Source organism: Carettochelys insculpta, chromosome 8 (assembly GCF_033958435.1).
Source record: "Carettochelys insculpta isolate YL-2023 chromosome 8, ASM3395843v1, whole genome shotgun sequence".
Lineage (NCBI taxonomy): Eukaryota > Metazoa > Chordata > Testudines > Carettochelyidae > Carettochelys > Carettochelys insculpta.
The window spans coordinates 12,636,767-12,894,472 of NC_134144.1; the positions used below are offsets into that span (position 1 = coordinate 12,636,767).

Here is a 257,706-nt window from a genome sequence, read left to right on the forward strand (position 1 = left end):
CTAGTAAAGGACACAAAGCATCATCATAACTGACCCTTCCCATGACAAAAAAATAGTAATAGCCTCTCTCTGTTTTATCAGAGCTTAAAAAAATGCAGAGAACTGAACTTGAGTCATCACAAGCAAAGAACAGCACTGCTTCATCTGCTGCTTCCTCCTGGATCTCTCAGCATGCTCCCACTATAGTCATGGAGATCGGGAGAATAGTACAGTTTGACTAAATGAACAAATGAAATCTGTAAAAATGAACAAACAGGTGTGACTAGTTTCAACAAGGTCTTCCCAGCAGTCTCTCCAAAACAATGCCTGCACAACGCAGACTTATCACTCAGCTTCTTCAATATGTGCTGGTTGCTGTATTATAGAGGTTTGTGGTATTACTGTACTTGTTCCACGTGAGATCCGGTCTTGCTCAGTGTTTGCTGACAGGGAGGCCATAGAAATGGGCTGTAGCAAACTAGGCGCCATACCAGAAGAGACAGTCAGGCTATGAGTAGCGCCTTTGAGTGTAAGATCCTGTGTGGGAAGAAGGGGCTTGAGAATACTGACAAGGCAGAAAGCGGAGCCGCTTTTCGGAATGAAATTCACTTTGTTCTTATCAGGGCAGTAGAAGGCTGGAATTTCATGCAATGGCTTCGGCCTACAAATAAAACACAAAACAAAATGGTTTAAAGTCAATACACAAATATTATATTTCCTCTTTGGCAGAATGGGGCATCTATCTTTAAGAGGTGACCTGAACATGCTGTAAAAAACACACTCCAACATACTTAAAATCACGTGAAGCATGCCTAGACAGCAATAGAATGAGAGCATTCATCACGTATCTGACATTTGTGAGTTGGAGAAGAAATGAAGATCAAACACTCAAGTCCCACCTTGCACACCTATGGTTTCCAGCTTTACAAGATGCACCATGGACCAACTATGGAAGTCTGCTGTAGACTGCACCAGGCTTTTTAAGAGTGCTTATAGTATGAAAAGTAATTCTGTTCTAAAGACATTGCAGGTTTCCACAACTGTTGTTTCTCAGACTCCAAATCAACTCTGCCTCATTTAGAAATAGATTTCCTCCCACTCCCAACACTTCTAGGTACCAAACTGAAAAATCAAGCTGCATTCTGAGTTTTGCATCAGTGTTACTGCAGATTCTACCGAAGTCAGTTCAGTTCAACCCAGATGAGCTTCTGCAACCTCAGGGCTACATATTTGTAATGGAAAGTAGAATCTAGCCCCCCCAATAGTTAACAATCCTTGATGCTGTGGGAGCCAAAACTGCACATAGCCTCCTCAGGTTCTGCTGGAGTTAAGAGAGAGTCAAAATTTATATTTTTGACACTGAAGTTAGACAGGATTTTGACATACATGGAGAAGTGGTATGAGTAAGAACTGATTACATGGTCATTTTCCAGAGCAAAAACCACTTTTGGAACAAAAGTGTGTAATCTATACAAGGGACCATAGATACAACTGCAAAAAAGGAACTTTAAACGTGTACCCCAAAACATCTTTTTCTATAAACATACCCAGTTCCACTCCACCATTATCCATCCTACCTTTTTAAATCCTGATTCTCATCCTTGTTTCCTTTCTAAACTACTATACCTTTATTTCAATGTGGATGCAGAGAAGAGGAAAGGAAGTGATAAAATGAAAGCAGTAGCTGCATAACAGCATCACCTGCAGGCAGAAAACACTAAGTGCTGTAATTGTTGATGCTGCTTTTATCTGATGCCTCATCTGTCAACACTTCAGTTCACCAGCACTTGACTGGCCAAGTGTGTGGCATGGTTGTGGCAGAAGGAGAAAAGCAGCAACTAACAGACTACAAACTAAGGGATCTCTGTCAGAGGCGTTATGCCTCACGGGGAGCGATATAAGACTGTTGACAGAAGTGCTATGTTGTGTTCATCACATGCATGAGTGGGAGTGGATGTTCCTGAAGATGCATATGTTGTGTACCTTGCCCAACCATCTGGTAAAACAGACCTTGTGATCCACCTGCACCTGCAACACCGTGGAGAAGTAACCCTGGCGGTTTATGTACTGTTTGGCAAGTGGTCTGTCTATCACCTCACCAGTTATGGTGCCAAAATGGGGACGTGTGTTTTGTCTATCACCTCACCAGTTATGGATCCCATCGCAGCAAACCCATCCAATACCTACTGCAAATTTCCTAGCATCATTATTCTTCCTAGCAGAAGGGTATATGATTGCCCTGGCAACTGGGATGACAGCAGCTCCCACTGTATATCTACCCACTCCAAACTAATTCCACACTGAATTGTAGAAGTCTCTCCTGAAACCCCTCACCCTCACTCATGCATCTGATGAAGCTAGTCTTTGCCCACAAAAGCTTATGCTCCAAAATATCTGTTAGTCTAGAAGGTGCCACAGGACTTCTTGTTGTTTGTGGTAGAAGTCTAGTGCGGCAAGCTGCCACACTGCTATTGTCACTCACTCATGTACTGTCAGACTGGGCCCCATTCTGGTGTTTCTGCTTTTCAGGGCAGGGGACAGTGATTCACAAAGTTCAATGAAAGTGAGCTTATGCACACTCAAGTTTTGCAGTGACTGGTCATTGTCCCATACTGGCATAACTATGTAGTCCCACCAGTCTGTGCTTGTCTCACAGGATTAGCACTGGTGTTTCACAGCATCAGTGGGATCCACTGCTGCCAGCATATGCCAACTGATCTGCTCAATGAGCTCCTCTGTGACTCTGCTCGATGCCTTCTCACATTCTTCCTCTCCCTGATGGCTCCTGTCTACACACCGTAGAAATCGCTGCATCATGCATGAAATGTTCACAATGCTTACTACAGCAGTTTGCAGCTGAGCAGGGTTCATGCTTTCCATAGTCTGCTAATGCCCCAGTAAGGACAGGCATCTTCAACTTTGTAATTTTGGGAAATATTTATCAAATCTGACCTATTTTTGTAGTGCAGACATGGCCAATTACTACTACACAATTTTGCCTGTTATAAAGGTCTTAAGGCTCAAGAAAAAGGGTTTTTGACAAATGAATATTTGCATAAATGTATCTCCATAGATTATCCTATGCTACATTTTATTTAGCATCAGAAATAAAGTACATACACCAGTTTTTACAAACCCTCTAGTGCTACAAATAGATTTTTATACAAAGTTATTACGGCATAACATTTTCTGTTGGGAAGAATGATTGCTGGCATGGAGATTTTTTAAACATCTCTTTCTAAATTTTTCCAACTGTTTTATTTATTTCCCTAATTTTAAAACATTTGTAAATATAACACTTTCCAACCCAACTTCTCAAACTGAAGTCAACTTGTTTAACAAGTTGTCAAGAGTTCAAAAAAGTTACGTGAGGGGAAGGACGGATCCAAAAAAACTACTACTACTACTACTACTACTACTACTAATCATCATCATCATGATACTATTTCTCTCAGTACAAACATGCTCCACAATCAGTGTCTCATAATAATGAATTAATACCTCTAGTCTGCCCAGCCTAACTACTAATTCTTGTAAATTCTGGGTTTTCAATTTTTGTTTCTCAGTAGACTAAAAAGTAACATGTGCAAAGACAGACACAAGCTGAATAGGATTTTGTTCTGTGTTTATGTGGTGGTGGACATTGATCGAGCATGGCAAAGGTGTTAGTTAAGACATTTTCTAAATGACACACAATATACATGAAACGATAGAGGCACCATAGAAAGTAGTGGAGCGCACTAGATGGAAAAAAGAAAGACATTCAGTACACAGACAGCTTCTCTTAAACTTTTGCTACAGAGAAACTGTCATGGCTTCTGGGTGTAAGAGACCCTGACTGGTAATATTTGGAACAAATTTGTTCTCTGGATATAAAAGGAAAATGTGTCAAGTGTAAGCAGTGCAAGAAGTGATGCAGGGCCTAGTTGCAAGAATAAAACGTTATAGGGAAAACTTATTGAGAGAAAAAGATGTGGATGAAGAGATGGATCAACTGGTTACTAACAAATGAAGAATGATGCGTTACAAAGTGAAGCAAGATTCTCTCTATGCATTTTAGTACAAGTGTGATTTGCCAAGTGAATTCCCAAACTATTTGATACACTGGATGTTGCTAGGAAAAAAAAAAAAGTTAGCTTAGCTAATTCTTATGGCTTGTTTAATTAGTTACTTAGGTTTAGAATCTATCACTCAAGTACACAGTATAGAAAGCTGCAGTAAGAAAAATCTAGATTTGCCAGTTGCCACTGATTATCATTTTTTTTATTTTATATTACTGAATACATTCCCCTTATTTTGGAGCATCATGAGCACAGACCATAATGATAATACACAAAGTCTACTCCCTATTTTACTTCAGTATAACTCAGTTTTTCCAATAGAACCCCATTCTATACTTGTTTACTCAAAAATCAGAAGTGCCAATAAGTTCAATACAGCTTATTCCAAAATTAAATGCACTCTAAGCACAGTCAGTCTTAGCTTTTCTGGTAACTTGATTAAAATCAATAATTTTTTTTCTGACTTAAAATCAACTATTTAAATTGCCTTGATTTAAAGAAGAAAAAAAAAATCAATCTATTTCAAGTGGGGGCCGAGGGGCAGAGGGTGGTTCCAAGTGCAAAAAAGGCCATTACTATGATCGTATACTGCTACCTCATGTGTATGAGCAACAGACTTGTTTTCCACAATAAACTGTAGATCTCTTCATGGGTATACACTCTCTGCCTTCCCCATGTATGGCAAATGGGCCTCATATGCTTCCAGAACACTTTACAGATTCTAGGCTATGTCTACACTAGACTAAAAGTTGACTGCAGATAAGCAATTCTAGCTACGCTGGTTGCATAGCTAAAAAAATGGACATATCTGAGCTCAGTTAACTTAGAACATAAGAATGGCCATACTGGGTCAGACCAAAGGTCCATCCAGCCCAGCATCCCATCTGCCGACGGTGGCCAATGCCAGGTGCCCCAGAGAAGGAGAACAGAAGACAATCATCAAGTGATTTATCTCCTGCCATCCATCTCCTGCCCTTGTTATGAAGGCTAGGGCACCATACTTTATCCCTGGCTAATAGCCATTTATGGACCTAACCTGCAAAAATTTATCAAGCTCTTTTTTAAACCCTAATAGAGTCCTGGCCTTCACAGCCTCCTCAGGCAAGGAGTTCCACAGGTTGACTGTGCGCTGTGTGAAGAAAAATTTCCTTTTATTAGTTTTGAACCTACTACCCATCAATTTCATTTGGTGTCCCCTAGTTCTTGTATTATGGGAAAAGGTAAATAATTTTTCTATATTCACTTTCTCCACACCATTCATGATTTTATATACCTCTATCATATCGCCCCTCAATCGCCTCTTTTCCAGACTGAAAAGTCCCAGTCTTTCTAGCCTCTCCCCATACGGGACCCGTTCCAAGCCCCTAATCATCTTAGTCGCCCTTTTCTGAACCTTTTCTAATGCCAATATATCTTTTTTGAGGTGAGGAGACCACATCTGCACGCAGTACTCGAGATGTGGGCGTACCATAGTTTTATATAGGGGAAGTATGATATTTTTTGTCTTATTATCGATCCCTTTTTTAATAATTCCTAACATCCTATTTGCCTTACTAACTGCCGCTGCACACTGCGTGTATGTCTTCAGAGAACTATCCACTATAACTCCAAGATCCCTTTCCTGATCTGTCGTAGCTAAATTTGACCCCATCACGTAGTACGTGTAATTTGGGTTATTTTTTCCAACATGCATTACCTTACACTTACCCACATTAAATTTCATTTGCCATTTTGCTGCCCAATCACTCAGTTTGCTGAGATCTTTTTGTAGTTCTTCACAATCCCTTTTGCTTTTGACTGTCCTGAACAACTTGGTGTCATCTGCAAACTTTGCCACCTCACTGCTTACCTCATTTTCTAGATCATTGATGAACAAGTTGAACAGGATCGGTCCCAGGACTGACCCCTGGGGAACACCACTAGTTACCCTCCTCCATTGTGAAAATTTACCATTTATTCCCACCCTTTGTTTTCTGTCTTTTAACCAATTCCCGATCCATGAAAGGATCTTTCCTCCTATCCCATGACCACCTAATTTACATAAAAGCCTTTGGTGTGGGCCTGTTGTCGTCTATACAGGGGAAAGTCAATGGGAGAGGTTCTCTTGTCAACCTTCCTTACTCCTCACATCTCAGAAGAAGCACAAGGGTCAACTGCGACACCTGAGAGGCTGATTCACACATCTCTGTTAGACATGCGATATGAAACCCTGGAAGATTGACACTGATCAGGTTGATCTTCCAGGGTAGTGTAGATCTGCCTCTTATCATCACACTCTCGGTGCTAAAGCAGAATAAGCTTTAGAAAATGCAGGCTCCTACAGCTAAACAGTTACATTCGCTCTCCAACCCTGAGCCACAAGCATCTGTTCCTTTTTTCCCCACAACTTTTTTCCTCCTCTAAAGACTCTTTCAATGACCCTTTTCTCCAACAGATCAGACAGACTCTTTAGAGCTCAGCAGTGCTGTTTCTTGAGTCAGCCAGAAAGGCTGTCGAAAAACCTCAAGGGACTTTCCCAGGAACTAAACAGCCTTTGAAGCACCAGGCTATTTACCCAAGTACAAAGGAACACTGAGCTTCTAGTGCTAGTAGACTAGGCCACAAAAATAAGTCTCACTGACCCAGTATATAACAAGCAGCCCTGCAGCACATTTAAGACTAACAAATGTATTAAGTAATGAGTTCTCATGGGTAAGACCCACTTCTTCATTATATGCTTGTTATTTGTGAAGCTACAGACGAACACCACTGCACATCTGAGACCATGTCCCAATATACCTAATTTCAGTTTGGAAGCAGTGTGTCTGAAGGTATTACAAACAACATTCAGTATCTGTATCAAAGCACCTACATTACCTTTTCTCCCCCATTCATTCTAAACATATCCCTTTGATACCATTAGGAAATGGTTACTTATTATAGCTGTGGCTCTTAGAGATGGGATTAAGATACGTATTCCACATTGGCTCATTTGATTACCTCTGGTGGTATACCATCCTGACCAGAGGCCTTTCCTGCTGCAATGCTGTCGATGGCTGTCTTCAGTTCATCCACAGTCAGTTCTTGATCCAGTTCATCCATCACTGGTAGGAGCTCGACGGCATCGAGGGCTGCGTCAACCACAACATTCTCGCATGAGTACAGCTCGGAGTAATGCTCGACCCAGCGCTCCATCTGTTTGGCTTTGTCAGTGATGACTTCACCAGATTTGGATTTCAGAGGTGCCATCTTGTTCTGGGTGGGTCCTAATGCCTTCTTCATACCCTCGTACATTCCTCTGAGATTACCAAAGTCAGCACAGGTCTGGATGCTGCTGCATAACTGGAGCCAGTGGTTGTTGGCACAGCGCCTGGCTGTCTGCTGTACTGTTCTTCTGGCCCCTCTAAGTGCTTGCTGGGTACTCTGGCTCGGTGAGCATTTGTACTCCAGGAGTGCAGCACGCTTCTTTTCAATGACTGGAATCATCTCATCAGAGTTAGCTTCGAACCAGTCGTTCGTGTTTCTAGCTCTTCTTCCAAACACCGACAAGGCCGTGTTGTAAACTGTACCCCTCAGATGTTGCCATTTGGATGTCGCATCGACGCCCCCATGGCCGCTGCACAGATTTTCCTGGAGGGTGTCTCTGAACTTTTCAGCTTTCTCCGAGTTTGCCGTCTTTCTGGCGTCAATGCGGGGCCTTCCAGCAGGTTTACAGCGGTACAGCTTCTTGGGTCTCAGCTTGAGCTTGGAGCAAACTAGCGAGTGATCTGTATCGCAGTCAGCACTATGATAGCTGCGTGTCAGAAGGACGTTTTTGAGGTTGTTACACCTAGTGATGACCACATCTAGTTGATGCCAGTGCTTCGAGCGTGGGTGTCTGGAACCCCTGCATGAGCTGCTGTGCCTGTGCTGGAAAGAGGGTGAGGTTCCACAGGATATGCGTGATGCTAACATTGTAACGTTGTATAAGAACAAAGGAGACAGAAGCGACTGCAACAACTACCGTGGAATCTCCCTCCTGAGCGTCACTGGTAAACTGTTCGCTCGCGTCATCCTTGGCAGACTCCAGAAGATTGCTGAGAGGGTGTACCCCGAATTGCAGTGCGGATTCCATGCAGAGAGGTCTACTGTTGACATGGTCTTCTCTCTAAGGCAGCTGCAGGAGAAGTGCAGGGAGCAGAGAAAGCCACTCTACATAGCCTTCATCGACTTGACCAAGGCTTTTGACTTGGTCAGCAGGGATGGTCTGTTCAAACTGCTCCACAAGATAGGCTGTCCTCCATGGTTACTCAAGATGATCCAGTCGTTCCACGAAAACATGAGAGGAACCATCCAATATGACGGCGCATTATTGGATGCTTTCAGAATCAGGAGCGGCATCAAACAAGGATGCGTGCTTGCTCCGACATTGTTCGGGATCTTCTTTGCACTCCTCCTGAAGCATGCCTTTGGATCTTCAACAGAGGGCATCTTGCTGCACACAAGATCTGATGGGAAACTGTTTAACCTTGCAAGGCTGAGAGCTAAGACTAAGGTGCGAGAAGTCCCCATCAGAGACATGCTGTTCGCAGACGATGCTGCTGTAGTGTCTCACACAGAAGACCAGCTTCAAAAACTGCTGGATCGGTTCTCCAAAGCGTGCAAGGACTTTGGGCTTACCATCAGCCTAAAGAAGACAAATGTACTTGGTCAAGATGTTGCTGAATCCCCATCAATCAGCATTGACAACTATACATTAGAGGTTGTCCACGAGTTCATTTACCTCGGGTCCACCATCACTGACACCCTGTCGTTGGACACTGAGCTAAATAGGAGGATCGGAAAAGCGGCCACAACTCTGTCCAGACTCAGCAAGAGAGTGTGGAATAACAACAAGCTGTACACTCACACCAAAATGCAAGTCTACAGAGCCTGCATCCTCAGCACCCTCCTTTATGGCAGCGACACTTGGACCCTGTATGCCCGCCAGGAAAAGAGGCTGAACGTCTTCCACTTGCGCTGCCTCAGGCGCATCCTTGGAATATCATGGAAGGACAGAGTTACCAACACAGCCGTCCTCGAGCAAGCTGGAATCCCAACCATGCACACCCTCCTCAGGCAGCGTCGGCTCCGCTGGCTTGGCCATGTCCACAGGATGAACGATGGAAGGATTCCAAAAGACATCATGTATGGTGAGCTAGCCTCTGGCAAAAGACCCCCCGGACGCCCCCAGCTGCATTACAAAGATGTCTGCAAGAGAGACCTCAGAGAGGTAGACATCGAGCTGGACAACTGGGAAGAACTAGCAGACGACCGCGGCAGATGGAGGCAGGGGTTACACGAGGGCCTTCAGAAGGGCGAGCTGAAGATCAGACAGCTAGCAGAGGAGAAGCGAGCGCACAGAAAGCACAATAAGGACTTGCCAGACACCCACTACATCTGCAAGAGATGCAGCAAGGACTGTCACTCTCGTGTGGGTCTTTATAGTCACAATAGACGCTGTAAATGAAGTCTTATATTGAAACTTTAAAGGGCACGATCCATAGTCTGTGCAGACTGAAGAATGCCTACTACCACATTGGCTAAGGTGTAGTGGCTTTCACAAACACCTGAGAAATTCATCTAGCAATATTTGCAGACGATTGTTGCTCACACCTCATAGCCACAGCTCTCGCCACAACCCTTCTTCTGCTCCTTTGCACCAAAGACCCAGAAACAAGACTGCATGACAGAGGGCATATCACGAAATGCTACTGTGGGTCTTTGAGACGTAATCCAGATATGTAACCATTTCTCCTTTTTGAGCAGAAACAGACCTTTTCCCCCCCCACTTAGAAGACTGACAAGCTTTACCCTATCCCCCCGCCAAAAGGTGTGCCTCAATGTTTAGGTGTGCAACGACTGCACTATCAAATTTTGCATCCACCCTGGAAGGTGTAGATATGGTGTAGTGGTTCATGAACATACCTTTTGATGACCACAGATCAGCCCTGCAAATGTCCAATATGGAAATATCTCTGAAGAGTGCTACAGACATTGCTTCATAGAATGAGTTCATACCCTCTGAAGGGGCATAACCAAAGTTATTTCATGTATTGTTTTGAAGCAGAATATTTCAATTTGGAGATGGTCTGCAAAAAGACTTCTTGAGCCTTCATGCTGCATACGACACGAATGAACAAGGTGAAGCATGAAATGGTTTACGTCATGTCCAGATAAAAGACTAGGCATCACATACAGAATATATTGATACAGAAGGGTATAGCTTGCTCAGGAAGGACAGGCAGGGAAAAAAATGAAGGAGGTGGTGCCTTATATATTAAAAATGCATACACTGAGCTTGAGATTGAGATGGATATGGAAGACAGACTTGTTGAGAGTCTCTCGGTTAGGTTACAGGGGTAAAAACCTAGGGTGATGTCATGCTAGGGGTCCACTACAGACCACCTATCCAGGCAGAAGAGATGGACAAGGCTTTTATTAAACTAACAAAATCATCCTAAGCACAGGGCTTGGTGGTGATGGGGGAATTCAGCTACCCAGACATCTGTTGGGAAAACAACACAGCAGGGCATGTATTATCCAACAAGTTCCTGGAATGCATTGGAGACCATTTTCATTTCAGAAGGTTAAGAAAGCTACTGCGGGGGACGCTGGATTTCAGGATGATACACTTTCATACACTCAGAGGTCTAGTAGGTAAGGTCCCATGGGAAGCAGGACTGTAAGCAAAAACAGTTGAAGATAGTTGGCAGTTTTTCACAGGGACATTATTAAGGGCCCAAGAACAAACTATTCCACTGTGTAGGAAACATAGGAAGCAAGGTAAAAGACCATTTTGTCTTAACCAAGAGACCTTAAATGACCTAAAAATCAAAAAGGGATTGAATAAAAAGTGGAAACTAGGTCAAAGTGTACAAATGAATATATGCAAATGACCAACATGCAGGGGCAAAATTAGAAAGGTGAAAGTGCAAAAAGAACTGAATTAAGCTACAGACATAAGAGTAACAAGAAAACATTTTACAAATATATTAGACGCAAAAGGAAGACCAAGGACAGAGTAGGCCCACTGCTCAATGAAGCGGAACAAACAACAGAAAATGCGGAAATTGCAGAGGTGCTTCCCAAATTTTGTTTCAGTTTTCCTTAAGAAGGTTAGCATTAACTGAATGCCTACCATACTGAATGCTAGGGGAAATGGGGTAGATTTAGAAGTTAAAAAAGGAAATGAACCAACTGAAAATTACTTAGAGAAGTTAGATGTTTTCAAGTCACCAGGGCCTGATGAAATGCAACCTACAATATTCAAGGAGCTGACAGAGAGGTATTTGAACTATTAGATACTACCGCTGAAAAATCATGGAAATTGGGAGAGATTCCAGAAGACAGGAAAAGTGCAAATACAGTGCCCATCCACTTGAAAATTTAAAAACAACCCAAAAAACTACATACCAGTGAGCTTAGCGTCTGTGCCAGGAAAAATAATGGAGCAAACATACAAGAACAGAACCCTGAAACTCTCATGCAATCCTGGATATTTTGGCCTTCGGGAAACCAATTTTCTCATGTATGAGCAGAAGGGGCGAAGATGCTAAGGGCTTGAATATAGCTGCTAGGAACATCTTTAGATCTCAGAGGGGAACTGGTTCTCAAACTGGAGGATGTAGATGAAGCCGTTTTAAGAATCTTGTTACTATGGCACTGAGAAAATTAATCTTCCCTGAACAGGGGGATGGAATGGCTGTAACTGCTGCCAAACGCACTTTTAAAAAAAAAACTAAACACAAGCCCCAGTGCCTCAGGATGTAGAGGCACTCCAGGACGAAGAAGTAAATCGTTTTGTTCAGGAACAATGGTACTTCAAGGCACGTCCTCCTGTGGGTGCTTCACTCTACATTAGACAATTTTGTCCACAGAAGGAGCCTTCCGTCGACATAACTCAGGAAGTGTCTACACACTTAGAGCATTCTGTCAACAGAGTCTCAACAGAACTCTGCGTTTGCCTCAACTGTCTTATCTCTCAAAAATTTGAGGCATAACACTCTGTCAAGAGTTCTGTCAGCAGAGGTGTTGTGTAGACATGTCTGTCGACAGAGGGGCTTCCAGTTGCTGGCAGGCCTGTTTGCAGAGCTGTGATTCCACTTCCTGTTACCAGAGGGCAGCGCAGTCTGGGAGTTCTCTGTCAACAGAGCAAGTTAGCGTATAGCAGCAATCTGTCGATGGAGACTCTCTTAAGATCTCCCTGTCGATAGTCACTTCTGTCGAAATGCTTCTAGTGTAGCCATAGCCTAAGCTTCTGGCGAGTTCTTGCACTGGTGACTGGAGACTTCCACTAGCAGGGCTCCATGTTGCACATTCACAGTAGCTGTCTCATGGAGCTGTTGCCACCTGTTAACTGTGCACATGGTGCAGCTCCCTCCATTCCTCCTCTACCAGGGAATTGTGTAGGTGGATTCCAAAGCGGAGAGAATGGTGGGTAGTAGAGCACCCACTGGGACACGCACCTCAAAGAACGATTATTACTATACAAGGTGGGTAACTTCTTTGAGTGGTGTCCCTACAGGTGCTTCACCCTATAGGACTACAAAGCAGTGCCCTTGACGCACAATGACAGGTGACATACTGGAAAAAATGACAGCATTACCTCCTGTAAATGTAAACAAACTCGTCTGTCTTAGCAGCTGGCTGAACAAGGAGGAGGACTGAATTGGTTTGTTGGCTCTACAATTGTATACAGTTTTCATTTTTGAGTGCAGGTACTTAAACAAAACTCTACTTTTAAGAGTTGCTCTTTCACTGTGAAGAGATTTCTCCACAGTACTTGCATGAGATGACTTGAAATATATTACCTCTTTAGTTTAACTTTTGATTTAGCTGATGTTAACAGTGCCCAAGAGTGCTAGGTAAGAGTTTCTCACCAGTAGGCAGGCAAGGAGATCCCAATCCCAAAACCGCCAAAGGAGGCAGAGCTGAGACTGAAGGAGTAACTTACATCTTAATATCTGTAGAAGAGGACCTAAGCACAGTGGCTTGTTTTGTTCCAACAATGGGTACACTGGATGATTGGGCTTTAGGCACTGAGAAGCCATATGAATTTAGTGTCTCCATTGTCTCTCCCTTCTGAGGCAGGATGCAAAGCATAGCAAACCTCAGCCCAGATTACGGAACGGGTCTCCATCAGACACAAAAGGCACTGAATAGGATGATCGGGCTTTGACATACACAACTAGTACAGGTTGAACCTCAGGAACTTGACCAGTGCTGGACAAGAGAATTTGCCAAACCACGGGCTGTCAATAGTGTCTAGCAGCATTACCAACACTTCCACTGCTCACTGGGCTCTTAGAAGAGAGAGTTAGCTGTAAATTACAGCTAAATAAAAAGCACAGAACACTGAAAGCCAGGACCGGTGGCTGGAAACAAACTTTATGGGACCATGGGAAACTTGGCCCACACCCATAATAAGTGGTTGTCCGGCTAACTAAAATCATGCTAGATTATGCATGTTGCTAGACAAGAGAGTTCTGGATTAGAGAGGTTCAACCAAGACCTTAGAGAGCTAAGGGCCTTGAATAATCATTTATAAGAGTAGTCAATGCATGCAGGGTTATCCTTTACTATTTGACAATAACCTGCTGCAAAAGAGTGCCCAGACTAAGGGAGGATACAGCCTGAGGACATAAAGGCATGCTCCATCCTCAGCAAAGGAAGTGCAGTGGATGGGTGCTGGATGATCTCTCATGCACCACCCCCAAAGTACACAACTGTTCAAAGCAATTCCACAGTTTGATGCTAGGAGCACCATGTTGTTCAAATGGGACCACTAAGAGGCCCTGTAAAGGTAGTCATAGTATTAATAGTTAAGAAACTGCCTTAGTAGCAGTTTCTGTGCCAGATGCTAAGCTGAATTACCTGATGTCAGATCAGCCCGAGTGATCAGTTCATAACAAATATAAAAATTAAGAACTACTTACAAACTTTCCTCAAAGACTTTCACTTTCTCACAGCCCTCAGGAGGTTCACGCTTGAACATGTAGCTGTTGTTGGGTTTTGGTGAGGTAGCATATTTTGGCAGGGGAGAATAGTTTCCATTCTCTGTGGGGAAAAGCATATTAAGTTATTCAATTATACCTAGAGATATAAATCAACCCAGTTATTTTAAAAAGAAAGAAGACAAATCCAAACCTCATTTCATTACCAACATTACAAAGTTAAATAAGTTTTTCCATTCCCCTTGTTCTATGGAACATTTTTCTCCTCCAACCGTTGATGGACTCCTTAATATACAACAACACTCACCCTCCTCTCTCCCAGAACTCATTTATATTCTTTTGAAATCTGTGAATATGCTCCACAGCACCCCAATTTCACAATCCCACGTTGGAATCTTAATCACAACCTCTCCAGTCAAGATGACCAGAATGGTCTCATCTGAGATTTATCAGCAGTGCACCTTAAATCAGGACTGGTTACTGCTGAAATGTGTTAAAACTTTTTAATCATATATATATATATATATAAAGGGTTCCTTACCTGTGTAAATGTTCTTTCAGATGTGTTACTTCTGTACATTCCAATACGTATGCGCACATCCGTGCATACAGTCGTTGGAAGACTGTTCCCTAGCGTCAACCATTGGGTTGGCTATAGCGCTTGCCCTACACTGATGTCTCCCTGACGTCGCATATACACACCTGCCCACCTGCAACACACTCAGTTCCTTCTTGCCAGAAAGTCCAGTAGAAGGGACGCAGGAGAGTCCAGAATAAAGAGGAGCAACACATCTTGAAGAACACCACTTACAGAGGTGAGTCACCATTTTTTCTTCTTTGAGAGCTTGCTCCTGTACATTCCAATGTGCGACTTACCAGTAAGACAAGAGGGGGAGAAGTCAGACCTCATCTGGTCCCATCCTGCAACGCTACCCTGCTTAATGTGACCTCATCCCACGCCTGTTGAGTGATTGTAGTAGTAAACGTATGGACCAAGGACAAAGTTGCCGCTCTGCAGATATCCTGGACCAGGACCTGAGCCAAGTATGCCACCAAGTAGGCCTGAGCCTGGGTGGAGTGCAAGGCTGGAAACTTAGCCAAGTTATAGCACAGGTGGATACGAGAGGTAATCCATGAAAACAGCCTCTGCAACATGACTGAAAGTCCCCTTATCTGTTCTGCAACCACATCATCTGTGGAGATTGGCAGAAAGGCTTGGTACCCTTCAAGTAGGAAGTCAGGGCTTGCCTCAAATCCAGAGAATGTAGAGTCCACCTCCAATCAGTAGCATGAGGGTTTGTTTTGTTTTTTTTTTTGGGGGGGGGGGGGGGGCGCGGCGGCGCAGGGGAACACTAAGAAAAATGTCTTCATTGAACATGAAAAGCTGACGGTGCCTTAAGAAGTAAGGTGGGGTGTGTTCAGATCTGTACCCTGCCCTTATAGACTAGAGCAGCGGTCTGCAGCCTGCAGCCCCAAAACTGCATGTAGCTCTTTAAGGACTTCTTTGTGGCTCCTGATGCTATAACTGCAAATTTGCAGCAAAAAGAACCTCTCCTGACAATTTTCACTATTTCAGTGAATGTCTAAAAGCCAAACAATGAAGAGCTCTTATCTAAATAGCAAACAATAGGGAATCTCAAAACTTTGGATAACTCTGCCCTTAATATGTGCAATGTATTGTGGGTTATGTACATGCACTTTTCTTAAAATAGGGGTTGCAAAAAGGATGGTTTGATGTTATTTATAAAGGACTGTCTCATATTCACATGCATTGTGGCTCTTGAATTACTGAGTTTTTCATTGAATTTGGGGGGGGGGGGGGAGGGCTCTTCTTGCTCTTCTGGTTGCTGACCCCTGAAATAGAGCATATGGGGGTTCAGAGTTATGAGCTTGCAACTTCAACACACACCTGGCTGAGGTGATAGTGACCAGGAACATCATCAGCTTGTACAACAGGTAAGACAAGGGGCAGGTGGCCAACAGTTCAAACAGGGGAGCCATCAGGCTGTGAAATAACCAAATTTCAAATCCCAAGATGCAACAGGCGCCTGCATGTGAGGCTAAAGTTAGACACGAAAGACACTGAATCCAAGTGATGCCAAGCAGGGCAGAACCAGTCCTGACAGTGCCCAAGAACTGCGCTGCAAGGATCCTTTGCCACTCACTTGACTCACTGCCAAGGTACTGGCCATGCTGAAACCACAGTCACTGCCACCAGAGGGGGTGCAGGTACAGGGTGTACGCAGGCGGCACTATCAGCCCCACCAACAGCATCATGTGCACCTCTCCTGTCAGTGCAGATATTGATGCTGGAGTCGGTGCTGACATCAGCAGAGGTGAGCCAGAGGCCAACTGGTGTCCCAGCACGGGCCGGTGCAGTTCCAAAGCTACCACTGTCAGTTCAATAAGATTCTGCACTGCCTCAAATGTATCAGGCCTGGAGCTGAAACCTTCGTCCACCACCAGGGAACCCAGCGAGTCCAAGGATAATGGACTCAATGGCCCCACCGTGGGCACTGGAGTCAGTGGTGCTGGAGCCAAAACATAAGGTCGCGCTGGGGTCGGTGCCTCACTGGCCATCACCAGGGCCTTGCCAGAGGTCCAAAAGAGCAGATATCTCCTCCCAGTCCGCTTCTTCCTCCTCGATGCCAGAGGGTGTGAGTGGTGCCAAGAAGCAGATGTGCCATGCGCTGGAGAACAGTGTTAGTGCCTGCAACCTTCCTCATGATCCAGCACCATGACTGGCACATTGTGCACTGAGGTGTTCAAGGCCTTGTCCTGCGACTGTGGCTGGAGTACTTACTCCAGGAGAATGAGTTTAAACTCTGGTCCCTCTCCTTCTTAGTCCTAGTCTTAAACCCCTGGCCAACTGAACTCTCATCAGGCACATGGCTTTCTCTCAAGCACTTACGGAATGAAGGGTGGGTTGCCTCAAGGCAAATACATCCACACTTTGAGCAAGATTTGAAGCTCTGGGGCTGCTGCATTTCCCAAGAGCTCTAAACAAAAGCAGACGGGAATACCTGCCACTGCTAAACAAAATATAAAATAAATAAATAAAAATAACTAAAACTGCCAACTGGAGAACAACAAACTAATCTATACTACAAAAAGGTTGAACTACGGGAAAGAGCAGGTACTTGCAGAACGAGACCGAAGCTCCAACCACCAACAGACAGTCATGGCGGAAAGAAGAAACTGCGCAGGGTGCAGGTCGTCAGGGGTATATGTATCCAAGATCAGGGAGAAGTGCCACAGGGGATGCTACAGTTGACTCAAAGGTGCTGCTAGGGAAAATTTTTCTGATGATCATGAATGTGGTCAAGCCCGCACATACTAAAATGTACAGCAGCAAGTATTTGCTGAACTTTTAAGATCTTTTTCCTCATAACAAACAAAACAAATTCTAGACTGCCAACATACAGAACAAGTAGTGTAAAGCCAAACAAGATATCCATCCTTGTATAGGTCTGAAATAACAGATCTGTCTGATTTGGCCATCATATTTACTTACCGAGATACAAAACAGAGTCTGAGTGAAGGCTAAGCAGGAGCAAAACTTTAACTCTTATTAAACAGAAAATCCTCTTACTGTTACCAATTACAAGCATAGCAAATCATAGAACACTAGGACCGGAAGGGGCCTCGAGAGGCCATCGAGTCCAGTCCCCTGCCCTGACGGCAGGACCGACCACTATCTACACCATCCCTGATAGACATCTATCTAATCTGTTCTTAAATATCTCCAGCGAGGGAGATTCCACAACCTCCCTTGGCAACTTATTCCAGTACTTGACCACCCTGACAGTTAGGAACTTTTTCCTAATGTCCAACCTAAACTTCCCTTGCTGCAGCTTAAGTCCATTGCCTCTGGTTCTCTCCTCAGAGGCCAAGAAGGACAAGTTTTCTCCCTCCTCCTTATGACACCCTTTAAGATATCTGAAAACCACTATCATGTCCCCCCTCAATCTTCTTTTTTCCAAGCCAAACAAGCCCAATTCTTTCAGCCTCTCTTCATAAGTCATGTTCTCCAGACCTTTTATCATTCTAGTTGCTCTTCTCTGGACCTTCTCTAATTTCTCCACATTGTTCTTGAATTGGGGTGCCCAGAACTGGACACAATATTCCAGCTGAGGTCTAACCAGCGGAGAGTAGAGCGGTAGAATGATGTCTCGTGTCTTGTTCACAACACACCTGCTAATGCATCCCAGAATCACGTTTGCTTTTTTTGCAACAGCGTCACACTGTTGACTCATATTTAACTTGTGATCTACTCGAACCCCTAGGTCCCTTTCTGCTGTGCTCCTTCCTAGACAGTCTTTTCCCATTCTGTATGTGTGAAACAGATTATTCCTTCCTAAGTGAAGCACCTTACATTTATCTTTATTAAACTTCATCCTGTTTACTTCAGACCACTTCTCTAATTTATCTAGATCATTCTGAATTATGACCTTATCCTCCAAGGTAGTTGCAACCCCTCCCAGCTTGGTATCATCTGCAAACTTAATAAGCGTACTTTCTATGCCAATATCCAAATCAGTAATGAAGATATTGAACAGAACTGGTCCCAAAACAGACCCCTGCGGAACTCCACTTGTTATGCTTTTCCAGCTGGATTGAGCACCATTAACAACTACTCTCTGGGTGCGATTAGCCAGCCAGTTATGCACCCACCTTATTGCAGCGCGATTTAAGTTGGACTTGCCCAGTTTGTCGATAAGAATATTATGCGAGACAGTATCAAATGCTTTACTAAAGTCTAGGTATACCACATCCACTGCTTCTCCCTTATCTACGAGTCTCGTTATCGTGTCAAAAAATGCTATCAGGTTGGTTTGACATGATTTGTTTTTTACAAAATCATGCTGGCTGTTCCCTATCACTTTACTACCTTCCAAGTGTTTGCAGATGACTTCCTTAACTACCTGCTCCAATATCTTTCCTGGCACAGAAGTTAAGCTTACTGGCCTGTAATTTCCTGGGTTGTTCTTATTCCCCTTTTTGTAGATGGGCACTATATTTGCCCTCTTCCAGTCTTCTGGAATCTCTCCTGTCTCCCATGACTTTCCAAAAATGAGAGCTAACGGCTCAGCTACCTCTTCTATCAGCTCCTTGAGGATTCTAGGATGCATTTCATCAGGCCCTGGTGACTTGCAGACATCTAATTTTTCCAAATGGTTTTTAACTTGTTCTTTTTTTTTATTTCAAAAACTAACTCTACCCCTTTTCCACCAGCGTTCACTATGTCAGGCATTCCTTCAGATTTCTCTGTGAAGACCAAAACAAAGAAGTCATTAAGCATCTCTGCCATTTCCAAGTTCCCCATTACTGTTTCTCCCTCCTCACTGAGCAATGGCCCTACCCTGTCCTTGGTCTTCCTCTTGTTTCTAATATATTTGTAAAAGGCCTTCTTGTTACCCTTTATGCCTGTAGCTAGTTGGAGCTCATTTTGTGCCTTAGCCCTAATTTTACTCCTGCATTCCTGTGTTATTTGCCTGTGTTCATTCTTTGTAATTTGTCCCAGTTTCCATTTTTTATAGGATTCCTTTTTTAGTTTGAGATCATGCAGGATCTCCTTGTTAAGCCAAGGCGGTCTTTGCCCATATTCACTATCTTTCCTACATAGGGGAATAGCTTGTTTTTGGGCCCTTAATAATGTCTCTGAAAAACTGCCAACTCTCCTCAGTTGTTTTTCCCCTCAGTTTTTCCTCCCATGGGATCTTACCTACCAGCTCTCTGAGTTTACCAAAATCTGCCTTCCTGAAATCCATCATCTCTATTTTGCTATTTTCTCTCCTACCAGTCCTTAGAATTGTGAATTCTATGATTTCATGATCACTTTCATCCAAGCAGCCTCCCACCTTCAAATTCTCGACCAAGTCCTCCTTATTTGTCAAAATCAAATCCAGAACAGTTTCTCCCCTGGTGGCTTTTTCAACTTTTTGGAACAAAAAATTGTCTCCAATGCAGTCTAAGAACTTATTGGATAGTCTGTGCCCCACTGTATTAGTGTCCCAGCATATATCTGGATAGTGAAAGTCCCCCATCACCACCAAATCCTGGGCTCTGGATGATTTTGTTAGTTGCTTAAAAAAAGCATCATCCACCCCTTCCACCTGGTTAGGTGGCCTGTAGTAGACTCCTAACAGGACATCACCCTTGTTTTTTACCCCTCTTAAACTAACCCACAGACTCTCAACACGTCCATCTCCTATGTCCATCTCCACCTCAGTCCAAGTGTGTACATTCTTTATATATAAGGCAACACCTCCCCCCTTTTTTCCCTGTCTATCTTTCCTAACCAGGCTGTAGCCTTCAATACCAACATTCCAATCATGTGTATTATCCCACCAAGTTTCTGTGATGCCAATGATATCATAGTTGTATTTATTTATTAGCACTTCCAGTTCTTCCTGCTTATTACCCATACTTCTTGCATTGGTACATAGGCATCTCAGATATTGATTTGAACTTTTCCCCCAGTTTTTTCCTGGCCCTCTTTTTACTCTGACATTGTTGCCCATGCTCCCTCCTACTTCCAACCCATCTCCCAGGTTTCCATGTTCTCCACTTACCTGCAGGCTTTGCTCCCCTGTCCCCGGCAAACCTAGTTTAAAGCCCTCCTCACCAGGTTAGCAAGTCTGTGTCCGAATATAGTCTTTCCCCTCCTCAAAAGGTGAACGCCATCTCTGCCTAGCAGTCCTTCCTGAAATAGCATCCCGTGGTCGAAGAAACCGAAGCCTTCCTGGCGACACCATCCACGCAGCCAGGCATTCACCTCTAGGATGCACCTGTCTCTGCCCGGGCCCCTACCCACAACAGGAAGGATTGAAGAGAATACCACCTGCGCCCCAAACCCCTTCACCCGTGCCCCCAGAGCCCTGTAGTCACTCTTGACCTGCTCAGCATTACACCTCACAGTATCATTAGTGCCCACATGGATGAGAAGCATGGGATAGTGGTCTGAGGGTTGGACAATCCTCGACAATGCCTCTGTAACATCTCGGATACGGGCCCCAGGCAGGCAGCATACCTCCCGAGCCGAAACGTCAGGGCAACAGATGGGTGCCTCCGTCCCCCTCAAAAGAGAGTCTCCAACCACCACTACTCTGCGTTTCCTTCTTGCAGTGGTTGCAGGAGACTTCTCAGCCTCGGTGGTACGAGGCTTCTCCTCTTCTGTACTGGGCAACTCATCTCCTGTAGCAAGTACAGCATAACGGTTTTCCAGTACCACAGTGGGAGGGTTCTGTGCAGGGTTGGAACACTGCCTGCTGCCAGAAGTAACCAGCTGCCAGTGCCCACCCTGGTCTACCTCTTTCTCCACCAGTGGTTTATCAGCCTTCCTGTACACTGGGACAGTCACCTCAGCAGACTCCAGATGAATACTATCTAGGAACTGATCATGGATTCAGATACTCCTCAACCTGGACACCTCCTCCTGTAGCTCTCCCACCTGCTGCCTGAGAGATTCCACCAGCAGGCACCTATCACACTGAACAGTCCCCCCAGCCTAGATGTCTGTAACTGGAACTTGCAAGGCACAGTCCTTGCAAGGCCACACCAGGGTCTGGGTAGAGGCATCCATGGTAAGGCAGTCTGCCTGGCTACAGGCACAGGTGGAAGAGACAGCAGTAGTGGTGGCACAGGTGTTACGGGTCTTCCTGACCATCGTAGGCCTCCCTTCTGCCAAACTCCCTCTGTCAAACTCCCTCTTAAACTCCCCGTCAGCAGCTCCCCTGGTCGCTCCTGCCTCTGGCTTTTAAAGCCTGCTAGCCTCTCTCAGGCCCTCCCCCTATGAGTCACACAGGGGAAGGCTGCTCAAGGAAGCAAAAGGTCAGGCAGGCAGTCCCAACTGAAACTGAAACTCCCTCTACCTGGAATCAAAATGGCAGTTCAATTGCCAGCAGTTAAAGCACACGCTCGCTCACCCATAGATCAGCACACTCACGCGGTAGCTTCTTCAGCTAGGAAGCACAGAATGGTGAAGGGTGCATGTAAGAGGCTAGCACGTTTTTCTTCTATGAGGCATGCACTACTATCCAACGGGAGGTTTTAACACACAGAGTATTAAGTCATGTGTAATTCTCCAATTAAACATCACATGTTATATGGAAGGATATGAGAAAGTGCCTATTAATAGCATATACCCCCCTAAAATTTATTGTAAGGTACAACCAGAACAGAGCCAAAAAGTTACTTTGAAGCAAAAGAAAATCTAACATTCTGCCCAGTCACTGTACTCGTCTCCTAGTATACATCTCAGGGACGAACAGTAAGCAACCAAAATCCATCACAGGAATATAGGCGACTAGCTTCTATTAAAAAAAGGACTAACCAAATACTAAGAGCAAGTGCTGCACAGTGCAACTCTTTCTTAAATTGTGAGAGAAACATAAAAGTACATCCTATTTATGTAGTACCTTTATCTCTGGAGTCTACAAGAAGGTCGTCAGCAGAGCATGGGCTCTCCTCACTGCCCTCATTTGAGATGGTAAGAAAAGAGGTGGGGGACACAGACTGGGAACGGCTGCTGTTGTTACTACCTCTGTCTGCCCCACCAGGTGTTTGGGTATCCATGTTGCGAGTACTGCTACTGCGTTGTGCCAGAGGAGGAGGAGCACGGTGCCCATCAGGAATATCTTGTGGCTGTTTTTTTAAAAAAGAAAAATCACATATTCATTTGTGTGAGGCTGCCCATCTCCTCAAGAAAGGAATTTCTTTGCAGCTTTAGCAGTTTCTTATACCTGCGTCCACAACATAACAGAAGTCTATGCTGCAGAACATGAGTTATTGTACTAGACAGACTTCAACAGATTATAAAAGGTTAGACTTCAGGAGAGTAGGCAATTCCTTGAAGAACCAATACACTTAAAAGAAATCATGAGGACAGTGTTTTCCAAAAGGCAAACAAACAAACAGTCAGTGAAAGCTTAACTAGGCAATCACTGAAGATTAACAATTTAATATATAACATCCATGATTCTTCTTTGTGTGCGCGTGCGCGCATGTGTTAAATAGTTACTTTTGAAAGTCACTTGTTTCATAAAGGACAAACATGAATTCTGATGCAAAGAAGCAAGAATTCTGCTGACTGTTTTTTGAGGGTAGAGGATGAGACTAAAAGTTATAGAAACAACTAATCCAATTCTTACCAAAGTAAGTCTTTGAGAATTCTGCTGATTATTTATGGCATTATTTAAATTCCCTAAATATGAAGGGAACAGCAAAAAGATGCAAAGGATGTCATTTTCTCTTCCCGTGCTGGATAACAGTTAATCATTAGGAACTTTTTTTTTTTAATTTTACTTCAGTAGTAGACAACAATTTATCATGTACAAATTTATGTTACCAAGTTTGTACAGTAAGTCATCAATGCAACAAGAAAAATTCTCTAATGAAAGCTTCTTTTGAAAATAATTTGGGAGTGAGGGGGTCAAGCAGATACTTACAATGAGCTGTTCTTCCTTGCCTCCTGTCTCCTTAATTATTATCTCAATCTCCTGATTCAGACCTTCTATGCTGTTCCGGAAACGTGATCCTGACGATTTGGTTATGGGTATAACGGGAACAATTACAGTTTTTGAGATGGGAGCCTACAAAAATCCAAGGGAAGATGAGTGGAAGGAATATTGTAGATTTATTTTAAAAAACTTAAATTTACACAATTTTCTACTGAAAGCATTTTTAACAAACCAAAAGCACAAACTTTTAATCAATAGCTGCATTAAGGAGGAGACCTTTAGATGAAAACATATTCTGAGATGATTTTATAAGTTTACATGCAATAGAAGAAAAATACTAACTAGACAACTTCTGAACAGCCACCTGCACCGACGACTACCCGATTTGCCTCTAGCTCCCACACTGCTCTGCAACACAGGAAAGCTAACCTGAAAGGCTTGATATGTAGGAATAAAAGAAAAATCTTTTGCAGCAACAACACTCACTATATTCCATAATCAAGAAACTTTTCCACTTGGAGAAGTCAATTTTCCTCACAGAAGCCTTCACGCTCTCTATCTGGATTTCCTGGATTTGCGGGTGCTTAAACTTGGAAACAATGTTCTCGTAACAGTAGTTTAAAATATGATACAACTCACTTTCACTTCAAACTGCCTTTCACTTTCAGGTTGAACTTCTCTAACTCAGCACCCTTGCGACCCGATTGGTGCCAAATGAGAGAATTTGCCCAACCACAGGAGGTCAATATTGTCTAACTCTGGTAGCATTACCAACACTTCCACTGGTTACTGGGCTCTGAAAGGACATTTTCAGGAAAATTTCAGCTGAACAGCCACAGAACACTGAGAGCCCAGACTGGTGGCTAGAAACATACTTTATGAGACCACAGAAAACTCAGCCACACCCCCAATAACTTATCATCCAGCTAACTAAAATTATATCAGAGTACAGATTTTGCTGTCCAAGAGTGTGCTGGATTAGAGTAGTTCAACCTGTACTGTTATTTATAATCTTGCTAAAATTTTAAGCCACTTCCCCCCCCCCGACTCAAAGTAGCTCCAGAAGATTACTTTGAAATTATACTCACAGGCTGTACCTACAGGTGCCACTTCTTCCAGAAGCGGTATGGTAATGAGCCATTAGGAAGATGCTAATGAGGCGCAGATGTAAATTTCCCATGCCTCACTAGCATATAGGCACGTGGCTCAGAGTCCAGAAGAAGCTCTTCCAGACTCCAAAATACACATGCAGACTTGCAGCCCACAGAGATCTTCTGGAAGGAAACTCTCCTTCCAGAAGCCCCCCTTCCTCAAAATTTTGGGGCATCTGGGCAAAGGGGAGGGTGCTGGAGACTGGGACATAGAGCTCTAGCTCACAGTACTATGGGGCAATCTGCCTTGGAGCCAGTGCTATGTGCTTCATCAGCTGAAGAAGGTCCCTTGCTACCTTCAAAAGCATCCAGCGTCAAAGAGAGGTCCAGGTCCTCTTCTAGGACTTCCCATCCCATGGAGTTCAGCAACACCAACTCCCTGGCCATGAACTGTGGACTGGAGGTGACAGTGCCTTCCTGTCCTTCAGGTGCCCCACCAAAGGACGCAGCAACAGACAGTGACTGATGGCCTGCATGGCTCGAGATTGACACCTGGCCACCTTATGCAGCACCAGAGATCATCTTGCAGGCTGGGGAGCAGTGCTGTTGCTCTTTTCGGCCTTCTTTACGAGGTGCCCATGTATCCTGCACTAAAGCCCAGTGCACTTTGCACAGAGCCTGGAACACTGTGCACTGAAGATGGCGCTGAGCCTGGCACTGGGGGTCGAAGTGCTGATTCCACAAGGCGTTTCAAGCACTAATCTTGTTCTTTTTTCAGTTTGATGCTTCAAATTCCTGCAAGTACTGTACTTATCAGCTAAGTGTCCTTCCCTACAGCATATGAGACAAGCTGTATGCAGATCCCCTCTGGGCATACTCTTGTCACAAATGACACAGTTCTTGAACCCCCACTGAATTCCCAGGGATGGGGAGGAACTGGGCCAAAAAACACAAAAAAAATAAGAAAACGGTGTGTCTGTGTCTGCCAGGAGTGGAGTGCGGGGTTTGGAGGAGGGCAACACTCCTAACAACAACCAACTAACAACAAGAACTAACCATAAAGAAGGGGTAAGGGGGGAAAAATGCAAGTAGGGTTGTCTTGCAGAGTTAGAGAAAAGGTGCACCAAAGACTGCCAGTGACGGGAAGAAGGAACTGAGGGGGCAGAGGGCAGGCCGAGCGCAGCGAGGCACCACTCTAAAAGGGGCTCCACAGCCAGCTCAAGAGGCATGACTGGGGGAGAAATGCTCTGACAATCGTGCATGCACAACACTTGTTAGAAAGCACATGAGTTGTGTGGTGGTGGGGGAAATACTATTACTTTAAGTAATTGCTCAACAGGCAACCCACTGAACTCCCTGCCAGAGGATTTTGTAAAGACCAAGACTATAACAAAGTTCAAAAAAGAACCAGGTAGGCTCATGGAGGATTGGTATATTAATGGTTATTAGCCAGAACTGGCAGAGTTGGCATCCATAGCCTCTGTTTGCCAGAAGCTGAGATTGAGCAAAAAGGAATGGATCACTTCATTTCCTGTTCTCTTCATTCTCTCTGGGACATCTGGCATCGGCCACTTTCAGAAGACAGGATACTAGTAACAGTAAAGTAATTAAAGCGACTAAAGGCTAGCTCATGGGCTTTTACAGAAGCAGAACAGATAAAACAAGAATGCTCACAGATGGATGCTCAAATTAGTGCTGGGAAAATATGGAGAGACTGAGAACATAGGGTGAATGCACTAAACAGATCACCAAAAGCAGTAACCTGAACATGTTAGGTAATGACAAGCCCCTCTGAAAGTCAGGTTGTGTTGGTCTGGTTTCTCAATCTGCTGCTGTTTATCAGATTGACAGACAATGTTAGTAAGAAAATGTGAGAAGCTGCTAGATGCAGATGGCATAGCAATAAGGGCATCCTAAAAATACAACACACAGGAAATAGTAAACTAGTGGTATGATCAGCTGAGTAGACATGAGACGAAAACAATCATGACGACGGCTGAGGTCACGCAGGTCAGAAGACGTGCTACAAGGAAAAGGACATACAGATTAATGGAGTGAGACTAAATCAGATTGACCAGTTCAGGTACCTTGGCACTTGCATTATAAGAGACAATGAGCTTGAACATGAGATAAATTGCAGATTTGGGAGTGCTGGACAAGCACTGAATAAGACTGCACACCACTACACAGGACAAGTGTTTACCACTTAGACTAAAAGCCAAAATGTATGCTGCAATCGTGTGCAATGTTATACTGTGCAGACACCTAGGTGATACAGGAATGGTAGTTCAAAATTTTCCATGTGCTTGAGATGAGGCACCTCTGCACCGTAAGAAGAGTTACATAAGTAAACTTGAAAGTGAAAAAGTGTTAAGATGAAAGACAGAAGTCCATGACTTGGGAGATAAAATCCAGGAAGCGTGATTGTGCTGGTTTAGATAGAGAGAGAGAATGGAGGAAGTGGAGCTGAGAAGGATACCATGGAAAGAGAGGATGGTAGGAACAAGACCACAAAAAAAGATGAAGAAGCCATGGATGGATTGCATCAAAGAATCTGGGAAAGAGATGAAAGTTGGGGTCATCTCAGCCAGAGGCTTGAACAGGGACATGACACCAATTGATGGGATAATGGAAAGAAGATCTGGAGCACAGGGAAGGCACTTAACATGAGAGGTGGAAAGCTGATTTAAGCTTTAAGTATTTTCTTCTTTAAATAAGTAGTAAAGGTGAATAGAAGAAAACAACAAGAACAAATGTTTATTTGTTTCGTAGTAACTGCGGCTTTTTGAGAAGTCATGGTGAGTGTGGATTCTCCTGTAGGTCCATATGGCCCTGTAATAACACAAGCTTGTAATCTTTTCTAAGTCACAGTATCCATCAGGGCAATGCAAGCATTGTCCTCAGTCCCAAGTGAGAAACATAAGGGAAGACTAGCCTCTGCACACCCTCAGCTGCCATCTGAAACCTGTGTCAGCTGTGGACTCTGTCCCCACTTTTTAGACTGCATGTCAAGGATCTGCACTGACTATAATTTCTCAAAGCAGCACAGTTTCTCTAGGATTAATTTACTTTCTTTTCAAGTTGTTCCTGTGAATCCCATTTTAGGTGGCTGAGAGGCAATATTTCTCAGCACAGCAAGAACAAGGAATACCAGCCACATCAGTTGTATAGAGATTGGAGCCCACAAGCATACAGACTTGTTTAACAAGGACAAAGATGCGCATAAGATGCATGTGACAGCAGGCCTGCATCAACGATAAAGAGAATGCCTCCAGGAAATCAGGATATATTTGAGCTAAGCAGGAGGTACCAGTCAAATTACGCAAAGTAAAACAGGACTGGTGAAAATATAAAACAGTTGAACCTCAGGATTCAGCTGACAGACGTGATTTTAAAGCGTGCTATGATAGCCTGAAGGTAGTCTATCAGGCACACATTAGTGGCTCTAAACCAATGTGTTCTGCTGATGGCATCATCCTGATCGCAGATAGTGCTAAAATCCTTGACTGCTGGGTTGAAGATTTTCACCAAGTATTAAACCAGACCTCAACTTTTGACAGCAGCATTCTTGGAGACAGTACTGTAAACCTGGGCTTGCAGGTGCTGGACCTGGGTCTCTCAGTTATGCTAATGTGGCCATCCTGCACTACCCTGACTTTTCAACTCCAGTATGTAGCTTGACCTGCATGACATGACTTGGACCTGCTTCACAGCAGGACTTGGGCTCTGATCCTCCAACAGGTCCTAACTGCTCAGTCAGACTGATTTGTGAATGGACAGAAAGGGGGCTTGGACTCCAAGATGAGTAAGAATCCAGGAATAGTGTGAAGAGTGGACACATTTAAAGATTATGTACTGAAATATATCCTTAGAGTTGTATCTTATGTATCTTAGGTCAGAGTACTACTTCATAAATTAAAGGTGCCACTATTTTCTTCTATAACTATACATTCTGTTTCCTCCACCTCAACATTTGTGAACTGCTCAGAGATAAGGAATTGCACAGACTTTGGTTGTGCTGGTATACCCGTGGCACTCACTGTACTTCCCATTCTCCACCACTTCTGCATACATTCCTTCAAGATCTCTCGGTGCTTGGAAGAGATCTGCAGTTGGAGGAATAGTGGGCTCAAGCTCACTCAAGAAAGGACTAGGGTGGCGTTAATAGGAAAGGGGAAATACGTTGAAGAACTTGCCAATATGGTGATATGTGCAGCCACAAGGGCTTCAGACCACTGTTGATTAAGAGGATGTAAAAACTCCAAGGCTTATTGAAGTCCTTGCGGCACTGCACATAGGTTGTCTTCATAATGAGGATTACCTTGCACTTTTGCCTAGACAGGAGACTTGGTCTCTCTTCTTCAGTAAAGCTTCAATTATAGTGATTCACCATACATAAGAATGGCCATGCTAGGTCAGACCAAAGGTCCATCCAGCCCAGTAGCCTGTCTGCCAACAGTGGCAGATGCTCCAGGGGGTGGGGTGGGGGAGACACAACACCACAGAAGACAATAATCAAGCGATTTGTCATCCTGCCATCTATCTCCAGGAGAATCCATCAATAGAGATACTCTGTTCATTGACCAGAATTACCATAATGCTTCAGGAAATGGTTGGATGCTTGGTATGAGTTACCATTAGCTGTGTAATTCATCTTTGGCACCCTCCAAAGTTAAATCCAAAGCAAGGATCTCAAGTCTTACTCCGATATTCGAAATAGCCAGAAGACTTCTCTTGCCACCAACATGATATAAGTCTAGATCATGTACCTAAGCATACCAAAGTCTCTATAGTCATTTTAATGCTAGCCCTTGGTAGTTGCATAAAAACAAAAATAGATGTTTATCCGTTAAAATCCCTGAAAAATGAAGAGAAAAAAAGGAATTCCCTATTGGCTAGGAAAGGTACAGTAAATAAAAGTTCATTCTCTGCTGTGCACTCTTACCATGTTGCTACAGCAGCACTATTTAAAAGGACCCAGGTTGGGCTACAGCAATGGTGGTAGCAGCATCAGCCCCGGGCCACCTTAAGTCTACCAGACCCCAATACAATTGCTCCCTCTGTGCCCTCTCCCGCCCCCAGGCAAGCCTGATCTCATTCCACTTCTGGAATCTATCATCATCATCATCATCAATAACTGTGGGCTCAGCACCCATTTGTGTCTGATGCCTCTCTCACTATTTCCTTGCATCTTTCCCAGTCCAGTGCAGAGTAGCTTAGTTTCTGTAGACTAGCTCCATACCAATCTACTGTATCTACCCATTCTCTCTGGGGTCTGCTTCTTCTATTCGAACTGTCCATTATGACGAACATGAGGGTCTTGACTTCTCTCTTGTTGTTCGTTCTACAGATATGCTCAAATAGTTACAGCTTCTGTTGTATAACCTTCTGCAGTAGGTTCTCTTTCAGCTGTATCTTCTTGTATAAATTCCTCATTGGTGACATTCTGCATCCTATAACAACTCCTCTTGAACACTTATACCCGTCTCTTTGAATCCTTCATTATTACCCGTCTCACAATTGTACAACCTGCTGCTGAATACACACGTTTTTCAAGACACTCATCTTCGTTCCTAAGCTAATGGCTTTGCTTTTCCAGATCTTATCCATGGCCTTCAAACTCGCTCTGGCTTTCACTATTCTAGTCGCTATTTCCTTCTCACAATCTAGATCATACATCATGTTGCTCCCCAGATACGTGAACTTCTTTATGTTCTCTAGTTCAATCCAGCCTACACTGATCTTCCTTCCTACTTCCTTACCTCCAAATACTGCTACCTTCGTTTTATTGCTGTTCGTAATCAGTCTGTACTGCTTCCCTTCCTCATTTAACATGTACCATTCTCACCAGCTTCTCTTCATCCTCCCTGATGATAGCTATATCATCTGTGAACTTCATGCTGTTAATTTTCATCTCGTGCATCAATATCCCTTCTACCTCTTCCTTGATGAATGGATCCAGGACAGTAGTGCCCCATTTACAGTAGCAAGACTATGGATGTATGTCCACAGCACATTAAAATCAACAGGACTGAAAGCAATAAACAGATTTATTGGTTTCAGCAAAGGGGTTTATTTGCTGTCCACTAAACATCAGCAGGACTACTTCTGTATCATCTTCTGATCCAAAGCCTGAACAGTAAAGAACAATGAGGTAATCTAATTTGGAGGGCCTGATGTTTGCTTTCCCTACACCGCAGGAGAAAAAAGTCCTAATAGCTGTTGGAGAGATGCTGTTTGTGAAGGGGATCTTCCACCTGGATGAATGAATACGCATTTCTTTCTTTTCAGGCAAGGCGATAGTTGTACTAACCATACAAGACATTTTTTCCATCTGTTTTTCTTGTGCTTCTGATGGATTTGCCCTTTAAGCCTAACGATTGGTGTAGGGGAGAGGGAAGGAGAAAGCACAGTGCAATGAAAAGCAAAAAAAAAAAGCCTCCAGCCTCTACACATTAAGGGTTAAAACACACAAGCGTATTAGTTTTGAACAAGTTATTATGTTTAAAAAAAGAAAGACACCACTACACAAAATCTGAAGAAAGAACAAGAGCAGCAAAATTCCTCAAAAGAAGTACCAAGAGGCCTATCCTTCATGATTGGCATGACTGGTTCTGCTTCTGGTTCATTAGATTAGAAATGAAACTTTCTACTATAAACGATTAACATGGTGGAGAACTTTGTCATATTCACAATGCTAGCCACCAGATGGAACTGATTTGTAGAACCCTGTATACTACTGGTGGATAGCTACTTCATATCTGTGAACCACTTTCGTGAATATTTTCATACCCTCTACAGCTGTTTAAAAGAAGAAAAAAATATACTTTGTAAATACATTCCCATTATCTTTTCTTCACAGTTGTGTCTGGGGACTCACTATTCCTCCCTGAGTCACTCATAAGCAATCATCTTTCCACCAACAGATAACTTAATAGGACTCCTTTCAGAAAAAGTCAATTTTAACTCTTAATGGTTTTGTACCTACCCAATGTACAACTGGGCTCCATCCACCACACTCAGACCAGGATTGCCCAGTGCCCATCAACCAAGAAATTAAAATTTCACTCAAGACACTATTGGCTTACACAGCAAAGCTGGTTATACGTGGTTTCCTCTATGCAAACTCATGGACACATCATATGAAAGGTAATTTTGCAGAATTAGATTAAATGGATCCATATGGATTGACTTCTAATTGAGTGAGCTGAACTACATCATCAGCCTGCATCAGAGTCCTTCCAAAAGATGTTATAAATCAGGATGTCCTTCACCAACCTACCTTTAAAAGTATGTGAAATTTTAAAGAAAGAGAAAAAAAAATCACCTCCATACCCTACTTCAGCATGCTAAAGAAAATGACTTTCATTTCACAACACAAAAGGCTCTCTACTTTTCACAGATATACATCATTCTGTAGTAAACGAGTTTTTTTTTTTTTGTTTGTTTTTTTTTTAAATCACTACTTGGAACATGCAGGAATTGATATTATGTTTACTCCCACAATGCCGTGACAAATGGCATAGTCTTACCTGGCACTGATTAATGGCTGAATGGTTACCATGGAACGGAGACTGTCTTTCTTTATCCCGATGATGCCTGCTGCTGTGTTTACTTCTCTGCAACTGCTGACGCAATTTTGCAATCTGACAGAGGAAAGAATAAGTCTCAGATTTCCCTTCAAATATTCAACTACGGACATCAATTTTACTATACAGATTATCATAAAAAAGCTGCCATGTCACTAATTATGAAAATCTACTTAATATACTGTTAAGTCAGCTACCTTCATTTTTCTGTGAAGATCTGCATGTATGCCTAGTTCTCATATCCCAGCATGACAGCTCTGAAAATGATTCACCTGGAAACGAGTGAGATGTGCTGCCTCTATCTGTATTTCAGTAAGCGATTCAAACACACATCATATGCCTGGAGCCTACGAAAACACCACTTAGCAGTCTGCACATGCGCCGTGGGCTGCACCACGGTCATGCTCAAGGAAATAAATGATGCAGCAAGCTGTCTTCAGTTACAGGGACGTAACCTTGTTTTCTTCTTCTTCCAGCGGTAGTCCCTATTGTATTCCACTGAGGGAGATTACCAAGCAGTACCTGTATGGGAGGATGGTGTGGGGAGACCATGGGCTGGAAAAAGGATGCGTCGTTCAAACGTGGTTCAGAGCATGCGGATTCCATTGCAGAATCGTGCCCTAGAGCAGAGGTCACGGAAAAGGCGTGCACTCCACAAGGGCACAGTTCATGTTACTCCTGACACAATTCTGTACCACGGTGCACGTGCGGGATGCATGTCATTCCTCCCCACAACTGCCCCGCTGGGCCTGGAGGTTTTTTTGCTTCCCAATAGGAAAAATTACTGCTGATAGATAAGCTGCAAGCGCGGTCATAGGCCCCTTCCTTGCATTGCTGGTGTGAGGTAGAGGTGAAGACCACCTGACTTGTGACACTTATTCCTACACTAGCGTCAACAATTAGCCTAGACTGGGGTGGTGTTGGACGAATAAATTTCCTCTTCCCCTGTGCAGAGGAGTGATCAGGAATGGTTCAGAAACCTCCCCTGGTTGCAGGAAGCTCCACACCTTCCCCTCACTTCATGTCCCCATTGCTCCTCAGTCACAAACCAAGGCAGGGCATGGCAATATTGCATGGGTGGCTGCTTCACCATCTGTCCAACCCCTTTGCATCTGGCTTTTCCTATACCCAGACTCCCCCTGCTAAGCCTCATCCCTCTGGACCTCATACTCCTCCTAAGCCTTACCCCTTCTGCACCAGATCCCCACTGCCCACCAACCCCTATCCCTCCTCCCAGACCACACCCTTGTTGAGTGCCCACATTGAAGCTCACAGCTCAACAATCCTCCCTGCATTTGGACCCTGCCAATGAGGCCCCCCCGCACCCAGATGCCCCACTCTCTCCACTGAATCCCAGCCAGTGGCACCCAGACCCCTACTCCACCAAGCCTGGATTGGCTACGTATTGGCTCTGTAGCGTGCAACACTATTGGAGATGGCACAGCAAGTTGAGGGGCTATTGGCAACATGCCCTTCCTTGGAACAGTTAATCCTGCGAAGGCAGGTGGGCTGACTTATGCCTGCAACTCGATTTCTTCTCTCTCCTGGCAGATGGTGCCCGGACCAAAACGTGCTCACCCTGCCAGTCATTGGCACTGCAGGTAGGAATCTCGCCAGAGACTGTTCTCTCTTCAACTGTTCTTCAGGAGCAGATGTTTCCTCTTCTTCAGTTTTCTGGAGGAGAAGGTACTTGTTCTATCCAAGGAGGAAGAGATTCTCAAATCTCCCAATTGGGTTGTTCCTGAGATGGTTGGCGATGACACAAAACAATTCTTATGAAGAAATCTGAGAAGTCAGAGATCACAGTCTTTCTCACTCCAGATTTAAGACTGCTGCAATGAGAGCATTTCGGAGGAACGTGCTCCTCCCTTAAGCAGAAGATGGACTGTGACTGTCTGTCAGAGACACGCATTGCACTCTTACAAAAAGTGTATTTTTTTGAATCCAGGAGAGTTTCAGTCATGAAACAACAAAACAGAGGAAAATCTGCTGGGGAGGTATGGGTTTGGGTTCTCCCCCTCCCTTTTTTTTTTGGGAGTTTAACTGGTTAAAAATGGAAGCCTAGATTGACAGTGAACTAATTGAACTACTGAGGACCAAACTTAACAAATAACTTATTTTCTAGATGATTTTGTGATACTGCCATTGGAGCACCATCTGCAGTTGGAGATGGTTCTGAAGGACCGGAGGGCTTTGGTATGAGCAAGCACTAGCTGAAATCACCAATGGCACCACAAGATTGCTGCTACACATGCAAGTCCCAACTAGGCACTGCTGCAGAAAAATCTTCAATCCGAGTCACAAGGACTGACAACCGAAGTGGAACACCTCCAGGGACAACACTCAAAGCTGCAGCTCTGGTTTGGACCACGTGGCAGTGAGAAGTAACTGGAGACACTGATAGTTACCCCTTATCACCTTCAAGCCAGGCCATCACGAGGCACCAGAAAAATAACCCTCAGTGGAATACAATAATTGGATTACTACTCAAAGATGACTTAAGTTTGATGGGAATACTACCACCACAAGAATGTAAGAACTCCAAACCATTTGAATTGCTTTCTTAGCTAACAGACACTACCCTAATTTCTTGCTGCTTTCTCTACCCACTTCGTTAAGTATTGGTATCCTGCACTGTGCTCCTATTAGTTTAAAAAAAAACACAAAAACGTGCCTTGGCCATGCAAGAGATTAGACATTCTATATTTCTGTTTTCCCCCACCGTCAGTCTTTAAATGGCAAGACTAAACAAAAGTTTGCACTTTCTTCAAAGTAATAATATATGCAGGCAACAAGCCTGACACAGCTTTATTCCAAACAATAACTTTCTTGACCTCCTTGAGTTGGTCTGTGCTGCCCCAGGATGCTGAACGCTTGTGAGATCCTTTCTTCTTTTCTAAATATTCTTCAGCCCAGGCACTCTCTGTCTGTAACAATAAGATTAAATTAGCAGCTTACAAAGGGTATGCTTATTCTTGCCAAAAACAAAGGAAAAAATAAATTAGAGGCAAATAAGACAATAGGACAGCATGGTTTTCTGGATTCAGACACTTCTGGAAAGCATAAGTCACTGAAAGGGAGCCCTCCCGCCTGGGGAGGGACGCATGTGTAGAGCAATGCACAGTACTCCCACGGCTCTGAGTGTTTTACTGCTCAAAGAGCCATATGCAGCTCCAGCACACATACCCCCTGGTGCTCTGTATGGGAGCCGGAAGCATTGATGGTGGGGGGCACTCCAAAAATTCATTAAGTGCTCAAGTGCTGAACTCTTCTGACTTCAGTAGAGAAGGTGCAGAGTTTGGGATGAAGGTTGGGTGAACAAGGGAACTTGGGGTAGGGCACTGGGGTACAGGAGGAGGTGGGGAGACTCAGGGTAGGGCATTTGGGTGAAGGAAGGCAATGTGACCTCAGTGAGGCGTGTAGAAGGGGATGCAGAGTGTGTGGGTTGTGAGCTGGAGCAGGGGTTTGGGGTGCAGGAGAGAGAGCAGAGTCTGTGAGGGAGTATGGATGTAGTAGAAGAGTCTGACATGGGCAAAGGGTACACAGACTGGGAGGGAGTTGTGACCAGGGGCAGGGCAGGAAGGGGTGCAGAGGGCTTTGGTTTTGACCTGGGGCAGGAGTGAAGAAGGGGGACCAGGGGTTTGGATTACAAGCAGGGACATGGGTTGAGGTTGAGAGTGGTGTGGAAGTTGCAGGCTCTGGTCAGGAGGTGTCACCCTTGGCAGCTCCCAGGCAGCAGCTCAGCGGGACCGTCAGCTACGCTCCCTGCGTGACATCACTCTACACACCGCTCAAAGGAGCCAACTGCTGGGGCCAGCATGAGAGTCTAGGAGGAGAAGGACCTCCACCTGCTGCCTGAACCCTCAAGCGTGGCCCAGGCAGGTCCCATTGGCTGTTTTCCAGCCAAAGGGAGCTGCAAGGATTGTGCTGAAAGTGGGAGCAGCGCATGGGGAACCCCCTTACATCCCACAAAGGGCATGGGCCTCACAGACACACCCACTACTCCAGCAACCAACCAACTCTGAGCAGTGTTGGGCATGGTAGGAGGGAGCCTGTGAACAGTCCCACTGGCTGTAGGAAATTGGCAGCTTAGAGGATCATAGTGGGACAGAAGGGGCCTGCAGGCCATATTTTGCCTGCCTCTGACCTAAGCTGTAAGGATTTTAGAGGTCAAAACCAATACTCAGACTTCACTAGCGCTCTCTGTGATACTGCTTACATGTTCTGCTAAATGCAAGTAACCAATAAGGCCTCCAGCTTTTAGTAGTAATCAAGTATTATAGAGAGAAAGCAGAATGCATCTATTGCGTGTCTTGACAAACCACGCTGTGTAAAAGTATTGGTTTTGAAGATGTATTGAACCAAGTGCACTCACAAGAGAAACATGCAAGAAAGCCTCATGCTTACGGAAAGTATAACTGGCTAGATGAAATAAAAATATGCATGTGAACAATAAGAGTAGTTTTTCATATACTACACTAAAACAAAAACCCTACATCTCTGTTGCAAGGGATACATGAGCTGAATCCACTCCAACCATGAAAAAATACATTTTTTTTGTGTCAACACTGACACCTAAATACCAGTTCCTACTCAATTACAGCACCTCAAAATACATCATGCTGTGAAAATATAGCCACCACTGAACCCCCACCCACAACAGTGTAGGCACTCCACAAGTGTATTTTCAAAGGGCTGTTATCTAAAGAAGTTTTAAGGGACGTGAAGTTTGGCAACCACAAAAGATAAAATCATGAATGGTGTGGAGAAAGTGAATACAGAGAAGTTATTTACTTGTTCCCATAATATAAGAACTAGAGGACACCAAATGAAATTAATGGGTAGCAGGTTCAAAACTAATAAAAGAAAGTTTTTCTTCACATAGCGCACGGTCAACCTGTGGAACTCCTTACCAGAGGACGCTGTGAAGGCCAGGACTCTAACAGAGTAAAGAGCTCGATAAATATTTGGAGGTTGGGTCCATAGATGTCTATTAGCAAGGGGTAAGGTATGGTGCCTAGCCTTTCGTCGAAGGTGGGAGATGGATAGCAGGAGACAAATGGCTTGACCATTGTCTTCGGTTCACCTCCTCTGGGGCACCTGGCACTGGCTACTGTCGGCAGACAGGATACTGGGCTAGATGGACCTTTGGTCTGACCCAGTATGGCCGTTCTTATGTTCTTATAAAATAGTATGTAAGCTTAGTAATGTTCCAAGTTACTTTCCAGCCTTGATTGAGTAGCAAAAGAGGTGGAAGAAAGCATCATAGGATGATAATTTGATTTATTCTTCTACGATCGGATGAAAATAAGTTTTTACAAAAATTTTGCTGGTCACCATATGCATATTTTACATATTTTATCTTTTTTATACATATCTATATATAGAGAGAGAGATCAGAGGCTGCTGCTTTCCATTTTTGTTAAAGAACATACACAGAAATATGCCAAAAAGTTTAACAATTACAAGATTAAGCAGCTGCCTCTTTTAAATGTAAGGTTTTTTGTTTTTGTTTTTTTTTTTTAAATCATGTGTTCAGTGCAGAAGCTGACAGTCAGCTTTTACAGGCTGGGTTGAATTTGGCACAGTGCTGAAAGTGAGTAGCAAAAAACTGGATCAAATCCTTGCATTTTGTCATGCACATTTTAAAATGGTTTGCTGCACAAATCACTAGAAATCCTGAAGGAAAAGCCAGGCGGAAAGGGAGGGGAAATCTGTGTCATGCTCCAAATAATATACAAACTGGTTGGCTTCTCCCTTAGTAGATAAGCAGCAGTGATCATTCCCCGAGCAGTGAGGGATCTGATGCTCTCTACAGGGTTCCCTCAGGCACTTATTCCCACACAAGCAAGCATTCAAATATGGTGATTTTAAGTAATTTGCATGTCTGCTAAACCTGAACAGAATTTCACACAACAAAACCAAAGACATTCCTATAATCTGCAACATTTCTCCTTGTTGAAAATCAAGGGCCTGCTGCCAACAATAAGAGGAGTTAATGCTTCTCAAAAGGCCAAAAATAACAAAAAATACCCGAGGATGACAAGTGCTGGGCAACCCATATATAGGTATCACTTCCAACTACCTCTGTAATTAAGGGGTATACAAATAATATGCCATGTAATACAAATGTAACATTTTAATATTACCAATATTACTAGCATAGGTTTTACCAGTGTCATCCTCTATAATCTGCACGTAAAGTTTAAGCAAAAAAAAAAACCAAGTTTAGGTGCAGGAGGTACTAGTGACTTTCTGACTTCAAACAAGTGACCAAGGTAGATCTTGTCTCTTCTGCTCTTTACTTGAGGGAGAAGGATGAAAAGAATTTGGAATAAGTAGAAAATTCCGAAGAGGTGAGCTTGGAAGATAAATGTACACCAGAGGAAAAAATCTCTTATATACACTTCACAAAGCTGTCTTACCTGAGTGGATTTGTCCCTCATACAGGGAGCAGCCTGTCCATGATTATCACGAGGCCATTGTCCAGCAAGGTAGGGAGCTGCAAGTGTATCCAGTGAAGAAGTGCGGCGAATTAAACTGGAAGGGCTTGATGAAGGCGGTCGCGATTTGTCAACTAGATTTAAAAAAAAAAAAAGTAAACTTTGTGTCTCAAGGATAAGTAAAATTTAATAAAGCAAATTTTCAAATAGCCATACCAGAAATAAAACTATATATTCAGTACAGGGCACAGATGCAAACATAAAAATACCACAGGAGCCATGAGTAACTGCTTGGAAATGGTTATTTTAATTTTTCCCCTTCATTACATTGCTCATTAAATGTGTTTTCAAAAATTTCCCTGTAATAGCTCAGGGAGACATATTAGTGTTGTAGTTGACACTTTTTTAAAAAAAAAAAAAAAGTAAGGAGAGTAGGAGTTACCACTTCTGCTACTTCATATTTAGCCAAGATAACAGCTAATTAAAGTCAACACTAAAAAAATTTGCACATAGAACATACTTGGACCTTAACATTTAAATCTTGAAATTCTTCTCATTAGGAAAGGTAAGAGAAGTCCTCTTATAAGCACTGCTTATACTTAATATGGAATTTATCTTCTAAAAACATCGCATTGGAATAAGCTTGTGTATGAATAACAAATATAATAAAGTTAATATTATGTACTCAGAGTATATCTAGGAACAGGTTTGATGACAAAGAAAATGAGTGGTTTAATAGTGCTAGTTATACCTAAATTTATCTTAACATTTAAAGGGAAAAACTATCCTTATTTTGGAAATTCACAGCTGGCTGTTTCAGTTGCACAACTGAAATTTAAAAATTCTCATAGAACTATGCAGTCCTATATAATTTTTTCTTTTTGCATGTGTTCTTTATGTCCGACAGGTTAAACCTCTCTAGTCCACCACTCTCTCATCTAGAAAAATCCATAAACCAACATGATTTTAATAAACCAAATGACTGCTTAGCATGGGTGCAGCCAAGCTTCCAATGGTCCCATAAAGTTTGTTTACGGCCACCCGTCCTGACTCTCAGTGTTCTGTGCTGTTGTTCAGCTGTAATTCACTCCTAAATGTCTTCTAAGAGCCCAGCATGCAGTGGAAGTGTTGGTAATGCTGCCAGACAACACAGTAAACCCTTGATTTTACAGACTCCGATTTAGCAGACTTCGGGAACAAATGATGCCTGGCCCTGTTGTTCCCGAAGTCCACTGTGGAGTGTAAAAATCACCTCACCCTAGAAAAGTTAAGAGGCTCCCCCCACCAAGCGTGGCTGGAGGAGCAGCCACCACTGGAGCTGCCATGTGCTCCTCCCACCAGGAGTGAGGCACGTACACGGGCAGACTGGCACTGATGTACGTGCTTCACCCCTGCTGGGAGCGGTGCACCGCAGCTCCAGCGGTGGCTCTTCCTCCAGCTGCACGTGGCAGGGTCCAGCTGCGGAAGCTCTGGTGACTGGCAGGGGTTCTTTTGTTTTTATTTTTATTTTTATTTAGAGGTGAGGCAACTGGGGGAGCCTGGCAGGGGTGGAGGGTCAGTAAACCCCTCAGATTTAATGGACTTCTGGGAATAGAGGAAATCCCTGACCCCCATCAGTCCATTAAAATCAAAGGTTTACTGTATTGACTTTCTGTTGTCTGGCAAATTCTCTCATTTGGCATCGGTCAGGTCGTGAGGGTGCTGAACTAGAGAGGGTCAACCTATACCAAGAACCACCATCCCACCCTTTTTAATCCAGATCCTCCCCAAAATACACTTTTGTTTCCCACAAATTTTAATCCCTTTTAAACAAGCCATCTCCATCCCAATTTATGGGAAAAAAAGTTAACTTAGAGCCATTATCAGGTCTCTCAATGTGTTATATGATCTCCAGTTTTCAAAATATAGTCCAACTGCAAGAGAACAAGTTACATAAGAACAGCCACACTGCGTCAGACCAAAGGTCCATCCAGCCCAGCATCCTGTCTGCCGACAGTGGCCAGTGCCAGGTGCCCCAGAGGAGGTGAACCGAAGACAATGATCAAGCGATTTGTCTCCTGCCATCTGTCTCCAGCCTTTGACTTAAGGCTAGGGCACCATACTTTACCCCTGGCTAATAGCCATTTATGGACCTAACCTCCAAAAATTTATCAAGCTCTTTTTTAAACTCTGTTAGAGTCCTGGCCTTCACAGCCTTCTCTGGCAAGGAGTTCCACAGGCTGACTGTGCGCTGTGTGAAGAAAAATTTTCTTCTATTAGTTTTGAACCTACTACCCATTAATTTCATTTGGTGTCCTCTAGTTCTTATATCATGGGAACAAGTAAACAACTTTTCAATATTCAGTTTTCCAGTCTTCTGTATAGCTCTTCCCACGTAAACTGCAAGAGCAGAATCATAGAAATCTATGGCTGCAAGGTACCACAAGAGGTCATTTAATCCTATTCCTCCTAGTCCAGAGGGATTTAAATATACCTAGCCCACGCCTGACAGATATTTGTCTAATCAGTTCTTTAAAACTCCAGTGACACTGGTTCCACTACCTCATTATATAAACTGTCATGTTTTCAAGTGAATTCTTAGTGGAGAATTATACTTTTAAAATGTTCTGCTACTTCACACACACATGTATGTGTAGTATTAAATGCAAGATACTTGTGTGAAGGCAAAATTAATGTTACAAAAGTAAGCACTTAATTCTACAGAAATCAACAACTTTTGTTGTATATGTCAACTTGAACTCGGACACAAAATATATATTTAATTTTATCGTGTTAAATATTTAATAAATAAAAAAATACAGAAATTCTGTGGGTGACCAACACGGCCAGGTTAACATGGACCTTTCTGGACAATCTTTGGGACAACAGAATAGTTTCTTTTTATTCTTGTGAATTTAGCGTTTGACTTCCAAACATATATTTTCAGATGCTGTGAATTAGAAAAGTAGCATGGCAGATTTTTCCTACTTGGGGAAGAAATGTACTATGAATTAATTAAATAAAATAAATATATGGAGATATGCATCTCAGAGAACTGGAAGGGACCTCGAGAGGTCTTTGAGTCCAGTCCCCTCCCCTCTTGGCAGGACCAAGCACAAACCCTGACAGGGTTTTTTTGTTTTTGTTTTGTTTCCAAATCTATTTGCCTCAGACCACTAAATGGCCGCCTCAAGGATTGAACTGAGAACCCCGGGATTAGCAAACCAATGCTCAGATTACTGAGCTATTCCTCTTTTTTTTTTGTTTTGTTTTGTTTTGTTTGTTTGAATAAAACCTTTACTTCCAAATATAGTACCAGGCTTTTGATTCAAGTTAATGGTAGATTATAAAGACACACTGATTCACGACCTCTTGAGGATTACTAGCCAGTACTACAAATCCAGAAGTTTTTTCTTACTGCCATTGACTCTAATTTAAGGTTACCAACACCACTAGTGACAATCTCCACTCGATAAGGACAACAGAACTGTGTTTTCCAATAGGTACAAACTCAGAGGATTGCAACTTAAACCTGTACAGCAGCTCATCCCCCCTTTTTGTGTCTTGCACCCCTTTTTTGAGCAAGGGAAACCACTTAATACTCACCCAGAAGCACTTCATTGTTAACGTCCCCCTTAAATATCTGGATTGCACGTAATGCACATTTGAGGCATGGCCATGATATCTTTGGATAAGCTCTGAATACAAATATAGGTAAACTGGAGTCTCTCCAACAAGATGAAGGGTCTGTAACCTACTGAAATAATTTAGCACCTCCACAAGAAGCAAACAGAGCTGTAAAGGGACTCAGGGCTGTATACTTCATCTGAACCAAAGCTGTAATTGCTAACACTTCCACAGGCCCATTCATTCCTCCTCTACTATCCACTGATGTGGTAATTCACATGGATTTCTGGCTTGATGTCCCACACGAACATCAGCAGGTTATTCAGCACTTCCTCCCTGTTCTTCTGGAAGTTGCCCTGGATTGCACTCATCTTCATCTGGGTCTCCTTCTCAACTTCTGAGGAGCAGCTGCCATGAGATCCAAGAGCAGCTTCTTCCTTGGCTTTGAACTCCTTCTCCCTCTGTAGGCGGTACTCTTCCTAGGCTTCTTCTTTTGCCTGCTTCAGCCTCCAGTTCTTTCACTTGCGGGCCTTGGCCACCTTCTCAGCAATGCACTTCTCAGCCTGCAGCAGCAGCTGGATGCCCTGCGACTGGCTGGCCATGATGGGACCAGGCGTGAGCTCCCAAACAGATTATCAAATAAAAGCTTTCCAATACTAGAGAAAAAAATCCATACAATAAGTAGTTTTGGTATAGGACTGCAATCTGCTTGACTTCAGTAAACTGCTAGAAAACATTCTATACTATTTTGAAGGCAGCTCTTTATTTTGTTGAGTAAACAAGAAAATCTATATTTAAACTGTTTACAATCAGAAACCTCATGTCAGCTATGACATATGACATATTAAGGTTTTCAGTAGGAACACTGCATTTGGGAGGAGAGGGGGTACATGAGACATATTGTTACAATTGCTTTCATGAAAAATGTAGGAGTGTGTTTGCACTAAAAAAAGGCAGCTAAAAGTGTTCGAATTAGAAAATGAAAATGAAAACTAGCTTCATGTGGTTAGCCAGCTAATCATGGGCCTCAATCTCCAGACCCTCCAAACTTCACCAGAGCTTAATGCCATTCTATAAAGCCCAGAGATCTATCCTGTATGTGTCTCAAAAATAAATTTTAAAAACCAAAAACACACTTAAAAAAAAATAAATTCACTAATTACTACTATGCAACACTACAGTGCTCTTTTCTCTCTCTCTCTGCACTCCAACTCATCAACAAGCTCCTCTCCTATACCCTCCACCATCACCGTAGTTTTGCCTGTACTATAGAGAATTAGAATGTTAGCAACATGTGGTCAGACTAGCAGCCTTATCAGACTCCTCAAGGACACGCACAAAATCGCTGCCAACAGCACATGTGTATGGTAATCGCCTCGTAGAGAACCTGTGTCTAGCAAGCCCTAATCAGAGCAGAAGTCTTGATGGTGTAGGCATGCTTCCACATTTGTATCAGGTTGGACCAACAAAAACAAACATATAATTTAAATTGCTCGCATATTTGGTCCCAATACTATTTGATTACCATCTCAAACAGCATCTTCACTGCTGAGGGTGCCCATCTGAATCAACTGATGGAGCCCCATGCCACAGGGACCCCAGCAAAGCTGCACTGCTCAGGCTTCAGAGCTTTAGTTGCCGTCAGAGGGACACAGGGCCCCAAGCTTCAGCGCAGTACACTGGGGCTTCAGATTTCTGCCTTCGACTCCCAGAAGTCTAATGCTGGCTCTGCTTGGTGGACCCCTTGAAACCTGCTGCTCCTCTTATCCCCTCAGAGAGCCCCAGACCCCTGATTGAGAACCACTGGAATAGTGATTCTCCAAGAAAACCTGTAATTGTTCATTCAACATGGCTACTCAGTACTATCTGAGTGGTCAGTTACATTTTAGTACAAGGTAAAAAAAAAAAGCACAACCTATAATCAAAGAGGATGAGACCACATACATGCACATCTCTTTGTAAGAGGGGCTATACTCGCTCTTGAAGTGATATAAGAAACATTAGCCATTGCTCAGATAAAAATTTATCACATTTAAATCTAAATAAAGAATTTTTTTCAAACTTTGTTCCTCTTCAATAAAGGTCCTTTTTTTGCTGTAAAGAGGGGAAAGCCAAAGGGAGCTAACAATCAGCAGTGCAAGTTTGTCCAGTTACCTTACTCACAAAAGCAATGACTGCTTAAAAAGAACAGCATTAGGGACCACCAGATGCACCCTCCCCGGCCCCTCCCAAATCCCCTATAACAGGCTAAATGATAACCAAATAAACAACTCGTTTAAACCCAAACCTATTAGCTAATTTTAAAGATGTGTATCAGAAAAATATAATTGTGAATATTTCCCTAGACTTCCTATTCCCCCAAGTAGATTAACAAAATCTTCATAAATTGTTATTTAGATGGCATGAAATGTCTGACATACATTTTAATAATCACTCAGACACCCACTGCTCAGAACAGACACTATCACCACTAAATTATTAAATCCAACCTTAATACAAGTTTAGCATTTAACCCACCAGCTTGTTTCAAAATGAAAAATTTCCATTACAATCAACTATTCGAGATGTTCTCATTGTATTATTTTCCTCTACACTTCTTATGCTATATTACTTGCACCAAGTGTTCATCTGCTAGTTTCCCTTGATGTGACCTAGATAACAAAAGATCTGCTGCCCTCAAGACAACAATTACAACAGCTGTGCTGATGAAAAACAGAGCAGTTTCAACAAACAGAAAAGTCTTAAAAAATTAGGTCTGCTTTAATCAGCCTAATTGCCAACCTTCCCACCTCCCCCAACGATTTTCCAACAAAGCCTTCCCACAACTAGTTTACAGTTAAGAAAAAACAAAAACCAAGAGAGCACACAGGGTGTCATGTAGGTCTACAGAAAAATGTAAGTGCTCTACTTATACACACAGATTTTTTGAGGCAGGCAAGGAGTCTAGAATAACTAAATCAAAAGAACAAAGCTAGAGTAACCAACTACTTCAAATCTTTAAAATCATCTTGAAAGTGAAAGTAAAATCATCGTGAAAATGTTTATGAGTTCCATCACTTACAGACATCACTGCAAATGGAACTATTTCATGAATTCTTTCATAAGCGAATGAACAATGACTCCCCAAGGAGCCTAATTCAAGCTGTCTCTGACTGGGGGAGAGGAGAGAGAAAACAAGAGGGAAGGTTTCCTTCCTACACAGCAGGGATAGGGAACCTCTGCCTACGGGCCAGATCCAGCCCCACTGCATCATTTCATCCAGCCTGTGGCAGGTCGCCCCCCCGCTCAAAATAAATGCCCCCCTAGCCCCAACTGCTGGCGACTCACTAGAGCTGCAATACCCTGGAGCAGGAGGAGCCACTGCTCCTGCTGCCACGCACTTCTCCCACCGAGAGGCGTGGTACCGCGTGGAGCAGGTGGAGGCCACGCCACGTGTGTGAGGCTCTAAGGAGCTGCATTTCGCCACACAGCAGTGTCCACTTTTCTACATGTGGCAAACGACAAGCGTACTGGACAGTGCAGCTCTGTGTGCTACCACTTCGCCCAGTACCATTTCTGCAAATCCCACTGCCAGGTACCAGGGCAATGGGAAGCTACAGGGGTAGCTCCTGCAGGGGTGGCACCTGAAGGGGCAGGCAGGACAGCGTACCCCATATAGAGCTGCCTGACGGCACCCTCCATATAGGGGAAATACACACCAGATGCTTCTGGGAGCAGCGTGGAGCCAAGACAGGCTCCTGCCCTGCTGCACCACCAACTAAGAGCTGCCTAGGTGGAGCCCACACTTCAACCTCAAACTGTAGTTCAACTCTCTACCCCAGCCCTGAGCCCCCCCACCTGCACCCAAATTCCTGCCCCAAACCCAAATCCTTGAGCCTCTTCCCAAACTCCAGCCTCCTGTCCCATCCCCAGCTACAGCGTGCACCCCCTCTCACATTCCAACCCCCTTAACATTAGCCTGAAGCCCCCACCAGGATCCCAGACCCCTCATACACAATACCACCCCAGAGCCCACACTCCAAGACCTCAGCCCTCCTGAGGCTTAAACCCACTGCCCTGACCCCCCACCCCCCCAATCTCGAATCCCTCAGTTGTCATCAGCAAAGCTGTCCAAGCTCAGAGAAGAGGTGTGGTTAGCAGAGTGTTCTCCATTAAAACCCATGAACAGAGGAATGCACTTCCTAACATCACCCATCCCTACTTTCTTGGATCTGTAATAGCCCAAGTTTGTGTATAAAGCCCCGAACCTACCCACACAAGAGATCAAGTTTGCAGAAAGCACTGAGGAGCTTTCTTGAAACATGGAATAGTTTAACTACAGTAGAACCTCCGAAATACAAAAACACCAAAGATACAATCTGACCAGTCAACCTGAGACCTCATTTAGATGTGGAAGTACACAATCAGGGAGTAGCAGAGACAGGAAAAAAAAAAAAAAGACGCCCACTCCCGCCCCCGTCAATGCAAATAGAGAGCAGTACAGCATTAAATGTCACCCACAAAAAGAATTAAAAGGGAAGCAACATTTTTCTTCTGCACAGTAAAGTTTCAAAGCTGTATTAAATCAACATTCCAGTGTAAACTTCTAGAAGTACCCAAACATTTTGTTCAAAGTTACTAACAACCTCCATTCCTGAGATGTTTGTAACACAGATTCAATTCTATTTGAAGGGGAGGATTATTAAAAATTACTAATAAAGCATATGCGTTTTGACAAAAGAAAAAAATATATTGTTTCTGCCGTTAAAAATCCTCAGGAAAACTCAGACCACACAAGTTAAAAATCCTGATTTTAATAATCAAATTTCTCTCAGCAGTAATACATTCATTGCCTTTTACTTAGCATCCTGGCACCTTTCCTGATGCTCTTTTCTTTTATCTTCACCAGTAGTAATTAGTGATTTTCATTAATATTTTTAAGCAGGCTCAATTTCTCTTTCCACTCTAAACTGGTGATCTTTTTATTAAAAAAGACAATTTGGTCGTGCAGTTCAGTCAGAATTTGCAAGGGCAATATTCCTCTTCCATTAAGATGAAATTCAGCATATTTACTTTACACTAGTTTTTTTCCCCCACTCCCTTCACCCACCATCCAAAGTAAGAAGGTCCCCTAACCTAGGATGTCTACCAGCCAATGAATCACAAAGACAGGCACCACCTTTTCCAGCTTTTGACACAGCTGCAAGAACTGGAAACCAACTTTTAAAAGGCATATTTAAAATAGAAGTTTAACTGGTTCTTGGAATCGAAGCTACTTGCCTGTTATAGCAAAAAGTGGTATTGAAACTTTAGTTTCAGAATGTTAAGCTAAGATGCTTACTTCTTGAAACCTGTTAAAAAAAGATGCTAACTTTTTTTTTTTTGGTGTAAGTTTTCATATTTTATGTCTACGCAAGGCAGCGCACCTGCATTAGCAGTCTTTATGGTCATCCAGCAGGAGTCTCACATTGCTTTCCCCTTTATAAGCAGCTGTTCTGCTGTCTCTTCTGTGGTGGCTAATAATTCTGATTTGAGGCTGTCTTCATGGCAATCTCTTGACCACCTTCTGAGGGAGGAAGGCACGGTACAAGTCACAAGCCAGGCTTTCACTTTGCCTCTGGAGAGGCAGCCATATGGTAAGTAGTAAATCACAAGTAAATCGGGCAGTAAGCCAGGTAAAACCCTACCCCAAATCATACACATGAACTGCTTGCCTCAGGGCCTTGGCATGGAACCCAAAACTGGGAGGGTCCCAGTTCCCATTCCCCAAATCCCCAGACTTGAATCTCTCGGTACTAAAGATAGCTTCCCAGATGTGAACCACAAGGTGGTATTGCTGAACACTTCTCTGACCAGGAGGGAAAAATGATCACAACACACAAGAAAACACCAGCCCAAAAGACATGGGTTGCAACTGACAAGTTTGCATCTTGGTTTGGGAACCACATGAAGCATTAGTGGTGTGAACACACTGGAGCATGCAGTACGTTTCTTTCAGGTTGGTGGAACATACACACAAACACATCCCCAAACAAAGAGTTACTTCCAGGATTAACAAACTGAATCCTCAAGGTATCTTGCAAATAGAGCTTGAAGAAGCAGAACTAATCAAAGCTCTTAAAAATGCATGAGTGGGACACAAAGTTGGGTGCTGGAAAGGAAGAATGAAGAGAGACTTTTCTGAGTCAACTAGGCTGCTTAAATAACTCAAAGCTACAGTGATCAGTCTGCAGACACTTGGAAAAGCTGAGTGGTTTTAAAGAAGGAGTCCCTGTTTGGATAAATCCAAGTATGTAGATGAGGGGAAAAAAGTAGTAACATGCCCAGAATCAAGCACTCCCCTCAACCCCCAATACATTTATGGCAAAATGGTACTTTGACCTCAGTGACAGTTTTGAAGCCGGTGTCCCCGAATAGCACACTTTATCTCTCCCCATCTACTCCCAGCAGCCAAATCAGTTAAAAGGTACAATTTCAGGAGCACCAAATTAACAGGGAGAGATGAGTTACTAAAATAATAAATAGTCACAACTTGTTCCCAAATCATTAATTTGGCCCCAAATGAAAATACCACTTGGTTGCACTGTCAATGAGTGATTTTGCAACCGGGTCTGACTATACAACTGCAAGTGCTCAGAAATGCTATCCACAGGCGCCTTCTGCTGTTCCAGAAAAGAACACTTCTTCCTTCCTTTCCCCCCAATCCACAGCTGTCAAAGCAGAGAGGAATGGAAGATGAAGGGGGGAAAAAAACTGAACAGAAGGCACTAATAAGAGCTCTGAGAAGAACCTCTCTCTCTTCCAAAAAGCAGTCTACAGAAATCGCAAGAGTGGAAAAATCTACTTATTCTACTAAGTTTGTTCATTTTTATAAGACTTCTTTCACCTAAGTTTCAGTTGGCTGCTCTACTTTATCCATAGTTTATGAGCTGTCTACAACAGACATTGACTTGCCTGTTATTGTTTTCATAGTGCCTAGCACAACAAGAACACGTTCCTTTTTGGGGGTTCACAGATCATACTATAATACAAATTACTATATACCAAAGGGAGCTGGAGCTGGCAAACATCCAACAAAAGACTCTTGTCTCCACCAGAGAGCATGGTGAATAAAATGAACACATTAATCACTACATTGATGGAGCTGAATAAAGATATTTCTTGACCTAAGTGAAAGCAGCTGGGGAAAAAAAACCCTTGTGATTCACCCTTAAGACAACAAAATCTTTGTCACTGTGCTGGTACTTTGTTCATAATATTTAAGAGCACAAATTCTGGAGACAAGGTCTATTTAACTTTCATGTAAATAAACATGAGAATCAACAAATCAATCAGATATGGCAGTGGTTCTCACCCTTTTCATTAGTGCTGACCCCCAATCATCCTCCCTGAAGCCACTTCTAACCACTAGCTGAAAAAGGAAACCACAACATATTTTCAGACAGCAATAAACATTATTTCAAGATATTTAAAAATAACAACTGATTATAATTATGCAATTTATTTAAAACTTAATATTTTTTCCCTCACATGGAGACCCCAGGTTGGGAACTGCTGACATTGGCATATATATCACTAGAAGGAAACATAATTGGTTTTCAGGGGTTAGAAATTTATTTTAACCTAAGGCTGGTAAACAGAATGTAAAGACTAACATATTTTGGAGCGTAAGCTTTTGTGGGCAACAACCCGATTCATCAAATGCACAAGCCATCTATGAAGCAGGTATTTGCCCACAAAAGCTTATGCTTCAAAATATCTGTTAGTCTATAAGGTGCCACAGGACTTCTTGTTGTTCTCGAGGATACAGACTAACACAGCTACCTCTCTGATACTTGTTAGAATGTAAAAGGTTTTTCCAGAGAATGACGACAATACTTGGTCTTCAGTCAAACGGGAAAATAGGAAAAGCTTCTCAAAAAGGAGAATAAAGATTTATAGACCTCAACTTCTCAGTTTATAAGTCAGACCCCTAAAGGAAAACTAGACCAAGGTGGGCAAGATCTGGCCTGCCAAGCCATTTAACCCAGCCACTGACTGGGGTCAGGGGGCAGTTTTGCATGCATTCCTCACTCTTAGCAAAATCTCTCTGCTCCTATCAGCTAGAAACCAGCCAATGGGAGTCAAGAGATCTTGTTGGGTGGGGAGACAGTACAGCAGTTTCTCAGCTCCTACTACATGGAAACCAGCCAACAGAAGGTGAGAGATTTTCCTGGGGCGGAATAACACGCAAAGCCTCCTCCATGGTACAGAAAGACAGGTAGTTTGGAGCTAGTGGCAGGTGGAAAAGCCTGCCTTAGAGTGCTGGTGCTGAGAGCTGCTTAGGTGGCTTCTACACTCAGCCGGCTTCTACACTCAGCCCCTCCCATTGGAGATGCCATGGTAATGAGGCCATTTGAAGCAGGCTAATGAGGGGTGGCGTGCATATTCGCACCTCCTTAGCATGATGGTGGCTGCACAAATTTCAAAGTGCAGACTTTGAATTGCAGATTGACAGTGTAGATGGAGGCAGCTTTGAAGTAAGTGCCCCACTTTGACACTCCCTTACTCTGATCTAGTTTTGTGGGAGTAAGGGAATGTCAAAGTAGGGAGCTTATTTCAAAGCTGCCCCCATCCACGCTGTCAATCTGTAATTCGAAGTCTGTACTTCAAAATTTGCAGGGCTACCATTATGCTAATGAGTTGCTGAATATGCACATTACTGCCTCATGAGCCTGCCTCAAATTGCCTCATTACCATGCCCCCACCAATGGGAGGGGGTGGGTGTAGAAACAGCCTCTGTGTCTCCCTCCTACACCCTAACTCCAGGCCAGACCCTTCAGCCCCACTTTCATACCCATTCCCCAGGCTAGAGTCCCTTCCTGCACCCATACCCTCTCCTGGACCCTGTTCCAGGTCACAACCCCCTCCTTCATTCAAGACCCCTCTCAGACTCCACACCAACTCCTGCACCCCAGTCCATTACCCCAAGGCTCCCTTCTGCACCCATCCTCGGTCCCAGACCCCCCAACCCTCTATGGAAAAGTGCAGCCCTCGACCATCTACCAAAATCTTGGTGTGGACTGACATCAAAAATTATTGCCCGCTCCTGAACAAGACAAAGTTAGATGTCAAGCCTCCTCTAAGTCATAAATCAGTTCAAAATCCCTAAGCTAAAAACAAGACAGCTAGACATATTTCTAAGCATAAACCATCAGTCCTAATCAAGAATGCTGTAGGAAACTCCTTATCCATTCAAAATTTCTCTCCCACTCTTTGCTGGAAAGATCAGACCTTTTAGTAGAAAAATGCACAAAGGTTATGAAGCAACATCTAAATTTAGAAGAGGACATATCATTTTGGATAACCCCAGGGTCCATTTTAATCTCCAAAAAATGTGGTTACAATTGTAGGCACAATAATTTAAGCCATGGCTGTCCAACCTTTTGGCTTGCCTGGGCCGCATTGAGTGAAGAGGAATTGTCTTGGGCCACATATAAAATATAGTTAATGTATATAAATCACATAATAATGTTAAAAGTTTACAATCTTGTGGGGTTGCATTACTAGCTGTCCAGGGCCGCGAGTTGGACACGCCCGATTTAAGCCATCATTAACCACTTCTGAAAGCTGCAATTAACTACTGAACAGCAGGTTGTTTAAACATTACCGTGAATTAAGTTTGCAGGTCCTCAGCTCTAATTTTATTTGCAAAACCAGTTAACAATACTTCCAATTTTCCCCCTACACACAAGGGAGGGGTAAGGGGAAGGAGAAAGGAAAATGTCTAGTCGACCTATTGTAACTACTAATGATTTATAAAGCAATGGAACACAGTATAAATAGCAATAATCAAACAAAAACAAAAACAAGCTTGCTTTGTTTCATAATTCCAGGTCAATGCAAAAGCTGCTGTTTAAAATATTTAGATGCTTGTTACATGACTGGTGTGGTACAAAGTGTTTCCAAACCCAAACAGAAAACAGGTAGTTTCTTTATATGTTTAAGATAGTCACTCATTGCAAATATATATATACAAACCTAGGGTGTTAGTTTGTTTCCAGACAAACTAAACAATTAGCCATGTAGGCTAGTAAATTAGTAAAGTAGGCTTGCCAGTTTTCTAGACTAGGGAACTGAAGACTTTGCTCTTGTTCTAAAGTCCTAATAAAGGACCATACACTGCTTCTGAACCTGCTTCAGGTGGCAATACTGCATCTTTCCTTTAGCCAAATGAGACAAACATTGAGCAAAATGAGGCTCTCAGTCTGGGGAAGGTGAAAGAACTGAAAATTACAACTATTAAGACACAAATTCTATAGCATGAATCAGCACAGCCATGGGACAGTCACAACTTCTGTAGCCATAACTTTACTGTCTCACACTTCACAATCTTAGAGAGAAAAATAATTGAAAATACTCCTACAAATTTTTCAGGCAAGTTGGTTGCCCAAGACTGAAAGGCCTTACATTCAACTAAGCAACAGTTCTCAGCATTTAAAGGTAGTAACTTTTGAACACCGTATCTCTTCACTCTGAAGATACAGGCATCAATGGGCAGAATTTATTTGTGGGGTGGGAGGAAGTCAGAAAACCAGAAGAGAAAAAATGAGAACACACGAAGCCCTGATGTTTCGTTAGCACAGCCACAGCCTCAAGCACCTTTGCAATTGTGTACAGTTCATTCAAAACTGCATTTATGGCACCTATGTCTCCCATTATCTCCACATGCCAGGAGTTCAGTATGCCCCTTTATTCCCGCTTCTCCCATACCTGGCTCTCCCATTCTCTTCCCAATACCAGAAGCTCTGTATGCACTATCATCCCATTTCCATCTCCTATATGTCCTTGATGACAGGAGTTTTGTCCCCCTCCCACTACAGGGAACAGAGAAGCTGCACAGAGTCCCACATGGAGAAAAAAGAAGATGGGAGGGTGCCATACTATAGTTTCTGGGGTGAATACAAGGACGCAAGGAGTCCCTGGTGTGTACAATAAGCTCAGCCTACACAAATTATAAGTGTGAGGAACACTCCCACATACACAGTTTAAAGCAAAAAACACTATACACGCAAGCATCGAGTGTGGTTTTCAGCTACTACATATCTCTTAAGTTTTAGTCTCCTGCTAAACGTATTTTAGTTATCCACACAACTTTAATAGTAGCACATGTCAATTCCCAAAACGCTTTCCATCTTCATTATACTGAAAGCTTGTCATCACTCCTCTGCACACTCCTCATTCTGCAGGGCTGAAACTTACGGCAGTTAAAGAGACAGATATTTCACACACATTTAAAAAAATTTGAGTGCCCTAAAATTATAACTTAATTACCTCCTCCTGATCACAGATTCATAGACGGCACTAAAATGGAAACCAAGGCGTTCTCATTATTCCCTTTGTATGGTCCCAGTGCCGTCTCAATCTAGAAAACAGCTTGCAGCTATCACACAATGGAAGGAAACAGAGGCACATCAGAACCAACGAGTGCTGAGCCCATGGTGGTTGTTGATGATGGTCACTCACACACAGCTCTTGAGTCTGAACTGGAGCTAGTGGTCTACAGCAGCAGTTCAAAAGCCTTTTTTAAACCTGGGGATCTGTTAAATAGACAAAACTGCAGACCTTCAACCAGAGGTGATGGATGCAGCAGTCGGAGGCATACGGAATTGAGAGTCCCTGACTTCCAGATTTCTAAATTATTTTTGGCCCTGCTCCCTGGACATTAGCATCTCTCCTTGGCTGACTGCTGCCTGCTCAGGGAGTCACTATCTATGCAGCTACCCCTTCTAAGGTCCGGGGAGATCTCACTTCTGCAGTGGTGCTGCCACTGTGTCTGTGTCCCCTCAACCCAGAGAAACTGTGTGGCCCAATGACAGAGAGTCAGAGCACAGAGGGGGCAGGGCTCAAGCTCAGTCCTTGGTGGACCCCCTGAAACCTGTTTGGGGACCCTGGACCCCTTGCTGAGAGCCAGAGCTCTACAGGAGTGTTAAATATTTTACCTCATTTTACTCTTCCTCTATGTTTTTTGCTTTCTGGTCTGGAAATACTAAGAAGAGTATTAAAATATTGCACGATTGCCATTCTGTAACTGAAAAATGATAGAATTAGCAAGTGAAAAAGATTAATGGTACCATGAGCCATTCCCTCTACATAAACATTATGACAAGCCAGTAAGCGATGTTAAACTGGTCCTGAAAAGAAAGTCAGACAAGTCTGAGCACATCCCTAACCCTTCCTCACCCTCTCAAACTTTCTCTGCCCTCCAGAAACAGTTGTGCTGACATTGCACTTTATGGATGCAAATTGCTGTTTAAAAAGTTAACTGTGTCCCCCTCTACCAGCACAGCAAAAGTCACTTATTTCCAAATTACAGACAGATATTATTTTGTTCTGATTCTCGAGTGACTTGTTCAGATACTGAAGTCAGTGGAGGAACTCCCAGGCAGAGAACACAGTACCTCCTGACTGTCAAGCCCCTACAGTAAACTCTTTCATATCTGATAGCCCTGGGATCAGGAAGTTGCCAGATATTCTGGATAATAGAGAGGTATACCTACCAACACTAAAGAAAAACACAATCAGATATTAAGAAACAATCAAAAATGTATGCAGAGTACCTTACTTACAACCATAGTACTATAATACACTGTAAACTTACACTATATTTGTATTTACTTTCACTCTACTATACTTACGGAAAACATAACTAAAATTTAATTATGGTTAACATGCCAGTCATTCAAGAGTTCTGGATAACTGAATGCTGAATGTGAAAGGGTTTACTATATCAAACAATACCTTTCCTTGCAGCAAGTGATATTATAAGAAAATTATAACATTCTGTACGGCAAGGACATGTTTACAAGGCAATTTAAAAACACCTGTGGCTGGCCCATACCAGTTGATTCCCTGGAGGAGTCGCAGACTCAAGCCCAAAGAACTACACCATAATAAACACGTTGACTCAAGCCCTGCAACCCTGAGTTAGTTGGCCTGAGCCAGCTGCAGGTTTCTAATTGCAATGTAAACAGACCCCGACAGAAAAAAAAAAAAACTTTCCACTCTGGATGCAGTGCCGTTCAACACGCGGCCCAGCCACAGGAGGCCACGCACTGCCAGCATCCCCAGAGCCTGCCTTCGCCAGGCACCTTTGAGCCACCACGACCCACCTTTCCGCTGCCCCGTACCCAGCCAGCCCTATGCACCAGACAAAGCTGCCAGCCCACCGTTCCCCACCCCCGTGCCCATGCAGTGTCTCCCTGCCACCTCCGAGTCCCAGAGCAAGGGGCAAGCCCAGGTCCCCTCCCCCCACTCTCACCTTTACAGACGGGAGAGCTCGGGCTCTTCCTCTCGGGGGAGCTCCTGCCCTGCTCCGGGGAGCGCAGCCGCTGACGATGCCGGACCCTGCCACCCGCGACAGCGGCGCTACCCTCCGGCAGGGGCGGCACGGGGGAGGCGCAAGGCGAGAGGACGGCGCTTGGCGGGGGCGGAGGCGGCGGGGGCGGCAGCGGGTGAGCGCGCGGTGGGCTCCCACGCGTCCCCAGCCCGCCGGCGCGCGTGGGGCTGCCACGCGAGGAGGCCGAGGCGGCGGTGCCCGTGCCGCTGCCGCCCCCTCCCCCGGCCGTCTGCGTGGCCACCGCGGGGCTGGGGCGCGCGCCGGCGCCGCCGCTGGGGGGCGCCGCGCGCGTGGGGCTGGTGCTGCGCGAGGCGGGTGCCGCGCGAGAGAGACCCGCGCCGCCGCCGCCGCCGCTCCTCGTGGGGCTGCCATGTTGCTGCGGCTTGAGCTGGAAGGGCACCGTGGCCCGCATGGGCTGCAGGCGACTGCTCGCTCCCCCGCCGGCCGCGCCGGCCGCCCCCCCGCCCAAGGAGGTGGCTGGGGTGGGGGAGCCGTTGCGCCTCATGCGCTGGTGGGACATCGCGGGGCCAGCTCCAGGAAGCGGCGCTTCGGCGAAGACCGCGGGCACCGCCTCCGCCGGGGTGTGAACACCGCGCGCCCCCCGCCCCGCGCGCAAGGCCCCGCGCGCGGCCAGCAGCCGAGCCGCCTGCTCCGTGTGCCTCATCAACAATAGTGCCCCGGCCGCCCGCACCGCCCTCCGCCGCCTGCCATTGGACACGCCTCAGCCCCGCTCGCGCCGCTACGGCCGCCTGATTGGCCACGGGCTGCGGTCCCGAGCGGCCGGCGGCTGGCTCTGAAAGAGGTACTCGGCTCTGCGCGCATGCGCGTGTCCAGCCCCCGGTATCACCCCTTTCCTCGCAGTGCATCATGGGCCAGAGCGCTCCACGCTTTCACCGAGGCCGTTATCTCCTGGAGGGGGCTTGGCCTCCCCCTCCCAGGCCTGGTCTTCGAGTACCCACCCCCAGCTTTCCCCTTCCCCGCAGCCCTAGGCCAGCCCCAGCGCGGGGGAAGTGGGTCTTACCCACCACCAGTCCCCCCCTCATAAACACCTGTCTTAGTCTTTCCCGTGGTGGAGGACTGCTTGTTACTGGGGAAGCTACAGCCTGACAGCCCTCCACCTGTGCCACGAGGCAGTTGTCAAGGCCCCTTTCCCCCCGCACGTGGGAAGGGTGCTATGAACTACAGAAGTAGTAAGAGCGAGCCAGGGGAGCTTGAAATGGGTAATAGGGGTATTCACCCTACTCCATCAACTGCTCTTGGAGGTAGATCATTTTCCGTAAGTACGAGTTGTGCACCTTTTCTACAACTTGCCCAAGTTAAAAAAAAAACCAGTCTGAAATGAAGGTACTCAGCAGATGCTGAGTGAGTATTTCTGCTTGGAGCCTTCCCCAATCCATAAAGGGCTTGCCATCTGTGGTCTAAACATGGGAAATTAGGACACAACTCACAGGAGATATCCAAGAAGAGGAAAAGGTCTTTAAGAATGGAGCTGGCTTGATGATGTGTCTTTCTTTAGGTGGACTACCCAATTAGTTGTTAGCCCTGAATACAGCACACCAATACTGACAGCATCAATTTAGAGCCTCACTTTGGCTAGTTAGCATTACTGGCAATAACAGTCATCAGAGAGACCTGAAAGTGTTAATACTTTTTGCTCCCATTGCTGAAAAGTTGAAAGCTGGATTCCTATTCCATATTTCTGCAATAACACCTGTTAAAAACTGCTGCTTTGTGCTTCTGTTCAGGGACACAAGGAAAAGCCTCTCACTTTTAAACCCTGCTGAAACTGACAAAATGAAGTTCTCTTACCATCAGCACCAAAGCTGGCAATTTAGTCATCTTTTATTACTGAAAGAACTTTCCATATTTGAAACTCATTTCCATAGCAATTTCTCATTTGCAAGCCATTTCTGAATATTAGCATTGAGATTAACATTTACTTGAGACTAACTAAGTACATAAAATGTACCCCATAAATAATTAGTAAAACATTGTGACTGCTTAACCTTGCTCTATTTAACTAGTATATATTATTAGAGGACTATAGAAAAAATATTCCAAGAGAAACAAAATCCATATACATGTGTGCTAATTCCAAATATTTAGATAAAATGGCTGTGAGCATAAACTAAGGAAAAGCTTAAGACTAGAGTAATATAGGCAAAACTACTTCACACACTAAGGCCAGGTCTACACTAGACCTAAAAGTCTATTGTAGATACACAAATCCAGCTATGGCAATTCTGTAGTTGAAATCAACTAATCTACAGTCTACTTACTTGTCCATCCTCACTGAGAAACTCTGCTGTCCACCTCCCTTTCTCATGAGGCTGAGGAGTCCAGGGGTCAAGTGTCAACTCTTAATACTTCAATTTTATGCATCCCCACTAGACACACGAAATTGAACCCTGGAAGATTGACCCTGATCGGTTGCCACAAAAGTCAGGAAATACATTTTTCCTGAGTTCTATGTTTATCTTAAATACTGTTTTAGTAGCCTTGGGCAAATCAGAGTAAAAGTTGCAAACTTGAATGCCTGAAGTTGGGTATTTAAATCCACAGTTAGTTAAATGCAAACAACCTGATTTTCTGAAGACTCATCACACCCTCTGAACTGTAGGTGTTCAGTGCTTTTTTCCCCTTTGAAAAAAAAAAAAAAAAGTGATAGAACTCAAGCCCCAACAGCCAACTGCTTCCCCCACACAGGACCTGAGCTGCCCCACCATGCAGCTTAACTACCTCCACAGCAGGGCCCAAGCAACCTCTCCTGGCCACTGAAACTACCCCCCTCTCCCCCGGTGAGGCCCGAGCCACCCCTCCTCCCAGAGACTTAACCTCCCCTTGGCAGCCCTGGCCCCTGCTCTCAGGCTTCCCCCCCTCAATAGCCCAAGCCCCTCTACCTGCTCTAAATGAATGCCCTTCCCCTTCCCCAGAGACAGGCACCCCCAGCTCCCCTTCCAATTCTAAATCAATGCCCTCCCCCAGAAACAGGCTCCCCCAGCCTGCCTGTCTGAATACTCTCCCCATTCCCCACAGCCACATACCTCCACCCCTTCCCCTCCCCACAAGTGAGTAGCAGTGAGGTACTGACCTAGCGCTGCAGGGGCCGCTCCAACTAGAGGCATGCCAGGCTGCCAGAGCCCCCACAAGTGCTGCACAGAGCCTCCAGAATTGCTCTGGAACACTGGGTCTGCCTGGGTCACAGGTGCCAGGGCAGCAGGAGCCACATGGCTCCTGGGTGGAGCCACAGAAGCCATGCCACAACCAGAGGAGTCACACAGCTCCCAGCTGGAGCTGCGCATGCACAGAGTGGAGAGAGGGGCGTTCGCCATGTGCAGCTCTAATGAGCCACATTTCACTGCCCCCACACTGCCATGTTCACCACCACATGTGACGAACTGGGTGTGCAGCCCAGCTGCCTTCCAATATGGCAACAGCAACTGGAAAAGGTGCCGGAACAACTTTCCCTGGCATTCTGGCAGGAAAAAAAAGCCTTATTGTTCATCACTTCAAAAGTTAGGCCACTTTTACTGAGATAGCAAAATCTGGAATTAGGTACCTGAAAGTTGACAGTATTGATCTTAATTTCTCTACCCAGTTTTCCTAGTCTGTAAAATGGGGATATGATCACTCAATTTACAAGAATGAAGGGGGGGAAAAAATCTCACTTCTAGTACTTCACAGATAAGACTAAAATATTTTCAGTGTTAATTAAATGTTTTTTGTGCCAGGGATGCTTTGTTAGGACAAGGAGCTTTTAAGATGCTTTACAGGTTCAATCACCACCTCATCAAGTATCAACTGAATATAGTTTTTATACACATTAAAAGCCTTATTTTTGACCATACAGTACAGTAGGTATATTGAGTGTGTATATTTATGTATATGTAATCAGTAAGTTCCGTTATCCCCCTTCCAACAGGTTGAAGTTCAATACATGCTGACACCCTTTGGAGTCTTCAGTCCCCTCCCTGGAGCTGTGTAATCTCCTTTCTCAGAGCATTCAGCCACTTCACCTTCAGTTAGTAGAGCAGAAAGGGGCAGAGACTTGTGTCTGCCTACTACACTGGGTCCCAACCTAGGGATACTATAAAGAGTAACCAGCTACTGCATCCTTTAGATAACTTGTTGCTACTCCTGTTTTCTAGGCTACTCCCCCACAACCGCAGCAGTTCAGCTTTACAATTTACCTCAAGCCGATGGCTCTTTTGTAACCTAGCAGCCAAAAGGAAACACCTTCCTTGCTCCTCTGGCTTCAGACAGAAACTGATCTCCCTGGCTCCAACAGCTGCTTTTACATGAGCCTGCTGGCCTCTGATTGGCCGTTTCCCACTCAGTCTCTCTAAGCAGGTTGAAGGAGTCATGTCTTGTGCTCTTTTCCTGCGGTGGGGTAAAAGGAGGAGGGTGGAGCCACAGAAGCCCCACCAGGCCTGGAGGAGCCATGCAGGTTCCAGCTGGAGCCGTGCATGCACAGAGTGGGGAGAGAGGCGCTCCACATGTGCAGCTCTAATAAGCTACGTTTTGCCACCCCCCCACTACCCTGTTTGCCACCACCACATGTGATGAAGAGGGTGTGCAGCCCAGCCATCTTCTGATACGGCAGGTGCCAGAACACCATTCCATGGCGTTACAGCAGAAAAAAAGCCCTGGATATTCATCACTGCGTGTTCAAGCCTTTGGGTCTAGTAACCCTGTCTCACCTCTGTACCATTCTTCTCATCTTACCCTATGAAATTCTACTTATTCTTTGTCACTGCCAGTGTTATTCCCCACTCTTCTCCAACACAAGTACTTTTTCCTTTTTTCCAGAAATTTTTGTTTCATTTGGTAGCAAGTTGCTAAAACCTTTCAAACAAACAACACACTACAAGAACCAGAGAAAGCACACACGTATTCAGGACAATTGTACACAGGATCTCTTTTTACATCTGAAAGACTAGACAGTAACAGACACATTGATCAATGCTTACTTATAGAGTACATGACATGGAACAAGGCCACAATTCTATCTGTGCTTATGGATGGAAATTGCAGTAATTGTTACATAACTGTATTATAGAACTAGAGGTAATTATATTATAGACACACCCCAGTAAAAAAGTGGCATTGTTCCAAATAGTTGCTATGAAAACCAAAAACAAATTTTAACAACATTGTTCACCGATAGCTTTAGGTGCACTGTGCCCACTCAAAGTTCAGCATGTAAAGTCAAATATGTAGTCTTAAACAGCACATACTTCATGTATTCATTTGTCTTGGCTGAATTGAATGTGTTACAACATGACTTTACTCTTACAACCTGTGCAAGTGATATAAAACAACTAAGTCAGAGACCTCAAGCATTTGAGATGTTATACATCAGCAGAAAGGTTTTTCAAGGCTTTTAAAAATTAAAATCAAAGTTCCAAGCCATAAAGTGTAGAATCAGGATCCAAATTCTAACTTCTTGAATCTGGGTGTTGGATTCAGGTGCTGGGAGCAAAGCTGTTGTTGGCAGAATTCTACTAATCTTAATCTTAAATCCATTATTAAATGTCCAGGGAGGTTAACGTGTTCCACTATAGGTTTAGGTGTATTCCAATTCCTGATGTCAGATCCTTTGGTGCAGAGACTGTCCAGTTTGTCCAGAAGTCAGCAACCAACATAGCAGGAAGAGCCATATTTTCAATTTTGGTAAAAAAAAAAAATAAAAATCAATTAAAGAGCCACAATGCATGTGAATACAAGATGGTCCTTAATAAATATCAAACCATCTTCTTTGTAACCTCTATTTTAAGAGCAGCACACACACAATTATTTGTAATGTGATACGTTTACTACATGACATTCACACACACTTTTTACATATTGTTTCCTTACATTTTACATGTTTGCACCACCATCTTCCTGACTTTTATTCCCAAACTCACTTTAATTCTGCCAGTTTTACTTCATGTTTAATTTCAGTTTTCTTTCTTAAAATGCACATTGCCCTTCACAGCAGGAATGCCACAAGCTTCCTTTTCAAAATCAAGACTTTAATCAGCAACACAATCAAAAGACAGACACAGTATCATATCCCACAGTGCACTGCATATATTAAAGGAGGAAGTTAGCCAACATATCAAGATCACGTATCTTTTGCTATTTAAATAAGATTTGGGCTCATTTTTTGGCTTTTAGACATTCACCGTTTATCAAAAATAATCAGATGTGGGGTTTTTTTGTTTTTGTTTTTGTTTTTTTAAACTTTGCAACTATAGCACCGGGAGTCACAAAGAAGTCCTTAAAGAGCCAGATGTGGCTCCGGAGCTGCAGGTTGCAGACCCCTGGATTTATCCAATGTGCCAGCAATGCTCATCTGCCGTGTACATGATGGCATATCTCAGACTAGTGGATGTGCAGGTGTTTGAACCCCTGATGGCGTCACTGATGGGATTAGGTCCTGCGGTAGTGTCGCTAGTATAGATATGTGGATAAAGTTGGCAATGGGGCTTGTTGGAAGGATAGGTTCCTGGGTTAGTGTTTCTGTGTTATGGTTTGTGGCTACTGGTGTGCATTTTCTTGAGGTTGGGTGGCTGTCTGTAGGAGAGGACAGACTTGTTACCCAAGGCCTGTGAGAGTGAGAGATCATGTTCCAGTATAGGTTGTAGATGGTCAGCTGCACACTGGAGGGGTCTAACCTGAGGTTCTGTAGGTGATGCAGGGTGGTGATCTGTTGTTTTCCTTGTTGGGCCTGTCGTGTAGTACGTGACTTTTAGTTTCCTGTCTGGCTCTGTCCATCTGTTTGTCTTTTCTTCCCCAGGTAGGTAATTAAGCTTTATGAAGGCTTGATAAAGATCTTGTAGATTTCTGTCTGTGGCGGGATTGGAGCAGATATGCTTGTATCTTAGGGCTTGACTATATACAGTGGATCATGTGATGTGTCTTGGGTGGAAGCTGGAGGCACATAGATAAGAATAGTGATCAGTGGGTTTCAGGTATAGAGTGGTATTAATGTGACCTCCATTGATTTGTACTGTAGTGTCCAAGAAATGGATCTCTTGTGTGGAATGGTCCTGGCTGACATTGATGTGGGGTGGAAAGTGTTGAAATCCCTGTGGAACTCCTCAAATGTCTCCTCAGCAGGGGTCCATATGGTGACTGGATACCTCTCTGAGTATAGTTGATGACAGTTTATTGCCAGTAGATTTATTTCTCTCCTAATTTTAGCAGCAGAAACAATTCAGTTAAAAGAAAAATAAATGGCAAAATCTACTTATCAAGGCTCTTTATGAAGAGACCACTTACCTTTCAGTCTGCTTCACACATGCGGTGTGTTCATCCAGAGGTAGATATCACATGCAACTTCTCCCTTCCCATTTACCAGCAGAAGCTCCATAGACTTCATCCTGAGAGATAAATGACTTGTATGCTTCCTCAGCAACCTCCATCTCTGCCAGCCCCCAATATACATTCACTCCTATACAAAACCCAGCCACACCATTTGTACTCCCTCCGTAGGGCACTAAGTGTATGATAACACTAGCCGGTTTTGCCAACAAAAACTGGTGGAACGTTCACACAAAAAATGTGTTTTGTCAGTTTGTAGACAAAACTCAGCACTTTCACAAGCAGCATTCTGCCTCTCAGCCATAAGGCAAAACCCTGCTGTCAACAATCTGTCAACAAAAAAGCCGTGTGGATGCTCTGGGGGACATCCAGAAGAGTGGGCAGCCCTGTCTGCTGTCCTTCCAGGTGCTGGTTTTGTCAAACAAACAGATGGGCAGTCCGGCTGCTCTGGCGACAGAGTGAAGCGCTCTCCCAATTGGCTTTTGTGTGTGGCTGCACTCTGTCAACAGAGCTTTTGTTGGGAAATTTCTTGTGACAGTGACTTCTGTTGACAGAACGCTGTAATGTAACTATATGTGTGGCTTGCACATATACAATTGAAGGATGACGTGCCCTGTTGTAGCAATCGTCGCCAGGTATTTCCATCTGATGTAGATTCCCAGGATTTTGGATCGATGTTGAATTTTTTCCATGGTGTTTTTGCGTGCATCCTTGAATCTTAGCTTTGGTCTTCCTCTTGTTCTCAACCCACATGACAGTTCCCTGAAGAGGATTTCTTTGGGAAGACGTTCCTCGCCAATTCTTCTCACATGACCAAGCCATCGTAGTCTTCTGCAGTTGAGGATCACTCTGAAGCTATGTATGCCAGATCTTGACAGGACATTTGCATTTGAAACTTAATCTTGCCAGTTAATATCCATAATTCTGTAGAGGCAGCGAAGATGGTAGCTGTTCAGTTTTTTCTCATGGTTGGAGTAGGTGATCCATGTCTCAGAAGCATACAGAATACGCAATACACATCCCTGGTAGATTAGTATCTTTGTTTTCACTGTCAGCTTAGGATTGTTCCATTGAGGCCTCTGGCACCTCTGCTTTCCGATTGGTAAAGAGGACATTTAATGTCATAATGTAGGGCATAAAATACAAGGGAATTCCTAGAAAGCAGCACTGTCTAGGAATATCTGCCTAAGAAATATTTCTGAAAATACTCACCAGTGCATTCAAACATCTGATCATTGCTCGCTTGAAGGATCTTTAAGAGAGTTGGGGAGAATGCATTAGTGTGCAATACACCCAATGTTTTGCATACACTGAATTATAGTCTCTTAAGAATCTATGTTTTGTTACAATTTCAAAATAATCTCAGCTTCACCATTGCTATTTATTAGATGTTACTGTGGCCTTACTGTAACACTGACCTCCTTACACTGAGAGGTTTGCTGATCCTGCTCTGGATCAGATACAGTGTGATATTTACCCATCATGGGGCACTGGCGCTGAAGATAACTCTTTCTTTCACCTCAGCAGCCTTACTTTATAATGGGGTAGAAAGTTTATGTTGCCTTGTCACAGATCATTGGACTCTTTCTCTGCTCCAGCTAAACACCAAGGTGTTCTTTCAGCCTCAATTCTGGTAGCAGGATCGCTAACATTAAGCCTAGCACAGAGCATTATGCATTTGGGGTGGAGGGAGATGGGCTGGATGGGATTGCCTAGTTTCATGGATATTTTCATTCTTTCAGGCTTTAGTTTTGAGAACACTGCAAACAAAACCTGTGGTGTTCCAGACACCATTGCTCCAGACATTCTCTGAAGGGAGTCATACTCTAGAGCTCTGGACTCATGCAGCCTTGGAGTAATTCTCCACCAGCTTATGGTCGGAGCTTTAAGTACACGACCACAGGCTATTCCTTCTAAGGTGGGAGTGGAGATTCAAATTTATGCCCCGTATAGGTCAGGGTGAACTGGCTTCACGTGGCTGATTCCATTATAACGCTAATGGAGATGATTTCAGGAACCTAGAAAGCTCTGGTTTGACTGGGGCCAATATGGAGTGATGGGGTGTATCTCCCTGGTCAGGATTTGGACGCACTTGATCTTATTGTCCCTTCAATGCATAGATGTTGATGTTACCAGTATTAAAGCTGTTGTTTCCAAGTGTTCAATTTTTATATGAAGGAATCCACACCTGCCTCACAATATGTCTCAGCTTCCATTTCAAAGGCTTCAGTAACAGTCCTTTTTTGTTCAGTACTAAATACTTACCAGTCTCTCAAGCTTACTAACGGTCACAGATGCTGTGTCCTGTTCAGCTCCCACCGATGTCACAAAAGGTACTTGCACCCTTGTAGGATCAAGCACTAGGTCACCCTTTCCATGAAATGAGTGAGTGCATAGTCCCTTGATTTGTGTGTGCCAGCTCCCTGCACAAGCCCCATCTGGTTTGAAAACACAGTAAATACAGGCTAATGGCAGCTACTTGTACTACGTGCCTGCTCACAACCAACATATCTTGATATAAGTAAGAGAAGTAATAGGGACTAGAGGATAAGATTTCAGGTCAATATGGTCTAATACGTTGGTCTTGTTGAACCTGGTTCAACATATCTCATTATTGCCCTTGCAGGTATGGAAGAAAAAGGAATTCCAAATGGAGTACTTTCAGCTTGGGGAAAGAAGGGAAGGACAGGTACTTTCATCCTCCCTGGTAGAGCACTACTGCCCCAGGGACCAGTCCAGTTTATATAAAGAAAATTAAGTAGTTCAACAGAGCCAGAGTGAGTTTGGGTCTCAGCATCTGCCAGGGGGATAACTCAGTTTGATTTTGACATCCTGGGGATCATCCTTCCAAATTTCTCACTAGACATTTGGAACAACCAAACAATAGATAGAACATACCCCAGAAAATCCAGCTTAGGTCTTTGACATTGCCCTCAACCTCCACTGCCTACCTGTGGCATCAATGTGGAGATGTTCTGCACCTGTAAATGTAAGGCATGAATAAATAAATAAATGAGATCCTCTCTCTTAGGAGCATGCATGGACTCCTTCGCCATCAATCTCAGCACCTCATAGTCTTTAACATGTTTCTCTCTCAGTGGTGTTGTCTCCCATTTGCAAAATAAGGGACTTGAGGATAAGTGACTTGTCCAAGGTCACATGGGACATGGTACAACAAAGACTTGAGCCCAGATGTCAGAAGTCTTACATTAGTGCCCTAACCACTGGGACAGTCTTCCCTGCCACTAAAAACTTGAGTTGTATCTTGTATAGGATAAACTCCCAACTACATCCAATTTTGTTTTGATGGTAGAATTTGTAGCTAAGATTACATTCATGCACTCAGTCCAACTTCAGATGGGCCACATCCAACTGATGAATGATGAACACCCTATTATTCCTGGGTGATGGGAAAAGAGTCCAGTTTTAATCTGAAATCATATAAACCTGTTTTGTTCATTTTTGTTTGGTTAGTGCCGATACGTGCAACACTGCATGCTTCCTTTGGGTAGGATCAAGACCAAAACATCTCCAAAAATATCACATGCCTTAGCCAGTACAATTTGACCTACCTCCCCACCCACTGCAGTGGCCTTGGATCAGTTTAATCAGAGTTATGGGTACATTTAAAACTCACAGAAGTCCAAACTTTTCATCTTGAATATGATCTTTAATAAATGGAATAATGCACCATTTTACAGCAAGCCTTTTCTTTTAAACCTAAGAATAATCTTGTAAATGTTCTTATCTGATGTGTCTGTATCAATACAATCTCTTTATTTAGATTCATATGTAACAAAGCAGTTTCTTACAAGTATTCATAGAAGACTTTGTAGTGGCTTAATGATGTCAGCTTTCATAGTGGCATCCACAGATGATAAAAAAAGGAAAAGTAATTAGCTTTTAAATTTCATACTCTCACTGTTCCAAAACACACAACTTATACAGCATAGCGAGTAGTGGGCAGCTTATACAAAAGGAATATAACTGAAAGTAACTATTTATAAATTCATACATGATATTTTTATCCTTAACTTGAGCGAAGAAAACCCAACTATACCGGTTAGCAAAAATGTTCTGATGAGACTCCACAATTATTTTAGGCTTTTTCCTCTCTGGAAAAGCTCATTCAGAAATCAATGCTCTCTAGGTTATTGTTTGCCTTTATTTCATAAAGAAAACAAAAATTTCACATCTTCACACTTTAGCTTCTGCAAAACATCATACCGTACGATCAGTGCTTAACCACTGTTCTTGTACATTGGAGGAAAAATGTAAATCAACAACAATTATAAGTATGATTCCAGCATATATGAATGTGAATACAGCATATTCTCTGTTAGGGACAAGATCAGACAAGAAAAAATTCATACAAAAAATCTTTAAAAATATATTTCAATATTGTGAGAGAGAGAGAGAGAGTGATAAAAGCTACAGACCAGGAAAATCAAATTGACAAATGAAGTAATAATTTGGCCTTACCTACTTTTATGAAAACCTTAATGCTACTTAATTCCATTAACTATTTCCTTTCCTTTCAGGGTGAATGAGGCATGTGTGTAGTAGCCGAAGACATATTACAATTAGACTGTATCAAGTTCTGAACACAAAAGATTAAATCAAGCGCTTTGGAAAGAATTCTTGAAAATGATTACTCTGTCTGGAAAATGAGTAAGTGAATTGACTGTGAAAAGTTAACTTTAAGTCTTCTGGGCTGCTAAACTATAAAAAAGGAGCTAGTTTCTATCTTTAACAAAATGGCAAAGAGATGGAAAAGGCCACAACCTTTTGTGGTAAATTGCAGAACCACCAGTTAGCTAATCCTACAGCTCGGCCCCCTGATCCCCAATCCATGGATTAATTTACCCAAGAAACTGTAAGACATTTGAAGGCGCTTTTCCAAACCTATGCCAATTACTGAATTAGTCAAAACATGGACTATGCATTAACATTAATTAGAATGGCACTGTTACAATACTTATCTTCGGATAAATACAGGTCAGCAGTTCACTGGATTTTATTTTAGTTTGCAAATTAAACCACTTGAGCCACATAGCAAAATTATTTAGAACAGCATATGCAGTAAATAGTGTTTCTATATGAATACCTAGGCTGCGTCTACACTAACATGTTCTTACAAAAGAGAGTCTACAAAAGAAGAGGGCTCTTTTGAGAGGTCCTACAGGAGCGTCTACACACAAAAGATGTGCTTTCGAAAGTAAATGGAAAGAATGCAGTGCTCCTTTCGAAAGCGCTCTTCCACTCCTGTTTCAGGAAGAACAGCTTCTTTCAAAAGAAAACATGTTGACGCTCTGCAGAACCCTTCTTTTGAAAGAGCAGTTCTCGTGACACCTGATTTTTCGATCCCTGGCCCATTCTTTCAAAAGGGCGGGGCGCTGCGTGGACGCTGTCTATTAAAAAGAGAGCTCACTCTTTTGATCCGCTCTTTTTGTGTACATGCTCTCTTTCAAAAGAGGTTCTTTTGGAGGAGATCTTCCAGAAGGACTTCTTTTGAAAGATCTCTGTAGTGTAGATATAGCCCTAGATAATGGCTGTGATTACATCAGAGCCCAGAGCACTATAAAGGAACCTTAAAGGGCCTGTTTCTCATTAACTGTATCTAAAATTTCTAGACTTGAAACTTTGGACAACTTTTAAGACCAGAACTGAAGAATTCTTTATTAGATTTAGGGCCCTATGAAAAACTGGGTTGTTATTGGAACTGTACACATAATCTGACCTATAACATCACAAAGGTTTTGTAAAACAAAATGTCAGCTATCACCCTTTAAATATCATTATTTCAGACTTAATTTTATGGTTTGGATGTAATCTAACACCACCCTCTCTTCGCCCAACATCTTTTAATTATTCACAGGTTCAAATGCATTTCATATCAACTGCATTCCCCACTTTTTACTTTTCTTCAAAGTAAATCCGCACAGTCCAGACTATCTATGAACAGGTTTTATTCTGAATAACTTTGAAGTAGTTAGGCAGAATTGTATTAGTTTCATAATTGTAGTGCAGTTTCTACTTCAATAGGGAGAAGATTCAACTTAAAAATGACCTGTGAAAAACTACATATTTGATCAGTAACATACGTGCCTATTCAATACCTAATTCATAGTATTTAAAAATTAAATTAGTGTATAACTAGGACCACCACCACAGAAGAGAGAGTAGTGGTGGCGAGGGAGCCAGGGCAGTTGCTCCAGGGTCCAGCAATTTAAAAGGGCATGGGGATCCCAGCTGGTACCATAGAGCCTTTGACCCTTTAAAAATCACTGCTAAAGCCATGGGTGGCACAAGATGCGCCATACTGAAGAGCTGGCTGAGGGAGGCTAGCTCCCAGCCCCACTGCTTCCACCCGAGGCACCACCCCTTCTGGGGGTGTCAGATCCAAGCCCCCCACCCCCATCTTGCCCAGTGGCTCAGCAGTGTTTTCAGCAGCCCTGTATATCACACACATGCTTCTAAATACATACACAATATTTTAAATACAAAGATGTTTTATGGCTCCATTGCAATAGCAATAGCTTTTGCCGTAAGAAAGGGTTAAAAGTAGCGTGTACAAAATGTGATGAGCACTTGCGAAATACACACCTACCTAAATGATACACTGGGCATCTGAATGCAAATTCCACAATCTACATTTACAGAAAGAGCTGAATGACCCACAGCCCAGATTTCCTAGGCTAATGAAATGCCTACTTGTGGATGAATGTTTTATTAGATGGTTACAAATGAGTTTTGACATCTGGATAAGCACACAACTTAGAGGTTGACTCTGTTCTCTAGATTGGTTTAGTCTTGTTTTGTTCCTTTATCATTTTTTTCTCTGGCAGCAATAAGGAACTGTTATTTGGTGCACATATTAGGTGCCAGTTCTGGGGGTGCTCCAGGTATCTAGCACCCACAGGGGGGAAAACGTGGTGCACGGTACTCACCAGCCGCTCTGGTTCTGGGACTGGTTGCTATCCAGCAAGTGGCTGGCTGGAGGTGATAGGGGAAGGAAGGGCAAAAAGGAGGAAGTAGTGGCTGGGGCACCCTGTGGGGTAGGAGCAGAGAGGAGCAAGCAGTGGGTCTCTCAAGAGAGGAGGCAAAGCAACGGTGGGTGGAGAACCCAGTAGGAAAACCAAAAATGAGTGCATGTGTGCGTATATAAATGACATCACAATGTGACACGCTACACGCCTGTATTGACTTACCTGTACAAATTTTACTCACAACAAATGGTGGGTAACCCTGTTCAAGTTGCAACTTCTGTTTTTACAGGAGGCCCATGATTTATTAACTCTTTGTATATGTACCAAAGAAGGTGGAAAGTAAATTTCATTATATTATGAACAATGGAGCAAATCCTGAAATGTGCTAAGCACATGTAACTACCGATTTCATAGCTCAAACTTAGGATCTGGAAACTGAGAATAAATCTCTGATTCGAAAATTAAATAATGCAAAAGATAACCTGTAACAGTACATTGTTCTGGCAATAACATACACAGCGTATATACTATTTCCCAAAAGGCTGCGCTGTCTAGATAACGTTTAAGGAACAACATAGCTGTGATGTTTTCATTTTCTCATCATATTATAAAATGACTCTGACTATATTTCTTAGCAGGGTATTTTTTATTTCTCTCTCTCAAAAGTAGTCTAGGAATATCATTAGAACACATGGAGGGGGTCCAGCAAACATGATGGGCCTGAAAATATGCAGCATATATATTATGTACATCAGATGTATCTGCAGAGTAAGAATATTACTTATCAAATTTTGTTCTATAATCTCTTCCATACATATCTATGATCATGTCTTTTTTAAAATACAGTAAACTCTTTCATATCTGGCAGCCCTGGGACCTGGAGGCGACTGGATCTAAAAATATTATGGTTACTAGAGAGGGATCCCTTGCCACCAGTTCCGACATGGGGGATGCACTACAGCAGCAGTCCCTTCCCCAAAGCCCTCGGCAGCCCGGTCCCCAGAGCACCTGCACAGCCTGCTCCACACTCCCTGCTGGGGCTCAGCAGGTCAGGCTCAGCAGTCCCCAGCAGCTCAGGCCCTGTTTGTGCTGCTGTGCATGGGGGGTGGGGGGAGGGAACCTGACTACCTGTGCTCTGGCCACAAGTCCCGCTATGCTTCCGGTTGGTGCTCAGCAGCCCCCAGCCTTGGTTCTAGGATAGCTCCTGGTGGTAGTTATTTGAGAGTACTGGCTGATTGAATACTGGTTGAAGAGGAGCGCTCTCTCTGTGTGCGTGCGCGCGCACGCGAGAGAGATTTTTTCCTGTTGCATTCAAGCTGAACAAGCTTTTCTAAAGTACGTTGGTGAGTGGGAAAATGTTTACTTTCTAAACAACTCTGCGTCAAACATTTTTCAGGGTATTCCTAAAAATCTGTCAGCATCCCTCTCACTTATGTTTCTGCTCCAAGAAACTTTGGAAAAAAATAACTGTTAGACGTAAAACCAGGTAATTTTCTAGAGGTGAATAATTGGCAGAAGACTGTGAATTGAATTATGTTAACAAAACATAATACAGACACGATTTCTGTAATTTACAATGAAGTGTTCCTGGGTTTGGAAGATGATATAATCACTATGCATCCTGGTTCTCTTTAAATTAATGAGTTTTAGATCTGCAATTTATATAAACCTGGGAATACAACAGTGGGATTCTATTTTAACTATTTCGTTTGTGTGCGCACATGCATTTGTGAAGCACTATCTGGGACATTTCCCCTAAATTTGCTCATGATCTACTCATAAATCTCTACTTTGTTAAAAAGCAAACATTTTTTCACCCAATAGGTATGTCTACACATATGGCTAGCATTCCTATTTTCAATACTAACAGTCTAATACTGATAAACAACTTCCTAGGAGTAGGAAATGTATGAACAGACAACATATTTGCCTGGACAAGTCCTTTAGATTTGTTTGATTTTTCTAAAACCAATGAGATTTCTGAGTGGCCAATACATAGATAGGTCCCCTATGTTTGTTGTAACATTTTACTTGAATTCTATATTGGAAGTGAACATTTCCTATTAGAAAGGCGGGGGAAAGGGGGCGAAATACTCAGTGGTTAGAGCATTTGCCTTCGTAAACCCAGGATTCTGAGGTCAAGCCTTCAGGGGGCCTTTCAAGGGTGTGGGACAGATTAAATTTAAAAAACTCACTCAGGGATGGTGATAGGCCCTTCTGTGAGTGCAGGGGACTGGATGAGGTCCTTTCCAGTTCTATGAGATATGTATATAAATTATTCTACCATGGTTTATTTGGCATTGACGCAGTCCATTGCTATTTACATTATCAACACTTGTCCCACTTTGATGCATTTATCTTGTCTGTAATATGCGTTTAGAATAATGGTAATTTATCAACTTTTATCATTATCCACCAATATATTTAAGAACAAAGAAATAAACTGGGCTTTCCAAAACTGATTCACTGTATATAAGTTAACCACCACATTTGACTTCTACACTTCTCTCTCATGTATTTGACTCCCTAAGGTAGTTTTGTGAGCTACAATTCAATGTAATTTAATTACCAGGGTTGCAGGTTTTGGAAAAAATAAGATTCACCTACTGTGAGCCAAACAAGGGCTTTGATAATTATACATCAGAATTAAGCAATGCTTAGACTCACTTCATCTAACCACAAAACTCAAACATTTTATTATATAACTAACACTTGTTTGGGTTGATCTTTAGAAGCAATAAAGTTGTTCCTTTTGGGATTAAAATGTACATACTTCTCATATGTGACAAATGATATTTATCCATGATATATTATACCATGGATACTTTCTAACAAGTGTGACTTACCCCAAAGGCAACAGGAAAAATATGAGACAATTAAATACTCACTTTAAGGAAGCTCAGGAAAAAGTGCAGAATGCCAAAAAAAATTTCCATCTGGTGCAGTGATTTTATTAAACCCTTTGATTGCATCAAGCATAAAGTTTGAATTCTTACTAAGTATTGGCCTAAAATAGAGGCTAGAAGTTTGGTTAATTAGCCTTGTCAGAAAGCAGTAATATTCGGAGCAAATATTTTTCCTTTCCTTGCATATTTCAAGTGAGGCCATGTCAATATGTACAGTGGTGCAGCAGCACTGCTATACAGATACAGCTGCACCGCAGCAGTGTTGGGTGAAGATGCTCCACTCCAGCAGAAGAGAGTTCTCCCATTGGCATAAAAAACCCTCCTCTGCAAGTTGAAGAAAGTACATTGGCACTATAACCCCTCCCACTGATGTGCACACACGTGCTTATGTGGGTGTAACTTATGTCTCTCATGGGGGTGGAATTTTGCTGGCATAGGCAGTGGTAGACAGTGTTAGACAAGAGTAGGAGTGCATGGTACAGAGACTTCTTGGCAAAGGGCCCCTGTTCTCTGCAAACTTCCATTACCTCAGACCTGACAAACTCACTGCATGGAACACGTCTTGCAGGATATTTACCCAGAAAGAGTAACATGAAAGCTGTCTACAAAAAAGTTCATTACTTGTCTAGACTCAATTAGATGCATAAGAAATCATGTATTTATAGTGAAAGTATGTTTATGGACTTAGAGTAAGAATTAGTCAATGTGTTTCAATGATGACTCCTTCAAGCAAGATGGAGCTCTCATCCCTCCCCAGTCAGCTAAGGCAGTGTAAATTTCTGTTACACAACCAGGCCACACCCCAAACCTTGTAATGGAAAAACCACCAAAGACAACTACCAATGATGGAAACCCACTTGGAGGTGAGAAGGAATATTACAGCAAACAGGAGATTAACAGCTATGAATTAAGACAAAGAACAAAAGGCACTCAGGATCCTTTTACTGAGGAAGCCACATAAAGAGCAGGCAGTTTCATGGACTTTTAGATCCTAATGCTTGTGACACTAGCCAGCTCAATAGTTGACTGACCCCTGGCAGTGGGAAAAACCTATCTTATTATATAGGAAAGGTAATCATTGCTATGTGTAGACCCAGGTTTACATTGTTACTAGTTATTTCTATCACTTTCTCTCATTTCTACTTAAATCTTTATTCTTTCTTAAATAAACCTACTTTTATGTTAGTGTAAGTGCTCACAAGTGCTGCATGGTTTACAGGTAGTTTTATAGGTAAAACTGGTAAAATGGCTAGGTCTAGAATTTGAGTGTGGCTAGTGTTAGGGCCTAGATTGCAATGGGAAATAATTCCAGAGGACTCTGGGATTATGGTGCCTCATTACTGAACCTGCAGATTGCAGTTACAGATGGCATAGCTCAGAAAAGAATGCTCGAGTGGCAGAAAGGCTCATGGTGTCAGGGAACGGATACCCAGCTACCACCAAGAAAGACTCCCTCTCAGTGGAGGCAGGGGTGACTCATAGTCCTGGGTGCCCTGAAAACCGTCATGGAGTGTTCTCCAGATTTTGTTTAAACTAACACTCTGAAATAAAGGTTACACTTAAGGCAAAGCAAGAAGTCACTAGAAGAGATGTGAGCAATCTTCATGATGCACAAGATACAGTGATTGCTGCAAAAACAAAATACTGTACTCCAGAAAAGTATGTATAAATCCAAAGACGTGTGAAGAATGTCAAGTTAAGGTAAACTCCAAAAGAAACAAAAAAGCACAGGCAAAATTATGACCATAGTGCCAGTAATGCAGCTCAGCATGTAATGGAAGTAACTGAATAAGTGGCAAGTCTTCAATATTTAGTATTTCCAATTGCAGCAGATGGCGAGCAGGAAAACTAACTGAAAATGGAGAACGTGTTTTTGCAACATAAAGAAATTCAACTGTGTATTTATTCATTAGGTTAACAAAGCTGTGCCTACACAGGGGCCTTGAGCTGGGTGTAAGGACTGGGCAGTACTTAAAAGGCAAAAATGGGAAGCCAAATTCTGCCATGATTTACAGACCTGCAACTACATTGGGACAGAGTCCAAACTCAGTTACACCAGTATAACTGCGGAGTAACTCCTCTGAGGTCAATGAAACAGGCAACTCTGGATTTGTATCTGATAGCAAAATCTGGCCTATAGCATTTAAGAAGCATGATAAGATGCCACAGTGAGATAAGAATGCAAACAAGGAAGCTTGGGAAACAGATGTGGAAGGCCATATATTACACATGGCAGATAATCCTCAGAGGCTTAAGAAAAGTTAAAAAAAGTTATGGGAAAGATTGTACAAGAGTAATATCAAAGAAATGAATAGTCTTGAAAAGGCTAGAAAAATCAGATTCAGTCAGTTGAAAAAGGAAAGTTAGGCAGCAAATCTTAACTGACCACATCCTGCCATAGGGATCTAGAATTCTGACTGTATAATTTTTCCACATTTTTTTTTTTTTTTTTAAAAAAGGTACCAGGACATGAGCAGCTTTCAACTACAACTACAAAGTTTTGCTCATGAACACACCATGTTAGAGACTACAATTTCTTAGCTAATAACTTCTTATATTTATTTCAGCAGGGTAAATAATCACTCTTGAGCCCAAGGCCTTATGTGGGGCAAAAGCCAGTTATTACTTCTGCTTAAAAAGCAACAAGTACTATTAACCCTGGGAAGAAGCCCTGGTCACTTACCTCACAAGGGATTAATGGTTAGACACATGAAGTCAATATAGATAATACCACATATATTCTGGGTGTTTTCACTATAAAATTGAACTCTCTCTCTCGTGGCCATACATTTTAAACATGTATTTAAAATTCCGATAGCAGGATAAAGTTAAGAAATCTAGAAAAAAAAATCTAAGAAAACCAGTTTTCACTTAAGTCAGCAGCAGCCAATTAGGATAAACATACTTGCATATGTAATCTGATGGACATGGCTGCAGACAGGCCTGCCGACCAGGTGAGGGTGGCAAATGGGGCAACTGCCCCAGGACCTGGTGATTCTAAGGAGTTCAGGGGTCCTGGCTGCAGCCTCTGCTACTTTGACAACAGCTGAAGCCCCAGTTCCCCCACTCTGAATCACTGCCAGGAGGCCAGGCCGGACACACTGAGAGCTGGGGTGGGCGCTATTGCTGCTGTCAGGCAGTGCTGAGGGTTGGCTGCCCCCATGGCCCTTTGCCCCACACACATTTAGCCCTAGGTACCACAGTGACTGTCAGTCCCACTGGCTACAGACCTCAATATTTACCTCTACAGAAGTATTTAACAGACACTTAGCTGCTCATCACATGACTTTTTTGTACCAATCATAAGCCAGTTTTTTTTTTTAAACTCTTGTAAATACCAACCTACTTATTCTCAAGATCTTAGTAGGACAGTCTATTAGAATTTCTGATAAATAAACAATAATAGAGCAATCAGTAACAAAATGTTCATAAATACAAACAAATTGCAGCAAAAACCAAATGGCAGACTTACTTTGTTTCCTCACATTTTGTTCAACACTGTCTTGCTTAGAGCTTCCCCTTCCAGTGTCATATCTCCTGTGAAGGAAACTGGTTAAGATATGGAAGGTTGAAAAGAAAGGCAGCTGAAATCGTATTTTGTTTGTTCGTTTAAAAGTCCATTCAAGGTGGGGAAAATTCATGCATTTTCCTTTATAATCTTAGAGCTCAGTGATATATATATAGGCAGCTGCTTCAAGCTGGCTATGGTGTGCAAAGTTCACTGTCATGAATGACCGACTGCCAAATTGCCAGGAAAAAAATTAACAAATACTCACAGAGAGGGGGAGAATGTGTGGCAGTTTTATAAATACACTTTCCAATAAAGCGTACTGTGAACTATAGACTATTGCACATTTCAACATAACACAAGAAAAGTAGGGCGTTCAAAAGATAATACACTCCGTAACATAGAAACATACTAATTAATTTGTGCACAGAAATCAAAAACATGGATACAAGACACCACTGCAGTCAAACCTGTCTTATAGTCTGCTTTATGTTTTTAGTGACCTGTAGGAACTGGTCCAAACTGATTATCATCAATACATTTTTTTGCCTTTTTTTTTAAAAAAATATTTTGAGACCACATTTTTGATACACATATATATAATTCTGTGGTCAAAACCAGACAGACTTAACTTTAGCGTTACTAAATAAAAAGTGCAAAAACATTAAAAAAAATGAAACAAAATTAAAAAATATGGAAGCATAAGCTAAAAATTTCTGCATAGCTGAAATCTATTTAAAGCAAGTTCTTGGCAGGGGGTGCTGACAGGAGAAAGCAGTTTTTTAAAAATGTCTTCTGCACATGTGTTTCAAATAATGCAAAAATGTCATTTTGTCGGCTTTTAAAATATTTCACAGGCAGTTCACTCCTGCATCCTTAGACACCATTGTTGTGGCAGTACCTCCTTCTCCAAGGTAAACGGCAGTGTTGGATTTAGAGTGGATTGCCCTGTCACTGCCATTGTTATTGACCTCGCAGTCAAGTGATTCAGTGGAGATGACCCATGTTGAAGGGCGCCACCGCTTAAGTGAATATGGAGTTTTCACACGTTTCTTGATCTTTTCTCCTGAGCCTGGTTTGCTGTCCTGTGACGAGTCACCTACTGAAAATAAAAGTAGAAAATAAAATGTTAAAAGAGCATGACTGAGGAGTTCAGGGTGGTTACAAGAGCATGATTGAGGAGTTCAGGGTGGTTACATGTACGTGAAGGCTGAGAAAAACAAATCAATACCAGCAATAGCAGCGAGAGACAACTAGGATTCATGTACAGTGTGTGGCATGAAAACTGTTCTCTATTATCACTGTGCAAATCTGTAGTAACTCCAGTGGAGTCACTTTAGTTAGTTACTCTATGTATACACTTGTATAAGAGCGGAATCTAGCCCTCAGCACTTTCACTAACTTAACTTTTGCAACTTCTGTGCTTAGAATGGGACACACAGCATCACTGCAGTATTACAGGACAGTAAATGCTGAGTTTTTAAATGGTAAAATTACATCATTTACCTTTTAAATTCCATTGTATCTGCAAATAGGCTACTGAATATGTGATTATAGACGAAATCTAGTTTTTCATTTTGAGGACAAAATGTTCTATTCTCTGATTTTCCTGAACCAGGAACTGAGTCTTAGCACAGTGAATCCTCCTCTGACATAGCTGCTTGTCACCTTTTCTATGTTTAAATTTCATCAATTAAGATCTGACAGTAAAAAAACCTTCAAAGAGCAAGATTAACCCCCCACTACATCTTCTTTATTTAATCTGTAAAAGAAAGAGGAGAGAAAAGTACTGCAATAAAAAATAAAAGCCAAACCTAACTTAATTAATTGTACTAAAATAGAACAAATTGAAGCTAGAAAAATATGCCACCAGTGGATACTCAACTGCATTTCATGATTGCATTGTTGCTGATTTGCACAGTTCATTTCCAAAGCTGTTTAATATTGGTAACAAACTCATGTCTCCTCAGCTTCTCTGGGAAAGAATCCTCCTCCAAATAGCTTTGCCATTATATTATATTCAAAGTCTACCTAAGCACATTCAAAGGCTTCCAAACAGAGTTACCTTAGATCTTTCCACAGAGACAAGGTATTTTGGAAAGGTCTTTCAAGAAGAGAAAAGATAAAAACAGTCCTTTACAATAGTCCTTTGAAAGTGAACGAAACAGGCAATCACCAGAGGTTAAAACAGAGAAACTTAGCTATAACCCTGTGATTATTTTTGTCTTTCTGAGAAAAAAACAAAAAGCTCAAAAAGCTTAAGGCTTCTAGTGTCCTTTTCTGAAGCTTCTGAATCTGTTAAAATTGTTTATATCTAAGTATATATGCTATATTATATGACTATATACGATCACACAGAGTAGTTGAAACACTTATACTGGGATTCAGCAAAAACATCTGAGCTGAGTTTCCACTGGAGAGTTCTGTCAACAGAAGGGACCTTCGACAGAATCTCATCTGAAATCTGCCTTTTCCTATACAGTTATCCCTCAAAAATTTGAGGCATAACAATCTGTCGACAGAGGTGCCGTGTAGACACATCTGTTGATAGAGGGGCTTCCAGTTGCTGGACAGCCCTGTTTGCAGAGCTGGGATTCCAATTTCTGTTACCAGAGGGCAGTGCAGTCTGGCAGTTCTTTGTCGACAGAGCAAGTTAATGTATAGCAGCAATCTGTCGACAGATGCTCTGGTGAGTTTGCTCTGTCAACAGTGACTTCTGTCGATGGATGTGTCTAGTGTAGACATAGCCCTGGAGAAGACTAATTCTTCTGTCTAGTCCAAATCATCTAATGAGACAAATTGATCTTTCAGGTCTCAGACCTGGCATCTAATGCTAATCATATGCGAGAGCTGCAATAAAGGGTACCAAGAAATCAGCTCACAGGATTGAACTATTTTTAAGAAAAGAAACTTACATAATATAATTGTTATTTATCACAATAAAATCAGGTGTTCTTATTCTGAAAAAGCTAATAGCATAGTAAAAATCAGTCATTTAAAAATAATGGACTATGTAACTAGTCATGGCATTAGTTGAACACCCATGAAATACTGGACAATTCTGCATTCATAGTCTGCAAAACCTGAAGTGGAAACAACGCCTGGGCTGAAGAACTGCAGGCTACTCTGAAGGGATGGGGAGTAGGAAAGAAGCAGAATGACTGAAGGACAGTAGCTCTTTTTGGCTGTGTCTACACTACCTCCCTATGTCAAAGGGAGGATAAGTAGGATGTCGGAAGATTATTCGCCCCCCTGCAGCAACTCCAAAGTGGGAAACTTCACGGTGCTGGCTTGCGTGTAGCCACGGCTAACCTGCCGGTACTTCCAAGTCCCTTTACTCCTCAAAATTTTGAGGAGCAAAGGGATTTTGAAGTTGCCCAGGTACTTCAAAGTGTTAAACTTCGAAATGCTGTCTCACATGTAGCTGCAGCTAATCCACCGGCACTTTGAAGTTGAGGGGGGTGGGGGTGGGGCAGAATTAGCATAATGAAGTGCTGCGTATGCAGTGCAGCACTTCATTAATAATCTCCCAACACCCTACTTATCATCCTCCCTTCGAAGTAGGAGGTAGTGTAGACAAGCCCTTTGAGAGCCTTTGAGGCAGAGGGGCAAGAGGGAGAGCCATGCATGGGTATCTGCTCCAATATCCCGGAAAATGGTCCACAGATATCCGCAGCCACATTTGAATGCAAAGCAGATAGCTGATAATGCAGATCTCTATAACTATATTTTCAGGCCAGCAACCACAAAGTTAATTTAATGGAAGGAGTGAAATTATGCCAACAAATTAAATAAGAATGCAATTTGAGGGGACTGGCTAATTGGGTTGTCAAACAATATAGGTATTTTTATCCAGGCAAGCATGCTTAAGTTTCAGGTAAGAAAGTGGGAAATTTTTTGAGTCCTGCTAGCACTTACACTGCAAGCTACAGCTGTCCAAAGTATTTGTGGCCGACAGATCTAGTGAATTAGGCCTCTGTGCTCGTCTGGTCTGGGTCTGCCCAGGATTTGTGGTTATTCTCTGGGTGCTAAGTGAAGTAGTTTCTTGTGCTGGACATGGATTACTATTGTTGTTATTGGTGTTTGTTCGGCCACTATCAAGCGGTCGCTCTCTCCGGTCCACTAGACGATCCAGAACACCTTCATCTTGGCCAACTTGCTGCTCCCGTCTTAGTAAGGGTTCATGTTCATCAGGGCTTGAGTTAATATTCAGCCGACTGTCCTCTCCACTGAACTGGTTCTGCAGCATTTCTTGAGCCCTGTGAGCGACTGAACTGGTTGTCTGGGCAGATGGCACTGCACCATTGGCATACTGAGTTGTTACACCATGCGAGTTTATACTGTGGTTCCTCCCAGCCACTCCATTCATGGTAACTGTTACCACATGAGGTTCTGCAGCATTGATAGTGTTCATCTTGGCAACTCCAGTTTCCACTTGCTTCAAGTTTGATTTGTGCTTGCCACCAAATTTCAGTCGTGGCTCCTTTGTTGAATTTTTGGTGTTTAAAGGTAAACTAGTAGGCCTCTTCGGGAGGTTCTGCTGCTTGGGTAGAGGGTAGACCTGAGTAGGTGGGACATCTGGAATCAAACATGCTTGACCATTTGCAGCTTGTGTGTAGTCCTGCTGTCCTGTCACCTCTGCTGCAAGTTTTATCAATGGGTAAAGCAGGCTGGAGCTGGTGCTGCTCAATGGATCTGGTCCACTGAACTGTTTAAGGGAATGCTCCATCAGATTCTCATCGGAGCTCTCCTTTAGATTTTTGTCTACTTCTTTTGGATCCAGTTTGTTGGTTTCTAAGTCCTCCTCTGTTAGCTGTAGGCAAACAGGAGTTGGTCCAACAGGCTGCATGACATTTGTAGAATGTAAGTTTGTTTCATCTGAGTAAGGCATCTCAGATATTGTAGTCATGCCAGTGCTAGGAGTGAGGCCAGTTGTGTTGGTGGTAGTTGTGTTGGTGGACAAGCTGGTGACACTAGTCTCAGGGCTAGGGATGCGAGCCTGCGCTTGCTGTCGCTCATAGTTAATAGAGTTTCTGTTCTTCTCCCCTGAAGTCAGTGGCGTAGTAGATGCTGAATGCTCAGAAGAAATGTTCTTCACTATACTGTCAGTGTGGTGGATTGTGTCTTCAATGTAGGAGGAAGACGAGTAATCTGGATATGGCCTGATCTTTGGCACACGCCTATGATGTGACAGGTTGCTTTAAAAAAAAAGAAAAAAAGGAAGAAGTCTGGCATTAAGACTTAACATAAGCACACTGCCTCTTAACACTGAAGGTCTCTAGTTTTCCCTTCATGTATAATCCAAAGACCAACTACTTAAGGAGTTCTACTAGCCCATCCTAGCTTCCATGAAATTGTCCTAGTAGGTTTTATCATGGATAGTATTTATAACAAAGCCTCTTAACAGTTTTTTCAAGCCTTAAGTAAGCAATTCAGTCATCCCAGTGGATGATTGCCCAATTCACTGCTGAGGCTCCACTCTTAAGTGCAGTGAAGAGAGCTTACGGAGGTGTAGATGAAGAAATCCCTGCAGAGAGGATGGAGGAAATATCACAGAAATGCAAATTATGATAAAAATCCATTATTCTAACTTGTTTATTAATGACACTCTATTTTAAACACAAGTTTAACACAACATGTCATACTATACTGGATATCAAGAGGATCCCCAAAATGGATCTCCAGCATACACAAAGCATCAATATCAGCTCAGCTGACTCTCACTCTCTTGGGATAATTTATAGTTAAAAAAAAAAACCAAAACAAAACAGAAATATGTAATGTGTGTCTCTGTAAATCAGAATAAAGTCAATGCTGACCTTGTAGTTTAATTGAAAACTACAGGTCTGGCCCTCCGAATGATTTCCTGAACTCATGTCTTGCAGCTGGCAGTGAACGTGCAAAGCTTTTAGCAGAAACATTTTAAACAGAAATTTCATGGATCACTTAGCAAAGAGTTCTTGAAGACACTTCATAATTGCTTCTTTCTGAGCTAGCTATTTAAGTCAGTCAGAAAGTTTGATCTCTCTCAAAAATAGTAATTTACATCATACATATATTGAATTTGCGCATGTTTGAGGAATTTGGGGACCCATATAGGAAGTTAGTGAAAGGCCTTATACACACTAGCTCACGTGTTCATATGAATATGCCAGTTCCCAAGATTACTCATCTACTAACCACATTCTAACCTCACTCCCAAGATGACCTGTGTACGAATTATTCCACTTCCTACCGTTCATTCTGCACGGCAGTAGACATAGGGTTGACTGTTGGGCTGACTGATTTGTTCCTCTCCCAAATCATCATGAGTTCAGCCATCCTCTCCTCAGCACACTGGGCTGTCAGTCGAGCTTCAGCATCTTGGTCCCAGCAGTCTTCGATTGTCTCTTTCAGTGACCTCACAGCCTACAAGAGAAAATTTGTCAGTTTATTCCCTTTTCATGTTGTGCTTCTAATCTGTTTTCTTAAGATCTGGTAGTGATCAGAATAAAGCGAAATACTGACTTTAACCAGAAGAAATGGGTGTCTGTTTCAATGAGAGAATGAAAGTAAAAATGCACAAACCTGTTTATTTAAAGATAACTTACACAAAAGAGTAATAATTCATATGATGCTACAACCCTAATACACTTTATAATATATTACAGTAATACACATATGGTCCAGCATTCAAAAGTCAAGAAATGGAACCTGTGCAACCTCCATTCTGGTTCTGGTGCATATGTGTTATGATAGTCTAACTACTTGATAAAATACTTATTTTTCAAATAGGGCCCTGCCTCATTCAGTGTACAGAATAGGTAATACATCATCTTTAGCTGCATCATTCAATTGGTGGTCCCCTGCCTTATTTTGCTGGACACACAGTTCATACAAGATCACTTATTTCCTCAATCTATCTCATCACTGCAGGATCTGAATATCTCACAAACATTAATGAATTCCTCTTGACTGAGAGATAAGTGGTATTATCCCCATTTTGCAGATGGGGAACTGCAGACACACGCTTTCCTAAAGGCAATCCCATGACTCAGTGACAGAGGCACTTGATGCTCTGTGAACATTCTGCCATGAGCCACACACAGCAGTGAGGAGCATGTACAGTTACAATTATGAGTGCTCCACACTTCTACTTCCCCAGGTGTCTTAAGTGGGACACAGAGAAAACGAGAACATGGAACTACCCGATGGCACTCTGACTTAAGGCTTAAATTTTCAAAAGAGCCAATGACTTTAGGCTCTAGATCCCATTTTCAAAACCAATCTCAGTATTTCAGAGCCACTTCTGAAAATGGGACTTCTGTGTTTTTCAAAATTTTAATCTAAATTTAATGTTTAGTGTCATACAGGCAAGTTTAGGTCTGCATAACAATCACCTGCTTTAACCACAAGATTGTTTTATTCTCTTAGGCTACGTCTACATGGGCAGCCTCTGTCAACAAAACTAGGCTTTTGTTGACAAAACTCACCGAGTGTCTACGCGGTTAAAGCCCTCTGTCGAGTTAGTTGACAAAACTCAGCTGTTCAGTCAGCAGCATTATACCTCTCCCCGATCAGGAACAGAGCCTCTGTCGACAGTGTTTTGTTGACAGAGTGCCCATGTAGACACTTCTGTCACCAGAGAGGGCTTCTGCTTCTCTGGGCAGCCCTGTTTGCAGAGCGTCTAGTCAGCTGTTCCGTCGAGAGAGGGCAGGACAGTCCAGCTGCTCTGTCAACAGAGCAGGTTGCTCTTTCAAGCTGCTTTTATGCGTAGACGCAATTTGTCAACAGAGGTCCTGCCAAGGTTTCTCTGTCGACAGTGATGCCTGTCAACGGAGGCTGTCCATGTAGCCTTTCTATAATTTACTTCCTCAGCCATTACACGTTCCATGTTCCAACTCCTAGAGCAAACAAGGGATCTACAAACTTTCATTTACTACACAAGGCTGATTATTCCCCAAAGAGCCATTCATCCTTTGCACCGAGACAAGGTCCTATGATAAAAAATAGTATGTGATCATACACTTAGGTACTGCACCATATTTTAAGTTCAGCAAAATAATTTCGGCAAGTAGTAAATTTACCAAAAAGAAAAAAAAAAAGACACACTACATGCAACTGTAAATGTCACCCATCACTGGCAAGGTTTGAACCGTGGAACCCCAGCCTGTTATTCCCATAGGGTTTGGTGGCAAGGATGGACAAAACGCACATCCCCAGTTGTACAAGGAGTGGTCAAAAGAAACCCACCCCTCTCCTCCCACTCCTTACAGGAAGAGGAGAGAGTTCTTTCACAACTGCTGCCCGTAAAGTTGGGGGAATGGGCCAGTGGGAGCATGTCCTGGGTCTGGAGGAAGGGGGTGGGGACGGTGAAAATTACTAGAAAAAGCCTAGCCCAGCTCTCTTCCCCATCCCTGTGAGAGACGTTGTCTGTTCCTACCATTCCTGTATGTGGCCCAATCTTAGATCAGAATTCAGTTATTACTTTGGAATGTTGCCAAAATCTTGGTGACGATACAAGGAAAATGAGACCCCTATATATAGGAGTCACTCTTAGTTCACCCCATAATAACTCTAATAGTTCTAGATTTCAACTTAATTACCATTTAAATGCAAATTTGTAAAAGAAACACAACACAACTTAAGCATCACTAGGATAAATCTGCAGTGAAATAAACACACCCCAGGCTGGCCACATGTCAGCTGACTTGGTGTTGTGGGACTATTAAACTAGAGTGTAGACATTTGGGGTCAGCCTTGACATCCCAGAGCCTTGCCTTTTGCCTGGATTCAAACAACTATGCTGCAGTTTTATAATCTAATAGTCCAAGTTCCACAAACTTAAGTCAGCAGACATGGGCCAAGGGCAGATATTTTACTGCAGTGCAGATGCACCCAAACAGTCCAATCAACATTGTGAACTGGACTCGCTACCACTGTGCTAAACTTGATTCTTCTGCAGCTGCATTTAACAGCACTACAACAACAGTTCTGTAGTGACAACAACTGCAGCATGGCTTTCTTGAACAACATGGATGAAATCGTGAAACAGTTTATAGGTAGTTTCACTTTTTCAGAAATGTGACAGTCTCACAATAACATTACTGCTCTAGACTGTGCCCACATCTGAAATGGTTTAAGAAATATTTACACAAGAGAGCAGATATGGCCTTAGGTTCCCTATCACCTGTAGTGTGCAGACTGTTACACATTTACTACGTAAGAGTGACGGTTCAAGAAGACAATTTCAGCCATTGAAACAATACAACTAGAAAATCAGTTTTATTACAGGCTAATATTTAGTCCATTTATTATTTTCTTTTACTCACAATTTCTCTCTTTTTTAACTTTTTATGTGCTGTGAGATAAATATGCAAAATAAGCATACTCTGCATTTTCTAATTTACGTAACAGCCTAAAACATGACCCACAATTGAGAGAGATTATTTTGAGTCAATTACTAAATACTGAGTGGTCTGATATACATGGGCTTAGTGTAACAGAAACAAATTGTGGAATTTTTCTCATCTCCTAACCAGAAAATTTGTCTTTCTTGCATTTTTTGAGAATATAACATTTTCAAATAAATATTAAATTAATAAAAAGCACGATATTTCTAAAATTTGGAGATATTATCATGAGTGAAAGCTGCAGGCTCTCCAAATGCTGAAGAACATACATCTTGAGATAAGATGATATAATTTCAGAAAGTACTCAGTTTTACAATATTTAAGTTCCTGAGCTTCAATACCAAACACAATTATATTTTACTAGCTAAAATTCTGGGGCATTCTTAGTTTATAAAATTTCCAAATATGGAATATTTTGACATTTCTGCATTGTTCACACTCAGGAAATTTAGGCACTTATTAACATTGCTATTATTATATGCTAACTGTAATATGCTATTGCACTTAGCATACCTAAAATCCAGTGGTAATTATATTCCTTTTTTAAAATCCCTAATTTTAAACTGAAATCGTTTATAATAAATTAGGTCTTTTAAACTGAATTCTGTATTTTAAAAAATCCAGCCTGGAGCAGCTCTAGAACATTAGGTACTACGGTCGAGTAGGATAAAAATATAGTCAACATTTGGCTTTGAAAAGCAAGAATATGACTTAGCTGGCTCAAGCAAATGCTTCTTTTTAGCTTTCTAACTCACCAAGCTGTTCTCTTTCCAAGCTTCTGGGAATTTTGGTCGTTGCTTCTCCCTAGATACTAGGACTTGCATATCTTCAAAAGTAGGATGGTTTCCAACTTCAGTCTGGAATGCCATCTGGTATTCTGGCACAGACTCCCCTGTTGGTAAAGAAAAAACAAACACACACGTACACCATAAGGAAATCACAGCTGTAAAAAAAAAAAAAAAAAAAGAACCAAGGACTTTTACACAAGAGGAAGCAGCAGGGAGGATGCTCCCTATGAAGTTTTTTTTTTTTTTTTTCACTTTTCCCTTAAAATAGAAAATTTAAATTAACAAAAAGTGGTTGAGTTAAATATGGACAAATCACAGTTCACAGCTGCCTTGTGAGGCACTCAGACTTTTCCCAATTGATGGGTGCATTGGCAAACAGCAAGGGACCTGTGGAGGACAACAAAATTTGCACAAAGTCCAATGCATTGTATGTAATGTGGGAGGGCAGTCCAATAAGACTATAGGTCCCCCCAGATGCAATGTACAGAATTTTGGCCACACATGGAATACTACATGCTAGCATCTGCTAACTCCCGAGGCTGCACCTCACTAATAAATACAATGGTGACGATGGGCTGCATTCCAATGGGTTGCCCTTGTCTGCCTATTTTCCCTACCACTATATTACAGGCATTGAGTGGGTTTTTCAGGGATGCTGGCATCAAGAAGTTTAGCATGAAATGCTAAAGATGTAGCTGTGAAAATCCACATTGAATTATGGCAACAACTTTCCCATGTACACATCCACTAGAAAGGGCTGTTAGAGAGAAACATGGGATGCTACAATCAATCCAAAGGGCTGAATGTACTGATTACAGAGTCCTCCTAACTCAAATCACCCCACAACTCAGGGCAGTGTTAGGATCCATCCAAACTGCACTATATCCAGGTGTGAGAGATGGTTACAGGGCAAATGAACTATACCAAGGACATGGCATTTTACCCATGTCCATTGTATTACAACTAAGTATACAGTAAACCTCCAAGTTAGGCATAGGTTGCTTTCCTGGGCAACCATGTGTAAGTCAAATTTTGGGTAAGTCGGGGAGCCTGCAAACTGACCAGCTCTGTTGTGCTAGTTAGTTACCCTGCTCCCAGGACCGGCAGGGAGCTGGAAACCAGGTGGCCGCCTGGCTCCCGGCTCCCATCTTTGCGGCGTTGGTCAGTTTTCCAGTTCCTGAAAGTGGGGAGGAGCTGGGAGCAGAGGAGAGCTGGGCGCCAGGCTGCCACCTGGTTCACAGCTCTCCATCAGTCCCAAGAGCCAGGAAACTCCCTCCTTGCCACACTGGTCAGTTTCCTGGCTCCCACAAGTGGAGGGGACCCAGGAGCTGCCTGGTTCCTGGCTCCCCACAACTCTCAATTTCAACTTGTGGTAATCCAAGTAATGTTCAAGTCAAAATCACACAATAGGAGTTTTACTGTCATGTACTAATATCAGTAAGATCTTTAACCCTAGATGGCACTGCCCTAATGGTGAAAAATAGTTAGGAAAATCTATTCTGTGGCATATGTATAATGGATTGTATATTTAAAATGTGAGGAGAACACAAAATTTGGTTTCTGGTCCATGTTTTTATTAGCTTAATTATTTTAGTCAATCTTTAGTTACCTGGGAAGAGGTCTGTGCATCTCATGAAGATCTCCCAATAGATCAGGCCTAGTGCATACATATCTACTTGTTTCAGAGCAGATTCACAGTCCCTCAAGTTCACCGCTCCTTCTAGCACCTCAGGGGCCATATAACGGATTGTACCAACCTGTAGGAATGAAGAATTGCAAGCTTAACTCATAAAATAAAGCCTATATTTGGCTTATTTTACTACAGAACCAATTTTTCTTGCCCTACTTTGTGTTTTCTTCTATCATTCAGCAGGAAAAGCAATTACATTATGTACAAACTGGGGTTCTAGCCTCTCATCACCACATTAGTCATAATGCAATTTTTCCTGCTCTATGCTGCTTTAATTGTATTTATCAAATCACTTGCAAAATAAATTATTATGTTCCTTGAATTAACAGATGTGTTGTGAACAAGACACGAGAAGTTATTCTTCTGCTCTACTCTGTGCTGGTTAGGCCTCAGTTGGAGCATTGTGTCCAGTTCTGAGTACTACATTTCAAGAAAGATGGAGAAATTGGAAAGGGTCCAGAAAAGAGCAACAAGAATGATCAAAGGACTAGAGAACATGACTTATGAAGAAAGGCTGAAAGAATTGGGCTTTAGTTTAGTTTAGAAAAAAGAAGATTGAGGGGACATGACAGCGGTTTTCAGGTATCTAAAAAGGTGTCATAAGGAGGCCTCTGAGGATAGAGCAAGAAGCAATGGGCTTAAACTGCAGCAAGCGAGGTTTAGGTTGGACATTAGGAAAAAGTTCCTAACTGTCAGGGTGGTCAAACACCAGGATAAATTGCCTAGAGAGGTTGTGGAATCTCTGTCTCTGGAGATATTTAAGAACAGGTTAGACAAATGTCTATCAAGGATGGTCTAAGACAATTCTCAGTCCTGCCATGAGGGCAAGGGGCTAGACTCGATGACCTCTCAAGGTCCCTTCCTGTCCTAGCATTCTACGATTCTGTGAATTGTGTCCTCATCCTCAGCAGTACATAGTGGAAACCCTGTGACAGAAATAAGAAAGATTGGGTCATGAAAATCCCTCGAGACTGTCACCTGATGGGCTGATCTGAGCCTACTTACCTGCCATCCAGGGTGACCCACCACCAGTGTTCCCTGTAAACTGTGTGCTTGTGCAACCACTGGGGGAAGTTTAAATGCCACCCAGCTTATTAGTAGAGTACCTACAGCTAGGCTGTTTCTTTCTCCTGGGGGCACACATTCACATATGCCTCAGTGCACATAAAAATCTTTTTCTGCATATGGATGGGAAAAATTAGAGAGTGTTTTGACAACCACCCTGTCCTGCTGAGCCAGAAGCTCTGGTCTTCCCCAACAAAAGCCCAGAGTTAAGGTTACAACCCCAGCAGAGCAACACAGACACTGAGAACAGCTCTGCTGTGGGAAGGCTCAATCAGTCATAAGGACCTAACACAGTACTCAGGTGTACAGCTCCAATGAGATCAAAACTCCAGAAAAATCCATCTTACTCTGCATAAAAGTTTTACACAGATCCAGCTCATAACCTGTTCACCCCTTTTATCAATGAAAAAGAGATGCACAGCTGTTACCCACTCAGGTAACAATTATTTACACTATGTTTAAACAGAAGAGATTTTATTAAATATTAAATCCTACTTTTAGCGGTTACAAATGATGACAGATCAGAGTACATTATTAAGATAACACAAAACATACCAGATAATCTTAATATTCTGAGAAACTTGTTACATGCAATTCCTTACCCTAACAGTAGTATTAATTATTTTTCACTCACATTCTAGATAGCCTTCTAGCTTGGGCTCGATCCTGTCCCATGTTCAGTCTTTGTGGTAAGCAGGGGGTGTCTTGGTGTCTCCCAACTGTTCACTCCCTATTGCCTGGTTTCCTACCTACCAATAGATTTTGCCCAAGGGGGGAATCTGTTGTGTTCAGCTTTAACCCTTTCCCCTTTCTCCATGGAAAATACCACATTCAAAAAGGGCTCCAGGATCAGGTAATCTGGCCACATGTCTTTATAGGATCAACCATAGTCCAAGGTTACAGGAAAATCAAGACTATTGACAGATTCAGGCCACTGAGTACTGCTAATGGCTTCACTAGCACATCTAGTTATATAAATGGGTTTTCTACTTCATACTTCTGACTTTATGTACAAGAATGATACATGCACACAAAGGCCATTTCTACACAGGCCACTTCCTTTGGAAGTAGCATGCTAATACAGGGAGCGAAAAATGCTAATAAGGTGCAGATGCAAATTCCCCACGCCTCATTAGCATAACATCACGTGATCTGGAGTCCAGAAGACCATTCGTCCAGACTCCAAAACACCATGTAGAGGCACGGCCCGGGGGGTGCTTCTGGAAGGCAGTCCTTCTTCTGGAGGCCCCTTCTTCCCAAAAATTTTCGGGAAGAAGGGACCTCCGAAAGAAGGACTTCCTTCCGGAAGCCTCTCCCAGGGCCACACTTCTACATGGCATTTTGGAGTCCGGAAGAACGGTCTTTTGGACTCCAAATCACATGACGTTATGCTAACAAGGCATGGGGAATTTGCATCCGTGCCTCATTACCATCTTTCGCTCCATGTATTAGCATGCCACTTCCAAAGGAAGTGGCCTGTGCAGAAACGGCCAAATAGAATATACATGTTTAGAAGGTTACAAGCTCTCCAAAGATAGGTTATATGCTCCAAATTGCATGAGGCACACTTGAGTTGTGCATATTCATATTTAAAAACATTTCCATGAAAATAAGGAGGTGCATCAACAAAGGAGGAATAACACCTTTAACAACAGTTTCTGCCGATAAAAAGCCATGTAGATGCTCCAGGGGGCCTCTGTTGATAGACAGGGCTTCTGGTTCAACGGGCAGCCCTGTTTGCTGAGCTTCTAGTTGGCCCTTCTGCCGCTAGAGTGGCTGGGCAGTCTGGCTGTTCTCTGCCAACAGAGCAGATTGCTCTTTCAATATGCTTTTGTGTGTGGATGTGATCTGTTGACAAAGGTTTTGCCAGAAGATGTCTTCCGCCAGTAGCTTCTGTCAACAGATCGCTGTAGTGTAGATGTAGCCAGGGACTATTCCTTATACTGCCCTTTAAATAATGCAAATTTCTTCTCTCTCCACTTTTTTCTTCAGTCAGGTGTTGAACTTTCTATTGCTAGAAAATCAAAATCTAACCACTAAGCCTTATTTTTTTATTACAACCATCCCTTGCTATATAAGTACAATTGGTTCCCAACTTTCTCCTCGTAGGTGAAAACTCATAAGAGGGATACTCCATTACCATTAAAACACATGTAAAAAGTCTCTGATTGGTTCCCAGTGCTCCTAACACGGCAAAGGAGTAGCCAAATGTGGTGCTGCTTTTGAAAAGCTAAGTGAACCTTGGGTTTGGGGATAAAGGCTGGGGGCAGTTTGGGGCCATAAGCAGGAAGGAGGGTTAAAACCTGGTGGCAGGTTGGGTCCGTGGGGCAGGTAGGGCAGTTAAGGCTGCTGCAGGTTGGGTGTGTGGGCTGATGGGGGGGGGGCAGTCAGGCTGCTGTGGTTTGGGGCTGCAGGTCCAGTGGCGGGGGGGGGCGGGGTTCAGGCTGCCACAGTTCAGGGCTGCAGGACTGGCAGGGAATCAGGCTGCAGCAGTTTGGGGCCACAGGGCTGGCAGGGGGGTGGGTCAGGCTGTGGCAGGTTGGGGCTGTGGGGTCAGTCTATGGTGGGTTGGAGCCACATGGAGTGGAGTAAGGCTCACATTAGCGGCGGGGAGGGGGAATTCACTCATCCAGCGAACAAAGGTAAGTATGTGTCCCCCTCATTAAGCGAGTATTCATAAGTACTCGTTTAATGAGGGATGAGTGTATTATTATTATTTTGTAGTAGCAGTAGTAGTTAATGGAAATTAGATTACTCTAGTTAAACACAGAAGTGAGACTGCACTGTACAGGAATTCAGAGTCTACTGAAATGGATTGTGGGACTTTTCGACACTTAAAGCAGTGCTTCACCGTGTCTGAGTTTCCTATATTCAGATTTCGCTGCGTTCATTCTTCTAAAAGTCACAGAAAGAAGCAAGATCTTAAATATCCTTGCGTGGACTATCACCCTCTCTACAATCCAACCATGTCATCTTGTTCAGGCAGGGGAAAAGCAGTTCCATGCTCCCAGAAGGGGTGGGACTAAGGGCAAGGAGAGGTGGGGCCAAGGGCAACCAGCTCTCAACACCTTCCAGGCCTCAGCACTGCCCACCCCCGACCCTGCCTTGAGCATGCCATGTGGCACCCCCACCTCTCTAGGCAGCCCTCAGATTTGTGCGTAGTGCTGTGGCAGCGCTCCAGTGGCAATTTAAAGGCTCAATGCTCCTTTAATCGGAGCAATTCTCCTTTCCCGACTGTCAGCAGGCCTCTGTTCAGGGGATGATGAAATGGTCTAAATAGCATGCAGAAAGCTGGAAGTGGGATATTAAAACTTAACTTCTATGATATCGCTTCCAATCAAGTTCAGGGTTGGTCATGACAAAAGGTCCTTACAATCCAAGGGTGAACTGGCAATCTCAATAGACCTAAAGCATGTGACTCTACAACACAACAAAACCCCACTGAAATTGCATCTTTGTTTACAGATCTCAGCAGAGAGGCAAAGGACTGAATGGAAATGGAGAGTCAGTTACTCTCAGGGACCAAGTTTAGGCCAAGGGGCTTGGTAGGAACATATGTACTGCCAGTGACCTGTCAGACCTATTCTACTGAAAGAGGACTTCTATCTCCTGGGCTACCAACATGTCACCTTTCCAAGGCACAAGATTTGTTTTTAAATGTTTTATTGAAAGGGCCAAAGACTCTTATCACCCCAATGTTATAACCAGGGCTTTTTCTCCTGGCAGTATGTGCCAATGCTGCATACTGGCACCTCTTGGTCAGGGTTCCCACAGCTGGGGCTGCTGGTGGAGCTCAGTACCCCAGCTGGCTCCCAGCTGTGGGGCTGCCAGAACCCCACAGGCCCTGCAGCAGTGCAGGGTGAGGAGCTGGAGCTCCTGCCAGTGCCACAGTAGAAGGGACCAGGAGCTGGAGCCCCCCAACAGCCCTGCAGCAGTGCAGGGCCAGGAGCCAGAGCCTCTTCCAGCCCTCCAGCAGCTCCAGCCACAGGAACCCAATGGGATTGGGGAAGGCAAGGAGCCAAAATGGTTTAAAGAAAAAAAAAAAAGCACTGATTATAACCCACTCTTTTCTCCACCTACAATATCCCCCCGCTTCACAGAAATTGTGCGGCCGATGCATTAACCCTCTGAGCTACTATTTCAAGACTGTATCAAAAATCATTTTTTCTTACTAGATGCCATTTATAAATGCTGATCATTGTGTTTTCTTAATGTGCGCTCACCTCACTAATGGCAGCATTGTCCTCCTCGCCTGGACGTACCAGTCGATTTCCAGTTAATTTCATGGATAATCCAAAATCACTAATTACACACGTTCCATCATTCTTCACCAGTACATTACGGCTGTTCAAGTCACGATGGGAAATTGCAGGTTTATAATGGTCTAGTTGGACATACAGAAGCGCTCGTTATTATCTGAATAATGACACTGCTTGGCAGAAGCAGCATCAAATGCTGTCTGCTAGTTTATTCTAGCACTTTTTTTTGTTTTTTTTTTTTAAATATTGCTAAAAATTTCTCCTGCTTACAGTGATCACTGCAACATGCTCTATTAACTATTGAAACACTGACAGCTGTTTGTAATATTTTGCTATTTATACACAAGTACCATCAACATATATAAAAGTCAACAAGCTTCTTTTTATTCCAATACATAGTTCAGCATTTTTAGCAGTGTAGCTACACTTGTATTTAAATATAGAGCCACTGTGGCTGACCTAATGGCCAGTACAAATACTACCATCACAGAGTTCTCATTTAAAATAAACCACCCGCAATTCACTATAATTAGTTTAGTGTGTGTGCAGAAATTGGATGGGGGGTACTTATATCACTATCCATCTCACATTTATTCTAATGCTTGAATTCTTCAGTGGATCTTAGTCATCCCGCAGGAGAGCCTCAGAGCCTCCTTCTCAGATTTACCACCCCAGCTGGATGACTGAACATGAATTGGGTAAATCTTCACTGCAATTAGACACCCATGGTTGGCGTGTCAGCTGACTTGAGGCTTGAGCTAAGGAGCTATTTAATTGCAGTGGAACGGTTTCGGCTTGGGCTGTAGCCCAAGCTTTAGGACCTTCCCACCCTGCAACATCCTAGAGCCCGGACTTCAGCAAACACTGAACATCTATTTACAACTTAAGAGCTCCTTAGCTACAGGACCACAAGCCCAAGTCTGCTGGCACAGGCCAACAATGGCTTTTTACCTGCAGTATAGACATTAACTCACTGTTCCCAACTGATTACCCTGTATGACTGAACTTGGAACAGCTAACGTTTGCTAAGTCACACCTCAGCACTAGAAATTAACTGATGACTACACAAGTAACAGGTCACAAACTAGGTTTCAAAATATCAAAATGTATATCAGAGTAGAACACTCAAATGTTCTGCCTTACCCCTTTTCAGTACATTTTTGTGGATTTCACTATAATTTGTGTTATACAGCTAAACAAATTAAATCTAAACCTTTCTGGAAAGGTTTCTTAAAGGGGCTTGTCAATGCACTTATCATAAAGTATTGTGAATGTGATCTTAACAAGAATTTTCAAGTTACTCCTGCTAAATAGTGAAACAGTTTCAATTCAATATTTGAATCAGAACTTGTTTACTGTAACAGCCAGGACTACAGAAGTGGTTTTATTGTGATACTACATTTATAAAACCATGGGAGTTTCTTATACACTGTCAGCTGTGTAAAAGGTTTTTACAAATCAGTCTACTGCTCTAGCTCTATGGCTTAAAGGCTTAAACCATTATAGCTGCTTACAGAGAAGTCTGGATGTACACTTCAAAATGGTTAAATTAAGGTGGTGGCTGGAGGTTCACTAGCACACATGAATACTGAATATGTTAATAACCAGCTTGGTTTTTTATATATTTTCCTTGATTTTTCATTCTCATGACAAATATCAATGCCTATTTTTATGAAATCTTGCTTTTAATCTAAAATACAGCATCCTCTCAAATTCTTATACTTCATGGTGCACTAATCTTTTCACAGCTTTTCATCTTTTCTTTTGTAACAAAAAGGCTAGTGCCTCACTGCCTGAGAATATTCTAATCTTTTATATCATACATGTCTAGTATAGAAAAACAATACTTTAGCTCCAAAAATATTAAATGAAGCATGCAAGCACTGAAGAAAAGGCTTATATCTGTATATTGGCCCATGTTGTGCTGTACAAAAGCATAAAATATGTAGGAGATATTGTTTATACACCAAAAAATGTTTTTGTCCTGAAATGAAAAAATGAAATCATATGAAAAAAAACCTAGAACAGAAGATATATTTTCCTTCCATACACAAAATACCCACTCTTTTTTAACCTATGGACACTGCTTCATTAAGCTATACCTGAACTGTACAACACAAGAACATCAGAACACTTCATTTCCTTTCATTCAGATACTTGTATATTAAATTATTTAGGTCTTCAGTAATCTGTTGTGATACAGCCACACTGCATAACTCTGCTGCTTACTTGCCTGTTCATATGATTCTGTAATCTCTCATTCCACATATTCATAAACATAGATACAGATCTACATCATGATAGTACTCAGGAAATCAGAATGTACTACAGGAAGTGTGGTGTAATTTGTATTTTGAGATATCTGCTCCCATTGATTTCTCAAACCACACGTTTTTCTCTTCACTACTAACATTAAAAATAAAGCAACAGAACGCTCCAACTACTACTTGGTTCCATTCCCAGTTACTGCGGTATAAACATGTCTCCTCTTGACCATACCTCCTCGAGGTAACTCTGTGTGAAGGTATGCCAGGCCCCTCGTCACCGAATGTGCCAAACGACAGGAGCTCACCCAGTCACTGGTGTGGAGACTCAAGTACTTACACAAGGAACCCTAGAGAAAACAAATACAATACAGTGGATTGAAATTACATAAAGATGAATAATCAAGTCAAAACCTTTTTCACATCATTCCCAGTGTTCCCTGAGAACCTGACCCTAAAATTGTTCACCACTCTATCTGCCTGCTGTCAATTGCAGGATTGGGGCCCAAGTTTATTTTTTATCACTGGTTGTGGCTGCTATTGGTTTTATGGTTTAGTCAAAAAAATTAGAGTAGATAAACCAAAAGATTACATTTATGTTTTGCAGGTGGTTATAATATTCTGAAATTGCTGGTCAACAGTGCCAGAAGAAAATAATTGAAAAACCAATTGTGTGAAATACAAAATGGTGGATTTTGAACGCTAAATCAGGATTTTTAGCCATAATAAGAAGTTTACTAACTTATCTCCCTAGTATTTTTCCAGTTCCAGAAGATTTAGGCTTGGTCTGCACCACCGTTTTATGTTAGTATAACTGAGGGTAAGTCTCTATGAGGGACACAAGCAATTTCAGACACATAATTCTAGCTATGGCATTTGTGTAGCTACAACTGATATATCAGAATCGACTCACTTCCCTAGTGAAGTCCAAGACCCTTCAGTCTCACATCAATGTCCCTTACTCAACGTGACTGAGTGGAGTACAGGGGTCAATGATTGAGCCCAGAGAGGTCAATTTTGCTGTGTCTTCATCAGACGTGCAAAACTGAGCGCCACACAGCACATCCATCTTCTGGTAAGCACACACAAGCTGAGTCACTTGGGGTGTAAAGAATTCACACCCCTGAGCACAGTATTTATACCAACCAAATCTGCAGTGTAGACTACTACATAGCCAGGAAGGCTTCTTCTGTAGACATAGTTACTTGGGAGGTAAAGTATATATGTGGATGTAGACAGCATCTGCAGACTGTAAGCGTAGACAAGCCCTCAGGTCAGACAACAAACACTGCAGGGATAGACAACTGTAGCTAGTAGTAAAAAGAAGAGTTGGGTGGCGGGCTGAGAGAGCCCTTTTACCATGCCATGAAGATACCACTTCAGGGGCCATCAAAGCTGACCCAACAGGTACAGCTAAGGGAAAAATTTGCCAACGATCATGCACGTAGCATGCATGCACACACCTACTAGAATGGACATAAACAATCACTCGAAGAATAATTATTACTATTGATTAAAAATAATTTCCCTTGGACAGTCCATTCCTGTTTGAACACTGATGCTTCCCACTCATTTTCACCACAAAGACTGATCACACAATCCTCATCCTTCTGGATAATGGTGAATATTGTATTAGTAGCTCAGTTACACAAGGACAAAAAATGTTTAAAAAAATGAAATGTCAGAGTGCCTGAACATATTGGCTTTTTTATATATCAAAGCCAACAAGAAACAATTAAACAATTCTGAAATAAAAATTAACGCTTAGTTATTATATATATTTTACATATACTTCATTTATTTTAGAATACATATTACAACTATGCAGTACATATTTATTTTAGAATTAAACACATCACAGTCAAGCTGTGCATACACATACACAATACTGAAATTCAGCTAGTTCTCTTATCAGAACAAAACATGCTACACAATATTCTGAAAAAATATTTCAGCTCTACTCTGCGCTGGTTAGGCCTCAGCTGGAGTAGTGTGTCCAGTTCTGGGCACCAGAGTTCAAGAAAGATGTGGAGAAATTAGAGAGGGTCCAGAAGAGAGCAACAAGAATGATTAAAGGTCTAGAGCAGGCGTGTCCAACCCACAGCCCGTGGGCCACATGCAGCCCTGGACAGCTAGTAATCCAGCCCCACAAAATCATAAACTTTTAACATTATTATGTGATTTATAATACATTAACTATATTATATATTTTATATACGGCCCAAGACAATTCCTCTTCACTCAATGGGGCCCAGGCAAGCCAAAAGGTTGGACAACCACGGTCTAGAGAATGTGACCTATGACGAAAGGCTGAAAGAATTGGGCTTGTTTAGTTTGGAAAAGAAAAGATTGAGGGGGGACATGATAGCAGTTTTCAAGTATCTAAAAGGGTGTCATAAGGAGGAGGGAGAAAACCTGTTCTTCTGGCCTCTGAGGCTAGAACAAGAAGCAATGGACTTAAACTGCAGCAAGGGAGGTTTAGGTTGGACATTAGGAAAAAGTTCCTAACCGTGAGGGTGGTCAAACACTGGAATAAATTGCCAAGGGAGGTTGTGGAATCTCCATTGCTGGAGATATTTAAGAACAGGTTTAATAGATGTCTATCAGGGATGGTTTAGACAGTACTTGGTCCTGCCATTGGGGCAGGGGGCTGGACTCAATGGCCTCTCAAGGTCCCTTGCAGTCCTAGTATTCTATGATTCTATGAAAAGGTATGGAGAAAATTATCCCCATTAGTCTCACTTCATGCCTATCTTTTTAGCCAAACATACCATGGGATCTTTAATGTCTACATAGACCAGCCAGATTCAACCTTTGTTTGTTTAAGATTTCATATGCAAGATGACTGCCTACCCTCCTGCAACACGCACACTGTAAATTGCACATAACTCAGTTTAACTGCTTTGAAGAATTAAGTTGAGGTGATTTTATCTTTCTTGCCTGACCTGTGGCCCCTTATGACTTTGCACTTTAGTTCAACTTCAGCAGCGCTGTGCCAATGTAGTGCTTCTAATGTAGATTAGGTGTTAGTAGTTGTGGAAGAGGGAGATTTATATAGCCTATTACATGAAAGTTGAGTTGATTCAGGTAAAACCTGAACCAATGGTTCTGAAAAGTAAATATGATGTGCAAACTGTCTCTATAAATGCACCTTCTCTATAATTAACGCAAAATTTCTGAACTGCAGAAAAATAAAATAAGCTCACACACAAAAATGTTTAGGGAAGACAGTATTTTGTGCTGCCTAAAAGAGCAGCAGCATTTATAGTATCAAATTTATCTGACAAAAATCTATTTTTGATCTATTAGTCTACAGTTAAATTTAATTGACACATCGTAAACTAGTTGTATACTTCTGGAAAGCACAGCTTCTAAAAAAAGACTTGTATAATAGAAACTTGATTATCCAGCATCCTTGGAGAATAGGTGTTGCCAGACAATCAAATTTTCCAAATAGTTGGTACCACTCTGCTGACTCCGGCCAGGTGGACTGGCCCTGCTGTCACTGGCCCCAGCAGGCAGCTGGTCCCAGTTTTCCAAAAGGTACTGCTGACATCAGCTGGCATCCCAGCCCCACTCTGCTGGCCCCACTCCACTAGCCCCACCTGGGCAGCCTGCTGGGCAGTTGGCCCCCATTTTCCAATAGGCCCTGGCTAGTGAGCATGCCAGTTTTCAAAGTGTCAAATAACATGGCTTTTACTGTACTACAATTAAAAGCAGAGCATTTTTCCAAGTTCTACAAATGCAGTCCAAGAAAACTGGTGTGACCATATAGAACAGAATCACCTGGGAAAATCAAATATTACAGTAAACAGTGTTATGGTTTATAAATCTACTGATTTCTATGGAGTATTTTTACATTAGTCTAGGTTTGGTAGGTTATTACGCAAGAAGAACTAATGAAAAACACTGGCAACATATTACAATAAATCCTGTCTATTTTACTGTTCTTAGTTATAGAAAATAAATTGGTTTGTTTTGTATGAAGTACTTACATTAGGATAATATTCCATCACCAACAGATATTCCATACGTCCATCTGCAGTGAATCGCTCATCTCCCACAATGAAGTGGGCAATATTGTCATGATCCATCAGTGGGACTCTGTAAATGTTCCTCTCATTGATAAAGTTCTGGCGGTTAGCAAAGGAAAATACTTTTACAGCCACTGGACGCTCATCTAGGGAACCTTTATACACTGCTCCATATCGTCCCCGACCAATCAGCTGTAAAAAGTTTAAAGTAGTCATTATAGTGATTAAAACAGTAATTATCAAAGAAGGTTTTCATGATGCAAAGTAGCATAGATACATATAGCCATGCACTACATTGTAAATGTCACTCCCCTTCACTTAACATTTATTACCAAATAAAAAGTCTCAGCATTCTAGTAATAAATTTTCGTAAACCTGAGATGCACATTTGTATAGAATAAATGCATACACATGTTAAAATTGGTCACAGGATGGTATACGTTCACAAGGAATTTTGCATTGTGTACAGGCAAAGAATTATACACAAGTGCACATTTTTTGGCATATGTTTGTTTTTTAAATTGCTACTGGCCCATAGAGAAAAAAGTAGGATTGCAAGCAAGCTATGAAGTTTCAAACACCTTACTGAATTTGGTTCTGAGAGAAGACAGATCCTACACCTGCATTTGTGTGACCCTAAAAGTATCCTAAACCTAGAAGGCAAGGTACTCCCTAGTATCTAGCATTGAGTTTCAGCTGGCTTGACCAACCCAGTACCCGCAACTATTATCATAATCTGTATCTATAAAGTGTTATGTAAGGTATCAGGTGTGAACAGGTGACACACTGATCATTAGTATCATTCTGAAACATATACATTAATGCCATACATAAAATTACACATATGCTCTCATGTTATGTTTCGGAGGTTGTAAACAGATCAGGCAAAGCAGATTTATTTTTTCTAGTCAAAGGAATGCATCTCCCATGATAGTCAAGCCAGGTACAGCTAAAAGACAATGGGTATGGGAGAGTGTAGAAGATAGTTTGTATTGTAAAAGTATAACAAATGGGGGAGAAGTTGAAATAGCATCTACACTAGATGGCTTGACATTTACATCCAGCAGTGGAAAGAAACTTTATTAGGGAATCATCTTCAGAAAAATGCATTTCCAAAATTGACTGGATCACAATGAGGGGAGGAGCGAACCCCTAAAAAAAAAAATCACCCTTCACCTCAGCAGCCAAAGAAACTAAGTGCTTTGAGCTCTATCTAAAGAACACATTTGCCATGCTGAAAGAATGACTGGCGAGAAAATCCTTGTTTGAACAAACGACTAATCTGAAGCTGAATTTTAATCTTAGATGCATTTTTTTGGAACCATTACGATCCTTCTTCCCTCTACTTTAAACATATAACTTTTTGTTAATGAACTGGTTTTACTTTTACTATAAACCAACTCAATGCCACGATGGAAGGGAAGGATGAATTAACACCCTAATTAAGTTAGCAAACTGCTATGGTCTATGGCTTGAAAGGAAGTGAACTTGTTCTCATCTAAAACCATGAGGGCTACAACACGAGGGCCCAGAGCTCAGACACCCTCCTCACAGAGGTGGAAGACATCAGGAAGGCCACGTTCCAAGGGAGGTAAAAGAGGGATAACATGGCCAAGGGCATGAAAGGGGAACCCATAAGTAGCCAGAGGACCAGGTTAAGGTGCCAGGCAAGAACTATTGGTACATGCCCTTGAGAAAGTCGCCAGCCATGGTTTTGACAAAACCTCTCTCTCGGCTGGAAGGCCGAGTTGGCTGTCAGGTGAACCTTGAGCGAACAAGAGGCAAGACCCTGTTGCTTCAGAGAAACAGGACAGAGATGGACAGAGGCATGAGGTCGTGCTGATGAGCTGAAGCAGGGGACAGAGCGTATTGAAGAGCTGGAGGCCCAGCCACAGATGCCCACCACAGAAGCCCTTGAATGGGAGCAACTGTGCGGGGACCAGCATAGAGAGAGGTGCTGCGATTGCAACTAGTGCCTCAACTCAGCCTAAGAGTGCTGTGAGCAGCTACACCAGAACTCCACGTGGTGCTGCGAATCTGAGTACATATTCTAGTGCTTCTCCACATTGCTAGTGAAACAGTTCTTCCTAATATCCAACCTAGACCTCCCGCACTGCAGCTTGAGAACACTGCTCCTTGTTCTACCGTCTCTCAGCACTGAGAAGCCTCTCTCCATATTTCTTGGAAACCCCTCCAGGCAGCTGAAAACTATCAAATGCCTCCCAGAATCCTGCATTTGGGACAAAAATCCTGAAGCAAGTCAGGCCCATGAAAAGTACAAAAGACCTTATAAAACACAATAGGCAAATAATCAAATACCAGATGCCTTCCTTAGAGCAAAGGTGTGCAAAGTAGGAACGTGGATGCCCATGTGGGGGAGGGGCTATGAAATTTCTTAACTGGGGGGGTGGGCGGAGCACAATTGGCTGCTGGGTCTCAGGCTCTTCTATCTCATTTAAAATGTTGAAATATGTTACTGTTTTTATGTCTGTGTATTCACATTTTTATACTAACTAATAAAGTTCTTACATTCTGCATACTTATTTTCTTACACTTGCCAAAACGGTTCTTTTTTCATATGAACATAACTGAAATTTCCATCAGATTGGATTAAATTAGACAGACTGGGGAGAGGGCTGCTAATTGCAGGGATGAAAGGTGGGGTCTGACGTATAAAGTTCGCTCACCCCTTCCTTAAAGCAAAGTCATATAGGGCAGAAAACAATTCTGAGAGTGTCAGATCCTGTTTAAGTTCTTCCTCATCTCATGATGATGATCTTCCATGTTGAGATTCTTGGAATACTGTCAAGGAGCTACCAAGTTTCAGATGGATACACAGGCTCTAGGGTATACAGATCTCAGATTTATTAAAAAATAAAAAAAATCACAGCAAAATTCTTAATTCCATCTTATGATGCTATGAAGCTGATAGTATTGGCTTATTACCAAACACCTGACCCTTCTGTGATAAGACCTGTGGCTCCAGAATTGGGCTGATCATCCATCAACAGACTCAAAGAGGAGGATGACATGAAGATATCCTGAACATTGAGTGACCACCAAGAAGGAGGACAGATTATTATTTTGGGATGAAAGGACAAAACTTCTCCCTGGGACACTTAGTGAGCCCTACTAAAAATCCTTCCCTGATTCATTTTCTAAAATGTTTCACTTCCACATGAAGTCACTTTTCATGACACCTAAAGCCTTGCAGATAGGTTAACAAAAAAAACCTGTGCTGCCTTATCAACTGCCTGAGCATTGATGTTGCCTATATAATGGCTCAGAACAGGACTTTCTTCCCTCCTTGTTCCCACCAATTTTGCTTTCCCTAGAGACACTAGTGGCTTCAGTGAAACTCTGCTATCTGCTCCACAAACTGTAGGAACGGGAGTCCTGTGACTAAGCGAAAAGCCAGGGGAACTTGAAAACATTTCACTGGTTCTGGCTTGGTCTTTGCAAAGAAGCTTCCAGAAAGATAGTTCAACTCTCCCGGCACAGACCTTTCCCGAACTGGGAGTAAGTTTCACTCTGGCTTGCTCAGCTGGCTTATGGATGACATGCCTACATGCCATCAGAAGCCAGACTTCCCTGCAGGTCTCAGCCGGGACATGTAAGCTGAGTTCCTACAACAATGCTGTTCTTCAAATCTTCCTCAGTGCCACATATTTTAAGTTCAAGAGCATTCAGGCAGAGAAAATACTAAGTCAATGAAGAGAACAGAGACGCTTTGATAATCTTGTATAAATCTTCTGAAAGTTCTGTTACAAAGGGATACCTGAAATTTGCTCTTTGTGCCATCCAAAGGCAGATAATTCTGGAGTTATTCCTGATTCCTAAGTACAGGCCCAGAGAAAAGATCTGGACTGCTTCTCATTGACACAGACGTGGAGAACACCTCACTGTGCAGACTATCTGACATTAAGAAGCTAGAGAAAACACACAGCACTCTGCTATTATTTGAAGAGCACTACTGGAATCCACAGTAAATTCTATATGTGCAGTAGGGTTCCTGTGACGTTTCAAACTACTATTGTCAGATATTGTACTTTTAATTTTTTTAGTAGGGACATCAATGTCAAATAAGAAAAGCATTTCACACTTTTGAAATACAACACGTACAAGTACTCCTCACTGCTCTTCACGTGTTAATACTCTTCCAAAATAAAGAGCACATTTTGACCAATATCACTGATATTGTTGAATAAAGCAAAAAAAGTAAAATATTTACTTTGGCTTCTGGCATTTCCAAGGTAACCCCCTATGTATTTTATGGCTGTGTTTATAGCTTTTACTGCAGTTCACAATAGCCAGAACCAGGACAATACAAAAGTGAGATCATTTATTACATAAAGCTGTTTCTTAAATATTACAATATTTGATCACAGGTAGTACAAACAATGAAGAGTAAATAAGATCCAGAAAGTCTTACCTCTAACAATTTTAGATTATCCAGGTCTAGGGAAGGCTCTGATGCTGCTGCCTCCATCATGTTCATACTGTGTAGGCCTTGCTTACGGTCACCTAAAGATATGGGAACCAGAAGCACTGATAATTAAGGCTTTGCGCAAAAATGCATATGAGAATAGTTGCAGAATTAACCTGGGACTTTATAGCAACAGTTGTTCTTACAAAGAAGCCCATGCCAAGATAGGAGTAACGCTGCAAACCCTTCTCCCCCAAGCTAACATAACTAAAAAGTTGAAAGAGGAGGTGATTCTTTTATATATGACTCAGAATCCCACTGGCGTTGGCCTTAAAGAAGACTGATGCCTCCACACAACCTTATTTGCTGAACTGAGGATTCATGGAAGAAAAATGGACCCACATTGAAAACATGGGAGTCCTTAGAAAAGAAAGGTTACTCACCGTAGTAACGGTGGTTCTTCGAGATGTGTCCCCGTGGGTGCTCCACATTAGGTGTTGGGCTCGCCCGGCACCGCAGATCGGATCTTCTGAGCAGTTTCTGCTGGACCGCGCATGCGCGGGTGCGCGCCGCTCCCTTGCGCGCTCCTGGCCACGTGCGCGATCCGGTCCCTGCCAGTTCCTTGACCAACCGCCTCGGATGCTCCTGCAAAACACTAAACAGAGATCCGAAGCGGGGAGGATGGGCGGGTAGTGGAGCACCCACGGGGACACATCTCGAAGAACCACCGTTACTACAGTGAGTAACCTTTCTTTCTTCTTCGAGTGTCCCCGTGGGTGCTCCACATTAGGTGACTACCCAGCAGTAACCCAAGATAGGAGGTGGGTAATCGGATCATGTGCAGCTTGTCCCTGAGAGGACCGCTGTCGAGAGACGGGTATCCTCTTGGAACTCCTGTGAAGGGCGTAATGTTTGGCGAAGGTGTCATAGGATGACCAGGTCGCCACTCTGCAAATGTCTTTTAGCGCAACGCCCTTGAAAAAGGTTGTTGATGCCGCCACCGCCCAAGTGGAATGAGCCCTGGGCGTGGCCAGTAAAGGAGTCTTTTTGAGTTCGTAGCACATTTTTATGCAGGATATGATGTGCTTCGAGATTCTCTGCGAAGAGAGACCTTCTCCTTTCAATTTGGGAGCGAGAGAGACTAGGAGTCTATCCGTTTTCCGGAAGGACTTGGTCCTGTCTATATAGAAGGCTAGCGCCCTCCTCACGTCCAAGAGGTGTAGGCGCGCCTCTTTGTTAGAGTTATGAGGCTTTGGATAAAACGAGGGTAAAACGATAGGTTCGTTAATGTGAAACTCAGAAGAAACTTTAGGAACAAAAGCTGGATGCAGCCGTATGGTTACCGCCTCCTTGGAAAAAACAGTGCAGGGTGGCGTTGCCATAACTGCTGCAAGCTCGCTCACCCTGCGAGCTGACGTGATTGCGAGAAGAAAGGTCGTCTTTATCGTAAGGAGGTGGAGGGAAACCGTGGCCAAAGGCTAGATCGGTGGGCCCGTTAGCGCATTAAGCACCAGGTCCAAGTTCCACGAAGGTGGAAGCGGTTTCTGAGGGGGGTATAGGTTTACCAACCCTTTGAGGAACCTGGTAACCATGGGATGGGCGAACACTGTGTGCCCTTCCTCTTCGCGTCTGAACGCCGAAATGGCGGCAAGGTGGACCTTTAACAAGGATAGTGAGAGTCCTCCTCTCGAGGTCCAGTAAATACTCTAATATTACAGGTATAGGCACCAAAAGGGGGGCCAGCTGTTTGGTAGAATACCATGCCATGAAGCAAGTCCATTTGTGCTTGTAGGTCTTCCTGGTGGAAATCCTCCTGCTACTTTCTAGGACTTGTTGCACTTCCTCCGTACATGTGCTCTCTAGGGAGCTGAGCCATGGATTAACCACGCCTGTAGTCGCAGGCCTTGGGGGTGTGGATGCACTATGGACCCCTGGGCTTGCACGAGCAGATCCAGCGCCACCGGAAGGGGCATCGGTGGACGGTCCGCCATGCCCAGGAGTAGGGGGGAACCACTGCTGTCGATCCCACGTTGGGACTATCAGGATCATTCGGGCTCCTTCCCTCCTGGCTTTCTGCAAGACTTTGTGGATCAGCACTGTGGGAGGAAAAGCGTAAAGCAGGGGGCCCCTCCAGGAGATCGCGAATGCGTCCCCCAGGGACCCCCGTCCCAGTCCTGCCCTGGAGCAGAATCGTGGGCACTTCTTGTTGTGTTGAGTGGCAAACAGGTCTATCTGGGGAAAACCCCATGCGTGAAAAATCGGTCGTAGCAGATTGGGACGGATCTGCCACTCGTGCGTGAGTGCGAAATGCCTGCTCAGCTGGTCTGCCTTCACATTGTGAGCGCCTGGTAAGTACAAGGCTTTCAAGATTATATTGTTGGCGATGCACCAGTTCCATAACCGGACTGCTTCCGCACATAAGGCACGGGACCGAGCTCCTCCTTGCCGATTTACATAAAACATGGCGGAGGTATTGTCTGTACTGATCCCGACTACTTTGCCTTGTATATGGTCTCGAAAGTGTCTGCAGGCATTGAACACTGCTCTGAGCTCCAGTATATTTATGTGCAGTGACTGCTCCGTGGAGGACCACGGCCCTTGAGTCACCTCTTCGCCCATGTGTGCTCCCCACCCTATGAGGGAGGCATCTGTAGTAAGAAAAACCGATATTTGTGGTTGGTGGAAGGGTACCCCCCGTTAGCAAGTTCTTGGAGTTTACCCACCATTGCAGGGATTTGCGCACCTCTGCTGTGGGCAACACCACCCTGTGAACGGAGTGTGCTGCCGGTTTGTATACGCTCGCCAGCCAGTGCTGCATGCTGCGCATGTGTAACCTGGCGTTCTGTACTACGAACGTCGCTGCTGCCATGTGGCCCAGCAGCTGTAAGCACGTCAGGACCGGCACCGTAGGGCTGAAGGTGATGACCTGCATGAGGGAGCCGATGGCCCGAAAGCGAGTCTCTGGTAGATACACCCTCGCGGTAATAGAATTTATGCGTGCCCCTATGAACTCTATGTCCTGTGTGGGGTCTATCTTTGATTTTGCCAGATTGATAACCAGGCCGAGCAAAGAGAACGTGCCTGCTGTGACGCGTATCATGCGTAGTACCTCCTCCTTCGAGGCCCCTTTGAGTAGGCAGTCGTCCAGATACGGGAATATAAATACCCCCTGTCTGTGCAGGTAGGCTGACACCACTGCCAAGGTCTTGGTGAAGACTCTGGGGGCCGAGGAGAGGCCAAACAGTAGAACCTTGTATTGAAAATGTTCTTTGCCTACCATGAACCGGAGGAATCGTCGGTGAGCCGGATGGATAGTCATGTGAAAATACGCGTCTTGTAAGTCGAGGGCTGCGAACCAATCTCCATCGTCCAGTGCCGTAAGGATGGAGGCGATTGTGATCGTCCGAAAGCGTTGCTTGCGCAGGTACCGGTTGAGGCCTCGAAGATCTAAGATGGGCCTCCAGCCTCCTGTCTTTCTCTCCGTGAGGAAGTACCTCGAGTAGAACCCTTTCCCTTGCAGTTGCTCCGGCACTCTTTCCACTGCCCCTATGAGCATGAGATGGTCTACCTCCTGCTTGAGCCTCGCTATGTGGGAGGCCTCCTGGAGGTGGGGCCTGGGTGGAGGTCGTGGCTGTGGGAGCGACTGGAAGGGGATGGCGTGCCCCGTGGCTATGATCTCCAGCACCCATTTGTCTGTGGTGATCCTTTGCCACTGGTCGTAGAATGGTCAGAGGCGATGGTGGAATAACTGCTTCGGATGACCTTGTGCGATGGTAGTGATGGCGCAGCCCTGGATCTGTGTGTCAAACTTGTGGCCTTTGGCCCTGCCCTGAGGACGCACGGCTCTGTTGGGAACGTCGCCTGGGAGTTCTGTACTGCTGGTGCTGTTGATGTCGCCCTTGCTCGTAACCCCTGTGGTACTGGGGACGCTGTTGCTGGTACTGGTACGGTCTTTGTTGAGGGTAGTACTTTTTCTTTCTGTATGGAGGGGTGTAAATCCCCAGGGTCTTAAGTGTGGCTCTTGAATCTTTACTGGAATGAAGGACCGAGTCAGTTGATTCAGCAAACAGCTTCTGCGAGTCGAAGGGAAGATCGACTATCTTTGCCTGCAGATCCCTCGGTATACCTGAAGTCAGGAGCCAGGACTCCCTTCGCATCACCACTGCCGTAGCTGTGGAGCATGCTGCTGTGTCCGCAACATCCAGGGCGATCTGAACTCCCGTCCTTGAGGCCACGTAGCCTTCTTGCACGATGGCCTTGAGCACCGGTTTCTTGTCCTCTGGAAGCGAGTCCATGAGGGAGGTTAGCCTAGTGTAGTTGTCGAAATTATGGTTCGCTAGATGCGCTGTGTAATTTGCCATTCACAACAGTAGAGTGGAGGAGGAGTAGACCTTTCTGCCAAACAGCTCTAGCTTCTTGGCATCTTTGTCTGTTCCCCCTGTCTTGAATTGAGATGTCTTCGATCTTTGTTGCGACAACTCCAACACCAAGGAATTTGGTTGTGGGTGGCTGAACAGGAACTCCATGCCCTTCGCCAGCACGAAGTATTTCTTATCCGCTCTCTTGTAGACAGGCAGAATAGTCGCAGGGGTCTGCCATATCATAGTGGCGGACTCCAAGATTGCTTCATCAAGCAGTATTGCTATTTTGGAGGAGGCCGGAGGTCTCAGATTTTTGAGGAGCTTATGGTGTTTCTCTTGCACCTCTGCTGTCTGGATGCCTTGCGTGAAGGCCACCCTCTTAAACAGCTCTTGAAACTGTTTGAGATCGTCCGGAGGATGGACGTTCCCCGGGGCCGTAGCCTCGTCCAGGGAGGAGAGCGAGGAACCGCTAGGGTACGCCTCCCTGGACCCTTCCGGTTCCTGTTGGTGATGGTACATCCACTCGCTGGAAGCTTGCAAGGGAAAAATCTCGGGGTTCCATAACCAGTTCCCCCTGAGATACTTGAGTCTCTGTCCCCCTTCGCGATTGCCCTTTGGGATACGGGACCGTCTGTGGGGATCTTTCCCTGGTAGATTGCCGGTGGCGTCTATGCCCCGCGTGATAAGGGCGACCATGGCAGCATGGGCACTGTTCTTGGGAAGGTGACCTAGACCACTCCCTTGGTGCATACCCTCTGCGTCTGGTGGAGCGAGATCGTCGAGAGACCTGGGACACTGGAGAGAGCGATTTGTGATAGTACTCCAGCAGCTCAAACCCCAGGAAGGGTGAAGGTGGTCCCAGCCAGGGCGAGGCTGGTTGTAAAAATGGAGACGGGGGCTCCAGGTAGGCTAGGGGGGACCCCTGCCTTCTAGTTGGAGTCTGCAGCATGAGCGGAGGGCTGAGAGAAAGCAACTCTGCAGCCCTGTCTGGAGAGGGGCTGCGGTGCCTTGTTTTGTGTGCAGCCTTCCCCCTACCTTGAGGGGGTAGCTCCGCCCCCTGACGTGTAGGGGATCTCGGCCCCGTCCGCGCCGTGCTTGGCACGCTTATGGGCGGTGCCGCACGGGCGGTGTCCTCTGGTGCCTGCAGGCTGCGTGCCTGCGCGCTCTGCACCGCCGGTTCCCCGGGGGTCGGTGCCGCTGCTTGCGGTGCCGCCGGTACCGGCGCTTGTTTAGCCGCCGCCTGGCCTGCGGTGCAGGGCGGCTGTTTGATTATCGGAGGCTGAGCCGCCTCCACGTGGCTCTCCGTGCCGCCGCCGATCAGCTGCTGCTGCGGCTGGGGGCTGTGCGCTCCTCCCGTCCCGCTCGCTGTTGCTGCCGGCAGGGATCGGGGTGGGGAGACTTTCACCTGTTTTTGCACTGATGGGGTGAGGGAGGCGGCTTTCCTTTTATGGGCCCCGGAGGGTCCCTCCTGCTGCGGCCGCTCCGGCACGTCTGGCTGGAGGGCCTTGTCGAAGAGCAGCATTTTAAGCCGCATCTCCCTGTCCTTCCTTGCTCTGGCTGTTAATTTTGCACAGAAGGAGCATTTCCGCATGACATGGGACTCCCCCAGGCACCTTATGCAGTGACTGTGCCCATCAGACGCTGGCATTGCCTCTCGGCAAGACTCACATTTCTTGAATCCTGAAGAGGACATTGTTGGTGAGTCTTTCAGTTGTTAATGGGGTACTTAGCACCTTCTCTGTGCTGTTTTCCCCCTCTCCGATAGCCTGCCGCGGCAGGAGGGCTAATGGCCCTAGGCTCCCGGCCTCCGGTGCTCCGCTTGTTACTAGGACTGGACTGAATGCCGTCCCGCTTGTTTTGTTTTTGAAAATAACAACTGGCTAACTTAACAGTAGCCTAAGAACTTGAAAACTTTAAAGAAAAACAGTTAAAACCATTGAATACGCTAACTTGGCCGTAGCCTAGTCGGATTCCGTCTGCAGCCGACGGCGGTTAAGAGGAACTGGCGGGGACCGGATCATGCACGTGGCCAGGAGCGCGCAAGGGAGTGGCGCGCACCGGCGCATGCGCAGTCCGGCAGAAACTGCTTGGAAGATCCGATCTGCGGCGCCGGGCGAGCCCGACACCTAATGTGGAGCACCCATGGGGACACTCGAAGAAGAGTTTCTATTGTCCATTAAGAAATATATGGAAAAGGTGGGAGGAGAAAGAAGTAAAAGGATTATAATTGTGAAGAATGGTCAATATAATAAGAAAAAAGAAAATCTTAAAATTCTACCTGCAAACATCCTATAGCCAAAGAATATAGCAGCAATCAAAACAGCTAATACAAAGACTGAGGCCAAGGCAATAATGATAGTCTCATCTCGGTGTAAAGACTCAGGTGAATCTGCAAGAAAAAGAAAGAAGAAAGTACGTGTCACTTTTCAAAAGATAATTACAAAAATTCAGCATCCTACAACAGACAAAACTACAGAAATGTTAAACAAATCATACTGCAGAGATTACACTATATGCCCCTAATTTATTTTAGTCTTTAAAAGTTAAGGAGCAGAGAACAGGTGACTAGCCAAATATGGTTGAGCACATTATCTCTAAGGCATTTTTTTCTTTTATGGAGAGTGAGACACTAAAACCGAATCACTGTCTTCCACATGGCAGCATACAGAACAACCACACAATGTGGATTGTCCCCATCCTCCAATTTGTATTTTAACAGTGCTCTGAATTATAGAAGTTGTAACATGCTCATTATATTACTAGAAAATGATAGAGTAGTGTAAATTAAGTTCACGACTTCTTCCAGAAGGGTCATTTGGTTATATTTAATATTTAGTTAAGGCTAAACAATCAGCCTTATAGGAGGTGTTTCCCTACTTTGAGAGCTTGACTTTGCAGTCTTTACATTCACTTAATGTAGTTCTTTGTATGTAATATATACATAAACAAGTAGACAATGTAGAATAGCTGAGTAGGTTTGTGTATTATAGAGATCACATTAGTGATCCAATAATTAAAGACTGTGTTGTAATGCATGTAAGTATATATATTAAATAACTTTCCCCTAGCTCTCTATGTTGCCCATGAAAGCACAAGTGCACTTGTGCACGTTTGGTCCACTGTGTACTTTACATAGTAAATTACAAAATGATTACGTTTTTCTGATATGCACAACATGAGACTGTGCTAGACGATACATACATCTAAGTTTTAAATAAAGAGCTTATAATAGGCCATGACTAGAGGTAGTATTTAAATAAAGATTGTATTGCAATAAATAACCACAAGGGGGCAGGAGCTCACATAATGTATGTGCAAACCTAACCAGCAGCCTCTGTAGGCAATTATTTTTGGCTCCAATATCCGGAGAAGTGAACTCCTTGTCACATAGCTGTACTCCAATTTTTTTTTTTTTAATTTTAGCTCTCATTTGAAACACTAATGAAGTTTCCAGCCATTAAATGTGCAATGAAAATAGTGAAAAGTGAACTAATATAATCAGAAGAAATGTACAAACAGGACAGTGCTGCCTTTCTAATTCTTCAGAAAACCTCATAATTGTTTAAGAAGAGATGTTCAACTCAATGAGATGTAACACCAAACATGAAACACTAAAATTTACTAAGGCCATGATCCTCTGTAGGGCCACACTTTTAGATCTTTACAGTAAGTGAATCCATTGAATTATCCAACATTACGCACAATATATAAAGTTAAACATGGCTGTAAGTTTTTGCATAATCAAGACATTGTAAATAACAAAGGATATTGTCCTATTATCACTCATTTTAACATTTAAACAAACAAAAAATTGTACCTTAAAATTTCCATGAAGCTTCCACAGAACATCTAGCCTCATGTACCAGATATCTAAAGTATATTTGCTGAAGAACACAGGCCTACTTCGCATCACAGTACATGGCACCTTGCTATTATAGCACTGATAAATCCTACTCATGGGTCAGGACTCTACTGTGTTAGACCAGGGGTCGGCAACCAAAATACAAAGAGCCATTTTCTCCAGTTCAGCAAAAAACTCAGTAATTGTAGAGCTGCAATGCATGTGAATACAAAACAGTCCTTAATAAATAACATCAAACCATCTTTTTTGTAACCCCTATTTTAAGAACAGAGCACACAATGATTTGTAATGCGATACGTGTTTACTGCAGGACATTCACAAACTTTTTACATGTTCTATTTCCTCACACTTTGTGTGTGTTTTTACCACTATCTTCCTGACTTTCACTCCTGAATCTTCTCTCACTAAGATACTAGGAAGTTATCCAATGTTTCAAGATTAGGTATCATTTGCTATTTAGATACAAGTTAATCGATTTTGGGCTTTTACACATTCACCATTGAAGGAAACTAATCAGGAAGATTGTGTTTTGTTTTTTAAATTTTACAATTATAGCATTGGGAGCCACAAATAGGTCCTTAAAGATCTGCACACTGTTCCAGAGCTGCAGGTTGCAGATCCCTGTGTGAGACAGAACAAAGTGACAGTTGTGCACCTTAAATTATTTAATTTTTTTTTATTTACTTCTGAATTCTTAAAGGTGTAACCTGAGGCCAGATTATTCAAAACATTGGGAGTAGGCAACCTGTGTGGACTTCATCAAAGTACATGGGATTGCTGTAAAGGATCAGGATATTAAAAACTCTCAGTGAAGTTTTTCTGTTTTGACAGATTTGAAATACTCATTTCAAAACTTTCTGCAGGGGTTTTTTGTTTTGGTGATTTTAAGTAAGTAATCTGAGTATCGCTGAGTTGGTATCATGCGCACATATTGAACATGCTGAAGTTCAAAGCATAAACATAATACACACTAAAACTACAGAATTCTGGGGGGAAAGGGCTAGCTCAGTGGTTTGAGCATTGGCTTGTTAAATGCAGGGTTGTGAGCTCAGTCCTTGAGGGGGCCATTTAGGGATCTGGGGCAAATAGTTTTGTTTAAAAAAAAAAAAAAAAGGCATGGTGCTTGGTCCTGCCAAGGCGGCAGGGTACTGGACTCAGTGATCTTCCAAGGTCCCTTCCAGTTCTATGAGATGTATATCTCCATATATTATTATTATATTAACATTTGCATAATGTGGCCTTCAGCTGTGGAGACCTGAGCACAATGTTGCGAAGATGAAGCTTTTACAAGCAAAAAGGACATTGCGAGTATAATTAATTCTAGCTGCTTCTAAAATTACTTCCTTTCACAATGGGCCTGAAGGATTTTTATGACACAGTGCTGGGCTTCCAGTCCTCTAAACGACACATAATACTATCAACAGTTTCTAAGAGCTCAAGTATTTCAGCCAACATTCTAAATTTTCATCTCTACACTGACTGGTTTAATCACAAAATGGGCTGTATTATTTAATTCCCAGTATCCGTCACCTCACTAAAAATGGCAGTTAAAACATCACTTATACTCCAAAATTTCTTAAACTATTTTGATCCCTTTGGCCTCTCAGGAAATCACACCAAAGTACAAACAATAAATGAATAAATAAATTCAGAAAGCATTATGGAATCTCAGCAATGCAGGGCTCGAAAGGACCTCAAGAGATCAACTAGACCCAGGGTGGGAAAACTTTATGCCAGGCCCCACTTTTTGTCCCGCAATTAGCCTGCGCACTCAGGCATGCACTTACTCTCTAATGTAATCCAAACCAAGAGCAATTTTGGTTGTGTTCATATGGGAAAAAAAACAAAACAAACAAAAAACCTTTTGGCATGTGTAAGAAAGTGAGTAACTAGAATGTAAAAACTTAATCAATCAGTATATAAATGTGAATACTGTACACACACCTCAAAACAGTTGAAATATTACTTTAACATGATGGATGAGCCCGAGACCCAGCCGCTGATTGTGCTGTGCCCCACTTACAAAATTTCACAACCTCCAAGGGGACCCAGCCCCACACTTTGCACACCTCTAAACTAGACCACTCCCTGAACTAAAGCAGAACCAAGTATAACTAGACCATTCTGGACACGTGTTTGTATAACTGTTCCTAAAAAATCCTCTAGTATTGAGGATTCCACAATCTCCCTTGATAACCTCTGTTCCAGTGTTTTACTATCCTTACAGTTAGGAAGGTGTTTTTTCCCCTAATATTTAACTTAAAATCATTCTTTGCTACAGATTAAGCCCAGGTAGGCAAGATCTGGAGAGGCCAAGCCTTTTAATCCAGCCTGAAGCCCCACTCCTGCAGTACAGATCAGGGCCCCTCAAAATAGCTGTTTGCTCCCTGTGTCTCTCTGCAAAGTGTGACCGGGGGCGGGCGGGGGGGTAGGGAGGCTTCACCTGCTGCCCCCATTCCCAGCAAAATCTCTCGGATCCTAATGGACAGCAATGAGTAGACCAAAACTGTTTTTTTTCTTGTTTTGTTTTTAAAGCCAATTTAGCTGAGCAAGAAACTTAGAGGTATTATCCACAAAATATAGAATACTAGGAAGGACCTCATGGAAACTTTAGGGGACCCGAGGCACAATATGAAACTGGGACCCCCCCCCCTTTTTTTTTTAAAAAAAAAAAAAAAAAAAAAAAAAGATATTTCTAAGGGGAGGCCAAGTGGAAGCAGAGAGCTCATTGAGAGCTGAATCTGCCCTCCACTCACCTCGCAGTGATGGCTCCTGTTCCCTGGGGCTTCCTGCTCCAGGTGTTGGTGTCTGGAGCATAGGGTCACAGTGCCACTCAGGTCTGACAGCCCTCTCAATCCTAAAGCAAACTTCCTCTTCCTTAGCACATCCAGTGGGCAGCCCTGATAACAGTATTTTCTTTTAATCATACGCCGTATGTTACATTATAACATAGCTGGTTGAATCTCAGAATTTACATTCTGTGGCAAATTATGACATTGTGAAAAAATAATTGTAATTTGGAACAAAGAGGTAGAGATTTCAAAATTTCCCCCAAAAAGAAAATTCTGAAAATTTGTTTCTGAGAAATCCAGCTGGTTACACTCAGAGCTGCCATCTGCCCTGACTCCCAAAAGGCTCCTCCTCAAAGCACTGTGAGAGAGTCCTCTTGCATGCTTAAATTTTCCAGTACTTATTCCACTATGATGGAATCTACTTGCTATAAAATATACTTCTAAAATGTATTAAAAACAGCTCTTATGGTAAGACATAAAAGGAGTCCATTTCCTTAATCTTTAGATTGAAAGTAACTGAAAACTCTTTCAAGAACGGCATGCTTTCAAAAGAAGTGATGGTTGAAGTGTTGAGAAATCTATCACAGAAACTGCCAGTCACCAGTGTATGAAAGAGACATGTAATGTTCTATTTGTTTTAAAAAGGCAGTTTTTTCCTACATATTTTCCCAAGTTGGAGGTAGAAAATGCCATTAGTTTCAACTCAGGTTCCTGCTTACTTTTCTGTACACAATTAATGGAAGAGCAAGGTTTACCACCTTTGCCTTGACATGAATGGATCTCAGAAATCCGTAACTTAAGACTGTTGTCCACATCTTCTATCAATATGTGGTATGTGGTAGGTAGGAAAGTCTGCAGGTTATTAATACTGCTTCAACCTCTTCCCTGTACAGCTGAGCTTCTGATAAAACTGATGTAATTAATTATTGTATGCAATGTAAAACAAGATCTTTAAAGTTACATTATTCTTTACCTTTAAGCTGTAATGTAAATAAATTACAACTTAAAAAAGTATAAATTTATACCTGTGCATCATAATGGACAGAAACCTCTGCTATTTAAACTAACAAACAGAATCTTTTCTGTTCTTTAAAAGTGATAAGGAATTCTTTCTGCTCTTATAAGTAATATATACAATAACTGAAGAGTACCAGATTTGGGTGTTTTTTTTAAATGCAAGGACCAGATGGTACCCCAATATCTGTCCAGGGCGGGGCAAAGGACCCACCATGTCAGAATGTGTGTTTCATATAATCACTATTGCCAACACCTACGGTTCAAAAATCATGATTCAGGCCTTTAAAACTCATTAAATAAATTATGGGATTTTCAAGAATGTGAAGTACACTTACACTATATTTTCATGCTCTCCTCAACCACCATTTGGGCTTAGTTTTATTTTAAAAAGAAAAAGCTGCGGTTTCCTTGTAAACACCTCATTCTAGGAACTTGCGCTTTACGGAAAAAAAACCAATATCACTAGACCTGCAATAAAAATCACAAGAAATGGCAACGCTTATACCTCTCTAGCTCCATGAAGAATGCACAGAAAGATAACAGCTGGGGCTCTATTATCTTTTTAGTGGCATCCCCAGACAAGTCCTTGAAAGAGGCACAGCAAGATTTAGTAGTGTGGCTCCAGTAAGCCTCAAAGCATCTCTCTCCAACTCCATGAAAGTCCATCAGAACCTACAGTTGCAGTTGGGAACCTTTATGTTTTTTGCACACATGCAGAAAACAGCCCCTTGCATCCCTCCCCCACACCTGTGATGAGGTAACTTAAGGTATATCTACACAAGGAAGTTCTCACAGAGACCACCTCCTCTAACGCCTCTGGGTTTTATACAGGAGGGGCTGATATAGACTCAAGTCTTATATGTAAAAAGTTTTCATTTCCCTGCTCTTTTAAAGAAGGCAGCGAAGTCCTCAAAAGCCCAATCCAACTTATCTCTTTTTTATTTTTCGTTTTCATTGCTCAGAGTCCAGAGGTATTTGTGGGTTAGTGTCTAAAAATAAAGTGTGAAAAAAATTACCTTGTACTAAAATAATGTTTATAATTACTGTTTTGATAGATCTGCATTTCCTTGCAAATGTGAAATTAAACTTCAAAGTAGGCTGCCCAACAAACTGAATTTAAGAAAAAAAGATGGATTTCTAGTCTCACCTCCAAAATCAAACTGAATGAAGCGCCCTGATTCTTCATTTCAAGATTAGCATTAAACTGCAAGAAGATAAGCTGTATACAACATCAAATTTGCAATCAGAACAGTAGTATCTCAAGAATATTTTATTTGACAGCTTGAAAATATATAGAAAAACCTAAACACTGAGTTGTATGTGCTTATGTGTAATATCTGGGCCTGTACAAGCACAGACTTCCTGCATGCAGATCAGGAGAGCCACTGTCTGCCTTATTGGAGCCTAGGATGTTTCTGTTTACAAATCCTGGAGCCAGGCCGGGGCTCTGACTGGAGGCGTCAGTGTGCTGTCTGCTTCCTCCTTACACTCAGCCTTTGTCTGGGTCTGCGTCAAAGAAAGAACATAGCTATGCTAGCAGCCAAGGGTGGTTTAAATGAACCAGCCCAGATTTCCTAACCCTTCTGCAATCCTGTTTAGGAAGATAAACTAAGGATTAATGTACTTTGTTAACAAAGACACATGCCTTCTGATTCAGTATTCAGTTAAATTTTAAGTCCTATCTTATCAATACGTAAGGAGAACTGAACTGATTTAGTGGACATAAAGTACTGTATGGTATTTCAGTATCTTCATCTTAAATATTTGACAACAGCATGCACAAATAAAACCATAAAACATAGACAACTAATCTCTTCAGTGAATTATATCGATATATAGATACAGATACAGATAAAGAGTTTATGATATCTATCTCTATTAAGTTTCTACCTCACATCCTAATACCGGTTGCACCTGACTGGTCCCAAACAAGAGAATTTGATGGACCAGGGAGGTTCCCTACGATCAGCTTCCAAGCTGTCGCCACCATTTGCCCCTCACTGGGCTGCTCACCCATCTGCTGCTGGGCTGGTGCCTGGACTCTTCCCCACAGAGCTGCTCAGGAAAGCCAGCTCTAGCCCTGCAAAAAAAAAAACAGCTCCAGCCCCGTGCAGCTGGCCCTGGCCCCAAGCCCATGCAGCTTCCCCCCATGGGACTGATGGGGATACTGACTCCAGCTCTTAAGGGCTGCTGGAGAACATGGGCTGCAGTTTGCCCTCCTGCCAGGCTCTCTGGTCCAGGAACATCCCTGGTCCTGCTGGATGAGGGATATTGCCTGACCAATGAGTGCTGGTTTTAGGAGGTGCAACCTCCTACTGTACAACCTCCCTGTGTTATAGCAAATATTCCAGGATTGAAATGTAGCTCTTTCGTGTATCAGTACATATTTACATTCAACATAAAATTATACAACATATAAACACAATATTCCTGCACTTTCTAGAGAGCATGTTGCAGAGCTGTGGATTAAACACTTGCGTGCAGGCCTGACATGGGGGTGGGGGTAGGGGGCAGAGAGGACAATTGCCCTAGGGCCTGGAATTTCAAAAGGGTTCAGGGCACCAGCTTCCACTGTTACTGCAGCAGATGCAGCAGCCAGAGGCCCAGGCTCTTTAAATCACTGCTGGTGAGTGCTTCATGTGGTTGTGAGGGCTACTGAAGGGGTGAGGGATGGGGTGTGGCAGACTGGCTGTCCTAGCACCCGTGACCCTGAGCCCCCACCCCTTCTGGGAGCACGGATCTGGGGCCTGGCAAGGCTGTCAGCCCCACTGCATGTATGACATTTCAGAAATGATCAGTTTGTTGGAAGGGTGCCTATTCAATTCAGGCAGCCAATGCTATTTTCCTACAGGCATTCAGAGGTTAACTCACTGATTTCAATCAATGTACCCACATTACATTTAGTAAGGTTTTTGATTCTACCTTCAATGATAATATATCCTGATCAGAAACCATTAGAGTCTGGAGGGACTATCAGTATGACTGGAAAAAAGCTCAATGCTAGTATACTGGCAGCATGATTGAGGGGGAAAGAAACAGGGCTACATAATGATACAAAATTGATGTGCCTGCACAGAAACGTATTAACATTTCATTCTTTGTCCCTCCAGCCAAGAGTGGAGAGATAAATATGAACAAGCTCCTTATATTTAAATCAAAACAAAAACAAAAACAAAAAGCCCTCTGTGTTGGACCACAGTAAGTGGGAAATTTCTCTCTCTCTCTCTCTTTTTTTTAAACTACAGATGCACATTTATTTCATTATGTAGTGTGGCAGCTGCCCCACTCTGGTCAGAATCAGTTAAAGCAGGGTGGAGGGACCCAGTGCAGAGCCCCAGCCCTGTTATAAGAGGCTACTCAGCAAAGCAGTGGGCAGTTAGGTCCTGACCACGGAGAGTGCAGGGCTAGTTCCAGTAGAGAAGCACCTTAGGTGAAGCAATGCTGGGCGGGCTCAGGGGAGTAGAGAAGCGAGACTCTGACCTGATTCCTGTAAGGCTGTAGGCCTTGACACAAGGCCCAAAAAGGTGCAAGGGGTCACGGGGAATGAGAGGCAGTGGAAAGGAGTGAAGGAGGGTAGAGCAAGGCTGCCACCAAGTGGGTCTCTGGGCCAGGACCTAGAGTAGTGGGCAGGCCTGGGGCCTCTCTTCCTCCTTGCACCACACCGAGGCACCACAGAGTGTGGCCTCTACCATTATCCCTTTTCCAGGCCCAGAGAGCACCCAATGTCACTGCAGAGTTCTCTGTCCACTGCCAATCATCTGTGTCCCTTTCCACACTTCAGTACAACAGAAGTGGAGCCTGTGATAGTTGGGTCTTTTTGTTTGGATACTACTGATTAAGAGGGCTGTCTTGTCTTCTGTCTGGCAGACTCTTGGAAGGGCTGTTCTTCCTCTTTTTCTATCCTTGATTGAAGGAGGGTATTCCTAGGAATGGGGAATCAGAAAATTAGTAGAAAGAACAGGCCAAAAAGAAAATGAAGAGAAAGGGCAACATGGCAACCACATAAGGACATATACTGAAGAAATAAAAGGATGGAGGAAACACTTGTCTATAACAATCCATCACACAGGGGAAAGGGAGGAAGGTTTTTGTTAATTCACACTTCTGGAAAAGACTCAGATACAGTAGAACCTCAGAATTAACAACACTAGATTTATGAACTGACCAGTCCACCAGACATCTCCTTTGGAACCAGAATTATGAAGTTGGGTAGCAGCAAAGGGGAAAAGGGAAAAAAAAGTTGGGGTGGGGTGGAGCAAAATTTCAAACCTGCATTAAGACAAAAGATCAGTCCACTTTTACGTGTGGACACCATCTGTTGACAGAAGTTTTGGTCAGAACATCTCTTCCAACAGTGCGTTCTGGGGATAGAGGCTTCTAGTGTAGACGTAGCTTATTAGAATCGTAAAGCACTGGAACAAATTACCTAGACAGGCTATGAAATCATTATCCTTGGAAGTTTTTTAAGACCAGGTTAGAGAAATACTTGACAGGACTGGTTTAGGTGTATGTACTTGGTGTGCCTAAATGGGGGAGAACAGACTAGATGACCTCCTGAGGTCCCTTCCAGCCCTATATTTTTCCAGTTATAAATTTGATCAGCTTCTGGAAGGAAAGCAACACTTTTCCAATAAGGTTTGCACTTCACAGAAGACAAATGTATAATTTAGAAAATACAAAGCAAATGAAGAGAGGTAAGACTCCACGTTTCACATTTACAAACTACGTTAATCAAATTAGCTATCTTTGAATTACACATACTTTGATATATCTCTGCTAAATTTTATCCCTAGAAATTCTTCGTAAACTGTGATATATCTTGATAACACATCTAGGCTACGTCTACACGTGAAGCCAACATCGAAATAGGCTATTTCAATGAATAACGTCTACACGTCCTCCAGGGCTGGCAACATCGATGTTCAACTTCGACATTGCGCGGCACCACATCGAAATAGGCGCTGCGAGGGAACGTCTACACGCCAAAGTAGCACACATCGAAATAAGGGTGCCAGGCACAGCTGCAGACAGGGTCACAGGGCGGATTCAACAGCAAGCCGCTCCCTTAAAGGGCCCCTCCCAGACACAGTTGCACTAAACAACACAAGATCCACAGAGCCGACAACTGGTTGCAGACCCTGTGCCTGCAGCATGGATCCCCAGCTGCAGCAGCAGCAGCCAGAAGCCCTGGGCTAAGGGCTGCTGCCCATGGGGACCATAGAGCCCCGCAGGGGCTGGAGAGAGAGCGTGTCTCAACCCCACAGCTGATGGCCGCCATGGCGGACCCCGCTATTTCGAAGTTGCAGGATGCGCAACGACTACACGGTCCCTACTTCGACATTGAACGTCGAAGTAGGGCGCTATTCCTATCCCCTCATGGGGTTAGCGACTTCGACGTCTCGCCGCCTAACGTCGAAGTTAACTTCGAAATAGCGCCCGGCACGTGTAGCCGTGACGGGCGCTATTTCGAAGTTAATGCCACTACTTCGAAGTAGCGTGCACGTGTAGACACGGCTCTAGACTTGACATACATTTCAGTTAATATACCTTACTGTGGCTAACAATGTAATGGAGCAGTACAACAAATTATATTGTTGAAGTGTTAGTTCACGTATTCTCGTTTGGCATTCAAACTAAAGTAGTACAGCAGTCATATAAATTTTGAGCATCCACAGTCCCAGAATATAAGTATTATGCTCAGTCTACTATGAACTCCAACTGACCAAAGTAAAATCATATAATGCAGAAAAAATCCAGTTTCTTGGAGCTGCAGTGTAATTACACAAAAAAAAACTAGCACAACTCTAGATGCAATTTATAAATATAAATGTGTGTGTGTTTAACACATATATCCAGATAAATAAATTCAACTTGAGCTTCTCATGTATGATTAGTGCCTCCAACATTATGGATCCAAAGCTTTGACTCCCTAGAAAAAAAGTTCTGGAAAGATTTTGGAAGGTAAAATTTTGGAAAGATTTTCACATTTTGAAAAGCCTTTTTAAAAAAAAAAAAAAAAAGGCATTGCCCAGAAACTCAGACTGTCTGATTCATCTGTCTTCAATGGAAATTAGTGTGCAAGTATTTTTGAGAGGTTAGTATTTCATTCTGGAGCCATTTGCTATGAACTTTTGAACCTTCTAATAGTCATGTGGACTTCCTAAAGTATGCAGTCGTAAATGCTTCTTCAGTACCTATCACTATAGATTTAACTGCTTTCTTCAGACAGCTTTTACAGAAAGGGCCAGTCTAAACCCAGTTTTTGCATAGTGAATTTGGTGTAACTGCCCAACATGGTGACAGCTGCACAAATCTAAAAGTGTTTAATATGTGTATCTCACTTCAGTAGTAGACTGAAGTAAGATATAGTGGAGTCCACATTAGGATATGACAAGAAATAACTGTTTTGACTCCCAATATCTGTGTGTTGAATGGTTCCTTCCTTACTCCCAAGGAGCAGAATATAATGTGCTCAGAGCATTCCCAGGCCCTGCCAGCTCAAGAGGCAAGGATCAAGTGAAAGTTTGGAATTCAGTATTAAACCATATGTCTGTATTACATTCAATTGTTACATAGGAAGCCTTCCTCCACCATTATTTTAATATTTGTTGTTGTAGATGACATGGAGCAATTTTCTGTAATATTTTTATGTAAAAATTTATATTTTTCCTTTGTGTATTCCAGTTTCCTCTGCACTTTGTATCATTACCCAAGGTGAAGAAGGGGACTGTTTGCTTTCAAGACAGGCTATGAGCCATGTGTATGAATAACTCTAGCTATCTGAATCTGAACACGTCATTAAGGAGGACTAGCCCCATAACAGTAGAGAATCTGAGAAGATAATGGCAAATTCAATCACTAGAAAATTGACATTTAGCAATGAATAACCCAAAGGAAGATGGATTTCTCCACCTCACAGTAGGGAAACTAGCAAAATTCCCAAAATCAAGGAACAAAATAAGTAGGGAGGTGGAAGATTAGAGCTGACTAGTGGAAAGAGTCTAGGTTCCCATCTGCGTAGTGATCCAAGGTGGACAGAAAGAGAGACACAAAGCCTGTAAAATGGGGTTCAATTAGCTAGGCTATAGGTTAACCAGAATAGTCTACATGCTGTAATCTTCAGTTCTTTGTGGTAACCTAAGGACTTCCTAAGGTGTGTTCCAGTTGACCAGGAAACACAACTGTTTTGACAATACTGTTTGAATGTCCCTGCAAGTGCTTTGGTGAGATGTATTAATACCTGCAGAGAGTACCAGTCTCTGGCAGGAGTTCATGTGAGCTGTATTCTCTAAACAGACCTTAGTGTGAAACAGTAGTGGGGGGAGCCCCAGTGGTTCAATCTGAGGAGGCAGTGAGGCCTCATGCAGGCAGCGTCAGACCTCTTGGGGTCTGGCTGCACTGAAGGGGTTTCATGTAAAGACTGTACTAAATGTGTGGGTGTAATGCCAATCTGGTGGAATCACATGACTTGTTATTGTGTCTCCCAAGCAGAAACCAAGTATCCTAAGAAGAATTAACCAACTACAAACATAACAGGAAAGATCTCAAGGCTATCATCCAAAGGAGAAATAATCTTGTCAGTTGGTCTACTTCCCAGTTTTAGAGGACATGGTATACAAGACAACATATTTTATTGGATGGATTTCCCAAAAAAGATATTGTCTAACCAACCCACCTTCGTATCTCTTAAATGCCCTGGGACCAATATGGTTAAGACATCAGTCAAGAGCATCATAGTTATCACACCTATCCTTGACGCAAAAGATTCGGTTTTTAAGCCTCCACAGAAGCTAAAACTAGTATTATAAGTTGGCCAATATGGAGCGCCTCAGGACAACATACTGGGCATTTTTCACCTCACTATAGAAAAGCCCTAAACAAACTACTTCTCAAGTCACAGGAAACCCTGAAATATACTCTTCAATCTAGTTCTGTTAAATAGCACTGCAAAATGTTTCTAAGATGTAGATAAAGTTCCTCTGCACAGCAACTGCGTTAATGATTGGAAGAGCAGATTATCTGTGCCTATTCTGTTTGCCATAAAATTAATACAATGTGCCACCTCCAACTCCTGCCCCACCCTTTGAATTTACACTTCAATTTTCCACTAAAACTTGGTCCAAGAATTTTCATTCTCATGTTCTGTAGTCGCCTTTGGCTCTGCTTCAAGAAGGCATTCACATCAAAAATACAATACACATTTGATGACTATTACATTGTATTCAGATTGTTTGGAGTATTGTTGGAACCATATGGGTCTCGGAATACGAGAATGACAAGTTAGGTGAAGGAATATCTTATTAAACTAACTTCCTTTGATGGAAGTTACAAGCTTTTGAGCTTCACACAGCTCTGCTTCAGGTCTCAGGAAGGAACCTGAACAGCAGAGCCAAACTAAGGGAGACCACTGAAAATGAAGTGGGCAACTAAGGGTTAGCAGGCAGTGTGGTGTGTTAGAAATTGTTGTAACGAGCCACTAAAATCAGTATACCTATTGAACCCATGGTTTCAGTATATAGCACAGTTATGAATTTAAGTTCTGAGGCTTGCACTTTGAAGATACTATGCAATTCTCTTATGAGGACAAGTATCAACAGTTTGAATATAGAGTCATCACGAGGAGAAAGAGTGAAGTCAGATGATAGTGTTTTGTCTCATCACTTTTCTGTGCAAGTTCATATAATTGTTGTAGGGGCATTTTATGCACCAAATGAACCACACTACATGTTGTGTTAGGCATGTGTAGGACCCAAGAGTCTTGAACTCTTTGGATCATTGTAGCATGGAGATAAGTCTGCACTGTACTAGAGGAATGTGTAACACAAAGATAAACAAGATGACTTGGTTCCTGCCCATCTAACATACTGATGTCACAGACTACTTACATGCTTTACATGCTAAGTATGTGTGCTTGCAAGATCCAGGTCACTTTAAAAACAAATCTGACTTCACTTTTATCATCACACATACACAAATCAAAGTTGCTTCAAGGCAAATCAAGTTATATCCAAGTACTTGTCAAACCCTATCTTTTATTATCCAATGCTCCCTTTCTAGTACATTTTTTCTGGAGCCCTGGTAAAGTTCATTTTCTTTTAACTCAGGGATCAGAACATATTACTGATTTCCACTGATACAGTCCTCATTATGCGATTCTCATTTATCAAATGCAATGAAAACAGCAGTTTGACAGAGCAAAAAAAAGGGAACTGATTCACAAAGTAAAATGCCTTTAGGCAAAATTTCTTTGAAATGTCCCCACCTCTACAAGCAAAACAGATTAAAATAATGTATGTCTGTTATAAGTACTTTGCCCTTCAATGCCTATATATTTGTAACATTCCTCTACACAAAGCTTATTTTTTCTTTCTACAGGAAGTTCTATTTTCAGAGCTTGCACCATTTCAAATTTTCAGACTACACTTAACACACAAAAGCTTCCATTTTAAATTCAGTAAAGATACATTTTATGTTGAGAGACAGATGTTCCTATATGATTAGAACATAAAATGCTACTAAAGTCAATCTTTGAGAGATATGCAGCTTTAGATAGATCCACTTCTAAATGCATGTGACCAGGTGTCCAGGTTTTCAGAGACTCTCTAATGCGTTTTTGCACATTCTGCAGAAGCTGGGTTTTTGTCCCAATCTCAACAAACATCTAAAGCGGACATTGAACTGCCTTAACCTGCTCCCTGCCAGCACTCTCATTTCTCCCTTTTGTGCCTTCCCTGTCTTAATCCCACATGCCAAAACTTTAAGATCATCCAAGGCAGACACTGAATGTGTGTATTAATTTGCCATATTCAATGGCTACCCTAGATGGTCTTAATTTGCCACTCTCTGATCAAGGCTTTCAGTCTTAATCTCATGTTAAACAGAAAAACTTTTCACTTTCTACAACCAAATAACCAGTGTGAATCAACAGAGGTGGAGAAATTTTCCTAAAAGTTTTGGGGGAGGGGGCCCAAAGCCCCTTTGTGGCCACACCCCCAGCCAAGCTGCAAGCTAGAGTCAGGACTGGGATCCCAAGCACCTACACTTGCCAAGGGTGGAATGGCCTGAGAACAGCCCCAGACCCATACCCTTGCCTAAATCATGTGCAGCTCTCCACAGCTGTTCCCTTGGCTTTTATCTCAACCCAATTCCAGCTACCGGGCTGGTTTGGGGCCTCAGGGACTGCAGAGCCAAGCCAGGCCAAGGTAGGTGCTGCAGGGAATGAAGGATCCTCCACCTGCCCAAGAGGCAGAGACACAGGCCTGGGACTACTTTCAGGCTCCTCCACCCCAGACAGATGGAGGGTCAGCAGCTCCCAACAACTGCCAAGGGTCCCAGGGCCACTCTTACTCAGGCTCCAGAGGAAAGAAGAGGGGTAGGGGTCAGGCCCATTCACTTTCTAAACTGGGACAGCCATGGCTTCTTGGAACACTTTTTCTGGTACCTCTGACAACAAGTCTACTTCCTATAGATTTTTTAATTTGCAGACAAAAAATTAAGAGCAATAATTAAATAGTTAAAAAATTAAGGAGCATAAATCTAAATGTTGCAAAATCACTTGTCAGTAATTAAGAATCAAAAACATTTTTGAAGATTATACCATCTACAGGAAGTATCCCCCCCCGAGCCTCCTTTTTATGCTATATTCCCATGTGCTGCCCTCTGCATGCTTTCCCTTCCCAAAGGTATACATCAAACCCATGTGCACTCACGTGTATTCTCCCCTTAGATACTCATCTTCATTGCACAAGGTGCTCGGACATGAGGCCTCTTACTCTGGAAGACATGACCCCTTACTGTGAAATACCTAGCCTTCTCCCGGCAAATTCTCTTTTCATTCAACATTCAGCTCTCTCAGTAAGTACTGTTTCAAAACACCCCCTCCTACAGTCTGTGTTTTCCTTGGAAGACACTGAGGAAGGGACAATGACCCATTCTGTCCCATCTTTACACTGAGCAAAAAAGGTGTGGTGTCCAGTAGCCTAATTTCTGTCTCTCGTGTTCCTCTAATCAATTCTCAAGAAAAGCCAGATCCTCCCCACAATCAGCAAGGAGGAGACTCACAATGGATGCTTTTTTCCACAAAATGATAAGCAGGAGCAGTGGCAGAAGGATGGCCTTGACACTGTCCACCCAGAAAAGATTAAATAAACCTGTGACTTTGGCCCACTCCACACACGTGATGAAGCTCAGATCTTACTCAGCCTGATCTTCCCCACACACTACAAGAGATCAAGGGCAGAATGTCATTTAAACCCTGTTTTTATTTCTCTCCTCTACAAGAGGCTGCCTATTTTTCACCAGTCAGTAAACTTTACTTTAAATCATCTCCTTATATCATGTGAAGATAAGCAAGGAAAAAAATATTCAAATAAGGAAGCATATTTGACAGAACTCTGAACAGACAGAACACTGTCAAATTGAAAAGAAGTGCTCCATTTATGTAAAATTAGTGTCACCTGAGCACGTAATTGCTCAGGCCCTGCATCTGCTGAAAAAAAAAAAAAAAAGGAGTGTCAATTTTGAGCCAGTACCAAATGCTACTCTTGTGGAAAATAGGTCAAGATAAGAAGTGAGAGTGAGCAGGATTAAGACAACACTCAAATGGTCTAATTCTAAACTTTCAGTAGTAGGAACAATATTTTTATTGGGCCAAGTTTTGCTAGTGAGAGAGAGAAGTTTCAAACCACGCAAAGCACTTCAAGTCTTGAAAGCTCATCTCTTACCAACAGAAATTAATCTAAAAAAGATATTACCTCACTCACCTTAGCCGTGTCTACACGTGCACGCTACTTCGAAGTAACAGCACGAACTTCGAAATAGCGCCCGTCACGGCTACACGTGTTGGGCGCTATTTTGATGTTAACATCGACGTTAGGCGGCGAGACGTCGAAGCTGCTAACCCCATGAGGGGATAGGAATAGCGCACTACTTCGACGTGCAACATCGAAGTAGGGACTGTGTAGTCGTTGCACGTCCCGCAACTTCGAAATAGCGGGGTCCGCCATGGCAGCCATCAGCTGAGGGGTTGAGACACGCTCTCTCTCCAGCCCCTGCGGGGCTCTATGGTCACCGTGGGCAGCAGCCCTTAGCCCAGGGCTTCTGGCTGCTGCTGCCGCAGCTGGGGATCCATGCTGCAGGCACAGGGTCTGCAACCAGTTGTCGGCTCTGTGGATCTTGTGTTGTTTAGTGCAACTGTGTCTGGGAGGGGCCCTTTAAGGGAGCGGCTTGCTGTTGAGTCCGCCCTGTGACCCTGTCTGCAGCTGTGCCTGGCACCCTTTTTTCGATGTGTGCTACTTTGGCGTGTAGACGTTCCCTCGCAGCGCCTATTTCGATGTGGTGCTGTGCAACGTCGATGTTCAACATCGACGTTGCCAGCCCTGGAGGATGTGTAGACGTTACATCAAAATAGGCTACTTCGATGTAGGCTTCACGTGTAGACGTAGCCCTTGTTTCTCAAATATCCTAGGACTGACTCAGCTACATCTACATTGCGTAGAGTAAGGTTAGCATTAGGATGCCACCTTCAGTAACCTGACCCACCTACTCGCTTCATACAAATAAAGTAAGTTAGCTCTCTCGAGGTTTCCACAAACTTCTACACACTCGTACACAGATACCACATTTTACTGTCACGATAAGGACTGAGTAAATGAAGGTCATGATGCATCTCTGGAATGTTAAATCAGCAGTCAAAGCAGAGAGAAACACACTTATTTTGCTGTTGGAGACAGTCAGTACATTTACATAAACAATACCATACGATACTGTTTTCAGTAGCATTCCAAATCCTCTAATAATTGAAGTAGTCAGTTACTATGAAAAGAACAAATCAACACAATTTTCCCTACATGGTAATATACCAGATAAAAAACAGAATGTATTATAGAAACGCAATCATAATACTGATTTTCATTTCTCTAATAATTTTAACATTTCAGTGTTGTTATATGTCTGACGAAGGATACAATATTATTCTAGCTACCTATATGCACTCAAACACCTTAATACAAAAGTAACTCACATAGTAAAGAACTTGTTCTCAAGATATGCAACGACACAAGGAAATATCTGCATTTTACACACAGATTGAGACCCAGAGAGATTAAGTGACATGTTCAAGATTAAGTGACATGTTCAAGATTATACAAGAAGCCTTTGACAAAAGCCAGGAATCAAATCCAGATCTCTATAAACCCTTAACCACAAGGCCAAACTTTGTCCTTCTATTATTTTTCATTACTTTTTCTTCTGAAATACATGCTCTCTCTTCTTGGCCAAGAAGAAAAGTGGAGAGGGCATGGAGGTGAGGGAGGGAAGTGTAAAATGTAGAGAAAAATCAAATCTCATTTAAATTAAATTTATCAGAATCAAAAAGTGTAGGGTTTTTTAAGGCATTATGCACTTCTAACTCAAACCAGTATAGAGTAGACATAATCTTCAGTTTTTGCATTCATGTGATTTCTCACTCTTCTTGCTCCCTTAGCATCTGAAGTTCACGAACACCATTGATTTTGGATTCTTGATGCTGACAGAAAGCAGCAATACATAGTGAACTACATCCCACAAAGTATACAAAATAGGAATTGAAAATACTGACAAGCTCAAATCATTTGATCTTTCTCATACTATCTATTAAAGATGGGCACTAAGCCTAGTCAAATGTAGTCAAACCAATTATTTAAATGACCTATCAGAACCTTATTTTTCTTTCTAATTTGTTTTAAAAGCAAAGTTAGTTAACTGAGATTTTATATGCATGATGGTCAGAAAATTCAATGCAATTGCTCCTTTATCATCTCTAACTTGATTATAATGTCCAGAGATTTCAGGAGCCATTCTATTCTACCACTCATTTTTTCGTTCTTATGGAAGTTTCTTTCAAAAAATGGAGCTAAAATTTGCTGCGCTCATTTTCAGACTAAATATATACGTTAACTTGGACGAAAAATGGCATTTTAACTGTATTATTGTGAAAAAATTAAGATTTTGTTTTAAAAATGATGCATAAAAATAATATGAATTTAAAATATTACACTTACACAGGGGCTATTTATTACAGTGTATGTGAAAACAATAGCATTGAATAAACTTTTGGGCATATAATTTTTTTAAACTAACTTTTAAACTTGTAATAGTTTTAATTAAAATCCTTAAATATAAAATCCCCCTTTTGCTGAATTTTTGACAATTATCTGTCATGCCAAAAATTACTATAACTGGAAAAAATCGGAAAGAATATTTAATTTTTTCAGATTTTTTTAGTTTGTGTATCTGACTTTTCTACAGTCAGTTCCTGCATGTCTTTCACATACAGCCACAGGGGAAATTTTTTCAAAAAATACAATAAAATCCTGGATTATAAACCTGATCAAAGGATAGTCGGATAACTGGAAATGTTGGATAATTTCTGGGCCGGCTCCCCGGGGTGGGCTGCCATGAGGTTCATGGAGCTATTATCCCCTCCCCTCCCACTATCCAACATTCTGTTTTTATTCCCCATGGCGCTACGCCCCCAGCCGAGCAGCAACCCACCTACTGGGCTGAGGTAGCGGGGCAGTATCAGATGAAATGCAATGTTGGATAACTGGTGTCAGGGTAATAGGGGTTATACTGTAAAACAAAAATACAGTTGCTAACCCATAAAATGGCCTGGCTGACTGGCAGTGTAGTACCCATGAGGATTTTTAACTCACTTTTCTAAATTGACTAACTTTTAAATTTTGTCTCCATATTTATTAAGAGAATCTGAAAACCTTTCAACTTATTTTTCAAATTTATATTTGGTATTCCAGAACTTACAGGCCAATTTTGAAAACTTGAGATATCATCCAGTTACCTGTGAAGACTCTTATTAATGCCCAATTCATTCTTTGGCCAGTGTCTTGGAATATCTTGAGTATCAAAAATGTCATATGAAAAAAAGTTCTATTTCATTAATGTATATTCTATTGTGTATGAAAAGAAAAAATTTACACCAAAAGAAAATCTATAGTTACCTCTCAATGCCTTCAATAGAAGGCTAAAATTTTACTCCTCAGTCTATAGAGAAAAATAATCATGTTTATGACTTCAGTAGAACTATTTGGCACTATCTTGGGCACCGCAGTTCAAGAAAGATGTGGGAAAATTAGAGAGGGTCCAGAAAAGAGCAACAAGAATGATTAAAGGTCTAGAGAATGTGACCTATGAAGAAAGGCTGAAAGAATTGGGCTTGTTTAGTTTGGAAAAAAGAGAAAATCGAGGGGGACATGATAGTGGTTTTCGGGTATCTAAAAGGGTGTCATAAGGAGGAGGGAGAAAACTTGTTCTTTTTGGCCTCTGAGGATAGAACAAGGGGCAATGGACTTAAACTGCAGCAAGGGAGGTTTAGGTTGGACATTAGGAAAAAGTTCCTAATTGTCAGGGTGGTCTAACAGTAGAATAAATTGCCAAGGGAGGTTGTGGAATCTTCATGGCTGGAGATATATAAGAACAGGTTAGACAGACATCTATCAGGGATGGTTTAGAAAGTACTTGGTCCTGCCATTGGGGCAAGGGGCTGGACTCGATGGCCTCTCAAGGTCCCTTCCAGTCCTAGTATTCTATGATTCTATTTGTATGAATAAAGTTAAGCACACATTTAACTGCTTTACTGGATGAGGGTACAAGATGAGCTAGTTGGAAATTTTGCAAATAAACATCCTTAAATCAAAAAATTCCAACTATCTAAACCAAAACTGCTTATAAGAAAGATTTAGATTTGCAAGTTTCTTACTGTGAAACTTTGTTTGGAGGGGAAAAAAGTTAAAATTCTAAAAGATAACTTGTTTCAAAACAAAAAATTCCTTTTATAATTGGAAATTGCTAGCTTTCAAATGTAAGCTGATTATACTAAAAATAAGACTTTTTTAAATTATCAAACACAAAACTTTATTGTCTGTACATGAAGTTTTTTCAGACTGAGATTTTGCCCAAAATTTCTTATGACAGAAAAATTATTCCCCATCCAGCTTTGGCATAAGTGAATTATTGCATGTTTGACCGGGTACCCCAGAGACTGTTACAATTTGAACTAGTTGCTAGAAATAAACTCACAGTGATAGAGAAAAAGGGAGGCATAAAAGAAGAGTTTTTACATTACTCATTTGAAGCCTTCAAGGATCAGCAATTTTGAATGAGAACGTGTAGGTCAAAAAGACCAGGGCTATGGCCACACTAGCCCCTCCTTTCGGAGGGACTATGTTGATGTGGCACTTTGGAACATGCTAATAAGGTACTTCCCCCTGATTTCAAAAGCCCCTTCTTCCCAAAACCAAATGGGAGTAAGGGGCTTTCAAATCAGGGGGCCATTTTGAAAGTCCCGTAGCTATGTGGATGGCGTGCATTTAGAAACCAGCAGTTTTGAAGTGCATGTGGCTGCTGTTATGCTAATGAGGGACTGCATACTCATGGCAGTTACTCATTAGCATATTCTGAAGTGCCACATTACCACAGCCCCTCCAAAAGCAGGGGCTAGCATGGCCACAGCCAAGTCATCTTACTAGAGATTTCCAAAATGGAACTCCATCTTTCGTACAGGTTAAACTTTGCAAGCTCATCTATTCAAAGTTTAGATTTGACAGTGTTTTTACATTAGAACTAAATGAATGTGGACAATGATGACACTCATCCCTCACTCTACGAGCACAACTGGTTCCTAACTTTTTGCTCGTAGGCAAAAACTCATAAGAGGGACACTAACTTCCTACTAAAATACTTGTAAAAGTTTCTGATTGGGTCCAAGTGCTTGGAGTGGCAGCAGATGGCACTGCTTTCAAAAGGTAAGTGAGCCTGGGGTTGTGGGGGGTAAAAGGCTGGGGGCAGTCTGGGGACATGAGAGGGAGGGAGGGTTAAAACATGATGGCAGTTTGGGTCTGTGGGGCCAGTGGGGGATTTAAGTTTTGCCAGTTCAGGTGCGCGGTGCTGACGGGGGGTTTAAAATTTTGCAGTTCCACTGCGCGCAGCCAGCGGAGGTTTAAGTTTTCCTGGCTCAGGTGTGCCGGGCCAGAGGGAGAGGACCTTAAATTTCGGCAGTTCCACTGCGCGGGGCCAGTGGGGGTTTAAGTTTCAGCAGTTTGGGTGCGCAGGGAGGTTTAAATTTCAGCAGTTCGGGGTGTGTGGGGGCAGCGGGGTGGGGTTTAAATTTTGGCAGTTTGGTGTCTGCAGGGGGGGTGGCATCAGGCTGCAGCAGGTTGGAGATGTGGGGAGGGAGTAAGTCTCGTATTAGCAGGGGAGTTCACTCGTTGAGTGAACTAGGGGAGGTATGTGTGTCCCTCGTTTAAGCAAGTACTCGTAAATAAAGTACTTGTTTAATGAGGGATGAGTGTACTTTCATAAGTGGTCACTTCAGGCTAGGTTTAGTCCCATAAAACATGTAAAAGGACTGCTGTAGAGTCACGTAAAAAAGTCTATATATTATTTTCCACTGGCCCACCCTGGCCCACCATAAGAGAAAGACTATGATGTGGCACTGGCAACTGAATGTTTGAGGATCCCTGGACTAAGCCATAACTACTGATGGACGTTTCTACCTCTTTTTATTGAGGCACTCCTCAATAAAAAGGAGGTAGAAACTTCCAGTGATTCAATAACATCAACTGCGGATTTCTGAGAATGACAATACTAGTCAGCTCAAGGTGTCTCTATTTCAAGTTGTTGATAAGATAAAGTTCCTGGCACAAACATAATGTGGATTATTACAAACTGCTTTCTTACAGCCCCCTCCTCTTCTGAAGTTGAGCGCTGTAAATGTGTATTTCAGGCAACAGCTGCCAATAGTCACAAATCACACAATAAAAATACATAAACTAGAGATCAGATGTGCTTGTGAAGATTTCAATCAGAATTCTGTACAAGCCGAGTTTATTTTAGTTCTCTCTCTTTCTGTCAAAGTTAAGGCAATGGAAGTTCATCAGCTCAGATTTCTGGAGATTACTGGCAAAAATTATTGTTATCTAAATCTTAATTCAAGTAGCATTTCTTTTGGTTTTAGCTGCATCTTCCTAGTATCACTATGCTATCAGGTAGCGGTTCTCAAACTTTATTACGGCATAACAGCAAAAACTGCTCTTTTGACAGTAAAAATTACATGCCCCTGGAGAGGGGACTTGAGCCTGTGTGAGCCCACTCCATGAGTGGGTGGAGTGGCTGAAGCCCCTTTATTTACATACAAGAACTGCTAACAGGGTTCTAAGCATGGTTTCTCTGCTCAGAACGGAGAGAGTGTCTTTTGACAAAGAACCCTGTGACAGACAGCCCAAAGGAATAGTTACATACCATTTGGCTAGCATAAAACCTTATGGAAAATAACACCAGCACACCAGAAGCTGAAAAACCGTGTTAGAATTCTTCTAGCAATATCCATATCTGAACTCAGTTATAGCGCTTGTATAGCTCCTATCCCAGTGTAGATAGGACGTAAATGACTTCAGAGTACTAAACAAGATAATGTATGACAGCTGGGAAAGAATACAAACAGCCATGCAGAGCCAATGTACTTCAGATACAAAATAAGCATACTATATTTTGAGGTTTCTATCACTATTTCACAGCAGAACGAAAGAGAAGTCTTTCTGGAATTAGTTATACCTCGACCTAGTTTCACGGTTTAAGAGTTTTGACTTACTGAAAAGTGTTTTATCAGTTGGGTCAGGAGGAGGAAAGTTTTCAGTGAAGTTGACGTTACACAAGTCGGTGCTGCAACAGCAGAAGCGATACGTTCCATTCTGAATCAAGGAAGGAGTGGTCGTCACAATACACTCCTCATAGTGACACTCCTGTGGATCTCCTATATGAGCCCAGCATCCTGCAAAATGAAGGAAGTGAAATAGTATAAAATGGTACCAAAACTGATTTTATACATAAGAACAGCCATACTGGGTCAGACCATAGGCCCATCAAGCCCACTATCCTGTCTTCTGACAGTGGCCAATGCCAGGTGCCTCAGAGGGAATGAACAGAGCAGGTAACCATCAAGTGATCAATTGTCACCCATTTCCAGCATCTTGCAAACAGAGGTTAGAGACACCATCCATGCCCATCCTGGCTAACAGCCATTGATGGACCTATCCCCTATGAATCATCTGGTTCTTTTTTAAAATTTACTATATAGTCTTGGCCTTCACAACTTTCTCCAACAAGGAGTTCCATAGGTGTTCCATAGTAACTGGGTGTTGTACAAAAAATATTTCCCATTGTTTGTTTGAAACCTGCAGCCTATGAATTTCATTTGGTGACCCCTAGTTCTTATGTTGTGAGAAGCAGTATATAACAATTCCTTACCTATTTTCTCCACAGCGCTCATGATTTTATATGCCTCTACTATATCTCCGCTTAATCTACCTTTTTTCCATACTAAAAAGTCCCAGTCTTAATCACTCCCCATATGGCAGGTGCTCCATACCCCAATCATTTTTGTTGCCTTTTTCTGAACCTTTTCCAATTCCAATATATCTTTTTTGAGATGGGGCAACCACACCTGTAAACAGTATTCCAGATGTGGACGTACCATGGATTTTTATAGAGGTAATGACATTTTCATCTTCAGCAGCCTTATTCCCCACCAGCCGAAAAAGGTTCGGGTCATGGCGTGGCAGCCCAGCTCCATGGCAGCTGGAAAGGGTTGGAGCTGCGACATGGCAACCTGGTTCCATGGCCACCCAGAAGGAAAGGTTGCAGAAGGGGCAGGGCCTTTGAGGCAGAAGGGGTGTGCTGAGGCTTGCCTTCCCCAGCTGCACCTTCACCCGCCATCCATGCCTGCATTCCTATCACCTACCAGACCCCTCACTAATCCCAAACCTTAAGTCCCCTGCATCCACTCTTGCACCCAGTCTGTCCCAGGTCATAATCCCCTCTTCTAGCCTAGGTCATAACCCAAATCCCTGCACCCCAATTCCCTGCCCCAGGTCACAACTGCCTCCTCCACTCAAAATCCCTCCCAGACCCCTACCCTCTTCTGCACCCCAATCTCTTAACCCAAGCACCCATCTGCACCCATCCTCCACCCCAGAACATGCAACTCCTCCACCAATATCATGGAGAAGTGCAGCCCTTGACCATTTTCCAAATTCTTCACCCACTCCTGATCTAACTAATGATTGAAGAGAAAACAAGATAATGTAAGTGACACATTAATGTTTTAGCCTTGTAACTCAGGAAATTGGGAATACTATTTGAGTTAGGTTTTCACCTGGATCCCAGTGACATTTACACAGTTCAGTAAACTACTACACTGTGATTATCAGTTTCTGCTGAAAAACGACTCAGAAATGACATCCTGATTAAATGGCATTTGATAAGAGTACATCTGACTTTTACTGAAACTATTAATCTCTCAACATCTTTGATAACTAAATACCAATTCTCTAGTCAGCAAGATTAGTTGATTACTAGAAGTATTTTTGACAACATTGTGATTGAGACATTTATCATATTCATTTATAGTACATCATGCAACATACACAGTCAATGTAAAATCAACATCTGTAATTAATGAGAGGTTTAGTCTCCATCCGGCATATTGCCAGTTTAGTAAATGTACTGCAATGCACAGAGGAAAGCAGCTTTCCTTTTGACATGCAAGGTAACAAGGGGTTTTGTTCCTAATTTGCCTTCCACTCTGGACTGAAAATGTACCTATTAGTCTTTCAAAGCACTTCTCTTTTTTCAAAGGGAACTTTTTGTTCACACCTAATAAACTGCTATACTGTAAGTTTCAGAAGAAAAATAAGATCTAGTTGTTTAGCTTAAAACAAAACCAGAAAACCCCTGCAACTTCAAGCCCTCAAAGCAAAAGGTTAATTCTACATAAACAACTAGCCAAGCTAAACTCATATTTACCTTGTTTTACAAGCTGTATGTTTCCTTCCCGTGGTTTTTCCCAAAGTCCATAGCAGGTGCTGCCTTTCATACACAAAATTGTGCCATTCTCCTGAGAGATGCGACTCTCACTGATTCCGGGGTCCTGTTGATATGGGTCTTTAAATGCACACAAGCGCTCCTCACTCTGAGTAGCTTGAGAAGAAAAGAGAACAAGAAAAAATCAATTTCTAGATTTTAAGTAATTTTTCATAAAAACATCTGCATATATCATAATCAGTCCACTAGGTCTTGACACCCAATGCACATGAAATGCTGGATGCAGTGCACCTCCTTTTCGAGGCATGCTGGCCTGCCACCTGTAGGAGTGCTGCCTCTGGAAACTCCTGAGAACTGGGGCAGGGTGGAGGGTCTCCAGCACCCAGAACATGGCTCTGTCCTCACTCCATCCTCAGGGCTTACTCTCACTTTGACCTCTCTCACCCGCCCCTGACCTCAGAGGACCCTGTGCCCACTGCTTGCTTTTTTCCCCACTTTGGAGGAGGCTGAGGGGCTTGGGGGAAAGAGGTGAAGAAGAGGCAGAGTGGGGGCTGGACCGCAGGGGAAGAGGCCTAGCAGCAGTAGAGCATGGGACGGGCTTTGGGGGGGGAGGAGGCTGAGCAAGGGCAGGGCCATGGTCTGGGTGCTGGTGACTTCCCACTCCCTCCCCCGCCTTCTAGGGAGCTTCTGACATCCACTCACCCCAAATGTGAGAGTCATGCATTGACTATAGCATTGCCCATTCCATTTTTATCTTGTCTCTGCTCTTCCACAAACCTATTCCATTGGGACCCCCCTCTTCTCCAGCATCACACCTATTGCAGCCTCCGCACAACACATTTAGTAAAGAGCACCCAGAAAGAGCATTAGTAGCAGAGTGAAAGTGATACCATCCTGCCCAGGACTTATAGGAAAATGAACACTGACAGGAGCATCAGCACAATCCTCTCCTGTGGCGTTCACCACAGGAAAATTATAAAAGTTCAGCAAGAAAAGAGAATGAAACTCTGTGGTCCCATGCCAAATTCTCTCTTAATATTAGATAATGTTTTGTACTAGTTTCTGTTTATACCATCATCACTTTCACAAAGGCATGGTTCACGATACTACACATATATCACACTTTCATCAGGAACTGAAGAGCAGAGCAGTCACAGATGCAACTGACATCAGTGGGAATTGAGCTTTGAACTACTGTTACAATTGCAACAAGTTCTGTACGGGTATGTCATGTGACATGCCAATGGAAAGGTTAGGATTTGCTAAGTTCTATTATTTTTTCTATGTTTCTATGCATGTACTGTCTTTGTGCCTGAAGTTATGGATGTAGGCTACATACCTTTATCTTAAACTTATGTTGTATTGTTAGGTGACACCTGTCAGACAAAATTTAGATAAGGGCTAGATCGCTATATTTTGATGGCCTACGGAGGATACTCACTCTTACAACAGGTCACTAAAAAAAAAAAAAAACCCACTCATCCTACCCAGATAGCTCTTCACAAGGATGCCTTGCACACCCAGGAGCCAACGTCCATATCCTGCGATTCAGTAACACATAGGTGCAAGCAATATGCTCTTGTGACTCTGGACTCCAGCTTGGGTCAATACATTTTGACACATATGGCAGAGAATATAAAAAGACACCCGAGATGGCTCCATGTTGCCTCTTCCCTGCACTAATTCTCCAGACTTTGGATTTGCAACTATAAGGGACAACTTGAACTACAGACTGAAGACCCCCCAATCTGTGGAAGTTACCCAAGAGATTTTACAAGCCAACAGTCTATTCCACCACTGCTAAAACTTGATAAGTAGTCTGCAATCATTTGTATGTGTATGCTCTATTACCTATTTTTAGCTCTCCCTTTATCAATAAATCTTGAATTAGTTTACTAAAGACTGGCTGGTAGTGTGACACTGGGATTATATCTGAGATTCACACTGACCCAGGGATGTGTGTGATCATTTGTGATTACAAAGAACCTCACACATGTTGAGATGGACTCTATATTACACTGAGTTGCCTGGATAAGAGCTGAGGACTGGAATACCAAAAGGGATCTCTGTTGGGCTGCTGATTAGTCAGTATCGTACTACAGAAGTTCTTTCACTACTGATTTGGTGACTTTAAATTGTACAACGAACTCTGTCATGTTTCTCATCTGTTCTGAGGGTGGCACTCTCAGTGTGGCCCAGTCCAGCCCAGGCACCTAGTCATATCAAGCACCAGAAAATGCAGAACACTCAACTAATGACCCTGATTCACCCCAAGAATAGGTCCACCCCATGCACTGAACAGGTAAAGAGTCCTGTGGGAAAAGGCATAAACATTTATATAAACATGAATAAAGATGTATCATAGGGCATACTAGCATTGCACAGGCAACAGTAAATTTGTCATTTCCTAACTAGAGGGCTTGACATGGGACTCTTAATAATGTTCTTTCTAGCATGAGGGTTTTTTGCATACAATACTTTCGATTTAAAAAAATTGAAAATACAGGAAATCCATCATACTGTATTCTTTTGACAACCATGTGGGTCAGAGTGTGAATCTTTAGATTCACCACGCATACTTCAGCTGAGTAACTGATAGTAGTAATAGGCTGTCATCCACTACATAGGCCAGAAATAGAAAAAGATAGGATACTTTGCCAGTAAGAATCACAGGTATCTGTTGACAACAGCAGAATGGTGAGACTCAGGAATTTTTCTTGGAGCCATTCTAAACTCTGAAGGGGGGTGGTGTATATAGCAGGCACAGTCTCTTCTGTCCATTTCCCCCCAAAACGTGACCCACTTCTGCCTCATCTTCCAAGCTATTCCTGACCCAATTCCATCTCTTCACCCAGCTTAGCTCCTCATACCAATCCCACACTTCATACTTTGCCAGTCCTGGCCTTCAATTACCAAGCTTCTCATCCCCGTTCCAGGCTCCTTGCCCAATAATTTTAGTTTAACCCCTGTAAACTACCATCATAACCTTAAGCTCACCCCTTCCAGTCTCCTTGTCCAGCAAGTCCCTGTTCTGCTCCTCTTGGCTTCTGACTTCCATCTGTTCCACCCTCACACAGGTTCACCATCCCCATTTCCTCTCCAGGCTCACCAGCCAATCGTCATGATCCCTCAATAGCTCTGTTCTCCCTCTATGACTCCTTGACCCAAACCCCCACCTTGCTCCAGCTCACAGTCAGATCTGACTCCCTCTATCTCACCTTTTTTCCTGCACCCCACTGGTTGTCAGTCTCAGTTTCCTTAGCCAGACACTCCTAGTCTCTCCGCAGCTTCTCATCCTCCCTCCCAACAACTCCCAGTACAGTTTCTTTGCCCAGCCAATCCAAGTCTCCTTCCCTTAGATGCCAATCTTGTAATTCATCTAGTCCCAGTCTCATCCTCTGGGTTCCAGTTTCCACACACAACCAGCACCAGGTCCTTAGCTCCCAGTCTAAGAAGTCTTGCTCAACCAGCCCTTGGCTCCTCTTCTCACTTCATTGTCTCACACATACTGACTTTCATGCTTTGAGCTCCTCACGTACATCCCCTCGCACAGCCAGTTCCAGTCTCCCCTTCCCAGCTCTTAGTCTCAATTCTACTCTCCTCCTCCTGCAGGTCTGGCTCTTGTCCCATCTTCATTTGAATTAGACAGCTTCTTCCTCCATGAAGCTTTGGGAAGCGGTGGTGGTGGCTGTGTTTATTAAAAGCACAGGAAAAAGAACTTGTGACCTCAGTACACGGGCCTGGAGTGCTCGCAGCAGCCCACAGCCACCAATGAAGAAAAGTTCTGCTCAGGCCTGTGCTGGAGTGTCCACCATGTGGACAGAATCTTCAGAAATTAGTTACTAAGATCTTATTAGTCTCTACTGAATGTGTTAGCAGCCATTTTAAAAAGTGCAGAAGTTAGCCAAATAGCAGATTTTCACAGGGAAAGCAAATGATATATCCTTTACACAAAGATCACAAACCCCTCCCAAATTTCAAGTACCTGCTCTGAAGAATGCGGCTGTTATAATGTCTAATTTATTTTAGCATGGGGAAAACAACATATTTTCATTAGCTTTGCTCCTTAGAGACAGCTGTACCATTTGACAGATTTTTTAATTTTAATCCAGCCCACAACAGACAATCATCATGAAAAATTTTGTCCAAAATGGTTAAAATTTGGCAAAATTATAAGCAACTGAAAATAAGGTCTTCTAATGGGAAATGCTAGACAATCAAATGGCAGTTTTACCAGCCTTGCCTGTAACAGTGTTCAGCTACCAGACAAGACCCGAACTAGAGAGTTCTACAATGGCTACAACCACACCTTAAATGAAGTTTACTGTAACAGGAATATCCAAGCCATGGTAAAAGACAGAAAATTCAGTTGGCTAATATTTCATATATATCCTTTTCATTTCAAGTGAGGATAGCTGATCATATTGCTGAGGACAGAAAGGTCCTATATAATCAACTAGCATATGCTGCTGTGACAAGTACTTGCCAGTCACATGCAGTAGTTTTATTCACAGGAACAGATGCTTCACGCCTAGAATACTCAGCTGTCCTGCATTCTCTGTTCTGTGACATGAGACTGGCCAAGGAAATAAACGGATGAAAAGATGGTATAGTACTATCATATCCAAACTGGAGCTAATTACGTTGTTGAAAAGGAAGATCAGAAAACTATCCCAGAAAACTCTGAACTGCATGACTTTCAAGAGTGAACGGAAGGACTCACGCACTCTTGAGAAATGTTACCTGCTCCTAGGGATATCCTGTAGACTTTAAACTTAGTTCCATATGGTAATTGTATATAGCTAGCATCTCAAGAGGGACAAAGTACTTTTTCTACCTGCCCAAGTCGCAGCTATGTAGCACCTTTAATAATCAGCCTTTACTGTGCAAAAGTTTAAAATATGTGGCTGACAATTAAGCCACTCAGGTTTTATTTTCTTATGAAACAATTCATTGTGTCTAGTTTAAGGAAGTGGCTAATTTACATTAAGTAAATCAAGAAAAACTACTAGTGTGGTTTATATGACTGAAAGGCTATTTTTTTGCTTTCTTCACAGAAATTTATATATTTTTATTTGCATTGTGCTAACATCTAGTCTCAGCTAGGTTTGGGCCTCCATTGTGCTTTGCATTAAACTTAGTAAAGGAAAGCTGTTTAATGCAGGGATTGTCAATCTAAAAAGTAAATATATTCTCTCATACAAATATCATACTGGGGAATAAAAAGCAGCTACGAAAAATGTCAGCACCAAGAAACTGTAATAGAGGAACAAGCGCCTATTTTCACAAGGAGTGACCAACTGAGAGGTGACTGTACTAATCTTACTAATATTCTGTGTGACTGGATTTCCCTCTTCAAATTTTGTATTGCTCCCTCCTTCAACTCAAAGGGATAAATCAGATTAGAGTTCAGAGCTGGCTTAAGCAGGAAATGAAGCTAGGACTAAGATAACACTGCCACAGTTACTCCATCAAAACAACTAGGAGAACCCTGGGGGATTAACACAGTGAGATGCTAAAGACCAAAAAATCTTGACAGATTAAAACAGTCCCATTTCCCTTCCTACCAGAAACAACTGTTCAGAACACAGAACTTAATTCAGAAACCGTGAGAAAAGAAGGAGCTGCAGGCAGTCAGTCTGTCTCTAAGTAGGGACTAAACATCTAAATGTGGAGCAGCTAAAAGACCAGGATCCAGACCTCTTCCTGTGGTATTTTTAATGCATGTTTTTGAATGCTGTCTTCCTCATGTTAATATGAAACAATATTGTTTGAAAAATCTGTATGGTCACTGTGCATTAGCTACTATTATAATTCTTGTAGAAAAATCAACAGCAGCATCCGAAATGGCAGTTGCAACTGCTGAAGTAGTCCTGATTGGTACTCAATGTAACTCAGATCCCTGTCCAAGAACAGGAGAATTGCAGACTCCCTCCCAAGAGTGGTGAAGAACAGGCATGATGGTGCATTTCATGATATCCAAAAAGGGGTTGACAAAATGGCAGCAGCTTCCTCCCTCACAGCTGCCAGGGACAGGCGCCAAGCAAGCTAGGGCCCTCACACCTCCATGGGTACATTTCTGGCTCTCTCGGCCCATCACTGGAAAGAGGGCTGAGTGGGCAAAGGAAGGAGTAGGCCACTGCCACCTCCTACGCAGGGCTCTTACAGCCAGATGCCACACTACACTGACCAGCAACCCAGAGCAGCCGCCTTCAGCCACTTAAGCAGCATCTCTATCCGCACTTGGCCCAAAGTGCCAGGGACAGAGGAAAGAAGAGTACAGTGGAGAAAGAGAGTGTGTAGGTAATTGTGGTGGAGTGAACAGAGCGCACTGATCACTGGGCTGAGTACAGGATGGGATGGGTTGCTGAGGAAGGTGCCAAGAGCATGTTTCCTGGTCTCTGTTCAACTGGAACCAGGTCAGGCCCTAAAGCATGTGTCCCCCTCCTCAGTGGCCTCAGCTCTTCAGAAGCCGGCAGGACTGGCTGCCCTGGCCCAAGGACGTGAGACTCAAAGTTCTTCCCAGAACAGTCATGTGTCTCCTGTCAACACAATTTCCACTTCTCAGAAAGGCACAGTACTGAATTTAATGGGAGAGCGTTTTGCCATCAATTGATCACATCTTTATATGACCGACTAATACCCACTGCATTGATCACAGCAGCACCAATTTAGTCGGTAGTGAAGACAAGCCCTATGAATCCTAATGTGGAAGAGAACTGGAGTGAAAAATACAAGTTGAATCTCCCTAGTCCGGCACCCCAGGACCTGACAGGTTCTGAACAAGGGATTTACTGGAGAAGTGACTGCCAGCCCTACTGCTCCAAGCTGCTGACCCTTCCAGTTCCGCAGCACACTGGGACTCTGCTCCCTCTTCTGCCAGAGTGCCACAGCTCCACTTCCTAGGGGCTCTAATGCTGGCCCCCCAATCTGCTCACCAAGGCTCCACTCTTCCTTGGTCTAGCAATGCTCCTAGACTCAGCTCACCGTTTTCCCCCCACCAAAAGTGCTCCAGCCCCAGAGTACTTCCACAGTTATAACTATGCCAGACTGGGATGTTGCCAGATTGGACAAGTCTGCATTACAGAGGTATAACCTGTATTAAACAAACAAGAGACTTAAAAGAATCAGAGTAGTGGAGAAGAAAAATGTTTAGGAAGTTACTAACCTGAACACAAGGGAAGAAGCAAATGTAAAAGCTGTTTTGAGTTCCGATTTATATCATACTTCTTCATGCTTCATATGGCGTGCATATTGCAATATACCAAAAATGTGAGCACTCATATTTAATGCAAAGGTAATTGGGAATATTTCATTCACATTATTTCATGCCCAAATACATATTTATATTAAAGAAAGTTATTTGGATTTATTCGGCTTTCACTTTGCAAAGTAGCAGTTTAAAATACTCATCAATTACGTAAAACCATCTTGTGAATCTGAACCAGTGCCAAAACTCCAGTTACTGGCAAAACTAATCTCTCTCTATTTCAAAATGATAAAGCGACTGAGAACGCAGACAGCTTTAAATCCCTTTTCTTCATTACAAATGCTGCTGAACTAAAATAGAATCAAACGCTAGAAGACACAAGCCCCTGTTGTTCTCTAAATCTGGATACTTTTTAGTCCTTCAGACTCTCATATCCATCTTTACGAAAGTGATTATTTGGAAGTCTGTATTTCTACCCCCCTCTAAGTGCAGTCTGCACACTGTCCTGCCTATCAGACCTGATAGAAATGCTAGCTTTTTTGAAAAATAGGATTTCTGTGCACTGGTATGTATCTTATTGGCTATTTAAAGTATCAAAAGGTCAACTAGTTACAGGTGAAGAACAGCTAAATGTTACAGAATGGACTGGTAAAGCAGCAAAAACTTCTCTCTTTAGTTATGTCTTCACTGTAGAACTAACTGAAGTTACCAACATATATTTAACATATCTCAAAAATTAGCCTAGATCAAGTGAGAGCAGTCACACCATGAAATAAAACTCAAGTGCACAGTGTTTGGATTTCTGCACAAAGTTAGCGTGTCAGCAATTGACAAATTTTATACTTACAAACTGTAACCCTCATCTCCTGATAAGTCAGCAAACTCATATTTTCCTACAGAATATAAAACTTACTGGTTATCTGATTTTAAAAATTGATTTTGCATGCATTTTCTGCAATGCCCAAATGCAAATCGCTGACTTTGGCATCATCTTACTACCACAAACTTCTTGTAGCCTTTTTTTTTTTTTTACATTTCTGCTTCTATTTAACTTTATTTTTTCCTAAACAACTTACATTTTTGTCAATTTGATACAAAAGTCTGATACTAACTTTTTCACACTTCCTGTGTTATACTTCTGCGTTCATTTTATGGACACATTTGTGTGTGGTATGTCCAGTCCATTGCCTACCTATAAAAAGCGGAATAAGAACAACCCGAGAAATTAGAGACCAGTCAATTTAACTTCTGTGCCAGGAAAGATAACGGAGCAAGTTATTAAGGAATTCATCTGCAACTGTCTGGAAGAAAATAAGGTCATAGGTAACAACCAGTATGGATTTGTAAAGAATAAATCATGCCAAACCAAATCTGTTATCTTTGATAGGATAACAAGACTAGCAGATAAGGGAGAAGTGGTGGACCTGGTATATCTAGACTTTCGTAAGGCATTTGATATGGCCACGTGTGATCTTACCAATAAGCTGGGCAAATACAACTTAGATGAGGCTACAAGACAAGAGAAGTCATTCTTCTGCTCTACTCCGCATTCATTAGGTCTCAACTGAAGTATCGTGTCCAGTTTGGGGCACGACATTTCAAGAAAGATGTAGAGAAATTGGAGAAGGTCGAGAGAAGAGTAACAAGAGTGATGAAGGGGCTAGAGAACATGAGCTATGAGGGAAGACTGGAAGAATTAGTCTTGTTTAGTTTAGAAAAGGGAAGATCTAAAGGGGACATGATAGCAGTTTACAAGTACCTAAAAGTGTGTTACAAGGAGAAGGGAGAAAAATTGGGCTCCTTGCCTTCTGAGGATAGGACAAGAAGCAATGGACTTAAACTACAGCAAGGTAGGTTTAGGCTCAACAGTAGGAAAAGCTTCCTAACTGTCAGAGTGGTTAAACATTGGGATAAATTGCCTAAGAAGGTTGTGGAATCTCTGTCACCGGAGATATTTGAAGAGCAGGTTAGATAGACATGTATCAGGCATGGTCTAGACTAGTAGTCAGCAAACTTTCTGAGGCAGAGTGCCAAAATTTGACCTTTTGACATCTACGTATGGTCTGAGTGCTGGTGATACTTTTAGAAGTCACTAACAGTCCTACTTACAACAGCTTTATTAATAAAGATGCAGAGCTTTATTGTTTCGGTCTTTAAATCTCCAGCCAGCTGAGTTTTTTAAATATCTAAAATTGTCTAGGATTTTAATACAGGTTAAACCTCTCTTATCCCAGATCCTCTGGTCTGGCAACATCCATAGTCCAGCAGGACCACAGATGTCACTGAACTAGGGAGCCCCAGCCACAGAGGTTGCCTGGAGAGAGGCTCCACCTCCCACACTAATTGTCTGGAACTCCTGGATTCAGAGCAGTGGGGGTGGGCAGTGTTTGGGACTGTGTCTCCAAAAAGTCTCTCCAGAACACTTCTTCTTGCTGATGTTCCCCCTGCGGGGGCAGGGACAGTGCTTCAGGGAGATAAGCATCTCCCACTTCACCCAGCCTCCTCCTGCTCCGAAAACCCCAACCTGTTCGTACATCTCCTCCTGCTCAGCCTCTCCCTCCTGCACCCTGCTCCTCCTCAGACCCCAACCCTCAGCCAGTTCCTGCATCTTCCCTTCTACCCAGACCTCTCACTTCCAACCTGCTCCACCCAAACCCTCCAAAACCAGCCCATTCCTGCACCCTCCCTCCCAGCCAGAACCCACAGCCCCACCCCCAGCCCAGTGGGGCAGGGGAGAGAAAGAAGCCTGCAGTAGGTTCTTCAGGGCTCATAACAGCAGACTGCAGAGGGGCTCTGGCCCTAGCCCCATGCCACAGAGGGACTCTGGCCCCACAGGAGGTCCGGGGGGCCTCAGCCCCACACCATACAGGGTTCTGTCCCTGGCCCTGTGATGTGGCAGGGGCTCCAGGTTGGGCTCTGCCCCCATTCTGCAGAGGGCTCCAGCCCCACAGCAGGGGCTGTCCCAGTAGGGCTACAGCCCCAGTTCTGCAATGCAATGGCCCCAGTATCCAACTTCCCTGCCCCCCCACCACTCCAATGCCAGCCCCACCATGCACCTGAGCAAGGCCACGGCTGGCAGCAGTGTCCCAAAGGGGGAGCAAATGAAGGTAGACAGCCCGGAGCTGCTTTTTTAAAAGCTGCAGTGTGGTGGTGGAATGCCATTCTGTAGCATTCCACCACAGAGGGGAAAAAGCACTGAAGCTATGTATGTAATACGAGTTGAACCTCTCTCGGCCAGCACTCTCGGGACCTGACTGGTGCCAAAAGAGAGAATTTTCCAGACAACAGGAGGTCAATATTTTCTAGCACATTACCAACACTTCAAGCACTTACTGGGCTCTTAGAAGACATTTAGGGGTAAAATACAGGTCAACAGCAGCAGGAAATACTGAGAGCCAGGATTGGTAGCTGTAAACAAATTTTATGGGACGACAGGAAACTGAGCCACACCTACAATAAGTGGTCGTCCAGCTAATTAAAATCGTGCTGATTACGGAGTTTCCCAGATGAGAGAGATCTGGATTTTAGAGGTTCAACCTGTATTAAGTTAATAGAGAAAAAAAGAGCCTAACTGAGTATTACTAACTCTGGACTATACTCTTGTCTTCTGTAAAAATCTTAGGGCTTAGTTCAACTTCGGCTTTTTACAGCAAGTAAAGTTGTTGAAGTACTATTTGTGTCTGTGGGCAATTTACGCATGACATAGCTTTCAACTGTATTTTTATGGTTTTGAGTTGTACAACATCGTCCCACAGCAACCCTAATTATTTATATCATTGTTTTATATTTGAATAATATACAATTGCATCCATACATAACTGTGTCCATACCTGCCCTAAAAACCTGAAAATTTTGTTTTGATTGTGGGGTCTAAGATTACGTGACAGACCATCTAAGGATCTCCTAGCACCACAGAACATTTCTGGACACAGCTACCTCTGGAGGTCTGTGAAGCATTTTACTTTTGCATGGCTCTGTACATGTCCATCCAATCCAGCCTGAGGTGAAGGCAAAGCCCTGCAGAACTAAAGAACTTCACAAGGCGGCAGGAACTGCAGGAGAGCAATTGAGTAAGTACAATAGTAATGCAATAACTTTAAACACAGCTTTAAGTCTTTCCTACTCCCACCTCCGCCCTATCCTTGCCAAGGCTTGTCAAATAAGCCTTTTTGAAACCTCTTGGAAAAGACAAAGTTAGTATCAGAAGTGACATGTTTGGAGAGGTTCACATGCACCTCCCCAGCACCAAGCCCCCACCTCCACTTACTGTCAGCACCAAGCAACACCTGATAAGTTCAGAGGTAGTCTGCAGCCTGAGAGCAATGCGAGCTTCCTAGCTCACACTGCTCTCAGGCCTGGCCAATCCAGGGGGAGGTGGACTGCTCCTGTACTCACCAGAAGTAGTGCAACACATCCTCACAAAGAAGCAGGTGGGGGCAGAGTGGGGAGCCCCCATATGCTTGAACAGCTGACTCCCAATTTTCTGGCTCTAGCAGGAGCAGGGGAAGTGCATGAATCAGCAGGAACATGGCACTGCAACAGCGCAGGGAAAGAAGGGGAGGAGTATAGGTGCTGGGCTCTATTGCCCCAGTGCATAAGAGGCATGTGGGAGATGGGGCAAACGGGGTGGGGGGCTGCAGGCCATATGCAGAGCTCCAGTGGGCCACAGTTTGCCCACCATTGCTTTATGTACCACCCCACCTTTGGGTTCTCAGCCTACAGAGAAGCGCATGACTCCCACAGCCAGCTGCTCTAAGGGGAATGCTGGGCTGGACCAGGCCGGGAAGCTGGCAGAGGGAGCTGCTAGCCAAGAATCATCCAAATAAACGCCTCCCAGCCAGAACCAGCTCCTGGCATCCTAGCCCCTGCCTCTTCCACAATCCTCTGTACCCCTCCTGTGCCCCAGCCCCATGTAACCCAAATCCTCTGGACTCCTGCACCTATACTCCCTCTCAGACCCTGCAACCCAATTTCCTGCCCTAGGTCACAACCCAAACCCCTGCAACCCTGCCCAAATCACAAACTCCTCTCAGGCCTTGCACCCGCTCCTCTACTTCTCTCCTCCAGGCAAGACTCCTCTCCCGCACCCTGAGTCCTCTGCCCTAAGTAACAACCCCGTCTTTCACCCAATCTCCCACCTTGAACCCACAACCCCTCTTCCACTCCAGTCTCTTATACCAAGCTCTCTTCTGCACCCATTCTCTATCCCAGACCACACACCTCTCTTAATATCATGGAAGAGTGCACTCACTCCTTGACAACTTACCAAATTCTTGAAAAGACACCCGCCAGCCCCGATCAAAAAAGTACTGCCCACGACTGTCCTATATTATATTTTGTTAATGACTCCAGGTATATTGGATTCACAGCACTGTTGACTCAAACAAATCCTCTTACAATTTCAAGTCAAAATATTAATGGTTTCAGTGAAGATGTACCAATGTGATCTCAACCATTTTCCCTTTAGGGATGTGAATGTGTTTATACAGAAACACTTAACGTTAGCCTTGCAAAACAAAAATGTACCAGCTCATTTACAAAAATTGTTTCACCTATTCCTTACAATTATGTTCGATAAAGCAAAAACTAGAGCCTTTACCCATCTGGGCAGACAGAATTTTTGAAAAGTGGAAATTTTTCTATTGAAAGTTGTCGACGAAAACATGTTTTAACATGAGTTCTAATATACACACAATATGTTTCAAGCAATTACTACTGGAAAATAGCATGCTTAATGCACCAAAAAAGGATATTACGAGAGCGGTGTAAGGGTGTTAGGGCCCAATTTCCATGACCTCTCAATAGGATTTGGGGACTTAACTCTTCCAGTTCCCTTTGAAAATCCTAGCTTAAATTTAATCCCTGGAAATCATGAAGCAATACTTGTGCATAAGTTAAACCAAAAGGGTACTATATCAGCTTTTTTTAAAAAAAAAAAAAAAAAAAAAAAATCTATGTATGTACATACAAGCATAGTACTGTTTTGTAGTTATGCCAAACCAGAAATAAATTAGAATATGAGCCGCACAAAGATTTCCAGTGGCTGTTGTACATTCACTGGAGCTGAAAAAGACTTAATTCCTTATCTCTGCCATGGACTGGAGTCCAAGGACATTTTCTGGATATGACTGCCCAGCCTCCGTTTATCTGAGCTGTCACAGGCAAAATATTTGCAAAAGTATTTGCAAAAACTATACAAGAAGCCTTACAGCACAAGACACAAGCAAAACAGTGGTATCTTTCCTGAAACACAGATGTGACAAACTTCATGTAGAAACTCTTATGATACAGGCAGTCCCTGACCTACAAACATCGACTTATGACTTATGACCATTTGTACTTAGGACCAACCTCCAGCACAACCCCCCCATGCACCCCAGTCACCTCCCTTAGCAGGTGGCTCCAGCTGCATGTGGGGGGGTTTCCCCCAGCTCCAACCCCTGTGCCCCCCCCGCTCACCTGGGTCCCAACCCTCCCCCACCCAGACTCAACACCTACAGACCTGGACCTCAGCACTGCGTGGCCCAAGATCATCATGCACAGGGCTCCAACCTGCCCGCCGCTCAATCCTGCCTCTACTCAGCTCAACCGCCCCACCAGCAGACCCATGCCCCTCTGCCTCCTGGCACGTGTTGGGCTGTCAGCCACCAGTGTGTGTGGGGCTCGGGCTGTCAGCCACTGCAGGTACATAAGGCTCTATCCCTCCAGCTAACCCTCCATCCCCGGTTCACCCCATTCCATTCAACCCCACCAATCCTCCCAGGCCCCAGCTCCCAACTCCTGCTGCCCAGGGCCCCAGCTTACAACCCCCTACCCACCACTCCTGCAGCCCCAGCTCCAACCCCCATCCCAACCCGCTGGTGCCTGCGTCCAACCCCCTGCAAGCCCCAGCTCAACTGCACTCTCCCACCACGCCGCTGCCCTAATCCACCCCAGGCTTAACCACCCTGCCGCCTTCCAGGGCCCCAACCCAGGGCCCCAACCCAAGCCCTCCCTGACTTACGCGAAATTCAAGGTAAGAGACAGTTGCGTACCTCGAGAGATTACAGTACAAGGTTATTTCCAACATACAACCAAATCGAGTTACGACCAGGTGTTTGGAACATAACCCATTTGTAAGTCTATATAAATGTAAGTATACATAAATGGGAAGGGTGAGTTATAGGGAATGTGTTATAACATCAATTGAATTTATCAAAGGCATTCCCACCAGACTTATTATCAAGTCGCTCTTCCTCAAGCCTTCAACGCCTTTAAATTAGTCAAAGGCAGACATTTACATACACATGTAACTTATCAACTGACAATACATTCCATCATTATGACTGACAAGAAAATGTCCTATTCTAGAGAACAGTGTACTAGTTTCAACAGTACACGCTGTTTTTATCTTTGTGGGCAATAGCCTTGTTACTTTGAAATCCTGAGGGAACTATGACTAGAGCAGAAGGCAGCAAGCAGCCTGCCTCCCAGCAACATGCAATACTGCAAGCACATCAAACCTGTCCACTCTTAACTCAGAGAACACTCCGTCAATTACCAGGTAGTTATCTTCGCTGCATTTAATGATTGTGCCCCACAGTCAGGGATCAAGACTATGGTCCATAAACTTCACTCCATTGGCACAATAAAATTCACTGCAAGGTGACAGGTTACTATGCAGAGAATGGTGTGTTATCAGGGACTGGTCCAAGACTCTGAAATGAATTGCTGCAAAAACTTAAAACTACTGTTGCCCTTGGTACTTCGTGTTCCAAGAGAAAAAAGTTTCATTAATAAGAACATACAGCTCAAGGGTTGGTGCGGGGGGGATGACCAACAACAACCCCTCTCCCACTCAAAGGGAGAAGTTGTTTCATGCATCCTAAGAAGGCATTCAGACACTACACCCATGAGCTGTGTCTACACATGCACGCTACTTCGAAGTAGCGGCACTAACTTCGAAATAGCGCCCGTCGCGGCTACACGCGTCGGGCGCTCTTTCGAAGTTAACTTCGACGTTAGGCGGCGAGACGTCGAAGTCGCTAACCTCATGAAGGGATCGGAATAGCGCCCTACTTCAACGTTCAACGTCGAAGTAGGGACCGTGTAGACGATCTGCGTCCCGCAACGTCGAAATTGCCCGGTCCTCCATGGCGGCCATCAGCTGGGGGGTTGAGAGATGCTCTCTCTCCAGCCCCTGTGGGGCTCTATGGTCATCGTGGGCAGCAGCCCTTAGCCCAGGGCTTCTGGCTGCTGCTGCCGCAGCTGGGGATCCATGCTGCAGGCACAGGGTCTGCAACCAGTTGTCCGCTCTGTGGATCTTGTGTTGTTTAGTGCAACTGTGTCTGGGAGGGGCCCTTTAAGGGAGCGGCCTGCTGTTGAGTCCGCCCTGTGACCCTGTCTGCAGCTGTGCCTGGCACCCTTATTTCGATGTGTGCTACTTTGGCGTGTAGACGTACCCTCGCAGCGCCTATTTCGATGTGGTGCCGCGCAACGTCGAAGTTGAACATCGACGCTGCCAGCCCTGGAGGACGTGTAGACGTTATTCATCGAAATAGCCTATTTCGATGTTGCTACATCAAAATAAGCTATTTCGATGTTGGCTTCACGTGTAGATGTAGCCACGGAGAGGTACAAAAATCTAAATAAAGGAGATAGTTTGTAGAGTAAATAATATTTACAGGATGCTTGTTACAAGAATCAACAGTGAACTGCCATTTAATAACACTGCCATTTAAATTCATTAGGATTCAAAATAAACGATCATTAAGCTAAGTGTTATCGTTGTCATGTTTCCCTGACTTAGTTTCAATCTGTCTACAGATTTATGAGGACAGCACTGTATTATTTAAACTCTGTACAGCTTCTCTCTTCACCACACTCCTGTTATAAGGACTGATCTCCTCACAGATTGCACACCTGTCGTATCAAGAGAATGCAGGGTCAACAGATAATCTAGAAAGCATGACCAGGAATTCATTTTACACCGTGGAAGATTATGTTACTCAAGAAAGTCTGGCTGTTGTAGTATTGATCTAATAGTAAGGAAATATTACATCTTTACATTGTGCCGGTTATGGGAGAATAATCAAAAGAAAACGAGTGATTCTGCCTGATTGATATTGGGGGGTGGTATTAAGAAAAGCCACAATATTTAAAAGGTTCTCTACTACTCTGATATTTACACTGACATTTTATTGTTTTCAAAAAGTGTCAGATTAAAAGAAAAATTATTAATTTAAAACCACAGATTGAGACTAGTCTTTTAAAACTTCATTTTCCCCAGAAAACTAGTTTGAAACAAATTTCAGAATTTCTAAAATTGTATTTATGCAAATACATATTAACATAGCAAAGATACATAATGTATGCATGTATTTTTAAATTTGCTGCTTTGTCAAACACTATTGCAATACTGAATATGCTGCTATAAATGTACAATACAGTGGATATTCCAGATAAAACTTACATGCAAACACAACAGCTCTTCCTTGTTTTTGACAAATCTGCATTATAAAAACCTTGTTGTGGAAAATCTCTTAACCTCTAAAACTGAATTACTTAAACATGGTTATAAACAAAATATTTTCTAGTTGACTAATTTACAAATTCATCAGATGCCAAGAGAACTTCGGTTTGTTTGTTTGTTTGTTTTTTTTAAAAACAGTGTTAGTCTCATGTGGCAGTTTTTTGCTAGGGTTGTACTTACACAATAGTTTATTAGCAGAGGGGAAAACACACTAATGTCCACTGAATGTATATTTTACAGTATCTTATTTTAATTGTGCTAGTTTATGCTACAATACTCAGCTCACTAATTTAAAGGGTCAGACAGATGACCTCTGAGATAAACTAATACTTCAATCAAAGTATCAACAAACCAGATGCCTGGATATCATTACAAACAATTATCAACCACTGTAGATGGCTGGTTTAGTCGGAAAGCATTCTGAGGAATCTTAATGTTTTCAGAGATGAGGCTAGACTAGTCTGAGGGTAATTAAAAATGCATTGTACATCAACAAATGGAAATGAAGTAAAATATTCTCTTATAGATCTTCTAGTAATTTATTTTACATTATAAAATAAAGAAGTAAAAATATCATGGTGGGGTGCTGGACTCTGCATACTTAACCTTAAAGCAAGTTTCCCCATTAATCTGATTTTTCAAACTTCCCTCAGATTCACTAGAATCATATGCCTCATCAGATTCTGGGCTAGAATCCTGTAAAGACTGAGACATATTAAACAAGAAATTTGGAAGACACGGTTTGTTTAAAATGTTTTGTCATTCACATCTCAAAAATTGTGTGTTTTGAGCTCATACTCTCTGAAAATAAAATAATTTCAGGATTCACTTATTCCATAGTATTGAACAAATAATTGTGCCTTGAATGTTTAGGGTGAATTAGAAAGTAGAGGACAACTACATTCAAAAGAGGAATACATGTGTATTATACATATACATCATACACAACACACAGAAGTGCCAGTGAGTTCAAGGGAGCTTACTCCAAAATTAGGTGCACTTTGCACAGATACTCTTAGCTGTTTGGCAACTTGAAATCAGATCTGCAGCCTTGCTGAAAAAATGTAAAGAATGTTTATTGAAATTCTGTGGTTTATGGAATTGAAAAGAACAACTATTCAAAATCATTTTCAATGTTGTTTTGGGATCCCATTTAGGGGTAAGACACACTGTCTATCTGCCACAACTTCAGCATCATCCAATGATACATTTAGTAGCAGTGCTGCAAATAAACAGACCGTCAAGTATTACAAGAAAGCAAAACTTTTCCATCATCCAGTAGGATGAAACTCTCTCATCTGGCAACGATAAACCAGCATGATTTTAGTGAGCTAGATGACCATGTATTAGGTATGTGGCCAAGTCTTCCCATGGTCCCATAAAGTTTGTTGCCAGCCACCAGTCCTGACTTTCATTGTTCTGTGCTACTATTTAGTGCTGTTTACCCCTATACTACTTCTAACAGCTTAGTAAGGAGTGAAAGTGTTGGTAATGTTTCTAAACAATACTGACATCCTGTGGTCTGGCAAATTCTCTCATCCAGCACCAGTCAGGTTCTGAAGGTGCTGGATTAGAGAAGTTCAACTTGTACCAAGACCATGGATTCATCTGTAGTAAGGAAAAGCAAATAGCAAAAGACACAATAGATTAAAGTTGCTTGGTTCATTTATGCCACAAATTCTCCTTTTCAGATTGTTAACAAACACTTTCAATGACATTGTTAAGTCCTTAAAAGCAGGCTACGCTTTACCCAGTAGAGCAGAAATTCATGGAAGAGTCCTAGATACAGTGTAGGAGAAGGAACTTGAACAGCGACGATGAGAAGACGCTTAGAAGAACAAAAAATGGAAGGCTGCTCCTCAATAACATATGACTACAGTGTCCATTAAGTGCATCTGTTATAGTCAAAGACTTAAGTATGTTTTCTCCAGGAGTAAAAGCAAATGTTCCTGAAGTCACAAAATATTTCCGTAACCACCATCTTGCTTCAGCGTCAGTGAAGAGAACAGCAGGATCCAAACTCATTCTCACTCAAAATGTCCGATGGAATTCTGTGGTTGATTGTTTTGAACAATTAAAAATTGGTCTACCCTCATAAAACTTTGTGAAGAAAATGGCAATTAAACAAACAGAAGTATATCATCCAAAGTAGCTAACATGGGACTGAAGAGGAGCAGGGAGGATATGGTCAGTATACTGAAGCCTATTATCCATAGTCTTAAACTCCAGGAATTGCTGCTGCATTGCTGATGCAGTCAACATTTGAAAGGCATGTCAAGAGAAGTATCTCACCAGAAAATTAAACTAAAGGCAATAAAGAAGCAAATGACTCGAGCAGTAACTCCACCTCATTTTCTTGCAAACATTCTCAACCCCAGACATACAAGTAGATGCCTAATTTCTGAAGATAATGGTGATGATGACATGGCATGGACATCTCAAAATCACTCCTCAGTAGTAATAAATTTCAGAGCTACAGTGAAACAATATGATAACAAGTTTAGTGATGATGTTTGGAACAAAATCACCCTGCTGAATTGGTGAAAACCATTAGCCAGGCACCTTGAAAGAGAGTTCCATCAGTTGCTAAGCCAACTTTTTACAGCAGCGGCTTCCTCTGCAGAGAGAATATTTTCATTGTTTGGAATTATTCATACAATATTTAAAAGATTTACTGGGAGGAAAGGCAGGAAAACTCATTTCTGTTTCAGTCTCTGAATTAAAATGACAATGGGAGGGGGGAAGATGAAAGCTAACTGTAAAAGATTTAAGGACACCATACATTTAGTGTTCTGAGGACTTCTGTTACAGTTAAGAAAATCTGCAAGAGAGAGTAAGGACAGCCAGCAACTCAGGAGAATGCTGCTCCCCAGGGCTAGGGAGGGCAGCCCCATGGCAGATGGTTTTGGCAGGGCATTCAGCCCCAGCTGGGGGAGGCAACCCCATGGAAGCCAGTCCTGCTTTGTCAGCCCCAGCTGTGAAACTGGCCCCAGAAGGGCAGTTGGCCCGAATACCAGTTAACAAATGTGCCCGTTACCCGAGTGCTGGATAACACATCTTTTACTGTAACATGTTTTAATGAACAAATTTAGACAACTGTTTAAGAAATAGGTTAAGTAGTAACAGTGGGAATGATTTAAAATCACCTTGATTTAATTAAATTCACTCGGCCGTAAAATGGAGTCCTTGGCCATCCAGTCAACAAAGTTCATGACGCTTTTTGCAGGGTTACTTATTATTGACTGATCCAATGTCATTTGAAATGAAATACAGAGCCCTGGGAGACCTGAAAGATAAAATGGATAGCATCGTCTTGGCTGACATTCCATCTCAGAAGCAGATGCTGAGCTTGGAGTGTTTGCTGCCTAATGAAGAGTCTACTGCTGGGAAAGGGCACAGGAGCAGAGTTAGGTCACTCAGTAATTACACATACAGCTTTCAGAAAAAAATTATGCAAGGGAGGCTGATAATATCTGACCCTTCTCTGGTTTGCTTGGTCTCTCACCTTATGGAGAGTTCAAGGTCTCTATATTGCCCATATACGATCTGTAAGAGCTGAAGCACCCCGTTTTCAGATGCAATACCTCCATAATGGAAGTAAGAGAATCTTGTCCTAATCCCATCCGCAGCCCCTTGTCTACAAAGAGATCCCTCTCCCAGGCATGTTTGCAGTAACTAGTCATTCCATTTCCAAGTTGAGAAAAGGCACCTTGAACGCTCCAAGTTTCTTCTACCTAAGAACGTGTGCGCTTTTCCCCATGATATCAAGCTGAACGATTATGCAACTGAAGGCTGCTAAGAAGCACTAAACACAGTTCATTTACATCAGTGTTTCCCCAAGTGTGGTACGTGTACTACTGCTGGCACGCAAAAGGATTTCAAGGAGGTACACAGCAGAAAATAAATTACTAAAAAACAGGAGATAAGCACCGGGACTGGCAGAGGGAATTACATGACTGTTTAAAGTTTGGGAAACACTGATTTACACCCTTCTTTAGTCTTGTTTTTTTTTTTTTAAATTTACTACACACTCCTGAATGAATTCTGCACCCTTATACACATACAGAATTCATGTCCCCTGAAGAAAACAGTTTCTGCTGGAGGAGCACTGGAATTATATCTTTCATCCACCCAGAGCTGCTGTGGTAACACAAGAGAGGGCAGTCTGTCTGTGGAGAGGAAAGAAGGGAGGAAAATTTCCTCCAAGTGCTTTGGACATGAGGCCCAGTGAGGAGGCACAGGATTTGTGGGGAAGAGAATACAGAGCCAGGGGCTAAATGGGAATAGGGGTTGAGCACCACAGAGAGAAAGGGAGAAGGGGATGCAGAAACACTTGGACAGAGTGGGGAGTGGCTTTGGGAGGAAATAGGGGCAGATGAGAATGGAGGCAAATATTCCTGACTCAATGGGAGAAGCTAGGAGTCAGCCAGGGTCTACATGGAGGAAGTTCCCCAACCATCTCCCCACCCCAAAAAATGCGCTGCCCAATAACCTTCCACCTTACCTCCCTCTTTCTCCCTCAACTTGACCATTATCCCCGATTCCTATCCACCCAAGCCTTTGTACTGCTTCTAGCAATACAGAAATACATTTCTGCGCTGTAATTTAAATGAAATATTACTTAATATTCGGTATTAATATGCCTAATAAAGAATCTATTCGTTTAAAAAAATCCTGACTATGTACTTGTTGACAGGTATTTTGAAATAAATAACTGAAAATAACTGAAACTGGAATAATTATATTGGATTTTGAAAAATAAAATATGCACAATACTAAAATATTCACAAAATATTTTAAATTACAATTTTATAAAATTATAAGTTTTTAATCCCCTCCCCCCACAGCATTAACTATGACTTTTTCTAGTATCTTGCCTGTTTTTAAGGGATACGTAAATATCACAATTGCATATTACTAAGGTAGAGCAGAAGAGGAGTAACGTAACTTGTATGCTTTTGAAAATTCTACCCAACAGCAGTATTGTTCATTAACTAGGAAGTCTTTTTTATATAAAATTATTTCAATAAACTACCCTAAAAACAGCCTAATTAAAACCCACACAATGAGGAAAATTTAAGTAAGTTTCCAATCTCTACAGTTTTTTTTTTTAAAATATATTGTTCCGTACCTTACATCGCTTTCTGTTAGAACACACACATCTTAATATCACCTGGAAACTATAATGCAAAACTGGGAATAACAAAATCAACTGCAAGTGCAACACAAGGTTTTATACTTCAAGAGGAAAATAAAACTTGCACAAAGGAAAAAAAAAATCTGCATCTGACTATTCCATGAAATGGAGGGAGACCAAAAAGTCTAAGAAATCCCAGCAAGAGAAATTTGCAGCCTTCCACATTCAGTAACATCAAGAAAGTAAAACCACTCAAAGGAAAAGACATTTCAGACAAAGCTTTTATTTACGCATTACTAAGAGCTCTCTAAACACAAAAAGCTAACTTAAAAAAAGGACAATCCTGACAAAACCATCAACAGCCCAATTTCAAAAATCAGCCACAGAGCAAAGGATAAAAGGTGGGGTGGGGGGGAAGACAACACAAAAATTAAACAGAAAGATTTAAAAATCTGAGGTATTCTATAGGAAAGATTATGGGTATTTTTAAATATCACAGTAGAGTGCAAATAAAAAGCACAGGTATTATAGCTTCCAAAATTCCTGTTCAAATAAAGAACTTCATGAAAAGGCACCTGAGAATTGTACAGGAAGAATGGCCATTTGCAGGAATCTTTATTCACACTGAATATCATTTAATCACAAAGGTAATGTCATTAAAATAAGAAGGTCCTTTTTCATTTTGTAAACACCCTTGAAAGTGTGATTGAAGACTCTGGCCTATGGAATTCAAATCAATAACACGGTTTAATTTAAGCTAACAGGTGGAGAGGGCAAGCGAGTGTCTCTTATAACACTGTAGAAGTTATTTTATACAGTATAAGCCCAAAATATGCGCACTCAAATTGTGTTAATCTCAGGTTAATGCGACTCAGTGGCTGGTGCCTGGCTCTGGGCTGCCCAGCACTCAGGGGAGCTGGGAAACTGATTAGTGCAGCAGTGCTGGTCAGTTTCCTGGCTCCAGTGAGTAGCTGGCAGGCAGGCACCAGGCACCAGCTCCCCGCCATTCTTGGCTGCCGCCACTGATAAGAGTGGCTGCCACCCCTGACAGGAGCAGGGAAACCACTCCTGTCAGAAGCAGCAGCCGGCTGTCGCCATCCCTGACAGGAGAAGTTTCCCCACTCCTCTCAGGGGCTATGAGAGTCAGGCTGCCACTCCTGACAAGAGTGGTTTCACAGTTCCTATCAGGGATGGCAGCCTGACTCTTGGCTGCCACCACTGACAGGAGCTGCGAAACTGACCAGCACAGCAGCGCTGGTCAGTTTCCCCTCTCCTGTGAGTGGTGGGGAGCCCAGAACCCCAGTTATGTGAAATTTGACTTATGAGGGGCTGCACAAGAATGCAATCTCCACATAAGCCAGGGGTCTACTGTACTTCCTTTCCTCCTCAAATCCAGGTTGTTTCAAAAGGCTGCCAGAAAATTCACATAAATATATGGAAGTAAATGATTAGCAAGTGATATGAGTGTTTTCCGAGATGTTGGAAAAGTGATAATGTGGGGGAATCTTAATTAAAAAAGGATCGTACCTCATAAAGGCAAGAGACTTATTAAGAACTTCATGGTTTAGAAGGCAGACAAAAATCTACTACACCTAAAAAAGCATGTAAGAAAAATAGTTGAGGTCAGAGGAAAGATTAACCTATTAAAAATAGGACAGCTGAGCAAACATTTAGTTATATCTAAGAAAAATATGATGAGAAGGACCATGAAGCTCACAGGCTTTTAGTCAGCAAGTTACAAAAAAAACCCACAAACATACATGATAAGTAAGCCACTCTGCTGTTGAGCAATGAAAAGAAAAAATTAAAAAACTGGAATCAAAACAGATCTCAAACATTTGTTAAGTATTTTCCATACTTTCAGTGCTTCAGAACATCCACATCTTGAATTCATCTATTACATATTTTAGAGAGTTTGTGTATCCGTCCATTCGTAAGTCTGCTCAAGAACTCCTCCTAAATGGTAAGAGCTAGGACCACCATACTTGGTATGCAGCTTGCCTTTTACATACTTAATGCAAAGTCAAGGTTTGATTGTGCCAGGACAATGTGATACACATGGAACATGACTGTCTTGCATCAATTGGAAAGGGAAGGGTATAAGAGCAAGCACAGTTATATTCACGAAGGACCACAGGGGGGCAGTTAAACTCACAAGCACCCCAGTCCCAGGGAACAGCTGCCGACCAATGCACACACCCCCGCCATACCTGGGGCAATGCAGTGTGCAAACCCTGCTGCCCTGGGGAGCAACTGCCAACAAGACTACACAGTCCCTGCCACCCTGGGGAAAACCCAGTGGACAGCATATGCATCCCTCCACCACCTTGGGTGAGCCCCAGGAAGAAGTAAGCAGGCAGTCTGTGCAGCCCTGCACCACCCTGGGCCAACCCCCAGGGAAAGTCAGACAGTGGGCCACGTGGCCCCTGCCTCCTGATGCAAGTCCTGGACTAAGGCCACACCAAGTAAGTCTCCTAGTAAATTGATATTTCAGGAAACCTGAAATTTCCTCAGCTCTCAAAGGATGGTATAGCACAGTAATTGATAGGCAAATTGCTGCAAAGGGCCTTGAAAATGTAATTAAAAATTTAAAAATCAATAACTCTGCAGGTCCCAGGTTTTCTGCTCCCTATTTTAACTGCTTGATGTTATTCTGCAGAAGAACAAGATTCCAAATTCTCATAAGGAGCCAAAAACTGTGGTTGTCCCTAAAGAAGGAAAAGATCTTAACTTTGCATCATACGAACTGATTTTTAACATTTGTCAGAAGCACCATTCCCTGTAAGCTGAGCATTTGGGCAGTCACCCAGGAGACATTCAAATGCATCCACCTGATTAACAGAGCGCCTACAGTCGGCAGTGTATGTTTTTACTAGTGGTACACACCCCCATATGCTTTGCTGCACATTAAATTTATTCTGTCCACAGATGGAAAAAATCAGAGGGAACCCTGGTGAGGGGTCTAGCAAACAGCAGTGCATCTCTTGCTCAGTGTGTTCACCCAGAACAATCCAGACTTTCGCCTGGAAGGCATCCCTCGGATAGTCACAGGAACTCTAAATGGGATATATAAAATGTTAATTCTAGCAAGTCTTGCTGCGAAAGGTTCTCTTGGGATGCTAAGAAAGCCTTTGACTGAAAGGTGTGGGAATACCTCAGACAGATTTTGCTTAAGGTTTTGTTTTGGAAATTAGTTTTACAGCGGCATATCAGCCCTATATATTCATACTTCAGCATCTGCTTTGTTTAATTATCACTCCTCTGTCATACGCCCCCTCATCCTCTGATCCCCAATCATTTGCTTTGGTAATAGTGCCATTTTGTAAAGGATTACAAAGTCTTCAGGATTACAAAGTCTTCAGGATTAGAATGACTCTGTATGCTTACAACACCTTATTAAATTTATAACTGTCTAGAACTTGTTACTAATTCCAGAACAACAAATTTGTAAATTTCAAAATAAACTATAGTACTCAGATTTTTATGAATTAATATTCTGAAAGGCTCAAACCAAATTATTGATGGCTACATATATTTAAATGGACATAGAGAAAAATATTTAGGAACAAATTTCATAGAAGAACCCAAGCATTGTAAGGCAAATTTCCCTACCTCATATCGCTTATTACTATGCATCTCAGTTACAAGTGGAAAGCAAAAGTAAGCAATATAGCACACAAACAAGGGTAAATCCTAATGACTAGAGCCCAAATATTAATAATAATGGCTAAGTTAAAAACAAATTTTATGTCATCAAATACAAAAATTTACTCATTTGACACAGAAGTTGGAAAAAAGCCTTAATTCCTATGATACGTATAATTTCTATGGAAAACGTTGATAAGAAAACAACCCAGACAAAAAGATGGGAGAAGGATTCAAAGAAAATGATGTGGCTGACTAGAGGTCTACATGGGAAAGGGGATAGACAATTCAACTTTGTGTAAGTAATGCAGTAATTTTTTATAAATTCCTATAGAGATGGTATAAGACATCAGTTAAGGTACAGAATATTTTTGCGGTTAGGGATGTGCCCTGTTGGAGGGGTTGCACAGAAAAGACAATAGACTAAACGGGGGTGGCTGTGTCCCAGAATTACTTTGTTTTCAAAGGAAATTATTAAAGAGATGCTTCTTGTGACAAAATGTCAGTTTTCTAGAGGCCGCCTTCTACCTGCTTACTTAATATTCCTATAAAGGATCTGCATTTTAAACTGAAAGACAAATTAAGTGATTTTGTTTTGTTTTTTTACTGATGGCAGCTAGACTCTCTACTGATTATTAAAATTCCTTCTCTGGAACTGTATTGGAAACATCAACTATTCTCATAATGGACAAGCTTTCCCAAAAAGATTATTTAAGCAACTGGGGTAGCTGCCACAAGGAATGTATGTGATCATGAACAAGATGCCAGACAGTCATCGTGGCGGACAAGACAAGAGGTGTACACACTGGGGAATAGTGTTTTTGAACATTTGTATTAAAACAAGATCCATGTGATGAAATAGTTTGAGAACAATTGCTACATTTTACTTAACATATGCACATTACATCTATTCATGTTTATATACAGTAAACTCATATCCAGCAGCCCTGGGACCAGGAAGTTGCCAGATCGTCAAATATTCTGGATAAGAGAGATATACCTAGCAATAAAAACACTCAAGAAAAACAAAATTAGATATTAAGTAAACAAAAATGTATGCAGACTACTTTATTTACCAACAGTAGTATTGTACACTGTAAACATGTACTGTATGTGCTGTATTTATTTGTATTACTTTCACTATACTGTACTTACGGATAATCTAAATTTTTCTATGGTTAAAATGCTGGTTATTTGAGACTTCTGGATGATAGAATGGCGGATATACACTAAAAAGAAAAGACCCTCCCTAAACTTTCCAGTAACAATGTTTTAATGACCTTCAAACTAAGCCTAACAGCCTCGTATCAACATAATAAAATGGTTCCATGATCAACATAGTTCCCCATCCCCCAAAAAAGTCATGCTCACAGAAGACTTTGTAAACGAATAGATCAGAAACCCAGAATACCATAGACCCTTTAGATCAGCAGCTCTGATTTACCTCCTCACTTGGCAACCCAATAGTGTACATATTTTAACATTTTTAACACAAGTTGTACTTGGATATTAGAACCCAATTAAGTTTCAAATACCAATAAGTAACTCAAAATTATAAACCAGAAGCCAATTGTAAATATCAAACAAACAATCTCTAACTGATAAAGTCTCTTCCTTTTCAAACACACCTATCCTAGAGATACAATCAAGTGAACTAAAAATAGAACAGAAGATGAAGTGGAAGAAGTAAAACACTAAGGCTGTGTCTACACGGGCACAAATCTTTGAAACAGCCATATTTCGAAGATTACTAATGAGGTGCTGAATTGAATATTCAGTGCCTCATTAGCATTAGGACACTTCCACCGGTGACACTTTGAAAGCACCGCTTTCAAAAGCGCGCAGCTTGGCGCAGCAACACGGGGGTCCTTTTCGAAAGGACCCACACCTTTCAAAATCCCCTTATTCTGATCAGTGAGCAGGACAAGGGGGATTTCAAAAGGTGCAGGTCCTTTCAAAAAGGAACCCCGTGTGGCCGCACCGAGCTCGGCACTTTTGAAGCGCCGCGGCCAGAAGTGTCCTAATGCTAATTCAGCGCTGAATATTCAATTCAGCGCCTCATTAGTAATCTTTGAAATATGGCTATTTCAAAGATTTGTGCCCGTGTAGACACAGCCTGTATGTCTTGCTGTGTTATAAATCAACATTAGACTTAATCTTCTCATTGTAGGAACCAATCTGGAAAGCATCTTAAACACATCAGAATCCCACAGGATCTACACACCCTACAACCCATCTTTTGCTGAGATAAACATTAAACCAGTCCACACCAGAAATTTCACAAGAATACATAGTCCTGACTATAAAAGCCTTAGAAGAAATTACTGATCAGGAATGGACCAGGAAAGAAGTCATATAGACTTTTTTCAAGTTGCCTCATCTGCATAAAATAAATAATTACAAAAAATTCCTGAGCAGCCACATGCTAGAGATCTAAACTGAACTGACACTGCTCATCTCTACCTCATCACATTTCACTTTATCAAGTGTTGTATATGCGGGGTCTATACAGAGGTTTGTTTTTTTTTTTTGTTGGGGGTGGGGAATAAAACAGTGGAAAGCTCCGCAAACTGCGTTACCTCAGCAACTTCTGAAGTTCCAATAATACAGAAATCATGCAGCCCGGCACAAAAAAAAAAGGCAGCAATACGTATCTAGGTTTTAGGGTGGACCTTTGCAAACAACGTTTTTACATTTTACCTTACCACAGGATAAGCTACAAATGAAGGCTTGGGAAAGAACTTTCAGTTTTCTGTTACAGGGTAAGTTGACCTCAGCTGGTTAAGCAAGGCACAGATGTCCAAATAACCATGCATCAGGAAGCAGGTTATGGCTTGAGAATTCATCCCTTCTCCTTTCCATTTCATGTAAAGGACGTCACTTAAGTTTCCAGGTGCCTCTCTGAATCCTCCCTCTAATCAGCCCGAAAATATTTGTAGCAGATGCTCAAGAGTGTTTAGGAGTCTTATGTCTTGTGGGTGGGGGAAAAAGGAAGAAAGTATTTTTGTGGGTTGACGGCTTTTTTGTTTGCATGTCTGTTTTAACAAGCTGTAGATAATAATTTAACCAATATGAACATGCCCAAGTTAACGAGTTGAACAAGCTTGAACAAGTAATTTGTGAAAAAACTGAAGTATTGTGAATACGTTTACTGCAGGGGTGGGGACCTATGGTCTGCAGCTTGCAGACCCACCCACCCTGCCTGTCCTGGAGGTGCCATGGCTGGAGCGTCGGTACCAACCAGCTCATGCCACTTTGGGGAGGGTTGGTAGGGAAGCCCTAAGCCTCACAGGCCCAATCCAGACAAGCTGCAGCCACATCCAGCCTGCAGGCTCTGCCTAGCAGAGAGGAAGCTGCTCCTCTGCTCCAGCAAAGCACGTTGTGCAGGCATCCCCTCCATTGTTCCCAGAGGCTGAATCACGGACAATGGGAGACATGGGCGCAGTGCCAGCAAGGGATGCTTTCCTGGGACATGCAGATCCCTGTGGAGCAACGTGCTTTTCCCTCCACCAGCTGAGCCAGGTAGGCACGTACACCCCCATCCCTTGCCCAGTCCTGCTCAGACCCCATACCCCAATTCCTAACCAGCTCCTGCACCCTCCCTCCTCCCAGATCCTGCACCCCAGCCCACTCCTGCATCCTAACTCCCCACCCTCACTAACACACACCTGCACCCTACCACCTGCCCATACCCACCCCCCAACCTCTGCCTGCGTCCCAGGAACTCCTCTGTACTGCACACCTCATTTTTGTCACAACCCAGAATCTAGGAGGGCCCAACAAAATTTATTAGCCCCATTCCCCCCAGGTCCTGGGGTGAAGCTTCAGGGTGGTAAGGTGAAGGCTTCCTACTTCTGCTTTTCAGTTGGGAGCCACCTTTTTTTCTTTTTTTTTCTTTTTTTTTTTTTTTTTAAAGTGCACTTCTTAGTTGGACCTGACCTGTTACCACCAACTGATCTTTTTCTGTGGGTTAGTGGCCCCCAACCTAAAAAAAAGTATCCCCACCCTTGGTTTATAATGAACCAGGTAGGCAGAAACACACTGATAGGTTTGCTTTATGTAAGCTGCAAAGCAATCGGTGCTTAAATGCAAGCAGCATATGGTGTTTGTATGAAAGATGTGTCTAAACTGTGCAGTGTATGACAACAGTGGATTGCAATTTCACCCTGTACCTAGACTACCTGCACCTTGGCCAGGTCAGCATCAGGAAACAGCAGTTAGCTTGCTTTATTAGGCATGTAAGTGGTGAGCTGGAGTGAAACTTAAGTGTTTTGGATCCCAGAGAACTGTATCAAGTGTTCCTCCAGAACTGAATGAAGTTTTCTGTACAAACCAAGTGGAAAAGTCTTGGAAGCAAGCCCACCACACCTCAAAACAATGGCTCTCTCTGCAAACTCGGAATGAGTTCTAGGAATCCCCATGGTGCCCACCCCCTGCTGATTCTCCTGCAGAGACAGAATGAAAAGTGAAGAAAAGAAACTTTGAAGCCTGATAGTCTGTTTACATTTTCAAGGATGTCCCTGAAAAGACATGGGCTTGACATTATTTAAATCTGCTGTATCATTTTGCAACAACTGCTACCTGTAAAGTTCTCGGAGTCAGATATCGCTGTTATAGAGACTTTTGGCAAAAGCCTATTCCTTTGAAATGTCCTGTGTACCAAACTCCAAAACATCTTGGGTTTGCTGACATGAAAGGCACAAAGCAAAGCCCATCCTTTTGAGCAAGCATTGGTGAAGAACTGAAGCAATGAAATGTGGGATTTCCAACAAGAAAGTGCAGCAGGAGGATTTAAGTTGTATGTGTCACTAGTGGTTATCAAGAAATGCTGTTGCTCCCCACCCCCCTTCTTTTTCCTTTGTATCTGTAAGGTCTTATGTTTAAAAATATATTCAGGATCAGTGTTTCCTGTAAGCTGTGCACTTGTGCAGCCACTCGGGAGAAACTCATATGATGCCCCGCCGATTGGCAGAGTCCCCATACCTGGGTTTTATCTTTCTACTAGTGGTGCACATTTGCACATTCCATGGTGCACAGTAAAAAAATTAATTCTGCCTGTGGATGCAAAAGAGTAGAGGGGGCACATTGTTCAGGACGCCCATTGGTGTGGAGTTTAAATAACATCTGAAGTAACTTTTTAAAAAATTAAAGGCTAGAATAACCATAACTATGAAGGAAGAAAATGTTCTCTCAGCATTTCTGTTATATAAAGATTAATTTTCTTGAGGCTTGCTTGTAATCTGTTCCCTTTCCAAGAACACTTGAGCAATTATATTTCGCTGACAAAAATGTTTGCAAAAACATATTTCAAAAAGTCTCAAGCACAGACATCTTAGGAAACCAAAGTTTAAATCTGCATGTACAATATGGATAGGCATATAAGCATTTCTGGTACACAAGAAAGGGAAAAAATAGCAGTGCAACTGGGCACAAGTAAGAAAGTTCAAATTGTCAAAAATAAGAGTGAAAATTGTGATGGATTTCCCAATGCTTTATAGAAAATGTGTTATGAATATAAATATATATTCCTCAGAGATGCTTTGGACAAAATGCCTCTTGTACCCTATCGTTTCCAATGGTATAATCTGCTGGATCTGTAAATCCTATTTTGCACATGTATTATTTTTGTATTTGACGTTATAAGTACAGTTCACTTATTTGTGTTCCCAATGTCTGCCTCTGCAAAGACCTCAACAGGAGGTATGGATACCCTATTGCGACAGCATGGTTTCTCAGAGGCTAGCACTACTTAACTGAAATTGGGGGCCAATCCATATCTGAAGAACTTTGCTGGCTACAATCAGACCAGCAAGTAGGCAATGGCTGATTGCCTGAAAAGGACAGGGACAAGTGATTCACACATGTCACAATCTCCTCTTTGTGGGAAAAAATATATTCCAAGATGAACAATGGAATTTCCTCCACAGGGGAAATGTATAAAGAGGTCCCTGGGGCTCCTCCATTGTTATCTTCACTCTGCCTTGGAAACTATGTGGCATACCCTAAGGACAAACAAAAGTGCTTTACAGTATACTGGAGACCCGGGTTATGGTATCATCTTTTTCTGACTTGAAGCTTTCGCCTGATATAAAAACAGCTGTTTAGGGTAAGAACTCACAAGTAACTATATTCTGAGTGGAACAGAATTAGCTATGTGTTTTCTTTTGTTTAATTTGGTAACTCACATTGATCTGCCCATTTTCTTATAATCACTTAAATCCTACTGTTTTGCTTAATAAAAATATTTTGTTTATAATCAATCCCACTGTAAACTGTCATTTCCTGGAGAGGGTTATGATTATGCATATCTCCCTTTCATTGATAAAGGAGGCTTATGTAATGAGCCCTCCTTGTGCAAATCTTTTGCACACAGAGAGATGGATTTATTTGAGGGTTTGATCCCTTCTGGGGGTTGATTTCCTGGGTGCTTTGCCCTAGAACTGCACCTTCCCAAAGCTGTGGTTATTCAGGGTCTGCATTGCTCTGCACAGGAGCAGTAACTCCAACTTTGTGCCTTGTCTGGGAGAGACCAGAGGATCTGACTCGGCAGGACAGGGTGGAGGGAAGCCCCAGAGAGCGAGAAGGCAAGTGTCAGTGGTCCGATCAGCACACCAGGAAACATTCAAATGAGTCTTCTGTGACCATCTCCTATATGAAAAATATTTTAGATAGCTGAATACATTCAAGGAGATCCTAACCTACTGTGGAAAATTATGACCAGAAAGAACTCAATGAATAAAATTATTCATTTTAAAATTCCTTACTACACTCTAGCAATACTATTTTTAGAGGCAAAAAAAGATTGAAATGTGCATGGGTATATGAGTCACAGATTCAACAAGCTGGCTATATAGGCTTGCAACCTGATTTTAAGCAATTCCAGTGGACACCACAACAAACCAAAACGTTGATTAATTATTGCAGAGATGAAGGTATATCTTTTTAAAAAATCCAAATCAACAGTCCAAAGATACAACTGACTAAGTTTTGTTTTAAGTAATATATACTTTTACAGTAGGATAAAGAGGTAGTTAAAATGGAACTTAATATAGTTCCCTTTTAAATATAGTTTGCTTTCTTTGAGTCTTCCTAAGTCCTATACTCAGCTTTTGTTAAAGAACAGAAACAGTCAGATGTCTGTGCACTGGAAAAGACTATTTTGCACATTAATCGACTAATGGTTCAGTCTTCTTAAAATGAATGAAAAGTGATGATATATAGGCTATGTCTACACTACAGAGATCTTCTGAAAGAAGCTCTTCTGGAAGATCTCTTCCAAAAGAACTTCTTTCAAAAGAGTGCATCCACTCACAAAAAATGATCTGCTCTTTCAAAAGAGAGCAAACACACAGCCCCATCTCTTTTGAAATAATGGGCCAGGGATCAAAAATGAAGACTGTTCTTTTGAAAGAAGGTCCCTGCAGAGTGTCTACATGCGTTTTCTTTTTAAAGAAGCTTTGAAAAGTGGGCACTCTTCCTGAGCCGGCAAAGAAGAGTAATTTCAAAAGGAGCGCCACATTCTTTTGATTTACTTTCAAAAGAATGTTTTTTGTGTGGATGCTGCATGGGCTCTTTTGAAAGAGCCCCCTTCTTTCGAAAAGATCTTTCGAAAGAACTTGTTAGTGTAGATGCAGCCATAGAGAAATTACCTCACCTACACTTCTTCCAGGCACATAACTCCCATCGTTTCCTTAATAAATAAGTGAACTGCAGTGGTCAAAATCACCTCCCCTTCACCTCTCCGCCCATTGCTTACCAACAGCCAGGCATTCTTTCTATATGGTGGACAAAGATATATGAAAAAAATCAAAAGCCAAAAACAACAAGACCAGTTTTTCCAGTGTGCATATCAGTGTTTCTGAATTTTCATTTTTTGGGGCAAAACAAACTTATTTTCACAGCAAACATATCAGTAGTCTGCTATATACTCACTTTAATTGCCTGAAAATTATGTCTTTGTGTTTTTAATTGAGACACCTTGGAAGAAATGTGATAAATTATGGTACGACTTGAAATACTCGTCAACCCTCGCCAGCCCCTGTATTACGTTTTGATTGGTCAGAGGATTCCCTTGCTTGTGCTGATTTCCTTATCCTGGTTTATACCAATTTAGGAGGTCTTACTTTGCAAGAGTGATAACAGTTCACATAGACTTAGTATAAAGTTGATCAAACAACCCTTTCCAAGAATCCTAATAGGAACCAAAAAGCCCCAAAACTAAGAATGAACATCATTGTGAGAGGCATAAGAAAAAAAAAACAGGAAAGTACGGTAACTAAGTTTTCTTTCAGACTTTGAAGAATAGTTTTATACAAATTTAATGCATCTCTTTAAAAGTGTTTTAAATCACTCATCAATATAACAGTATGCACTACCAAAACAAAAGTAGTAAAACAAAAACAACCCAACAACAGTGAGTTGGCTAACCGTCCCCAGAGAGATCCCAGCAAACTATAAATATAGCTATGTCTCAGAATACACAGGAACAGTGGGCCTCCTGTTCTGACCTGGCTCCTTTGCAGAGAGCAGCAGCAGGAATCGATTAACCAATCTGCTGCTGTACAAAGAGCAACACTGTTTACCAGTGTCCAATTTCTCCGACTATAGTTCACCCTTAATTTGAAGCATTTTCATAAGCGTAAACAAAATATGAATAAAATAACTCCCATACCTTCAACAGTCATGTCAAGTGAATACTTCCAATACGTATTAATTGTACAAAAACTGTATACTAAATGTAAATATGGAACATAAAATGGGTGAGGCTGTCCACAATAATTGCTTGTAAAAGTCAGAAAAAAAACTGTGGTGTACTTACTGGAACAGGAAATTGTTTTAGGAGCTCTGATACAAACTGGCTAGTTTGGATTAGTTTGCGGGCATCTATGAGCATATGAATTTCATTTTTCCATGTGCTTTGCAGTCCAGTGTCACAGATAAATTAGCACATTTTTTATTTTAATTTTCAGTGTACAATAAAAACTGTGCTGTATCAAAGTTTACCATACACATAATGCTATCAACAACAACAAAAATCACCACTCCTCCAGGAAAAATGATCTCCCTCTGGCCCAGCTGTGCTGACAAAATTGCTCTTTTCCTAGCTATGTTCTTAGCATTCTTGGTATTAGTTTACAACTCAGGTATTTGAAAAAGAAACGAAAATTTAAAAGCCTGGAAGAGATTTATACAGCTAATTTACATAACAAATCAGCTAACATGAACAAATAGTGCCTTTCCCAGCTGAAAGTGCTCAGTAGTTATCACACTGCAGTTAATTTTCATGTCTTTTTTTTCAATAAGTACTGGGGACTTTGTGGGAAGAGGTGTGAAGAAGACAGAATGGATGAATCCAAGTGTATCCAAGTAACACTCTCTTTCGAGTCATTCAGTGAGATTAATTCACATTATAATCACATAACTGCCAAAAGCTGAACTATTCTGGGGTGTCTTCACACTGAGATAATCTTGGTGTAAAATTTTACATCTGAGTTGTGCAAAACATTTGGTAGAGCAGTATTTCTATCCGCTAGCTTTTTATGGTCAGTACTACTCAAAGCTTCAACACCAGCACCATATATATGTACATTTTAATAGTCTTAATTTAACAGTATGCTCACAGGTTGCATTCTACTTTTTTCCTTCTGTATCAGAAAAACAACTTCAGAAAGCTATGAACTTTCTTGTTTGACTTCAAAAGAACAGAGTTCCTTTAGGTCTCAAATATTTAAAAGATCTTAAAATACGGCCTCTTGCATTCATTTAAACATTGATTTCTCCAGCTGTGTAATTGAAGCATATAATGCAGACTGAACCTCTCTAGTCCGCAACTCTCTTGCATGACAACATCTGGCATGATTTTAGTTAGCTGGACAACCATTTACCATGGGTGTGTCCAAGTTTTCTGCGGTCCCATAAAGTTTTTTTTATAGCTACCAGTCCTGGCTCTCAGTGTTCTGTGCTGTTATTTAGCTGTATTTTATCCCTAAATGTCTTCTAAGAGCCCAGTAAGCAGTACACATGTTGGTAATGCTGACAGACAATACTGATCTCCCGTGGTTCAGCAAATCCTCTTGTTTGGCACCAGTCAGGTCCCAAAGGTGCCAGACTAGAGAGGTTCAACCTGTACTTTAAATTATTGCATGTCTTGTATACCTTAAAGAAACTTATGCATGTGCATTACAAAAACCTATATACATAGGCATATACATTAGCATTTCTTTCACATTTACCGTTATAGAAAGCAACGTGAAGACATAAGGATCAACTGACATTTTCCCTTTCCAACAGAAAGTACAACTTTAAAGAAATGGAAAATCTGAGGTCTGAACAACTTCAAAGAATCTTTTAAATTGCCTTGTCTTGCTCAACTGCTCGTGTTTAGGGAGACTGCCAAACAATTGTTTACTTCATTCTCAAATGGGTCATAAAACTGCAACAGAAATGTCATTTTTATTAACAGTATTGAAGGACAGAAGTTTGACTGCCTTATTATAATTGTTGTCTCTCATTAAAACAGAGAAAAATGAGGGGCCAAGTGATGCTGTAGTCAGCTTTACAACAGCTTGTAGAAGTTAAAGGCTAAATTTAATTCCAAGAGTTCAGCTAAGCCCATTTAACACAATAAAACACAGTAATTCATAGGTGAAGCAGTCTTTTTGTCCTTTTCTCTCCCCATTTTCCAATTGCTTTTCTCGGTTCTCATAGAAAATGCTGAGGCAACACTGCACTGAATGTCTGGCTGTGATCCAAAATGCACTTAATGAGGTCCTGGCAACAGCCCCGCATGACAGATGCCTCTCCGGCACTACAAACAGCCTCCACCAAATAGACAGGAACCACAGACAAATCTGTTCCTGTCAGTGGCGTTTTTACTTCCAAAGAGAAGGAAGAGAAACAGGGATGCTAGAAAATAATGTATTACAGATTATGCTGGATTAATTTAGCAATATTTCAATACTTTTTCCTCCATCTTAACCAGAACCTTTAATGAGTTGTTATATTTATCACAGTTTAATTGAAGTATTACTACTGTAAACATTTAAATCTGTGTATTACAATGACCCAGATATGTAAAAGGAACTTGATGCCATTTTGAAGATTTTAACAAATGTGTTTCTTTAGACCACAGACATCTGTGTAGCAGCAAGACAAAACTCTTACATTAACAACAATGTAGAGGTTCTAATGTATTTTCTACCTTATTCTGGTTGGGCAAACAGCAAATAAACACATTTTACAGTATAGCAATAGTACTGTTTATTACCATAATCAAAGTACTAATGCTTTGAACTAATGAAATAAAACAGTAATAAACTAAGTTCACTTCAACTTGTTAGATGTTCAAGCATCAACTCACAGCTCATCAAAAACAAAAAGGAAAACCATTTATAAAATAATGCACATTCATACTACATCTACTTGTAAGAGTGCTTCTACATTACTCCTGTTTAAAGGCCTTACCTCCAGGACAGGCCCAACAATACAAACTATGGTATAAAACAGATGCCATTTAGTGGAATTCTGTCTGCAATCCAGTAGCTGCTCATTAGTAGCCATATAAATCAGTGCCCTTTTGCTATGTGGCTCACAAGCATACTGTTGTTGACAATTCACAGCAAGGAAAACATTCTCAGGGAAACCACTACTTGCACGGGGTGGTGTTTCACACAAGGTACTGTTGAAAACAAGTGTCGTCTTCTCTGTTTTTATTTCAGTGTCAACCATTGGTGTTCAAAGGCAGCTGCAGATGAGCTGTGTTAAGGGGGCATCACTATGATTAGCACTTCCCATGTGCTCCAATAAAGCCACTGCACTCACTAGGCTGCCACTGCATGGATGATGTCAACTTAGCCTTGAGATCCCATTTGCACGGGATCTAAACGAAGGCTTAAATGGTCACATCATTTCAGAGGAATCTCCCCCCAGTGACCACAGTGGGACCATGGACTCCTGAGCCATTTTTCTGACCGTCACCATCAAAGACCAGTGCAGGTATCAACAGGACCATTGCTGATGCAACCAGAGATGGGACAGAGTCTGCTCCCAGAGTAGGCAACCAGGACCACAGTCGGTGGAGATGACCAGCAAGAGAACAAGCTCTGCCCACAGTACAAAGAAGGGGGCGTTCCACGAGGTGGAGACACTGGAAACCCACAGTTATGGTGCTGATTGAGAGGGAGCCCCAAAACATCTGATGGGGACCCCATGCCACAGGTTATGGGAAGTGGAGAGCATTAGTTCATTTCCACGGATCAGCAGAACTCCAGTACTCCTTGAGGAGTACAAAACATTGGTGCCATCAGGAACTTATCTTATTCCACTACCAGAAGTTGGTGGAAGACCTGTAAGGACTTAATGATTCAATTGGAGAGGCGTGAATGTGTAGCTCTGCAGTGGCCAGGCTACCCAAACCAGGTCCTTCACCCAGTGGCTCCTGGCTACATCAGTGCTTAGGTACTTGACAAATCTGAAGCTAGACAGGAAAGAATTCATGAACAGAGGCTGTACATCAAGGAAGGAAAACCATTTTTCAGTCAGAAAAAAAAAAATGCAACACAAAAAAACCCATCACCATGTCCACCCACAGCTACTGACCGGGCTTGCACAATCCCCAAGGAGTAGGGGGGGCACTGAGGTTCAAGGTAGCTGGTGCTTACGCTACTGTCGTAGAATCATAGAATACTAGGACTGGAAGGGACCTTGAAGGGCCATCAAATCCAGCCCCCTGCCCTCATGGCAGGACCAAGTACGGTCTAAACCATCCCTGATAGACATCTATCTAACTTGTTCTTAAATATCTCCAGTGATGGAGATTCCACAACCTCCCTTGACAATTTATTCCACTGTTTGACCACTCTGACAGTTAGGAACTTTTTCCTAATGTCCAACCTAAACCTCCCTTGCTGCAGTTTAAGTCCATTGCCTCTTGTTCTATCCTCAGAGACCAAGAAGAACAAGTTTTCTCCCTCCTCCTTATGATACCCTTTTAGATACTTGAAAACTGCTATCATGTCCCCCCTCAATCTTCTCTTTTCCAAACTAAACAAGACCAGTTCTTTCAGCCTTTCTTCACAGGTCACATTCTCTAGACCTTTAATCATTCTTGTTGCTCTTTTCTGGACCCTCTCTAACTTCTCCACATCTTTCTTGAACTGTGGTGCCCAGAACTGGACACAATACACCAGCTGAGGCCTAACCAGTGCAGAGTAGAGCGGAAGAATGACTTCTCGTGTCTTGTTCAAACACCTGTTAATGAATCCCAAAATCATGTTTGCTTTTTTGCAACAGCACCACACTGTTGACTCATATTCAGCTTGTGGTCCACAATAACCCCTAGATTCCTTTCTGCTGTTGTCATTCCTAGACAGCACCGATATTACAACCCCACCAGGCTTGTCACGGGCTGGATCCAAGTAAGCAAGGGACTGAAATCAGCCTGTGTGCTGTAAGGTCCCCAACCCTGCTGTAAATTAATATCCTGCTCTTTCTGTGTGCAGTGCTGAAAGTTCTTAGAAATATGACACTTGACTTAAAGTGAAACTCTCCCAAGCACTTGTGGCAGCTGCAGTAGGGGGTCACTTACAAGCATAGACCAATTACAGTTCATGCTGGGACTCTAACCACTAGATACACTTCACCACTTTGTACATAGTTTGTTTTTAGCAGTTAGGGCTAAGACCTAAAGCTCAGAGTCAGCACAGACAAAACCCACTAGCCCTTGCTATGCAAGGAACAGCATTCAACTAACCACCATCAACAGTACGAAGGAATGACATGGGTATAAAGGTCAGTGGCACTTATATACAAGCACATGGCTGTGGCACTCAAGGGAAACCACAGTGAAACCTACAGATACTGTCAAGGCAAAAATCTCCAATGACTGTGCACAGGAATGTGCACATACCTAGAATGGACTCAACCAGAGCAAGCACTCAAAGAAGAAATAGAGATTGCTATATCCCCCACTTCTTCCAAATTCATCATCTACCTTCAAAGAGATGACACGAGGACCAGACTCTCCATAAATACAATTCCCATTGATTATCAAACTCCAGCTGAACAGCCTAGCAGAACTATCAGTAAGAAACCAAAGAACAATTTTAACACCTCAGTCTAACTGCCCTGTGTAAAGATTATGAGCGGGATTTGCACTGCACAGGTATGACCACACTCGACAAACAAGCATATTGTGTGCTCACCTCATCTGTGTGATTAAATAAGAGGGTTACTGGTTTTGTGTGGGCACGAGGGACAGAGATCAAATAAATTAATCACAAGTTTACCTCAGAAATTATCTTAAAAAATCATGTATAATCATTTCCCCATAAAAGACTCCATTAACGCCTATTGGCAACTGTCATAACTGCCACTCTGTGTTCAAAAATTAAAAACCTGGGGCAGTCTTCTATCAGGTCCACTGTACCTGAGGAGACCTGGCCTTACCATATATGGTCATCCTTCTGGAACTTTCTGAATAATAACGAGGACTGCCTATATAAGATTGCACCTCAGCAGCACACTCTCTCTTGAGAACTCTTGAGAGCCAGAGAGCTTAAGTCACTTACGCTGCTGACATTTTGAGCCGCAGCCGTTACCTGAAATCACTTTCCTGTTGGAGAAGCCTCGACTGCTGTCGCACCGCTTGCCATCCTGAGAGCCCAGCATTTGAGGGAAAGCCGCGGAGTCAGCAACCGTTGCTTTGGCGCACCCAACACTTCAGCGCGCCCCCCTCCTGGCGCTGACCGGCGTCTTCGGCCGGCGTCGCCTGGACCTGCTACCTACAAGCGCTGCTTTTTGGTGCCATTGCTTCTACAGAAGGCCTTGCCTGATGCAGCACCCTGCACCAGTGCGGCAGGCCTCTCAACTAGTGGCTGTATAATAAAGGCCTCGTGCCCTGATTCTAGGCTTTTTAAAGCCTAAGACTATATCCTTTTAAATATTATTTATTATAATTGTTATTTAATTGTTTATTATAATGTCTAGTTGTTAGTATAGGTACGCTAGCTAGTCTTAATTAGGTATAGACAGGTATAGAAATAAAATAAGTAGTATATGTAATTATTATGCTGGGATAACTACCTGGTGTCAGGCAAATCCTGCACTATATATCCCAGCAGTGGCATAGCACACCACTGACTGTGGATAGGCTCTGGCCTAGCAAACCAGAAAGCCTAAAATCCCTCTGGCCTATAGAGCCAGATATAGCCCAGTAGCGGTACAGCACACCACTGACTAAGGATAGGCCCTGGCCTAACGAGCCACGAAGCCCAAATACAGCTCATACAAAGCTTTAGGGCATTTAGTCTGATACATTAAAGGCTCTTAGCCTGCCTAGGGTAACCAATCCCTATATACCTCTGGTAGGTACAAGGCACTCTAGCCTGTCTCAACTGGATACATATTAACTAATTTTTCAGTTATTCCTGACAGCTGATTACCGTAACCTCTGGCAACCAGACTGTCAAATATGTTGCTGTTGGTAAGTTACCAATGATGAGTCTTATCTTATATCCTGCATTTGTTGTTGTTGTCTTTTTGTATTCTGTTGTTGCATGTAAAATAATAAACTGCTTTGATCCGTTCCAGTTCAACATTGAGCTTGCACTCTTCAGTGTTATCTCAATCCCTGGGCATAGGTACGAACTGAATTAGTGCATAACTATGCTTATCCTCACGTTACATCTGGGCTATTCCGGTCAGGCCAAGGCTAGCCGAGCCTGCTCCCGTAGAATATCCCTACGAGGCATTTAATTTGGCCACCAATTTCCCGCTTTTCCTTTCCCATCAATTGCCTCGACCCCCTGGATGTCTAGGTGACAAATACATTTAAAGAAACCTTACTAATATTTAAAAAACAACAAGTCCTGTGGCACCTTATAGACTAACAGACTTTTGGGATCACATGCTTTCGTGGGCAAAGCCCGCTTCATCAGATGCTTTGCCCATGAAAGCATATGCTCCAAAATCTGTCAGTCTATAAGGTGCCACAGGACTTGTTGTTTTTGTGGAGACAGACTAATACAGCTACCCCTCTGATAACAACATTTAAGAAATTGCCCTTCCTTAGAATAATGCGCAATCAGGCTCTAAGATTATAGCTAGAAAGGAAAAGCAGCCTGTTGTTCAAATACTGCATCAGAAGACATCTACATAGTATTTGTCATGTCAAATGAAAGTAACTGAAAACTCTCTCAAGGCCAAAATGCCCACAGATAAAATGGATATGCCGAGAGCAACAGATCATCCATATGCGATGCAGATGGACTATGAAGGAGCCCCTAATAAGTAGGATCTTGAGGCATAATAAATGCTCTCAATACAGAGAGCTACCAATCTTTTGTTATGATTTCTTATTAAAAGAAGAAGAGGCCTCTAATTGCCGCAGTCAGATGTGACTCTCATTCAGCTGGTAGAACAGACTATTATTAGTCAACAGGGACACAGTGTAGAACAGACTTGCCAACACAGTAACCAAAAGCAGTCAGTATATTCTATCTTGTGGATAGGGGATCCCTGAGCCAGGGCCCTGGCCCTTCTTCCTCCCTCTCCAGCAAGATGAGGCTCCCCCTGCCCCCTCCCACCACAAACTGCCCAGTTCCAATTCAACCCAGCCAGGCCCTTCTCCCTCCATTGTTCTGTTTCCAGTAGAAGAAAAGTGTCACCTGGTTGCCTAGGTTTCAAAGAGCAGGGAGGGGCACTGCATCATATGAGAAGTCAGCATGAACATTCTCATCACTACTATTCACGGATGCTGTGCCTAGAGAAACTGAGGCACTCACCTCTGGTTGCTACAGGAGAGTAGAAAAACACATGCAACCTAACCAAGGGAATAATACCCTCACAAACCCCAGCTGGTCTCATCTTTCCCCCCTTCAAGACCAAACTGAGCAGGGTCACTTACCCAGTGACCGGGGGAAGCTCTGGAACCTCCATGCATGATAGAGCATTGGCTGTAACATTGGTAGTGTCCTGTCATAATCCTGCAGGAGCAAACTCCACCTGAGGAGCTTGGCAACTGGCCCCTTTCATTTGGGGTGTGTCTACACGGGCACAAATCTTCGCAATAGCCATGCTAATGGCCATTTTGGAGATTACTAATGAAGGCGCTGAATCAATATTCAGTGCCTCATTAGCATTAGGATGCTTCCAGCCGTGGCGCTTCGAAAGCATGCGGCTCTGCGCAGCTACATGGGGGTCCTTTTCAAAAGTACCCTGCACCTTTCGAAATCCCCTTATCCGGATCACTGATCGGAATAAGGGGATTTCAAAAGGTGCGGGGTCCTTTCGAAAAGGACACCCGTGTAGCCATGCCGAGCCACGCGCTTCCGAAGCGCCGCAGCAGGAAGCGTCCTAATGCTAATGAGGCGCTGAATATTCAATTCAGCGCCTCATTAGTAATCTTCAAAATATGGCTATTTCGAAGATATGTGCCCGTGTAGACACAGCCTTGATGAAGCCAGATCAGGGGTGAGTGGTCAGCGTATACCATGAAGCACTGCCCAAAACATATTAACTTCCAAGAGCCCACACCATGGCCAGACATTCCTTCTCTACTGTTGCATAGTTCTGCTCCCAGGGCAGCAGCTTCTTGCTCAAGTACACAACAGGGTGTCTCTGTTGCCTTTTCATCCACCTGCATTAGCACCGCACCCAGTGCAATCTCAGAAGACATCTGTGTACACCATAAGCGGCTTGTCCGAGTCTGGGTTTACCAGCACTGGGGCCCTGACCAGGGCTTCCTTCAGCACACAGAGCCCCCGGCATTGCTCAGTCCCAACAGCCTTTGTCTGGCTTACTGTTTTTATACAGCTCAGTTAAGGGGTCTCTTACAGCCGGAGCCAGCTGAAATGGAGGCCATCAGAGACTAGCCAGTGCCCCAGACTAAGACACAGGTCTGACATTAAGGTTCTTCTTTCTGTGTGCTACAATCTAAAAATCTCCAAATTCAGTATTATTCTAATATTCTGCTGACCCTAAATATTTAAATCAGTATTGTAGTAGTAGTAAAACTGAAATTGTGACATACCAAAATCCTTGTACGAGTCACCAAAGAAGAAATGGAAAAGAAATCACAAAAAAACAGAACACTAATTGGTAAGCCCACATCATGAAAGTGGTGACAAAGCAGAGTCTGAATGGGCATAGAAGAATGTTACAGAAATCAGATTATGTGAGAACAGGTTTGTCACAGCAATAACCACAAATTAAATTGGAATTTGTATATAATATTAGTCAACTGAAACAGAAAACCATGTTTACAAGTGTGAGTACACAATGATTACTGCTCAGTTAAATTTAATACAAATCTTATTGTGATATTGAAGGTTTTTCAATAGTAGCACTAATATAGCTCATTTCAAATATAAAGTATAAAAATACACTTCAAGATAAAAAAAATAAGAATTTGTTAGAAGCATTTACTTCTACCATAACTATCAACTGCAACATGAAAAAAATGGTTGCTCCCATTCATACTCACTTCCAGCAGCCCGTAATTTAGTAATCCATTACAGTGAATAACCTGTTACATTTATCAGCTTCTGACTGAACAGTCTGGATTTCATTTAAGCTTCTCATTGTACCATTGCAACAGAACTGAATTCTGTAACCTTACTATTCAATATTTGCTAAATTAGCTGAATATTTTTGTGGGGCCATAGGGCTTTTCTTTGGTTCCAGTACAGTAGCCTTTGAAGGACTGAGAGGAAAAGAACACTAAAAATGCACATATTAGGCTAATGAAGCAGAAAAACAGCAGGATCAGCCGTACCAGAGTGAAGAACTGCGTGGAAACTGGACATCACGCGCTGCAGTCAAGAGCACCTAAGTGACAGCACAGAAAACAGCAGCACAAGTTGAGAGTTCCAGTTCTGGAGAATTACTGTCCATGTCGCTCCCCCACAAGACAAAATTAGTCTCTTTATTTTATCGTTCTTCAGTCTTCCATAACATGAAAATTAATAGCTCAAAACATATATGCAATTATACCACACATGGAAAAAACCTCATGATACAGAGCACGGAGCATGCTTAATTTGTCAGGAAAGCATGCCTACAGTCTCTTATTTTCGATATGCAGCAAAAGACTAGAGCTCTTCCCACAGGAGAGACTATTATTCCACTAATGAACAACTGTTATCTAAGGACTAAAAGTGAGCTTTTTAAAACATGTTTCAGAATGTTACACTAAAATCAACTCTCAGTATTGGATAGTAATAAAAATTAATAGTAAATATGAAAAACCACCACCACATTAGCTATATTTTAAAGACACTTTTCACAAAAGGACCTGTTTCCATATACTAATAGCCTTTAGGGCACCATTTCTCAAACTGGGGTTCCTGACACGAAAGGGGGTCACAAAGCTATTTGTAGAGAGGTCATGAGATCGCAAAAAATATTGCAATAACCTTTAGATCCTTTATAGGGTTACCATATTTCAAGTTCCCAAACTGAGGACAGGCAGGGACACAGCAGATGGCCTTCTATGGCTACCCAGTTCTGAAGTCAGTGCAGCTGCCAGTATCAGCACAGAGGTAAGGATAGCAGTAACATACTACAAGTTGGAACTCTCTGGTCCAGCACCGTCAGGATTGGATGGGTCCTAGACGAGGTTATTCCAGACCAGGGGAGTTCAGACATCTGGGCTAAGGGGAGGAGAGAAGGAAGGGGACATGCCAGCCTACATACCGGGCTCCTCTCAGGGGCCACCAGGCTTCACCTCAATGTTTTGCTGCCACTGGTCATGCAGGGTTCACTGTCCCTGGTCCTCCCAGGCCTGCACGCTGCTCAGCTGCCAGTCCCCTGGACAGACTCTGCTCCCGCCTGCCTGCAATCTCTGCCGACTAGGGTTGGAAGAGGAAGCAGGCTGAGGTGCCAGAGGCCAGGGAAGAAGGAATGGACGGGGAGCCAGCAGCTGAGCCTGGGAGTGGTTCTGGACAGAGGGTCCGCAACTGAATACACCTGGTTCAGCAAACTCCATCCTTTGGGAACAGTTAAGTCTCAAAGATGCCAGACCAGGGCAGGCCAACCTGTAGGTGTAAGCCCTATTTGTAGGCTTCTATAACTCACTAGTGGCAATACTTGACTTAACAGGCCACTCCAACAAGAAAAAAAATTGTAAATAAATCTATCACAAAGCATTCTGTTTCTCTCTCATGCTCTCTCTCTCTCTCACTCACACACACACACACCCCCACACAGGTAAAAATGACTTATTTATGCAAATTCAACATAATTATGAAAATAAGAGGAATATTACACATTCTAGCATCAATGAATATTTGTCATTCAAGGCTCTAATTGGGCAGAGCACTTCAGCACAAGTTTAGTTTTATATATTTAAAGTTAAAGATACTATATACACTAATGTATTGGCAGAATGAGGCACAAGTCAGAGCTTTTTGACCCTATACTCCATTTAACACGAGAACACCACAACACTGAATTATAGAGAGGCCACATTAATACCTTCTTGCCTGTGCCCATCTCTATTCTCCACATTAAAATCCCTGGAACTGTACAGCTATTTTTCATGCAACCAAGTCTGCTTATTACCAAAACAGTTGCATAGTATATATTTAAATTTTTTTCAGAAACTAAGAAGCAGGCTAGGAAAAAACAAACAAACAAAGCCTGTGTAATTTACTCAAATTCTTTGAAATTCTTTCAGAATCTGAAAACTACACACACTTTTGATAGAACACCAATCACTGTGTAGCTAAACAAAATGCAAAAATTTAAAATGATCAATATAAAATTATCTACAAAGCAGCAGCCACCTTAGCGAATAAGGAAAAGAATACATAAGATTAAGTCAATCTCACCAGAAAGAACATGCAACATGACATGAAGACTACCCAAGACCAATCTTTGTTTTCAGCTTTTACTGATAGTTACTGAAAAATTCCTGGGTTTTACAAATGCTGTTTTTCATTTATGACTACCTTTCACCTGAATTTTGGAGCGGTACAGGACAGGAAAATAGTGATCATATGAAAAACCACCCCATACATTACATGATGTGAGGCTCTCAGTTAAAGTAAGGCAATATAGTAAAAGATACATATTTGCACACACCATGTAGAGTTCATGAAATAAACCACAGCATTAAGCTGCTTTTATTTGCCTCTTGAATTTGTTACTTTTCCTTTCTTGATATCCTCAATATTTACCCAAATAATTGTGAAGTTAGTGTTTTAAACTATTAACAAAAATTTCAAAATGGCTGAAAAAACACCAACTAGGGCTGTAATTACGTCACATCCTTGCAAAATTTCACTTGGCCATTTATTTGCTGCTAGTAGCTTTTTGGAGCAAGAAAGTAAGATAGTTTCTTTCATCATGTATTGTCATAAAGAGAAGGAGGGTTGTCTTTGTACTGGGGCTAAAGAAGAATCTTGACAGTTACAAGGCTGCAGCATCTTCATATCCCTTCCCTCCAGAAATCTATGACTAAGAAATGTAAAACATCTGTACAGCACATACATTCACTTCAAATAATTATATACATTACTTATATTGCATTACATTATTTATATTTCTGTACTGTCTCTTGTTGTGCACAAACTCATTTATAATTAAAGAAAAATCAATGTTAATGTTAAGCACTATGAGCCCACTCAAACGCTCCTGTCCCACTGTAGAAGGCTGATAACTTGTTGAATGTGCAAAAACTAAAAGTAAGTATTCACCTGAAGCAACTGATGCAGAAATACAAAAATACATAATGCAATTGTGATATTAGCAAATAAAGTCAACAGGCTGAGACTTAATACTGTCTGAAATAATTCTTCTGGCTTGCAGTCCGATTTTAAGTTGGTAGATTGTATTTGTTTCAGGAAGACTCTCTCATCACAGAGGTTGCTTGATATTTCATTGTCCTATCTTAGCTGAAACTGTTCAGCTGCTGAATACAGCACCTCACTTAGTAATCTGAACTCCCAAAGGAATCCAAAAAGGGTACAAATTTATCATATTGACTCAAATCCAGGTATGAGACCAGATTTGACGAAGTCAACAACAAAAAAAACCCAAACACTGATTCAATAGTGCCTTTCTGCATCAGACTGAGATGTTAGACTGAGATTGGTGGAAAACTCCGATGAAACGTCAGTAAACTGTGCTACTGATTTAGACTCAGAAAGGACTGCATCCCATTGATCGCAAAACTTTTAAACATCTAAGAAGTTGTTCAATGTTATCCCTCTCAACATCTAACGTCGCACTGCATGCTTCAATGACAAGATTAGTTTCATGGATCATTTTTAGCAGCTTCATCCACATGGATGACATTAAAATGCATTCAAATTTGAATGCACACTTCTGTATTGACTTAAGCTGACTGTGAGCCTGTGGATGTGAGAGTATGAGATTTAAGCTCACTACAAGCCTCTCTCAGAGTCCACATGCTGTGCAACTTCTTTAACACCATCAATTCTTGCTGACCATCTCCTTGTCAACATGCCGTGACAGGAAACAGGCACATGTTGCTTCAGAATTTCCCCACTTGCAAGGACTGTTACTGAAGAGGTTGTACAATTGCTGGTTTGTTACAAAGTATGTAACTCCTTCCTTCCACGATTCAGCCCAATTAACGCACAAAAAAATTAGTGTGGTTGCCACAACTGAGAAAATGCCATTTATTGTCAAGAAAGACTACATTCCATTGTATCAATATTGGATCCATTGTCAAAGGTTTAGCCAAAGCAGACTTGAAAATTTAATGTGATTTTTTTTTCAGAATTTCTAGTACATAAATGGCAACTTTTTCAGACCCAATCCCTGTTCAGAAAGGAAAAGAATGATAGTCAATATGTGCTCAAGGAGTTTTCTCCAATTGTCAGTTTCTGTGTTTATTTCACTCAAGAGTTTTCAATTGAACTGTCAGCTAGTGCTGCTCTACTAGCCGATTTCATGTAACATGGTTATCTTTATGTGATACTGAAGTTTCATGTGCAGTTATTCAGTCTCTCAAGTTCCTCCAACCTCTACTGACACTCCAACTGGACGGATCAGACAGTATGGATGCATTTCAAGTATTACTATTGAAAATGAATGTACCCAATACAGAGCCTGCCTTCCCATGCTCAAGCAAGGCCAGTCTCTTGTGTAGATCTCTCCATTTGGAAAAGCTGTCAGCAGATGAGTATGAGAAGCATCATTTTCTGCATCTTTCCATATATTACTTACAATTTGAAAACAACTAACTTTGAGAAACTACTGCAATTGAGCAACACTGTTCTTATCAAGAAGTCCAATATCAGGTTCTGATACTACTGTTGTTACACTGTGTCCTGTGCTAGTCATAAGTTCTTGCTCCTGCTGTGCAGCATCTGAAGTCCCTTCTGCCTGAACGGTCTCTAAACAGAGCGTAGCTTCTGCATCTAGTCCAACTGTTGGCATTTCTGGGTCTTGAGTAATGACTCCTCATTCTGAGGTAGTGGTACTGAAATGTTATTTGTGGGTACAAAGTTTTCATCATCAGAACTGGAAGCGTCCATGCCAGTACAGTCACTGTCTAATGGCTGAGGCACCTCTTCTACAAGAAATTATGTTATTGACATTAAACTCTTAACTGCTGCTTCACCCTGTTGCTTTTGCTGTCTCTTACTTGCAGCAATTTTAAATGTTCACTTCTTTTTTATAAATGGGATCTTTTAAAATACAGTAACACAAAAATTAATTTACAAAAGGCTATTGGTCATACAGAAGTTTAATCGTATATACATCTACTGAATATTATGTAACAGTATGGGGGTATTTATTACTACAGCCCACATAACCTTATTTCAAAAGACATTTCATTCTGCTAGCATGTTCCCATTATTCAGTTCCTCTACTAACTGGTGCATTATGATGAATATGATCACATGGCAACCGCCAGATTAGATATAAAATTTATTAAACTACAATTAGAAGTTTATTACTACAAAGGAGTCTTTCAATGTGAATCTAAAACTGGATGAAGAGGTAGCTTACAGCTGAGCCTGGTATGGTTAGTGTATATGAAGACAAGCAAAAACGGGAATATGAAAACTTCCTATGAAGAGAAACATCTAATTTAAAGGTTAAACTCATCCTCAGACCAAGCAAAAACACTTTCCAGTAACAGAATTCATCATGACTTTCATAACCTCTGAACTATGCAAAGACTGTAACATACAATCACTAATCATAGAAGCTACTCCAATCTACAGCCATGCAGATAAAAATTTGGCAAAAGCACAAGATCCCACAGGTGATTTTTTGCAGCTATATAGTTTCTTTGTTGTCTCTGTTGTAACTGCAAGATGTATAATAAATGGAAATGACTCAGCAGAAAAACCATCAACATTTGAGATCCATTTGTCTCCTGAGATCTGAATCAAATGGCCCTCCTGGACCTCCTCCCCAGCAGGGCCTGTGTATCTCTTTGCATTTACAGTCTTTCCAACTCATTCTAGCCTTCCAGTTGCCACACATCTTCTCATGGCAGGTTGTATGAACATAACCAAAATCTCCATTGGTTTGGATTACACTAGACAAATTGCAGGAATGAAAAGCAGGGACGGACGTTAAAAGGTTTGCTCGCTTCTGGTCTGACTGTGGTATTTGGGATTCAGAAGTAATTTCCCTCAGGTTATACCAGCTGAGATTCTGAAGCCCGGGACACAGGTCACTTGCATCTTTAAACTAGCGTAAATGGTGAGTTCTCTAATTCATGAAGTGTACAAACCATGATGTGAGGACTCCAGTAACTGAGTCAGAAGTTAGTGGTCTATTTCAGAAGTGGGTGGGTGAGGTACTGAGGCCTGTAATGTGCAGGAGGTCTGACTAGATGATCATGACAGCTCCTTCAGAACTAGGAATCCATTCGTCTACTATAACTCAACATACAGCCATAAAGGTTGCAATTTAACATCTTTCTTAATTTAAAAAATGGTTTAAAATACATATAATGAAACACATCTTCCTATTGTGGCAAACTGCTGCCTGAGGGCTACAGGAATCTGCAAGAAGGCAGATATACTGGCTGGTGGGGTAATGCTTTCCTGTTCCCTGAGTAAATCCAATCAGGACAGGCAGCTGAGGCCCTGTGCTCCCTATAAAAGGCTCCTCACCTGGCAGCAGCGGGGAAGGTTTTGGAAAGCGCACCAGAGAACACAGCAGGGCAGAGAAGCAGGAGCAGAGCGAGAAGGTACCATGGGGAAGCAGTGGGTGAAGTGGCCCAGGGTGAGGTTGCTACATTGGGGCAGGGGTGAAGGCCCTACCAGCTGCCTCTTGTCCTCTTAGGGACCCTGAACAGGATTCAAGGGTAGAGGGCGGGTCTGGACTCCCCACACCCTTCCTCAGAGGGTTACTCCACTGGAGCAGGCGCAGGCCTGCGAGGGGACTGGCTTTGTCCTCCCCATTCTGGACTTGCCTATGATGAAGATGGCTCGCCAAGCAGAGACACCTACCTCTGGAAAGTCCGGGGCAGACAGGGGGTCTCAGACACAACAGAGAACTGCCAGGAAGTGCAGGGACCCACAGGGGCTGACAGGGGAAACTGTCAGTATTTATAACCAGGATGCAGCGTACCATACATACATTCACCAGAACGTAGCCTTCCTTCTGTGACTGTCAGCTTGATTGTTGAGTGATATGGGGAATGGGAAGAAATAAGGTGAAGAAATGTCCATTTTAAAGAAGATTTATATAAATCAGATATTTTAAATTAAAAGTAAATTTGAATTTGGCAACCTAAGCAAGGTCTAAAATTATCTATTAAAATATTAATTAAATAAAATATTCAGCAGTACATATTTGCTGCCAAATTTTAAAAAGTCAAACCACTGAACAGGTGGAACTCATTAGCTTTGAGCAAGAATATGTTGAAGTGTTAAACCAGCTTTTGATGCCCGTAGCCTCCTCTGCAAATGCAGTGATACTATCACCTTCATTTCAGTTTATTCATCTAATTCAGTTCAATGAGCAGCTCACTGCAAGTTAAGAAACCAAATTAGAAATTAAAAGCAGGAAAGCTTGCGAATAAAAACTAGATGTTGGAGCAGGGGTGGGCAATAATTTTTGACTGGGGGTGGGACTCCAAGATTTTGGTAAATGCTGAAGGGTCACACATCTACGGAGGGGGTGCAGGATCTGGGATGGAGGTTGGGTGCAGAAGAGAGCTTGGAGTAGGGGACTGGGGTACAGGTTAGGCTGTGGAGTCAGAGGGAGTTTGGGTAAAGAAGGGGGTTGTGACCTGGAGCAGGGTATTGGGGTCCAGGATGTGGTATGGGTGCACGAGGAGATTCTGGCCTGGGGTAGAGATGTAAGAGTGGGTGGAGGACCTCAGAGGGCACTGTGACCTGGGGAGGAGAGCGCAGAAGGTTTGAGTAGTAACCTGGGCAGGGTACTGGGGTGCAGGGTCTGGGAGGGGGTATGGATGAAGGAGAGGTTTTTGGTCTGGGGAAAAAGGTATGAGTGCATGCAGTGTCTGGGAAGGAGTGAGGGTGTGATGCCAAAAGCAGGCTTTGGCCAGGAAGTGCTTATCTAAGCAGCTCCAGTCCAAGCAGCCCTCTCTGCCTGCCAGCAGACCCAGCGCACAGTCTGCTCCATGTGGCTCTCTGCGTGCCGTTTTCCAGACCCAGGAGCTGAAAGATTTTGTTGGGGGTGGGAGCAGCACCCAAAGTTCTCCCCCCTCTCTAGCTGTAGGGCTGGCTGCAGGCTGGGTGAAAAGGCTTGGCGGGCCAGATCTGGCCCCCAGGCTGGATTATGCACACCCCATGTAAGAAGATGAGATCCACTCTCTCTAAATATCTTGAAGGACCTGGTGATCAGAAACAAATCATCTCAATTTACTAACTACAGATCCTTCCCTCAATAGATTAGTTTTATATGCAAGACATTAAAAAAAGTATCCAGCATATTTCAAATAAAAATAAAATATAAAAATAAAGATTTTGTACATTTTAATTACATTTTAATATTCAAATTGGCTTTGACTTAAATTGGGCTTATTGTTTTTTAAATCACCAACTACTTAATTCTCATTTAACACTAACAGTTATGATGTAATTTCATCAGATGTTACACATACACTTACGGATGCACAAATAAATTAGTGGCTCTAGTTCAATGCTTCTGAACTTATTTTTCTTTTTTTAAACAAAGTACCCCTTTTTAAAAAAAAGTTATAAAGTATCACCAGACTTCTCTCAGGGCATACCACTGATTGAGAAACATGATCCTAAGGTAATGTGAGGTCTTGAAACAAGTGCTATTCAACCTCGCCAAATTACTGTTCCCTTTTCAGGAATCAGATTTGTTTGCATACCACCAAGTTTCACTTCACTTAAAAATTACTTACAAAAACATGCAAAAATATCACAGATGACGACTAGTGAAAACCTGCTGACTTTCTACTATCTTATTATCAAGTAAACAAATTGCAATAGAACTATTGTACCTATATTTCAGCATAAGGCATATAAAGTGGTAGAAACAAGTCATTGTCTGAATGAACTTTTAGATTGTACTGACTTTACTAATGCTTTTTTAGGCTGCCAGTTGTAAAACTAGGCAAATATCTGAGGAGTTGATGTAACCCTGGAAGACCTCAGTGCATCCCCAATGGTACACATACCCCCAGAATGAGAAAACACTGCTCTAGGTTTGTCCAAACTAACTACTAGCTCTTCCTTCTTCAAAGTTCTGGGCATTTAATGTCTGTTTCTCAGCAGACTAAAAAGTAACATATGCAAAGAAAGACAAGCCGGGGAGGGTTTTTGTTCTCTACTTACGGCCAAGCACGGTAAAGGAATTAAAGACCTTGTCTTAAAACACAGAAACAATATTTAGAAAAGGACAGAGCCAGCATAGAAAGGAATAGTGAACTGGAAAGAAAAAGGAAGACATTATTCAGCATACATACAGCTTCCAATATTGCTTCACACTTTTGCTGCAGAAAAACGGTCATAGCTTATAGGTGAGAGAAAGAGACCATGTCTGGGAATATATTGAAGAAATTCATTCCTTGGGTAAAAAAGGAAGATGTAGCAAGTGCAGACAGTGCAAGATGATTATGCAGGTTCTAGTTGCAAGACTGCAACTTCATAAGGAAAACTAATTATTAGGGGAAAATTATGTGGCTGAAGATGTGCAGATGGCCGAGTGGATCACCCAGTTACTAACAGAGGCTACATCTACACTATGATGTAAATTCGATTTTATTAAAATCAGTTTTATGTTGGGTTTTATGAATTCGAATTGAACTATCCTCACCTCCTCACGAAGTCCCGACAAAGTCAACTTACTGCTGCTACACTCAACTGTCAAACATCAACGGTTGCAGCAGTGCATTGTGAGAGCCTATCCCACCATTCCATCAGCTCCATAGCATTGTGGGTATTTTTGCTGGTTCAGTAAGGGAAACATATGCCCTCCAAGTGGTTGTGCATATGTGATCTCTTCCCACACTGCGTTGCCCTCATTCCCTCCTGTGGAAAGCAAATGGCCGTTTTTTCCAGAGTGAAAGAAGTAAAAGTAGGGAATCCCAGGCAAAGGAAAACCAAATAGGCTGGCTTCAGATGGTGCAGTACACACCAGGCAAGAGGTCTGTCATACTGACCTGGGATCAGCCAGGTGTCTGTCATCTCAACTGGCCCTTCAGCCTCTTCCCCCACCAACCCCCCTTGAATCCAGAAACAACATCCGTGAAAAGATTACAGGAGCAGGGCACAGCCTGAAGAAAGAGAAGGATAGTAAAGTTGGGGGGGGAAGGATTTTGTAGAATTTTTTGGTCTTCCACTTCATTACACAGACATGTCTAACATAGGGGATGGAACTCATCAAATTTCCACATGCATGAATGACGCTGTGTCCTAGGATCGCCCAGGTGTCTGTGCCATCTCGTCTGGCTGCCCAGCCACTTTTTTCCCCCCCTTGAAAGCACCTCTACGTGGGCAGAATGGTATGGCTTATACCTGATCAGCCAACTAGCACTCCAGGCAGGGGACTGCCATATCCAGCCCCCTCTTTTTTCTCTCTCTCTCTCTCTCACACACACACACACACACACACACACACACACACACACACACACTTTATTAGGGGTGTCAGGCCAGTTGATAAGGGCCCTTCAGTGTATTGCTCAGGTGGGGGGGGAGCCCCAACTGACTGTTTATTAGCCTCCACAAGTGTCCCCTATATATCCCACAAACCTATGCATGCTGCACCTGTCTTGTAGCAGGGAGCGGGGAGACAAGTGGAAGCGAGATATGGAGATTTCAGAAAACAATGGCTTCTCAATACCCACAGCAACTCTCAAATAGGTGTTTCACTACTGCAGCTACAGCAAGAGCGCTCCACAGATTGCTAGTAAAGTGGCCTTTAAAATTCTTAGGTTATGTTAGCAACCCTGATCATTTTAGGTCTGCATCACTAACCTATCTTATTAAATCAAGGCTCGCTGATAGAGTGCAAAAGCAGTGCTCCACCAGAAAAGATCAAGGAAAAGTATCTGTTCAGTTTCATGCTACTACTCCGGGGCCATTATCACTAAGTTTCAAAGTCACAAAAATGAAATGTAGATATTCTCATGGGAACTCTGTATATATTCAGCACCATGATGATCGCAACAGTCCTTCATGGTCTTTGATAGCACTTTGAAAATAGCTTGTAAAGCTAGACAGATGGAATAAAAGGAGAGGAGCTGCAGGAATTCAGTTTGCCTCCCAGTTCCCAGAATTCCATTAGCTTCCAGGAGGAATCCCACAATGCACAGTATGCCAAGAATACATATAACACAGCTGTGGATCAATGCATCATGGGATGTCTCACCACAATGCTGACTGCTGGTAGTCCACCCATGGGCCATGTGGCAGCAATGATATGAAACAGGACTGTATGTATCACAAGACAATTCTATGTCCATGCACTGCTCCCTGAGCACTCTTTGTGAATCACACCAGAGATATAGTTAAATTTGATGCAGATTTTTATAGGTATGCCCTAATTATAAATGATGGAAAACTCTCAATATAGATTAACTTTTCTTTTAAGTTCAACTATTAGCAGCTGCCATCTGCAAATTCAAGTACTCCAAAGCTGGAAAATGCCAAATTTTTTGTTGCCTGTGAAGCATTAATTTGTTTTCTTATGCACACAGAAAAGGATAGTATCTTTAACTACATAGTCACATGACTTTCCACTAGGAAGAATCAGAGGCCCTGGCACAGTCAAAGTAGTATGAGGTGGTTAGAATAACCGAGACTTGGTGGGACTATTTGCATAACTGGAGCACAGTCATGGAAGATTATAAACTGTTTAGGAAGGACAGATCGGGGAGAAAAGGAGGAGGAGTTGCGCTGTATGCGAGGGAGCAGTACAATTGCTCAGAGCTCCAGTATGAGGAAGGAGAAAAATCCAGGTTGCATTAGGGGGAGCATTTCAAGCAGATCTAGAGAAGTAGTTATTCCCCTCTATTCAGAACTGGCGAGGCCACATCTTGAGTAGTGTGTCCAGTTTTGGGCCCCCCAGTATAAAAAGGATGTGGAGTTGATGGAGCAGGTTCAGCAGAGGGCAACAAAAATGATTAAGGGGCTGGAGCACAAGACCTATGAGGATAGGCTGGCAGGTTTGGGCTTGTTTAGTTTACAGAAGAGAAGACTTAAGGGGTGATTTAATAGCAATCTTCAACTTACTGAAGAGGAGCTCTAAAGAGGAGGGTAAGAAACTGTTCTCAGTTGTCAGATGGCAGAACAAGGAGTAATGGTCTGAAGTTGAAGAGGGAGAGGTGTAGGTTAGATATTAGGAAAAACTACTTCACCAGGAGGGTAGTGAAGCATTGGGATGCGTTGCCTAGACAGAAGGTGGATTCCCCATCCCTCAAGGTTTTTAAGTCCCAGCTGGACAAGGTCCTGGCTGGGATGACTTAGTGGGGGCTGATACTGCTTGAAGCAGGGGGCTAGACTAGATGACCTCCTGAGATCTCTTCCAGCCCTATGATTCTGTGTGATAGGTCCCTTAATCATTCGATGCACAGAATACTCTGAGAATATATCAGACTTATACAGAGAATGAAGTTGTTTGCAGGACCCTTGTCTTATTTGTTCTAGAAGCTGAAACATGTATAAAGAAAAAAGCAGGAAAGTAAATGAAGGAAAAAAGATGGTCTTGTGATTAATGCAGGCAACCAACACACAGAAAAGCTGTTCTAATGTCAGTCTTCTAATGTGATATTGACCAAAGTTACTTAAATTAAATTTGGCAGGTGACTAATTATATTCTTCATTTTCTAGGGCCCAATTTAAGACACCTGTAGACTGATAAGCAGAAGTACTGATGATTCAGAATTGCAACTGGAGTCAGTGGGAGTAATGGATGCTCTGTTTCCAGCAGCAAGGAAGTGTAACCTGAGCACAAGACTGGGAGTCAATAATAGATAATAAATTCTAATTCTCTCTCTGCCACTAAGTGTCTTCATCAGTATCAGTATCTGTAAATAGGAGACAACCGTGTTCTCTTATCTCACAGCAGAGGGAAATTCATTAATATCTGCAAGACCCTCAGATACTATAGTGAAAAAGGGCTCTAGAGAAGTCCATAAGGAAATTAATAATTACACAGTTGTCAGGACACAGGCCCAACTAGGACCTTCAGCAGCATCCTTAATCACTATTCCATGGCAGTGAATTGAACCACTGTCTGGACCAACAGCCTTAGCTCAACCACAGCATCCATGCTACAGGCCCTTAACTGGAGGTGCAGGCAGCACTATCACTGGATAGACTATACAAACCCCACAACAGAAGCAAGAAGCTCTGTGAGCAACTGATCATTTGTCAGATGGTGACACCCTAGGACTGCCTTCCTCAGGCCCATATACAGGAATTTCTGGTGAGGCAAAGTGCTTTTCTTGTAAATGTGGATCACAATTCTTTTAAAACAAAAGGAATTCAAATTAGTCATGCAATGAGTATGCACAAGAGGTTAATGGAAAGTGTGAGTGCAAACAGTGATTGGTATAATGATTTTGTTAAAATATACCAAAAATTCATACAGTAATAAAAGTTTCATAGAACTTTCCTTCTGGGATCTTGCTGTAATATCATAAATAAAAAACAATATTCCCTTGTCATCCTCCTCCTTTTCCAGCTGCTAGCAATAAAGAGCATGCAGGGAAATGTAGTCCCTTCCCTGCTCCAGGGCCAGCTCTCTAGGCAAGAAGCTCGCCAAGGAATTACAGCTCCAAGGGTAGATTGCATTCCCCCATCATGTCATGTCAACTCCCCATGCACAGCACAGCAGGGAAGAAGGGAGAGAAATGAGGAGCAGTGTGAGTTTGCACCCTTTGCTCCCCTCTTGAACACAGGCCTGCTTGCCAGACCATACTCTACTGCCTCACTTGATCGTGACTCTCTAACCTTCAGTCCTGGCCCACTGGATTGGATCTTCCATCTGATGACCCCTGTGAGAATGCTAAGCATTGTTCCAAGACTGTCTGATACTGACCAACTTCCTAGCTACCAACGACAAACATGCACTTTACAATTGCTCTGAACTGCTCCCTAATCTGCCTTAACTACCACTAGGAATGTGCAGTAAGGCAAGAACCACTAACTGAATAGTAAGAATAAAATATTTAACACCAACTTCATTCCCCAAGCACCAGCAGCATTGCAAACTCAATGAGACAAGGGCCCTGTGGAGGGAAAAGAAAAACCCAGAATGTTACATAATTAAAACTAACATAATACGTATGTACAAAGAAGTAACATTAAAGTTGCACAAACAACCTAAATTCTTACATCTCCTAACTTCACAGTGCTTGACTTTGCAATCTACATTGTGAGTTAAACAGAATGAAAATGAGATCTACATTAAAGTTAACGTACAAAGCAACATGCAGTACTACACACACGCTGGAACAAGGGGTGCTCCAACACCCGTGGATTTACATGGATTCTATTAGATATATAGTTTACAGCTGGGTTCAATGGTGCTCAGCACCCCTATAAAACTGTTCCAGTACCCTTGCACACAAAGAATCAATGAAGCGTGCTATGGGAGTACAGGCTGAACCTCTCTTGTGTGGCAACTGACCAGTGCCAGATGAGAAAATTTGCCAGATGACAAGAGGTCAACTTTTTTTTAGCACATTACCAACATTTCCACTGCTTACTGGGCTCAGAAGACATTTAGGGGGTAAATTACAGCACAAAACACTGGGAGCCAGGATTGGTGGCTATAAACAAACTTTATGGGACCACAGGAAACTTGACCACACCTATGATAAATGGTCATCCAGCTAACTGAGATCATGACAGATTACAGAGTTTGCCAGCTGAGAGAGTTCCAGATTAGACAGGTTCAACCTGTACTAACTTTGAATTACCTGGCTTTTGTGCATTGAAAACCTTAATCATAGCATTGGGCTTTTTTTTTTTTTTTTTTTGGACTTTTCCACAATTAAGCTTTTTTACACTAAGGACGCATGCAAAGTCTACTTTGGGAAATGGTGAGCATAGAGAATAACAGTTACTCCACCCAGCCCCTGCAAATGGCACCAATAGTTATAATGGAAATATTGATACCACCTGTAATTATATTACCACTCCTCTAGTAGCTAGATTCTCTCTTTCATAACTCAAATCTACTATGTGTGTTCATATTTTGATATAATGGCATAGTATTTTATATACTCCACTAACTCTTCTCTAACAGGTTTTAGGCACCAGTAACAGAAACAAAATAAGAATCCAGGCCATGGTTACCATGGGAATAGGTTTATAATAGGACAAAGTTCACTAGGAAATTATTTTTTTTTAAATTTCATGTATGCAGGAAGTTAGTCTACACATCTATTTCAATCCCATGAAAGAAGCTATTTATCAAGAGACTGAACTAAGCTAAAACAAAACATTTTACCATCACAAGGAAGGAAGCTATTGGGAGTGGGGAAGGAAGCTGTACAATCAGAGTTTTCATTATCCAACCAAATATTTGGATCAACTAATAGAATAAATTTTAGTGTAACTGAAGCCTTAGATGTGAACAGAGTTCAAAAGTCAAAATCAAGCTGTATTACCTGTTTCTCAGGAGACAATAATAAAAGCTAAAAGATTCAAAGCACCAAACAGCAATAATGTTAATACACTGGGAAAATGGAGTTTATAGAACACCATGACTTTTTTTAAAAAATTATTCACAACCTCTATTATTTGGTTAACCATTCAGTTTTGGAATAGATTTTCCAGATATATATGGCATGCTCAGTAATATTTAAAATCTGCCCCCCCAGGGCATTAGGAAAATCTGAGAATTCCCAAAATACAGCTTACTATCAAAACAGAGAGATAATGACAACTGTCTACTTTGAACATATTTTAGAATGAATTTAATTTCACTATTCCATAGTAAGAAAAATACCTGGAAAAGATTTTCACGTCAAAAGCTTCCACAGATAAAGAAAAATTTTATATTAATCCCAACCTTGGATTAAGGGCCACTTAGGCTATTTAACCTAACAGCAGATCAAAACAGATTTGATTTAAAAAAAAAAAAAAAAAAACGACATACAACATAAGGAATATTGATGAAGTACCAAGACAACTAATTTTTACCGCAAGTAAAATTACTCATTTGCAAACACCTGATTTTGTGCTCTTTTCATCTCTACAGCACACCAGTTTCTGCCAGTTAAATTAGAGCCCTGAAAAATCTGTAGATATTCACGTTATGTCTCAGCATATCCTTGGACCATGTTTGCAGAACAGCTACGGATACACATTGTGTGTCTGAACAGTGCTCTAAGTAAAATCCTGTACCTGTTGACCCCGCTAAGAAGTTTTCCTGTTGGGGACTGTAAATGCAACTGCATCCTCCACTACATCTCGCTGCCCAAAGTTAACCGGTACAGTACTTAGGGCATATTTTAATGAAGTTCTAGTCACAAATCATGCCTACAATCCCCCAGAACCCAAGGTGAAAGTAACATTTCTTACAGATACTTACCTAAATACATAAGAACGGCCATATTCTATCAGACCATAAGTCCATCTAGTCCAGTATCCTGTTTTCTAACAGCAGCCAATGCCCAGTTTCCCAGAGGAATGAACAGAACAATTAATGATTAAGTAATCCTTCCTCTGTCACCCACTCCCAGGTCTAACAAACAGAGATTTGGGACACCGTTCCTACCTATCCTGGCTAATAGACCTAACCTCTGAACGTATCTACTTCTTTTTGAGCCCTGTTCGAGTCCTGTCCTTCATACCTCTGTCAAGAAGTTCCACAGGTTGACTGTGCATTGCATGAAGAAATACTTCCTTCTGTTTGTTTTAAACCTGATATCTATTAAATTCATTTGGTGATCCCTAGTTCTTGTGTTTTGGAAACAAGCAAATAACTTTTCCTTATTTACTTTCTCAATGCCAGTCATAGTTTTATACACTTCTACCACATCCCCATTAGTCTCCTCTTTTCTATGGTGTAAAGTCCCAGTCCTTTTAATCTCTCCTTATATGGCAGGTTTTCCAAACCCCTCATACTTTTTGTTTCCCCTTCCTGAACTTTTTCCAATGATAAAGTCTTTTTAGAGATGAAGCAACCACATTTCTATGCAATATTCAAGATGTGACTGTACCATGGATTTAGATAGAGGCAATAAGAGATTCTGTGCCTTATTCTCTATCCCCTGCCCTGAGCTCCACCCCACATTTAAACGTCTTACTGTCACATTGCATTCCCCCATCAAGGCAGGGCTCAGAAGAGGGGGCTGGTGGTGGGTTGCACTGTGCTTTCCCCTCCCTCTATGACAGGAAGGGGTTGTGGTGTGGGGGTGTTGGAGCTGGATCAGAAGCTTGGAGTGTAGGGGGCTCGGGGAAGCAGCTTAGGATGTGGGGGCGGGGTGCAGGAGTCAGAATTGGGAAGGGAGGAAGAGAGGCTCCTGGAATCAAGGTCAGGAGGTGCGAGGGGCTCCTGGCAGGGCCCTGGGGCATGTATAGGAAGAGATGGGGGTGGGGCAAGGGTCCTATTTAGGGAGGGAAGGGGGGCTGAAGCCCTGTCCTCCTTGCCACTGAGAGTCAGACCAAAACACTGCTTGTTCTTCCAGTTTGTCACTGTCAGGAAGTAAGAGACAAGCCCACGGAGTGGGTCACTCACTCCTCTGCCCTCTTCCGTCCCCAGCCAAGAGGGAGAAGAATGCACACATGCAGTGTGCTTTCCCTTCACCTGCAATGGGAAAAGAAAGTAAGCAGAATCCCCCTATAAATCTCAGAGATGGGAGACTTCAGCCTCCGCTGCTCTCCCTAAATAGCACCCCACCCTTGGGGTGGGGAGGGGAGCTCAGGGCTGGGACAGCCCTGGACCAGTGGGGGAGCATGCCCCCAGCCAGCTCCTTTAACCTGCCTGGCTGCCAGACTGCTTCTACAGGAGAGCCCCTGTAAACCTGGCTGAAAGCGCACCATGCCTCTTCCTTCAGGCAAGCACTCCAGTCCAGCTTCTTCTTCCTGGAGCAGTGCACCAGGGTACACCGGCTTACTTTCACCTCCTCCCAGAACTAACCCCAGAGAAAGGTAAAAGCACACTAACTGCCAACCAAGATGAATTCCCTTTGCAATACAAGCAACTATGCAATTTGGTTCATCTCACCTCTGAAATTGCTGTGCACCTATTAATAACTTAAATCATAGCTTTGTTGTAACTTTCCTTTAAAACACTATAAATGTGGGAAATTCAAAGCTATTCTTAAATCAAATACATTAAGAGACATGTCAGCACCTTAACTCTGCCCTATATCAAATGTACAATTTTGATTAGCATGTAACAGTATTTGTAGTTCTAGAATGAATTTTTTTCAGAAACAGATTAGACAATTATCTTTTTTCAGGTTATCACTACAAAATGATTGATCATCCATATTGGTATCAATGTGACAGGATGAAGTAATAAAATACATAAGATGCACTGCTGTGATTCAAAGACAAAGAGAATACATATGTTGGAAAAAAATTTCAGTTCTGGTCACAAAAGTATTTGAAAACAAAACCACTCTTATACCAAATATATTATGATTAATGCTGTAGAAAAAGTAATCTAGGCTATGAGTTACCAGTTCAACCCTAAACAGACGAAAATATGGGCATAAAATAATAGTATCCGAGTGCAAGTGCAGTGGGAGCCTAGTCCTGCCCACTGCTAAGGCCCCTCCCCCAGTAGTGCTGACCTGTTTACCTTAACTGAAGTGGTATAAATTGGCATTCTTGTAATGGAGAAACAGCTGAATTATTTAAAAGATTTCTTGCAGCTTCCTTTTGAGTCAGCACAGCTATAAGTCAAACCCATCAACTGATCTAGCAAAAGAATGATGTGGCTGTTTGCCACGCTCTGTCCTGCTTTAATAGAATATTGATTAAAGCTTGAATTATGTGCACTGCTAAGGATCTTTTGAAAAGTTTACTTATGCAGTGATGTATTTATAAAAGGACTGAGAGTGATTATATGAAGTGAAAAATGTTCATGAATTTTAGTGCTGAAAAGACATTTAATATTTGGTCTTTATGAACAAAAGCTATGGTTCTAAGGTATATTTTAATTCATTATTTACTGATTTGTTTTATTGAAGTTGCCATATACTAAAAAATACATAAGCAAATACCACACCAACACACATAATCAATGTCTATATTGAGCCCTGTAAAAAGAAAAAGATCACCAGCAAAAAAAGAAGCTCACTACTTCATACTACAAAAGTAATAATTGCTGCACGTCTTATTTACAAAACTCCCAACAAGAATTCTACAACTTAGATAAGTTACAACATATTCTGTAGAATATCTTAAACATAATTATGCAGCAACATGGTTAGGGGAGAAGTCTATTTCTAACAAAAAAGTGACTGACTTATGTAATTTAATGCAAACAACTGACTAAAAGAGAAATACCTACAAAGAAAAATTTTGGGTTATGCATGTTCTTTACATTATCTATTGTTAAAAGGATCTCTCTTTTTTTTTTTCCTATGTAGACGTACTGAAAATATCTATACATTTGCAAGTTAAGAGCCAATATTTTCTCTCTGCCTTTTCTGATCAAAGTGTTGTTTGAAAAATGCTGCTCATGACTGGACTTCACTAACAGATTTATTTTCTTGAGCCTGTGCACAAGCTACAGGGAAACAGTTAAAAATGTTATGCCTGAACAAGAGTTGCATTTCATGAGGATTGTACAAAGGAAATTTCCACAATGTTCTTCTGAGTTTCTTCTAATACTTCTACTATCGAGGAAAGGAGGCAGCGTTAGACAGCCCAGCCACCAAAAACCAGAAGAAAACCATGCAGTTCCCCAAGCCTCTGTGTGCAGCTCAGCCTTAGTTCAGTACTCTGATCTTGGCAGCCTGCCTAAAACAAAACAGCCCCATGCTGGTCTCCTCCAATCTTGGTTACGCCTTGCTGGGTGACCCACAATATGCTCCCAGGCCCTTACTTTCCTAAAACCATAGACACAGACTTTGTAAGTACTCCAGGCCTGGAACACTCACAGGGAAAAGTTAGCAGGTGCTGAGCACCTGCCAGCCAATGTACCTTCTCTCACCTCCTTCCCCCACTGCCTCTCACCTGCCACAAACAGCTGTTTCACAGTCAAAACAAAAAGCAGTCAAGTAGCACTTTAAAGACTAGCAAAATAGTTTATTAGGTGAGCTTTTGTGGGACAGAGCCACTTCCTCAGACCATAGCCAAACCAGAACAGACTCAATATTTAAGACACAGAGAACCAAAAACAGTAAGCAAGGAGGACAAATCAGAAAAAGAAAATCAAGGTGAGCAAATCAGAGAGTTTCACAGTGTTCAGGAAACTCTGGGAAGGAGAAGCAGCAGCTAAGATGGGGCACACTCAGGGAAAGATATGGGGCTTGATGGTGATTGAACATCAAAACAGTGAATGCAGTAAAAATGGGGTAGAATCAGAGGCTAAAACAGGATAAGAATGAGTAAAAATTAGACGAGTTAGTTATCTTCAAGTCACCAGGGCCTGATGAAATGCATCTTAAAAATACTCAAGGAGCCGACTGAAGAAATCTGAGCCGCCAGCAAGTTTTTTGAAAATTCATGGAATATAGAGAGATTCCGGCAGACCAGAAAAGAGCAATTATGCTCATCTTTAAAAAAACACGCAACACACCCTGGAAATTACAGGCTTATCAGCATTCTTTCCTGGTACAGAAGTTTAATAGAGCAACTAATTAAGCAATTAATTTGCAAGCTTCTTTCTTTTGCAAGGTGATAAGAAACAGTCAGCATAGATTTGTCAATAACAAATTATGTCCAACCAATTTTGTGGCTTTCATTAACAAGCCTTGTAAATGGGGAAGAGGAGGTGGAGTAGACATGGCATATCTTGACTTAATACACTGAGCCAACATCTATACTGCCATGGAAGATCGACCCTGTCAGGTTTGATCTTTAGGGGTTTTCTTTTGCACCTGTGCAAAACAGTGCTTTCCAGGGTCAAAGTCAACCCCAAAACTCCTTGTGAGCAGCAAGGATAAAGGAAGGTCAAAGGGAGAAACGATCCCATCGACTTTCTTCTATGTAGACTAGCACAAGGTCATAGCTGTGATCTTTGGATAACAGACAACCACACCAATCTGTGAGAGAGAGATAGCTGTGCTAGTCTTTATACTATTAAAACAAAAAAGCAGTGAAGTAGCACTTTACAGACTAACAAAATAATTTATTAGGTGAGCTTCTGTGGGACAGACCCACTTCTTCAGATACACTAATCTGTGTAAACTGATAAAATTATAATTTCAACATTAGCAAATTAGACACTTTATGCAGGATATACTGAATTGTTAGTGCCGCTGTTTTGTTGATATTTCATTTAATACGTGTTTAATTAAATATAAATTGTTTAACTTCTCTAGGTCAAATTTGATTTTTGGTTACACTTGTGCACATCTGGCTTAACTGAAGCGTGGTTACTATAATGTCACACTATTGCATCTAAGAGCAGTTCTTGGGTTATCATCCTTTTAAAAACATTAACGTTACTTTATTATTTAAAATATTTTGCTAAGTATTTTCCTCTGCATTTCAAGGTAAATTTATAAGTGTTAGAAAAAAAAGTTCTCTTTCTTTCATTGTTACAGCATCCAAACCCCTATCTCACAGTACTGTAGAAATAAAGATGCCCTCTGATTTTACCTAGTCATTAGTTTTACAGATTCTTTTGCGTAAGTCCACAAATCACAACATGAATGAACAGGATATTATGAGTAAGTTTTTAACTTCTTAATTAAGTCTTACTACAATACCAAGAACAAGCTAGTCCCACAATACCAATCATTAATGTACCTGCTACATATTTCAGAGTGTGGCTGTCTGTATCAAATTTGTTCAAGAACTCCTTTTAAAGCATAAGTGCTAAAACGACCAAATTTGGTATGCAGCTTCCTCTTGCCCTAACTTAAACAAGGTTGGGGTTGGTTGTGCCTGGAAAGCAGGAAATTCATGATATCCCAGAACTTTCCAAAACATGGAAAAGAAGGGGCACCAGTAGGAAGAACACCATACTTCAGACTCACCAGTGGAGGAAGCAAGCACAGGGAATAAACATACTGCATACTGACCCCAGGGACAGCCACAGCAGGAGAACAGTGGCCACATACCTCTCCTGGCACAGTGGAGAGCCATTTGCTCCTCTATCCCACACCCCATCATTGGCAGTCAGCCACCGCACCGTGAAGGATAAGCCCTGCTGCCCCCTACAACTCCATGCACAATTAGCCTCCCCCTGAGATGCTGAGGCTATGAACTCTGGCCCTTACTCTCCCCTCTGCCCAAGCTCTTGCTGAGAAATCTACCCCCATCCCAGGTCAGACCCCCCACAGCTGCTCTCCCTAGGGCTGGGGGAAAAAGCCAAAGCCCCAGTTCTGGGCCAGCCTCACCACCGCTGTTGGTTCAGGGAAAAAGGCCACAATCCCAGCTCCAACCCTCCCACTATGCCCCGATGTTAAAGGCCAGAGACACAGAAAACAGCCACAGCCCTCGCCCCGAACCTGGTTTCCCTCCCTACCCCGCCACTGTCACTGGGCTGGAGAAAAAAAGCTGGGACAGAGGCCACAACCATGACATTTGTCCCCAGGCCAGCATGAGTAGGAGGAAGGCAAGGGAAAAAATTACTTCACTTAAATACCAGAGCACTGCTAGGCCAATTTGCTAGCATACAAAAAACTCCAAGCTTCTCTGTCAACTGAAACAGGAGACATTAACTATACATATGTTTCAATCATGGCAGCTGCTCTAGCTGCAGGTTCTTGCCCAAGTAATTACTGTACAGCAAGAAATGTAGTTGCATTGCAACAGAAGGACCTACAGCATGACAGTAGCTGACCCAGAACACCAGGCATGGTCTTTCCAAGGCTCATAGTGTAGGCCTATAAACTGAAGTGTAGACCTTCCAACTTTGGTAGGCCTCCAGGCTTTGAGACAGAGTGAAATGGGTGGTTCAGAGTTAAGGCTCCAGCCCAAACTGTAACATCTACATTGCTATTTTTAATCATGTAATCCATCCACCCTTACACCCCAAGCCCTAGTCAACTGATTCAGACTCTGAAACTAACTGCCACAGGTTTTTTTTAAATTCACAGATCAAAGAGCTTTAAAATACGCAAACATACGAAAATGACACCTGATAGTATCTTTACCAATTTCAGTAAGTGTCTACCTTTGTTCTTACCTCTTTAAACTCTCTTTCATACAGAAGTACTGCTTTTTATCAGAGTATTTACTTAGCACTGCTAGATCCAATAGTCTCACCTCACCAATTCACCACGAAACCCACATAGCAAGAGAGTATGATTGCTACATTTTTCAGTCTAATTTAATTAATGTACTGGCACTTTGTATCAATCAGAAAGGAATTAATAAAAAATGAAAGGCTATATTAGAGAATGACAAGAAGATTAATCTTTGAATAAGCAACATCCTTGTCCTCAAATAAACAGAGAGAAGATTTTAGTGACACAGTATACCCAAGACAGGTTCCTTACATTTACAGGAAAATTACATTTCTAATGTTTGGTCTTGAGTACAGACTCTGCATTAACAGATAAGATCACTGAAAAAGCATAACTGATGAATCTGTGATAATATATTTAGTAAGTGTTTAACAACTAGGCTACCTTTACACTAGAGAGTTTTGTCGACAAAACTGGGCGGAGCATCTATACACACAATGGCTGTGTCTACACACACCACTTCTCCGAGAAGCAGCATGGTAATGAGCCATCTGGAAGATGCTAATGAGGCCCAGATGTAAATTTCCTGTGCCTTATTAGCATATGGGCATGTGGTTTGTAGTCCAGAAGAAGCTCTTCTGGACTCCAAGATTTGAGGAAGAAGGGCTTCCAGAAGATCCCCGTGGGCTGAGTGTTTGCACGTGTATTTTGGAATCCAGAAGAGATTCTTCCAGACTCCAAATCACGAGCCCATATGCTAATGAGGCAAAGGAAATTTATGTCCAGGCCTCACTAGCATTTTCTGGACAGCTTAATACCATGCCACTGCCAGAAGAAATGGCACGTGTAGACACGGCCAATGTGTATTGTCAACAGAAACTATGGTGGGGAAGCAACATGTAGAGGCTCCAGAGTGCCCTTTTGTTGACAAAGCAGGTCAAAATATTATCTGCTTTTATGTGCGGATGCTGTGTTGACAGAAGTTTTGCCGTAACATCTCTTACGATAGTAACTTCTGTAGATACATGCTTCTTGTGTAGACATAGCCCTAGACCATGAATTTATTACAGCCCTAAGGAGCACAAAAAATAAAAAGCAATGATTGCTAAAAATCTTAGAAGAATTAATCAGCCTCCTAAATAAGAGCTTCTGAATCTGTGTTCACAAACAATAAATAAAACCCACCATATTTATTACCTCCCAGAAATGCAGAACAAGCTTTTATTCAGTCAGCAGAACCTACCTAAGCCTGCAAAGGGTACCTGTTTAAAAAAAAAAAAAAAAAGCCACTTAGCTAGCTTTGGCGTACTTTATTAAAAGAAACTCTGCAGAAACTGCTGTCTCTCTGTCTCAGCAGGGTATCATAGAAAGGAAAAGTTATGTTGGCAATACTGTAAATAAAATCATTTCATAATTAACAAAGGCACCAGGAAAAGGTTAACAGTAGTTGGCCAAACTTTCCAGAGCAGGACCAATGCTTTTTAATGTACAGTTAATGACTGAGGTCTTAAATTAACCAGAACCACTGAGGAAAATAATCAGAGTAGCTTATGGTCCTGGATAGTTACAAAAAAATCTCTACTGAATGATCAATGAGAGTCAGATACTAAGCAAAACATTAGGATACATAAAAAATAGGGTAAGAACTTGTTTAGTCCTCACCTGGAACATAATAGTGTTGAGCTCCAATAATCCCACCCGATAAAAGATATAGTAGAAATAAAAGGGGTTGCCTAGATGAACATGAAAGTTAGAACTCTCTCCATGTTGCTGTGATAAAAGACTGCAAGAACTGGGAATGGATAGGAAGAACAGGACAAGAAGGTGGGACATAATGAACACAGAATCTCTTAATACATGGACTTAAGAGGACATTCTGTAAAACTGAATAGCAAATATATTTAAAAATCTTAAGTGCAAAAAACACAAAGATCCTGTGGAACTTGTTGCCATAATACATACGCCAAAAGCTCAGCAGGATTCATAGAAAGATTTTATAGTTATATGAATGAATCCTATCACATTCCTGTCTGATGTAACATACAAATCTGAATAAGTCTTATCCTAAGGATCAACTCCAAAAATGCTAATTAACAAGCAGCTTAAGATTGTTCAAATGCATATAGTGCTATCAAATTACAAAAAGAACCAGGAAAATACTGGTTAAATCTTCATTCCATGCTAGCCACCTAAAAGTCTGATTTTTTCCCCCTCCACACAGCCTCACCCACATCCCTACTCAAATACACATACAACCTTTTTCTACCTGCATGCACAATGTTCAGTTGGTTATTCAAGGTCATGAGAAACTGATGTTTTGTAACTGTTTACGAATTATTGTGCAGATCTGTAGTGGGTGGCTATGTGTTGATGTCAGCTGCGTTGGACAATTGTTCATGGAAGAAAATGTTTGCCTTTTTTTAAAGTGGAAATGGCATTTAATTGAATTTTTCATTTTAAAATAAACTTCATAATTTTGCAGTTGTGTTGCATAGACAAGATATAATTAACACGGCATTGTATTTTGTTTCTTCCCACCCCAATCGCTGATGTCTGCAGTCAGTCAAGTTTCTGTGTTTTGCTGAAGAAGGGGCAGGGATTTCTGACACAGGGAGGCTGAGCAAAAATGTTTATTCAAGGGAGAGGAAAGGGAGTGCAGTATTCAGCCTCTGCACTGACACATGGACGTGGCAGCTCCATGGGGAGCACTACCGTGCTGCCTCAGCTATTGGCTTTCAGAGAGTTATCTGTCTGTATAGCAATCTCACAATAATCCAGATCCTCAGGACAGTTGCAGACCTCCACATTCTTTCCACTCAACCTTGTTTCTCCTATACTTCTACCCTAAAACACAGATCAACTCCTTATGCCTCTAAATTCTCTCAATCACATTCTTCCAGACCCTGCTCACTCCTGTGGCACCTCCATACCTCCCCTTGTTCAACCTGCCTACGACTTCTGTGAGAAACCGATCTGGTCAATCATGTTGGCCACCCCAGAATTCAGAAGTAACTGACAAAATTTGACATTTCTGTCTCATATGGGCATTGTTCCATTAGGTTAGTTTGCCCAGAACGAAGAAATTGACTCTCTATTTAATTTTAAGATTTCAGGAGCCTCTCTACCCAAAATGTTGTTAGAACGTGTATGTGTGTTTAAAAACAACAACAATAAAAAAAAAGGAATTGGGCAAGACTGGTTGTTTAGAAAAATCCAAAGCAACTGTAAGATTTTAAAAGATTTATAGAAAATTCAAGCATCTTTTTAAGAATTATTGAGCCACATGTGAAGATTAAAATCAATCAAAACAAAAACAAAAAGGGTTTTAAACTCATACTTCAAAAAAAAAAAAAATCAACATAATCTTAGAGTTGTTACTTACACTGATAACAGACCATCTAGGAAAAAAAAGCCAGTCCTAACTTTTGTTGTACCTTCCTCCGAAACAGCTCATAACTATATTTGACAAAATACTGGACTAGTATAAGCTAGCCTGATCTAATGTAATTCTCAGTGCTACAAATTTCAATAGACACTGTTACAACCAAAACAAGTCTTTGGTTGTTTATTTTTAAGGACAGATTATCTTCACGTTTTCCTTTTCTAGATATTATAAAGATAAATAAAACTGACAAATATGAGCAAAAGAACAGAAACATCAGTTTCACTAAATCCATAGAACTAGACAAAATTAAGACAGTCAAAGCTGCATTCAAGCTCTGCTCCTAAGGCATTATCCAGTATTGCTTCCATTTCCTCTTTGATTCTAGGTTAAGAATTTTATTTTCAATGGAATTTATGCAGCCCTTCATAAAAGTCCTTTTGCAATGGCAAGGAAATAGTATTAGCACTTTTTCAAGAAGATCCATGTTTAAGACACACTCGTCAACTCTAAATCCAGTCAGTTTTAAAGAATTAATTCCAAGACCTCCTGGTGTAGAACCCAAATATTTCACTGAGTACCTCTCAAATTTCTGTGATTTCATTATTACACTCTTAGATTTTAAAATATTCTCTCTCCTCTAACTGTGTGAAGGGTAAATTAAAAGGATACTGGTTTCCTTACTCTACAAGGGAAACTGTGAAACTGACTGTGTGTAGTGCTGAAAAAAGAAAAAAGTGAGAAATACATTCTCTAGTCTCTCTCTTATATTAAACAATGGTGTTAATATGTAAAAAAAATCCAATAGAAATAAGATTTTGAGCAGTATTTGCTAGAAAAGTAACAAGGCCGGACAACCACTCCTACAAAATAAATAAAATAAAATAAAATAAATAAATAGGAAACATGATACAGAGGCTGGACCCCAGTGAAAAGGAAAATTCAGCTGAATTTCTCTGATCCCACACCAAAGTAGTGAAGCCTCTCTGACATCAGAATAAGCAGGAGGTCATCTATCTAGTTAGCATGGATCTCTAGAGTACAAGACCATTCACTCAGGAACACAGTGCACTGGTGTTGGGAATGCTCTGCTCTGTTCTCTGGTTCCTTGGCATGATGACTTTTGAAATCACAGCATGCACACATACATCCCCACTAAAGGTGCAGCTGCTATATTCTGAGTAAGACCTCAGAAAAATTCATCAACTCCTACTTTAATGTGGGGGGGGAAATGAGTCTATGTACTTATCCAGTATATCAACTATGCAAAGGCGGGATGCCTAGAACAGGATTTCAATTCCCACCTGAGAACAAACATTAAGAGCAGCTAAGCTGATGGAAGCTGCAGGCAGGTGAGCAGCAGCATTGTTAGGGGTAGGTAGACCCAAGCTGCAGGGAGCAGTTGGACAACCAGACATTAGAGCCAGGTGTCTCCTCTAGAGCCTGGGCACACCTCCTGCCCCTGCTCCACGTGTTGTGCAACCACTGCTGTTCTGCCCTGACTCCCTTCCTCCCAGGAGCCACCAGGACCACCAGCCACCAGACTATATTGGGAGCATCCTCCTGTCTGCTGCAGCTGGGTGGGTTGCAGAGGGAAAAGTGGCAGAGCTGATGCTAGGGTGACCCCTCCCCATCCCCTTTCAACTAGGGAGACGGGGTGTGGGGGGCGAAATCTGCGTGCACTGCTGCCTTTCTGGTGCTGCTTGTTTCTGCACACAAGCCTGTTCCTCTTGACCCTGAGTGCCCTCTCAAAGAGAGTGCACTCATATATCCAGGTGTGCATTCCTTCCCCTCAATAGCCCCAAACACACAATGGTCCCTGAATTCAGGTCACTTCCCCAGCTGTACAAATAGCAAGCAGTCCTGTGGCACCTTAGAGACTAACAAATGTATTAGCTCATGATCTTTTGTGGGTAAAACCCACTTCCTCAGATGAATGGAGTGAAACTGTGCTCTCCGTTCTTTCCCTGTACACCCCCTGAGCTGCTTGGGCCAAAGGAGCAGCAGTGGGGGAGCAAGCAGCCATGTCAGCTGCTTTGTGCATCCAGGTGGGCCAGATTACCCATGTGGGTGCAGATGAAGGGATACAAGAGGGATGCATAGGGAGGTAGGAGTCAATAGTCCACAGTGCAGGGATTCCCGGAGGTGCATGAGAATAGGAATGAAGGGGTAACAGTGCAGGCACTATAGACACAGTAGGAAAATGAAAGGGTTTGGAGGAATGAAGAGCCTTGGGAGCCCATTGGGAAACAGTGGTCACCGCTACCATAGGGCCAGGGAGCTATTTTCCCTGGGATCAGCTCCAGTTCTGTTTGCCTTGTTAACATCCCTTAAACAAGATCTCATCTAACCATTGAAAATCAGATTTCCTGACTACTACTCAAATGAGAAAGAACCAATAGCCTAACCATAGTAAATGGCAATGGACACATCCGTAGCAAAGAAACAGAGATAGTTTAAGGCAACCACTTTGATACACAAGATCAATGGTACACACAGGGGGAAACCATCTTAGAATATGAGTCAGAAGTATTGCTCTCTAGAGAAACTGAATTTAATGGCCAATATTTCCCATCTTTCAAAATTTCACATTCAGAATAAAATTTTTTAAACACTGAGGAAACTAACTTTCTGGGCAGAAGAGAATAAAATTGCCCCAATTCATTCATTTTAAAAATGTAAAAAACATTGATTTTAAAAGCCTTCAACCATTATATAATTCCATTCGCTGTTGAAGTACTTTAGCTTTTTAATATTAAGACAAAACTATTCATAGAAAGACCAACAGTTTGTGAGTGTCCTAATGTTTGCTGGTTTTGAAATGTAAAAAAACAATTAGAAATGCAGGTCCTTCAGGATTTTACGTCATAGGTACCGAGGAAGAGAAGCTGACTGATTTAGAGGGGAAGTGATTTTTGTTCAGACTAATAACAAAAACAAAAGCCACACAAGTTCAAGGATTCAAGCCCATTCCTCTTCATTTAAGTTCTAAGCATATGTCATTCAAGTCTGCAGTTAGTTGTGTGTGTTTTCGGTTCAAAGGTGTTATTTCAGAAAAAATACCATCTCCTTTTATGCATTCAGTATTCTGCATAAGGGTGAACCACAATTCTATAATGCCATTTGTTTATGTTCCACCCTTTATCTTCTGCACCTAACCTCTTTCCTTGTTCAGATTACAGCTATACTGTAATCTGTGCGAAGAGCTTTACTGAACTGTCTTCCAAGGATGCCTAGACATATTTCCTGCATTTATACTCACTCACTCATATGCTTTATAAAGTTCTAAATTAAATGTGAAATAATGCACAGTGGAGGGAAAAATTACCAGCAACACAGTTCATCTGATATTGTCTTACCCATTCACTACAGCAGACGCACTTGGATGTTACTGAGGGATTTCAGATCTGCACAGGGCCAAAATTATGCACTCACATCTGAATGCACCACTGCTAATTTTGGGGAAATGCAGGAAGTCATTCACTTGCATATAAGGGTGTGGTTTGTTTTTTGTCTTTTCTGGAATATACCGTTAAAACTTATTGTCAAGTTTTAGAATGGTAACAGGGAGGTAGCCATGTTCGTCTGTACTCCAACAGAATGAAACAGCAGAATTGTAGCACTTTAAAGACTAACAAAATTATTCGGAGATGAGCTTTCATGGGACAGACCACTACATCAGATCCATCAGTTTTAGAATGGTTATTTTAGCTAAATCTCAACCATTAGCATATTCTTAAACACAGATGTCACCACAACTTAAGCTATACACAACTTTCGTATTGTACACATTAAGCAGCAAAAGTATTATCTAGCCACACTGTGGAAAATGAGCTCCTACTCATGCATTTCACAAGATGACATAATGACCAGTTTTGGTACAAGATAAACCCAGGGCAAAAGTAGCAGTGATGATGACCACAGGTCAGAACCAAGATGAAACTGGTAAAGCTCACTAAGTGGACTTGTAGGCACCAGCCTGGCTGATTCAGATCAGTGCTATGAAACCTCAACTCCTACCAGCACAAAAAAAAAACCACACCCCCACACTCTCAAAAGTTTAATGACAAAAATGAGAAAAAACTATTTTTTTAGATTTCACATTTAGGGGACAATGTAAGCTACTTGGATATTTTAGTCTCACATAGGTTTTAACACCAATGCTTCTGACCGTGAAAGGTTTATTTGTCAAATAAATCCTCTTACCAAACTATCAGGGAGAAACATGGTAGATATCCATCAAAGGTGTCAAGGTCAGGCAAAAGTCAGTCTGATGCACGAAAGAGCTCCATATAAATAGTTTCAGTACAAGATTTCCCCAAAACACGCATTTTATAAATTGGAAAATCTATCCATTAGCAAAGCAATAGAGAACCTGGCCAAACACATCCAATTCACAGTCTGTCTTTGCTAGTAGACTACAAGTTTAAACACCCACCGTAATGCATTTAAAAAAACACTGAAGATGTGAGCCAACTGTCAATCTTCCTATGCTGGCTTCACCAGAAACTGCACATTACTCTAGTATCCTACATATGGGGATCACACAGTAGATTATAAAAAGGATATTGCAAAGCCTGAGGATTCTATACAGGCTCTTTCACGAACTATTAAAAGCATAGAGAAGGGAGGAATGAGTATTAGCACCTAATAAACCTGGCTAACACTTCAGAGATGCCCTTCATGCTAATCTGCCACAACGACAAAAAGCCAATGAATGCAAACCTAAAGGTTATATACTGTTCCAATCTTAAAGCACATTGCGCTATGCCTCTAATACTGAGCTTCAAAAATCTAAAATAAAGTTTAATAATTTTGAAAAACTGCTCTGATCGACTGTAGGAAAATTAAACCCTTAACATTATCTATACTCAGATCGTGCGGTATTCATAATCACCATCTTATTTTACTATTCTATAAATTGCATAAAAATGAAAACATTTCATTTTTGCTTCAAGCTCCAATAAGAAATATGTATTGAGTCTATTCCCCTAAAATATACTTCAAATACTATCTATAATGCCCCTATAACCTCGATGTTAGTAAAATAAAAAATGGCTGTGCCCAGAGACCCCATTAATTAGCAAACAGACATAGCTCTGCTTGTGATTAAACTGTATTTTATAAATTCCAAAGGATTACCTCACAGGGATGTTAAACACTTGAAGGGGGAAAAACATCCCACCAAATTATCCTTTCCCCCACCCCTCGAAAAATGAAAATACCCCACTGACCACCATTACCAGACCAAGAGAAAATAAATCTCAACTGCACATTGGGTTCCTTTGAACAATAAAGCAGGTTTTAGTCTCGGACCTAGCTGGTCCTCACTTGAAAAACACCATCACACTTCCCGGCGACACACACACGCTACTTTTTAATGGCTCTCCGATAAATCACAGCGCTGACGGACCCCACCCCCTTTCCTTGTGCCAAAATGGCTAGGATTACACCCGGTGGCTACTTACCAGCCGCAGTGCTGAGCAGCAGGGTGGCACTGGAGAGCAAGAGCACCCGCAAAAGGTGCTGCAGAGAGGCACTCATACCTGAGGAAGCCAAAGGAGAAGGCAGAAGAAGAAAAACAGAACCAGGAGGAAATTCCTCCTTTGAAAACAATCTTTAAAACTCTCCTGGCTCACAATCCAGCCTGGAAGGGCAAACGGCAGATGCCAGGAGCTGTCTGAGCGCCTACTCCATTACACGTATCTGTCTGCATGGCTCAGGACTCCAGGCCGCTTTCTTCCAGCCACCGGAGGAGAGGAAGGTCTGGTCTCCAAACCAGGCTGCATTTCCCTCCCTCGGGGCACGCCGCTGCTCCTGCGATCACACCGGAAACCCGATTATTTCCCACGCAGCTTCACGACATCAAAGCGGCAGGCGGGTTTCGCATGAAACACAGCCAGGGCGGAGACGAGGAAATCGGCGGCGCCTCCTTCCTCGGCACGCTCAGCTCTCCAGACAGCGCCCGGAGACGCAGCCCATCCCGCGGCCGGCCTCGGTCCTCCTTCGCCCCGCTCCGCGTCTCCTAACGAGGAGACGTCCCCGCCGTCGCGTCCATTGACGGGCGGCACCGCGGAGCACTCCGCAGGAGGGCGCAGCCCTCGGCCCGCCGGCGGCTCGCAGCTACGCGACGGCTCAGGCTGCAGCCGCGGCTGGCAGCCGGCCGGGAGAGCCGCAGAGCCCCTCGCCCGCTTCCGCCCGCCGCCGCCGCCGCCTCCTCGCCCCGCGGCGGGCAGCGCTCCGAGGTGCGGCGAACGCCCCGCTCGCCAGGCCGCCCGGTGCCCCCGGGGCGGGAGCGGAGCCCAGCGCCTCGCCACAGGCGGACTCCCCGCGGTCCCTGCCCGCGCTCCCCACGCGCGGGGCGGGGGAATCCGCGCGCGGCGCCTCCCAACCCCGGCGGGCCGCAGCCGCTCCCCGTTCCCAGCCCAGACACAAAGGGGAGTCGCTGCTAACTGCCAGTCTGGGCTCCGGCGCCCCCCTCCTCTTCCACGCTCCTGCCTGGCCCCGCCCCCTTTGTCTCCTGCCTGCCCCGTCAACCGCCGCGCGGCTCTCCGCGCGCCCGCTCGGCGCCCCGCCCTCGCTCCGCTGCACTTCCCCTCCCCCAGCCCAGGGGGAGGCGGGGGTGATCATAGAGGTGGCCTCCAGGTAGCTAGAGAGGGGCCCTGGCGCTGTAGGGAGGGGGGAGGGGAGAAGGGTGTTGACAGAGGAGCGGCCCCGCCCGCCCTGCCATGTTTGGGGGGAGTCGTGCGTGTGCCAGGCTGCGGCCTAGAGAGAAACGTGCGGCGGTAGGTGCCCTGGAGGCGCTGGCCGGGCTCCACCTCGTACAGCAGCAGGAGCTGCGCTGCCCGCAGAGCACGTCCCGCCGGCCGCGGGCGAAGAAGGACACAGCCCCTCTGCGCGGCCATGGCTGCCGGGTGGGGCTGGGCTGTGCTGTGCGGGCAGAGCCGGCCCCGTGGCCCAGCGCACCTTCCCTTCCTGGGCGGCGGGAGGGAGCTGCCGAGCGGTTCCTGCTGCTTGCTACACAGGGCTCTGCCGCTCCTCCCTCGCCCCCGGCCTTCTCCTCCCAGGTCACCAGGCTCTGCTCTGTAACGCCCTGCGTCTGGACTTGCGCCGCCACTGTCTGGTCCTCGCTCTGGCCTGGAGCTCCCAGGGGCTGCTGTCACACGGACAACACTCTCAGGAACCGGGAGGGGAGCGTTTGAAACAACAAATACCCCAATAACACGTCTTAGTCTGTGCAAGAACAAGAAGTCCTGTGGCACCTTATAGACTAACATATTTTGGAACATAAGCTTTCCAGGCCAGAGACTTGCTTCATCAGGTCCTTGCTGTGCATCTGAGAAAGTGGGTCTTTGCCCATGAAAGCTTATGCTCCAAAATCTGTTAGTGTATAAGGTGCCACAGGACTTCTTTCTGCAAGTACATACACAGCTACCCCCGATACTTACAGAGTAAATGATTTTTTGGAGGGTAAGCTTTCTTGGGCAAAGGCCTGCTTCGTCAGATCAGACAAAGCAGGTCTTTGCCCATGAAACCTTATGCTCCAAAAAATCAATTAGTCTATAAGGTGCCACAGGACTTCTTGCTGTTTTTTACAGATTCAACAGCCTACCTTTCACCTAAGGCGGGTGGGAAAGCATTTTCAAATTGGGGGCCACTGACCCACAGAATATCAGGGTAGGTCTACAAAGCAAAGTTATTTTGAAATAACCTCCACTATTTAAAAATAACTTGGCGAATGTCTACACAACAGAACTCATTTTGAAATTGGTAAACTTCATTCCACAAAGAATAGCACCTGTTTCAAAATAGGGTCTGTGTAGATAGGGAATAGGGGTTATTTTGAAATAAACTATTCTGACATAGCTTATTTTGAACTAAAGCTGTTGGGACATAGTATTGTGGATTACAGCCCCTGGCAGCAATACTTTCAGGGGATTTAATCCAAAATAAGCTCTCCTGTAGCCATGTCTGCGCTAGCCCAAATCTTCAAAATGGCTGTGCCAATGGCCATTTCAAAGATTACTAATGAGGCCTCGTTAGCATGTCAGCAGATGCAGCACTTCAAAATTGCTGCTTTTTGCTGCCACACGGCTCATCCAAATGGGTCCTTTTTGAAAGGACCCCGCCAACTTGTAAAAAGCGGCAATTTTGAAGAGCTGTGGCCGCCGGCATGCTAACGTGGTGCTGAATGTGCATTTCAGTGCCTCATTAGTAATCTTCTGATGACCATTGGCACGGCCATTTTGAAGATTTGGGCTAGTGTAGATGTAGCCTGTGTGTGGACGTGCTACCTCACTCATGGGACGCCTGACTGAAGAACAAAAAAAAAAAAAAAAGACACTAACCTCATCCCACTTCCACACCAAGCCCAGAGTATAGGGAGACCAGGGATAGTGGGTTTTTTGGGCCCAAAAGAATCTCAGGTGGGGCCAAAAATGAGGGGTGCAGTGTAGGAGGGAACTGCCAGGAAGTAGGCTTGGGATGTAGGGTCTGTGTGGGAGAGAGACTGCAGGCGCAGGCTGGGGTGCAGGGCCTGGGAGATGGGGAGATGCTTATCTGGTGCAGCTCCCCTGCTGCTCCCAGACACCCCCACCCCCATACTGTTCTGATTGGCAGTTCCAGCCAGATGGTGGCAGAAAAGCCTCTCCAGGCAGGGCTTCTCAGGGCTGCTGTTCCCCCAGCCAAAGGAGGAGGAGTGGCAGCAGTGCAGTGTCATTTCCTGCTCTGCCAAGAAGAGCTCATGGGCCAGATCCAAACACATGCAAACAAAAAAAATATCCTTCAGCAAAACCAGAAAAGACCAGATCTCATATTTCTAAAGTGAATATATATATATATATATATATATATATATATATATATATATATAGTTTTAAAAAATGCACCTCTTACAACCTCTTAGATCATCTTATTACATCATAAAATAACCTCAGTGATTAAAAAAAAATTCTCTGTAGTTACCTTTAAGTAACTTGCCACTGTTATCTTGCCATTGAATAATTTCTGTCGTGGCCTTCAAAGCCCATAAAAACCTCTGCCCTTTCCTACATCCCAGCTTTGGCTCCTGTCATGTTCCCCCAACGTTCAGAGAGGTGGCAGGATGGAAAGCAGCACAAGAGACACCATCACCAAAGCCAGTATTAATGCCTTATTCCTCTCTCCCTCTCTCCTGTGCTGCTTTCCATCCTGCCACCTTTCTGCATTCAATTTCCAAGCCAGTTCACCAAGCTTACTGTTTCCCAATCAAGTCACTTAAATACACAACACTTTTTCCATAATCTTTAAAAGAAGTAACTTTTTAAATAAGAAAGCCAGAGCAAACCCCCAAAGCTTTTCATACCTCTGTATATAATCTGTTTACCTTCTATGTAAACTCAGTGCAGGCACTTTATTTTTGTCTAAGCAAGCATATTTTCCATTTGAAATAAATATTCATACATTTCCTGCTTTGGCATAATATTTATTAATACATTTAAGAAGCACAACTTGGAAGAACAAATCAATATAAAAATTAGTTTATTTTACATTACTTGTACATTTTTACATAATTTTAAATTAGGTCTCAGACATAACAGGAAACTCAGCTCAGACACAGCATCCAATTTTCAGTGCAATCCTGGCTTTCTAAAATAATATTTTTTGACTTTAGATTTTACTGATTCATAAGACTGAATACTGAGTAACCCAATAGGCACATGAGCACTGACTAGTAATTTAAATCTCAGATTTGATCTACTTCAAGACATTCATAGCATTCAGGGCAGAGTATTGTCTTTAAATGTGGCTGTACAGTGCCCAACCCACTGACCTGTGATTCTTATGGGAATTATTGAACACCACTGTCAAGAAAGAAAGAAAGAATTTAGTACATTGGGTAGGGTCTTGTTCTGTGTTTTTCTTTGTCCCCTTACTATTATTTTTGACTCAGTAACCTCCATGTGAGACTCTGAAAACATTGTAAAACGTTAATAAATTTATCCACAAAATTGCCACAGATTTTGTACAAGATTTTATTTTGCACATAAAGAAACCAAATATCTATGCCAAGATTTTTGCAACATTCTCTCACTGTTGCCCAGCTCTAATGTAGTCTGCACAGTTTATCCACTGCTGCTAGCAACCATGGTATTATACAGGTAGTAGAAAAACAGCAGGAGATTTCTACACCAAAAAATCAATGTAGGCCAAGAGGGATTATACAGTACTTGTCCAAGGTCACACACATGGCTTGATAGTCTATCACACACAACTGAAGGGATGGCCAGGCCTCGTGGTAAAACTGGGATTAGAATCTGATTGGGGTCTGATTCTCTTTCTGGCCTCCTTATACCGCTCTAAAGGAGCTTTCATGGGATGGAAAAGGCCTCTTTTATAATATAGTCTGTGTACCAGGGGTCTCTGTCTAAGGGCCCTACACCCATCAACTTAAAGACTTCTGAAACGTATGCTGGGCCCCAGAATACAAGGAATACAAAAATGGCTTAAAGCCATCTTTGGCCTCCCTTCATTCCTGTCCTACACTCTAGGATGGATGAAAGAGGAATCGTGGTCCCAGATTTCTAGATTCCCCATTCAGCACCTTGAAATGGTATCGGCAAAGTATCGTGTACATGTGGCGCTTTTTTATTGAACAGATCTGTTCTCTATTTGAATTGAATATAAAATTTCTGATTCTGGTGACAATAATAAGCTTTTAGATATTTTTTACACAACTCGTCCCTGAAAGACCAGCACCAATAAGAGTAAATGGGGTATATTCTTGCCCGTCTTATGTATTATCTACAAAATGTTTAACTAACTTCCAATATTAGTATCTGTATTGGTAATACACGTATCAAAAACAACATGGTTTGACTTTCATATTTCAAAGTGATCCTGCAAGGCAGGCAGTTTTGAAAAAACAGGTCAACTACAATATTGTTACTTCTTACCAGAGCAGATATTACTTGAAAGTCAGTGAAAACAATAAATGTGGAACCTGCTTCTTCTGACTCACAGAAATTAAACTGTCAAGAAATTACTTAAAAATAGTTTTAGCTCACTGAGAGAAAAAAATATGACAGGCAATATTTTCATGAGGCTGAAAAAATAATTATGTTTTTTGCTGGCTTAGCAAAAACACCTGACAACATGTTTTCAGACTAGATAAATCCATCAGTACAACAGTGGATAGTTATACTCTAGTCATCAAAACCAAGAATTTACTAATATGTTTCACTTCGCACATTTATTGTTCAGATGGCAAAAGAAAATTACATTAATTTGGTATGACATATATAGAAAACAGGGCCCTGAACCTGCTGCTATTGAAGTATGAATGTGAAAAAGTTGTATGGATTTTAATAGGTGCAGGTTTGGACTATTAATTAATACTTGATTAATTAATAATTTCGTGAGTCTGTGCTCACGAAAGCTCACACCTCAAAACTTTTCTGTTAGTCAGTAAGGTGCCATAGGACCCTTCTTTGCTGTTAATTAATACTTAGAGTCCTCACTCACTCGCAATCTGGGTTGCAATGCTTATTTTCCCACTGATTGCAAGAAAGGGGATATTTTTAGGAAAAATAAAACTATTGGGGCTTTTGATTGTTTTTTCAAAAGAAACCAGGATTTTATACAATTTTTATATTATTTTTCCCCTTCAGGTATGTACTACATTGGGCCTCAATCCTGAAAATCGCTTTCTACTGGCAGAATCCTGTATCCTCACAGAAAGCCACTGAAGTCAGGATTCTGCCCACATACAACTCAGTTCAGGACCAGGCTCTTAACAGGTTCTCCTAGAGATGAGCTCCCAGAGAGTGTGGGATTAGGAAGACTCCTGCACAAGCAACATTCAGTCCAGCAAAATGGACACATTTTAAGGGTAAGATTGTTCCTTTCCAAGCATGCCTGGCTCCCCTGAACAGCCAGCCTATATCACTGATCATAGGCTGTGTTCCCTCTCATTTTTCCCATCCATATGCAGATTAAATTTTGTTGTGTGCACTGAGGCATATCCAGACATCCACAAGTAGTAGAAGCACGTGCTACCAGCTGTAGTGACTCTACTAATCAGCCAGACTCCATTTGAAAATCTCCTAGGTGGCCACCCAAATGCTCATCTTACAGAGGACACTGGCCCCGGGGTAGAGAAGAAACTGCAGGACCACTACTTCTTGATTTTCCCGGGGTGTAGAGAACAAGGGAAGGACATGGCAAGGAATGGGCTGAGCATGGAATCTTGATTCTGTCATGCCACACCAATGTAGCTGCCAACAAAAGGGGAAGTATACACTGCTGGCCAAGCATCGCAGCAGATCCCTTCCAGGTCAAGGTAGGGGTAAAACAGGGAACAAACAGCAACTCTCAGAATCACAGCTGGTTTCTTCATCTTCTCCTGGAGCCGTGCAGAGGTATGCTATCCCTCACTCAAAGCATATTGCAAACCAACTCTAAATATTCAGAGTATTTAAAAAACATTCTCAGTTCTTTTCTTTTGTGATGTTTTAAGTCGTAACTTTAATCTGGAAACCCAGTCAGCTGATATTCAGCAATAACAATTAAATAGAAACTAGAGAAAACTCAGGATAATGAAAATTCACAATACTGTTGCCTATCAAGCTACTATGCTACTGCAAATAAAAAGCGGAGTAAAAAAGAGAGACACTTACAAAAAGCCAAAACTCAAAAGATTTTCCTCTCTCTCATGCTCTGGATTTCCAACGGAGGGGAAATGGTTGTACTGTATTGAGTTAAACTGAGTTGACAGTATTGTACTGAGTTAAACTGAGGGTCTGCCTTCACTCCAGGGAAGATTAACCTTGCTGCAGTCATCTTCCAGAGTTCCATTTAGCACACATAGTAGGGTTGCACTAATAGAATTTACAGGGCACCTGCATCGGTGCTGGTTCTCCTCCCCCTTGTTAGGGGTAAGGGAAGTCAGTGGGAGCAAATGCTCTTGTCAACCTCCCTTAGTAGAGACAGTGTGAAAGGCCACATTAAGGTGCAACCACTTCAGCTATGTAATTAGCATTGCTGGAATTGTGTACCTTAATCTGACCTTCCGTTATAGTGTAGACCTGCCCTGAGAAAAGTTTACTTAATACAATAAGGTCCATGAGTAGTTCCTAGGCACTATGGTAATACAAGTAAACACATAGATAAATGGATTATAAAACAAAGAAACACTGCATACACCGAGCACACTCTTAGCAGCTACAGTCAAGGCTTTTGTGACATGAGACATTGGTCTGGATTCCCAAAGACTAGGGAATCCAGACCCTGGTGGCATTAGTGGCCACTTTGCAGTGGCAGCCAGAGATGACCAGTGTGCAGGGGAACTCTTCTCTGGAGAAAAGTTGGTGGAGCTGTTTCTGTTGCCTCCTACGCCAGCTGCACACCCAGTCCCAGCATAAGGGGATGGATGGGTATGTCTGAGAAGCATTCCAGGGACAGGGTGTCGAAGGGAGACCTAGTAGGATGAGTTTCTGTAGGCCTCAGAGAAAGCCAGTAGTGTTTAGCTTCACAAAAATAAAATAAAATAAAATAAAATAAAATTCAGTCCTGTGGCACCTTAGAGACTAACAAATGTATTAAGTCACAATCTTGGATTTTACTCACAATAGCTTATGACCTAATAAATTTGTTATTCCCCGAGTACCATAGGACTGTTTCGCTATGCCCACAGTCCTTCACTGATTTAAGACTCGTCACCATTGAGTCTGTAGGCATGTAGCATTAGTTAGGTCTATCTCTGTGAAACGCTAATCTGGGCTCTGTCTAGGTAGTTCTGAACCTGGAAGCCACAATCCTCTCCACTGTGACAACAGCCTTCACTACACCTATGCACAGAAGAGATGTTGGAAAGAGTCATACACAGAAGTGGCTTGATATTATTGACACAGGAAAGACAGTACAAAAAATGGATATTTACACATGCCCTTGTTAATTTAAACCCCATTAAAGCCATGCGTTAGGAAATGGAAAATGAGCAAACATCTGAGGAGGAAAAATAATGTTCAAACTTCAAAGAGAATATTACAATCAGTGGAAAGTAAAAAGCCAATAACTTAAATTTAAAATATAATTTTACACATATTTCACTAAATACACAGTTTTCCTTCGCTTTTAAATGATTTTTAAAAGGATCAGTTGCGTCCCAATAATTTTTTTAGCACTGAAACTGTATTATATTTATTATTTATTTTCTCTGGAGAACTCCCTTTGTGACATCCTTATGTGATGCTGATAAATTAAAACTTCAAAAGTAAGTTCTAAAATGAACTTTGATGCCCTCCACTTGGTCATAGTATTTTTATAGCGTAATAAATATTGGTGAAAGAGGGTAATAATATGGCCAAAGTCCTATTTATTTTAAAAGTTAATCCCCCAAAGATGTTTGACACATAAACATGTTAAAATGTTAAATAAAGGTCAACTGAAAAAATATTTACTTTGAGTAGATATTATTACTCATCTGAGCCCATTAGTAAAAACTTAAGGTAAACAATGGGGTTTGAAACATACCCTTCAGCTTTGCCTAGGCTCTTTCAGATCACGCTGGGGAAAGTGAATTCTACAGTTCAAGGACTTCCAATGGAAATGCCCTACACTTAGCTGCTAGATCTAGAGTTGTTGTTGAGATCAGCTAAACTGGTCCCTACTGATTTGACAGTGTATTTTCAGAGAGGTGATGGTGGAACAAACCTTATACTTCACAGGGGTTTACAGATAAGCCCAGGAAATGACAGAATTCCTGCTGAAGTCCTGAAGGCAAACAAGGCTGTGCTCTTCCCCTTCCTCTATGATTTACTCCTAAAACACTGGAGAGCAGGTGACGTCCAACATGACATGAAGGATGCAAACATCATCACTCTCTATAAAAACAAAAGAGACAAGGGTGACTGCAACAACTACAGAGATATCTCATTTCTGAGAATCACAAGCAAAGGATTTGCCTGTGTCATCCTCAAATGCCTGCAAAAACTCGCAGATCAAGTCTATCTAGAAACACAATGTGGCTTCAGGACTGGCAGGTCAACTATAGACATGATTTTCTCACTTCAACAACTAGAGGAAAATGCAGAGACCAAGGAAAGCCATTAATCACAGCATTTGTGGAGTTAACAAAAGCGTTCAACACAGTCAGTAGATCAGGGCTATACAGAGTATTAACCAAGATTGGCTGCCCACTGACCCTACTCAAGTTCGTAACATCCTTTCATGAAAACATAAAAGCAACAGTGCAATATGATGGATCTACATTGGAACTGTTTACAATGAACAGTGGAGTCAAATAAGGGTGTTTTCTTGCCCCTACCAATTCGGCATATTCCTCTCAGTTCTACTAAGCAGCGCATTTCAAAACTCATGCAGGGATGCATTTCTCCACACAAGATTAGATGGCTCTCTCTACAACCTGGGAAGTCTCAAGGCCAACATTAAGGTCAAGAAAATCCTCATCAGAGAACTCCTCTTTGCAGATGATGCAGCGCTCGTCACTCATAATGAAGACACGATACAGTCACTGATGGATTCTCTATCCAGAGCCCGCAAGTTGTTTACTCTTGACGTAAGCATGAAGAATACTGTTGTATTCACTCAAGGTATACCTCAGTGACCCAATGTCTTTCTGGATAACAGCCCATTAGATGTGGTTCAACAATTCTGTTACCTGGGATCTACTGTCACCGCAAACCTACTAATGGAGGAAGAACTGAACATCAGAATCGGGAAGGCAGTTACGATTTTTGGCAGACTTACAAAATTAGCATGGAACAATCCTAAACTGACATTGAAAACAAAGATACTAATCTACCAGGCATGTGTATTAAGTATCCTGCTATATGGTTCTGAGGCATGGACCATCTACTCGAACCAGGAGAAAAAACTGAACACCTTACATCTTCACTGCCTCTGCAGAATTATGAGCATCAACTAGCAAGGCAAAGTTTCAAATGCAGATGTTCTTAAGATCGGGCATACCCAGCCTCGTAGCCATCCTCAACAGCAGAAGACTATGATGTCTTGGTCATGTGAGAAGAATGGGTGAGTAACGTCTTCTCAAAGAAATCCTCTTCATTGAACTGTCATGTGGGTTGAGAACAAGAGGAAGACCAAAGCCAAGATTCAAGAATACACGCAAAAATGCCATGGAAAAAATCAACATTGATCCAGAATTCTAGGAATCTACATCATCAGATGGAAAAAGCTGGCGATGATGACAGGGCACAGCATCCTTTGATAGTATATGTGCAAGCCACATGAAAGAGCTTCATCTTAGAAGGAAAAACTCTTGGATTAAAGAATTCGGAAATGGCCTGACGTGGTTATTGCAATGACCGTGCAAATCCAATATTGGACAGATAAGCCATGAGAGAAGCTGCAGACTCCAACACTGCCCATCGGTCCTCACCACTGCTGCTGACCATCTCTCGAGATGAAAAGGGGCCATAGTATATCACTCATTGGTTTTGTATATTAAGACATCACACATGTTAATTAATTTCTCCTCACAGTGCGTCTGTGAAATAAGGGCTGGAGATAACAAAGGCTAGAATGCTGAGATGAACTTCACCTTCAAGAGGAATGGCCACAAGCATCACACCAAATACAGAAGTTAAAAACAAAACTAAAACCAAAACAAAACACTTAAACACCACCATTAAACGAACCAGGAACCTGGGACTTCAGGAGTAATCTGTGTCTAGAGCTATCTGAATTGCTAATTTCTTTAGTGTCTCTCTGGGGCCCTGAATGCTTGTTGAACAGGAAACTGGCTGACAAACTCTGGGAGAGCCCTTGAGCATGGATGGGCAATTACTTAACTCTGCTGTTTCTGAGGTATTTAACAGACAACGAAAGAACCACCCACAAGCTATCCTAGATACTCTGCCAAAGTCCAAAGCCAACAAAACCACACTGCAGTAATACACTAGACCAGGCGCCAAGATGACCACTCTTACAATAATACCACAAAATTTAAGGAAGTCATGGAGTGATTTCCCTGCCTCTAATGGTGGTCTTTTCATCCTTTGGACTCCTATAAAATACTGCTGAAGAGCATATTTTTTGCCTTTGAAATATACCCGTGAGCATCTGATATTAAATATTAAACATTTTGTGACTGCTAATTAATAAGTGTTTACAGAATGAATTTTCTTCTATTTATACCATGAAGTAGGGTCAAGACTGCAGAATCCCTAGCAAGCTGAATCTAAACTCAGTAGGAAGATTCTGTAGCAGTTTATGATGTCAAACTGGAAATTCTGCAACAAGTTCTGTTTAAATTAAAACGTAGGATTTGTATTTATTCAATATGAAAATTAATTATATAGTAATGACAGTAGTCCCTGTATTATTCTGATATTAAATTAAATTTATTTTATGCTGTTCCAACATTTTCAATTTTCATTATGCCAAATATTTTTGGACCAACAATGCATAACACGTTCTAGAAACTGTTAGGGTCCAAACAGGAGCGATTACGAGCTAGATAGCAGCTTGGCTGTCTAAGAAAGCAGTAGTAGTTGAGGATTGTAAAAGAGAAACATATCAGCTGGATGTTTCTGATCCTAAGATTATCAGCCGTGAAACAGTTATGTGTTGGCTTTTAAACGGTCAGGTTTCATGCTTTGTGACATTTCATGTATGAAGTACAAATGGCCAACATGGCTTACAACAGACACTGTCTAGCTTAGGAGAGCACACTGCTTAACTCTTGGTAACTTCAGCTATCTTTTATTTGTTCTTTTAGACTACATCTCAGAAGCATCTCCCATCTTCATTGAGTCCTGCGGGAAGGTCCCTTAGGGTATACAGCCCAATTAAAATCTCACAATTAGCTCAACTGACTTGGTCTTGTGAGGCTGGGGTTGCAAGGTTGTAAAATTGCTTTGTAGATATTCAGGCTCAGGCTGGGACTTCAATTGTGGGACCCCAGAAGTGAGGTGATTCCCAGATCTCAGTATCCAGCCTGACTCCGCTCTGTACAGCTATTTTAGCCCCCACAACCTGCAAGTCTGAGTCAATCTACCTGACATACCACAAGTCTGTTTTTCCAGAGTAAACATATCTTTGGTGTTTGTATGAAACTCTTGGCTTACACATCATAGTAGTAAGTGGGAAATTTGCCAGAGACTGTTTGTCATTTGAAATATCTCTTATTTCTTAGGTCTCACAGGCTGTCTCTACACTAGCAGGTTCTTTCAAAAGGTTTTTTAGAAGAAGCGGGCTGTTTCAAAAGATCCTGCAGAGCATCTGCAAACAAAAAGTGTTCTTTTGAAAGTAAATGGAAAGAATGCAGCGCTCCTTTCAAAGGCGCTCTTCCACTCCCATTTCAGGAAGAGCGCCTTATTGCGAAAGCATCTTTAGAAAGAAAATGTGTGCAGATGCTCTGCAAAGCCCTTCTTTTGAAAGAGTAGTCCTCATGACACGTGATTTTTCGATCACTGGCCCACTCTTTCGAAAGAACGGGGGCTGGGTGGATGCTGTCTTTCAAAAGAGCAGATCACTGTTTTGATCCGCTTTTGTGTGCAGGGAGGCACTCTTTCAAAAGAACCTCTTTCAGAAGATACCTTCCGTAGAGCTTTTTTCAAAAGATCTCTGTAATGCAGATATAGCCACAATGACTTTGTCAAAAAGACATACAGTAAACTCTCACATATCCATCATTCTGTGATCTGGAATTCTCACAGAACTGGCATTTTAACCTTTGGTAAATTTTAATTATGTTTTCCATAAGTACAGTATAGTGAAAGTAAATACAAATAATTACAACAAATACAGTATACGTTTATGGTGTACCACACTACTGGGGTTGGTAAATAAGGTACTCTGCATACTTTTTTATTTATTAACATCTAATCTTGTTTTTCTTTAGTGTTATGGATTGCGAGGTATCCTTCTCCATCATCCAGAATATTTTAATATCTGTCAATCTCCTGGTCCTGGGGCTGCTGGATGTGAAAGAGTTTACTGTATTATGAGTCATGTCAGAATTCATCTTCTCACTCAGAACAAAATGGGTATGTCATTGTAACAGTCACCTCTCAAATTGTAATTGTTGTCAACAATCACATTTTTTGATTCATTATGGACTGTGTGACAAAGCCCCAAGCTTGTCCTCCTTGGGTCTTGCACTACGTGGCAGTTTAGGTGCAGCCTCAGAGACTAGCCGTGTCCCTGCTCTGCCTCCTATTCTCACAGAGACCTAGGTTACGGCATCAGTGAGCCATTTGCATCATTGGTGCACAGTCCAAAGTACAGTCATTAGTGGAAGAGACCCCCTTAGGGTAGCCCAGTCTCCTCCTGCCCTCTAGGGCTGCCCAAGGGTGTGGAGTGGTCTGGGGGGAACCCAGCTCCCACCCACATGTACAGGGTTCCAGCCCAGGGACCCTATGCAGCTGCAGCTAGAGGGGCTTTCCTCCCTGGTCCCTCCTGGAGCAGCAACTGCATCCCTGGGCCACTTCCACCAGATGCTTCCCCAGTACCTTCCTGGGGTGGCTGCAGCAGCCCTCTCTTTTTGGGAGTCCTCCTTCCACACTCCTTCCATCCTTCCTGCTCATCCATCCTGTATCATCTTCGCTCTGCTCACCTGAGGGAAACCCATTTGAAGGGTTCTGCAGGCCTTAATTAGCCACAGGTGCTGAATTGGCAGCAGGTGCCAAATTGGTAGCAGGTGCCGGTTAATGCCTGCTGCTGCTGGGTGATCCCAGATAGCATCAGTCTCTGGGAAACATAAATGTACACAGTCAGCTGCCCACATATTTACTCTCCATGAGGCTGCTGTAGCCTGCTGTGGGCCATGGTGTATCACAACTGTTAGACCTAAGTATATAATTCATAGGATCCTGCTATAGTTTCACTATGGCATGCTAATACATGGAGTGAAAGATGCTAATGAGGCGTGGATGCAAATTTCCCATGCCTCATTAGCATAGCATCATGTGATTTGGAGTCCAGAAGACCGTTCTTCTGGACTCCAAAACACTGTGTAGATGCGTGACCTCGGGGGGTGGGGGTGGGGTCGGGGTCTTCCAGAAGGAAGTCCTCCTTCTGGAGGCCCCTTCTTCCCTTTTTTTATGGAAAGAAGGATTCTTTTGAAAATGGGGTTTACTTTCGAAAGAGCAGCATCTACACTGGTTTTCTTCTTTTGAAAGAAGCTCTTTTGAAATAAGAATATGCAAATGAGCTATCAAATATGCACCTTATTTGAATTTTCAATGTCCTAATTTGCGTACCTCTTTTGAAAGAGGAATGCAAGTGCAGACACATCCTATCTGTTTAAAAAAATCACTACTGACACTAGCCAGTTGACAGTGAAAAGAAAAGCTGATTTTTCCAAAGCTACTTTCTTTGTATTCCCTAATTTTGTTTGGACCATAAAATACCATAATACTGATATAATCAACATTCAAGTTATAGAAGAAAGCTAATTGAATGTCTCAGGGAAAATATTATGCTTTGACAACAAGCCAACCACTTTACTAACCTTCCTGGACTTGCATTTGATTTGAGGCTGACAAAGTAGGTCAGTAAGAAGAAATGTGCATGCATGTGCTGTCATGCTGTGCTTTCAACCTTCCATGGAGTTCAGGGGTTGCTAACTGCCAGTCATATTTCTATAGGAGCTATTTCTCATGGGAGGGATGGGGGAGATCATGAGTCTGTCACTGCACAGACTCGTCAGCAATATTAAAAATGCAAGCATTAGTTACCATTTTAAATAACTCCTAATTCCTTTAAACATGTCTCAAGATTTCCAGAGTGGTGGTAGGTTCTCTGGTCCTCAGCTACCCATCCTATTTCAAAGCCACTGAATTCCTAGGAAAGAGGCAGCAAGATTTGGGGTGGGAAAACCATCTCACCTAGGTATATCTTATGTGAGCTGGCACATATTGTAGTCTCTTTTTCCGACGTGTGACAATCAGAAAAATATGGTAAATACCACTTTTCCTTAATGCAGGTCTCAAAGCTTTGTTCTTAGATGCATCAAAGAATCACATTTCACTGCTGGAACCTCTCAAGTCCTCAGTGCCCTAGGATCCTTAAAGATACTGGATTCAACAGAACCGATCTCTCATGGACTACATGTTGCCTGTTAGACGTGGCCTGTGGAAAGAAGTTGTCTAGGGCTGCACAGCCTCAGGGCTTGTCTATACTATGGGAAGAGTTCAGGGTTCAGTGCAAACGTCAACTATCTGAGGTCAACAGTCAACCCCTGTACTCCTGGCTATCGCGAGGAGTAAGGGACGTTGATGGGAGAAACTCTGCTGTTGACTTCCCTCTATGTGCATGGCCAGGTAAGCTGATTGCAGATAAGTTGATTCTAGCCACTCAATTGCCATAGCTAGAACTGCATATCTGCAATCAACTTACCTCCCTAGTATAGACCAAGTCTCAAAGGAAGTACCAAAACACATTCTGCCTCAGCTCTCTAGTCACACTGGTAGGGGATGCATTTGACTAAGTGGGCTCCAGCCCATGCAAGCTTATGCCTAAATAAATTTGTTAGTCTTTAAGGTGCCACAGGATTCTTCGTTGTTTCTTGCTGAAGCAGATGAACAGACCACCCCTTGGAAACTGGTGGGGGAGTAAATTTGCTCTACTCTTTTAAAGGATACACCCCTATTGGATTCCTGCAGACTGGTAAATAGTGGAGACAGATCTGAGATTCTGACTACTCCAGATCTCTTACTCGTGAGAGAAGCAATACAACTCCAGGCCTGCCCTTCCTCTAGTGAAGAGCCTTTTATTGCAGCTAGTCACCCTTGTTATTATTCCTTCCCCACACTATATGGCCACTTAAACTCCACCTTACAAGTTTCCTTATGTAGAAATGTCATTGTTGTTCGGACTATCATTTTGAAAGAGAGAGATAAGATCTGTCTTCAATTAATATATTTTGATCAAACTTTTCACAATTGTTTTCCTTTGAACTGAGAAAAGCTGGGTGCAGATTCAAACTCCCAGAAAAAGAGATCCAAAAGGCAAGAGCAAGTGAAAAGAGTTGAGAATGGAATTGTCTTTTAATTGTAATGTTCATTGCCATCATCAACACTATAATGAAGAACAGCCCTTAGTTAGAGATACCCTTTTCAAAGGAAAGATGTAGCCTACTCAGCACTTCTGTTTTGGGTACAGTAATATAACCACTGGGGCCACTAACATCTATAAAGTAAAATCAGGTAAACGATCAATGTTGTACAGTACAAAACAGATTATCTGTTCAAAACACAAGACCAAAACTCTGAGATCTTTTGATTAGGTGGAAACAGTTAAATGTTAATTTGTTAGTCTTTAAGGTGCTACAGGACTACTTCTTTTTGTAAAACTATATCCTAACCAGGCTACCCCACTGAGACTATGTTTATTCCTAAATCCCTTTCTTTGGAAGCTGTTATACATTTATTCCAACTCTCAGCATGTATCAAAGTCATTATCAAATCAGAACATTGCTCCGAGTTCCCACTAAGAGTTTAGTTTAGTGATCGTGTAAAATTAACTACTTCATACCAACAATGTGTGCGTGGTTCTGCTTCTATTCTCTATAAGCCTGAGCCTGGTCAGTTGTTTACTTTCAAGGCCTAACCAGATTTAGATGCTACTAGCTACTGCTTTTAGGCAATTATATATCAATCTTTTTCTGCTCTGGAAACAGTACAGAATGAATACAAATTTTCCTCTTTCACAATTCAGAGTGTTTGGGGAGCCTACAAGTACATTCTGAGCTATAGCTGCAAGAGGGCAGTAAGTCATGAAAGTACCCTGTGTCAGTAGGAATTTCATTCCATATGTTTTAACCAGAATCATTAAATCTATTATGTTACATTTTCAGACATTCTTTTTTCTCCTGAGTCAGAGCCTCCTATCCTAGCAAAAGACCTTAATGCTCTTTTAATGAGAAAAAAAAGTTCCCTATGTGCCGGGGGTTTATCTGGATTCTATATAAATATTTTAATTTGTTTAACCCCCCCCAAACAAATATTCTTCCACCAAATACCACTTATTGAGCCTTTCTGATGATGTTATATTAGAACAGAAAAGTCATTTTTGCACTGAAGTTAGAAGTCAGTCCCCCAGGCACATAGCCAATTTAGTTGGCACAATAAACTCCCTTTACTCCTACCTTTCCTTAGGGCATCCTACATAATTTCCAATATCTATAAACTTTGATTCACAGAAGAGAAACACTTGTGGGAAAAGGTCACTTAAAGACCAAAACTGAGGCTCTTAAATCTACTGATGGCATTTACAGAATACTGGCCTCTCACTCCCTGCAGTTTCCTCCCCTACTTGAAAATTAAAATAAGCTTTTAAATTAAATAGATCCTTATTGGTAAAAATCCTGCAAAAAAACCCTCTATTTTTTTAAGTGAACAAGACCATTACTTACTTCATCTCAATTGAAGTATACTCATTTAAAGGGGTTCAGTTATGGTTATTAGATATAATTGCCATTTTGTTTGGACAGAACAACAAGGTTCGGCCATGTTGGCAGGGTTCTTGTTCCTCCCAGAGAAAAGGTGAGAAGGCTGGAAAGAGCAGGAAAGAAAAGGCAGGAGTTGCTAGGAGACAGGAGTCCATATAAAGGGACTCTGGCTCTCACTGAGGTGCTCTCTAGATTGCTTTGCAGGGGAAGAGGGTTTGTGGTAGCTACCTCCCTGAGACAAGCTGTCCTCCTCAGTCACTGAAAGGGTGGGATAGCTGTCAGCCTGAGGCAGCTGCTCACTAGTTGAAATGGAGCATCTCGGTGATTGTTTTTTATTGCAGAACGCACATGCACGCATGGATTTATTCCAGTTAGGTAGAACTCACCCACACACAAGATGGTGCAAAGCAGGACAGAGTGAGGCTTAGTTAGGGAATCCTAATGAACCACATTTTCAGTCAACATCCAATACCATTGTCTGGGAGGAAGAGGAGATCACTGTCTGTCCACAAGCCTGCCATCAATGAGGCAAGGTAGAAAATTTCAGTCATTTCTCCGAGTTACCCTGTGCATTTGAGGTGTGCTAGCTTAAAGCCCGTTTTCATCCTCACTTCCCTTTTCTTCCTACCTCATTTCTTTGCATCCATCCACCCACTTTCCCCCTAGTAAATAAAGAGCTTTTTGTTTAACATCCAATGTGACATATTTTAGTTATTTATTTGGGGAGGGATAGCTCAGTTGTTAGAGCATTGGCCTGCAGAACCCAGGATTATGAGCTCAATCCTTGAGGGATTCACTCGAAGCATATAGATAAATAAATAAATAAATAAAATGTTAGGGACAGCAATAGGTCCTGCAGTGAGTGCGGGGGATTGGACTCAGGCTATGTCTACACTACAAGATAAATTTGAAATTAAGGCTGTTAGCTCAATATTACCAGAGGACTGTCTTCACTGTAAATACCATTAGCTCAAGTTAGGGAGCACTAATACTGATATCACAATATCATCAGAATCTGCTGGGTGTAGCATCAAGTTTGAATGTAAAAGTTCAATTAAAGGCCAGTGTGGAACTGCCATGTCTTAAAATCACAGGTGTTAACCTCCAGAGGTGACCCGTATGTACCCCCCAGTGCTCTGCTCTGGCTGCTGCTCTCCAGGGCTGTGTCTACACGTGCCCCAAACTTCGAAATGGCCATGCAAATGGCCATTTCGAAGTTTACTAATGAAGCGCTGAAATGCATATTCAGCGCTTCATTAGCATGCGGGCGGCAGCCGCGCTTCGAAATTGACGCTCCTTGCCGCCGCGCGGCGCGTCCAGATGGGGCTCCTTTTCGAAAGGACGCCGCCTACTTCGAAGTCCCCTTATTCCCATGAGCTCATGGAATGCCAAGTGTAGAGCTCATGGGAATAAGGGGACTTCGAAGTAGGCGGCGTCCTTTCGAAAAGGAGCCCCATCTGGACGCGCCGCGCGGCGGCAAGGAGCGTCAATTTCGAAGCGCGGCTGCCGCCCGCATGCTAATGAAGCGCTGAATATGCATTTCAGCGCTTCATTAGTAAACTTCGAAATGGCCATTTGCATGGCCATTTCGAAGTTTGGGGCACGTGTAGACACAGCCCAGGTGTGTAGGAATTAGGTAACAGGAAGATCGTGAATGGCAAATTGGGACCAGGAAGCCTGTGACCATGGACTCATGTTTGTATGAGAGACTGAGAAATGTCTGTCTTTCTTTGGTATTAGCACTGTGAGCGCATCTCCCCATTACAAATAGCCCCTGCACGGAATTCGAGGTTCTGTCTCTACACTTGGCATTTTTTTCTGCACTGCCTGGTGCCAGCTGCTGCCTCGCCACAGCACATGGCAACAAGGCTGTTGTAGGGGTCAAGCTTGCATAAGAGGCTGAGAAACAACTTCTCAGCAGTTTACATTTGTGCACACACACCCCCTCTCCCAGTGACTACAAATTGCAGGGTTTTGCAGCCACCTGGGGGGACTACTTCAACTGGTTCCCCCCACTAAAACCCCCCCACATTCCCTGCCACAACAAGGAGCTGGGGGGCTAGGTGCCACCAGGGGGAATGGTTCAAGCGGCCCTTGAGCCATAGACCCCACACCCCAAAGCCAAAAATGATTTTTGGGGACCATGTCAATTGGCCATTTAACCTCCCAAACAACAAACCAGCTCCCAATGTCAATGAAATTTGGCAAGCCCTATCCCCTGTGTTGGCAATGTCTGTGTTGTGAAGAGGGAAGACAAAAAATTTTTTTCCTAGACTTTTCTATCCTTTCCTCTAACTTTGGATCCCTCCATGCAAGGAAGAGTGTGTGGATGGCCATTTGCAAACACAGACAGTGCACAGAGGCTGTATAATGAACTGGGAAGCCAAATACCCTCCCCTCACCAACTTCACTATCACCTCTTTTTCATGCTTTTCATTGTCCCTGTATTATTTTCAGGTATCAGATGCAATCAAGGGAGGGGGGACAGTCAGTGGATGTCCAGCTGAGAAGACACACACCTGCTGATTTTTATAAAATCCTTGATAATTCAGTTACAGCTACAGTTTTAAAAAGCAATTCAGTTACGGAAGAAAGAGATTCCTGTTAATTTGGCAATCTTTGTTGTTGCCCTTCTTTTCTTTCCTTCCAACAGGAAAAGTAGACATTTGCTTACCACAGGAGGGGAATGAAGGCAATGCAATGTGGGAAGATGATGTCAAATACCAGCAAAAATACCCAGAATGCTATGGGAATGAGGGAACTGTGGGATAGGTTCCCACAATGCACTGCTGCAACAGTCAATGTTTGCCTGTTGAATGCGGCAGCAAAAAGTTGACTTTGTGAGGAGCACGTGGGGAGGTGAGGATAGTCAGATTCAAATTTATAAAATCCAGCGTTACAAAATTGATATTAATACATTCAGATTCATCTCATAGTGTAGACATAGCCTCGGTGACCTCTCAAGTTCCCTTCCAGTTCTATGAGATAGGTATTTACTAAGCCACATTGAGAGTTGGGCTTAAAAAGGAAACCTTAGAAGGAGGCCTGTAAAATTCCTTCTGAGTCTTCTAGCCTTATCCTTTACATCAATCACCTCCTTGCATTGCTCCCACTCACTCACTCCAGGCCTGGATCCATTCCTGGCAACTTTTCAATAGGTGCACACCGTCCTGAAGTATCTGTTAATAGATGTGGAAAACATGTCCCTGTCCGCATTGTACTTTTCAAAAAGTGAAAAAATTTGTGCTCTTCCAATAGATTTTAAAAACAAAACAAACAAACAAACAAAGTCAAAAATTAAAAACATTTTCAAACAATATTTTCTGAAAACACATTTAAAATAAAAAAAACCTTCTTCCATTTCAAACCCTGTGAAATGGAAACAATTTAAAAAATATTTGTAATATTTTTCTTTTGCTTTTGAGCAGCTGTAATCTGCAGGAAATATAAAACGAATGATGTATAGGTTTATCTTACAATTTTTTTTTTTTTATTTTGACCATTCTGAAACTTTGCAAAATTTTGTCAATTTTAGAAAATCTACAAAGTGGCCCAAGGAAAAATGATGCTATGTAACATTGCCACTCTAACTTTTCTAAAGTGGAGGAATTTTTTTAAAGTTGTGGAGTAGAAAGAGAAAAAAAATCAATGAATAAAAAAAATCCAGATACCATTTATTTTATTGAATTAAATGGCAAGACAAAGCAGGGGAGACAAAAAAGGGGGAACAAAAATTATACATTTGAAATTCTGAAATTTTCAGTTGTGACAAAAACTGAGAAATTTAAAAAAATATTAAAACAGAAGTTTACCCTTAAAAATAGCCCACCTCTAGAATAAAATATGTTCCAGATTAGGACTAGGTTGTTTTCTCTTGCAGGTGTAATCGGAAGTTCTAATTACAATCTTGACAGCCCTTCGCAGGAAGTCTAGGGCTGTGTCTACACTACAAAAATAACTTTGAAGTTGCAACTTGGAAGTAGAGCATCTATACACACCCTACTTTGAAGTTAAATTTTGAAGTAGGGCACTACTCCATTTCTGGGAATGGAGTAAAGACTTCGAAGTTGGGCTCCCTATTTCCAAGTTCGAAGTAAGGGAAAATGTGTGTAGACTCTCTAATGGCTACTTTGATGTATTGCTTACCTTCAAAGTTAATTCCTAGTGTAGACACACCCTAGTTGTAATCAATAATGCATGGCCTTTCTGTGGATTAATTTTTTACTCTGAAACAGTCACACATTTGATAGTAAAGTCTGTGACACTATCACCTACATTGTTACATTTTTCTTTTTTCCTTTTATATCAGTGCGTGTAATACATTTATAGAATCATAGCTATGTACGGTTGAAAGGGGCCTCAAGAAGCCATTTAGTTTATCTCTGCTGCCTGACTGAGAAGAAAAATAAACATAGACCACCTCTGACAGACGTTTGCCAAACCTTTTCTTAAAAACCTTATATAACAGGGATGCTATGACCTTCCTAGGTAACCTGCTCAAGTACTTAACTGTCCTTGTAGTTACAAGTTTTTTCCATCTAGTTTAATTCTCCCTTGCTGCAAACAAAGCTGTTACTTCATCCTTGACAGACACACAGAACAATTGATCACCATCTTTCTGCGAAGGAAAAGCTTAAACACTCGGAAGTCTTTTAATTTTGATATGTGCCACCTTCAGTCTGTCCAAAAGGATGCTCTGAGCACAGGAAGCCAGGTCCCACCCCTTTGCCCCTGCAAGGTATGCTCCCATCAATGAGTGGTAGCCAATGATTTTTGATGGGGGGGGCTGCTCCAAGGTTTTGGTAAGTGGTCAAGGATGATGCTTTTCTATGGAGAAGATGCAGAGTCTGGGATGGAGGTTGGGTGCAGAAGGGAGCATGGAACAAGGGAATGTGGTACAGGAGAGGATGTGATGGGGTCTGGGAGGGAATTTGGTTGAAGGAGGGTGTTGTGGCCTGGGCCGGCAGGGTCCGGAAGCAGGCATGGGAGCAGGATGAGATTCTAGCATGGTGGAGGCATGTAGAAGATGATGTAGGGTTAGGGAAGCAGTTGTTGTGAGGGAGTTGGGGGGTGCCAGGAGCAGGCTCCAGCCACGAGGCACTTACCTGAGCAGCTCCTGGACAGCAGCACTCTAAGGGGGTCAGCAGTGCCAGACTGCCTGGCTCACTGTGCTACGGGTGAGGCTTGGTGCACTGCCCTCACCCCCAGCAAAATCCCTGGGATCCTACTGGCCCGTCTCCAGCCAATACTGAGAGATTTTGCTGGGGACAGGGCAGCACCCAAAGTGCTCTGCCCTGTTCACCCAGTCATGGGGTGGATTAAAATGTTTCTCCCCATCTAATACTTCATGGCTCTGTATGGAAAAGTCTTTACATTAGACAAATCTAGAATTCATCATCTTCAGTGGGAATCCAAAATACTCTTCTCAGCTTTGAAAATAAATCAACAATAGCCACATCCCCCTAAGCAAAGCCACAGCCTTATTTATACAGGCACCTTTTGCCCTCTTCTACAATTTATACTTCCAAGGCGTTCTTCTCCTATAAAACCTTTTACCCACCTTTTAAAAAAATAGCCTTGTCTGCTACACATGCACTGCTGTTCCACCAGAAGAAATATGACCTCGTCCGCTCTTTTGTTTGGCATTTGGTCTGACTCCTTATCAGCCCTCATGATGACCTCCAAACAGCTTCGCTGGAATCTCTGAAACCTAACATGTATACAAATAATTTCAGGGGCAGCTGCTGCTACTGTATTATCTTCTCTTGCAAATTCCACAGATACAAGTAGTTAATGAAAGTGGTTATACTTTCAAACACCCCGTAAAACACTATGTCTTTCTGTCTAGCTTCCATTTGTCACAGTCAAATGCATCTCAACAAATGTATCCTTCATTTCAGCACTGGTACTTGGTCTCATGTATATCTTAGAGATTCTTCTTGACAAACCTTGGATAAACAAGGTCTTAAAATGCTTAAAAGAAAATAAATTAGGAATCACAGCCTAGTTCTCTTCTGTTCTGAAGTTCAAAATGTATCATTAGTCCATGCTTGAATTTCTGTTCGTCCAAATTAGCTGAAGTATAGGAGGGTCTTACAAACTTATCTACAAAATCCTCCTCTCTTCATTCTGCCTGACCTAATGAAAATGACTGAGCTTTTGTTAATTATAAAAAGGAGAAATTACAGATCCAAGTCCTTTCAGATCTCATTCATTCCAAAGAGCAGTAATAATTCTAGAAATGGTTTCTGATAGAGATTATTATGAAGGTTTTAGTAAAGCCAAGACCAGATGTATGTGCTGCTCAATCCAACTGTTGTTTGATGCAATAGGCTGATTAGCAAAGCACAGGATTTACAGGAATTAGCTCTGATCTAATAGGTTTTGGTTTTGTTTTTTTTTTTCCCTCCACAGTTCTTGGTTTTGCAATAATTTTACAGGTAAAGCTAAACTGAAAGTGAGCATATACATTACTTTGTCTGAAGTGGCTTAAGGTACTTGCCTTGCGTATTACAAAGACCTCACATCACTGCACTGATATGCCTTCACATTGTATTTGGAAGCATTGCTAAGTTTTATCTAGGCTTGGTAAAAGTCAAGCGTTTGAAGGTAATTTTGGCAGATGAGATAAATGCTTATATGCACCTCATGATGGGGGGTAAGCATTTTATTAATCTGTACTTATTTAAATTTTCATAGCTGTGGGAAACTGAAGGTGGGGGGTAAAAAGTAGTTATTTAATTACAGTAAACCCTTCAAATATGCAGCTTCAAGTTGTGCATAACTCACTTTGGTCCTGGCTGCTTGTGGTGACTACTGTTGCCATAGCATCACTGTATCTCCTCCAGCATCCTTCTCAAGTCTTTATAGAACAGCTCCATTTCTTCCTCCGTACTGTCCAACTTGCATGCATACGCCTGAATGACCAAGATGTTGAATGTTTTTTCTTCAAGTCTTACTGCCACCATTCTTGCAGTCACCCGTTTGTACCCTAGCAATGCTCCTCTGGTTTTTTTGCTTAGAAGGAATCCAACACCTGCCTCATGCTTCGTTTCTCCCTGACCAAATGACTTTGGAACCGCACATCTCTCCCGATACCAGCCAACGCATCTCTGCCAGTCCAAGTATCTTGCATCTATATCTCTCCATCTCCTTTTGACGCAGCTCTAACTTTCCAGTCGCCTACAGTGTTTGGATGTTCCACGTTCCAATTGATAGTATATGTGTTAGTTGTAATTTTCTTTCAGTAGCCAATTTATCAACCCAACCCCTATCGTTTGATTGATGCCGTGGACCTTGTTTATCCGAGCAACATCCAAGCTGGCATCTTTTTATAATTTAGTCATATTGGCATCAGATTTCATGTGTGTTGTTGTTTTATGGTCAGCGTGTCACCACCCATCTGACCAACCCTCCTCCTTTATCCAGGCTTGCGACTGTCATGGAACTCCTAGAGCCTTCATGGCAGAGTTCTTGGGATAAATTGCCCAGGGATATTGTGGAATCTCCATTGTTAGAGATTTTTAGGAATGGGTTATACAAACAACTGTCAGGGATGGTCTAGAACAGCTCCAGCCTGCAAAGTCTTTTAACCCAGCCCATGACTGGATTCGGGGGTGGGGGCAAGAGTATTTCAGGTGCCGCCCCTGCCCCTAGCAAAATCTTTCAGCGCCTATTTGTCAGCTAAGAAAGTTGGCTGGGTTTGGGGGGAGGGGCAGTTCAGCACAGCTTCTTAGCTCCCATTGGTGGGCACTGGCCTATAGGAGCTGAGAAATTTTGCTGGGGGGTGGGGGCAGCACAGGAAGCCTTGCCCACAGTGTAGTGGACCAGGTGGTCTGAAGATGTGGGCAGGCAGGGAAGCCCACCTTAGCATGCGGCTGGCCAGGAGCCGTTAGGTAAGTGCCTCCCAGCCAGAGCCTGCCGCTGGCACCCCACCCCCTCCCACACAACAATGCCCTCCTAGGTCCTACACCTGCTCCTACATCCCTTCCTCAGGACAGAATTCTCTCCTGCACTTATACCCACTCCTGGACTCTGCACCCCAATGTGCTGCCCCAGGTCATACCCACTTCTTCAACCAGATTCTCTCTCAGATTCCAACACACTCCCTCGTGCACCCCAGTCCCCTGTTCTGAGCTCCCTTCTGCACCCCACCTCCATCCCTGACCCTGCATCCCCTTCACACAACAGTACTGCCCTTGACAACTTCCCAAAATGTTGGAGTGGCCCCCACATCAAAAAGTATTGTCCATGCCTGGTCTAGAATGATGGTGCTTGGTCCTGCCATGAGTGGAGGGGACTGGACTTGATGACCTCTTGAGGTTCCTTCTATGAGTCTATGGTCTCAGCGTTGATGGACAGGCAGTGACTGTTTCACCACCACTCCGGGGGCTTAGTGGTGCACAGAGCAAGTGATGAGCTACATCTGGCATTTAATGTGAATAAGAGGGGACCTGGATCCCTGATGCAATATAATCTAGTCAATCTCAAGATTATTTGAAAGCTTTTCAACAGACCTCCCATAAAGCTTTAATTCAATTCCATGCAACAATTACAGCAGTCAGCAGGGCTTAAACTGCCAGTCAATGATAGTATCCCACTGACTGCCCCATGCCTTGCTCCTGATTACAGTAACTGTCAGTGCTAAAGTTGCAGGAAGAGACAGATGATCAAAATGTAGCAGGAGGCACTGAGAGGTGCCATAATAGGAGAGAATGAGGCCATGGTTTCACAAAATTCTGCCTTGACAATTGTTCTCGTGAAGATTTTTTGTCAGCCTTGTTGGAGGAAACAATACAACAGCAGGTTTCCAGTTCCCCAGGAACAAAACTGATTTAATTACTACAAAAATGCCTCAGGCAAGGTGGTGAGGTAATATGTTTTGTTGGATCAAGTTCTGTTGGCAGAAGAGATAGGACTGGAAGCTACCCAGAGCTCTTCCTCAGGTCACAATGAGACTTCACATTTATATAGAGGAAAGGTCAGCAACCTTTCCTAGGTGGAGTGCTGATATTTGACCTTTTAACCTCTATATACGGTCCAAGTACCAGTCATACATTTTCAGGTCACTAAGGCTATGTCTACACGACAACCTAAACTCAAAATAAGCTATGCAATTTGTGCTATATAAACTGCATAGCTTATTTCAAGTGTAGCTTGAAATAGGCTATTTTGGCATTTGGCACTGTCTAAACAGTGCCAAATGTCAAAATAAAGCACTATTTCGAGGCGTCCCTTACTCTTCCCTGTACAAGGTGTACAGGGATGCTCAAACAGTGCACCTGTTATGTCAGAAAAATAGGTCAAAATAACGGACATGTTTCAAAGACACAGCGTAGCTATTTCAGAATTGCTGTGCTGTGTAGACATAGCCTAATAGTCCTACTTACAACAGCTTCATTAAAAAAATAAATGTAGACATAGAGCTGTACCGTTTAGGTGCTGGCTAGTAGCATTAGCTGGTCTTTTGTTAATCCACAGGTGGTACAGCTTTGAGCAAGCTCCTGGCTGCATGGGGGAGGAGGGCGGGGCTGAGCTCCTGCCTTGCATGCCAATGAAAAGTGGCTCACATGCCTCTCTTAGCATCTGTGCTGGGGGTTGCTGACCCTTGATATAGAACTTTGCATCAAAGGATCTCTGAGTGCTTGATGACCAATAACGTGTTCAGCCTCACACCATGCTGAATGGGTAAGCAAGGGCAAGCGGCAGGGTGTGGGGGTGGGTAGAACAGCTATTTAAAACCACGTAGGAACAGTACACAATCATTTAAAAGCAGAAATTAAGAATATTTTATCCACTTGAAACTACAAAGAGCACTGTGAATAGGCAACAACTGCAGGATTGAAATTTAGTTAGGCCATCCAGATTAATACACCTATCCTCACTAGTGATGCTATTGTAATGGTAGTCACCACAAGCAGTCAGAAACAAATTTAAAGAAACCATCTCAAAAATGGCACTCCTAGCAATTTACTGTTCCTTGAAATCAAGCCTCTACCCTGACTCAGAAATCAGTATCGCTTGTAATTACATGTGAATGCTTCCTGCAGCCAGTCAGTGGTCCTGAGAGGTTTTCTCTCTAGTTACTGAGCCTGCCAAGGTAGTGATGTGATGACACTAGGTGGTATGGCTGAAAACTTGCGTGAGAAATTAATTTGATATTGAATAAAATGGGAATTCTGCATCTCAGATAAAGCTGTAAAATATGTTGAAAAGTAGAGCGAGATCAAAGTGAGTGACATCTCAATGAGGTCAAAGAAAGGAACATGCACTAGCAAGCACTCGCATTCAAGGTGTAAGGAGATGTGATGAAGAGGCGCAAAACACTGACTGGATAATAGAAGTCCACCTGGATGCAACCCTGGGAAGCACATTATTTCTGCAGTAGTAGAGAGCCCAGAAGTTTCCATATATGCAGAGCATTAGTAAAGGACTGGAGAACACAACAAATGGTAGGAAATGTCTACTTAGCTTATCAAAACAAAAAAGCAGTCCAGTAGCACTTTAAAAACTAACAAAATACTTTATTAGGTGATGAACTTTTGTGGGACAGACCAACTTCTTCAGACCACAGCCATACCAGAATAGACTCAGTATTTCAGGCACAGAGAACCAAAAATAGTAATCAAGGTTGACAAATCAGAAAAATATTATCCAGGTGAGCAAATCAAAGAATAGAGGGGCAGAAGGTGTCGGGGGAGTCAAGAATTAGATTAATCCAAATATACAAAAGAGCCCCAATAATGACCTAAAAAATTCACATCCTTGTACAAACCATGTGTTAGTGTGTCAAATTTTAATATAAAAGAGAGAGTTCAGCAGCCTCTCTTTCCAATCTGTTGTGAAAATTCCTCTTTAGTAAGACGCAAACCTTCAGGTCATTAACAGAATGGCCCACTCCATTAAAATGCTGACTGACCGGTTTGTGGATCAAGAGTGTTTTTATGTCTGTTTTGTGCCCATTAACTCTTCGTCTAAGAGAGTTTGAAGTCTGTCCAATATACAAAGCATCTGGGCATTGTTGGCACATGATGGCATATATGATGTTAGTTGAGGAACATGAGAATGTGCCCGTGATTCTGTGACTAACCTGGTTAGGTCCAGTGATGGTATCTCCAGAATAAACAGGTGGACAAAACTAGCAATGGGCTTTGTTGCAAGGAAAAGTTCCAGGACTGGTGTTCCTGCGGCATAGACTGTGATTGTTGGTGAGAATCCTCATAAGATTGGAAGGTTGTCTGTAGGACAGAACAGGCCTGTCACCTAGGGCCTTCTGGAGTGTAGCATCCTGAATAAGGATAGGTTGTAGGTCTTTAATAATGTGTTGCAGCGATTTGAGTTGGGGGCGTGTAGGTAATGACCAGTGGTGTTCTGTTCTTGGCTTTTTTGGGCCTATCCTGCAGTAGCTGGTCTCTGGGTATTCATCTGGCCCTGTCAATTTGTTTTTTTATTTCTCCTGGTGGGTAATTCAGGTTTACGAATATTTGGTAAAGATCTTGTTGTTTTCAGTCTCTGTCAGTAGGATCAGAGCAAATGCGATTGTACCTAAGGGCTTGAGTGTAAATAATGGGACCAGAGGTGACTTTTGAGATCAACATTGCCGATGGTTAGGGTGGACAACTGATTTAATGAGGGGACTCAGGTTTGCAGGATTTTATAGTATTTAATACAAGACCTGGGAGCTGTTGGTGAGGGAACTGACAGGTGCCTTTACTAGTCCTTACTTGCGTGTACTGTTAACTGCAAACAAACAAATGAAACCCTGAACACCACTTGAGGGAAAGGATTTAACCAGTCCCCTTCATGACCCTATAGGGAAAGGGGAAGAAAAGGAGATGATCCACCATTGCCCCCTTTCAGCCATATGAAGGGAGGGTTGGAGATAGGGTTACCATATATTAGATTCCCCAACAGACAACACTGCCGGAGCTGGGGGGTGGGGGATGCTGTGGGGGGCAGTAGGCATGTAGGTATAGTAGGAGGAGGACATGGGGCTGCTGGAGGGAGTATTTGAGGGGTGGTGGAGAGGGTACTCGAGGCCTCAAGGTGGAGCCCAGGGTCTCTCCACCTCAGAGTGGCAGGGAGACTGGGTTGGTTCTGGGACACAACTTTAGTCAGTCAGCACCTTCCTGTGGGATTCCCCTCTCAGGGCTAGGAGTTGGGGACTGAGTGGGTGGGATCCCGCAGCTACAGATGCAGGGAAGGGACCAATCAGCTACAGGTGCAGGGGAGGAACTAACTGGGGTATTGAGACAGCTCTTGGTAAGGTGCCAGGTCTGCTCTGAAAAAATCCTGGGCACTACCTCTTATTTAAAAAAAAAAAATCCTGTCTGGACAGAAGCAGCTGATGAAGTGGGTCTTTGCCCACAAAGGCTTGTGCTTCAAAATATTGGTTAGTCTATAAGGTGCCGGAGGACTTCTTGTTGTTCTCAAAGATGCAGACTAACACGGCTGCCTCTCTGATACTGGGCAGAAACAGAGTATCAAAAAAAAAAATCCACATCCAGGAAAACTCAGATGTGTAGTAAACCGAGGTGGAAAGAAGATCTTCTAAAACTTCTAGTTATAGGTCCGAGCAGTTGGGAGACTGCTATATGGAGAGGAAAGGCCATTTGTAATCACGGAGGACAAACTGAGTGGATTTTTGGAGTGGTGGAAAGAGTGCAGGATGAATGGGCTCTCCCAGTTCTCACCTCAGTTCAGGAGGGGTGTATAAAAACATTAGAATTCGCTCCCAAGAGCTTCTATCTAGTAACTGGCTGAGCAGTTGGTGTGAAAGAGCACAAGTAACAGCTCTGAAGGAGTGTGTGACTAACAGTGAAATCAATTATTTCTCATGGAGCTTAAGTGCTGCCACTGGTCACTCTAAGACAAGCAATGAGGAGACTCTCTAAAAACAGGGCCAGAAAAAACAGGCTGTAGCCTGGGTCAAGGAACATGGGCTCAGATGCCTTGTTGTTAAGAGTCTCGGGGTGCACACAGCCGCATGCTTAGTGCGTGCACTGCGCCAAAAAAATTCAACTCCCATCATGAAAAAAAAAATGGAAGCGTGACAACGAGAGAAACAAGAGAGAACAATCAGCAACCGTGAATGTGAATTAGTGATTACATAAAAGCTTTATCTTAAAATCACATAAAGCCAAATTCCCAAGGCTTTTCTTAGCCAAAAATCTCAGCAACTTTCCCTCCCACAAGTAAACAATGCATGGAGCTGTCCCTGAAGCAGTAAAACTTGAAAAAAAAAAATAAAAAAAAAATTCTTGTGTAGCTAACTGATCTACTGCAAGATTTCTGTATGGCCAATAACCCACATTTCAGCATTGAGTTCCCCATGTGTATTATAAATAGCCATATCAAAGGTTTGTAACTTTTAAACCGTTACGGGTGCCAAGAGTGGCATGTGAGCTGTTTTTCATCGGCTCATGAGGTAGGAGCTCAGCCCTGCTGCTCCTCCCCCATGCAGCCAGGAGCTTGCTCAAAGCTAGGTCACCTGTTGATTAACAAAAGACCAGCTATTGCTACCAGCTACCACATAAGCAGTAAAGCTCTGCATCTTAATTTATTAATGAAGTTGTTGCAAGTAGGACTATCAGTGACTTTACAAAGTATCACCAGCACTTGGACTGTCCATAGAGGTAAAAGGCCAAATTTCATCACTCTGGCTCGGAAAGGTTCCTGACCCCTGTTCTATTATGGTGATTGTTTGACTACTTTAGTACTTGGGAACCCAAGCCATGGAGCAGAATCCCACTGTGTTAGGTACTATACAAATACAAAACAGATTATTGACAGTCTCTTTTGTAAGGAGCTTGCACTGTAAGTATGAGACACTAAACAACATCGATACAGGCAGACAAGGGAGTTTAAGGACATAATGAGATAATATGGGGCAGGCCAAACAACACTTGCCACTGCACACCAGAAAAGTTGTCAAGCGTTGTGTGGCCCTCACAGCAAAGGACAGTTTTGAGGAAGTATTTGGAGGGTGATAATGAGGTGGCTGTGCAGATGTTTCTGGAATGCTCTTCCCACCCTGTGGAGCAGCAAGGGAGTAGGCATGAAGGGACTTCCTGGGAAAATAGATGGATGCTGACACCACAGCCTCAGTTAATGGCTCAGTCACGATTATGGCCAGGTTTGGCAGAGACAGATCGTGAAGAACATTTCAAGTGAAGACAAGCGGCTTATGTTTTGCTGCAATAGAGAAGAGGGAAGCAGGTCAGGCATTCAAAAAAAAGGGGTAATTGGGTCAGAACAGCAGCTTGGGAAATTATCTCTGCAGCAGCCTTCTGAATGGACGTGAGGGGGAGCAAGACTATTGATCAAGGCCAGAGAGAAGGATGTTATGTAACCAAGATGCAAAAGGATAAAAACTCTCTCCCATATATTACTTATACTGTTCCTCAGGATCATTTTTGTAAAAAAAGAGGAGCCCGTACTCAGCTACCTCCCCAGCTTCAGATTATCCCATGGCTGGGGCTGCCAAGGTGCCACTGCTCAGTACTGGCAAGTACTGGCACAAAAAAAGCACTGCTATTACCTAAATACAATATAATATATCTTCAGGATTTGATCAGTAATATGGCTGATCTATGATTAAGCAGAAACAGTGTCTTGGAACACTGTACACTTCAACACAGGTTAAATAAACTTCTTATATTTAATTCAGGTACTAAACATATTCTTTCTGCTGAGACCCATCTATTTGACTCCTGGATAGTAAAAACCATAAAGGCATGGAGCGCCATCAGAAACAAAGAAACATAAAACAGTAACATAGCACTCACTTAATATTTTACATGTTCAAAGCACTTGAGACATATCAGTCAGTCCCCTCACTACCCCATGAAATAAGGAAGAGTATCTTCAGGTCCAATCCTGCACATGCTTATACATGCAGTTAAATCCCATGCCATCGAATTCAATGGCTTCACTCACTTGAAAAATTACTTGTGTGTGCACAAGTCTGTGTTTGCCAGATCAGGAAGTTATTTTGTAGTGTTTAGCTAAGTATGCACAAAAGCGCATTTGAAAATTAACATGTGGATTATAAGCAACCAGTGTGTAGACAAATACAGGAAATGTTGTCTCAAAGAACTCTAGTGCCCATTAAGCATCTGGAAATTACAGGACCCACTCAGTCTTAATTAAATTTAGCTTTTCCCTGCAAATGGATTCCAGGCAGTAATGCTTTAACATGTTTCACTTCTGAAGGAGAACTCTTTTCTTTGCTGTTTGAGGGCTATTAAGCACATCAGCATTCCCAGCCAATGCTTTTGGCCTTGCATTACCATTAGTAGTATGTGTTGTCAGCCTGTACTTTTTAAAAGGGGTATCAAATCCAGCATAACAAAATAATTAATAATCAAACAGGAAACATTTAATTTCTATAAAAGACAAGGCACTGTGTGAGTCAGCCTAAAATGAAAAAGAAACCTATAATAAAATATGTAACTAAGTACAAACAGTCTTAGGCTACAGCAACACTACAGCAATCTTTCAGAAGAAGCTCTTCTGGAAGATCTCTTCCTAACAAACTTCTTTCAAAAGAGCGCATCCACACACAAAAAAGCAGACTGAAAGATCAATCCACTCTCTCGATAGAGAGCATCCACACAGCCCCCTCTCTTTCAAAAGAACGGGCCAGCGATCGAAAAATCTGGTGCCACGAGGACTAGTCTTTCAAAAACAGGGCCTGCAGAGCATCCACACGTGCTTTTTTTTTTTTTTTTTTCAAAAGAAGTTTTTGAAAGGAGGCGCTCTTCCTGATCCGGGAACGGAAGAGGATGTCCGGAAGAAGAGCTGCATTCTTTTGGCTTCGGATTGAAAGAGCGCATTTTGTGTGTAGACACTCTGCATGGTCTTTCAAAAAAGGGCCAGATTTTCCAAAAGTACTTGCTAGCGTAGAGGCAGCCAAAGTGTACTGATGTATACTCACTTTTTGTTTACCTGCCCTTTTTTCCCCACTCAAGCTTGATTTGAAGTCCTGCGAATGTCACGCAATTTGAGCAGCAGTACAAGCATACCGGCGCTTGCACAGGCAGAGATGTGTTTCAGTCCTGCAGGAGCCAATGAGAATGATTTTTAGGCATTGACTACCTGAAAAAATTAGCGCTTTAACATCAACTGGTTTTTAAGTTCCTTTAGTTAAATCAATGCAAATCCTTATTTGAACACTTATTTCAGTTTATCTTTAACCTGTTTTGTGCCACTCTGCAGGTGACACTTTGCACAGATGATTTAATTACCTAGTCACGACCTGTCCTGAGCAATGGTGAAGGCAAGACATGAAACTGCATACAACTTGGCAGCTGTAGCAGATGGGTACTTGAGGTATCATGTACAAAGTAGGTTGAAAGGCTCCCACTAGCAGCTCAGGTTCCTGTACCAGATATAGATTGACCCCAGAGCTTCCTTCTCAGAGAGACACATCTGGGATGTCTTCCGTAACACCTCCTATTGCCAGGTATGCCTGTTGTATGCTCAAATACAGCATGTTACACACTGCACCACCTAGTGGCTGAACATTATAATAGTTTAGCATTCCATCACACCCAAAACAAGAGGCCCTGTGGCACCTTATAGCCTAACAGATATTTTGGAGCATCAGCTTTCGTGGGCGAAGACCCGCTTCATCAGATGAAAGCTTATGCTCCAAAATTCTCGAAGCGACAGACTAAGATGGCTACCTCTCCGATACTTGTTATTCTATAAGGTGCCACAAGCCTCCTTGTTGTTTTTGCAGATGCAGACCAAGTAGGCTACCCCTCTGAGGCTGTCTGGGGGCACAAGCTGGGTGGAGAAGCCTAAGCAAGAAGCCAGAGGTGGCTGCTGGGATTTCCAGAGGTAGAACGTGCTGCTGTTACTGAGTAGCAGAGGGTGCTGTGGCCCAGATAGCTATTAAAGTAGCTGGAGAAGTCTAGTGCCAGACCATCTGCACTGGGCCCATCACCTCATGCTACCACTGCTGTCCCTGCCTGGTTCTGAGAGTTCCTTCTGGGTTCCCAGCAGAGGTCAGAGAGCAACCCCTCCAAGTACCAAATCCACCCACCTTTCCTCTAGCTTCCTGCTCAGAATCCCCCACCCAGCTGTGCTTGGCTGCCTGCTCAACAGCACAAAAGGGCTGCTCGGCTGCCAAGAGGCTGTTGTGCCATGCAGACTTCCCACAGCTCTGCCCAACGCACGAGAGTCAGGCTGAGCTGCGGGAAGGCGCTCAGCATGTGAGATGTGTGATAACTGGTGGCCTTTCCTGTTCCCCATGACCTTAAGATAAATGGGAAAAAAATGAGTTTAGACTGAAGCGAGTGGCCACACAGCCTCCTGCACCAGTTTAATTTAAGCTGTTTAAAATAACCCCATTTGTTCAAGCAGTGCAACTGTCTGAGGCAGAACAGCCCTTACTCCTTTCGGATAGGTTTCGTCTTGGGGAAGGGAATCAAGCAACAGTAATTCCTAGGAAGTTATCCTACTTTAACTGTTCAAAACATTTTATATTAATTAACCCAGATTATTGATAGAAAATGGGACTAACCTCAAACAAACCCTCTGGCCTTCTACAAGTCCTAGGAGGTAATGGAGGGAGCCAAAGAGCTGATTTGACTTAGCACAGGGTCCAGAAATGGAATCATCTATTATCCAAAGCACCAAACATTTACTCTGGTAGGTGGTGCCTGGACTAAGAATTTTTAGGTCTCAACCCCGAGAGGTGCAATGTTCCCTCATCTCCCCATGGCCCATGACCTCAAGCAGAACTCTCCATGGAAAATACTGTTCTAGTTAAAAGATTGTGGTGGAATATAGGCTATTCACCTGAAACAAAGAAGAAATCCAGAGTCATTGGGAGGATCATAGCAGTTAGCAGATGTGCCAAACACCACCACTGAATAATTCCTGAGAAATTATGGGATGCTTAGAGATGCCTGAGCCTTGGCCATGAGGGAGTCCTGAGGAACCATGGCCAGAAGGAAGGCAACAATACCCTCAGTTTTGTGGAGGGTCTCTCACCAAATCTTTTGGTTACTGATTTGATTGAGGACCCTGTTTCCATAGAATGGTACCACAGGGTTCCCTACTGAAGCCAGTCCCTAGCCAGCAAGGCTGATGATAAAGCAACTGCTGACCTTTGTTACCCACAGGATCAGAACACAATAGGCTTTTGGGGAGGGTGAAAAGATAAAAATCATGTTGCCTGAAAGAATGCCAAACTGATTCCACACCCCAGCCCTAGACATCTGAAGTGTTCAAAAAGGATTTCCTCCAGGAAAGAACACGAATTATTGCAATTCTCTAGCCAGCCCGTCCCCAGTCTGGTACAATAGGAACCTAACCTCTGTTTTTTTGGTAGGAGACATATGGAGACAAAGGGAAAAATAAGTGATGCTATAAAACAAATATTTGAAAATGGATTTCTATTTTCACCTCCTGTCTGCTAGTGACAAGTTCCTTAATCTGATGTTGATTCTTTTTAGTTGTTCAGTTCATTAGGAAACTGATTTCTAGATTGTTGTTAAAATGGTTGGATATAAATTGTTTGCATAGAAGCATTGTTGTTGTGTTTGTGTAACAGGGATTTGGAAGCAAGGATTCCTGGGTTCTATTTGTAGCTGTCCTTGACTCCTTGGACTTACAACTGACTCCTTGTACAGGGGCTGATTAGAATTCATTTGCATATTTAAGGCCTGCTTTAGCTCTATTTTGAAGAGCTGAAGTTGAGTTTAAACAGTAGACAGGCTTTGTGCTAGCTTCCTACACAGGGGTCATTTTTGTCTTTTAACGCTTTGGACTAGGCATTTAACTTCACTCCGTCTTCTTCAGACTTCCACTAATCCCTTGCTGAGCTGCTGAGAGAGTTAACTGAGCCGTGTAATACCCATTAACATCACTGCAGAAGTTACATACGTGTTACCAACATGCACTCAGTTGGGTAAGGTAGATTTTTGCTTTGGTTAGTTTGGATGGCTGGTACCAATCTAATAAAAACCCAGAGAATAGTAATAAAGGCCATGTGTCATTTTTAATGTTCTTATTGGTCCCTGCTCCACTATTGACACATTGAATGAGACAAATTCGCTCTTGCCACATTGTTCTCCATTATTGCTTCAGTATGTTGCAATATACTTTGAGTAATTGGTAACTTTTTTTCTTATCTCTGTGATGTTACGGTGCTTCACTCACAGCTGTATAACTAGTCTGCCTCCCCCATCTGTTGTGGCTTCCGTTTATTATGAGCATTCATAATTGAGCAAGAACACCAACAGAATGAGAATTCAGACCTCAGCAACTCCGCTCCACCAAATTAATGCTGGGATATTCATTTTTAGTTAAATGGGAAGATTTTAAAGGGGTTCTAAGACCGCTATTGGGTCATTTTGCAAATGGGACTGTGCTACAAAAAAATGAAGCATGGAATTTCAAAAGATTCTGAATTGTTTTAATTGGGTTTGCTGTAGAAAGTAATCTGAGATGGCTACCATGACACAGCCCTTGGCAAACATGGTTAGACTGAAACCAAAATGAAAGCCTTATTGCACTCATTTTTCTCAGAGACGCCTCTACTCCCCTTACATAATACATTGCTACAGTGCATCTTACCTGAGATTTTCAGAGTACTTCACAATATTACTGAATTAATTCTCGTACACCCTGTGAGTAAGGAAGGCTCTTCTCCCTTCTAAAGATGAGGAAAGAGATGAAGTGACTTGTGTCTGGGGACATAGATGAAATCTGTGGCAAACCAAGGAGGTGTGGCCTGATCCACAATACCCCACAAACTTTAGAGAGGTTTGGATCTGGAACCAAACCTGGCCCTTTGAGCTCACTTCTACAGGCCAAGTGTCCCAAATCCCAGCCCTGGGTATGGAGCATAGCATCATCCTTTATCAGATCTATTATGAATTTCATGTCACACACTTCCAATTACCATCAATTTCTCTATACATTCTGACCCATCTATGCACACACAAGATTGCTATTTGGTTTGCATCACTGACATCACCTTAGCATCTATACAGTAATCCCTCAAGATACATGCATTTCAAATGCGCATATCTTGTGTTTATGTAAGGGGTGTGTGTGTCGGGGGGGGGCAGTTTACTGGGGGAGAGGCAGGGAGACCCTGCAGCCCCATGGCTAGAAGCTCCCCACTATTCTGGGAGCCAGGAAACTGACCAGCCCTCGTGGGCTGGTCTATTTCCAAGCTCCTCAAACCCAGGGGTACCAGGAAACCAGGCCTGGCTCCTGGCTCCCATCAACTTGCATGAAAATTGAAGTCATGCGCATGCAACCCACCCCCCCATAACTTGAGGGTTTACAGTATAACCAAAGAGCTATAATAATCATAGACTCATAAGGTTGGAAGAGACCTCCAGAGGTCATTGAGTCCAACCCCCCCACTGACAGCAGGACAAATCTCAATTAAATCACCCCAGGCAGGGCTTTGCAAGTCAGGACTTAAACACCTCTAGAAAAGGTGACTGTACCGCCTCCCTAGGTAACCCATTCCGGAACTTCACCGCTCTCTTAATGAAATAATTTTTTCCTGCTATCCAGCCTAGACCTCTCTCAATGCAATTTGTTCTGTCATTTGTCACCACTGAGAACAGACTCTCTTCATCCTCTTTGGCACCCCCCTTCAGGTAGTCGAAGGCTGCAATCAAATTGCCCCTTACTCTTCTCTTCTGCAGACTAAACAAGCCCAAACTCCTCAGCCTGTTCTCGTACGTCATGTGCTCCTGCCCCCTAATAATTTTTTTTACCCTCCCCTGGACTCCCTCCAATATGTCCACATCCATTCTGTAGTGGGGTGCCCAGAATTGGATGCAATACTGCAGCTATGGCCTCATAAGTGGAAAATAAAGGGGAATAATCACTTCTCTAGCTTTGCTGGAAATGCTATTACTGATGCATCCCAATGTGTCATTAGTCATCTTGGCTACCAGATTTCTAAACCTTGAGAGCTGCTGCAAAATTTCATCCACTGGTGTGTACCAATCTCAACAACACCCGGATCAAATCAATTGTATTCTTTCCTCCTCGTGTCATATAAAGTAAAAAGTTACAAAATGAGACAATTGCCCATGAACAAAATTCAGCTCATTTCCCCAAACTATAGTAAATTTACAGTACTAAGAGCAGTCAAATTTTATCTGCAGCAATGCCGCTCTCTCAGGACAAAAGACAAGTATATTCAGTAAGTTTTGACAGTAGTTATGCTCCAATTCTGTTTTCTGGCACTAAAGCACAAAGACCTTAGGTAACTTCTCATCTCTCAAAGTAGTTTGTAAAATTTACATTCTAACAAGCAATCACCTGATTTATTTTGAACAAATTCTAGTGCTCATGAAAGTTGCCAGAACGATCCTTTAAAAGGAAGCTATTTGAAGAGTTACAGAGGAGGAACTAGCAGTATGTACTGGCTATCAGGAAAGGGAATCTCAAGTTTTCAAAACGGCCCAAGCAGAAATCAGAAGAGAATGAGAATATGCTACACGACCAAGTAGCTTGGCTAAAGTTTCCCCTAACAGAACTGAAGTGTGAAATGCAGATTCCTAAAAGCTGGGAAGTGAGTAGAGAACTTCACAGTGGACACGCTCCTACACTTGGTGTACGTCTACACTAGATTAGGTTGAATTTAGTAACTTTTAGCCCCTGATTTTGCATATCCTCACTGGCACATGAAGTTGGAATAAGTTCCCCAGTTAGGTGGGCAGGTCCAACTTTGTCAGCAATGCACTGTGGGGTATCTATCCCACAGCTCCTGCTGCCCCCTTACATTCCCGTTTATGCTCCCAGTGTCTGGCAGGATAAAACATTCCCCTGGGTGTTTCTGGGTATGTTTCATCAGCCTCCCATAGTTTACTTACGTCCCTCTCCTCCCCCTGGAAAGCAATGGCAAACTGTTTTCGCACCCTTTTTCCACTGGGTATCTGTGCAGACAACATTGCAAGGCGATCACAGAACCCACACAGCTTCAAAGTGTTGTGGTGAGCACTGTAAGCACCTCATGTGTTACGGTATGTGCAGAGCCGAAGCAACAGTGATCAAATCAGTGAAGGCTCTGAGGATACAGAAACATCGATGTGAAACACTAGAGGGGAGCAATGGGCAGATACTGGCTGCACTCAATGCTTTGTACACAGTGGAACGTCAGTTCTGGTGCCACGAAACAAGCTCAGAATGGAATTTTCTTCCCAGATCAGAAAACTTACCATTGGAGACACGGAGATGCCAACAGTAATGCTGGGAGAGACCCAACTTAACTCCTTGCTCCCTTGGCTCATGAAGCCACACACAAGTAGCCTGTATCGCAGTTTAACTACAGGCTAAACAAGTGGAGAATGATAGTAGAAAATGCATCTCACCGTTTAAAAGGCCAGATTCAGGAGTCACCTGACCTGGTTAGACCTCAAGGAGAGCAACATTCCCCTCATGGTGGCAGCCTGCTATGTACTCCATACTTTATATGAGAGTAAGGGGGAAAATTTCATGCCAGGCTGGAAGACCAAGGCAGATCACCTGGCCACTACTTATGAGCAGCCAGACACCAGGGTAATGAGGAGAGCACAGCAAGGGCCACTGATAATCAGGGAGGCTTTGAAAATCAGATTTCTGAATGACCAGACAGCGACATGATAGTCATATTTGTTGCTCTTAAGGAAGTGCCCCTTGTATGATGTGGGCAGGCCCATAAACCCTGTAAACTCCACCGCTCCTTGTGCAACACAGGTAATAACACCATGTTTGAGAGGTTATAGATTTTTATTTAAGGAACGAAATGAAGCATAGGAGAGAAGTTCATGGCAGCAGCTTCTGAGGGTCATCAGCAAAGGCAAGAGATGTTTTGCAATCACCAGTTCGAGCATCTCAGCCTTTTGTTCTGGGAAACATTCCTGGGGATTGAGTGGAAGGCCACCGTTGACTCCCCACCTTGTGGGGTGTTGGGGGGTGGGAGGGGAGGAAAAAGGGGAGGAAGTTGTGAAAGAGACCACTGTTGCATGCACTGGCACAAAAAATAAGTGAAGGACAAAATACATTCACGGTGGATAAGTTTTACAACACAAAGTAATTTATGGAAGAGCATCTGTAAAAAATAACAGGGAGGTGTTAGGTACAAGGACAAATTTTTGCTTTTAGTTGTCCTCTGTACAGCAGGTACATCACACAGGTCTTAAGGGTCTTTCTTGACACGGTTTGCTTCCACAGTAAGGCACGGACTGGGATATGCTTTCAAGCTGCGTGTGTGACGGTGGATTCAAAAAGCAGGTTCTGCACACTTTAAAGGGGGACAGGGCAGCAGCATGGTAGCTATCAGGGCTGTGGCCCTCACAGTTGCCCCAGGCTTCTTGCTCCCCACCCACAGGCTGCGACAGTGAAAGTTTCCCTTAAGTTAACACATAGCTTCCCTGGTTCCTCTAGGTTGCTATGTGAGATATCAGCCTTCTTAGAATAAGACACAATAATGAGGAACATACAGTGACTGAATGTGGGCAGAAAGCTGGTCAGTCTGCTGCACTGCTCTGTACTTCAATGATGCCAGATCACTTGCTGCTGGCTTGGTGCGTAACAGGCTGGAATAAGACAGGACTCCCCAAAAACCTTGCCAGAAGAACTGAAGAGATTACTTGTATCAGAGCTTTCTGGAGACGTGCAAGGAGGATCCATGCTCTGCCCCCAGACATATTAACAAGTTGTTCCAGGTGCGCCAGCTGTCTAGGTACAGTCCCCACCACAGATCACAACCAACTGACTTACCCCACTAATAGCATGATTACAAGTGAGAACTCAACAGAGCTACCCTCCCCACTGGCAGGGTTTCGCAGCAAGGGATTGGCTGCGAAGGTGAAAAGAGATCCTGGCTGTTGATGAGATCAGCTGCTTTCCACCTGCTCACCATTTTCCTCCTCTTCCTCATGTACCATGTCTTCATTGCTGTTGCAACAGGCTGCCTGAAGAGTCTCTTGGGAAGTATCCAAGGACAGTTTGGAGATAGTGATTCATAAAATATCTTTCAAAAGTAGTTCAACATTTCTCATCTGAAGCATGAGCTAAGCCCCTTGTAGAATTCTAGCTCCACTTTGCTGTCAATGGCCATTGGGATTACCTCCTGTTATGGAGCCGCACATATGGCAGTTCAGATTGCATGAATCTCATTGTCTTTGCTGAACTGCCACCAATTTCATCCAGGTCTAAAGGTTTCTGTACCCACATCACTTGAGACTTTTATATTTAATTCATTGTATTAGTTTCGCTTTCTTTTACACATAGACAAGTTTAACATGATATTCAGATTGAAGGTCTGTAGTCTGGCACCCTTGGGACCTGACTGGTGCCAGAGAATTTGCCGAACCCACTAGAATATTGCCTATCAGCATTAACGACACTTCCACCGTGTACTGGGCTCTTGGACATTTAAGGATAAATTAGAGCTAAAAGAGAGCATAGAACACTAACAGCCACGATTAGAGGCTGTAAACAAATTTTATGGGACCATGCGAAACTTGGCCACATCCATAAGCGGACATCCAACTAACAGCAATCATGCCAGACCATGGATACTGCCAGACCAGACGTTCAACCCATATTCTCGTATAATGGCTCAAATTCCTTTCTAAAGCCATTATGGCAGCACATACTGCCTGTGAAAGGGGAACTCAGTATAACCAAGCTTGTGTTAAATGCCTATAGCAGCAAATGGATTCAGATGTGTTAACCCTAGAGTAAAATGACAACCACTTTAATGTCAGTATAACACTGTCGACATTCATTGACCATTTTTACAGAACCATGCTTATCCAAATATTGCAGTCACAAAACTAGTTACTCAAGAAATTCAAATTGGAAGTCACATTTCAAAGTAATCTCCAGCCCTGCTTAAAAGGAGGGCAGCAGGAAAGGACAGATGTGATGCACCACCTGTCCAGGATCCAAAACTTAACTGTCTCCTTCCCTTGTTCCTTTTTCCACAAAGGCCCATCATCATCTTCAACAAACCCTGAAAGCCTTCAGCATTATCCCATTTTCTACAGAGCAGTTTTGCTTTAAAATGTGAGAACCCACAGCGCTTACAAAAACATGGAAATGTAACTTTTAAAATTCTGATCCGACTGTTTAGCTAATAAAAGAGTCATGCAAATTTTTTCATTCAGCTTAATTATACAGGACAGCAGCTGAGTACTGAATAATGGTTTAAGACTTTTGGGGAAGTGATTACATTAATACTAAAGAGGATAATGAAATCCCTAATTTCTAATTATTTGAGAATACGTGCATAATAAAAAGCTACAGGGACTGTATCAGAGATTTTGCTTTCACGGGTAATTGTACATGTTTTGTCTTTTTCATGCAAGATTCAGATTTAATGCCTCTGTTACCTGGCCGGTAAAATCAGAATGCATGTGAATTCTGAAGATTCCCTCTGGAGAACTGCACTGCACAGAGCTTTAAGTGGCAACAGTTCATCAATTGCAGGAGACAGCAGTAGCACAAGGACAAGCAACCCTGGCCCTGTCAAGGATAAGCAGTGGATGCAGAGCAGCACGATGTGCCAGAGACAGGTGCAAGACAACATCCCAAGAAGCCTCCCTCTACTAGTTATAGTCACAGAGAGATAGCTGTGTTACCTGTATCTTCACCAACAAAAAGGCAGTCCTGTAGCACCTTAAAAACTAACAAAATAATTGATAAGGTGAGGAGCTTTCATGGGACAGATCCACTTCCGCAGACCTGAAAATTCTGCATTTCTGTAATTCTGAATTCAGAATTTCCTGATCTGAAGAAATGGGTCTGTCCCATGAAAGCGCATCACCTAATAAACTATATTGTTAATCTTTAAGGTGCTACAGGACTGCTTTTTTGCTCTACTAGGTATAGCTGCTCCCATTTGAAACCCAGGGAAGGCAGTGGCTAAGCATTCACACAGGCAGAGAAGGAGGATAGATTTTGCATCTTCTACACACCAAGAGGAGTAAATTAAGCAAACAGATTAACATTCTCATTAGAGAGTCAACGTGTCTGTTTCTCCTGCCACAAAGCAAACATGGGACTGCAGTTAAATGCAAAGCTGGGCAATAAATTATCTACCACAGAAAATCAGTAACTGTCACGGCCTAAATCAGATATCAAATATCTTTTAGCCAGGGAAAGATATTTTTTTTTTTTTTTTTTTAGGGAAGACAACATGCCTTATAAAAAGATAAGAAAAGGGAGTAATAGGCAAGGATAATCTACACTAAATATTGGGCAAAGGTCAACTATAAAACTAAAGTTGAATACGCTTCTCACTGTACACCCTATAGTTATAGGGTCTAATAAGTCCTTTGAAGGCTCAGCGGGGTAGCAAACCATTTGCTAGCCAAAAGCAATAAAAGCAATTTAACAATAAGTTAAAATAAGACATCTACATTTTGAAAACAAAAGAAAAGCTTTCCTCTTCAGTTTCGCCAATAAGCAACTGATGAACTCAATCCTTTGGCTTTTTGAGTGGCAAATAAAGTGGAATTGTTAAAAAGCCACACGAGACATTTTTATTCAAGTTACTGCAAACTTAATCCTCTGTCTTGTCTGACATTCGCAAAATGCTGTAACCTTCACTCCCAAATTCTCTCAAGGTCTCTCATGAAAACTG

The 257,706-nt window shown here is 42.6% G+C and overlaps 2 protein-coding genes and 1 pseudogene across 4 annotated transcripts; all 3 read right to left on the reverse strand.

Annotated features, from left to right (window-relative positions):
* Nucleotides 1-312: 312 nt before the first annotated feature.
* FAM117B (family with sequence similarity 117 member B) lies at nt 313-56,204 on the reverse strand. Its single transcript, XM_075001857.1, has 8 exons — nt 55,463-56,204; nt 38,560-38,711; nt 34,969-35,061; nt 32,078-32,191; nt 23,443-23,586; nt 22,414-22,639; nt 13,976-14,096; nt 313-640 (listed from the first exon to the last, which is right to left on the reverse strand). The coding sequence occupies exons 1-8, from the start codon at nt 56,202-56,204 to the stop codon at nt 325-327; spliced, it is 1,908 nt and encodes a 635-aa protein (XP_074857958.1). The 3' UTR covers nt 313-324.
* Nucleotides 42,438-42,785, reverse strand: LOC142017169 (V-type proton ATPase subunit G 1 pseudogene; annotated as a pseudogene).
* A 3,187-nt stretch (nt 56,205-59,391) lies between the features above and the next one.
* BMPR2 (bone morphogenetic protein receptor type 2) lies at nt 59,392-214,134 on the reverse strand. Of its 3 annotated transcripts, XR_012646430.1 has the most exons (15): nt 213,139-214,134; nt 137,061-137,234; nt 134,848-135,027; nt 110,812-110,922; nt 104,179-104,270; nt 99,708-99,938; nt 95,948-96,062; nt 93,413-93,573; nt 88,044-88,191; nt 86,402-86,538; nt 82,490-82,662; nt 80,173-81,452; nt 76,219-77,356; nt 65,803-65,832; nt 59,392-61,151 (listed from the first exon to the last, which is right to left on the reverse strand). XR_012646430.1 is itself a non-coding variant. In XM_075001703.1 (14 exons), exons 3-14 carry the CDS (start codon nt 137,128-137,130, stop codon nt 77,106-77,108), a joined length of 2,949 nt encoding a protein of 982 aa, XP_074857804.1. In that variant the 5' UTR covers nt 137,131-137,234; nt 156,946-157,085; nt 213,139-214,134; the 3' UTR covers nt 66,997-77,105. The 3 variants fall into 3 exon arrangements, 2 of the variants coding, with proteins under 2 accessions (XP_074857804.1, XP_074857803.1); XM_075001703.1 differs by lacking the exons at nt 59,392-61,151; nt 65,803-65,832 and adding an exon at nt 156,946-157,085 and having other exon boundaries at nt 66,997-77,356; XM_075001702.1 differs by lacking the exons at nt 59,392-61,151; nt 65,803-65,832 and having other exon boundaries at nt 66,997-77,356.
* Between the last annotated feature and the right edge of the window lie 43,572 nt (nt 214,135-257,706).

Coding starts and splice junctions, on each gene's coding strand:
- FAM117B (XM_075001857.1), bottom strand. CDS start 56,204: ATGAGGCACACGGAGCAGGCGGCTCGGCTGCTGGCCGCGCGCGGGGCC. Junction 38,712..55,462: donor GAGCTCTCCCGTCTGTAAAG/GTGAGAGTGGGG, acceptor TTTTAAATCTAG/TTGACAAATCGCGACCGCCT. Junction 641..13,975: donor AAAGTCTTTGAGGAAAGTTT/GTAAGTAGTTCT, acceptor TTTTATTTGTAG/GCCGAAGCCATTGCATGAAA.
- BMPR2 (XM_075001702.1), bottom strand. CDS start 213,214: ATGAGTGCCTCTCTGCAGCACCTTTTGCGGGTGCTCTTGCTCTCCAGT. Junction 96,063..99,707: donor TGATGGAATATTATCCTAAT/GTAAGTACTTCA, acceptor TGTTTTCTCTAG/GGTTCCTTGTGTAAGTACTT. Junction 93,574..95,947: donor CACAGAGTTACCTCGAGGAG/GTATGGTCAAGA, acceptor ATGTCCAACTAG/ACCATTATAAACCTGCAATT.